This window comes from Triturus cristatus, chromosome 6 (genome assembly GCF_964204655.1).
Source record: "Triturus cristatus chromosome 6, aTriCri1.1, whole genome shotgun sequence".
Taxonomy (NCBI): domain Eukaryota; kingdom Metazoa; phylum Chordata; class Amphibia; order Caudata; family Salamandridae; genus Triturus; species Triturus cristatus.
Window position 1 is genome coordinate 382,351,731 of NC_140589.1, and position 288,358 is coordinate 382,640,088.

A 288,358-nucleotide genomic window follows, 5' to 3' on the forward strand; every position below is an offset into this window, starting at 1 on the left:
GTGATAGTGAGCGTACAGGCGTGTGTACGGCCCGTACCACTACGAGTACGCATACGCAAGAACACCCATAGTGGTACGGGCCGTACACACGCCTGTACGCTCACTATCACTATGGGTGTCCTCGCGTATGCGTACTCGTAGTGGTACGGGCCGTACACACGCCTGTACGCTCACTATCACTACATGTACGCATACGCGAGGACACCCATAGTGATAGTGAGCGTACAGGCGTGTGTACGGCCCATACCACTACGAGTACGCATACGCAAGAACACCCATAGTGATAGTGAACATAGGCACGCGTGTACGGGCCGTTGCTATGCATTTGGGGTGCCCTAGGGCCCCGGAACGCACCGTACCTATGTGTGAAGCTCCAAATTACATAGGGGACACATGAGGGACAAGTATTAAGGCCTACATGCATGCTGGTTGTCATGGGGACCAAGTTCACAATTTGATTTTGTTCAGGAAGGTGCACAGCAGAAGTCAGTTGGAATGAATCTACATTGTTGCAATGTGTTTGTGGGGCTGACATCATGCAGGATAAAAAAACTGATTGAGAACCCACAGACTGCTAGGTTTGAAGGGATTGGAGGAAACATAGGATGCAAATGTGAGTGACCAATCACTCTGTACTCCTGTGCATTAGATGGGCCAGCAAGGCAGATATAAGGCAGCCAGGTCCCATGAGGGAGCACTTGCCTGCACATCTCTGTATTCCATGACCCAGCTGCTGCTACTGATTCCCTGGAACCATGTCAAGGGCTGTGGAGAGGTCACAGCCATTCACCCTGGAGGAGAACATGGCTTTGGTGGATGTGATCCTCCCACGGTACCCCATGCTGTATGGGCGACCAGGTTATCAGGTGAGTTCAGTGTCCACTGGCACAGACTGTGTCCCTTTTTTGTGACTGTGACTTCTGCCATTGTGTCCAGGTGTGACACACATGCTATGTACTGTAGGGGGGGTCCCAGGGGGGGAATGCCTGATGTCTCCCAGCAGTGCCCTGAGACAGGAGGGGTGGGGGCCTATCACTCCCAGCAGTGCCCTGAGACAGGAGGGGTGTGTGCAGAGTCCTCCCAGCAGTGCCCTGAGACAGGAGGGGTGGGGGCCCAATCACTCCCAGCAGTGCCCTGAGACAGGAGGGGTGTGTGCAGAGTCCTCCCAGCAGTGCCCTGAGACAGGAGGGGTGTGTGCAGAGTCCTCCCAGCAGTGCCCTGAGACAGGAGGGGTGTGTGCAGAGTCCTCCCAGCAGTGCCCTGAGACAGGAGGGGTGGGGGCCTATCACTCCCTGCAGTGCCCTGAGACAGGAGGGGTGGGGGCCTATCACTCCCAGCAGTGCCCTGAGACAGGAGGGGTGTGTGCAGAGTCCTCCCAGCAGTGCCCTGAGATAGGAGGGGTGGGGGCCCATCACTCCCAGCAGTGCCCTGAGACAGGAGGGGTGTGTGCAGAGTCCTCCCAGCAGTGCCCTGAGACAGGAGGGGTGTGTGCAGAGTCCTCCCAGCAGTGCCCTGAGACAGGAGGGGTGTGTGCAGAGTCCTCCCAGCAGTGCCCTGAGACAGGAGGGGTGGGGGCCTATCACTCCCTGCAGTGCCCTGAGACAGGAGGGGTGGGGGCCTATCACTCCCAGCAGTGCCCTGAGACAGGAGGGGTGTGTGCAGAGTCCTCCCAGCAGTGCCCTGAGACAGGAGGGGTGGGGGCCCATCACTCCCAGCAGTGCCCTGAGACAGGAGGGGTGTGTGCAGAGTCCTCCCAGCAGTGCCCTGAGATAGGAGGGGTGTGTGCAGAGTCCTCCCAGCAGTGCCCTGAGACAGAAGGGGTGTGTGCAGAGTCCTCCCAGCAGTGCCCTGAGACAGGAGGGGTGTGTGCAGAGTCCTCCCAGCAGTGCCCTGATACAGGAGGGGTGGGGGCCTATCACTCCCAGCAGTGCCCTGAGACAGGAGGGGTGGGGGCCTATCACTCCCAGCAGTGCCCTGAGACAGGAGGGGTGTGTGCAGAGTCCTCCCAGCAGTGCCCTGAGACAGGAGGGGTGGGGGCCTATCACTCCCAGCAGTGCCCTGAGACAGGAGGGGTGTGTGCAGAGTCCTCCCAGCAGTGCCCTGAGACAGGAGGGGTGGGGGCCCATCACTCCCAGCAGTGCCCTGAGACAGGAGGGGTGTGTGCAGAGTCCTCCCAGCAGTGCCCTGAGACAGGAGGGGTGGGGGCCCATCACTCCCAGCAGTGCCCTGAGACAGGAGGGGTGGGGGCCTATCACTCCCAGCAGTGCCCAGAGACAGGAGGGGTGGGTGTGATGCACAGTGTGAGCCTGGAGCATTGCTTGTGTAGTTGCCCTCATTCCACCTGTGTCCTTTAAATAGCACGTACTGCTTTTGGCCTTCCCCCAGAGGATCATGTCCCTATGACAAAGGTGCAATGCGTTGGATGCATACTATGCCTTGTTGGAAACAGCAAATGTGTTATGATCTGTGTCCCTGTGACATGTGCCAGGTGTATTGAGGTAGTGTCACTTGTCCATCCTCACAGGTAGACGCCTCTGCCAAGGAGAAGATATGGCTGGACGCCGTCAGCGCCGTGAGGAGTGCGGATGGTCGGAAGCGGCGCCTGCCCCAGGTGAGGAAACGCTGGCAGGATATCCGGTGCTGGACGCGGAGGATCGCACGGGTCCTGCTGGGGGACTCACCTGAGAGCCATAAGAACCGCGGGCGCCGTCGTCTCTCCCACATCCAGAAACGTGTGCTGGCGGTGGTCTTTCCTGACTTGGACAGGCGCCTACAGGAGATGCAGCAGCCGGAAGGGGGTAGGTACATGTGTGTGTTTGTTGTGTTTCACCAGCATTTGTAAGTGCACTGTTCCATGGATACACTTCCAGGGTTTATGGTGCTGTGCAGATCCTGTTACCCACAGTGTTGCAGGCCTCTCCTGCCTCCCTTCCCCACCTTGCAATGTGTTCCCTGGTCTCTGTGTAGTCACTCCATCACAAAGTTATGTAGCCTGACACCTTCTCCAAGTGTACAATGCCTGCAGCATCCGGTGTGGGGGTGGTGTGTAACAGGTTTAGTGACCTTGCCTGTGCCCTGTCCAGTTCTGGACTTGTGGGTTCCATGTAAGTTGGCACTAATGCTGATTCCAGACATGGGAGTTAATCTCTTGAGTGCCAGGCCTTCCAGCAGGCATGTCCCATGTGGTGGCCTGTGACATGATGTGCATGAGTGTGCGTTACGCATAGTGCAGGGATGTTAGCGTGTGTTGCAGTCATTCCCATTCAGGAGCATGGAGTTGTGTGGCCACTACTGTCCCCAGGGGCATCTTTTCCTAGGTATCATGTGTGTAATCCGAGAATGTCGACAATCTCTGTGTCTACAGCATAGGTTGTGCTCTGTGCCATTGTCCCCTGGCACCATGTTTATTGACGTGAGATGTATTACAAGTGTCCACTGTCCAGCCTGACCTGATTTTCCAAGTACATACTCACGGTGGCCATTGCCTGTGTGTCTTGTAGCAATCATCTGATGATGCCCATTTGTACATGATTCTTTGGACAGGCGCACCTTGGGTATTTGGTGTGCAATCTTGAATGATTGCATCCCATGTGTATTTCACCCAGACTAAGAGATGTAAGTGCTTCCTGTGTCTCCACAGATTTGTCTCATGTAGGGGGTGGGTGGGGCGGCCATGTCCTACATGTCAAGACCTGTCATCTCCTTGCTCGGACTGGCCAGTGTGTGATGTTTGTCTGGACATACACTCAAGGTGCAGCGTGCCAGTCAGGGTGGGCATGTTCTCAGTATTACCTATGCTGCATGTGCCTCTAGTTCCTGGATTTGGTCCCTGCTCATCCCAATTTCCTGCCACGCTGTGTGGTGCAGATGCAGTGCTGGATTGTCCCCAGGGCCTTGCTCCTCAGTCAGAATACCATGTCATCTCATTTGATATTGTGTCATGCTCTCCATAGTTTTTCCATGGCATGGTGGTTCACACAACTGTGTCTTGCAGGGCCTACGTATGTACCTTGTTTTGTAGTTGTAACTCATCCTTTGTTTCAGGCTATGCACTGTAACCTACGTAGATTGTACTCATGTGACATATGTATACAGGTGTATGATTACTTTCTGTCTCTTCACCCTGCCCACAGCATCGTCGGGGGACACGGAGGGAGACATGGACACAGACGGCACGGAGGGACCGAGCACCAGTGCCAGCGGTGACATCGGGGCTGCCACTTCGAGTGGGACTGAGGCGGAGGAGAGTGAACCCGGGGACCTGTCGACTGGCACAACAGAGTATGAAGCTGACGGGTCCGAGGATGATCTCTCCGAGTGGGCGGTGGCTGCACCACCATCTGACAGCAGCCCTACATCTGGCACCGCCCCCTCCATTGGCATCAGCCGCCTCCCACATGCTCGTGTCCCTTCCCAACGTGCCCGGTCACCACATGTCTCCTTCCTGCCAGGCACCGCACCCCCTGCCCCTGTCTCCACTGCTGCCGCCAATGCTGAGTCTGTGGACATCCAGCGGCAGTTGCAGATTGGTCAGACTGCGATCCTTAATGTCCTCCATGCCCACAGCCAGGTCCTCAACAACATGGAGGCATACTTGGAGGGCATTCATTCATCGCAGGCTGACCAACGCAACTTGCTGAGGTCCATAGACTCCACACTGACTGCAGCAGTGGGTCTCCTGCAGAGCTACGTCCCACCCCTACCCCTGCTCCTTCCACAATTCCCACTCCCATGCCTGTCCCACATACACCCAGACGTAAGCATGCACCCACCACAACAGACACAGGCACCACACGAGCAGGGAAGGTCCGCCGCACACCTCCTGACACGCACACACAGGGTGCAGTAGGCACACCCACTGGGTCGGGGGGCAAACGTGTGACACGCAGCCAGAGTGGGAGTCCGCATTCCACCCAATCCACTCCCTCCAAATCCCCTCCCCTCAGCTCTCCTGGCCACATCTCCCCCAAAGACTCTTTCATGGCCGCTCTGTCCCTGAGCCCCACAGTGACACCACCCCGCAAGCGGTCAAGGAGGTCCCCGGTCAGGGTGCTTGAGTCCCCCCCCTGTCCACACCCTCCCCCAGTGGCGCTGCGACCCATCCCTCTGACCCCCCCTCCTTGGGGCCTGTGGTTCCTTCGGGTGCAGGGGAGTCCCTGGAGGACCTTGCTAAGGTGTGCAGCGAGATCCTGGCCTCCGCCTTTGGCCCTGCCCCACCCCCTGTGGTGGAGTCCTCCATCCCTGCACCCACAACGCCTACCCTTCACCCTCCTGTCCCTGCGGTGCCTGTTTCTTCCCCCCCACATGATGCCCTCACCCCTGTGGAAGACAACGGATTGTAACTGTGCAGACAAGCTAGGGGACACGCATCCCACTGTGTCCCCCATCCAGCTGGGACTCCTGGACTGCCCTATGGCCTTTGTTAATATTGGACTTACGTCATACTATTTTTTTGCTCATGCTGAATAAAGCTATTTATTTTTAGCCCTTGGAACACTCCTGCATTGCTGGCATTGCTGTTGGTGGGGCTGCTACATGGTTGTGGGTGTGGTCATGTGTTGGGTGTGTGGGAAATGTAGTAGTGTGCTGCTCATAGGGGGGACCCTGGGATCTGTGTGCCATCACACGGTGTTAGCTACCTTTCTCCATTCATGTAAGCAGTTGCTGCATGTTGAAATTGTCCAAAGGTGTATTCCTTCCTCTGTGTACCCTGACTTCTTCCCTGCAGGGTGTCCCCTGACTTTAGCACAGAGCTGTGTGTCCATTAGCTGGGTGTGTGATGTAGTCCTTCACCTTTGCACATGCATGCTGAGCGATGTCTCCACCTGCATCATTCGTGGCATCCTTGGTAGTCATTGTACTTGTGTATGTGGCCTATTGACATGACTTCATGTGTACATGTTTTCTTTTGTGCGCTATGCATGCGTATACTTCCAGCCTCGCACACATGTGGTACATGTACTGCAGGGTCTTTGTGCACCTGACTGACTTTTGTGGGCACGGTATCTGTGGCTACTCCACCCTTTGCGTTCCATGGGCACTGCTGGGAGGACTCTGCACCCACCCCTCCTGTCTCAGGGCACTGCTGGGAGTGATAGGCCCCCACCCCTCCTGTCTCAGGGCACTGCTGGGAGTGATAGGCCCCCACCCCTCCTGTCTCAGGGCACTGCTGGGAGGACTCTGCACACACCCCTCCTGTCTCAGGGCACTGCTGGGTGTGATAGGCCCCCACCCCTCCTGTCTCAGGGCACTGCTGGGAGGACTCTGCACCCACCCCTCCTGTCTCAGGGCACTGCTGGGAGGACTCTGCACACACCCCTCCTGTCTCTGGGCACTGCTGGGAGTGATAGGCCCCCACCCCTCCTGTCTCAGGGCACTGCTGGGAGGACTCTGCACACACCCCTCCTGTCTCAGGGCACTGCTGGGAGTGATAGGCCCCCACCCCTCCTGTCTCAGGGCACTGCTGGGAGGACTCTGCACACACCCCTCCTGTCTCAGGGCACTGCTGGGAGGACTCTTCACACACCCCTCCTGTCTCTGGGCACTGCTGGGAGTGATAGGCCCCCACCCCTCCTGTCTCAGGGCACTGCTGGGAGGACTCTGCACCCACCCCTCCTGTCTCAGGTCACTGCTGGGAGGACTCTGCACACACCCCTCCTGTCTCTGGGCACTGCTGGGAGTGATAGGCCCCCACCCCTCCTGTCTCAGGGCACTGCTGGGAGGACTCTGCACACACCCCTCCTGTCTCAGGGCACTGCTGGGAGTGATAGGCCCCCACCCCTCCTGTCTCAGGGCACTGCTGGGAGGACTCTGCACACACCCCTCCTGTCTCAGGGCACTGCTGGGAGGACTCTTCACACACCCCTCCTGTCTCTGGGCACTGCTGGGAGTGATAGGCCCCCACCCCTCCTGTCTCAGGGCACTGCTGGGAGGACTCTGCACCCACCCCTCCTGTCTCAGGGCACTGCTGGGAGGACTCTGCACACACCCCTCCTGTCTCTGGGCACTGCTGGGAGTGATAGGCACCCACCCCTCCTGTCTCAGGGCACTGCTGGGAGTGATAGGCCCCCACCCCTCCTGTCTCAGGGCACTGCTGGGAGGACTCTGCACACACCCCTCCTGTGTCTGGGCACTGCTGGGAGTGATAGGCCCCCACCCCTCCTGTCTCAGGGCACTGCTGGGAGTGATAGGCCCCCACCCCTCCTGTCTCAGGGCACTGCTGGGAGGACTCTGCACACACCCCTCCTGTCTATGGGCACTGCTGGGAGTGATAGGCCCCCACCCCTCCTGTCTCAGGGCACTGCTGGGAGGACTCTGCACACACCCCTCCTGTCTCAGGGCACTGCTGGGAGTGATAGGCCCCCACCCCTCCTGTCTCAGGGCACTGCTGGGAGGACTCTGCACACACCCCTCCTGTCTCTGGGCACTGCTGGGAGTGATAGGCCCCCACCCCTCCTGTCTCAGGGCACTGCTGGGAGGACTCTGCACACACCCCTCCTGTCTCAGGGCACTGCTGGGAGTGATAGGCCCCCACCCCTCCTGTCTCAGGGCACTGCTGGGAGGACTCTGCACACACCCCTCCTATTTCACAATATGTACGCTCATGGCATACACGGATGTGGGTACGCTCCATGCATTCGAGGTGGGGGTACGTGTCGTACTTACACTGTTGGGGTTGGGGGTACGCTCCATGAGTACGCGGGTGTGGGTACGGGTCGTACTTACACTGTTGGGGTTGGGGGTACGCTCCATATGTACGCGGGTGTGGGTATGGGTCGTACTTACACTGTTGGGGTTGGGGGTACGCTCCATACGTCCGCGGGTGTGGGTACGGGTCGTACTTACACTGTTGGGGTTGGGGGTACGCTCCATGAGTACGCGGGTGTGGGTATGGGTCGTACTTACACTGTTGGGGTTGGGGGTACGCTCCATATGTACGCGGGTGTGGGTATGGGTCGTACTTACACTGTTGGGGTTGGGGGTACGCTCCATACGTCCGCGGGTGTGGGTACGGGTCGTACTTACACTGTTGGGGTTGGGGGTACGCTCCATACATACGCGGGTGAGGGTACGGGTCATACTTACACTGTTGGGGTTGGGGGTACGCTCCATACGTCCGCGGGTGTGGGTACGGGTCGTACTTACACTGTTGGGGTTGGGGGTACGCTCCATACGTACGCGGGTGGGGGTACGGGTCGTACTTACACTGTTGGGGTGGGGGTACGCTCCATACATACGTGGGTGGGGGTACGGGTCGTACTTACACTGTTGGGGTGGGGGTAAGCTCCATACGTACGCGGGTGGGGGTACGTGTCGTACTTACACTGTTGGGGTGGGGGTACGCTCCATGCATTCGTGGTGGGGGTACGGGTCGTACTTACACTGGTGGGGTGGGGGTACGCTCCATACGTACGCGGGTGGGGGTACGGGTCGTACTTACACTGTTGGGGTGGGGGTACGCTCCATACGTACGCGGGTGGGGGGTACGTGTCGTACTTACACTGATGGGGTGGGGGTACGCTCCATGCATACGGGGTGGGGGTAGGGTCCGTACATATCCGTCCCCACGCTATGTGATGCTTTTGCGGCCCGTACCCAGGCCTTTGCCACGTGGGTACGAGCCGTCCCGCCATTGTTGGGGTGACGTGGGTGTGGGCGTGGTACGACTCGTACCCACGCTGTTCAGGCGTGGGTACGGGACGTACCTGTCTGGTTGTGTTGCTTGTTCGCGTCGTGACGGACTTCCGTTGTGGCGGTCGCTGGCTTAGCTGGACACGCCCCCACTCCCTCGTAGTGACCAGGGCATGGGAGTCAGGTATGTCCAGGGCATGTGTGCTGTGTGACTTTGGTGGGGGGTTTGTGGCCTGCCCTGGTCCTGCCACCCCCACCCCATCCCACTTTCCCCCCTCCCTTAGTTGTTCTGACCTTCTGCGGCGTCTGCGTCCGAACCTGTAGAGGAGGTCGACTGCTATGAGGGCCGGGATGACACGTAGGTTCGGGTCCATGTCTGTCCGTCGCGTACGGGTCCTCCTTGTTCGCGTCGTCCTGTCTGTCCGTCGCGTACTGGTCCTCCTTGGTCGCGTCGTCCTGTCTGTCCGTCGCGTACTGGTACTCCTTGTTCGCGTCGTCCTGTCTGTCCGTTGTGTACTGGTCCTCCTTGTTCGCGTCGTCCTGTCTGTCCGTCGCGTACTGGTACTCCTTGTTCGCATCGTCCTGATTTCCCGGCAGTTTTTGGCAGCCGGAAAATATTCACCGTGCGGGATGACGTCGGTGCGAATCGTGATTCCTGGTTCGTGAATGGCAGGCTGCGAGCGTCCCGACGTCAGGTCGGCGCTTTCCCGGATCGAATTTGTAGGTTTATTTTGTTCGGTCGGGGTTTTTTATGATTCGTACGGAAATGGTGTTCCCGTGCGAATCGTAATTCCATGTTTGTATATTTTGACGACCGGGTACGCGTCGGACGGAGAATATGCTCCGTCCGACGGTTCGTACCCGGTTTTTACAGGATCGTGATCGGCGCCTATGTCTTTTGATATACTATACCTCGATAGTTTACTATACATAACAATATCGACATTTTTTACATCGATATAAAAAACAGAGATATTTTATTCCATCGATATTTTTACTTCGATATTTCTGTATATCGATATTACATTTCCGATATTTTGGCTACTCACCGTCTGATGCACGTCAATGGAGGGAGTTCTGTGAAAAACAAGCAACAGGTAATATCGGACATTGTCCATTTTGGGATCAAGACACCATTCCACTGTTGGGACCTAGAGTTGGTTGCACCTGGTCGGAGGAACTACCTTCATCTCCACTCTCACATACAGTTCTAACATTGTCCATTGTGGGATCAAGACCCCGTTTCACTGTTCGGACCTGCTGTACCGCGGTGTACTCCACCCACTGCAGTCAGCCAACCCCAATAATGATGTGCAGCACTTAGCTACGGAAGCACAGAGTCTGATGCACCTCAAGGGAGGGAGTTCGTTGAAAACCAAGCAGCAGGTAATATCGGACATTGTCCATTTTGGGATTAAGACACCGTTCCACTGTTGGGACCTAGAGTTGGTTGCACCTGGTCGAAGGGACTATCTTCATCTCCACTCTCACATAAAGTTCTAACATCGTCCATTGTGGGATCAAGACTCTGTTTCACTGTTTGGAAGTGCTGTACCGTGGTGTACTCTACCGACTGCAGTCATCCAACCCCAATAATCATGTGCAGCACATAGCTACGGAAGCACAGAGTCTGATGCACCTCAACGGAGGGAGTTCTGTGAAAACCAAGCAGCATGTAATATCGTACATCGTCCATTTTGGGATCAAGACACCGTTCTTCTGTTGGGAAGTAGAGTTGGTTGCACCTGTTCGAAGGGAGTACCTTCATCTCCACTCTCAGATGCAGTTCTAACATCGTACATTGTGGGATCAAGACCCCGTTTCACTGTTCGGACCTGCTGTACCACGGTGTACTCCAGCGACTGCAGTCGGTCAAGCCCAATGATCATGTGCAGCAATTAGCTACGGAACCACAGAGTCTGTTGCACGTCAACGGAGGGACTTCTGTGAAAACACGCAAGCAGCAGGTAATATCGGACATCGTCCATTCTCTGATCAAGACACCATTCCACTGTTGGGACCTAGAGTTGGTTACACCTGGTCGAAGGGAGTACCTTCATCTGCACTCTCAGATGCAGTTCTAACATCGTCCATTCTGGGATCAAGACTCCGTTCCACTGTTGGTACCTGTTTGACTACTGTGTTAATAGTATACAGAGCACTCCACGGTGCTGGGCCTCAGGCAGGGCGCTGTCTGCCTGCGTCGCGGTAGCCAGCGTTGATCTCAGGAGCCTTCCCAGATCGCAGACCTCGGCCAAAAAGCTTCCGTCGGCACATGGTGGGCCCTCTTTCACATACAGCGGTGTCAGAAGGTGAACTGTGGGGCATATGTGCGTTGCAGTGGCCATGACGGTTTCTGGGTACCAGCAGGCTGAGAGCATTATTCCCGCAGCCACCATCACTCACGGCGTCAGCCTCGTGGCGGTGTAAGCTGCGCAGACCTGAGAGACATATTCGCCATTCCGGAAGAGAACCACACCCAGAGAAACGTGCCTTTTATTCATACTCTTACGCTAGCCTTGCGTATGCCGAGCCAGCCCACTACACTAAAGATTTGGGGGGGGACGGGGCACGTACGCGCTATGTTTTCGTAATCTTCCCTACTGACTGTACTCTCATGGTTGTGTTCACTGTCTACTTCACTCAATAGACCATCAGTTTATGTTGACATGTACATGTCTGTGCTCTGCATACTCAAGTCTGTCCAGCACATCCCCTCAACATTTTGCATTGTATACTTTTATAATCGAGAATCACTTGCCACCGTCGCACATACTTTGCTCCCATCTCTCCCCGCATTCTGCATTGTGTGGCAGAGGTGCTATGTTTGGTTTGTGTACAAGGCTAGCCACGGTTCCCACAGTACATAGTGTCGGTGTGTATGCTAGGTGTACATGTTGTTTGTCATGTTGTTTGTGATTATATAAGGTAGCGCGTATATTTACGAGCAGTGGTTTCTCCCATTTACATATCGCTGTCTTAAAGAGGCTACTGAAGTTTTTCTCACAGGTGAAAAGTGGGACCACAATGGCAGTCATTCATTACTATGGAAGAATGTCCAACTGCACGACACTTCTAAGTTTACAACCCCCAATCTTGCGTGCTTTCTTAAAAGCATGCCAACTCCCACAATCAGACCAACATTCACACAGCTTTATAACGGCAGTTATCTGCATCTTAAAAACATGGACTGCTATGCAATGTGAGCTGGCATACCGTATGTCCTTACTGTTTCACACCGGATAACTTCCTCTGGCAATCTCTATTCCCACCCACACAAAGTAACTCCCAAAGTTCAACTTGGCCTTCAATACCTACGTTGAAAACGAATTTTATTAAAAGGAGGAAACTGAAAGCGCTTTTGTTTCAAACAGAAGTGTCCCTCACTTCTCCAAAAGTAATTTATCGACTGCAGATAGCACGAACTTCAAGTAAAATACACTCCCTTTTAAATATGAACCTCACATTACACTTTGTGAATTGTTACACAATTTTCAACACATCTGACATTTAAGGTCTGGCACACTTTTTTAACACTGTCTCCTCTGGCCTTCTCACAGGTTTTCAAACTGTTTATAGTCTAATACCAGACTTCATTCATTCGATCATCTCTGGAATAACAGCAACAGTGCCCATAATTCTCGCTCTGTTTGCTGCCATCCTACTACTATTTTAGCTTGTTAAAAATGGCTGCGCTCCCTGTGGTAACAAGTATGTCCGACCGAATACGCCTCTACGCGAAGCTACATCAATACCGTGAAAAAATGGAACAACTTTTCGGCTGCCTGCGGTTGGGGTTTGCCTCAGCTGGATGCCTTAGCTCTTGCACCAGTCGTTCCATTTATGGCACTTAAATAAAGACACTTTTTATATAACTAGCAGACTCCATTGCTTTATCACACACAGCCACTTTCTTAAACACACCTGATTTCCCCATTTGTCTTCTGTGGCATTGCAACATTCTGCATTATATTCGTCATGATTATTTCTTTATTCATGCTTGCTAAAACACACCATTCGAGTCTTCAGACTGGTAGGGGTGAGTAGTTTGCTTCCCACTCCTGCTATAGTCTAAACCCATACTAACACCACTTGCACAGCTATGCTACAGCGGCCAGTATGCTACAGCGCCCAGAGCACATCAGTTTACAGCAATCACCTCAAGGTTTTATCCCCGAGTGTACTGGCACCTCACCTCAGCACCATCTCACTCTGGGCAAAACAGCACTTTCACACCGCTAGGGGTGAATACTTCGCTTCACACTCCCTGTGTAGCACACCCTAACCACCCCAAAGACCTCACAGCGCTCCTGCCCTCCTCTTTCCTACTCTTTTAGCCCTTTTTTCCCTTTACTCACTTCAACAGTATCACAAAATGGCTGCCAACACTTCCTAGTTGCAACCGCTTGCACAGCTTGCAGCCAATAAGCAGCAAGCTCGTGCTCGTAACCCCTCAGCCAATCAGAAGGCAGAATTCCCAAATATCGATATCTGTAAATTTCAATATTTCTCCCAAACTACTGAACAGATTTACACCAAATAAACAAAAGCGTGCTTTCGTAGACCAAGACCCTTCTCCCTGCCAAATGTGGGATAATTCTGTTCACCTGTTCGACCTGTAGCCTTGTCTAAAGATTCCTATGGAAATTAACATGGAGAAAACATGTTTTGGGGCCCCCCTTTTTTCTCGGCCCCCCTTTGACAAATTACCCCCAAACTTTCAACATAGGAGCTGATATGAACAAAGAATTAGTTTGGAAAATGTCATGAAGATTCATCAAACGACGCCAAAGTTATAAGCAAAACAAAAAATGTTCCTCCTATGGAAACTTGGTCCTAACTATAACTACCTGGACCCCACTTCCACAATGGGACTATGCACAGAAGGAGACAGAGGCCCGGGGCAACCTAGAAGCTTGGTGTATAATCCGGAAGGACTTGCGGCGTTTGAGCCCCCTGAGCCAGTGAAGACCGTAAAGCCTGGATGTGCATGAGGAGAACTGAATCGGAGGATTCGGGCGGCCTAGCAACAATCCAGGTAGGTGCAATCTGGCATTGCGGGGTGGAAGGGAGTGTGTATTTGGAGAAACACGATTCACGTAGACAGCTCCCAAACAATCACATTTCACTAAATTTTGAGTGCAATGTCGGCGGACACAGTACGCGATCGGGAGGCGGCGGCACTGGAGCTGTTCAGTGACTGCCTCACAACAAAACCAAGTGCCCAAAGCAGTAATAGTGTAACAAACATCGCTAAAGACACGGTTAAGAAAAAATTTAAAAAACTGGAGAAAAAAAATGAGAAACGAACAAAGTAAGTGGTGGAAGTCGCGCTCATTGCAGCACTACATTGATGTGGGAAGGATACAGTGAGGCCTACAGATTCTCATTGCCCAAAGCTATGAGAATCCAAACCCTCTGATGCTGAGAGAGTGGGCCGAATGAAATTTAGAGTCCTCCAAGTGACTGGTCAAGATTCTAATTAAATATGCGGATTTAGACAGAGCCAAACTATTGGAAGAAATAGACAAAATCAATGAGGAATTGGACAATATGGGTGAGGCAGATGAGAAAACTAAACTGCACAATAAAATGGCATTACATTTGAAAAAGAGGAAGACAAAATAAAAGTAAGGAAAGCATTCAAGTTTCAATGAGACAAAACCGATTATGATTTGGGTCAAATTTTTACTTTTGCTAGGAAATATGAAGCGATGAGATCTACCAAAGGCGCCAACCCAAAAGAACCCAAGTCTGGCTGGTCAAGACAGGGAGAATCAATGTCTAGCACATCCCAATCGGATTTGAGCTCCGCTGTTGACAGTGAGTGAGACCGGGAAACAAGTGGCATCAACAGAAACCAAGCAGCACAGAAATCGTCTTTTGACGAAGAACTCAGTTTTTTATGCCATGAAAGGAGACAAACTCTCCGACCAAGATCCCAAAGAACCAACTATGTACAATCAGGAACTACAGGAGGAAACAAAGGCGAAAAGCCTGCAGGAAACGCGTCCAATCAGAAAAAGCCAAACATGGGCTGGAGATCAAGAAAATAACAAATACCAATAAAAATTAAACTATCATTAACCTGGCAAATATAAATTTAACTGAGGATGACAAAGAAATGGTTAATCTGGGTGTGTCCTTTTGTCCAGTGAGAAATTTTAATTATTTAAAAACGAGACTGGATATATAAAAAAGCATCAGGAAATTGAAACTAAGAAAATTCCACATGTTGAACAAAAAAGATGCAATCTCACTGAAGAAAACTTTTAACGTATCAAGAACTACCAACCTCACCCAATTTAGCTCTCATCAATGAGATCCAGGATTTATGGAATGCCAGCTCTAGCAATGACAACACTGCTAATGAAGAGATAGGTGATAGAGATGAAACATCAGCTAGGAATACCACAGATACAAGAGACAAATTCATGACAATTGAACCGACTCCATTTAAAAAGAAATGTACTTTTAACCCTATCTCAATTAGGGATTCAATTGACATTTATCATGAACACGTGGGAGATCAGATCAAACAGCTACATCAGAAGACACAAAGCACCAAGTTCAAATATAACTGGCAAGATAACAAATACCAAGAACTCATGAAAAAATTTAAGAACAACAAGGACATTGTGATCCGCAATTCCAATAAATGCGGAAATATTGGGATTATGGCCAAAAAAGAATACCTGAAAGAAGCCTATTCCCAACGATAGATCTTAATATTTGAGAAGCAGTGTATCCAATATTAAGACAATGTACACAACATACTACAGCAAGTTATCAATATGGAAGTTGAAGGGATTAATCATGGCTCAGGAACACAGCTTTTTAAAGAATGAAACCCCGGTAATACCAACTATATATTTTATCCCTAAGGTGCACACAGATGCTCAAAAACTACCAGGTAGACAGATCATCTCCGCCAGGAACAGTCTGTTAGAACTTTCTTCAAAGTATGCTGATTATTTTTTACAAGAACATGTCAAAACTTTAACATCTTACATTCGAGACACAAGTGACTTTCTTAACAAATTGATGACTTTTATATGGAAAAATGATTATTTATTGATAACACTAGATGTCAGTTCGCTATATACAAGTATAAGACATTTAGACGGCTTACGCGCGATGAAACATTATCTGAACAAGAGACTAGGAAATGTATCAGATCACAATGAAATGTTGATTGATATGGTGACATTTTGTTAAACAATATTTTCATGTTCAATAACATACTGTATCAACAGACTCGAGGGGTGGCGATGGGGGCCAGCTTCTCCCCCAGCTATGAGTGTCTCCACATGGGCTGGTGGAAGGAGCTGGTCCTAGGTAAAGAACATGTGCAATATACTTTCAATCATATCAGATTATGGTTACATTATATAGACAACCTATTTTTGGTGTGGAAAGGAACAGAGGAGAAAGCAAATGAATTTGTCAATACTATCAACACTAATTAACTGAATTTGCACTTCACAGCCACAATTAGTAACACACAGGTCAGATTCTTAGACACTTTAGTGTATATCAGCAATGACAGAATGGAGACCAAACTGTTTAGGAAAGTGACGGCAGAAAACTCCACCCTGCATGGAAACAGCTCTCATCCTAAACACCTAATCAATAGCATTCCCTACGGGGAAATGCTACGATTACGCCGTATACACAGAAACCACACTGATTTGATGATTGCTCAAATAAGAAAGTAAGGAAAGGTTCTTAGAGCGGGGTTATCCCTACAAAATCATTAACAGTGCTATCTTAAAATCTATGCAACACGAGAGACATGCATTATTAGGAACTACGCTGGTCAACTCCGCAACAAACACAAAACAGATCAGGGATAAAAATTCAAATCCAACAAACAATTTTAGAATTATTCTGGAGTATAGCAAACAGCAGAATCAAATTGAGTCAATTATTAGTCATAATTGGCCATTGATTTTAAATGATTCCACCGTTGGGCCAACATTAGCTCAGAGACTATCAGTCACATACATTAGAGGACCATTCATGAGGGATGGCCTGGTAAAGACTAGTCCCGAGGTATTGGAAGCTTCAAGTTGGCTACAAACCCATAAAGGCTTTTTAAAGTGTAAAACTGACAAAGCCTGTCGGCAGGGTATCAATACAACTACATATGCAACACCTTTTAGTTCTAAACTTTTTAAGATTTCCAAACTGTTGACCTGCAAAACCGAATATGCAGTATATGTGTTGTCATGTCCTTGCAACCTGCAACATGTTGGGAGCACCAAATTACAGGTACATAAGCGGGTGCTCCAACATATGAGGGTTATTAACAACCAAGTTAACAGGTACCCAGTAGCATGACATTTTAAAGAGAAGCACAATTGCAATAGTCTACACCTCTGATATTTTGTATTTGAATCAGTACCTCCAAGCAGGAGAGGAGGAGATAGGGAGTCCAAATTAAGACAATTGGAAACCAGATACATAATTGAACTGGATTCCAAATACCCTGGAGGACTCAACATATCGGAGGACTTTTACACTTGTCTGTGATTAGGGAAATTTTAATGTTCATAGATCATCAACTTTTTGGATATTTAGGATTAACTTTTTATATTCAATATTTTTATATCATCATTTTACATATTTATATTCACATATTTATATATTTTATATGTATTTATGTACATATTGATATATTTATATCTATGTGGTTTGTGACATTTATTTATTGGATACACAGCATCAAATTTTGCAAATTTTTTACAATTTGAACCTCAATTTGTAAAAATGAATGGTCCACAACGACAGGGAATAAGCAACATACCAATTCAGGATGGAATAGAAAAGAATAAATAATAATAAAAACAAATAAAATTTCCAGCAAATAAAACCAGATTAAACAATTAAGTAACAAAACATATACCAGGTTTTCTTTTGGCTAACAAATTGCCACAGGTTAGGGGCTCCTAACTTTGAGAATCAACATTAGAATTACTAGGTAATGTTTGATGTTTTAGGAAACTACACTACAATATATAAGACTGTACAAAAGGCACTCAACATTTTTATTTAAATCTTATATCACAAAACACATATTATTTATTTTGCACTATAGCACTTTACTACTTGACAATATGGATATCGGGATACTTAGCATTAGTAAATGTTATCTGGAGAAAAGGGATTTAACCCAATATTTCACAAATGATAACAAAATGCATCTGACCATTAGGTGGCAATGTACGGCAACACAATAAGCAGATACAGCAAATGCAACAATGCAGCATTTAAGCATTTATTATGTACTGCTTTACAAGTCTGAAAAAAGATATATCAAATGATATATGCATGCCAACCTTCTAGATTGAATTCAAATCATTCCATAAGTTACTATTGCCAAAAGTGACTGTGTTCCCATTACATTGTCCGTATTGATAGCTTTTTCTATATGCCTATGACTAAATATGTCCATGTGATATACACTAATAAGCACCTATCACTTTAAAAATACCGAAACAATGTGAATCTGTGTCATGTGATCAAGGCTTCGAGCAGGCTGAAACGCCTAATGGCGACTTTGCACTAATAAATTGTTTTCGCACAAAAAAGAAAACAAAAATGGCACGCTGCACAAATAAATTTATTTGCACATACTGTGGTCGGTATCCGTTCCTTTGAACGAGTGGTGAGACGGGGCCCAGTGGATATATATATATAAATAGATAGATAGATAGATAGATAGATAGATAGATAGATAGATAGATAGATAGATAGATAGATAGATAGATAGATAGATAGATAGATAGATAGATAGATAGATAGATAGATAGATAGATAGATAGATAGATAGATAGATAGATAGATAGATAGATAGATAGATAGATAGATAGATAGATAGATAGATAAATAGATAGATAGATATTCACTGAAAAAACCACAGGTTTCAGGGACGTTACAGTTAGTTGGACATTTCACTTGTACAAAACCAGAGAAATTCGGCCGTTATAGTTAGTTGTGTTAACTATAACTCGCGCCCCCGCAATGCACTGCTGATGACATCACATATTACATCACTCATGACATGGTCAGTGACATCACTGATGACATCTCAAATGATATCACTGATGATATCACTGATGATATCGTCTAGTGGCTGTGTGTTTCTGTTAAGTGTAAATATGTTTTTATGTATGTATATATATATATATTTTATATATATATATATATATATATATATACAACAAGGTGTATTGAAGACTGTATAAGTGAGTAATTAAACGTGTTTTACTGAATGCATGGGTTAGTGACTAAACTGTGTGAACGTCTGTATCAGTCTGTCAGTTGGTGCGTAAGTGGTTGCATGGGTTGGTGAGTAGCTACATGAGTATCTATATGGGTTATTGATTGGTTGTCTGAGTATCTGTATGGGTGCTTGAGTATCTGTGTAGGTGGGTGGGGGTTGTGTGACTCTGTGCATAAATGTGTGAGTGGGTGATTCACTGGGTGTATGGCTTTAAGAGTGCATCTGTGAAGGGCTGTATGGGTGGGTGAGTGTATGGGTGTGTTGGTGAGTGAATGGATATCTCAGTGGTACATGTGTGAGTAACTACATATGTGAAAGGCAGTATATGTGAGTGCTGGACTATATAAATGACTATATGTGAGAGTGAGTGATTGTGAGAGTGGCTGTATGGATGAGTGTGTGCTTGGGTCAGTGATTGTATAAGAGAGTAAGTATGTGTTAGTATCTGTATGAATAAGTGAGGTGGTGTGTGTATAACTGAATAGGTAAGTAAATGGGAGTGTGATTGGTTTTTTGCAAGACTGATTAGATGTGCGAGTAACTATGGGTGAGTGACGGTGTGTGAGTATCTGTACAGGTATATGAGTGCATATTTCAGTGGCTATATTGATGAGTGACTGTGTGTATGAGTGACTGTATGGGTGAGTGGATATGTGTGTAGACCTATGAATCACTGAGTGGCTATGTACTAACTGGTATTGGTGTGCCTATGGTTTCGAGAATAGTAGTTTGTATTTTAGAGGGGGTGTATCAAAGGTTATATTAGCATGTGAGGAGGTGCATCAGATGATCATGTGGATGATGTCACCAGTGATATCATTTGAGATGTCATCAGTGATGTCACTGACCATGTCATGAGTGATGTAAAATGTGACGTCATCAGCAGTGCATTGCAGGGGCACGAGTTATAGTTAGCACAACTAACTATAACAGCCGAATTTCTCTGGTTTTCTACGAGTGAAATGTCCAACTAACTATAACGTTCCTGAAACCTGTGGCTTTTTCATTGAATTTCTGAGGTTTTTTAAATGCTAATTTCTAACTATAATGTCCCTGAAACCTCTGTTTTTTTCAGTGAATTTCAAAGGTTTTTTAAATGATAATTCCTAACTATAACGCCCCTGAAACCTATGGTGTTAATATACACACACTATCCCTAAATAAAGTTCTAGTGATTATAGTTCCATTCCTTTCACAGCTCATTCGAGATGTCATGAGTGATGTCATGAGTGATGTAACTTACCATGTCATGAATGATGTAATGTCTGAGGTCATTAGCAGTACATTGCGGGGACGTAAGTTACAGTTAGCTCAGGTTACTATAACTGCTGAAGTTCACTGGTTGTGTATGAGTGAAATCTGCGTCTAAATATAACGTCCCTGTAATCTTTGTTTTTTTCAGCAAATTTCTAGTTTATTTAATGTTAAGTAAGATGCATATCACAATGGATGGTGGGGGATTGGACGCAGGGCCTGGCCTGGCATTGTGCTGACCCCACCCAAGCTTGCTGCTCCTACCTCCCCTCCTAGCCATCCATTGTCTAAGTCCATGTCCCTGCTCCCTTATTACAGCCTTGTGTGGCCGTTTTTCTGCCACTGGCCTTCCTGCCTTCTCTGAACAGTTAGCTTGCTGCCCCATCCACCTCCTCCCTATCCTCTGTTGTCTGAATCCATGCACTAGCCTCCTCCCTCCGGCCATGCATGGTCTAATGTGCTGCCACTGCCCTCCATTTAGCATGATGTCCCAGTCCACTTCTCCTACCCTCCATTGCCCAATGCTATGCCCCGTCATTGACCTCCTGCTTAGCCTCTGTGCTTAGCTTGCTGCCCCTACTCTCCTTCCCCCTGCCCTCCAATGCCTGTGTGCATGCCCCTGCTCCATCCTTTTTGCCCACCATGTTCCATGGACCTGTCCCTGTTATCTACTCTGAGTGTTCTGTTGAGCTGCCACTCCCCCCCACCTGCCTAGCATTGTCAGATGACTGTAATCTGTCCCTACCACCTCAACCCTGCCTGTCAAGGTTCCATGCCCCTATCCTCCTTCCTCCTATCCTACATACATGGTCCATTTTACTGCCATACCCTTCTGCCCTCCCTGGTCTGTTGTGCTGCAACTGCTCTTCCTGCCTGCCCCGCATGTTCTGTTGTGAGGCCCCTTCCCCTGAACTCTCTTGTCTGTGCCCAGCTCCTACCCCTCCCTTCAACGGCCCCTCGCGGCGGGATGCCTGACTTTCACCTTGTGGATACCCTGCTATCTCACAGGGGAATACCAGGACGGGTTCCCTAAGCAAGCGCCGGGAAACCCACAGCGGGTAGCTGTGCGCTATATAAGCTCAACAACATTTACATTTACATATCCTCCATGGTCCTTTGTGCAAGCCGCTGCCCCCTCCTTCTTGCCCATCATGGCCATTGTACTGCCACTAACCCTCCTGCTTGCCATGCATGGTCTTCTGTGCTGCCACGGCCCCTCCCACCTTCCCTGTGTGGTCAGCTAGCTGCCCCTGACCCCCTCCCACCTTCACTCCATGATCTGTGTGTATGCCATTTTAGTCTCACTGTTGCTCTCCATGGTGTTTCTTACTTCTAGTGCCCATCTGAAGTACTGGGTTTTTAAAGCCCAGCGGTGCAGGGGAACACACCCTAAGACTTCGGGTTCTTCCTGTTTCAGACCTACAGAAACACAGAGTCTTCTGGGTGAAGTCAAAGATCGATTTATTGGCTGCAGACCAATTACAGGTATCCGAGAAGTACAACACAATGTATGTTCTCAGGAGACTGCTTAAACTTACAGAAACGGCCTTCTCCTTATATACAAAATATCATGCTTCAGGCACACATTCCTTGTTTTACGATATGGTCATTCACATGTATTCATTACAAACGAAAAGGCAGAGTCATGATGACCATCCCACATTCCAGTTAAGCCAGCCCACAATTATTTACCCAGCGAGGCTCAGATCCCACATCAGATATCAACAGACCCCAATAAACACGGGCATCTCCTGTTGGTAAAACAAGCCATAAAGCAGGAAGAGTCAGGTGTGAAAGAGATTAGCCGGAGGCTTGTGTGGGATGAAAAGGCTTTATGGTATGTCAAACCCTGATGGTAATCACAGGTGGCCGTAGGACGGGGAGCTCGTGGGACCGGACTGACCTGTGGCAGCGGAGCCAAGCTGCACAGGTCACAGAGAAGTCAAATAGAAAGCACACATAATCTGAAGGCCTGTGCTTGTTTGTAATGTGTAGCCTATGTGAGGGCAACCATAAGATGGCCACCGCTCCAAGATGGAATCCACGAAGTCAATGTGTAATATCATATACACAGTGCATTTATCGATGAAATGTTATGCAAAGCACTTGTACATACTGCATTGGCCATTCGCGGTTCGCTAATACCGGAATAGGCAGGGTAGGGCCCTGCCTCCCACGCAGTCCCAACTTCTAAAGTACCACAGACCCTCCTTTTGCCCTTACATAGGCAATAACTATACTCATTTTTAGTCCAAGTCCAGGTCTATATTCATAAAGTCATGGAGATGTTGCTGTAGCATCATCCTATTACTTAGCTCGTCCCTCGATACAGGTTTCCTTACACATAATGTAGCACAGAGGCCACATATCGCAGGAGCACACTGTATACACAGACAGAACAGGAAAAGAATGGCTAAAATCATTCCAATGACCATCAGAATCTTCCAACCCCAGGCAGATATCAGTTCCCAGAACCACCCCACCAGTGACCAATCTCCTTTATCCACGTGAATAGATTCAGATATTTTATGTAGTTTGGAGATGGCTTGATAAACTGTTGGAGCGTTATCTGGTATGAAAATGCAACAGCTAGATTGGATGACCTTACATACCCCACCGCGGTCTGCAAGTATGACGTCTAGAACCATACGGTTCTGCAAAGTCATGAGGCGATCCGCTTGGAGCTCGGCTGTCAAATTACCAAGGGCACCAGCCGTAACATTAACAGTGGATTCAACCACACGAGTCAGTTGCCTCAGGTTCCTACTATTGACCATCGGTCCCCAAAACGGCAGGAAACCCAAAAAGAAGACTCCTGCTTCCTGATCGGCAGTATCCTCCTTACTAATCACGCCTCTTACAACTCTGGTCTTGTGATAATCAGAGGCAGCAGTAAATGTCGGCGGTAGCAAGTTTGCAATATAACATGTGCCCGAGAAATCAGGGGGCAACCATGTATATGCTCGGTCATTGCACACAAAATATGTCCCCTTGGCAGCCAAAAACGCAGGGGAAAACTGTGATGGAAAAGTGTACGTTTCAGTACAGTCACTTTTCCCCAGTTGAGCTCTCGGATTCGGACCATTACCTTGTAAACAGAACCGACCAATGTGGGGTACGACCCAAATTGGGGATGAGATTTTTCGCTGCCTTTCACCCAGACTAATGCTATACCCCGTCGCGTTCCAACCTACATACACCCGCAATTCATCTTTGGGAATAGATGAGTATGCGTCGATATCTCTGCTCATATCAGCAACTCCTCTCATTAAGGCTTTATTGTTTGTGCTAGGTCTGATGGAACGCGGTTGTCGCGGGGAGTAGGCATCTAATGCAAAAAGAAACATGGTCTGGAATGCCCATGACGATCCATTGTAGCTAAACGGCAGCACTAGATACGGAATACCCTTGTTAATGGTATGTGGCATTAAACCACACACCCAGCAATTGGTTGTATTCATGACTAGTTGGTGCTGGTGCAGGAGTTGAATGAATGAATTGTTTACAAACTCGGAACGTCTAGCTTGTTCGTGTTCAGGCAGAGGGTGGAAAGAGTGTAAGGAGACAGTAGGAGGAGGTATAGGCTGTTCAGTGGGTGCAAAAGGCACTTGAGAGGAGAAGAATACATAACCTACAGTAAACACCATCATACTACATAGTATAAACAAACATAATAATACAAAACGTTTGCTCTTCATTATTTTACATATTTTCGCCTTAAAGTTCATTTCCTCAGCGAGTCTCTCCATCTTGAAAAACTCCATCCTCTAATCGTGCCGCTCGCGGCGGGTGAGTATCTTCTGCTAAGGAGTACGCCTGTCAGTCCAGGGAACGCCCTAGACCAACCAGAACCGTTGACCTAACGTCTTCGGCCTGTACCCCAAAGTCTTGGCACCGCGACCCTGCGGCTGAACCCGGATGGTGGTTCGAAAAATAAAAATCAAAAAGTTCTTCAGATGGGAGAGCTATAATATCAAAAAATAGTAAGGGAAGGGAATTTTTATTTGTCCATAGGCCTTGGTCTCGGCCTCAAATTATAGCGGTGTCTGCCAGGTACTGTCTGGTCTTGAAACAAGAGTTCAGGCTCTGTGGTGTCCAATCGAATTGACGGTGGCACAGCTTCTTGCAAAATATCGTCACTTCCTTGTTCTGAAGTTGTGCCTCTTACGCGTGCATCACTAAATGGTACAAAACGAGGTACAGTGTCTGTTTCAGAATCAGCGATACCCTCCTGGACCCACCGGTCATATGGTAGGGGCAAAGGGATCAGTTTGCAGTGGGCGCCGTGAATCCAATTCTTTTTCCCTTTCACTCGAACCGCTGATCTTGGCGACAGAAGTACGAGGTGAGGGCCGATCCAACGGGGCTCATCGTTGCTCTTTTGCTGGAAGTTCTTCACGAGAACCCACGTGCCAGGGTCGATAGGGTGTCCGGGAGCTTCAGAGGCCTGGGGAAGAGTATCGTGCACCTGTTGGTGTAAAACACGCAATTTAGCCGTCAATTCATACAGATAGTCAAGCAGTACTGGATGTTCGATTTCGCTGAATTTTGTCGGTCTTGGCGCATCCCATACATTGGCCGGGCGGCCAAAAACCACCTCATATGGATTAAGTCCCACTTGTGAATGCACAGTCATTCTTGTGGATAGGAGTGCTAAAGGCAGAGCGTCAGGCCATTTAAGACCGGAGCTCGCCTGGATTTTGGCCAGCTTTAGCTTCAGAGTGCCATTGTAGCACTCTACTAATCCAGCTGATTGGGAGTGATTTGCAGTGTGGAATTTTTGCTTTATCCCTAACCCCTCACACACGTTCTTCATCACTCGACCCACAAATTCACTCCCATTATCACTCCACACCATTCTTGGCATTCCAAACCTAGGGAAAAATTCTTTCACAAGGGCTTTGGCTGTGGATAAAGCAGTGTTGTCCTTTAGGGGATATGCTTCTATCCATTTTGAAAAAGCGCAAACAACAACCAGTACATATTTCAAGTTGTTGCACCTTTCCATGTGGATAAAATCTAGCTGCAAAACCTCAAATGGATATGATGGAGGCGCAAAATGACCAGCTGGAGTTGGGGTTCCCCTACCAGGGTTGTATTTCAAACATACCATACAATTCTTGACCACATTCTCTGCACACTTGGGAATTCCAGCATTCTGCCATACTGGAGCCAACAACTTACAGATTCCTTTCATACTGATATGTGCCATTCCATGTGCCATAGTAACCACTGGAAGCACATATGCACCAGGTAGCAACCATCGCCGATGTTCTGACAAATCAACCCAACAACCATTCGCATCCGATTTACCCGTACTTTCTCTCCACTTGCTCAACTCTTTCTCTGTGGCTTCAGCTTGAAGGGACTTCACACTCTCTATCGTGTCTTCACACATTCCAACATCACCAACCCATCGTGCAGGGCCTGCAACATACATTCGAGTCTTCACATCTTTTGCTGTTTCTTTCGCGATTTCGTCAGCAAACGCATTACCACGACCAACATCATCAGTGACTTTCTTGTGCGCACTGCATTTCATAATCGCAACTTGTAACGGTAGGGTCAGTGACTCAAGGAGGTCATTCACTAACTTGCCATTCTGAATTTTAGCTCCATGCGAAGTCAGGAACCCACGTTCTTTCCACAATCGCCCAAAACTATGGGCCACACCAAAGGCGTACTGGCTGTCAGTATATATGTTCACTTCCATTCCTTCAGACAACACGCATGCTCTTGTAAGGGCAATTAATTCTGCTGCTTGAGCCGAATTATGTGGCACACGTGCAGTTTCAACAATCGTACGCAAAGTCGTGATAGCATATGCAGCAGTCGTATCACCATTCGGAAGCTTAAAGCACGAACCATCCACCCATAAGGTACCATCACACTCAGTCACGGGAGTATCTTTAAGATCTATTCTCCCTTTCGTCGCTTCTTCTGTTCTGAACAGACAATCATGCTGTTCAATCTCATCTATGTCTGCTGGAATCGGCAATAATGTAGCTGGATTCAACGTGTTGCATCTCTTTATGTGTATATGGTTTGCTAACAGTGTCAATTCATATCCTGGCAATCGAGCACTAATTAAGTGCTGTGTCTTGGTCCTGTTTAACAATGTGTCCACAGCATGTGGAACCATAACAATCAATGTGTTATCCATTACCAATCCAGCAGACTGTCGAATAGACATAGCTGCTGCGGCTGTAGCTCTCAAACAACTTGGCAATGCCCTCGCTACCGGGTCCAAGGTTGACGAAAAATATGCGCATGGACGCGGTCTGTCTCCAAAAGGCTGTGTTAACACTGATAATGCGCAACCGTACTTTTCATGAACATACAATGTAAAAGGCTTACTGTAGTCAGGGGTACCCAACACAGGAGCTGAACATAATGCATCACGTAATTCCCAAAAACTTTTCTGACACTCTTCAGACCATGGGACAGGATTCGGTGTATTTTTACATGTTAATGCTAACAAAGGTTTTGCCAGCAGAGAAAAATTTGGTATCCAGTGCCTACAGTATGAAGTAATGCCCAAGAAAGCACGCACTTCTCTCTGTGTTCTTGGCACGCTCAATTGTGTGATGGCTTGAATTCTTTCTGGGGTCAGTTTCCTTCCCTCCTTCGACAAGAGATGACCTAAGTAGGTCACTTCTTTTCGACAATATTGCAGTTTTGAGAGAGACACTTTATGATGAAAGGCAGACAAATGACTTAACAATGACAATGTAGCTTCTTTACAAATCTTTTCAGTATCCGCGGCGATTAGTAAATCATCAACGTACTGAATAAGGATAGCGCCACTAGGTAAAACAAGTGCATCAAGCTGCGCCTTTAAAGCTTGACTGTATATTGATGGACTTTCACAGTAGCCCTGTGGAGCACGTTTAAAGCGGAAGCTTCGACCTCCTAAACTGAAGCCAAAAATGTCCCTGCTCTCTTCTGTAATTGGGATGCTAAAGAAAGCATTCTTTAAATCGATTACTGAGAACCATGCAGCGGAGGCTGGAATCCTAGTTAACAAGGCAGTTATATCAGGGACAACTGGAAACTGTGGCACAACAATCTTATTTACCTCTCTAAGATCAATTAAAAATCTGTAAACAGGTGGCTGTGAAGGGTCCGTACGTTTTAAAACAGGTAAAACAGGACTATTGCAAACGTTGCCTCTTGTTTCTTCAATTACACCCTTTTTAATCAAATCACTGACAATTGCTAACAATTGGAGATTTTGTACTGGGGAATGCGTGGCAATCTGACATTGGTTTTTAAAGTGACCACATATGGCGGTATTTCCAAGAGACCCACATCATTGGGACCAGTAGCCCAAAGGACATCCGGAAGGGATGACAATTCAGGTGGCATTGTATTCTTTGTCAAGTACATCGGGGAAATCACTTCCTTACCCAATGTAAGTTGTACTCCTGAGGGAGAACAATATAGTGTTGCATGCAATCTTTTTAACAAATCCAACCCTAACAGATTTTCACCACAACCTGTCGTTAGGATGAGGGGTGCTTTTAGCTCACAAGGTCCAACAGAAAGTGTCATAGGACTAGAAATCGGGTTCCTAACTGGGGCGCCAGAAAAACCTACTGAAACATTCATTTCGCCAGACAAAGGCGCGCCAGGGAGTTTTGAATGCATAATTGAACTCTTTGCAGCACCAGTGTCCAGCAGAAAGGGCTCTGTTACACCCGCTGTAGTCACCTTAACATACGGTCCACTCTGATCCACTGGTACTGAAACAACTCCCTCTCTCTGTCTATGGCTGTCCTAGTAATCATTACCTTCCACATTGTCGTCTTCTGCATAATAATCATTATTATAGTACTGAGCTGTATTACCATTTGCATTGGCTTGCTGATCAAAGCTATTTATCGTATTTTGAGGCGGAAGAGGACGCGCGTTCTGGGGAACATTTCCACGCCCTCTACCTCTAGGAGCTTGCTGACCACCTCTACCTCTTGCGCCATACGCATTATTAGTACGCTGCATTAATTTAGGACAACTATACTTGAAATGACCTTCCTCTCTGCAATATGAACATTGATTGGGACCTATAGGGATACGTGGTTGATAATACCCATTCATTTGCTGGTTATTCTGAAACTGTTGGGGTTGCTGATAGATACCTTGGGTTTGCCTATAATTATTCTGACCTCCACGTGGCGGATAAGCCTGCTGTAAAAGGACCTTCGTTTTCAATTCTTTCGTTTTGTTGTCTGTTCTATCCTTCTCGTCTTTATCTCTATTTTCGTAATACTGTGCAGTAGCCAGTATTTGCGCTGAAGAGGAAACAGCCCAAGAACTCTCTGAATCTTTTAATTTCTTACACAACTCGGGAAGTAGATTCTGCACAAATTTATCAACAAATAACCGTTGGCCACCTTCAGTACTCATGTCTTGACCACTGTGGTTGATAAACGTTTCTTCAAACCTTGTAAAGAAATCGGACACTGTCTCATCTTTCTTCTGCTTGCATACGGATAGTTTATCCCAATTCATGCGCATCGCGGGCATTAAAGTTTTAATGTATGTAATGATTCTACCAGGGAGGTCTGCTACGAGGGGCTCAGGTTTTGCACCACCAACTTGTCTAGTGTCTGCAGAAATGATATTAGCCCATGTGCCCCCTAGTTCTGCAGCATGATCCGTATTACGAATGGATCCCCATAAAGGCTGTGGAACCACATTCCCAAACAACATATCTATGTCAGCCAGATTCATGACACACGAGTCTGCAGTTTGTGATAACTCCTTATAATACCCTGCAGGGTTTTTACGGGGGTCAGGCAATGTCTGTTTAAGCGCTAACACCTCAGAACGCTTCCATGGGACATGTACCCAAACACGCTGAAAATGTGCTGGAGCAGCAGCAATACCTTGAGCGGCATTAGCCGCAATGGCTTCTTTCCACACCGGAGGGACTTCTCTCATAGGGTATTGTCGCGCTTTTCCCTTCTTCCCCACAGGGAATTCCTGTTCGAACAATGATTGTTGACAATCACCATTCCTAAAGGACAGTAAAGTCGCAACTGCTTTATTTACATCGGGGCCCACAATTGTACCTGTTCCAAAATCAAATCGCACTCAACACAAATCCTGCGGGATTGTGTTTGAACCATGATCTTCCAATTCCTCACAGAGGAATTCACACATTTTGTCAAACACATACCTCTGATTTGGGGCATCCCATTGGTGAAAAACGTTAACAACTGATTCCACATCATAGAGTGAAGGGAAAACAATCCACCTACGGGCCATATGATCTAGTACCTCTTTCTCTTCAGGATTAGGCAGCTGACTGCGCAATTGCTTACGTTGTAAACCAGGGGTCATACTAGATGACCCAAAGAGAGGCGACAGTAAACTAGTAACTACATTAGCTAGTCGTTGTCGTGCTGAAGGAGAAGTTGAGGCGAAAACGGGGGGATAGACAGAGGGAAGAAAAGCGGATGCAGATACAGGTGCCTGGGTAGTGTAAGAAAAAGCGCCAGGGGAGGCAGCTGATGTACTAGGCAAAGTCGCAGGAAGCGCAGGGGCAACAGGTAACAAAACTGGCGGCCCTTGAGAGGGCTGCACTGCAGGGATAGGAGCCAGCTGAGGAGGAGCTGGCGGCTGTGGGAAGGCTTGCGGCACATTAACTAGAGGCTGCACATTTACGAGCTGTGGAGGCGCTGTGGCATTTTGCGCATACGGGGGTGGCGAACTTAGCAAATGGGACATTAGGGAATCTTTCTCTTTCTCTTTTGTCTCATCTTGTACAAGGGGTGACAAAACTGGGTAACATTTATCTATCCCTAGTTTGCGCTGTCTATGTAGCTGTTCATTCATTTGTTCCTCCTCATTATCTTTAAATTGCACAGCTGCTTGCATCATCGACATACCTTTTTCTCTCTTATTCCTTTTCGCTAGCTTACTTTCCTTCTGTTTGGCTTCCTTTCGCCATAGGCGGAAAGAATCAAACATCGCCGGCCGGGCTTTCTTTTTAAACAATTTAACTTCCAAATTATCTAGGATATCTGTATCGAAACTACCATTTTGGGGCCATTTTAAAACACCGTCCTTTCTGGTGTATCGGATCCATACTTCATTATATGCAATGGGGCCCACGCCATGTTTTACATAAAGCTCATAAGTTGGAGTTCCAATTGGAGGAACCGGACATGAATCCTCTAATTGGGAATCCCTTCTACAACCCAAACAAAACAATCTTCCAAATACACTAGAACCAGGCATCTTCGCTCACTAGTCTAGTTTCAAAGGATTATCGAATACGATAGTCTCGTGAATACACGAGTCCTCTGGCTTTGGCACTTGCAAGTTCCAAATCAAAGCGATCCCGAAGGAAACCAAATTCCCGAAGGATACCAAACAAACTGGGAGACGCTCCACTTATACTTAACTGAATATCGATGATCGATGGCATCACCAGAAGACTCTCTCGATTGTTTCGCTCTACCAAATCGTCAAGGGTCCAAAACAGGGCGATTAATCAGGGCAGCAGTCCTTCGTAGCCGTCGGGACGCGGAGAACCTCGCAGAAAAGACTTTCGGACCACGTCGACATGCAGGAGTCGATGAAGTGGCGGCCTTCCTCCGGAATTTCCACACGAAGCTCCTCACGAACCTCTGGCTTGGACTGGTACCGCTGAAATCGAGCCCTACATTGGGCGCCAACTGAAGTACTGGGTTTTTAAAGCCCAGCGGTGCAGGGGAACACACCCTAGGACTTCGGGTTCTTCCTGTTTCAGACCTACAGAAACACAGAGTCTTCTGGGTGAAGTCAAAGATCGATTTATTGGCTGCAGACCAATTACAGGTATCCGAGAAGTACAACACAATGTATGTTGTCAGGAGACTGCTTAAACTTACAGAAACGGCCTTCTCCTTATATACAAAATATCATGCTTCAGGCACACATTCCTTGTTTTACGATATGGTCATTCACATGTATTCATTACAAACGAAAAGGCAGAGTCATGATGACCATCCCACATTCCAGTTAAGCCAGCCCACAATTATTTACCCAGCGAGGCTCAGATCCCACATCAGATATCAACAGACCCCAATAAACACGGGCATCTCCTGTTGGTAAAACAAGCCATAAAGCAGGAAGAGTCAGGTGTGAAAGAGATTAGCCGGAGGCTTGTGTGGGATGAAAAGGCTTTATGGTGTGTCAAACCCTGATGCTAATCACAGGTGGCCGTAGGACGGGGAGCTCGTGGGACCAGACTGACCTGGGGCAGCGGAGCCAAGCTGCACAGGTCACAGAGAAGTCAAATAGAAAGCACACATAATCTGAAGGCCTGTGCTTGTTCGTAATGTGTAGCCTATGTGAGGGCAACCATAAGATGGCCACCGCTCCAAGATGGAACCCACGAAGTCAATGTGTAATATCGTATACACAGTGCATTTATCGATGACATGTTATGCAAAGCACTTGTACATACTGCATTGGCCATTCGCGGTTCGCTAATACCGGAATAGGCAGGGTAGGGCCCTGCCTCCCACGCGGTCCCAAATTCTAAAGTACCACACATCCTGCCTGACATCCATGGTCAGCTTGCTGCTCCTGCCCTGCCCCCTTGCCCCCTGCACTCTGTTTTCCATGTGCAGACCCCATTCCCTCCCTCCTGGCTTGTCTGTTAAATTGTAATGCCCCTGATCCCTCCCTCCTGCCCTTTATGGTCCATTATGCTGCAGCTTTTTCTCCTGTCTGTCCATTATGGTCAGCTAGCTGCCATTGCCTCATTCCCCTCAGATCTCTGTTGTCCATGCGCATGGTCCTGTCCCCTCCCTATTGCTTTCGATGGATTGTTGTGCTGCACTCCCGTCCCGCATGCCCTGTGTGATGTATTGTGCTGCTGCAAACCCTGATGCCTGCCCTGTATGGTCAGGTTGGTGCACCTCTCCATGTCCCTCCTGTTCTCTGTTATCCGAGTCCATGTTCCTACCCCAATTTGTCCTGCCTTCCATGATCTAATGTACTATACTTGCTAACATTTTGAACTTGGTAAGAGGGAGGTTTTGAAAAAAATCTGGGGTATTGATTTTCCCTTTTGACTTACATTGAAAAGGAGGAGATTGTTGACAGGAAACAGATCAAATAAAGCCCATTTGGGCTTAAAAACAATGGGAGTTTCCTGGCTGAATCAGGTCTGTTGGCATGTATGGTTGTAGTACCACTGCCTCTTCCTTCTGCCCACCATGGTCTATTATATTGCCACAGCCTCTCTTGCCTGCACTGTATTGTTGGTTTGTTGACCCTGCCCCCTTTTCCACTGCCCTCCATCGTCTGTTGTGCTGTCACTGCCCTTCCTGCGCGATGTGGTCAAATTGTTGCCTCTGCACCCTCAATCAATCAATCAATCAAGGCATTTATATAGCGCACTAGTCACCCAGAGGGTCTCAAGGCGCTAGGGGAGGGGGGTCTGCTACTGCTCGAACAGCCAGGTCTTGAGTTGGTTCCTGAAGGCGAGGTGGTCCTGGGTCAGGCGGAGGTGGGTCGGGAGGGAGTTCCATGTCTTGGCGGCGAGGTAGGAGAAGGACCGTCCCCCTGTGGTGGCTCTTCGGATGCGGGGGACGGTGGCGAGGGCGTGGCCGGTCGATCGAAGCTGGCGTTTGGGAGCGTAGAAGTTGAGGCAGCTGTTGAGGTATCCTGGGCCTTGGTTGTGTAGGGCTTTGTGTGCGTGGGTGAGGAGACGGAAGGTGATTCTCTTGTTGACCGGAAGCCAGTGCAGGTCTCTCAGGGGTCCGGAGATGTGGCTGTGACGGGGGATGTCCAGGATGAGTCATGCTGAGGCGTTCTGGATCCGCTGGAGTCTCTTCTGGAGTTTGGCGGTGGTTCCGGCGTAAAGGGAGTTGCCGTAGTCCAGACGGCTGGTGACGAGGGCCTGGGTGACCGTCTTCCTGGTCTCGGTGGGGATCCACCGGAAGATCTTACGTAGCATGCGCAGGATGTTGAAGCACGACGAGGAGACAGCGTTGACTTGTCTGGTCATGGAGAGGGAGGAGTCCAGGATGAAGCCCAGGTTGCGTGCGTGGTCTGTTGGTTGGGGTGCGCTGCCTAGGGCGGGGGCCACCAGGAGTCATCCCAGGTGGAGGGTGAGGATCCCAGGATGAGGACTTCCGTCTTGTCCGAGTTCAGTTTCAGGCGACTATTCTTCATCAATTCGGCTACCTCTTTCATCCCTTCGTGAAGGTTGGCTCTGGCGGTGGCGGGGTCGTTGGTGAGGGAGAGGATCAGCTGGGTATCGTCGGCGTAGGAGATGATGTTGAGGTTGTGCTGGCATGCGATGTCTGCGAGGGGGCTCATGTAGACGTTGAAGAGGGTTGGACTGAGCGAGGACCCTTGAGGAACGCCGCAGATGACTTCGGTGGCTTCAGATCTGAACGGGGGGAGGCGGACTCTCTGTGTCCTTCCGGCGAGGAAGGAGATGATCCATTCCAGTGCCTTCTCCTGGATTCCGACGTTGCTGAGTCGCTGCACTAGTGTACGGTGGCAGACAGTGTCGAAGGCCGCGGAGAGGTCTAGGAGGATGAGGGCCGCTGTTTCTCCGTTGTCAAGCAGTGCACGGATGTCATCGGTGGCTGCGATCAGGGCGGTCTCGGTGCTGTGGTTGGCTCGGAAGCCAGACTGCGAGAGGTCCAGGGATCCGTTTGTCTTGAGGAAGGCGTCCAGCTGCTTGTTGACGGTCTTCTCGATGACTTTTGCAGGGAACGGGAGCAGCGAGATGGGGCGGTAGTTCTTGAGGTCGGTGGGGTCGGCTGATGGCTTCTTTAGTAGAGCGCTGAGTTCGGCGTGCTTCCAGCTCTCCGGGAAGGTCGCGGTGTCGAAGGAGGTGTTGATGATGTCCCGCAGGTGGGGTGCGATGACAGCGTCGGCCTTGTTGAAGACGTGGTGAGGGCAGGGGTCGGTCGGGGATCCGGAGTGGATGGAGTTCATCATGCAGACGGTATCTTCGGCGTTGATCGGGGTCCAGGCGCGGAGGGTGGTGGTGGGGGGCGGTGGTTCGGTCGTGGCGTGCGTCGGTTGAGTGCTGAAGCTGTTGTGTATGTCCGCGATCTTGTTGTGGAAGTAGGAGGCGAGGGAGTTGCAGAGGTCTTGCGAAGGGGTGATGTTGTTGTTTCCGGCGTTGGGGTTGGAGAGCTCTTTGACAATGTTGAAGAGTTCCTTGCTGTTGTGTGCGTTTTTGTCCAGTCGTTCCTTGAATGCAGTTTTCTTGGTTGCGTGGATGAGTTGGTGTTGTTTTCGGGTGGCGAGCTTGAGGGCAGTCATGTTGTCCGGTGTTGGGTCTCTGCGCCAGGTTCTCTTGAGGGCTCGGCAGTCCTTCTTGGAGCTCTTGAGTTCGTCGGTGAACCATTGGGCTTTCTTGCTGCCGGGTCTGCTAGGCGGGGTCCTCAGGGGGGCGAGGTCGTCTGCGCAGTCGCTGATCCATTTTGTGAGGTTGGTGGCCGCTTGGCTGGGGTTCGTTGCGCTGGTGGGTGGGTTCTTGCTCAGGGAAGTCGCGAGCTGGTCGGCTGTGATCTTGTTCCAGCTTCTGCGTGCAACCTGTTGCTGTTGGTAGTGGATCGTGGTCCTTTTGAAGCTGAAGTGGACGCAGCTGTGGTCCGTCCAGTGGAGTCCGGTGGCGTGGCTGAAGGCGATGTTCTTGCTGGATGAGAAGATTGGGTCGAGTGTGTGTCCGGCGTAGTGGGTGGGGGTGGTCACCAGCTGCTTGAGTCCGAGGTTTGCGAGGTTGTCCAGCAGGGTGGTGGTGTTGCGGTCGTTGTTGTTCTCCAGGTGGAAGTTGAGGTCCCCGAGGAGGATATAGTCAGCGGAGGGGAGGGCGTGCGGGCTGATGAAGTCGGCGATGTCTTCGCTGAATTGTGTGCGTGGTCCCGGGGGTCTGTAGATGAGGGTGCCTCTGAGGGTGGTCTTGGGGTTGATGTGGACCTGGAAGTGCAGGTGCTCGGCGGGTGCGAGGGTGTCATTGGCGTTGGTCGTGATGCGGATGGTGTTCCTGTGGATGATGGCGATGCCTCCTCCGGTCTGGTTGATGCGGTCCCTTCGGATGATCTTATAGCCGTCTGGGATGGCGATGGCGATGTCGGGCGCTGAAGAGGCGTTCATCCAGGTTTCCGTGAGGAAGGCGACGTCTGGTGAAGTAGTGTCGAGCAGGTTGCAGAGCTCGATGGCGTGTCTGTGGACGGAGCGGGTGTTGAGTAGGATGCACTTTAGGTGGCTGCTGCTGTTGCTCGTCTTGGTCTTGGTCGGTGCAGGAGTAGTGCAGGTCCGGATGCAGGTGAACTTGCAGGAGTGGCAGCAGAAGGGTCCGTGGGTGCATCTCGGGGTGGCTCGGTAGCAACCCGGGGTTCGGCCGGCGTTGAGTGCATAGAGTTCGGTGGCGTTGTAGGTCCGGCGGGAGGGCTGGAGTCTGTGGGGGCCAGGGGTCCTGGCACTGGGCACGGTCCAGGCACGGACCGGTGCAGACGGGCTTACCTTTGGCGCACCTTCAGCGCTCAGTCGGTGTTCCCGCTGCGCGCGTCCGCTGCGCGGTCGCTGAGGGGGCGTCATAAGAAGGGAGCCGGGAGGGCGGGTCAGCTGGGAGGTGGGATCGTGGTAGCCAATCGTCTGGCGTGGGGGCGGGGCCGCAGGCAGGCAGCGGCGGGAAAAAACGGGTGCAGGCTAAGCGGGCAGCCCAGCGGCGGCTGGGGAGTTGCAATCGGTGTCGACTCGCAGCGGCGATGTGCTCAGGCAGCAGGAGGCTCAGGAGCAGGAGAGGTGAGGACCATGGGGGTGACCAGGCGAAGCACCCTCCTACCTGCCTTCAATTTTCTGAGTTCGTGCCCCTGGCCTCTGCCTCTCTACAGTATCCTAATGAACAACCAGATTGCTAGCATTCTATATTTATTACAAATGTGACGCACGCCTGATGTCATCTTGATGTAATCAAAACTGTAATACCTAGAGCATTTCCTTTAGAAATGACATAGATGAGAGGGTCTTATTTGCATCAAAATTATAGTTAGTGCTCTAATAATCTAAAATGAGGACATATTTCCGAGTTTTCAAATAGCGACGAAATAGTTTTAAATTATTTGCTATCTTTATGTTTTTGTATCCAGTTGACCACTTGATTAAATGCTGCACTTAGGGTAGAGGATGTGGTGTCAATTCCAGAGCTGCAGACTTTGCAACTGGGGAACCAGTGGAGTTTCTGCTTCAGCTCGACATTCTGTGATTCTGGTCAAATCACTTAATCTCTCCATGTCTACAACCAAAATGAATTTGTCCCTGTGTGATGTAACCAATGCTCATGTAAAGAACTCCAATACCTGACCAATCTGCACTATATAAAACTGCAAAAACACAAAAAATAAAAAGTGTTTTGCACACTTCTGTCATTGAGCTACACGTGGGCTACATCTGGGTGATATTTGTGCTACATTTGGGCTTTTTTGTCTCTGGTGGCCATCTTGGGAGATTTATTTGTTATGAAGTTTCCTAATTTCCTCATTTACTGCAATCTCCTCAGTAGGAAATGCTTTCAGTTTTTTACTTTGATTCCATCAAGAAGGCATTCAGATTGTCACACATTTGCCATAAATTCTGAATGTTAGCACTCTAGTTGCTGATTCTATCACTGCAGTAAAGCTCACCAGGAAGTCTGCTGCTGGTATTGAAAGTGCATGTTTCAGTCTGTATGTCAGAATTCTTTAATGAAATAGAAGAGGATTTGAGAAGTCAAAATGTGCCCTAATTTTTCTTTCGGCAGCACTAATCATACTTTCTATGGCCAAATGAACCCCCTCATGTTGTTCCTTTGGAAATTAAATGTTTTAAGTGCTACCACTTTATTCCAATCAAGATGGCTTCAGGTGTGCCATACTTTTGTCATTAGTAAGATTGTTAGTGCTCTAGTCGTTCTTTGGAACACTCTGGGACATTCTGTCATTAGGCTACACGTGGGTTACATCTGGGTGATATTTGTGCTACCTTTGGGCTCTTTTGTCTCTGGTGGCCATCTTGGGAGACTTATTTGTTCCTAATTTCCTCATTTACTACAGTCTCCTCAGTGGGGAATACTTTCAGGTTTTTGCTTTGATTCCATCATGAAGTCATTCAGATGTCTCACAAATTTGCCATACATTCAGAATGTTAGCACTCTAGTTGCTCATTAGATCACTGTAGTAAAGCTACTGCTCACCAGGGAAGTCTGCTGCTGGTATTGAAAGTGCATGTTTTAGTCTGCATGTCAGAATTTTTTAATTAAATGGCAGAGGATTTAAGAAGTCACTCAAAATGTGCCCTCATTTTTCTTTCTGCAGCACTAATCATATTTCTATGGCATAATGAACCCCCTCATTTTGTTCCCTTTTAAATTAATTGTTTTAAGAGTTATCACTTTATTTCAATCAAGATAGCTTCAGTTGTGCAATACTTTTGTCCTAAGTAAACTGTTAGCGCTCTAGTTGTTCTTTAGAACACTCTGGGAAGCTGCAGTAGAACACAAAGGAATCAACTAATAGTCTCTGCCCTTGTTGGATTTACATGTTTTACTGAGAATGTCAGACTTCATTCTCACATGACTGAGAAAGATAATGTAAATTTACAGAAAATAGACTCTCATTGTAGCTTCTAGATCACCTTCCAAACCTCTGTGGGAAAAGTATGAGAAAATAGTTTTCTCTCAAACATGATTCCTGATATCCCAGCAGAAGGCTTTTTCACAGGGTAAAATCACCTTAGAACATACCACAATTCCTAAAATGAATATGGTACAATCAACAAATGATTTATAATGTAACTAAAGTCTTATCACCCTTTACACGTTCTCCTTTTGGTGACCCTCAAAACCTTCCATTCACTGCAATGCTTTTTAATAGAATTGCGATCATGTATATTGATCCTAAGATGGCTGCCAACACTTCTTGGATGAAGTGCTGACAGCCAATCAGATCTCACGATGAGATGTGTGGTTAGGCTCCTCCCAGATATGTAAAGTTATTTTTCCTTTAATATTTAAAAAACTACTGAACGGATTTACACAATTTAACAAAAAGGTCACTTTCTGAATCAAGAGCTGCCTTTCTGCCAAATGTGGTGTAATTCTGTTCACTAGTTCGGGCTGTAGATTTGTCTAAAGTTTCCAATGGAAATTGACATGGGAAAAATGCGTTTTGGGACTGCCCTTTTTTCTCGGCCCCCGCTTGACAAAACACCCCAAAACTTTCAAGACAGGAGCTGACCGGAGCACCCCACTAGTTTCTATAATTTTGCAAAGATTCATGAAATAACACTAAAGTTATTGGGAAAACAAAAAACGCTTTTCCTATGGAAACTAGGTTCTAACTATAACTACTACTGGCGACCGCCAGTAGGTAATATATATATATATATATATATATATATATATATATATATATATATATATATATATATATATATATATATATATATATATTTATTCCTCTTCGATGTCCCTTCTCCACAGGCCGCAAATGAGGCGCACACTTGGGGATTATATTCTTATCAATTTATTTCAGCAACAAACAAAAAACACCCAACAGACGCGCTTTGGCTACACGCCTTTGTCATATATATATATGCATTTTAAAAAAACGTAGAAATTCACTGAAAAAAACAGAGGTTTCAGGGATGTTGTAGTTAGTTGGACATTTCACTCGTACAAAACCAGAGAAATTCGGCTGATATAGTTAGTTGAGCTAACTATAACTCGCGACCCCGCAATGCCCTGCTGATGATGTCACATATTACATCATTCATGACATGCTCAGTGACATCACTGATGACATCTCAAATGACATTACTGATGACATCTACTGATTTTACCCCCCTCCTTTTTCAGTGCCCTGCTGGGTCCTATGTGAGTATTAACTCCTTTTTCAACTGTCTGGTGTGCACATCACCGACCCTGCCAAATTGTTTTTAAGTTTTCATTAGTTCATTAGGTATGCTTCAAACTCTTCCCCATCTGGTCATTTTATAGCTATTTTATCTACCCCTTCATTGAGTGAGCTCTCCATTATTTTTTTCAGGTGTCTCTCATATCTATGGTACTGATGTAACACTGCATTGTCCAAGGGTCGAAACACCGTCAACTTAAATTCATAACAAACAATTTTTTAGCCTACCTGATTGATAGGAGGCATTTGAACATTATCATGTAATAATATATGGTCTTTGGTATGTTTAAATAGACTTCAATTTTGAAAAAATACCTTTTTGTTCACTTGTTTTGTTGGTTCTTTCTTCAATGGGAACACTAAGCACATTTTACATGAAATATAATACAGTCATTATTTTTGCTGCATAATAAGTTTTTAGTTGTGTTTTTTAATTGTCTGCATTAAGGTTATCTCTTGGCATTCTACGTCAGTGTTGATTTTTGCCATTGTGCCAACAAATATATTCTTTATTATTGTATTGCCCATAAACCATTGTTTTTCTATTATATGCCTTGTTTACATGTAAGTAGGGTTGCCCTTGTTTTTTTAGACATTGTCCATCTCCTGGTCACTTTTCATTTGGATTTCGAAGTGAAATTATCACTCTCTTTAACTGCAATTCCTGCTGCATAATCCATTGAAATTTTAGAGCTTTGTGTTTGTGGCATTAAAATCAAGTGCATTATTAAGGGTGTTGTTGTCGACAGAGGGCAGGCACCAGTATATAATTGTACCTTTTTCATTTTTTATTTTTGGAGTTGCAGTAGGGGCCTATGTTTTTTCCTTCATTTTTGTAGCTTACATAAGGGAAAATGGTTGCACTATTTAGTTCTTTTTCTCTATGTTTGTGAAATGTGCGCTATTCATTCATCTTACCATGTGGCCTAGTCTCCCCATGGGCTATCCAGGCAGTACTAGGCATTGGGTATATGAAACAACTGTTTCTGTGGTATATATTTGTTTAAAAATACAGCTATAAGTTAGGAATGGCCTTGAATTAAATGCAAAATGTGTTTTCTTTTTAAGTTCACTTTTTTCCAGAATTATGTTAAAGTGTATTTTGTTGGGGTGATGCTTTGGGAGGATGTGTGTTGCTTTTATTATTGCTGACTTAATTTTTGTTAATGGCATGGTCTATCAATGGTAGTGCTTTTTCTTGTTTACCATGCCTCCTTTGTTTGCTAGCCAAGTAGACATTTTTTTGTCTAGTGTGTGTTTGTATGTGTGTGTGTGTTTTTGGCATAGGCCACCATTTTGTCTTTGTTCTCCTTGCAAAGCTAATGGCAGTCATTTTGTGTAGTCAGTGTCCATAGGCCTGCATGTATTCTTTGTTGTCTATGCCTCCTTGCTTATTGTTGTGGAACGTATGGCCGGTGGCCATTTTATTTAGTAGTCAATATGCTTTTGCTATAGGCATGCATGTGTTCTTTGTTATCACTGGATTCTTGCTTGTTGTTGTTTGAACATGTGGCCGTCAGCCATTTTGTGTAGAAGAAAATGTGCTTTTGCTATAGGCTTGCCTGTGTTCTTTGTTTTCCATGCCTTCTTGCTTGCTGTTTGAACATGAGGCCAGTGGCCATTTTGTGTAACCAATCAGTGTGATTTTGCCATAGGCCTGCATGTGTTTTTTGTTGTCCATGCCTTCTTGCTTGTTATTGTTTGAAAATGTGGCCGGCGGCCATTTTGTGTAGTCAGCCAATGCGCTTTTGCCAAAGGCCTGCACGTGTTCTCTGTTATCCATGCGTTTCTGCTTGTTGTTGTTTAAACATGTGGCCATTTTGTATAGCTAGGCAGTGTGTTAAATCCTTTCTTTCCAGTTTTCAATTCAAAGGGGCATTGATAGAAGATGGCTATGCCTTGTTGTTTGTTGTCACTATTTCTTTCCCTGATATCAGTTTAATGTGCTCACAAAGGAATTCTCACAGCCCCTAGTGAGACACCAGCAATTAATTATTAGATTTTTTCCTGCACCCCCTGCCTGACATAGGGCTCATAAGCCATAGACACACACCAGCATTAATTTGTGATGGATTATTCCATTTTCCCCTGCACCCTATGCCTGCTATAATTGCACACAAGCTTTACTTTTTTTAAGGATTACTCCATTGTCCCCTGCACCCCCTGCCTGTCACAGGTGTCTCAAAGGCCTTAAAGGCACATAAAGTATACTTTTAAATCTGTTGTTGTTATTGAAATATTATGTTATAGATTGGATTAGAATGGATTCATTGGGCCCGATTCACAATGGTAAAGGGAGACAAAAGTCTAACTTTACGACTTTCGGTATTCACAAAGGGCATTTATTATTTGTAAATGCCCTATGTGAATACGGAAAGTCTAACTTTACGACTTTCAGTATTCACAAAGGGCATTTATGAGTAGTTTGTTTGCTTTTAGATGTTAAAGAGACATCACCCACAGTGCTTCCAGACAGAAGTCTGGGCTCTAGGTGAAACCACCTGAGGCCTCTTCTGCTTCCGGTGGTGCAGCTAAGTGCCAACTGCCAAAGCTAAGAACCTAAAGATGGACGTAAAAAATGGTGTTCCTGCTAAGAAAGTGGCTAGTGAGGAAGAGAAGAAGGAGATTGCCACCACTGGTGTGCTGCCCTCTTTTTCAGAAACCATGGTGTGCATGCTGCACCCTCCTCCGGGCAGTAAAAACCGGGAAGCAGCAAACTCGCATCAAATGCACCACCGCAACCTAAGCCCAAGTCATATCTCTGCAGTCATGGTGATGAGCAGTGAGTCTGAATTGGATTTGTCTCAGCTGCAAAGTACCCAGTCATCACAGGAAACTGAGCAAAGTGGACAACAGGAGACGCAGCCAGCTAAAGTGTTTCCTGAAGTAGGAACAGAAAAGGAGGTTGAGCTCCTTGTTGAGCAAGATGTAGCTCTTGAACCATTGATTTCATGATTTGTGGCAAGAAAAAGAAAGGTTAATCAACCTTCTTCTGCACACCGCCCTTCTGATGATCTGGACATGGATTGGACCCCAGTCGAGACCAAGACCCACCACGAGAGACAAGGAAAAAGAAAAGCTCCTAAATGCCTTAGAATTATGGATAAGCCTGGGCAAAGCACTACGCTACGCTCGCGTAGTTTGCGAATTTCGCGCTACTTCGCGAATTGCACGTAGCACAGTGCGAACACGCGTAGCGTAGTGTTGCGTAGTGCTGCAGTCATTTTTTGCTTGCTCGCGGTCCTCAACGTCAAGTTGGCGACCGCGAGCAAGCAAAATGACATCCCGGCGAGACTTTTTCCTTGTTCGCGATGAGCAACATCAAGTTGGCGACCGCGAGCATGGAAAATAAACCTCCCAGCGAGATTCCCAACGCGAGGAGGTCAGGTTTCTCATTGCGAGTGGTCGCGTATGCTCGTGACCGCTCGCGATGAGAAACTACCAGTTCGCGTTGAGAAAGCTGCCGCTCGAGTAAAAATCTACTCGAGCAGCAGAAAACTACAGCTCGCACTGTGCAAGATGCTATTTTCAATGATTGCACAGTGCCGGTTGCTTGTCCGCACTGTGCAATCATTGAAAACGACATCTGGCACAGTGCGAACAAGGTACTATGCAGTTCATGAAGTGCTACGCGTAGCTCGCGTAGTGCGAAGTGCACTTTGCGTAGCTTCGCGAAGTGCTACTTCGCGAACTACGCCCAGGGTTAATTATGGAGAGTGACAGCGATTAGGATGAGCCAGTGATTATCAGTATAGAGAGTGACTCAGAGGACACCAAGATGACCTCTCTTAGTCAACCTGCTCTGAGGGATGTGGCACTGGTTCTACTACAACTGCCTGCTTCTATCTTTGTAAGACCCCGTCTGAGACTTGCATCCATCACTACCTCAGTTGAAGCATGCACAGCAGAGAGGCAAATGACACACTACCTAACTCCAGTTCTTCAGGCATTGGCAGTGGCACACTAAAACATTTTTCCTTCCCTGTTTGGGGCGTCTTTACTATTAGCAAGCAGGAGGATAACATTGAAATATGCTCCATTTGCCATGTGAGAATTCATCAAGGTAAGCCAGGTTCACACTATGGTACTGGAGGCCAAATATCCCATATGAAGAAGCATCACACACTCCGGTAAGAGGAGCATTTAAAAAGGTAGCTGTGGTGGTAATGAGAGAAGGCAAGCAGCTCCAATTGCAGTGATGAAAGGAGGTATTGAGGAAGAAGATTATGACAGCTTTTCACAAAGCAGCCCTGTCCACCACAGTGTGCCAGCATCATCAGCATCAGCAACTTCCAAAAGCACAAGACTCAGATGCAGACACCTCCATACCTTGATTCCGCAAAAACGCACGTTGAGTTTACCATCTCCTTAGTCTCTCTTGATGTCACCTGTGTCAGTGGCACCACAAAAGAAAAAATCCAAACTACTGTTACTGTTATATGTAGATACGAGTGGCCCTGCAAACGCAACCATCAAAATGCACGTTCGTACAACAGGTAGCTGGCTAAAATGTTAGCACTGCACTTCCTCCCTTTTTCTTTTGTGGAAGGAGTCGGATTTTTAGAATTTGTGGTGGACATCTGCCCGAAATGGAAGGATCCCAGCTGGTCCTATTTTGCCCAAGTTGCTGTTCCAGCACCCAATCATGATGTGCTGCAATTAGCTGGCCAAACACTGCAACAGAGTGCTGTTCAGACCATCCACCTGACAACAAACATGTGGACCAGTTGTCATGCAACTGATTACATGTCTATCACTGCACACTGGGCCACTTTTGTGGGGATTAAGCAACAGCTATCTGAAGAAAATTTTAAAGGCGTTCAGTGGCATGCAACAGTTAAGAAATCCCATAGAGCTGCAAACATCTTGGAAGACTTTAAAAGCAAGGTGTTTGAATGGGATTTGTTGCCACAGACAATGGCAGGAATTTAATCAAGGCCATGACAGATTGTGGATATTTCAGGGTTCTGTGTTTGGTGCATTGCCTCAACCTGATTGTGCAAGACTTTCTCAAAAAAGAAAACATCATCAGCAACAATCTGACCGCTTGCAGATTAATCTGCACTCATTTCAGTCATTCGTTTAAAGCCCAAAAGAAGTTGAGGATCATTGAGCATGCCAGTAGAATACTGGTTAAAGCCCTCATACAGGAGGTGTCATCATGTTGGAACTCGACCTACTACATGTTGCAATGTCTGTTTCAGCAGAGGAGGGGATGCCACTAGGAAAAGCATGGCCATGGAGATGGACTAATGGGGCTAGTCAAATGCCTGACACAAATGCTACTTCCTTTTGAGGATTTCATATGGGAAGTCAGCAAGGAGGACTGTACGATGAGCCAAGCAAACCCATTGTTGCAACTGCAACAGGACCAGTTAAAAAAGATGTTGCAAAGGTTTGCTGGTGTCAATGGAGAAGCATGTGAGTTGGTTCTGAGTTTAATCCTTCACTTGGCTGGTAATACAATGCTGAAAAGAGAGACTGTCTCCTCCAAAGAGTACATTTGTGCCACTATACTTGATCTATGGTACAAAAACAAACCAGGCCCTGCACATTCGTTTTTCAGAAGAATATGTTTCATGATACAAGACTTGGATTGTTGACCAAGCGTGAGACCTGAAAGAAGAATGGCTGGAAGTTAGAGGCCCAAGAAATGGTTTTGGCATGCAGTCTTCAACCCAAGAGAGGGCAGTGCTTTTGTCTCACAGCAGCCAACACCAGCAACATCAGCAACAATATCAGCAACAACATCAGCAACAGAACAATCAGACCCAATCCCTGCAATGGCTTGGTGTTAGGTGGCAGGGCTTACGTTAAGTGCAGAGGCAAAAGCAACAGAGGTTGAGCAAGTGACAGCACCAATGACTAGTCAGCAGATGATCCAAGACTGTCTGGATGACCCAAAGGGTACTACCTGGTTTGAAACCCATTAGTCTATTGGTATAGGACTGGCAATAAAGTATCTTGCTTGTACGGCAGCCAGGGTGTTTTTGAGCATGTGTTTAGTGTACCTGGCACAGATGTCACAGTCTTACGCCTCAAAACATTGAGAGATTGTCCATCATCGAAATGAACCAACACTTCATACCAAAATATTAGACTGTTCCTGAAACAGCACAGTGGGAGGATGTGGGTGATTGATCCGACTCAACTGCATTAGCTGACCAACTTCTGGGTGAAACCCCTGAGTTTTAGGATGAACTCTACTTCCCTGACTGAGTAGGCCACAATAGAACTTTCATATTGTCATCAAACTGCTTTCCAAAAAATAAGAACTGAATCTAGAAGGCTATTTATATATTTGGTGCCTGACATATGCAGCCTGGCTATTTATTTACATCTATTTATTCACATGTATGGACTGGATTGGAGTTGGACCAGTGTGCACAGGGAAGCTTCCCCTTTCTCTTAAAAGACAAGAAGACATTTGCTTCTATCCCTTTCCTTCTTTTTGTCATCTTCTAGCTGCCATACCCAAGTGACAATTATTAATTAACAAGACTGACATTGTTTGTTGCTTCCAGGGGAAAAGAGGAGATACAATAGAGAAATGTGTACCACCACGCTTAGAACAGGTAACTAGCTATTGCACCAATGAGTGTTATATTGAGTGAGTTATCATGATTAGTGTGATGACAGTGAGGGTTTTGTTCAACTAATTTGTGAACTTGATTTCAATTTGAAATGTTTGGTGACCGATGGGTGAATCTGCCTGAATGATTGCCCCTTTTCACACTTTGCTAGAATTTTATTTTTGGGTGGGTGGGTTCCGAGACCGGACTTGTCAGTTTAGTTAACAAAACTACACAAAATGCTCAAATTCCTTTGCTGTATTTGTCCATCAAAAGCACTACAGGTCCATCTCTTTCAATCTCATTAGGGTCGGGACTCAGTCAGGACTCAGGATGAAACAACCTCAACAGCCAGAAGAAGGAAGATATGAATAATGCTTACCAAGGAAAATGATCATGATTGACAGAGGCCTACTCAGCCCTGTAGACTGGAGAGAGGTGCATTGATTTGTGAAATGGAGAGTAATGTGCTGGCTCAAAGGTCAAATTCCTCCATTTAAGTGGTTGTGTTCGGGGCTGTAACTGGAGACATGTCACATGATGAATGTACACAGCAAATGTTATTACAATTGATAGTTGAGAGATTGTGATCAGTCAGGCACATGCAGCTACTTGTCTAGAACTGGTTGTAAAATTGTTCTGACTTCTCAGTTAATCGCATGTGACTGCACCAGTCTCTGCTCTTGCTCTGCCGTCTTGGTCCTCATCCACCATGAAGCTTACCTTCTCCTTGATTTGACAACATCAATATTTACTGTATTGAAATCCACGGGCTTTCTCTTCTTCTGCATGGTTCAGCCATGCACACAAGACTGACATTCCAAAAAGAAGAATGCAGGTGCACCGCACATTTTGGCATTTATATACAATATTATTATTTTTCGGTTTTAACTGAGTTGGTCCTCCCTAATTTGTACTTTTCAAATAAAGGCAACAGGATAATTAGATAACTTGGGACTCTGGGTTTGAAGGAATGTTTGCAATACTTTCATTAACTGAACTGCATCATTCATTAATTTCCTCCCACAGCAAATTTGATGACGATGTGCAGCTCGTTGACATGATGAATGTTCTGTTTATGTTTGTCACACCTCTCCTCAACTATCCATTCCCATCCATTCATCAAACCTCTAACTGACTTCCCCAGGTTGTGTGATCGATTGAGTTGTAGCTGACGAATTTACAACATAATGGATAACACACTTGGAAGGGCTGATGTAGTGAAAGTGACACCTGCTCAGTGTGGGATCTTCTTATATGCACAATAGCTCACACCAGCCCCACCTACCCACCCCTTATTTGAACAATGTACTATGTGGCCTGATTCACAAAGTTAAAGTTACACTTTTGGTATGATTTCACACTTGCAATTTAATTGAACCGCCAGCAACTTCACGAGTAGTAACAATGCATGTAGTAATTAACTAGTAGTAATAGTATCTCCTATTAAAGTGAAATGGATTACTTACTACTCACAAAGTTACTACTTGTAAAGTTACTGATGCAAAAGTTACTAATCTAACACTTACGCTGCAGGAGTAAACTCACACCAAAAGAGTAATTTTAACTTTCTGAATTAGGCCTTGTGTAGCTTAAAATGCTTAACCTTCTCTTGAGTTCTGACTCCTGACTCAAGGATTTCATACATTTTGTTTTAATTGCTTTAATAAATCAAATACTAGCCCCTGGGATTGCTTAGAAGTTACTAAAGCTAGTTTTTGCAATATGAATTTTTTGCCATTGTGGTTGTCTGGTTTCAGTCTTTTATAACCCACTCACTCTATATTTTCTTTCAGTCTATAGCTGGAGTTCACCTCATTCGAAATAGGTGTGAGTGGGACCTAGCTTTGTGATGGCTTCACTGTTATCATTAGCCCATTTCTACCACCACCATTAAGAAGGCCCTTTGGGAAACCCTGAAATACGTTTTTGAAGATTGAGAGAGGTAGCATCCATTGCTTCATCTGTTCAGTTAAGAAGTAAGAAGTGAACTAGCTAGGAACGTATTGCAGAAGTCGTTTTGAGCAAGAAGCGACTAATAATTAATATTAATATTTTTATAAATGTTGTACTCATATCTCCCTAGTGGTCAATAGTTACAGAGAATAGTAGGTAAAGGGAATTAACTAACTTGATGGCACTTTGATAAGTGGGTGCTGCAAAAGTGGCAAACCTCATCAAGCATTAGGTCAAACAGGTCTAGTCTGTTCACACTCTGGTAGCTGGGTATACTGGACAGCAGGAAGAGTTAAGCCAAGTAACCTACTGAAGAAATACATGACATGGGTCTTCAGGTAGGGAAAGACTAAGGGTAAAAGCTGATGAACAGTATGCGACTATTTCAGAGGACAGTTTTTTGTAAATAAAAAACCCAATATGCTATGCTAAAAAGCAGTACAAAGACAAAAGACAGACAGCGAATGATGTGCATTGAAATGAAGAAACCCATGAAAATTTTTTTACAAAGGAGACCCACTTTTCTTTACCACGATAGGCCCGCTCCTGTCTCCAAGCAAATAATACCAAATGTCCTGTGCCTGACGCTTTCCCCAGCCTCCCTTCCCAATTCCCACCCTCTCCATCCACAACGACAGTTCCTCCCACCAAAAAAGTCAATTTAAAAACAGGCTAAGAGGGCTTCCACATGGGTGCATTCATAGGCCACTTTCTGGGCCAGGTTCTACTGGCCATACAGAAGCATCAGCAGCTCATGTACAGTGCGGCACAAGAGTGGTCTGTTGACGATTTATGATGAGGAGGGAGGGTGGTGTTTTGCGAGGCAGCAGTGGACCCTGGCTGAAGGTTGCACTGGCGGTGGTATAGCCGGGATGAAGGTGGGTCAGGCTGGTCAAAGAACTGGAGACATGTGTATCCTTCTCCAAGGTCACCAGCGATGATATTCAGCCACAATGGCCTCCAACCTCTGACCCCGCAGCCGGGTGGCTACCTCCTACTGGGATGGGGACCTCAAGCAACAGGAGTAGCTGTATCAAGGGAGAAAAAAATGAAAAAAACAAACTGTAATGCTCCTTGCAAACACTTGTTTGTACTATAGTGGCACAGCAGCAGAACATTGCTGGTCCCCTAAGGCCATTGGAATTTTTATGTGATTATTGCGCACAGGGCCTAGATTTATCTACACACACATCACATAAAAATGCAATAGCACCTCCTGCTATAAATTAAGCCAGGATACTACCATAATCAAAAAGTGATTTTCTTTTAAATGATTTCATAATAAAACTACTAGACATTTTCTGTGTTATGAATTACCTCTCCTTAATGAGTAATGTGTATGTGCTGCACAGTACAACATTAATGAAGGCATGCTCGTGGGTGTGCTACTCTGCAGCATGTTTTGGCCAGCTGAAATAGATATTTTATTAACTTATAAAAATGAATTCCAATAGTCCTGCTCTTTTCTAGCTGCATCTTCAATTCTATCCTGGTTCCAAACTTAAAGGCAGATTGAACATTTCCTCACACACATGACATATAACAGATATCCCATTTGCCATAAGTAGACTGTGCACAAATTATGTACACTATGCACTGCAGTACAGGTAACAGCATATATATTATTAGGCAATTTGGGGCAGATTAGGATGGCGGGTACACTGTCACTGACAGACTGTCGGTGGCGGTCTCGCCACCATCCTAAGCAACTTTTCCCCCACCAGATTTTGGTGGCAGGCAGTGTGCAGGCGGGCGGAAAGTCCGACCACCTGGCATCCAAGGGGCTCCTTGAGCCCACTGGTGCTGCGGAGGGTCTCCCAATCATTACAATGGTGGCAGTGCCTAACAGGCACTGCCATAGGGATTAGGATTGTCCTTCCCTGCCAGCCTTTCCATAGTGGTTCACCGGCCATGGAAAGGCTGGCAGGGATGGATATTGGGGGTCCATAGTGGGCCCCCCTTTACCCTGGGCCCTTTTCTTTGGGTGTTGGGGGTTATGTTAAGGTGTTAGAATGTGCATAAGATTGTCAGGTTCCACCTTCCAGAATCCTCAGATTCGTTTAACAGTTGATACAGAGAGGTGAAAACACTACTATGTATAGCTGGTGAATCTATAATAACTCACTACCTGTAAAGGAAGAGAAAGAGGGAGCTCTACCAGAAGAGAGAAGAGGGTGGTTGCAGGCTTCCAGCACAAAACTAGTAAGAGGAGAAAACAACCCATAAGATTCGTCTACACACAACAAGAATCCTAGTCACAGGGGTAACAGAGTATGAAACCATACATCAGCTACCCAGGTTATGTGTGGAATAGCCCCAAATGCAAGACAGGATCTTCCTGATGCCCTTTAATCTCTCTCCTAGGAAAATGGTAAATAAAGAACAGACCATGTATAAAATACAAGGATATAGTGCACTTGATGACTGCACTATAACAAAAGGAACCGGCTTTGGAATGTTCAACCTTAACAATACCAAAGTACGTTGTGCATTCTAATACATGCATGAGAAATATGCCCGGTCCAGAAATCCCCAGATATAGACCAGCCACTTGCCTGGTCTCTCCTGAATCTGAGGTGACTAAAATCATCAAAAGAAAAAGAATCACTCCCTGCATGAGACCCCAGCCGGTCACCGGTGTTGCCAACAGGGAATAATACTGGAGGTGCTCTATTGATACACAAAAGCTCCTCTGCAAGAAACCGCCGACTTTGCAGTTCTGCCAACAGAGGAACAAGTGGCTTGCCAAATGGTCAAGCTGTATCAAATAGTATTAAAGTCACCAGTGGCCCTTCGCGCTCCTCTACAAGAAACAGCAGTTAAACGCTGTCTCGCCAACAGAGGAACCTGGGCACGAACACCGAATAAGGCAGTTCAGAAAAAGCAACTTGAATGCCCAAAAGGTACAATTCAGAGGTGCGAGGAGCACCCTTACCACCTCTGAAGAAATGGAACAAGACGCTGCATCCATGGGAGAATTCCTTGAATAATCTGCAGCATTCGGATCCTCTGGCTTCCCTATCCGGTTCCTGCTCAGCGTCCGAGTCACGTAGAGCTGCTCCCGCTATGGACACTTGGAAATTTAGTTTTATGCGGGTTCTTCCTGGTTTTCTCGTCTTTTTACGGTCAGTCAGTGTTTTACCGGCTGCTGGATCCTGACACAGATATTAAGTGGATGATGTCATCAGTGATATCACTGACCATGTCATGATTGATGTAATATGTGACGTCATCAGCAGTGCATTGAGGGGGCATGAGTTATAGTCAGATAACCATAACGGCCGAATTTCTCTGTTGAAATGTCAGCTCAACTATAACGTTCCTGAAACCTGTGGTTTTTTCAGTGAATTTCCAAGGTTTTTTAAAAGTTAATTCTTAACTATAATGTCCCTGAAACCTCTGTCTTTTTTCAGTGAATGTCTGTTTTTTTAAATTCTAATCCTAACTATAACAGCCCTGAAGCCTCTGGTTTTTTTAGGGAATTTCTAAGGTTTTTTAAATGCTAATTTCTAACTATGCCTACATAGGTAGGACATGTGCAGAAAGAGAAAGAAAGGCGCAGAAAGAAGCAAGAGAAGTGCAGAAAGAGGCAACAAAAGTCCAGAAAGAGGAAGAAAGGTGCAGAAAGACGCAAGAGATGTGCAAAAAGAACCAACAGAGGTGAAGAAAGAAGCTTACTTCGACTGTACCCTGCAACTGACTCATACAAAGTAGCCTAATCACTAATCCTTCTCCCAAGATGTCTTAAACCTCACTTTTCGCTTGAATGTTCACTATTAATTGACTGCTCAGAATGTTAGGCCTACCAAATGTAAAACAGCAATCCTAAGTATATCACTGTTGTAAGTCTAACCACATTTGAGAAGGTATGCATGTGTGTCTTTGCTTTTACCTAGTGACATGCTAAACATAAATAAAAATACAAATACTTGTCTGCCAATGCAACCGAATGACAGAGCAGAACTAAGAAGATTTGACCACCTATAGGAGAAGCTACCCACTTTTTAAGATACCACCTTCAGATGCATAACACATGTGCGAATACATGTGTAAGTAGACACATACCTTAGTGATAACGAGAGCACGCAGGCAAGAGAGGTGCAGAAATTTGCAAGAGAGGTACAGAAAGAAGCAAGAGAGGTGCAGAAAGAAGCAAGAGAGTTGTCGAAACAGGCAAAAGAGGTGCCGAAAGAGGGAGCAGGGGTGCAGAAAGAAGCAAGAGAAGTGCAGAAAAAGGAAGAAAGGTGCACAAAGAAGCAAGAGAGATGCAGAAAGAGGCAAGAGAGGCACAGAAAGAAGCAAGAATGGTTTGCGCACCATTAGTACTAATTTAACACCCACATTTAGCAATAAGTAACAGGTTGCCATTCCAGGTTTGCAAAGGGCCTTCCACCACGCTGTAACACTTGTCGCTGCATTTTTGGTAAAGTTTGAGCTAGAAACAAGTTTGTTTTTGTACAAATCTGTAGATTATGCAGCAGATGATGGATTATGTGGCAAATGCGGAAAATGTCTAATTATGCGAAAATCGGTACAGCCGAATAGTCGCATATTTCCACTGGCCCTGCTCATACCTTCGATCAGGTCCAGAAGTGCTCCTCAGTGGTTCCTTCTTTTTTTGTCTCATTTTATAGTTTAGCTTCTATGGAAATGAGGAAGACTAAACCTGAGGTTACCACTCCACAACACAGACTACCATACCTCATAATTACTCTCCATAATACATAATCCCACTTTACATAATTCCTATACACTAAATACATACTTTCTATCCACATCATTTAACTGCACAACATACCACATAATTTCCCTATGCACAATGTACATCCACTCTGTTCCCAAAAACATTAGTAAAAAACTTTTACATTTACTCCGCCAATAGCCCTACCTTTCGCCAATGTGAGACCTATTACATTGCAAATGCTTCTTTAACTAGTAGTCGCATTTATAGACTGGTGCAGAAAGGGGGATGGGCCTCTGACCAGCGCTCAGGAATTTAGCTGCATTCGACTTACAGAAGGTACCAAGAGGGCTTCTTGGCCCCCAAAGTCCGTTAGCAGTGAAGTGGACTTCATCCTCCAACCAGAAATATGCCAGGAGGCACAGTAGTGGTGAAAGTGGGGCATGGCCTCTGAAGACATCTTAGCATCCTTGGGGGCCAACTACCTCTCCTATTACCTCCGGTAAGTCCCACACAGCAGGATTGCTAAGTTCTCATAGGAGGCCACGCCCCATTTGCCCACCACTCTGAAAACGCACTCCCTGGCGTGATCTTGGATGGGGTTTGAAGTCCCCTTCACTACTTGTGGGGCCATCTATCTTACCTATTACCTCCAGTAAGCCCCATACAGTGGGATTGCTGAGAGGTAGACACAGGCCACACCTCCTTTCTGCACCACTCTGAAAATGCACCTCCTGGCATGCTCTTGGTTGGGGGATGAAGTCCCCTTGCCTCCTGAGGGTCCCTTGGGCTCAACCAGCCCTCCTGTTATCTCGAGTAAGCCCTACACAGCTGAATTGGTGAGAGTGGTCAAAGGCCACGCCCCTTTTTAAACCACTCTGCAAACGCGCCTCCTGGGGCACCGCTGCTTGGGGGATGAAGTCCACTTTAGCCCTGAGGTCCTCAGGAAACAAGGAGACCACAATGCCCCACTACCAGTGCACCAAGAGGTGCGTTTGCAGAATGGTGTAAAAAGGGTTGTGGCCTCCTCACACCTCTCAGCAAACCAGCTGTTTAGGGCTTATTGGAGGTATTTGGTGGGCTAGTTGGCCCCTAAGGACCTTCAGTAGTGACAGGGACTTCGTCCCGAACCAAGAGCGTGCCAGGAGGCGCGTTTGCAGAGTCATGCAGGGAGGGGGCAGGCCTCCGGGAAGTTGTGGGTTTCTTTTAAAAATAAGAAAATTGAGGAAGGGGGCTATGTGGCCCTCCTTTCCTTGAATCTTTTGGGCCCTGGGAACCCCATTCCCCAGGGCCTGAACCCTTTTAAAAAATATATTTATGTATTGTAAAAGGGGGGGGCATGCGGCCCTCCTTCCGAGGCTGATTTTGGCCCCGGGGCCCAATACCCCGTGGACCGGCAAAATAATTTTTTATGGAAGGGGAAGCGTGGCCCCCCTTCCTTGGCCCACTTTTGCCCCCAGGGACCCTCTCCCCTGTGGCCTGCCCTGCCTTTATTTTTATTATTAATTTTGGCCCGATCCCCCATCCCCAGGGCCCCAGCTTTTTTTTGTTTTAAAAAAAAAATCAAAATGGGAGGGGAGCCGAGTTGCTCCCACCCTGCCATAGCAAACTGCAATGTCCCATGGGTGGGCCCCCTGGGACACTGCTGGAGCAGGCCCTGGGTGTTGGCAGTCTCCAGGGCCAAGGAGGGCTCCTGGAGAATCTGGTTTAAAGCCCCAGGAAGGTGGTGGTCCCCGGGGCCGGGGAACCTTAGCAGACCCCCGTCCTTAATTTAATTTTGCCCCAAGGAGGTGGTGGTCCCTGGGGCAAGTGTGGCGAGGGGCAGGAGCCTCCACCACACTTCTTTATCTTAATTTAAGCACCAGGGAGGCAGCGGTCCCCGGGGGATGGAGGGGCCCGTGCGGCCCCCCAAACATAATATAGAAATGCCCCAAGAGGTGGTGGTTCCTGGAGCAGCATGGAGGGCAGAACCCCCCCACATGTTTTTTTAAATGAGCCCCAGAGAGGTGGCGGCCTCCAGGGCTGCGGGGGAGCCATGTGCCCCCACACATTATTAATAAAGCCCAGAGGAGGTGGCAGTCCTAAGGGCTGCAGGGCCCCCCGCAGTCCCACGGCATAATACTTAAATATTGCCCCAGGTGCCTGGCGTACCATGCGCAAATCCTGTTGATTTTTTCATATAAAAAACTTTTTTGGCCCCTTGGGGCCCTGGGACCCCCTGAGTAGGCCTACGGGGTCAGGGTGCTTCTACCCTGCCCCCTTTTTTTGTTTTCTTATATGTTTTTTTACCTTTTATCTTGTGACTCAGTTCAAGGGACTCACAAGATGGCTGCCTACACTTCCTCGTTTTAAGTGTTGGCAGCCAATCAGAGTCAGGCTTGTGCTTGGGAGGGTTTGTGGATCCACCGGGGTCACCAGATACTAATATTTTTTTTATGTATGTATTTCTCAGAAACTACTGAACTGATTTACAACAATTAAAAAAAAATGTTTTCTTTCTGAACCAAGAGCTACCTTTTGTCTAATTTGGTGTAATTGCGTTCAGCATTTCGGGCTACAGCTTCATCAGAATTTTCCTATGGAAATTAACATGGAGAAATTGCGTTTCGGGACCCCCCCTTTTTCTCGGCCACCACTTGACATATCACCCGAAACTTTCAAGAAAGGAGCTGACCTGAGCTGGGGCATTAGTTTTGAAAATTTCTGGAAGATTCGTCAAACGGCGCCAAAGATATTGGTAAACCAAAAATCGCTTTTCCTATGGAAACTTGGTCCTAACTATAACTACCTAGTGGCGACCACCAGTAGGTTTTATTTATATATATATAAAACACCCAACGTTGTAAGGAAAATGCCCTGTAACAATAATATCAGTGACATTGAGTTGTTAGACCAAATGAATGAGTTAGAGAGTGACCCAGGATTCATTAATGACCCTTTTAATAATTTGATTAATAATGACAACAGATTAGACCTTGACTGTGACAGTGGCTTTAGACCAAAATCTATCTTTTTGCCACAAATAAGTAATGATGCCATTGATGTCTTTGAAAGAGGTATTATACATGAATTTGTAAATTTGTCCAAGAACTCTTTTTTAATGAGAAGTAACATTACCAAAATGCAGGCAGATGCCATTGAAATGTTGAAAATGATGAATAATTTGTAGTAAAAAAATCAGATAAAGGAGGTAATGTTGTTGTAATGTCAAGGGAAATGTACCTCAACGAGGGTGACAGACAACTTAGTGATACATCTAGATATGAAATGAGCACAAAAGTCAAATATGAGGCATCTAACAAGACATATCAGATACAATTAGGAGAATGGAGGGAAAGAGGCCTCCTTGAAAAGGAAGAACATGATTATCTATTGTGTACGGTCCCCAAATTACCTGCCTTATACTTACTTCCTAAGATTCATAAGGACATTTTGAGCCCCCCGGGGAGACCGGTTGTCTCCTCAAGGGGAAGTTGCATGGTAAACACGTCCAGGTACATTGACTTTTTCTTGCAGCCTCTGGTACAGAGTCTCCCATCGTATGTAAAAGATACGGGGGACTTTCTAAGAAAAATACAGGATTTAGTATGTGCCTAGACATAAACAGTCTTTATACGTGTATTCCGCATGAGCAAGGACTGAGGGCATGTCGTCATTTTTTAGGTAATAGATCTCTTTCCTATTTATTCCATACCAAGATGATCTTAGACATGATGAGCACATGTCTTACGCAAAACTACTTTACATTCGATAGTAAGATCTATAGGCAGATACTGCACACTGCAATTTGGACCTGCTTCACCCCCAGCTTTGCAGGTCTTTACCTCGGCTGGTGGGAGGAGCAGGTGGTGAGCAACCTAGATCGATTCAACAAACAGGTTGTAATGTGGGTGCGATACATTGGTGACATTTTCTGTATCTGGAGAGGTGATAAAACTAAAGCCATTGAATTTGTAAGGGTTTTAAATGACAACACACTTAATTTGAAATTCACTAGCCAAATCAACAGTAAAGAAATAGAATTCCTGGACCTCCAACTAAAAGTCAATGGGGAATGATTGGATAGTCTCCTATATCGAAAGGAGACAGCTAGCAACAGCCTACTTCATGCCCGCTGTTGCCATCCCGAAAATCTTACATGCAGGATACCACTGGGAGAATTACTTCGGGCTGAGCGCAACTGCAGCTCAGAAGAGAGTTATAAAGTTGAAGAGATGGTCATGACAGAACGTTTTTTAAAGAGAGGGTATATAAGATCCATAATCAGAAAGGAAAGTTTAGAGGTCATTAATAGGACTAGATCTGAACTGTTGACACCCAATAATGTTGTGCCAAATGAATCAGAACAGAAGATAAGATTCATTACTAACTTTCATGGTCAATCTAAATTAGTGAGAAAGGGTCTCAACAAATTTTGCCACATACTCAAAACCAACAAAGACTTGGCTAACTACACTGAGGAATATCCGCAACTGACTTTTAGAAAAGCAAGGTCATTGAAAGATACCATTTGCAGATCCCTTACTACGCGAGAACCCCAGAAGACAGGGATTCAGGGCTTCTATGTCTGCAGATGTTGTAAGGCGTATAAATACAGCAGCAATTGTAAAGAAGTTGAATAGTTACCCCAGTGCAAACCATTCAAGATTACCAAACATGTGTCATGCACCACAGACTATGTGGTATATGCTTTGAAATGTCCATGCAAAAAAAACTACATTGGTAGCACAATTCACAAAGCAGAAAAACGAATTTTAGAGCATCTTTGCGCTATCAAAAAAATGAGAAGCAATATCCGATTGCTAGCCATTTCAAAACACATCACAATCAGAACAGCAATTATCTTTCGTTCTGTGTACTTGATACTGTTCGAATTCATGAACCAGGAGGTGACCGGGCCCGAGAATTGAGATGCCTAGAATCCAAATTAATTAAACAATATCATACGATGGTGCCCACTGGCCACAATGGGGTTGAAGAACTATAGGTCCATTTAGGATAATATAGTTGCTTAATAAATGTTACAATAACATAAGAACATCCAAGAATCTATTTAAAAATCTGCTCAATAACATACTTTTAATGTTTTTACATTATATGACTGTAGTAGAAGTTTTTATCCTCACTGTAATTAATTTGGGTTTATTCACTTGAGTTGTAGTTTAGAGAATCTTGTAGTCTGACTGTTAATCGGATTGTTTGTGTTTTGCAGATCTTCAAAATATGACGGCAAGTGGAAGGCAAAAGAGCTAAACTTATCTGTTGATATGAATGATGCAACATGAACTGTATCATCAGTTTTGGACAAGATCCTAAAAATCATAAATAATAATGGTTGAACAGCAGAATTTAAGGGTAAGCCGACCGGGGCTGTATTGTAAATAGGTCACAAACTATTAGATTTACTATATGTCAAGATCATGCCAATAATTATATAGATTTTTTGCCCACTAGGGCAAGATTGGGTGGTAAGGTGATGCCGGCTATGACTCAAGCATTTGCCCACTAGGGCAAAACAGGGTAACCTTAAAATGAGAGCACAACACTTATAATGTCGGTACATTGGCGTTCTGAACCACGTCAGGAATAAACGACAAGAGGGCGGCAGCAATCACCTATCTGGGCACCAAACGTTTTTATGAAGTGAAATTCCCATGGTAACAAATAGAGGCTTTGAAACATCTTAGTACATACAATGACTATTTATGTCCGTGACCATCTGCGCAATGTCTGTTTTCCATTTTTGGACGCTAATCAAGTTGATAAAGTTGTTCCAAAACTCTATTGAGATCAGAGCAGACTTGAAAGTTTGCATCATGTGGTGAATATTGATCGTTTAAAAAAAACACTTGCTTTTAGTTGTTGAGAAAACTTGTAAATATATTCAACCGATATTATGAATTTATTACATGAAGATTAATATAATTGAGTGATGAAAGGCAAACTCAATGTAACACAAGAGTCTGTTTACAGTGTTTATGAAATACGATGTCACATGGTTTATTTAAGTTATGTCGAACTACAACAATGGTTACTCGTGAACAAAGAGCGTTGGCTCCGAAACGTGAAGAGTTGTTGTGCCACCATTGGATAAATATATTTTGCAAATAAGCTGAGTCTGCAGCATGCTGTTTAACGACATTCTCAACAGCCTGTGAGAGGATCTGTTGGGACCTACCATCCCGCCGCGTGAACGCCGTCGTAAGAGGCTAGGGTAAGAGCGAACTTTGTTGCTGGTATATATATATATATATTCACTGAAAAAAAATAGGTTTCAGGCACTTTATAGTTAGAAATTAGCATTTAAAAACATTAGAAATTCACTGAAAAACCATAGGTTTTCAGGGACGTTATAGTCACTTTGACATTGGGCACATAAAACCATAGAAGTTCGACCGGTATAGTTAGTTGAGCTAACTATAACTCGCGTGCCCGCAATGCACTGGTGACGACGTCACATATTACATCACTCATGACATGGTCAGTGACATCACTCATGACATCACTGATGACATCTCAAATGACATCACTGATGTCATCACTGATGACATCATCCAGTGAATGTGTGTTTCTGTAAAGTTTAAATATTTTTCATATATATCTATGCCAAGGTCTATTGAAGAATGAGTGGATGTAGAAGTGCCTGAATGGATTATTTAGTAGATGCATGACTGACTGTATAAGTCACTGATTGAATGTATGTTACTGAATGCATGGGTTAGTGACTAAACAATGTGAATGTCTATATTAGTCTCTCAGTTGGTGTGTAAGCAGGTGCATGGGTTGGTGAGTAGCTACATCAGTGTCTATATGGGTTATTGATTGATTGTATGAGTATCCATATGGGTGTCTGAGTGTCTATGTGGGTGGGGGGTATCTGACTCTATGCATACATGTCTGAATGGCTGATTCACTGGTTGTATAGATTTAAAAGTGCATCTCGGAAGGGCTGTATGGGTAGCTGACTGTGTGTACAGGTGTGTTGATTAGTGAATTGATGTCTCAGTTGTATATACGTGAGTAACTATCTATGTTTTTAGACAGTACATGAGTGTTGGGGTGTATAAATGAATATATGTTAGAGAGAGTGATTGCAAGAGTGTCTACATACATGAAAGTGTACTTTTATTAGTGATTGTATAAGAGAGTAAGTATGTGTTAGCATCTATATAAATAAAGGAGGTGGTGTGTGTATAAATACGTCAGGTGGTGTGTATATATCTGCATAAGTGAGTACATGGGTGTGTGATTGATTTTTGGCATCACTGAGTAGATGTGTGAGTAACATTATGGATCAGTAGCACTGTGTGAATGTATGTATAGGTGTATGAGTGGATATTATACTGATGTAATGATGAGTGACAGCATGTATGAGTGACTGTATGAGTGTATGTCTAGCTTACAATATATAGATAGGAATCAGTGGATGGGTATCTAGTATCTGCTATTGGTGTGTCTTTGGTTTCGAAAATGGTAGTCTGTATTTTAGAGTATGTGCTTTAAAGGTTATATTAGAGTGTGAGGAGGTGTGTCAGACTATCACGTGGATGATGTCATCAGTGATGTTATTTGAGATGTCATCAGTGATTTCATGAGTGATGTCACTGACCATGTCATGAGTGATGTAATATGTGACATCATCACTAGTGTATTGCAGGCACTCGAATTATAGTTAGCTCAACTAACTATAACAGACAAATTTGTATTGTTTTATATCGTCCAATGTCCAAGTAACTAGAACGTCCCTGAAACCTATGGTTTTTTCAGTGAATTTCTAAGGTTTTTTAAATGCTAATTTCTAACTATAAGGTGCCTGAAACCTATGGTTTTTCCAGTGAATATATATATATATATATATTATTGTTTGATACATTAAATCATTACAATCCACATGTAGAAAATCAAAACAATATTATACTTTATTGTTACATTTAATAAGTGATAATTTTGATTGACAGCAGATAGAGATATGTGATTTAAACTCAAATGAATTGTAGTTTAAAATTATCTTTGATGGAAAAGATGGATTTAAGTCACAATTCTGGAAATTCCACTTTTACATAGTTGGCATTTGCCTGTCCTAACAATTCTTGCCTTCTGCCAGTATTCTGGGTCACATGACTGTCAATGGCTCTGCTGTTGGAGTTTGTGTATTCCAGTCACACAGTGAGACAAAGGGGAGTGGGTTTGGGCATGATGGCTTGGGCAGAGCTGTACCGAGCCCCTCTTACATTTCATAGGGCTTTGCCTCCATCATATACAAAGGAACCTAACATTAGCTTTTGTCACCCCAGACTTATTGGTTCCTTGACAGGGGACTGGAACATTTTTTAAGAACCACATGTGGGGGTAGTACAGGGAATTCCCTCACAGCCTGGAACCTGGTATAAGTATTTGACTTCCTGTACCTAGTATCTGCTATTGGTGTGTCTATGGTTTCGAAAATGGCAGTCTGTATTTTAGAGTACGTGTTTTAAAGGTTATATTGGAGTGTGAGGAGGTGTGTCAGACTATCACATGGATGATGTCATCAGTGATGTCATTTGAGATGTCATGAGTGATGTCACTGACCATGTCATGAGTGATGTAATATGTGACATCATCACCAGTGCATTGCGGGCACGCGAGTTATAGTTAGCTTAACTAACTATAACGGGCGAATTTCTATGGTTTTATATGAGTCCAATGTCCAAGTAACTATAACGTTCCTGAAACCTATGGTTTTTTCAGTGAATTTCTAAGGTTTTTTTAAATGCTAATTTCTAACTATAACGTGCCTGAAACCTATGGTTTTTTCAGTGAATTTCAAAGGTTTTTTAAATGCTAATTTCTAATTATAACGTGCCTGAAACCTATGTTTTTTTCAGTGAATGTCAAAGGTTTTTTAAATGCTAATTACTAATTATAATGTTCATAAAACCTATGTTTTTCTCAGTAATTTTGGGAAAAAATTATATTTTGTAACTTTAATATCCTAAAATAATTATTATTTAATGTCTTCATGTTTTTTAAATATTAAACAACTACATACAGTATGAAAGGGAGCCCACCCCAGAGCCACATCTGAAGACCAACACATGTCATAGACCTACTGATGAAGCAGCTCCAACACCCAAGAATGCCACAACACCCACCACCACCCCCAGGTCCCCCCCTCTACCACCGAGGCAGCACAGAACAAGACAGCGAACTTTCCGAAAACGGCATGGCCCCTCAGCCACACAATAGCTGAATATTGGGACAGGTGTGAACAAACTATATGTTAAGGAAGCAATTCACCCATGAATAACAATGCACACAATGCAAAGTGTAGCGGTGATGTGCTGGAAAAATCTCAGTATGCAGAACACACACCTCTCCATGTGCACAAATACTACTGGTGTTTGTAGTGTTGTGGAAAGTGAACCCAACCATGTTACGTCAAACACTAGGGACGATCTCATGCATGTAGTTGTATCGTCCCCCCCTGTAAGCATAAGAGTAACCGGAGTAGGCTGGTCCAACGTACGTCACTTCAGCGTAGGAGTGTGAATAAATAGGCCGAGGCTCTGGGCGTGGTTCACTTGTGAACTGTGAAGACCAACGACTGTGCCAGAGCAGCAGGCCTCACCCTGCCACGAGGTTGCCGCCATGACCGTGGCTCTCCTCGACACAGGCCCCCTGCGAACCCAGCGGCACAGCACCGCAGACTTATGTCTGAACAGACTACTGTCTTCGATCTACACTGCGGACAGTAGGCCTCACAATTCAGATGGAGTAGCAATTGCAGATGACACAGTGCAGTACGCAAGATACATTGCTCCCAGTGTGGCCCTCTCGGACCCCGCATCATCGTTGGGTGCACGCACGCTGAGTACTTCAGATGCCACTAACTCAGTGCACCACTAGTCATCGCCATGTGGCCTTACTGGGGCAGAATTCAATAGACAAAAGACATTGGTACGAGTGCGGCCCCCCTGGACAACGCATCATCGCAGGGTACGTACACGCTGAGCGCCAAACGTAATACTAACTCAGTGCACCACAAGACATCGACACGTCGCCTTACTGAGGCAGAATTCAATAGACAAAAGACATTGCTCCGAATGCGGCCCTCCCGGACAATGCATCATCGCAGGGTTTGTACACGCTGAGCACCAAAGATACTACTAACTCAGTGCACCAAAAGACATCGACACGTCGCCTTACTGAGGCAGAATTCAATAGACAAAAGACATTGCTCCGAATGCGGCCCTCCCGGACAACGCATCATCGCAGGGTACGTACACGTTGAGCACCAAAGGTACTACTAACTCAAGTCATCGCAAGTGGACAGTTTTATGTCAGTAGTTAGACATACTATCACTCGAAAATCACCCAAAAATACTTATAATATAAAAAGAACAGAAGAATCAAAGTACAATAATGATTACAATCTAGTAATTTTGAAGATGTGGAATGCAAATATGGACATGCAATATGTTGCAGATAACTCAATTCCTGTTCTTCCCATACTATCCAAATAAAAGTACATACCGGGAAAACATATGTCCATATGAAATACTGCAACATTATAATTTTAGAAAAAATGTTACAGAGAAATTAAATAAAGTGAAATATGCTGTAATTGGATCTGATGGATGTTTCTTAAAGAATGCCACAGGAAATTTGATTAATCATAGGAAATTAAGTTGTGATGCTCCATAAAAGAGAGAGTTTTTCTATTTAGCTCTTCTCCAACTCTTCAAACCTTGGAGGACTGAAATGGAATTACATGGAGATTTTGACTGCTATGAAGATTCTTTCAAAGCATGTAAAGACATTACTACCAGTGAGGCCCGCCCCGACCACGCATCATCGCAGGGTGTGCACACGATGAGTGCTTCATGTACCACTAACTCACTGTACTACAAGTCATCACCACGTGGACTTATTCAGGCAGAATTCAATGCAAGCCACAACACATGGTGCCACTAACCCTGTTCACCACAAGCTGGCGACACGTGGTGCCACTAACCCTGTTCAACACAAGCTGAATGATCCCACATGTGTAACTGTGTCCTGAGTCCTGAATGGCAGTGACACCAAGTCCATGGCAGCGACCACAGCACCAGACTCCCTCCGACTAGTTAGGCATAATTCCATATGCAAGGCCGGCGACACGTGGTGCCACTAACCCTGTACAACACAAGGCGTGACATGTGGTGCCACTAACCCTGCTCAACACAAGCCGATCCCACATGTGTAACTGTGTCCTGAGTCCTGAATCGCAGTGACCACAAGTACATGGCAGCGACCACAGCAGCATACTCCCTTTGATCAGTTTTGCATATTTCCATATGCAAGGCCTGCGACACGTGGTGCCACTAACCCTGTTCAACACAAGCCGATCCCACATGTGTAACTGTGTCCTCAGTCCTGAATGGCAGTGACCCCAAATCCGTGGCAGCGACCACAGCAGCATACTCCTTTTGATCAGTTAGGCATATTTCCATATGCAAGGCCGGCGACACGTGGTGCCACTAACCCTGTTCAACACAAGCTGATACCACATGTGTAACTGTGTCCTGAGTCCTGAATGGCAGTGACCCCAAGTCCGTGGCAGCGACCACAGCAGCATACTCCCTTTTCTCACTTAGGCATATTTCCATATGCAAGGCCGGCGACACGTGGTGCCACTAACCCTGTTCAACACAAGCCGATTCCGCATTTGTAACTGTGTGCTGAGTCCTGAATGGCAGTGACGCCAAGTCCGTGGCAGCGACCACAGCAGCATACTCCCTTTGATCAGTTGCACATATTTCCATATGCAAGGCCGGCAACACATGGTGCCACTAACCCTGTTCAACACAAGCCGATCCCACATGTGGAACTGTGTCCCGAATCCTGAATGGCAGTGAGTGACCCCAAGTCCGTGGCAGCGACCACCAATGTATGCATGTGGCTGTGGGCCCTTGCTCACCGCTACCTCTGGCCTACACTGCGGTCAGCAGGACTTACAATTCAGATACAGTCACGATTGCAGATGACGCAGTAGGCAAGAGACATAGCTCCCACTGCGGTCATCCGCACCAAGCAGCATCACAGGCTCATACACTTCGACAGTGCATTCTATACATATTTCATCTTTTCATGATACGCCTACACTGCGGTTAGTATGGCTGACAATTAAAAATAAATCTTGATTCATTAATTACAGAGTCCACTAGGCAAGTAACTATCACAGGCCTAAAACCTACATGATATCCTTTTAGTATCCTTGCTTCAAGAACTTTTTTTATATCACTTATACCTTTAGTACAATCAACAAATTAATCTTCAAGTGCAAACAAACACACAACAACAGTCTACACTGCAGGCAACAGAGCTCGCCAGGTGACACTATCCCTGTTCAACACAAGCCGCGGCACGTGGTGCCACTAACCCTGTTCAACACAAGCCGATTCCACATGTGCAACTGTGTCCTGAGTCCTGATTGGCAGTGACCCCAAGTCCGTGGCAGCGACCACAGCACCAGACTCCCTTCGATCTGTTTGGCATATTTCCATATGCAAGTCCTGCGACACGAGGTGCCACTAACCCTGTTCAACACAAGCCGGTCTCACATGTGGAACTGTGTCCTGAGTCCTGAATGGCAGTGACCCCAACTTTGTGTCAGCGACCACAGCACCAGACTCCCTTCAGTTTTATTTGTTGTTGTTTTCTTTAAATAAAATGTTTCATATGTAAACCTATACAAGACTAAGATTCTTATTTGTCCAACCGCACAGGGGCACTTCCACGCCCAAGAAGGTTGTTGGGAGTATGTTGGTAATGTGGGAAGAGGGTGCGTTACCTGCTGATGTGGGGCGAGGCTGCATGAAAGGGGCATCTCTCACAGAAAGAACTCCGATATGTTTTCAGAAATGCCTCGGACAGATGCCAGCTGACGGACTGAATCACAAAATGGCTTTTCATTGCATATGTAGTGTGACTTATGAACAGTTCGCACCCAGACTCGCAGAGGGACAACTGCAGCCCATCCGCTCGACTTACAGATGCAGTACTACGAGCCGTCCGCTCCCAAAGGAACAGCAGCATAGTAGCTCGCAGAGGTACAGGCACAGTAGCGTACTAGCTGGCAAAGGTAGAGAGCTACGAGCCGACCGACTGGCTTCTAATGGCATAGCTGCAAAGTGGTGATGTTGGGCAGAGGCAGTGTGTAAGAGTTATCTTGCAGAAACAGAGCTCCGGTATATTAAATTGCCCCTGAGACCTTTCTTTTATATTTTCACTCGATGCGAGAAAGCCCGCTTTCTGGACCAAGACCTTGCTCCCTGCCAAATTTGGTGTAATTCCGTTCATCAGTTTGACCTGCAGCCTTATCCAAAGTTTCCTATGGAAAATCCATTGAGAAAACACGTTTTCACACTCCCCACTTAGCTACCTGACGCAGGCGTACTCGCTGTTGGTGTGCAGGTCAGTGGTCTAGTTGTCAACATGTCACAGCCACTCCCTGAGGGCAGGTTTGCACACACACCACACCCATCCAGCACATGCGTCACAGGCCATGTGACCACGCAAATATAATGCATCAACAACGTCACATCCTTTATTGCCGGTGGTGACTGGATGGCGGATGCTCCATGGGTCCAAGAAGAGTTGTGCAGAGGGTTAGTCGCACCCTGAGCTGCATAGCCGTCAGGGGCCTACTACCACATGGCGCGAACTTGAATTGCACAGGGTTAGTGCCACCCGAAGCTGATGTGGCCTTCAGGGGCCTACCACAATGTGGTGCCAACTTGAGTTGCACAGGGTTAGTCGCACCCCAAGTTGTATGGTCGTCAGCGGCCTACCACCACGTGGCGCTGACTTGCGTTGCACAGGGTTAGCGGCCCCAAAAACTGATGTGGTCTCCGCCACTGATGCCGCAGGAATCAAAGACATATATGAGATCTGCCAGGCCGCGGAGAAGCTGATGTGGTCTCCGCCATTCATGACTCAAGACTCAGCGACATCTGTGAGATCTGCTGGGCCGCGGAGCTTTGACGGGCACGTGGAGTGCCCACTGGTAGACACTCCGTGGCAGCAGGTAATTATTTGGTCATGGCTGCGCAGGGGTGGCAGAGTCTCTCTCTCTCTCTCCCTTCTCCCTTTCTCATTCCCTTTCTTTCCTTCCCTCTCTTCTTCTCTCTGGCTTTTTTTTCCTTCTCTCTTTCACTGTGTCTCACTCATCTGATATGCGCATTACACATGTCCTTATTTTGTGCTTTATTTTCCGGGCTGTGTCATCGACATTGATGGACCCGTCAGGAGTCTTCCGCCTTGTTTTTTTGGTGTCGATTTTTTTAAATTTCAATAAAGTTTTTGTTTGTTACTTAAGTGCTGTGTCACTCTTTCTCATTCTTATTGCTGTTATTTAGTGGTGTCCACCATGGTGTTAACTTTTGGGGCAGTTTTCGTGGGAATACTGGTGATGTCTGCAATTTGCACCAGCTTCTGAATAGTGTCTTAGATTTATCTCAACTTCAGTTGCCTTAAAGTGCAGATAATGAGATGCAGAGTAGGCGTTCCTATGCAAAAACACACGAGGTGCACCTTTGCGATCTATTCTAATGTCTAAAATCCTGTATTGAATTCTACTGTGGTAGTGGGTGCATTTACAGTGTACACACAAAATCAATAAAGAAATCTCATTGTATTTATATTGATTGGGAATAGTGGGTCAGGTGCTAGATCTTGATGGGATACACTGCCCAGTTCATTTATTTTTCTGTACACGAAAAAACCACATCACAACTTTCACAACAATAGCCAAAAAGTACGAAGCGAAACAAATTCCGGTGATAAGCCGCGTTAGCACCAGAGATTTTACACCTGCTTTCTGTTGGTGTAAAGCAGGACGACTACCTGCTGCATGAAAAGGAACACAGCCAAGAGCCACACCTGAACACCCACAGGTGCCATAGAGTCAATGAGCATGATACACGGATACCCATGAGGGCCATAACACTCCTCGCAACAACCCCAGGATCGCCAACGCCCCCCGAACTCACATCTGAGCAAGTATGTCCGTGTGGTCATTGAGTTAGCATGATAGGCACCGGCCCTGCAACATCACAGTGTGCTGTCTTCTGCGGACGTTACCATGTCACCTCAGCGTTGGCAGTGATCCTGGAGATATAGCTATGCACGCATCCTCCTGCATGCACAAGCCGCAAAGGGTACGGGGTGTCTCACACATGTCCGTGTGCAAGAAGTGCGGTAAGTGTGTCTCTGTATTCTGCTGTTGCCGCCACAAGGGCCGCAGCAGTCGATGTTATAAAATGGCATGCACCACCTCCAAACGGCAGTGTCACGGTGTGATTGGAATGCTGCAGGACATACGCCAATAGGCATTACACAGGTGTGCTGTAGGACTGCACAGGATCCAACAGTGCAGCGCACAAAAGTGTGGGGGCTCATTGGAGGGAGGAGCAACTGTTTGGCAATGTAACACACAGTGAACCCGCCCATGTGCCACATGCTGGGCATCTCATCCATGATGACCAGGGTCGCAGACATCCCACAACACCCACGACCGGTCTTTGTACACATCCTGTATGAATGCACCTGGAGAAGGTACTGTAAGAATGAAAGGTTCTTTGTCTGAGCTATCTTGCGCTAACACACCTGCTGCTCTGAGAAGGAACTTGCAAGTTGCCAGCCACCCCTGACAGATACGATAATATTTGCATCCATCTCCCACACTACCTACTGCCCGATTTGAGAACAATGAGTGGACATCCCACACTCAAAATTCCTTTGTCGTAGTTAGCGTGCGTGAAATGGCCTTCACACGTACTCCCACCACAACCCTGCCCTGCACCCATTGCACACAGACCTGGCTCATTGCACCAAGCTGTGCCATTTCATCCACAAGACTGGCACAAGGCAAGCCAGTGCAGCTACAAGCAGAGCCACTGACGCATAGCAGGGCATCCCGAACACATGGACGACTCCATTCACGTCCACCTATACCTTGCACGTCTGCTGCATGTCCTGGGTGCACTGCCTTTGCAAGTGCTGCGGATCACTTACCAGCACCATATACAAGTTACCATGTTCCAAACAAAACGTCCTCCTACTACGTATAAAATATTGCTGACACTATTTGGACAGGTGTGGCACAGCGCCCAGAGCACATGACTTGACAACATAGGACACACAGTTTGGGCTCACAATTTCATCCCGAGTCCAGCAGCAGCTCAATTTAGCAGCATAACACTCTAGGCAATACCTCACTTAATTTCCGTACCCCGCACTTTCAGACCGGTAGGTGTCAGTAGTTAAGCGCCTTTATCCCTGAGTCCGGCAGCAGCTCAGCTTACTCCCCCAGCGCCATCAGACCCGTATGAGTGAGTAGTTTGCACTTTCCAAATACAGAATTGATTTGATGCACGCACATTACCTTCACACTCACTGTATAACACCCCCTAAACACCATTCACAACTTACAATATTAAAAAAAAAAGTTCCTCCGAGTAGGTATAACTACATGCTGACACTACTTGCACAGATGTGGCACAGTGGCCAGAGCACACAACTTCACAGCATATGACACACAGTTTGGACTCACGCTTTCATCCCCGAGTCCAGCAGCAGTTCTGCTTAGCAGCATGAGACTCTAGACAATACCTCACATATTTTCCGTACCCCAGCACTTTCAGACCAGTAGGGGTCAGTAGTTCATCCTAGTAGGTATAAACACATGCTGACACTACTTCCACGGTGTGGTGCAACGGTGAGGGCACCTGACTTCACAACATAAAACACACAGTTTGGGCTCACGCTTTAATCCCCGACTCCCGCAGCAGCTCACCTTAGCAGTATCAGACTCTAGGCAATACCTCACTTAATTTCCGTTGCCCAGCTCTTTCAGCCTGGTAGGGATGAGTAGTTCGCTTCACACCCCTGTTTAGCACACCCTAAACACCCGAATATCGATATCTGTAAATTTCGATATTTCTCCAAAACTACTGAACGGATTTACACCAAATAAACAAAAGCGTGCTTTCTAGACCAAGACCCTTCTCCCTGCCAAATGTGGGGTAATTCAGTTCACCCGTTCGACCTGTAGCATTGTCTAAAGTTTCCTATGGAAATTGCATGGAGAAAACACGTTTTGGGACCCCCTTTTTTCTCGGCCCCCCCCCTTGACGAATCATCCCCAAACTTTCAACATAGGAGCTGATATGAACAAAGAATTAGTTTGGAAAATTTCAAGAAGATTCATCACACGACGCCAAAGTTATAAGCAAAACAAAACATTTTCTTCCTATGGAAATTTGGTCCTAACTATAACTACCGACTGGCGACCGCCAGTAGGTAATATACATATATATATATATATATATATAAATATATTATCTACTGGCGGTCGCCAGTTGATAGTTATAGTTAGGACCGTGTTTCCATAGGAAATCCGCAACATTCTATTTGGAATAACTTTGGCGTCGGTTGACGAATCCTCGCGAATTTTTCAAAACTAATGGGGCGCTACCCTCCACTCCTACCCTGAAAGTTTCGGGGTGATTCGTCAAGCGTGGGCTGAGAAAAAAGGGGGGTCCCAAAACGCGTTTTCCACATGCATTTTTCCATAGGACCTTTAGACACAGCTACAGCTCGAACGGCTGAACAGAATTATGTGAAATTTGGCAGAGAGGTAGCCCTCAGGTCAGGGATGTGCCTTTTGCAGGTCTCGTGTAAATCTGTTCAGTATTTCCTGAGAAAATAGCATTTAAATCAATATATATATCTGTGGGCGCGCTCCGTGCGCTTACCGTAAGCTTACCGTACGTGCACGGTGCCGTGCGCGAGCGCGATTCTGATTGGTTGTTAGATCTTAGTAAACATTCGAATCGGTCGAAATCAGGAAGTGTCGGCCGCCATTTTGTCTCTCGCAGTCTGAGGGGGTGTAAAACAAAGGTGGATAACGTGAAAAGGGGGCAGGCTGGACAGTTCCTGACCCCCTAGCCTTTGTCAGGGGGTCTTAGAAGGACCCCCAAGGGCAAAAAATGAATTTTAATTTTTTTTTAAAAAATCGCCGAATGCGCGCAGCGTACGCGCATGGCGTAAACGGAGAAATTCTGCGAAATTCGCGTAATTACGCGTACCGTGCGCGCACGGTAAAAAAAAAAATTCAAAAAGGAAAGCTTAAAAAAAAAAAAAATGTGAGGTAAGGTTGGCTCTTAAAAGAGCCGTTGGGTTCCTAGAGGGATGGAGGAAAGAAAGAATGGGAATATTATGAGCGTCTACAAACGTGCTGGTCTATCTTATTGTTAATAAGGGGAACACTGGTCTCCCCAAAAACAATAAGACCACAACACGTTATACACCTCATTACAACCCTCCCAAATCGAGGGTTAACGTCCAGAGGAGCAGAAGAAGGTGATGCTCCCACCTCAGAGGAAGGGCTCAGCTGAGCTGCCGATGATGTACTCGGCTGAGCTTCTGAGGCTGGGCTCTGGTGACTTACTGAAGAGTTTTCTCCAGTATGTCGAGCAAAGGTCCTGGGATGTTTATCCCTAAGGTGTCTCATCATAGAGTGATTTCCAAAGGAATACTTTTTCCTAGGATTTCCTCTTGATAAAACACGGTCACAAAGTGTGCAAGTGACCAGTGGAGCATTGACCTTTTTCTCCCCCTCTGGAAAAGTAAAATACTCCCATACAAAAGAATTCTTCTGTTTCCTCCTTCTCTGGATGATGGTGGTGCTGCTAGCCTCACTCTCAGAAGAGGTCTGCTGTTCTGCCATTGTATCCCAAAGACAATTCAGCTCCTGCTCCTAGAGAATCACAAGCAGTAATGAGGGGAATGGGTGTGGTGTGGGAAGTTTCTGGAACTGAAAGTAGTTTCAACCAATGAAAAGTGTTCTTTCAAGCAGTAATGAGGGGAATGGGTGTGGTGTGGGAAGTTTCTGGAACTGAAAGTAATTTCAACCAATGAAAAGTGTTCTTTGTGGATCACATGACCTACCGTGCGCGCTCCGTAAGCTTACGGTACGCGCTCGTAAACAAGTACGCATGCGCAAACGTGATGCTTACGGAGCGCTTACGGAGCGCATACGTAAGATGCACTCGTGCATGCGCATTACATGCCCCTGCGTAACTGCGACATTGCTTCCGCGTGTACGCGTACGTCACGCACGTATCACGTAAGCGCGCTGTACTTATGACGTGCGGAGCGCGTAGCGTCAGCTTACCGTACGCGTATCCTATTACGTACGCGCACCGTACTTATGATGTACGGAGCGCGTACCTTCAGCTTACCGTACGCGCACGGAAAAAAATGCATAAAAAAAACAAAAAAACTTTCCATAATGCAGGATATAGTACATATATTATTTTATACATAGGTTTACAAAAAATCTCAAAAAAAAATGTGCATTTAAAAAACCGTACAAATTCACTGAAAAAACCATGGGTTTCACACACGTTATAGTTAGGAATTAGCATTTAAAAAACCTTGCAAATTCACTGAAAAAACCATAGGTTTCACACATGTTATAGTTAGCTGTACATTTCACTCGTAAAAAACCAATGAAATTCCCCCGTTATAGTTAGTGCAGGCAACTATAACTCACGCGACCGCAATCCTCTGTTGATGCTAATACTGTATCTTTAGCTATACATATATTACAAATATTTTTTTTTTATAAACACACATATGTCATCAGTGATGTAATATCTGACATCATCAGCAGAGGATTGCGGTCGCGTGAGTTATAGTTGCCTGCACTAACTATAACGGGGGAATTTCATTGTTTTTTTTACGAGTGAAATGTACAGCTAACTATAACATGTGTGAAACCTATGGTTTTTTCAGTGAATATATATATATACGTATAGATAGATAGATAGATAGATAGATAGATAGATAGATAGATAGATAGATAGATAGATAGATAGATAGATAGATAGATAGATAGATAGATAGATAGATAGATAGATAGATAGATAGATAGATAGATAGATAGATAGATAGATAGATAGATAGATAGATAGATAGTCAATCATCTTGTAAACTTAACACACCTGTGAGTGTGAGCATGCATTTGATAAAAAATATTAGAATTTTTAGAAAAAAAAAATTACTCAATGGGCCCTTTCAACCTTGACACCTAGAAGGTCAAGCAGGTCCTGCTCCAGGTCCAGAATGTCAGTCCAGTGGAACACAGTGGAACACAGACTGCTGCGCTCTCCCATAGAACAGCAGACGCTACCACAGGGCGTAACCCTTGCCCATCCTGCCATATGCTACAAACATGAGAGGAAGGTGGTGGTGCATCCAAAACCTCAGCCTTCCTAAAAATGGTTCAGAGCGGCACCCCTTCATGCCTGTGTTTCCCATAGGGGGTTCAGGTAGCACTGGCACTGTTGCTGCCTTCTTCTGCCATAGCTGAGGGAGTCAGAGTGGGATGGGCAAAAATAAAAAGGAACAGGAGGAGGAGAAAAGGTCAGTAAATGAAAACAAAAACTAAGTATAAAAAGTCATGAAAAATACAGACAGAAACCTAAATACACACACAGAAAGACAGACATTAATAAAGCTAAGTATATAACAGGAGGGATTGAGATTGGGGTGATCAGATGGCAAAGGATTAATTAGGATTAGAAACGTATGAGCAGGCCAGGGGAAGAAGCAGAAACAGGTCAAAACAAAATGGCCTTGCCCTTGCGCACTGCGGGTGCCATTCGTGCAGATTTTCAGTGCGGAATGCGCTATCAGATTGAAAAAAAACAGTGCAAATTGCCGGAGAAGCATTTTCTGCCCATTGGTGGGATTATGCAGAACCTCACTGAATTTTTTGGTAACTTCTTGGAATTACATGTAGCGAAATTCTGCGAGTTCTGTCCAGCCCTATTCCAGAGTCTCTTAAAAAAATAAAATAATCTCAAAACATGAGATAAATTCCAGCCATAATTTATCAGAAATCTTATTTTTCATGCCAGAAATATTCCAACTCAAGATATGAAGTCTCCTTTTATGCCGAGGCCCATTCTCAAGATTATTAAAGGCTTTTGAGCCAATTCAGAGCACCACGTCCTGTGGAGTAATCAGTCAGTCATTTCACGCGCAAATGCCAAGTATATCCAATCTGTTATATGTTGAAGTATTAAAGGCCATGATCAGGGTTCTGATGCAGGTTAGCTACTGTAAAAGAGGGCGCAGGGGTTACAAAAATAAGCTTGTGAAAGAAACTAAAAAGTAAAACTTGAATATCAGGAAAGGAAACTTTTGCCTTTGATAATTCCCATTATCAATCATCCTGCCACTCCTACTCCACTAAAATTGTTAATAGCACAATTCCCTTGAAAACTCTTCTGGCTCATTCCAATCCAACTTCCTAGCCTGGCCATAATGACACAATTTGTCACTTGACACTCTTTCCCTAGACGTCTATTCATCCAATGCAGTACTTTTTTTGAGATGATAATAGTTCTATTTTGCTCCCTTCTTCAAAGATCGTACATTCCCCATCATCACTACAAATGGGGTTGCCTAAGGTCAGAGACTAAGCCCAGGCCGAGGCAAGGCCTAAGAGAGATAAGGCCTTGTTATGAGTTTGGCGGTCCTCTTGAAGCTCCACCACTGCTGCGCTTGCAGGAGGACCACAAAGCCCATGGTGCGCCCTCCCTTCAGATTGTGAGTTAAATCCAGGCAGGCAGCCGGTACTGCAGCAGTCTCATGGCAGCAGATGTGTTAGGCTCATAGGAGAGCCTTAACAGCAGCCCATCACCATGACAGAGCCTGCAGCACATTCCTGCATGGTATGAAATGCACCATGTTGTGCATGCCACCCCATGCAGGAACTGGAGTGCAATTCCAGAAGGGGAAAACATGTGCTCCTGTGGTAAATATTTCATTACCGGTACTATTTTTTATGCGGTAAAGTCTAGTAAGAATAACTCAGTAAAAATAAGAGGCAGAATCCGTGGTATTAGAGGTTCTGAAAGGCTTTATTCCTCTACAAAGGAATTATGGTTCGAACCATAGGCTTCAAATTCCATCACCACGAGGGTTCAGGAAGGGAAGGCAATACATTATTGACAAGTAAAGATATTTATATGAAAAGCATTACATTAAGACAGATGCAGGAGGCGTAACAGCTGATAGTACAGATAATAATACACATACGTAATGAAAAAAAGGCGTACATATAGGCGTAACTAGAAACGTCATTAAACATGATGTCACAAGTGGGTGGATCCATAAGAGAATCCTGCAATGTCAGCAGAAATATTTGGCAGAGATGCGCGCGCAGCCGCATGACGTGTGATTGACGTGCAACTAGAGGGTGAAGGGGACTTGACATTTAGTTCTGCATGTGGAGACAGAAGTCTGGGGGGTCATGTCAACCTAATCCCAAATCATATCTAATATCTTATGTTTTAAGAACTGTATTATCCAAAAGGAAAGGTCTCTAGGACGGAATCTATTCTATACTGACTGTTAGTGCGTGTACAAGCGTCTAAGTGTCTACATGAGATGCGAGGGGGCAGGAATCCTCCATAGTAACAGGGGCTATGAATTACTTGCATGAGGACAGCGAGGCCTGGCCCTTTGCTCGGTAGCTGGAAGAATGTTTACCTAAACTACTAGACAGGAATGCATCGGATGAGGAGCGGAGCAGATAATCTTGAAGGTGAAATACAGTTTTTGGCAGGCAACGGCCGGATCAGGCACCGTTAGCCGCGCAGGGAGTAGGACAAAGTTCATGGATACAGATGCGGGCTCGGACTGGAGCTTTCAGAGGCAGAAGGCAGAAAAAGGCTTGATGACAGAATTCAGGGCCTACTCGCCTGAATCTGTAAAATGTGGAAAGTGAACCACATAAAGTCGGTGGCCTTTCATACTTAGGAATGGAATATCTGACTCATTCATGGCGGATCTGAAAGAGGACATGTTGACGGTGGACGCACATGTATTTGCGTCTTCATAACTGGAACTGGAGGGAACATACATGTACTTGTAGCATGCACATGGAGCCGTTGGGGTCTACGATAGGGGACATAACTGATCATAAAATTCATATTTCCTCATTCCCTCCTTGTCCCCTACGGACCCTCAGAAGATATCGATCTTCATCAATCCATCAATCTGTTCATATAGCATCATTTGTTCTTCTTTCTTCTTCCGGGATCTTGAACGAAAACTTGGATGCGGGATACACGATGTGGCACACAGACCACAAATCGCTGGCCCACATTGTAGACATAAGCAGCAACTGAATAGTATGAGAAAGCCAATACCTAGGAAGGATAGGATCCTCCATCCCCAGGCTGACAACACGCTCCAGAACCAACCGGACCAAGTCCAGGTGCCTGGACTCTGGTGTATCTGGCTTATAATCTTATGAAGGCGAGTTATGGCTTTATATACTGACGGCGAGTTTTTTGGTATGAAAACACAGCAACTTGATCCGATGACCCTACAAGCTCCGCCCCTATCGGCCAGGATGACGTCAAGGACAAGACGATTTTGAAGCACAACAATCCGCATCGCAGACTGCTCCTCTGTTAAGTTGCCTAGGGCGGAAGTAGTCTCATTCACTACTGCTTCAAGGGTTCTAGTTAATCTACGTATCAGCTTACTATTAGTGACTGTACCTATATAGGGAAAGAAACCTTTATTGAAATCTGTGTATTGCTCCCATGCCGTTTCAGTATAATCGACAATCGGGAGATCTCTCTGCTGTCTATTGTGTACTAAATGGGTATTTCTGTGATAGTCAGGAGGGGCTAGGAAAACAGGTGGCAGAAGGAATGCTATGTAACAGGTACCATCCCAATCTAGAGGTAAACGTATATATGCAGTCTGGCCACATATGAAGTAGGAATGACGAGAGGCTCTAAATGTAGACTTGCCTTGATCACTGAATTTTATTACAGTGGTGCATTTACTATGGCCCATGTGTATGGAACCATTCTTTCTTACACATAATTCTCCTTTAACTGGAAATACTGACATAGCGGGCAAAATTGGTGTAGCTTCGGATTCAACATTCAGAATCATGAGGTTAAGTGTAAAATTACCTAATCCATATACTTCATTTTCTAGATCAGTTCCTGTTCTTTTGGGAAGTCCCTCCTTGTTAGGGTAGCAGACTTTAAGCAAAACTAGGTTCAGGTTTCCCCATACCCAGTTGTCTTGATAAACTGCGGAATTTGAATCTAGGGAATTAATTAAACTAAACCATGCTCCACAGGAGCCATTGTGTGTGAACGGATACGGAAAGAGGGGCAAAACTCCCTTATAGTTCTGATAGGGAGGGAGTCGGCCACAGATCCAACAATTGGTAGCATTGCTGGTCTGATGGGAATGATGTAACATACTAATAAAAGTGTTGTTGCGCAGCGCAAATCTATAAGACAACTCATGCGGAGGTAATTCGCTAAAAGAATGTTCAGCAGTAACATTGTAAGCACGCTTAGAAATAGGGTAATACATATGTAGTAATACACTAGAAATGATGATCAGAAGACTTAGAAAAAACAAAATTAATAATGTCACTGTGCAGTGACTACGAAGCGATTTACAGTACGCATGTTTTTTAAGCTGTATCTGTCTATTTCTCTCTCTATTTCGGTCTAGAGGATACATGTCAGAGACAAATTCAACCGATTCACCTTGGAGAGGACTTAAACAATCAAATTGTCTGACTTGCTAGACCTTAGTTTCAGTTTATAGAGTTCGTTCTTTGTCTGTTCAACCAAGGGGAGCTTTGAGTCTGTCTGTGAGGGAATGCAGGGCTGAGTGTTCACATCGGACGGTAGTCCATAAAATTTCTTGATATGACTCGAGTGCAACCACCCTTTACGTCCCTCAACCTTCACGGCTGTCCTTGTTGTCAGCAAGACGAGTTTGGGCGACTTCCACCTGGGCTCCAACTGGGTCTTCCGGTCGAAATTCCTTACAAGAACCAGGTCACCTGGAACCACGTCATGGGGCTTCACCTCAGTGTTATCGGGAAAAGCTGCAGCTACCTGTGAACGACAAGATTGTAGTGCAGACATCAAGGAAGCCAGGTAATCTGTCAGCATATTACAGTCAACATCAGTGATTTTACGAGGTATAGGCGTCCCCCACATATTTGGTGGTCTACCGAAGATCACCTCATACGGGGATAGCCCTGTTCGAGAATGTGCTACCATTCTCATGTAAAAGAGCGCAACTGGTAAGGCTACTATCCAATCGACACCTTTTTCTCTACATATTTTGGACAATCTAATTTTCAGAGTTTGATTATGACGTTCCACGAGACCTGCTGCCTCGGGATGTCGGACACAGTGGAATTTCCATTGGTAACCTAACAGAAGTGAAACGTGTTTCATTAGTTCGGATGAGAATGGCTGGCCGTTATCTGAGTATACAACACGTGGTAAACCGTACCGTGGGAAGAATTCTCGAACTAGCTGTTTGGCAGTAGTCGGGGCAGTGTAATCTGAAACCGGGTAGGCTTCTGTCCAACGGGAAAGAGCACAGACAACTACGAGAACATATTTGAATCCTCGACATCGTTCCATCTGGATATAATCCATCTGGAGGACTTCAAAAGGGTGATCGGGAGGTTGAAATCCACCCTGCTCTACGGGAATGCTTTTACCTGGATTAAACTGACAACATATCATACAGGTACGTACTTTCTGTTTGGCTGCTGCTCGCAAGTGTTTGTTGAACCAAATGTGTTGAATGCTGTCTAGCATAGCTTTTTCTCCTAGGTGCGCTGGACTATGTATTGTGTTAATGATGACTTGAACCATGGAGTCGGGAAGAAACCATATAGATTTTCCCTTCGTCATCCATCCTTGATCCGTTTGGATCCCTCCTAATTCAGTCCATTTCTTTATTTCTTCTGGTGTAGCATGTGTCTGTATGTCAATTACATCAAGGGCGGGATCCTTAACTGTCATGCAATGTGTTGGTGTCGGGACTATTGTCTTTGTCGTGTCAGTTGTATGAGTCTGATTCTGAGCAGTCTGTTTAGCTGTTCTGTCAGCTAGGTCGTTACCCTGAGAAATGATGTCGGTAACTTTTGTATGGGCTTTGCATTTCATAATCGATATTGCAGTAGGTAGATGAATCGCGTCTAATAGGGCTTGAATGAGGGGTCCGTGTTGGATGTGGGCACCGTGAGAAGTTAAATAACCTCTCTCTCGCCACAGTACGCCGAAGTCATGGACGACTCCGAATGCATAACGTGAATCTGTGTATATGTTGACTTTCTTATTTTTGGCTTGAATACAGGCTTGTGTCAGGGCGATGAGCTCTGCTGCTTGAGCTGACAAAGTGTTAATACAATTTGTTTCAACGACTTCAGTGTCTGTTGTGACTGCGTAAGCGGCCACTAACTCTCCGGTACTTGTTCTCATACATGAACCATCTACATACAATGTCAGGTCCGGATCTGATAAAGGGATATCTGTCAAGTCTTGTCTGGGTTTCGTCGTGATAGTAATGACTTCAAAACAATCATGTGCTAATGGATCTGTTCCATTTACTGGCAAAAGTGTGGCAGGATTTAATGTATTACAACGTCTGATTTCTATGTGTGGCTGAAACAATGTTAATTCATAACCGGTGAGTCTTGCTATAGTCAAGTGTTGTGTTTGTGTGCGGTTCAAGAGAACCTCTACTGCGTGTGGTACTTGTACTGTCAATTGATGTCCTAACACTATGGCATCGCTTTGTCTGATTGCTAAAGCTGTTGCTGCCACTGATTTCAGGCACGCAGGAAGAGCCTGAGCTACGGGATCTAATGTACTGGAAAAATAAGCACATGGTTTGTGTGATCCTGCTTGTTCCTGAGTGAGTACTGACAAGGCAGTACCTTCGCGTTCTGTAACAAAGAGTGTAAAAGGCTTACTGTAACATGGTGTTGCTAAAACAGGTGCTTGGCATAAAGCTTTCTTTAAGCTTTCAAAGGCATGTGTATGTTCTTGAGTCCAAGGGAGGACAGTCGATGTGGCTGCCTCCTGTGTTGTCAACTGAATGAGTGGTTTTGCTAGAAATGCATATTGAGGGATCCACTGCCTACAGTATGAAGTGAGACCTATAAAAGCCCGCACCTCCTTTTGTGTCTTGGGTGGTGGCATGTTAGCAATTAACTGGATGCGGTCGGGTGTAAGCTGTCTTCCCTCCTTGGACAGCAAGTGCCCAAGGTAAACAACTTGCTGGACACAGAATTGCAGCTTAGAAGGGGACACCTTGTGCCCCTTGTCGGCCAAAAATTGTAAAACCGTCAGTGACGCCTTTTCACATTCAGGTTCGCTTCGGGCGGTGATCAGCAGATCATCGACATATTGAAGCAGGGCAGTGTTAACTGGCATATGGATACTGTCAAGTTCTCGTTTCAGTGCTTGGCTATAGATGCTGGGGCTTTCTGTGAATCCTTGAGGAGCGCGTGTGAATTTAAAACTTCGTCCGTTTAAACTGAATCCGAACAAATATTGACTTTCCGGATCTATTGGGACGCTAAAGAAGGCATTCTTGAGATCAATTACAGTGAAGAACGTTGCTCCAGAATCAATAGCTGTTAACAATGAAGAGATATCTGGGACCACAGGGTATTGTGGTACAATACATTTATTTAATTCCCGCAGATCAATAACTAATCGATATACTGGTGGTGCTTTTGGATCCGTTCTTTTAACCCCTTCGGTGCTCATGACGGAATGGTTCCGTCATGACCCACGGTTGAGCTGTGCTCATGACGGAACCATTCCGTCATGACCACACCCGCGCAAGATTCCGTCAGCACAGCGGCGGAATCTGCGCAGCATCGAAGGGGTTAAGAATCGGAATTATCGGTGAATTACATACATTGGAGTCGGTTTCCACAACCACTCCTTGTGCAATGAGCTCGTCAATGATTTGCAGTAAAGCCACAACAGCATCTGGTGGTAACTTGTATTGTCGCATTCGTGGTAATACCACTCCTGTTTTTAGTGTGACTCGATATGGTGTAATGTTCATGCAACCAACATCAGTAGGGCCTTGTGCCCATAAATGTGTAGGTAAATTCTGCAGCCGGTGATCCATGTCTCTGGACACATAGTGACCTTTGAAGTCACGTAAAAATAATTGTACTCCTTCCGGAGAACAACATATTATAGCTCCTAGAGCTTTCAATGTTTTTTTACCTAACAAGTTTTCTGGACATGATTTAGTAAGCAATAAATCTGTAGTTCGTGTCAATGGACCAACCGTAAGTGGTAGGGGTTGCGATACTTCATTAATGATAGGCTTTCCTGAGAATCCAAGGGAAATATTCTGTGAGCCTGAGAGGGGTGCCCCTGGAACTTCACTGCGTCGTATAGTTGTTCTGCTTGCCCCTGTATCAAGTAAAAACTTTCTGTCTTCCCCTAATAGTTCACTATGTACATAAGGTCCCTCTTGATCTACAGGAACCTCGATAAGGAGTAAGCCCACTTCCCTCTCTAGGCTATTTCATGTGTATCGCTGATAATCGGGATAGTCATTTTGTGCATACTGGTACATCTGTTGTGTCGTTGCTTGTGTTGCAGCAATAGGCTGCGCTTGTGGTGTTGCTACGGTCTGTTGTGGAGCTGCCTGTTGCGGAGCTGGCCTAGATTGTGCATGCTGAGGGATTTGTTGTTGGTTCTGATCCTGTCTAGGTGGACGTGGTCTTTCCTGGGTTTTACCCGTGGCGATATTATGTTTCAGAACTGCACAATCGTGTATATAATGACCTTGTTGTTTACAATAGTTGCACGTCCCTTTCGTCGGACCTGCGGAATCACCCTTTTTATGACCATCAGCTGGAACTGACTGAGCCACAAGCATTTTCATTTTCGTGTCTTTCATACGTCTTTGTTCATGTTCTTGTTCTTCTCTAATTCTATTGTGGTGATATTGTAACATCTGTAACATCTGTGACGGGGTGTTACCTTGCCAGGTACTCTCGAATTTCAATACTCTATTTTTAACTTGCGGTAGTGAATTTTCAACTAATTTTGTCACAAACAGATGTGGATATGACTCGCTACTTGCTTTTATGCCACTATTTATACCAAAACATTTTTCAAATCGGGAATAGAAATCACTAGTGTCTTCATCTTGCTTTTGTTTACAGGCTGAGATTGCACCCCAGTCCTCCTTTTTCGTAGTTAATAAATGTGGCAGTACCTGCACTAGTAGTCCTGGTAGTGCTGTAGTCTTTTCCCCAAGCCCTGATCCTGCAGCTCGGGCCTTTTCTTCGTTTTCTAATGCTGTCCAATCTATCTTTTGGTCTCCCACCTCCCATTCCTTTTCTTTGAGTTTCTCGTAAATACCGGCAGGCATTAATACTTTTAATATTTTCATAATGTCGGGGTAGGTATACTCTCCCATGAGTAACATGTCTTTTATCTCACGGTGGAAACCTGCTGGATCCTTGTCATGGCTGGGTACTACTTTCTTCATTTCTAATAATTCAATTTTAGTTATAGGCGTGTACACAAACACGCGTTTAAAGGTATTATCTTCACCTCTGATTGGGTGTACTTCGCGTAACGGATTCTGTCTATCTATGTGATACATCTTTCTTCCCATAGTGGGAACTGGAACATGTTCTGGGCATACGAAAACTATATACTTGTTTCGAAATTCTAGAATTTCTTTAATTAAATCAGTACCTGACCCTCTCCATTTATTCGTGAGTAATTCTGTCAATATGTCAGGTAGGGGTCCAGGATCGGAGTGTTGGCTTTTATATAATATAAGGAGGTGTTGAATCATGTATATACCAGCTAAACGCTGTTCGTCTGGGGCAAGGTTCAGAAACGTGTGTGCTAGTGCATCATCACTGTATTTACTGGGACTGTCAGCCCATTGTACTGCTGACCTGGCTAATTCTTGTTCGTCCATGGAATCGAGCATATGGTACCCCCTTCGGTCTCGGAGTAATTTATCAGCAGTTTGGAATAGGTGTTCAGGAGACCTTGCATTTAACATAGGGGCTTGAAAATGTCTATTACATTCTGGACGTATCGGACGTATCGGATCATTAAAGCATCTGGTATTATTAAAAGATCTTCCTTTACCTACATAAGCCATCGTTTCTAAGTGTCCTGTAGGCATTTCGTCCTCCTCTCCCTCTGATTCATGTTGATCTGACTCTAATCTTTCTGTATGTATTCGTTCTACTTCTTTGCGAATCTTACGGCACATAACTACTATACATGTCTGTTTATCATGTTTCCCTTCTGATATATTCTGGCCCCATCTGGTAAGTACTTGCATTTCCTCCTGATCTACCCCAGGCCTATCTCTATTTCTGATCACACAGTTTATGAAGAAGCGTAACAGTTGTCTCTGTACATCCACTTTCTGGTATTCCATGGCTTCGTCAATACTTTCAGGGCCTCGCCCTGATTGGACAAAGTGATATATATTGTCTAAATGTGCCACCATTCCTGGTAGCGTCGCTAAATACCTTGAAGCTCGTCGTATACGTAGTGAGGACAGCAGCATACCGTCCCGTCTACCGGGCACAGGATCATATCTACAATCCACTAGATGCTCTTTAAACATGTCGGAAGTTGCTAGTTGGGGTGTACGTTCGTATGCTAAATCTCTAAGGGATAATTTATTTCCTCGGGGTGGCGTGGCAAAAATTTCTGTAGTACCTCCTGTCGCACCGTCTGAGGTGCTAGGCACGAAAGGATTTGTTGGATGTAAGATAGGAACTGTAGAGGTAGGAAAAGCGGTAGAAACAGATGGACCTGTGGGAATGTGCGTAGGAGTTCGTTGTTGCGGGGATACAGACGGATGATCTTGGCGTTGAGCACCATCGGTGGGCGGTGTGTGTGGCGGAGCATTAGCATATTCAGGAGCTACATCATCTAAATAGGAAGAAAGGAAAATATCTTTTGCTGTTTTGGGATGTGCTTTTATCGGGAGTAATGGAGGTGTCAAGTTTTTCGGTATTTCCGGGGTGGCCTGAGGTAACCCTTCGGCCAGAAGAGGATACATACCATTCATAAGAGTGTTTCGTTGTCTGTCTACTTGTTCTGCTTTTACTCGGGTACCTTCCTCAATTAATATATTTTCTCGGGTTTTATTCGAATTCTCCCTACCTTTCTCTTCCTGTCTGAGCGCTTTTTCTGTATGTCTATATGATTCTTTACGCCATAATTCAATGGCATCTTTCTGTGACTGTCTGGCTTTCTTTTTCCATAATTCTTCTTCTACTCTCATGATGCAATCTGCATCCCAGGTCCCAGCTGCGGGCCATCTCTGACTTTCTGGTAAATCTTTGGTGTAGTCCACCCATAAATCAAGAAATAATACGGCATCTAGGCCATGCTTATGATACATAAAGTACCCTGGAGTGTCCCTAGGTGGAATGGGAACAGCTTCTTCGAGTACCCCTTTTCTGGTTTTGATCTGTCTTAATTTTGAAAAGAGCGGCATTTTTAGACCTTATTACTTGAACACACTTTATACAATAAACACAATAATGAACAATCATTCACACCACAATATGTAGAACGTATTAAAACATTTAACATTTAACAGTTTAACGAACGATGATAACTAATAGGAAACTAGTTACTGACATAATACTAACACTAGATAATACTGAATTATATGCAAGACATACTAGATATACTGCTAAACAATACAGATACACTGCTGAAACAGTGCAGACCGGATTTGTGTACCCAAACCCGTCTTGACCGGCACAACCTATGTGCACGTCTAAATGCCTCCCCGGCAACGGTACTCACCGGGTAGCACAGAACGGAAGGCCTCGGAACTGAACTGGACTGGACCGGACTGGACTCGACTCGACTGGACTCGGAACTTCGGAACCTGGTGGGCCTCTGTATACCTCGGATCTTGCTCTCTCAGCTAGGCTCTGGTCGGGATACTTCGCACTTCTCACCGCCTCGTCTGGGTGTTGATCGCAGCCTCAGTCGCCCCCGCTTGGCCGGAGGAAGATACAGGAAATCCTGCAGGTACGCGTTTTTGTCCGTTCAGCTGTGGCAGGAGACCGGGCCTGCAACGCACCTCCGGCGCGTGAGATGAGAAAGTGTCCCTGTTCGGGCGCCAATTTATGTGGTAAATATTTCATTACCGGTACTATTTTTTATGCGGTAAAGTCTAGTAAGAATAACTCAGTAAAAATAAGAGGCAGAATCCGTGGTATTAGAGGTTCTGAAAGGCTTTATTCCTCTACAAAGGAATTATGGTTCGAACCATAGGCTTCAAATTCCATCACCACGAGGGTTCAGGAAGGGAAGGCAATACATTATTGACAAGTAAAGATATTTATATGAAAAGCATTACATTAAGACAGATGCAGGAGGCGTAACAGCTGATAGTACAGATAATAATACACATACGTAATGAAAAAAAGGCGTACATATAGGCGTAACTAGAAACGTCATTAAACATGATGTCACAAGTGGGTGGATCCATAAGAGAATCCTGCAATGTCAGCAGAAATATTTGGCAGAGATGCGCGCGCAGCCGCATGACGTGTGATTGACGTGCAACTAGAGGGTGAAGGGGACTTCACATTTAGTTCTGCATGTGGAGACAGAAGTCTGGGGGGTCATGTCAACCTAATCCCAAATCATATCTAATATCTTATGTTTTAAGAACTGTATTATCCAAAAGGAAAGGTCTCTAGGACGGAATCTATTCTATACTGACTGTTAGTGCGTGTACAAGCGTCTAAGTGTCTACATGAGATGCGAGGGGGCAGGAATCCTCCATAGTAACAGGGGCTATGAATTACTTGCATGAGGACAGCGAGGCCTGGCCCTTTGCTCGGTAGCTGGAAGAATGTTTACCTAAACTACTAGACAGGAATGCATCGGATGAGGAGCGGAGCAGATAATCTTGAAGGTGAAATACAGTTTTTGGCAGGCAACGGCCGGATCAGGCACCGTTAGCCGCGCAGGGAGTAGGACAAAGTTCATGGATACAGATGCGGGCTCGGACTGGAGCTTTCAGAGGCAGAAGGCAGAAAAAGGCTTGATGACAGAATTCAGGGCCTACTCGCCTGAATCTGTAAAATGTGGAAAGTGAACCACATAAAGTCGGTGGCCTTTCATACTTAGGAATGGAATATCTGACTCATTCATGGCGGATCTGAAAGAGGACATGTTGACGGTGGACGCACATGTATTTGCGTCTTCATAACTGGAACTGGAGGGAACATACATGTACTTGTAGCATGCACATGGAGCCGTTGGGGTCTACGATAGGGGACATAACTGATCATAAAATTCATATTTCCTCACTCCCCCCACATGCACCCCCAGGTTTAGAAGCGGCAGTGGACCCTGTTCAGGCCCCCTTAGTTGCATCTCCTTGACCCAATCGAGCGGTGGAAATGCAACTTCAAACATGCTCGGCAGTGCCACAGCGGCTCTTTCAGCATATTCTTGCCCCTTTCTGCTGCCCCATTGCCATGGGATCCTGGATCCCAGTGGATGCAGCTATCCTATGGCAGTCCAACCGCCACACTCAAAATACGGTGGGCAGAACCGACGTGGTGGCGGTGGTCAGACTGCCATCACAAGTACAGCAGTCCTGGGACCACCGTACTTATTATGAGGCCAATTATATCTACAGTCTGGCCAACTTGAATAGATGGTAACAAGTCTGATAGGAGTATGTGAACTATCTTCAAGAGTGGTGACCCTCACATCCCAAGAAACATAAATACTAAGAGTCGGCATGGCCATGGCAGACCGTCCATCTTGGGGAAGAATTGGAGTACCCACATTGGGAACCCCTACTGGGACACAACCAGAGTGAGCCCCATCTATTACTCTGGGGGCAACAGCTACCTCTGCGGGACTGGCTAAACCCTCCCTCCTTCCTGTTTCTGATACAGATTATGTCCCTGGAACAGATCTACAAGCTACTGATGCAACTAGAGCCAATGACACATATAGGGCAAACCTAGTTTCTAATGAGTTCCCTTCAGTGAGCTTTGTGTTGATATAGGTAATATTCCTCCGGAAGGTCGTAAAACTAATAGATACATCCCTCATTGGCTCATCTATTTTCTGTTAATGGATTAAAAAGTCAGCAAGGATGTCTTTTAACAGGAGCTTTAATTTGCTATACAACATGTCAATAATGGAATTAAACACATCTGAGGTACAGCCGTGCAAGGATACTAGAGGCAACCCTTGTTAACTAGGCCAATGTCAGGAAAGTCTTTCCCTGTGGATAATCCTCTTTTTTCCTTTTTCTTGTTGAAGGGTGTGCAGCAGACATAGGACAGAATTTTGGGAATGTGGAGAATCACAAGGATGGATATCTGCAACAATTTCTGTCAGACTTTTAGCATGCCCTGGGTTTTTCATAGTAACCAAAGAGACCTGATACTTCAAAATAATTGTAGTACCACTCAAAGCTTCTGAATTGGGGACCGAAGCACAGAGCCCCAATGCCTCCTTTACTCCATAGCCGAGGAAAAAATTACATAATAGAGGACTTCTGGTTTACCTTTGGCTGTGGCTTAGACAAGGTGGAAGCTGTGAGTTTGCACTTACCCTGCCTTACCTTTGGTGTGTTGAAGCAGGGATGAAAGAGGGGTGGTTTGGTCCGGTCTAAAGCGGCCATGGATGGGCACAGACGAGACCACTCTTGGCTCAGTCATTGTCCAGGCAAGCGCCTGGGCACTTCCAGTGTGCGTCCGCACCATGGGAAATCCAAAGTGCTTATGAAGCACAGTGCACTGTGAACCCTCTCCCTCTCCACCTGCCCACAGCTCTAGTGGCTGGTGAATTGTGGGTCAGAGAATCAGATCCTAAAGCAGGCTTCGCACCACTTCAAAAATCCAAAGTGCCTATGAAGCACAGTGAGTGGTGGCGTCCCTCTTCCTCCTCCTACTCTGAGCTCTAGTGGCAGGTGGCTTGAGGGCAAGAGGATCCCACCCTGAAGCAGGTGTTCTGTGCTGTGGGAAATCCAAAGAGCTTATGTAGTGCAGTGTGCACTGAAGCCCCCCCCCCTGCCCGGGTCTTTAGTGGCTGGTGGCTTTTGAACAAGAGAGACCCACACTGAAACAGGCATAACGATCAGTTAATTAAGCAGCAAGTCATTTCAAATCACCTGTTTCCATTCAAGTGGTCTGTCTTTATTTTCCATAGTACTTACATAAGCAGGAATCCCAATCTCCAAAGACATTTCAGTATGGGAATTCAAAGAGGTGCCAGCTGTGGCATCCAGAGATGGGCAGTGGTTGTCCTTGTTGATAAATATAAAGGTCCTCATTAAAAGGTTGTTGGAATAGGATGAGGTATTTACCAAATGTGTTGAATAACATTATCCCAGGGTGAGGCATTTACTGTATCTGGCAAAAATCAACTATTCCATGTTTTCAACAGGAAAATGTGGCACAGCATGCAAGATTGGTTTTTAACACAACATATTCCCCTTTTTTTGCCCTTTCCCCCCAAATACATTACAGCAGGTTTGACCATCCGGAATTTATCTGAGGAAGATTACAAGTATGTGAACATGTTTGCAGATGGAGAATTTAGCCCTTATCTCATAATAAGGACCAAAGTATAGCAGTGTGAATTACAAAGGCCATCATTTATGACAAAATTCAGAGGTTTATCTAAATATTAAATTAATTGAGTGTATGCGCTTTTGTCTCAGGTAATGCCTATGGATGAATAAGGACTGAGGAACAGATTTATCAAACCTTCACACAGCACAATGCAGCAAGCCACTTTGCTGCACTGTGCTGCACTGCATGAAAGAGGGAGGGCAGGAATGTGTCATATATCAAGATGTGGTGCATTCCAGTCCTCTCCTGGGCTGGTGCACAATTAGCAGCCTTGTGCCAACGCAGGCACCCTAGCTCCATGGAGCAAGGCTGTCTGCGTTACAGGCAGGATTGCTTTGGTGCGGGAAGTGAAACCTTTCTGCCCCAAAACAATCCTTAGAGGCATATTCTTCCTAATACGTGTGTTGCAGAATTACGTGTGTTGCAGTAATAGGAAACAACATGGAAAAATAAAAATATTTCTCCTCATTGCACCTCTGGTGGGAAGGCATACAATTGTGACACATTCCCAGGTCTACCAGTGTTGGTAAATCTGAGAATGCCTCAGAGGACATGGGTGGGTGTTTAGGAACACCAACGCTCCACCCATGTAGCACTCCTGCCACGTAAGGTACCATACGGAAGTGACAGGCACTGCCTTGCGTTACTCCAGATTTGCCAAGCTACGCAGGGCCAGGCACGGTGGCCTTCCGTGTCTTAGTAAATCTCATCTAGGTTTTGCACTGTTCTTGTGTTACCTTGCATGGTGCAAGGGCAACACAAAACCTTGATTAATCTGTCCCTGAGTTCTTATTCATCCATATTCATTAACACTAAGAACACCAGTCCATATTAGGAGAAGGAGAAAATGTTAGTATATCATCACAAGGTGGTAGTTTGAGTAGTTATATTGTCGTGTGGAATTTGGATGCTTTTATGTGTTTGTGTATTCTTTATAATTGTTTACAGTGGTCTTTGCAGTAATAAAACCTAGGGCATTATTTTGAGTTTGGTGCTGTGGGACCCTCACCATAAATCAGCATAGCTCCAACCCCATCAAACACAAACCTCCCCTTGCCTCAAATAAAGTCAAGGGAACCACAGGAATTATTATGGCAGTCTCAGTTTGTTCTATGCTTAAAACTCCTTGACCTGATAATCCATTCACCAGGGTCATAGTGGGCATTGCCTTGCCATAAATGGGCAAGGCAACTACTTGTCCTGCCTAGACTACAATGTAAGGCAAATTGGCCCTGGGCAGAAAAGAATTACCATAAATCAGGGCCTTTATTATTTTGCTCCTTGGAAAAAAATACCCACGTTGGGAAAAATGGCTGGCGTTGCACAGCATTTTGCTCTGCTTTCCAGTCATCCAATATTTCAGCAGCTGCACTAAAGTCATTGAGATGCCAAACAGAAAGGGGGACCCCTAGATACGGCTAGGGCCGCCACAAGACATTAAATGGTAGGTCTAGACCATTTCTTTTTCAATGTAGGCTACAACTGCAGGGTGGTAAAGAAGTCCGAAAATGATCCTCATCTTACAATGTCGCTTATGGTCGCGTCTCATAAAGTGTAGGAATGAAATTCTTATTTGTTGAAATTATGGTCATTGTTTGAAAAATTTAAGGAGGCATATAAGCCTTTCTGACTTTTCCATCATCCAGCCCAGCAGACCTAGGTGCAGGGTTAAACAATGATGTTCACTTTGCCTGAACAATGATGAAACACATGACATATTGCACAGCATGGTGGCCTTTTTGAAAGCATAGGATATATCGCTGGCCACTTCTTGGCAGGCAAATATTATATTTTTCTTCAGTTGAGACTAATCCCAGAGTCAGCAAATGCTTTAAGAAGGTGTGATTGAGACCCGTCTTCAATGGTTGCAGGCAATAAGAAATAAAAAGGCACATTGTCAGACACGGCCATTGTGGTGTTATGATACATGGCATAACACATTACAAGCAGTTAGAATAGCAGAGTAGCCAACACTTAATAAATTGTTGATATTTTAGATATATTATACTTGTATTATAAAACATATCATTACTGATAATATTGCGCACTTTCTAAGAGTACCATACATTATCTCTGGGTTCTCTTATCCATAGTCTGTCGTGGTTCATATTTTATGATACAGATCATTGCAGAGGTTGATAGATACCCACACACATATTCAGGTCTATTGTCAAACTTTTCTCCAACATCTCAAGCTTTTGTGAGACTGAGGAATACAATATGAGCAGTCTCTGGCAAACATGAATGACAGCAAAACACTTCCCACATAGGCTATCGATCATATTTTACCCTTGCACTTTCTCTCCATTCATACACTAAGCTCTGACACTTAAGCATCCTATTTATTATCACCCCTTTTTATATTTACTACATGCTACAGAGGAGTGATAAAAAGAAGACAAGAGCACAACTCTGGTCCTCGTGCATGACTTGAACACTACTTATATAGAATTATTTTGGTGTCATTTATGTTTGGCAGAGGCCAAATTAAACACATTGACTTTATTAAGACTAGTAAGTACTCCAGGGATCGTGGATATGTTTTGAAAAAGCTTTCCTTTGCCTATGGAATTAAAGGCCTGTTCTCTGTAACAGTTTGGGACTGAGTGGAGTTTTAAATAGTTAGATCAATGATCACCGTAGACCATGGTTATCACCTGAAGCCAGTGGTTGAAGTGGGGGAATAAAAGTAGGGGAACTGTGGGCGGAGAATCAGAGGGCGGGAATTACCTGTGGATTGGGTCAGTGGGTGAAGTCAGAGGTGTGGCAGAAAGAGCAAAATATCTCAATTTTTAGTATTTGTTTCCCATTTCACTAACCAGTTACAGCTTATTACGTTATTTAATTTAACCAATGGATACACATGTTTATTTAAGGTTTAATATGAGTTATTTACATTAAAATACATTCACAAAGTGGGATACGTTTCCAATCACAGAATGTCCCAAATATCCTTAAAAGTGGAATCGCAAGCTATTTATCTCCCAGCCATGGAGTTTCTGTCATTAGCACTTCTCCTCCCTTTTCCACAAGAGCAGTTCAAACATGAACGGCAAAATATCCTAGTTTGCAAATGTTTTCCACATAATTATGGCTCTGCCATATTTGCCACATAATACATCATCTACTGCATTATCTGATGATTTTAACTAGTAAATTGTTTATAGCTCAAATTGATCAAAAGTTCCTAAAAAATGTTACTTGTGCTGCTGTAAAGTGGAGGGCCCTTTGCAAAGGTTGACTGGTCACCTTTCTCACTGCTACAGTTGTATGTTTCACTGGTACTAATAATGAAAAATCTTTGCAGAGACTGTTAGCATGTGTAAAAATGTCAAAATAATAAAGTATCAGAAAATTTACAGCAGCACTAATACCAGTGTAGGGTATCAATCATACGTGTAAATCAGGGTATAGGAAATGTTACATAGACAAAGGACTACAAGGTGTAGGGGTCACATGACAACCATACTAGTAGTCATCATAGTTTAATAGTGAATAGTCTGGAGAAACACAAACTCAGAATTTATAACGTAATACCATGGTTGGTGGTTCTCTTTAATAATCAGAATTGATTTCTACCCAAATTAACCCTTTTTCTGCACCCTTAGGATAATCAAAGACTGGTGAAAAACCATAACGCTCTAATTTATACCTTGCATTTTGTATGCAGCTCTCACAGGACAGTTAAGCTCACTGTTTTATGTTAGGATTTTAACTTAATAACTACAAGTAACAATAGGGTCTCTCTGGCAAAAGAGTAACCCACTCACCTATTTACATAATGTGCACTTTGTGATCTGCATGGTACATGTTCTTAGCAGCAGGCACATTAACCCTCTGTGCTTCCTTTCCATGAGTCAAAACACCCACTAGACAAAACACCATCTCTCTCCACTGAGAAAATTAATCACTGGAGCTATTATGACATTTTTATTGTTGCAGAATTTTTTTTTGAGGCAACAAGTGCTTTTAAAACCATATTATACTTGCAAACACGACGACCCCTCCTGAAGTCAGCGCCAGCCGCTGTCCATGCTGGTAACAGCGGTGGGGCCGGGTAAGGGGGATTTCGAGGGACGATGCAGAGGGAAACATAATTATTTATTTAATTTTCCCTCTGCATCCTCCCTCGAAAATCCCCTTACCAGGCCCCTCTGCCCCATCGCTGTTAGCAGCATGGACCGTGGCTGGTCAGCACCTGGTGCGGTCGCACTGCCCTAGAGCCACCCTGCTCAAGGGTCCTGTGACCTCAGTGACAGAGGCACTGTCACTCTATGGTGTGCTGCTTCATAGGCCTGCCTGCAAGACTGGAGGTGAATTTCAGAATAAATTCGGGGCGGACATGCCTTCAAGGTTAACCCACACTTGCCACTGCCAGGGTCCACCTGCTGGTGCTAAGACACCAGGGCTTTTAAGATCTTGCGGGGCCTTCTAAGGTCTAGCATGGGAATGTGCCCCTCAGGGGGAGTGGTCTGGTGGACTGGTCATGAAGGCTGAACCTGGATGCCCAGTTTCAAATTCAGCAGCTCTGACCATAGTACCACATCCTCTCCCCCACTGACCACCATACTGCCCCACTGAGAGAAACTTGCACTGCACTGACCCGCTATAAACACCTGGATGTGACTTAATTCAAATGACGCACGAGACAAGAGCAATATGCTGACAAAAAAAAATTTAACAGCATCCTATAAAAAGCAAACACTCATAGGGAATGCAAGATTAAGAAAAGCATGTTAAATGTAAGCAGTAACAACATAGTTACCTTTTTCTTTTTACATTCATTATTCAGAAATTAGTGAGTGCTTTTGCCTGAAAAGTCAAGGCCATGACTACAGGGCCCAGAAGGGACCCCCTTCAATGCCCATTGCTTATATCCTTACAAAACGTAAGCAGTATGGTTTAAAAAGACCACATTTGTGAATACAGAGCCACGGTATGCATTTTGTTTTCCAATTCACCTATCAAGCAGGTCTTTCAGTACCTCCAGGAATAGTACACTTTCCCACCCAGGGAAAATAATGTTGTTCAAGGAGCGACGAGAAAACAAAAGTAGCGCTTCGCTGGCAAACACTGCAAAGTGGCACTAATGTGTTTAGATGTGAATAAATTGACCTGGCCACCTTGCAACCACTCTGTCTTGCTTTAGTTAGTTAGTTATTTTTCATATTTTGAATATTTTATTTCTCTCCACCCCAAGGCTGCACTTAGAAATTGAAAAATGGCAGAAAAAGTCGACGTTTCCAGCCAAAGTGTTTTTCTTTTTTGGATCCATTTTACAGGAGTGCAAATAAACGAAAGGAGGAAAGAGAAGGGAATACCTGTTTCTTGAAGTCTCGGTATTCACTAAATGAGGAGGAGCGAGACAGAAAGAGAGGGAAGAGGGGGGACAAAGGGGGGGGGCAGGAGATCTGGACACTGTCCTTGTCTTCTCTGGGCACGAATGAAAAGACAGAGTCCTTTTCCTTCTCTGTCCGTTCCGCCTGTACCCAAAAGCTGAGCCTTAACAATTGGCCTTGGCGATTTCTGCCGTGGGCGACGCATGTTTAAAATAAGAAAGTAGGGGTAGGGACTCCATGAAATTAAAGAAGTAGGGGCATGCCGTGCCCTGCCGATCCCGCACACTTCGACCACTGCTTGAAGCAGAGGGTGCTTTTGCCTGCAACACGGCAGGACAAAACAGTCACAACAGAATGCAATACAGCAACCACAGTAGACCATAAAAGAAGTACAATGCATTACTACATCCCAAACCAATAGCATCATTGCAAACAGCATAAATCACCACCACAATACAAGCAACACAATGAACATGCACAAACATTCTTGTCACGTGTCACCTTAACAAATCTGCTTTCATCATATCGCGGCAAAAGTTGTTTGCACCAAGCACTACTTTACTTACCACCAAGAACATATTAAACCACCAGTCAAAAATGATGTTATCGACAATTACATGTGACTTTAGGGACAAATGCTAAATCCCAAACTAAATGCTGCTGGTAGATGAGGTATTACGTGGTTTTCCACAACCTATTAAAGGAGAGCATGGGTGGTGATGAGAGTATAATCCACGTGAAATAGATGAAAATGAACACCCTAGACCCCAAGTTACATGAGTGTAATGTTGAGTCTGCTAACAACACAGAGGCCACCAGACTCCAAGGGTTGTCACCAGCTTATATTCACTTCAGTAGACCTTCATCATGAGTTCAGATAAGGACTGAACTCCCAGGTCTCCTAATATAGCTGATCTTGAAGGTTCCTAACAATTCTCAAGAGAATACACTGACATAAGTAGGTTGTATACAGTCCACTTAAAGCCTAATTTTGATCTTGGTGGATTACCCACCATCAACAGGGCAAGGAGTAAATTACTCTCCAGCCCTGATGGAGGTACTGCCAACCAAATGTTGAAATGGCCATCAGACCAGCAAACATTCCAAGCATTGACCAAAACAACCATCAAGGCAATTTCTGCCAAGGCATTGTAACTTTGCTGGATTGCTCCATCAAGCATGACAGAGCAACACAGCAAAGTTACCATTTTTTAAAAAAAAAATCAAAAAGAAAACCCCAAAGATTTTTTTTAAATAAAAAAACAATGGCCCCTCACCATGTGAGCTTCCTCTATGGTGAGGTGGGGTATTGAGCACTTTTCAGTGCCCCTAACCACCAGGTTTTTCCGGGTGGTGATTGGATTGCAAAACAGGTGGGTAGACATAGAGCCAAATCTGTTGGGCCGTAAGAGAAGTTTCGACCAAATAGGAGACAGAGTAGTCTCTGACATTGTCAAACTCTGGTACGTCCGAACCAAAATCGTCCAGGCCATAATGCTGGTGGGGAGGGAACTCCAGCAGCACTGCGACAGAGTTCCCTCTCCACCAACATTTAAATTGGACCCTTAGTTCCAATATACCAATCCCGCCAAACAAAATCCAAGCAAAGCCATGGCATAGCACAGAGCAATGCAACATCATAAAAACTAAGGAGCGCAATAGAAAAAGGCAAGGGAAGGAAAATTAACATAAATATAGAATTGTGCACCTGCACATGAGTAAAATATGCTAATGTGATGAATAGAACTATAAGTGCATGAATTAGAATAGCTAGATAGCAAAGCTGAAATTTGAGCTTCATTAAACGTTCATACATTACCACAATGACAAAAAGGAGGTAGAGTCTTTCATTTACATACAAAATCAATCATCCACCTTGGACTTTTCCTTACTCTTATATGCTGAGTATGACAAAGATCAATCAAAATTCCTTGGCCAGCAGGAATATGTCCAATCCACAAGTCATCAGACGTTTCATCATGCAAGGTTCTCATTAGATATGACATGCTCCAAACATTGTCAGTATCTAGAACCACCACATTCATTTTTCCCTCCTTTTCTTATGTTATTCTAGGTATCCATGCCAATTTTTGCACCAGCATGCCCTTCCACATTCATCTCTTCACCTTGTAAGAATGATCATATCAATTCTTGTATCTCTCTTGATGATCCAGCACTGTCACATTACTCTTAACAACTACAAAACACTTATTTTTTCTTCCTGAAGTCAGCCATCTCAGAACCGGTTTGAACAATGCCTTCCTCTCTGTCAAACCTGCAAAGAGCAACCCCCCGCCTTACTGTATGATGTAGTCCTATGAGCCCACAATGTCTCCTTCAGAAGCTCCATCAAGGGCATCGACCTGTATACGATGTTTTAACACCCTCCCAGTAAAATGTGGCTTTCAGCAATTCAGCCACAGCATGGATTATTAGAACTCACACATTTAGTTGAGACCCACTTGGTGTTATAATCAACTGAAACCATAACAAATTTCTAGACATAATAATCTTAGACGGCTGCAAGAGATTGAATAGACCAACGATATCCATCCTTGGTTTCGGGCACAGGTTATAAGGGTATTTAACGGCCTTATTGTTGTCACCATGAGCATACATCATGCACTCTTTTACCAAATGTTCCACCATCCTGTCCATGCTAGTCTGCCAGTATTGTTCTCTCAACCTTGCTTTCCACAAACTTCTCCCAAGATGGCTACGTTTACAAAAGTTTTCCTCCCACTTTCAGACGAAAGTCTCCTCTCACCTTAGCACAACTTATCTTCTACCTCTAGCAACTCCTATCTAACAGAATGAACTTCCTTGCAGCAAAACCAATTCCCTTTCATGGTACCCAGCCCTCAACACATACTCCTTAATCTTCACACATAGTGAGTCACTTGTTTTGCCTTCATTCCACTCCACTTCCTTTACAGCATCCCCCCAATACTAGCAAGTCTTGCTCTTCTACCATATCACAAGACACTAGTAGTCTGTAGAGACTGTTAGCATCACCCTTCTTGGGACCTGCTAAGTACTTCCCTTCAAAAAAGAATTCCCTGACTCATTAGACCCAACTGCTTATTATAGGCGCAGCTTGTTTGCTCCCCTTATGATAAAACATATCCAGTAATGGATTCTAACGATAAAGAGCAACCACCATGGATAGAGGTTAAAATGCTGTATAGTCCAATATGCATGCTAGGGGTTCACGCTGTCTCACTAAGTAACATGTCTCTGCCCCTTTTAAGACATGTAAAGCGAAAGCACCTGCCAATCACATTGATTACGTCATCCCAGACGGTTTTCTCCTCTTTTTCCTATGTAGACTTTACCTATTGTCTCCTTACCTTTAAATGTTTCCTCATGAGTACATAACCTATCAAACCCTCTGACTTCTCCATAGCCTACAGGATTTGTTTCAGCCTCTTTCAAATTTACAACATCACTGCCTTTTGCAAAGTCATCCTGTGCCGTGGGCACCCCCCAGGTTGTTGCTGAATTGTGCTGGTGCTAACTGACTCTGACTGACCCTGGGCTCTGCCTAGCCAGGCCCAGGGCCAGTGCAATGCTGAAAGACACACATTTAGAATACAGTGAAAACATCTACATACACTAGGGTACAATATGGTATGTGGTACCCCTGTGATTGGCATGACCTACCCCCTAGGGCCCTAGTGCATATTAGGGCAGGGGGATTGAAACTACCTATCCGCTCCTAGTATAAATAGGACATGGCAGTTTAGAGGCCAGCAGCTCTTTTGCACTTGCATGTGTGCACTGCTGAAGCCTGAGGTCGGCAGTAAAAGTGGCCCTGGGTGGCAGGACTGCTTTTAAAACGTAAATTGTGCTCAAACTCGACTTTGGGGTTGGGGGCACTTACAAATGGATAACCTACAATGTATTGGCATATTAGGAACCCCCAGTGTCTCCCCTAGGTGTCCCACGGGTGGGGTGTCAGGTAGTTATAAGGTAGACCCTTATAAAATGAGTTTCTAGATGCCCTGGGTTAAGTGACATTTCACATTTCACTCCCCACATTGTAATAAAGTGCTGCTCAAATTCGATGCTAGGAGCCCTATGGAGGGAGGATCTGCAATATTTCTAAAGATTCAGAACCCCTAAAGTCTCCCCTAGTTGTCCCATGGGGTGGGGGTCATGTAGATTTAAGACAAGTACTTATAAAATAAGTTTGTGTAAGCCCTGGTGCTGGAAAAATGGCCCAAGTCATTTTTCCCATTGCAAATCCCCTGCTACATAGGTTAACATGGTAGGAAGTTATTGATTATTAACTCTTGATAGGAGAGGGCTAGAAGTCCCATTCAAAGACTTCCCAGAAAGGTATTAGTAAACTCAAGAATATGGTATTGTTGAATTTCTCCTAAAGTGTACATCCAAGAAGTTATAAGACTTTCTTGTTTGTAAGTCCAGATTCAGCCTTCCAGTGGTCTGTCCTGATTGGTCAGAGTTAAGTGGATTATCCAGGCTGCCTTGAAGAGGTGATAAAGAGCCCCTTGGGTTAACCAGCTCTGCTGGAAGGGCAGTGTACTGCTACACAGGAATGCCAGAGCGGGGGAGGAGTCGTGAACCATGGTCTTCAAAGGGAAGAGGAGGTCTTAATGTCAGCTAGAGCCAAGCTTATGGAAATAATGTACAGATGTAAGGGGGAGTGTTTATGGAAGTAAGCCATCCTAGGGGTGTGTTTAGCCAGCTCTTACCTCCCTGCTGGACAATCAGCCATTATGAATTTGGAGGATTTGGTGCACTCTGGGACAAAATAATGCCACACTCTACAGGATGTGGTCATATTTTTGGGGAGTTGGCCTGCTCCAATTGGTCAGCAGTGACCTCCTGCTTGACCCAGAGAACTGGGAATAAGTATCTGAGAGGGCCAGAGCCTCTCAGATCTGCTTCTTGAAACCTGAGGAAGCAAGACGTTGCCATTCTGAGAAGTTGGGGGTGCAAATTTCTAAGGCTTGTCCTCTGAATACTGTACCAGCTGAAACTACAGCCCTGTGGATTACCTTGCTGCAAAAGAACTAGGAGTGGACTCCAGGTTAACTGAGCTCACCTGGACCATTGCCACCAAGGATCCTCAACCTGGAGAACACCAGTGGATTTGTAAGGGTTTTGTCCAAGTGGATTGTGGGAACTTAAGTCCTCAACTTTCCAGGACCATCTTGGAGCTTCCAGGCCCTTGGAGTGAGTTTGAGACAATTTGGGACCCCTTTAGGAAATTCAGGAAGAAGTTCAAGAAGTTTGGAGAGCTTTGGAAAAAAGTTCCCTAGAGGGACTAACTTAACCTTGCAAGGCAAGCCTCCTGCCTTCAACCGCGAGCCGGCCCAGCCATCCAGGTTCGTCCCGCTAAAATCTCCTCAGGTCCAACTTCCAGAGTTTGACCCGAAATAGAAGAAATCCAAGGCCGGAAAACCCTCACCGAATCCGGCCTGGTGAATAGCATTAAGAGACCGCAAGAGAAAAAGCTCCGTAAAAGTCCAAACGAAGAAAAGGTGACCAGGAGCTACTGCGAATGCCAAGCCGCCTGCCTTCAACCGCGTGTCGGCCTGGATCCTGGGTTTCCCCCGCTGAAACTCTCCGGATGTTGAACTTCCATAAGTTTGACCGGGAGCTCATCGCAAGGCTATCCAGCAAACCCTCACCTAATCTGGACTGGCTGAGAGCTTCGAGGGACACCGGGAAGAAAAGCTCCATTAAAGTTTCTAAGTCCAATGGTAAAAACTGGGACCTACCGTTAATGGTAGCCGCTCAGGGATGCATCGCGGTCGGCCTGAAACTTTGACTTTGAGCCGGTCTATCACGACCAGATATCCCAATAAGGCGCTGTATGTTTCTAAGTGCTTTTCAATGCTAAATATTTGAAAATTCATATCTACAGTTCCCTACATTGAATGTTTGTCATTTTGGTGTCATTTTAAAGATAAAAAACATTTCCTATTTTTGTAAATTGGTTTTGGATTTTTATTATGTGTTGTGTCTTAATTAATTACTGAATTGGTGTTTTAAATGCTTTACATACCTGTCTTTGAAGGTAAGCATGCCCGCTTGCAGCCAAATTACCAGGGGTTGAGCATAGAAATAATTTTCTAAGACCTTTGCTGAGTCCTATCTTGTGTTAGTGGCCTTATTGCCAGTTGCAGACCTACATTTGCCCCTACCAATAATCCACTTTCCAACACTGCCCAAAACCAATGCCCAATTCTGATCACCAGTTAGAGTATACGGAGGTCCAGAGTCTGCCTAAACATCAACTTCCTAGTCACCAACCATTAATTTAATACACACAGACATTCTGAGCACTCGTGTATCACACTCATTATTTCCAACTTTCACCCCTGTGACTTGCACAAGTTGGTTCCTTATTAGTGGTGCAGTTATTTTTCAAAATTTCACATATTCTTGTAAGAATTGTTATACAATTTCCATGCCTCTCAGACTTTCCTGGCTGTCGGGAAAAAATGCAAGTCTTTCTAAATCTGCATTAGTATGTGTGCTAAACTGTAGATATCCTTACGAACATTTCATAAATGTCTCTTGGCTCTCCTTCTCTAATACGCACAAGAATGTCATCAAAACCTTCATAGATGTTTCTGCCTTAAACTCCAAAGTTATAAAGTAAAACACTTTGTTTTCTTGCTGCTATAAGTGTATCCCCCCCAATAGCAACCAAATACAAAGCTAAGGTTTTTTTCCATCTTTTCCAAGGCAAAAGTGTCGCTCAGCTGTCGTACAAGATGAAGTGGATTGCAAATTACTGGCTGCCGCCACTGCAGGAGCAGAAAGTATGTGATATTGAATACAGCAAGTGAATACCCAAATAACAAATTAAGACAATCTAAAGTGATAGGATAAAATAAACAATATCAACAAGATAACATAGTCAATTAAGATAAGAACAACGCTGTTGTGTCTTTGATATTATGGGTGCTAGGACCCTCACAGTTTTAGGTTGAATCTAAACAGGAGTTAATATTCTGCTAGGAGATGTTAAGGTGTGGTTATGAAAGTTATGATGCATTACCTGCAGGTGTGATTGTATGTGAAAAAATTAAGACATCTGTTACTGAGCTCCGTGTGTGGTGTATTCATTGTCATGCTCCCTGTAGATAGATGTACTGGTGAGTAAGATTTTGTTAGAAATGGGGGACTCCAGTTGACAATGGTTTGCACCGTTGTCCAAATAGGGACCCTGCTGCCTAGTCAGGGTGAGGGGGATACACGTCTAAAATAATCCCTGCTCACCCCCTTGGTAGCTTGGCATGAGCAGACAGGCATATCGCAGAGGCAGTGTGCAAAGCATTTGTGAATACCTACAGTGATACTCTTGGAAACACTACAAATGGACACCATACCAGTTTAGAAAAATAAATAATCTTTATCTAAATCAAAACAAGATCAAACAACAAAAATCCTCAATACAGTATTAAAAATATGATTCTTAAAAAGTAGAAGCAGTTCTGTTCCAAGAAAATGTTGGATGCATCACTTTCACACAAGTACCTTGGATGCGTCGAAAAATGCAACAGACTTGGCGCTTCGATTCGATGTGTGACAATCCAGTACGATGCGATGCGTGAAGACCTGGAATGCACTGCAATGATTTCAGTTGCGTTCCCTCGATGCGTCGGTTCTTCTACAGCAGGGTCTGCGTCAAAATCGGTGCGGTGATTTTGGACGTCAGAGATCGGCGCACAGGATTCTTCACACAGCAGACACTTCACCCGCGAGCAGCACACTGCGTCAATTCTTTGGAGGTGGCGATGCATCGAAACATTTTTTTTGCACCGCTGCGATGCGTCGGAAACAGGCGATGCATCTTTCACAGTTCTTGCAGTTTCTAGTCCCAAAACAACCCCCAGAAGCCCAGAAGCCCAGATCACTGGCAGGCACCTCTCAGCAGGGCAGAAATCCCAGCAAAGAAATTCAGGGGGTACTGGGGGTGAAGTCTTTGTGTCCCTGAGACTTCAGAACAGGAGGCAAGCTCTACTCAAGCCCTTGGAGATCTTCCTCAAGCAGGGGACACAGTACACAGGAAAGTCCTTCTACTTTCCTTGGTAGAAACAGCCACTGCAGGCCAAACCCAGACAGCACACAGCAAAGGAGCAGTACTTCTCCTCAGTTTCTCCAGTTCTTCTCCTTGGCAAAGGCTCCTCTTGATTCTCAGAATGATCTAATAGTCTGGGATCTGCGCACCTCTTCTTATAATACAAAATCCTTTGTTCTCTGTGCCAGAGAAGCTCTTAGCTCAGCCAAAACCAATTCTGTCCTCTCTGGTGCAACTTCCTGGCAGGAGGTGGAGACAGCATTGTCTAAGGCAGACTAAGCCCATTCAGGTGTGAAAGAAATCTCCTACCCCTACTCTGAATGCAACCCAGGCCCAACCCCCTCCCCCCACCCAAGTGGCTGTCAGAACAGACAGCACATCCCCAGCTCCAGTCACTCTAAAGCCAGACAGTCAATGCACAATCTAGCAGAGGCATAGAGGATGGCCAGGCTAGAAAATATCTACTTCTTTCTAAAAGTGGTATTTTTAAACCCAGAATGTAAAAATCATCCTCACTAACAGATGTCTCTTAACATTCTGATTTCAGGCATATCAAACTGTATATTCCTGTCTTGTTCCCATGGGCAGTAATGCTCATAAGATGTTATGGGCAAACTCCCCATTCTATCCCATGGGACAGATAGCCTTACAATTGTGAAAAACGAAATTGGCAAAATTTCACTATCAGGACATCCCACACACACAGAGCATGTCCTACCTTTCACATACACTGCACCCTGCCTACAGGGGTACCTTGGACCTACCTTAGGGGTGACTGACATGTAAGAAAAGGGAAGGTTAGGCCCTGGCAAGTGGGTGCACTTGCCAGGTTGACATGGCAGTACTAGACTGCACACAGGCACCACTATGGCAGGCCTGAGACCTTGTTGCAAAGCTACTTGTGTAGGTGGCACCATCAGTGCTGCAAACCTACTAGCAGCATTTGGTTTACAGGCCCTGGGCACACACAGTACACTGTACTAGGGACTTAACAGTAAACCAAATAGACCAATCATGGAAACACCAATCCATTACAACAATTTACAAAAGGAGCAGTTGTACTTTTGCACTGAACAGCCGTGGCAAAGTGCCCAACACATCTAGACCAGCAAAACAAAGTCCAACACAGAGCAAAAACACAGAAGGTTAACGCAATAATTCAGGGGAATCCTACGCCAATTATGCCAGGTCTAAAAGGTTTGATAAACCAATGTGTCACAAAAGTGCAGCACACGTCTGTGGCACTCTCACCTTATGTCACCAAAATACCATGTTTGTGGCCTTTGCTGCACGCTTCAATATATCCTTTGGAATGTGCTAGAAAGCATAGATTCTTCTTCTAGAGAAAGTAACCATTAAATTCACAGCTTTTCCGGGAATTTTTCTTGTACAGGGTTCCTGTTAGCAGTTGCAAGTAAATATAGGTGGCTTTTTTTCTTACATGACATTGCACAGAGAGCATATGCAGGTCACGTAACATTGTTGCTACATCACTGAGACCTGGTGGCTGCCGGAGATTGACTTCTGTGGAGGAGACAGATTTTCTCTCACGTACTGAGTCTTCTGCACATGGTGAAGAGACAGTATAGAGCACTTGGGTTCAGATTCCTAGATAACTTAAAAATTGTGATCTGCAATGGTAATCCATTGCATGCTCATAAAATATAAAGTTAATCCAGAGCTGAGCAGACTAACGGTCCCATAATTGTAATAAAGTTGTTTCTGGATGGACAGTACTTCAATTTCACAACTTTCACAGCTCTTCCACAAAGGTGCTAAATGGTACAAGTCCCCAGGGGGTGGTTGTAAGGAAAAACCTGCACCTTGAGCAGGTTGCTCATCACCACATGTGGAATCCATGAGCACACCAAAGGGATCACCAGATGCCAAGGGTTGTCACCAGTTTATTCAGTGAAGCAGAAATTCAACATCAGCTAAAGAAAGGCCTGCACTCCTAGGTCTCCTAATCCAACTGACCTATATTCACAACAATCCAAAAGAGAATACAAAGCTTTGAGGTCCCCATAAAGTCTTAGAGGTATATTTATCAAATAATCCCACAGCCTGGCACCTTGCTGTGCTGCACTGTGTGATAGAGAAAGGGCAGAACTGTGTTGTATTTTACATTATACAGCACATTCCTGTCTTTTTCCTGTACTGGTACACAATGTGCTGCCTAGTGCCAATGCAGGCACCCATGGTGACAGGTTCCAGTGTGGTTAGCAGGATTGTTTTTGCGCAGGATGGGGCACCAATCCTCTGAGGCATTTGCAGAATGCAGCACACATAGAAATAGGAAGTAACAAGGAGAAATAAAGATTTTTTTCCTCAGTACACCTCACCTCCTGGTGAGGCATAGCATTTTGCCACATTCCCAGGTGTACCAGTAATGGTAAATCAGGGAATGAGCCCAAAGCAATGGGTGGATGCATGGGAAAACCCCATAAAATGTGAGACCCTGGATTCTGAGTGCTGAATAGTAGTAAAGCTTGAGATCCTAGCATCCTAACTTCATCTTTTAACAAATATATTAGCACAAAGGGGTGCTTTGCATACAGGTACATGGCCAGTTGGTGCAGAATGTCTTGGTACTGGATGTGAGGTGAATTTTGAGGTTGAGATTGGGGTTGAGGTTGAGGATGGTATCAACATGGAAGCACAGTGAAATGGAGAGCCCCACAAGTCAGGGTGAGTGAATTAATTCAGCTTCATGTCATGTAGCCAACCCTGGAACTGCTGCTGCTTGTTTGCATTAGTGATCTGGACAAACTATTTTTGCTGGGTTCACTGGGCTCAGCTTAACATAGCACTTGTTCATCTGAGCTTAGATAGTGGTGCGGCAGGAAGTCAAGCGAAGCTACACCTGTAAGTGACTATTAGGTAGAGCTAGGATCATCTGCATACTTAGTTAGCAGGGGCCAAGAGATGGTGGACGACATATAGATTAGTGAAAACATTTTATATTATGACAGGAGTGGTGTTAGGTAACTTTCAAATAGATGATAGTGAAATACCTATATACATTAAGTGGCGGGGTGTGAATATGTGAGAGAGTAGTGCTCATGAGTGGTGTGTGACATGTCCGAATTTTGTAGTGGGGATTGGTTTTCACATCCATAAGTGGTTGTCGATGTCCCTGGCTACAAAGTACAGGTCACATGTTTGAATTAGGTCTCTTACTGGGAGGAGGGGTATGTGAGTTAGGGGGCCCTGTTGTACCTGTTGTCCAAAAGATGTACCAGGAGCATGCCTCCAAATGTGAACTGTGGACAATCATGCATGCCCCTGAATGGGGTGCAGGTCCTGATTATACCACCTAGTATTCTCCTTTCTCATCATTTGGAAATGTGGCCGGTGTAAATGCAATGGGTACTGCAAGATCTGGTTCTGGTGCTTCATCAAGCAGTTGTCTGGCACATTGGATTTCAGAGTACTCAGGTAGGTGATCATGAAGCTTGAGGATGCCTTCATGCTATCGGTATCAGAGTGCATGGAGTGCAGGTGAGCAAAGAAGTCCTCCTCTCAGTGAGCAACACTTGCCTCTAGTCAACCCACCAGCCAGCAGGTTGGATAGTAAATGTAGAGCAGACTTCACAGGGTTAGGGGGCGACATGGTGAATATTGGATGGTTAAAGTCCATTACTTACCTGGGGAATCCTGTACGTGCAAAGACATAATGTACACTGGAAGCACATCTTCCTCAGGACTTATCTGGGGTATCTGCTGGGGGGTTGATATGATAGGTTAGTCCTGTTTAGCTAATGAAAGCATCCATGGCCTTAATCTTGTACCTGAGGACTTGCAGTAGGGAACATCCTTTATCCCGCAGGCAGAACCACTACCTGCCTTTACTTCGAAGTCACTACCCTGACTGTGATGCTACCACACGTTCCTTTACCATGCAAGTTGTTACAAGGACTTGCTTTAGGGGGCGTGTTGTTAGACTGTTGTTGGATTTTAAGTCCAACACCTTTTCTACTGATACGCTGACTGGAGTTTGAATAGCAATTTATACTATTCCAAATTTCAGCGCCCTCCTAAGGCAAGTCGATGCAACGACTTGTGTTGGTAACATCGGGGATGTGACTGTGGAGTAAAGGCATGCATGGGAAATACATGCAGGGTTCCGTCCTACATTCCTTGCAATCCAGGAGAGAGCCTGATAATGCAGTGACCAGCCTTGATATGGTTACGTTGATCAGCCTACTTTAGGCCAACAATCTTCCCTTCCTCTTTGGTGTTATATGCCAACATTATGGCGCACTGCAGAAGGAGGGAGTTCCATCATGCAATTTCATGCCATTCTCTGCTTGTAGATGGAAAGAAAGAATAAGGCTTTCCATCCTCAAGTGCTAAAAACAAGAGAGAAAGAAAAGTGATGACGGGTTTGGGGTTGCTCTGCACTCATTCATCCACGAGCAGGTGTCCATAATTGTTTAGATATTCATAGCTTGCCCAGTTGACATGCAGCAAATATCACTTTTGAGACTGAGCCTTACATAAATACTGTGCTGGTTTAGCCAATATTTTTCCAAGGGCAAATCATAAAGCAAACCATTTGTGAATTATATAGTTAGAGCTCCTTCCAGAAGTAGTTACATACAACTGTAGACTATGTTTGTATTTTTTCTCCTTACCCACTGTCAATGTGTTACACCTGTATATCTTACACCTAGAATGAGAGGACAATGAATTATACTCTTAGAGCCATATACCGTACCTTTTCTTGTAGAATCTATTGGATGTTAATAATTTAGTTTTGAGCATTAGGAACGTGAGGTATTTCCCCGAGTCTCCTTTTCATAACTTGTACATCTTGCCTATTTATGAGTCTAAGCTACTTCGTTTGCACATTCGAAAAACAAGTCACACGCCAGCTGCTCACTTTATAACTACTTGAGTGTGAAGGCATCTGCGGAAAAATAAATGGCTTCTCAGTCAAGTTTAACAGGAGGGGGTCGAGCTGCTTCCTCGTCACTTCTGTGTCTTTGCAATCAATTGGAATTTGTTACCCCCCTGATAATGAAGAGTTTTTCTTCAAAGGAAGCATAATGCACCCATCCATATCAAAGTGAGAGAAAATGCATGTTTTCCAGGTCAGTTAAGCACAGTGGGCCAGTATAGGCTTCATTCCATTAGAATACAAAGCAGCCCTTCTCGGTATATTTTACAGTACCGGAAGAAGCCTGCTGTTGGATAATGAACTGCTATGGTTTAATGCAGTTTACAGAACAGATTGTCATCAAGGGATACTTAGATTACAGTGAAATGCTGTACAAGTCAACATAAAACGGCATTTTCGATTTGCTAAAGGTGAGAAGGCGCTTTTCTTCTAAATGGAACGTTATTTAAAATATTTTCTATTTATATGCATATAAAAAAGATCTCTATAATTTGTTTTCAGACATTTGTTTTAGAAGAAGTTTGATCAAATGTCACATTTTCATCAAATACCTAAATGTAATCGATAAATATTGAATAAGGCTAAAAATAAATATTGGAAGCATATTCTGTGTAAACAGAGCGTGGGAATGGGAGGTAAAAGTGCATCTAACATACTATGTCATGGTCTGTAAAGGCTTGAGAATGCCTCCTTATTACCCTGCTGAAGGCACTATGGGGCAGATTTAAAATAACTGGCGCACACCTGCATATCAGCAGGGATGCGCCAGTTATTGTGCGTCATGGCTCCGCCACCATGAATGCGCCGCATTTACAATGCGGCGCACCATCGGGCAAAAACGGACAGATGCGTGACGCATCTGTGCCGTAAAGGCGGCGCATTGCTGGAGTTGCGTCGCAAGCGCACCGCAGCTCCAGCAAGGCTCTGGGGTGCCCTATCGTTACAATGCTGCATCAATCCTTGCGCCTGCTTTAAGCAGGCGCAGGGTTTAGATGCAGCATGGGCTCAAAAGTGATTGAGTGAAATCTTGTAGATTTCACTCAGCCACTTTTAGGAGGCGTTCCTGCGAAGGAAGGGCCCCCCCCTGCACAGGAACGCCTACTTCTGGCGCAGGGCTTTACATCTCCCAGATGCATCACGTTGTAAATACCCCGCAGCATGGTGCTGGTTTTGCGCCGCCGCTGCGTCACAAAAGTGACACAACGGCGGCGTAAAAGAGGCGCAAGGGGCTTGTAAATCTGCCCCTATATTGGTTGCTTTGCTTCTGCTGGCTGGGATGGTGTTAACATAACAGACGGACAGGTCGAGAGGTACATTTGCCCTGTTAACAAATGTTAATTGCTTGTTACCCAGATCATTTTATTGTTCTTAGGAAGATGGATGGATGAGTGGTGCTGGAAGAAGTATTCAATCCTGAGACTAGTAGGCCAAACACAGATTTTAACAGGGGGCGCATCAGTAAAGCGAACTGCCCGATTCCATTACAGTGTGGGGACCTTCCAAATATGTGTGGATCTGTTGTACTTGAATGTGCACATTCCCTCGACTTGAAATAGTGTTTTAAGCATGATTACGGACCTGCTTGTGTACAGAATTTCAGTGCTGACAGGGTTGAAGTGATCCTGTCCAAATCCAATCGTATAGCCTAGGCTTGAGAATCATGAAGATTTTTAGTAGTTATTGCATTTTACATTTGCTCTTTCAAGTTCAAACCTGGGCTTCACTATTTTTAGTCGAACTTCCAGATCTCATTCAAGTTGAGTTTGTAGTTATGGGATTTTCTGTTCTTTAATGTGTTCAAAGCTGACCACTTGGGTTCATCCAAAAACTATCTCAAGATGGTGAATTGGTATGTATCAAAGGTAATTCTCACTTTCCAAGACAGCTTTTTTAAGTCTTCACTTGTCTGCACTGCTTAGTCGCCTATATCTTTATCTGTATTACTAATACAAGGACACCTCAAAGGAGCGCTATGGTCATGAGGGGTGTAAGGGGCACCAAGAAGCAAACCCTGCCATCGATGGCTGGAACCACTGGCACAGTCTCATCGCACCAGCAGACACTGACAATGGCATTAATGGTAAAAGGGACACAGGAGGAGGTGGCAATAAATCTGCACAGCAGGGGTCTGGTAGGGTCGTACACAAAGAAGGGGGAGATTCTCTACCCTCTATTGTGAACTTGTTTCCCCCCTCTTGTTCCATTAGTTCTAAGGGGAGGAAAACGGATGACTTTGGCATTGCTGGGGCAGCCACTGACCTAATCCTTGAGCCTCTGGATTTAGAGCAGCAACCCAAGACCGACTTGCCCCCCCACACCCTAACTTTGTTATTGGCCAGGAACTGCTGCTGTGCCTTGAGGTAGACAGCCAGGTGGCCCGGCTCGACGTAGCTGTAGTCCCCCAGATACTGGGGGTCCTTAAAGAAAAAAATAGTGAGATGTTGCCAGACATGGGTGAGACCATGGACTTATTGGATCTAGATGGGGGTCCCCAGGTGGAAGTGGGACAAGAAGAGGATACCCCTACTACTCTAGCCATGGAAAATGGAATTGCAGCCAGGGGGTAGCACCTACGAGTGGACTCTTCCCCTGAGTTAGCGGGGGAGCACTTATTTTCAGTCACTTATGGAACTGATTCCTCAGCAGGGGGAATTGTTGCTGCACCACAACCGAGGTAAGCACCTCACAGCGCAAGAAGACTTCATTAAACAACCAAAAGGGGAAGCTGCATGAAAGCCACCTAAAATGGGACTATTCCGGTACGCAGCTTACCTTCCCAATGGAGATGAGCCACTTAGAGAACCCGGGTCAGACAGAATCAAGACAAGAATGGAAATAGAAGAACCCTCTCTGTCTTCTATTCTGCACTCAATCAAGCATTTCCAAGAAGAGGTGCGGAATGACAATAGCCAAGCAAAGGGTGTGGCCCAGAAACTACAGGCTGGGCTTAGGAAGCTGAACAAGACGTGCTTAGATATTGCTGAACACGTCACGATGATAAAAATCCCACCAAGAGCCTGGAAGTAGAAGTTAGCTCCTTAACAACGCAAAGTGTCTCCCAAGGCGCTTGCATGACCAACGTCATGTGGAAGCTGGAGGACCAAGAGAACAGACAGCACCAGAACTGCCTTCGACTCCTGGGGATCCCTGAAGGGATTGAAGTAGATGACCTTGGGCAGTTTACTGTGAAGCTCTTGAAAGGAGCATTCACTAACCATCCAAATTGGAACTGGGATAAAGAGATACAACGGGCCCACTGATTTCCTTTCATGATCAAGAAACAGCATTCTAATGAAGGAGAAGAACCCAGAGTCATCTTGGTCTATTTTCACAACTTTTTGCTAAGACAGCTGGTATATGAACATGCTCATCCGAACTAAAAAAAAATGTTTGAAGGGGTGTCTTTTTTTACTAAATCAGACTTCAGTCATGCTACAGTCGAACGCAGATGATGTATTTGCCAGCTGTTCGTCCCTTTTCAACAGACGGGAGCCCAAGTTTATTTAATGAATCCGGCTAAGCTCAAACCTAACTTATTTAGTGACTCTGATTATTCTTATTGTGGACAAGTACGAGAGAGCGAAAGATTGTCTTTTTCCAGCGACTCTGAGGTGAGTTGGGAGTGCCGGTGTTCTGGGTTGTCTAAACATTCGTAGCTTCTTGATATTTGTAGGAGACCGAATGAGACACTATGCTAGTCGGTAGGGATTATGGGTACTAAGGTGTTAGGAGGTACACCCCTATTTACTGAGGTCCTGTTTTCATGTGCATAGTTTTGTGTTTGAGCAGAATCCCTGCAGCATGGCACCCCCAACGTTTGGTCTGGTTCTTATCTGAGAGATGCTTGAGTTGTGCTCGTGCTGGTTCACAATCCCCTCACTTCTGTTTCCGGAGACAGCTGTGACGGAGTAACCTCCTATATTGACGTTTTTATAGGTTTATTCAGGGGAGTTATGTAGGGGCAAAAGGGGCACCTTAACTTGAGGTGGGGTGCCTGGGAGCGCTCGCACTAAAAATGAAGGAAACAGATATGTGAGTCATGGAAACTAAGCCAAAAGGTTTAACAGTTTTATTTAGAAGGTGCAACTTCAAGAAACTTCAAGAAAAAGGCATAAAAATACAAAATACAAATATAGTGACTTCGCATTCACATGAATCAGAAGGCATTTCTACATGGAAGCATTGAACTCGTTTGGAGAGAGACACTTCAGAAAACCTCAAAGGCACATTTATAAATGCATTCTGAAAATCATAAGTTAAATCAAGGAAAATGTTCTCAGAATGCAAAACACACTTGATCTAAAATACTGAGAATACTCTTGTACCTACCTAAAACCTAAAAGAAAGCAGCTTTGCAACTGAAATATAAGCTTTAAATTGTCAATAGGAAAACACCAATTTAGAGACAAAATAGCATAGAAAAATAGCATACATAGCATATACAACAAATATATTGTCAACACAAAAAAAGAGGGTAGAGGCTATAGGAATCCGCACCCAACAGATGACAAGTGTCTTTAAGTCCACACGATAGCGCAAGGAACCAAGGAGTACTCCCCTCTATACTCCTTATTTAGGAACAAGTCCTATTTTATACACAAAATACACAAAGGGTTCAGCGCTATATAAAGTACATTTGTTAATCAAAGTTCAGGATTCACACCAAAGAATAAATGATTCCAAAGTCTTCATTTCTTGATAAAATATGTTTCTTCTTTATTTCTCTTTAAAATGTTTTCTTTATTTTCAAGAAGTCAAAGATCATAGCCAACGCGTTTCGTCTCACATCGAGACTTCTTCAGGGCTATTCAAATTAAAATACAAAAAATATACATTACAAAACCACATTTTGACATCTCTCACATACAAAGACAAATGCAACACATTTAGGATCACAAATAATACATGTTTCTAGTACGAGGGTCATGATTTAGTAATTACACCTTAACTCATAAGTTATCTTAGACATCATTTAATAAATTACCAAAGACAAAGACAGAAAAAAATAAAAACAACAAATATATTGGCAAGTTAAATTGTATCTTTAAAACAAAAAACAAGAGCTCTTGGGGAGCACCCACACCCGCCTGCCATCTACTAACAGACGGGTGGGGTAGTCCGCCGAGAACTGTGTGGGCTTCCCTTTTATACTCTTTAAGGCTATGAGAAGCGCCTACAGTAACGTCATCTCACGCCACTTCTACCTACGTCACCTATGCCATGGTTCGCACATTTACCAGACATGTCGTGTCTATCCTACTAAATGCGGAACGTAGACTAGGTGAAAGGTTATATTCTCAGGCCAAGCGTTCGTCGTAAATTGCTTAGGGCAAGCAGAAAATATGTAATGCAAAGGAATAAAATATATATATATATCTAGATATATGTGTCTGGGTTGCTACATTCATCATGCGGCTGCGGTGGGAACTTCTCTATTCTCATGTGCAGACCCAGGATGCGATGTGCTATGTCGACAGCATAAAGAGACAGTGAACTCTGTGCCAGTGAACTTCACACATGGGTAGGATGGGGGCTCTATAGTTTGGAGCAGGAGGCTGGCTGTGATTTTTGATCAGACAAGCCTAGAGCCTGTTGTTCAGTAAAGATGGGTGCAGAACGTTGGTCAACTTAACAAAAGGACTACAGATCAGGCTGGCAGGGCCTACGTAGGGGTTCATACTGGCTGAGTGACAAGGATGGCCCAGGGCATTTTTTATATAGTAAAACGGGACCCTCTGGTCAATTTAACACGGCCCACAAATTAAGCTGGCTGGGCAGGGACAAGCGGTCCCATATCTCAGGTGTGGACAGAACGGGCTTGGGGTACCCTATGATAAAAAATAGACCCTCTCTCATTCCCTCCTCTTGTTCATTCTTGAACAAAATCCTTACAGCGTACCTTTCAGGTCTTCCAGGTATTTGGTAATGGTAGCAGGCTGCATTTAGTGTAGTCCTATTGTTGTTACTGCTACAACTTCTATAAGTGCTAAGTTATTCATATTCCCTATTCTATCCTTGCTCTCCCTTTGCAAATTATGTTTTGCTCAGGAGGTGCAACTGCTACGGACTTGGTGTGCTGACTGAAGAGCATATTGTACATTAGGACACAGCCCACTTATTTAGAGACAGGTATGAAATTGTAACACATGCTGCTTTCTGTGTGGGAGGCCGGTGGGTGCAAACATAACATCCTGCCCTGTCACATGTCCCCCTGTCCTGTCTTTATCAATGGCTTATTTATTCAATGTTGTACAATAGTCATCATAATAGCAGCAATGGGGGTCAATGCTGCTAGTAGCAGCCATGATCATTTTCTCTAATTGTTCTGAAAGTCTTGAGCAAGTCTGGAGGCATTGTTCCAACCGTTGGTATGTGTGGCTAGTGTGACTAGTTGGAAGAATGTCTTATCTTCTGCTGTACATGTACTCTTTTCAAAAAAGTAATAATGTAGAGCCTCAGAGATGATACCTGTAAACAGAAAAAGTAACCTTGGTGCCTGTCTTCAAGTAATTTGAGAGGTTTGCAAGCACTTCTATTACTTAGGCACATTTAATATGAAGAAAACAAAGTGATGAAAAGGTAAAGATGTCTTGTTGTCACAACTTGTAGACTGAGGGATTGGGGCATTGATATTTCCAGACGTTCTGATGTTTTCTTGAGGCCCGCTTACACACTTTTCCTTTCTCTGCTGTGTAGCACGTGCAACCTTTCAGGATGAGCTTGGGATACCATTCCCACTTGGTAGTTTCCGTGGAACACATGTAATTTCTGTGTGGCTCCTTGCCCCTTGCACAACCCCTCAATCACATGTGAGATGAACTCCGGTCCATTGTCAGAACCCAAAAGCATAGGTACTCAAAAGTGCGGTATGAACTCTTTCAGGAGGCATTTGGCAACAGTTCGTACATTTGCTTTTCTTGTATTGGTATGCCTCAGTCCATGTGCTGATCATGCACACAATAACCAACACGTACTTGTAGTTTTAGTAGGGGGGTATGTTGATGAAGTCCCTTTCATGTGGGGAAATGAAGTGGCCTGGGGCAGTGGAAATACAGCATTAGGAAAACAGTCTGATCTTCCCATCACGTCCTACAAGTGATGTACCATGAAAAAGAAGGGCCATGGGAGCAAGCATTATTGTTGGTAAACATATCTTTCCATTTGGGCCTATTCATCTCCCTTTTCTTTTTACATACATCCTCCCCTTCCCTTCTTCCTTTTCTTCCACCCCTTTCAATAATATATATCAAGTGGAGTAGAAGCAATTTGAACCATTGTGTACTCACAATCAGTTAATGCTATTCCTTTTTGTACATGTGCATCAATACATTTTTACCAAGTGACACATAGTCCTTGGGGGAGCACATTCTACAATTGAAACTTTGGAAGCAACAGGTCTTGCAATAGTTGAGCTATGAATGGTGCATGTTGCTTTTGTTGGCTAGCTGAGGTAAGGAGGGAACTCCAAACGAAGGAAAGAACCTAAAAATTATATTGTCATCCCTGTACAAAAAATTCATTATCTCCAAAAGCAAAAGAAGAATTAAAACATTGTACTATATCTTGACCCAACAGCAAACACCGATGAAAATCTCTGTCACAGTAGCACCTTTAGTAGTCAAAAACACTCATAGTTGTCAAACTATGCCCAGGGATGTGGAATTCCTATAGCCCCACGCCCAGGACATACTTTTTGAGGTCAAGGGCAACAAGTTTTCATGCATATTTCGTCCTTGGGACAAGTAGGCCCAACCCCTACAGCACAAATCCTTTGGCTGTCATTTTACAGTACTACATTATGGATCAGGGAAATAATAATAATAATACTGATATTTGTAAAGCGCGAACAGCTACCTCACTAGGAGGTGTCCCGGCACTATAGACCGCTGGGGAACCCGTCCTGGCTATTCCTGTGAGATGGTCCCTTTCTGGGTATCTCCAAGGTGAAACCAGGCATCCCCAGCGTCTGTGGGGGGCCGTTGTAGAGATGAGGAAAGCTTAATGCCCAGAGTTGCCGAGTGTGTTCCTGGTTAGAGTAGGTACCGAGGCGAGAATTATCGAGTCCGTTTTGACCCTGGTCCACAACCCTGCCGCGTCGGGAATTGAACCCTGGTCCCTGGCCAATTCTCTGCTTACGGGTCTGCCGCCTCTAACCAGTGAGCCACACCTCTCTACTAAAGGCATAGGGCACGATTCACAGAACTAACTTAAGACAAAATCCTAAACTTACTACCATTTTGGTATTCACAGAAGGCACTTACTCATTGTGGTATTCACAGAAGGCACTTACTCATTTCGGTATTCACAGAAGTTAGGAGTCCTAACTTTAGGACTCCTAAATGCCTTCTGTGAATACCGAAAGTCTTAAAGTTAGGATTTTTCTCAGTTTAGGAGTAGTAATGTAAGGAGTCCTAACTTTAGGACCCCTAAATGCCTTCTGTGAATACCGAAAGTCTTAAAGTTAGGATTCTTTTCAATTTAGGAGTAGTAAAGTTAGGACTTTAGGACTCCTTTAAGTTTTAAAGGAAAGTTTATTGAAATTCAATTACAACAAAATAACAATAGAACATAATATCTAAACACGTCTAAAGTGCAAAAAGAAATGGCATAAATAAGAGGGAGAAATAAAGAGATAAGGGAAGAGATAGAAGAGAAAAGAAAAGAAAATATAATTTAATAAAGCAAAACATATGCATTAAGAATGTAATCATTGGTATACAAAATAATACAAAAAGTATAAATAGATATACAAACTGTTCAGAAATTCCTCTAATAATGATGCATAAAGATAACCATAAGACAATCCATAAAATAATCTACATGAAACCATCAGGAATATTTTCATGGGGGTTTGGAAACCTCCTCCGTACGAGGATTATGTAAAGGTAGGGATCGAGCAGATATATTTAAGAAATTCGTGATGGGTAGCCATAGTAAGTCGCGCTTAATAGCAAGTGTAATAGGATAAACATAGGCTCTATCTAATCTGTGATGATAACAAACTCCATACCACCAAACTTGAAAAGAAACATTTGAGGTATCTTTCCAAGATTTAGTGATTTGTTGAAACGCTACGGCTATAAGTAAATCAATAATGGATGTGTTAGTAGTGGAAGAGGACCATATGTCGGAGAGACTGCCTAAGAAAATATGTGAAAAAGTAAGAGGGAAATGGGTGGAAAAAATCTTATTAATCTGACTCCACACATCAGTCCAAAATTTATAAATCACCGGGCAAGTAAATAACATATGTTTAAGGTCCGCCAGTAAAGCTGAGCAAGACCAGCAAGAGGAGGGGATGGATGGGTCAATTATATGCAGTTTGGCAGGAGTGATCAAAAGTCTATTATATATAAAAAATAATGTTTGAGTTGTATTTGCTGCCCTAGAGGATTTCCTTATCTTGGCCCAGACTTTATGCCACATTGAGACAGACAATGCTTCCTCTAAATCTGACTCCCAATCTTTTTCTATTTTAGATTTATCTCGACTACTAGAAGTATCCCTTAATTTTTTATAGATTTGGGAAGCGGAGGAAGAAGCAAGTAAGTAAGGGAGAGAAAGAGGAGAAGAGTTGGTGTGAATGATGGAATCAGAAAGGGCATCATAACTGTTTTGCACAACCGTGCGCAATAGATTGTATTTGGATTCAAATGATATTGGCAAAGAAAAGTGGGATTGAAGAATAGAAAAGGGAATACAAGTACCTTCATCAAACAGTTGGTGAGTCCAATTAATACCGAGATCTTTCCAGTCCTTCCAAAAAAGCGTCTTGTTTCTGATTTTAATAAGAGGGTTATACCACAAAGGGGATTGCAAAAAACGTGAGCGGTCATCTAAACCCTCCAGGAAAAGAGGGGAAAATACTTTTCGAGAGTTTTTAAGAATAGGGAGAGAATTTCTTGGGAATATGGGACAGTGACACAAATTCTTCAAAAGTGAAAGGGTGAAAGAAGGAAGATTCAATGTCTACCCACAAAGGCTGTGAAGGGACATCAGACACTTGTTCAGATAGTAAGGAAACCGAATGCTTAAGGATAAATGAAATATGGTAAGAGGCAAAATCTGGAAAATTAACTCCCCCCAACTGTTTAGGACATTTGAGTTTTGCAAAAGACATCCTAGCTTTCTTATGTTGCCATAGGAATTTCGATAGAGTAGAATATATATGTTTATAACAAGACTTAGGGATATTAACTGGAAGGTTAGAAAGATAAAACAAAATGATTGGAACTAACATCATTTTAATAGAATCCAGTCTACCCCACCATGATAAAAACAAGGGATGCCAACGAGTTGTAGAATCCGTTAGCGTTGTTTGTAGATTTTTAGTATTTAGTGTTACAGTGTCCTTAATAGAGGACTTAAACCACAAGCCTAAGTATTTAATCTTAATCGGACTCCAATGAAAAGAAGAGGCCAAAAAGTCTGCATGAAAACAAAATTTATTCAAAGGAAGAATTTCACATTTATCAACGTTAAGTTTATAACCTGATACCTTCGCAAAATCAGAGACTTCCGATAAAAAGGATGGAATAGAGGATTGTGGGTTAGAAATAAATAAAAGAATATCGTCCGCATATGCAGAAAGTTTCAAATACTTATCCCCATAAGGGAAACCGGTAATATCCTTATTGAGTCGAATTTTTGTCAAGAAAGGTTCTAATGCCAAAATAAAAAGAAGAGGAGAAAGAGGACATCCTTGTCGGACACCTCTGAAGAGAGGAAACGAGGAAGAAACAAGGCCATTAGCTAAAATAAAAGATCTAGGAAAAGAATACAGTAAAGAACTATAAGCAAGAAATTTCTGGCCAAAACCAAACCAAACAAGAACTGCGAACATAGATTGCCAATTAACCCTATCAAATGCCTTTTCGGCATCTAACGCAACAGCAGCTAAAGAATGCTGGAAGGAATGGGACTTACTAAGTACATTGAAAAAGAGACGAGTGTTATCAGAAAGTTGACGACCCTTAATGAAACCGCATTGTTCTTTACCAATTATTTTAGGTAAAATTTTTTCGAGACGAAGCGCAAGAATTTTTGCAAATATCTTATAGTCTAGGTTGATTAAAGAAATAGGTCTATAATTTTTACATAAAGTATGGTCCTTATTCTCTTTAGGGAGGAGGCAGATTAAGGCTTCTTGAAAAGAACCTTCAGATTTTTTGGACGATGTAAAAAATGAAAATAGCTGGTGAAGTTTGGGAACAAGCAACTTAGAAAAATGTAAATAGAATTCTATCGTGAAGCCATCTGGTCCAGGGGCCTTGCCTTTTTTAAGCACCTGAATGGAGTCCAAAATATCTTTAGGGCCTATATCAGCTTCTAATGGTGCAAAATCAATTTCTGGAAAAGAAGGAGAGGGGATAGAGGATAAATAATGATCAATATCCGTTAACAGAGGAGGAGACTCCGGAGTATAAAGATTTTGATAAAAATTAGTGAATTCCGTCAGAATATCTTCATCCTTATAAAGAGTGATATTAGATGAGGAGACAATAGACTCGATTTTTGTGCGTTCTCTCTTAACTTTAAGATACTTGGCAAGAAGGTTACCTGCCTTATTTTGCGCGCTATAATATTTGGCACTGGATTTTAGTAAGATTAAATTTGCAGACTCCGTGGAGAGTTTCTTAAAAGAGAATTTGGCCTTAAGAATTTTATCTAAGTCAGATTGAGATTTAGTTAAATAATAAGAATGTTCCAATTGTTTGATTTGTGTGTTGATTGACTGTAAGGAATGGGATGCAACACGCCTTTTATGAGAAATAAACGAAATAATGAAATCTCTAGAAGCAGCCTTAAAAGTGTCCCATAACACCTGAGGAGATATCAGAGGAGACTCATTTTCTGTAAAAAATAGGGATGAAAACTCAAGGAAGGCTGGGGTAAATTTAGGATCCAATAGGAGAGAATTATTAAACCTCCATCTTCTAGTACCTTTTATGGGGGGGAGTAAATCTAGGCACAAGGAGACTGGAGCATGGTCAGAAATTAAAATAGAGCCTATTTCAGAATGGGTAATGTGTTGGGTCAGGGCTTTAGAAATAAAAATATAGTCAATCCGGGACTGGGAAGAATGAGCCGTTGAGTAATATGTGTATTCCCGAAGTGTGGGATGGCAGAGTCTCCAGGAATCAACAAGAGAACGTTGGGATATAGTGGATGTGAATTGAGTGTGCATGTGAGAGGGCGATAAACGGGAATGGGACCTTCGATCTAAAATAGGGTCCATAACTATATTGCAATCACCCCCTAGAATGAGATATTCATCAGAGGAGTGCATCAACAAAACTAGTATCTGGGGCCAAAATAATTTATCTTGTATAGAGGGGGCATACAGATTAAAAATAGTTAAAGGGATTTTATCAATCAATAAAGATACAGTAACCCACCTACCATCAGAGTCATTGGCTTGATTTATAACTTTGATATTTAACCGCTTATGACAAAGAATAGCAACACCATTACGTTTCCCTGAACCAGGAGACGCAAAAACATGACCTACCCAATTACGACGTAATTTGGTAACTTCAACCTCTTTTATATGAATTTCTTGTAATAACACAATATCCCCTTTTAAGTTTGCTAAGTGAGATAAAACTCGTTGCCGCTTAATGGGAGAACCCAAACCTTTAACATTCCAGGTAAATATATTCAACGACATCTAAATATATAACTCATATCAAAAACATTGTGTGAGAGACAGTTAAATACATGGATAATCAAAAATAAAAACATCATATAGAAGTTTGAAAAATTTGACAATGTCATTAGAGGAGTAGTAATAGTGTACAGTAAGGAAGTATGAAATAAGAAAGATTTTTGAAAAAGAGAGATTGTAAGCAGAAAGATACGAAGTGAAAAAAAATGAGAATTGGAAATAAGTAAGGAAAGAAACACCAAAGACAAACCAGAAATTGGGAAATGAAGAAAATTAGCAAAGCAGGAGGAGACATACCACAGATAAACATTGAGGATGGGGGGGGTGAAGCCACATAGGAAAAGGCAGCATACCAAGACGGACAACTCCAGAACTGACGAGGGCACGAGGAACAACGACCTCCAGGGATAACGAAGGAATAAGAATGAAGGGATTACATAATGCGTCTACAAAAGAAACAGAAAAGAAAACATGTTAACCAACAAAGTCATATACTGAACAAGAGAAAAAATGCAAAAATCGAACCTGAAACAGAGAATCACAACAAATGCCAACACAAGTAAAGAAATTACGATCGAGACATGTCCATGGGTTCATCCCTACAAGTGTTCAAAAAATGCTGGAGAAGTGCAGGATCTTCATAGTTAGTTGTTCTGTTTTGATATGTCACTTTGAACAAACACGGAGGAAATAAACCATAGCGAGCATTCAAATTACGGAGTGCAGGCCTCATATCCAAGAATTTCTTCCAGCGATCCGCCGTGGCTTTAGAATAGTCTTGGGCAAAGAACAGATTAGAGCCATTCCAGAGAATCTTTCCTTTTTGTTTGGCAGCCTGAAGGACTTTGAGCAAATCGGTGTACTCCAAGAAATATAGAATAACACCTCTAGGCTTCACAGGAGAGGATGCAGCAGAAGAACCCGGGCCATGACCTAAGCGGTGAGCTCGCTGGATGTTGAGAGGAGGTGATTCAGGAAAACCGAGAAGTTTTGGTAGGAAGGAGCGAAAGAACGACAAGGGGTCAGGACCTTCAAGGCCTTCCAAAAGGCCATAAATGCGTAGGTTATTACGCCTATTTCGGTTTTCCAAATTCTCCACCTGCTGCGCCAGATGCAAGATCTCCCTTTGCATATCAGGAACGTGATCTGTGATAGCTTGAATAGATTCGACATGAATCTCAAGAGCATCCACCCTCTTCTCCGTGTTTGACCAGTTATCTTCAAGTTGCTGGAGGCGAAAATTAGTCTCTGTCATATATGGCTTGAGAGAACTTATTTCTTCCAACAAAAGCTCCATTGAAATTGTAGGCGAAGTAGTTGGAGGAGAAGGAGGGTTAACCTTTGTTCTCTTACCAGAAGATGAAGGAGAGGCAGAGGGAATTTTAGAGACTGACTTAGCGCTGGAGCATGAAGTAACAGAAGACAAAAGTTTAGAGCTGACAGAGTCAGAGCTGGGTTCCTCCATAGAATCCTGTAGCACACTGAAAGGGTTAGAATCCTCCATTGATGTATTTTTGGCCTGCTGGGCGTTACCACAGCTAGTGCGAGGCTTTGCCATTCAACCCAAGAAATGCAGAAAAACCACAAAGAAAATGAGATTAAAATGAACTGAGAATAAGAAGTAATCCGATGGGGCTGAAGCGTTGAACCATGGGTGAGAATATCTCAAAACAGAATTCTAACTGAAATGCCACACAACGGCGTCAGGAGGAAACAAAAGTCAAGACTCTGTGATTACTGAGGCCATAAATGCTCACCGTTGGTCACATAAGTATCCGGTTGTGAGGAGAAGCTTCAGCGACGAGACGCGGGAAATCGGAGCATTCAAAATGGCGGCCACGGCTTTCATGAAGCCGCGAGAGGAAACAAGACGCAAAAACCAGCCGACTCCGACATCACCAGACGCCGTCGATATCCCAGGCGATGCAGGCGAGTGTCCTGAACATGCTCCCACCGCCGAGAGACCCCAAGGTGAGGGAGGGATGCCCTGGGGGAAGCCCAACACGCTACTCCGTCACGGAGCTCCGACGAGCAGCGGCCATTTTCCTCGGCGTTCAAGCCACGCCTCCCTAACTTTAGGACTCCTAAACTGAGAAAAATACTAACTTTAAGACTTTCGGTATTCACAGAAGGCATTTAGGAGTCCTAAAGTTAGGACTCCTAACTTCTGTGAATACCGAAATGAGTAAGTGCCTTCTGTGAATACCGAAATGAGTAAGTGCCTTCTGTGAATACCACAATGGTAGTAAGTTTAAGATTTTGTCTTAAGTTAGTTCTGTTAATCGGGCCCATAGTCTACAATAAAGGTAACATTTGTGTCCATGTGTTAATGCTGTTCAAACTTGTATTTATTGTTCATTAATGCAAAGGCTTTATTATTAGGGTGAGCGCTCTAAGTAAATGTTGTAAACTCAAACTGCACTACTGGCAGTGGTTAGAGTATAAAAATGGGTACACACGTTTTCAATATTTAGCAATGTGAGGCTACGTATACCGCTCTCAGAATGCTCTTCAATTAGATGCAAATATTTGCAGAAGCTTGAAAGCAAGACTGATAATTCTTTGCTTTCAAAATAAAATGTTCACACACAAAATGCAAAAACATTTAGCTAAACTACTGGAATAAGGTAGGTACCATTTCTTTGCAACATAAAAATAAACAAGCATTGGTAAAGCCAATGAAATTGTTGGTCAGCCATTTGGCTTTGTCAATGCACACCTTGTTTTGACAATATTTTTGTGAAACCTCATTGGTGTGGGGGCTGCTGGGCCCTAACCATTATAACAAACATTGGCAAAAGCAGAAATTGTTGTGGTCTCAAAAATCACACATTCCACAGTAGTTCCTGGCACTGGATGAAACAACTGTGTGTCGATATGCTCCTTGTGAAAGAACAGAATGAAGTCACTCACAGTGAAGCTAGCCAAGAGAGAGAGGGAGAGAGGGAATGAGAGAGACAACATTTTACTAAACATAAAAGGTCATTGTTAACGCCAGACCCAATTAGGGGCCTAATTATTAAATAAAGTGAACCCATGTCCTTGGACTATGTGCAGATGTACAACTTTTGTGAATTCACAAGACTATCGAAGTAGGCAAAGAAATAGTACTCCTAGAAAATATTTATGAACTTCATTTAAGCATAAGCAAATATGCAAGTGTAGATTTGTTCAAGCGAAAATCTGAGCCATTGCAAGTTCACTTTTCCTCCAGCCACTTTTTTTGTGAGCCAAAACTGTTGCTTACCATTACCTTCAGCCCCAGTATGTAGATTTGTGGAAATATGGCAACATAAGGGAATTGTTAGTATTCAAAGCCTACTATGAAAGGAGCCCTAACATAATCAGAGAGGCTATTTCAGAGCTCTTATATAATGACATTGCTGCCATAATTTGTCACTTCATTACATGGCACGAAAGGGCCAAGTGTATTGTGTTATAGGATAAGTATATTTAAGAAGCAACCTGCCCCATGAACAAGTAGGTATTTCATTAAATTCCACACCCCTTTGTGCCACTCTCATATACCTTCTTTATTTGCAATGTCATTTGTATCTTGTGCTTTTATGGATTTTTATAATCCGAATAAAGTCTTTTTGAACTTGAACCTTGAAACCTGTTTTCAAACACCCTGAAAGATTGCACCTATATATTAAAAGACATATTAAATCTGTACACATTGTATCCTTGAAACATTATAATACGAAGACCTGTTGTTCAATGCACGCTATCCTTCTGTATTGGCATATACTCATTACTAATGATCAATACCTAAACATAATATAAACACAACATTACTACTTTTCTTTAGTCCTATCCTTTGTAGTCCCTGGCGAATGCACTGTATTAGAATGCCTTTTAGCACATTCCACCTTACAATGTAATTTGTTACAACAATATTTTCTCCAATTCAGAACAACCTAGGAATTAAAAACATTAATATACATACACATTATTGCTTTTAGATACACGTATAGTAACAACACTTCTCCTTGTGCCATTCAAATAGTCCCCTTCAAGAACGCAATATACCTAGTGCTATTATATGTATATATACATCGGCTTGTGAAGATGGTGGTGTTCCTGTTGCGGCTGATCACCTGTCCTCTTCCTCTTTGGACTCAGGAATGATGGGGCCCTCCTCCTTCTGCCTGAACACCTGAGTAGAAAGAAACTTCATAGCGCATGTTAACTTATACAAATATATGTCTAAATTCATAATTTCAATGTCACTGTTAGGTCGAGTTGATGTGACTTATTGTTCAGTGAGAAGTATATGGGGCGTTAGGTGGTTGTCAGAACATTGTAATATTTGTGAGTGAAAAGAGAGTGATCCATGGGCAATAAACTATTTTTGCTGTCTCACAATTTATTCATTTATTTATTTCCCTCAATTGTGGCTCTTATTTTGCCTGTTTTATCTTTAAGCAGCCCATTCAGGCATTGCTGAAAGTTGTTGCTGCTTTTACATCATAATGGACACATGGTCTAGCTGTCATCCAACCGTGTGGGAAAATGTAGTAGGCCTGAGCCTGTGTCATGACAAATCTTTTCTGTGCAGTCTGCTTATTCTAAAAATGTTGCAAAAACCTCGAAACATCACTTAACTTCGAAAGCCGAAAGTGAACGAAGAACCAAAACATTGTACTCTAATAGTTCCCAGGAGATAGGAGACAAGATGAAACTCGTAGTGGTCGAACTGCAAAATATATGCAACCACCTCTGCAGTCTGCAACTCTACTTTTAAAAGGCCTCTTTAAATCCACACCTATTATTCTGACAACACTGCGATACTGAGCATTGCTTACTCCATGCAGACCGTCCTTTAACATTGAGATCTACTTTATATCGGCACGTATTATTTATTCTTTTGTATTTTCCTAGCACTTTGGCATGTGTGAAGGAAGTTGTTGTGGTGGCTACCTGTGGTAATCTATTCCTACGAATCTCTCGTTGTCTCATATTTTGAAGGCTGCACACAGCTGTGCATATCCGAAAAATTATGCCTTGCCTCCTCTCACCCATCTGCACATAAACACATACAAATTCCTTCACTAAACTGCACAATGTGAAACCTGAAACACTGCATTCAATCTCAGCTTCCCCCGTTACCAAATTGTGTGATTCTAGGCAACTTCTTTCTCTCTTTTTTTTTAAACTTCCACGGCCCAACATATAATATATTTCTACAGATACATATTTTTCCTCTCAATCTCATGTTCGTTGCCAACCCCAGGAAGTCTCTTTCTTGTCTGGCTCAAGGCCGAGAATCTGTGGTCGGCCAGGAATGCTATTTTTGAAGGCAGTCCAAGAAAAAAAAAATCTATTAACCCTTCAACACCATGTAATATTCAGACACATGTGTTGTCTTTAATTGTACGTAAAATATAGCTTATTTGAAAATAATATGGCGTTTTTGTAAAGCGCAGAATGGTATTGTGGCGCAAAATAGCAAATCTTTATTGTTCCCCTAACTCAATGTTACTCATTTTATCCAACTTGGAAAGATGAAAGGCTGAGTAGACCTAGCAGCATTTGACGTGTGACCATGAAGTCACCCATGGGTGTAGCTAGCATGCATTCCACTCCATCATTTTATCTCCCATCTTCTGTGCACTTCCGTGCACAAGAAATTGGAAGGGAACAGTCTTAACTTGCTGATTCCAATCTTCTGTGTAATGTTCACCATCTCCTCCGACATTTACGTTGCTCTAAGTCTAGTGTCACTAACTTTCTTGGCCACGAGACACACTTTCAAAATTTTCCCTATTAACTAACCCCAACAGTGTGCTCTTTGTGGAAGCAGTTCCTGGATCCGGCCTATCATTCGGGCTACTGCTTGTGCCTGCCTCGGCTGCTGCTGAATTTGGACGCAGGTAGGAGTAAATTATTCTGTACTTGGTAGCTCAGTACTGCAATACTTGGTGTAATCTTCAGTGTGAATTATAATTGGTCATCAAAATAGAGAGATATTCATATGCATTTGAAACTGAAAGTATCTTCTTTTCTGCCAGGAAACTATATCACTTATATTGATGTCATTTTTAGTCTTTCAACATTGTGGGCCACAGAACATTGTATGTACTATGTTAAGCCTATGATCCAAAAATATCAAAGGGAATAGCTCCATTTTACCTGGTATCACATCTTCTACCATTGGGATCTGGGCGGTAGGGGACGGCAGTCCTTGACCTCACCTTATTATGTCACTTTTTCTTTTGTGTGTCTGGTCTATCATTTGACGCTGGGCCAAGTCTAGGGCGTAACAGCAACCAGAAAACGTAAAAAGGTTGCTGTGTGTTGTGGCGAGAAATGCATGCGAAAGCCTTCCTCCCCATCTTTCTACCGCTTGACTGAATATTCAAGTTGGAATATTCACTACTAATAGTCCAAGTATGCCAGAAAGGAGAGGTGAGAAGTGTGAGGTGTGACGGTCAAGTACCTGAATGTACTTCATTCAGGGTATAATGAGTTAAAATAGGTGAGCCTATTTAAAACTGTGCTCAAAAAGACGTAATTAAGAGTCGTGAAGGCAGCTACTTGGAAGACAGACACAGTATTCACTGGATGCACCACGCACCAGTTGCGTGGTCTCTAATTGAACCTGTCTCAGTTAAAGTGGGTGTGCTTGGCACGTACCCAGATGTTCCTGCTGATCACTTCTCACTGCAGTGCACAAGAGAAGTGCACCTATATATAACATCTCCTGTGGTAGAAAGAGATGAGAAAGGCCCATAAGCCAGATAAGAGAGGGATAGACGCAAAATGCAGACCAAGAGAAGGAAATAGGGTATAGCTATTAGAGTACACGGCATATAACTAAAGAAGGCAGAGAACAAAGGACACTTTTTACAATGAAGAGAAAGAGGTTGAAAGGCGTTGGCAGAATTAAATGTTCAAACCATAAAAAGTACACCAAATAGGTCATCAAAATTCAAAACAAATGTGAGCTGCCAGACGCACTCCCATAAATATGTATTTGTGGCACAAAGTGAGAGACGCCAGACGCAACCTCCTGTCGCCAAGTACATACTTCAAAAATATAAATGTGAGGAACTATTTCAACAATTCGGTGTATGTTGCTGTGCATTACGTGGTCAGTTGTCTGTAAGTGACTTGTGCTAATTAAATGTGGTGCTGCGCCACATGGGTCAAACAGGGGCTGGGGGGGCAAGGGGTAACTGTATAATACTATTGATTCACAAAAAAAGCAACAGCTTTAATATATATATATAAAAAGTTACAATCCTAGTTATTATTTGTCTCACTAAATACATGAAAGGTCGGTGCGCCAGGTAAAGATGCTTAAAAAGACAACCACAATGCATGCTAAAAAGGCCACAATAAAAAGATATTTGACCATAAAATATTCGCACTTCATTTATACAAAATGTGAAGCATATTATGTACACGTCTATCTATAGATATATATAAACCCACAGAACTATTTGCACATTCTCCTCTGCTGGCCTAAATGTGTACAGAAGGATGTCTTAAAATAACATAGCAAAAAAAAATAATCGTCTTTACATTTCATTTTTACACAGGAAGAGAACAGAAAACAACATTGGAAAGCCCTTTGTTCACAAACCATAATCACACAATACTCATGTTGACTGTCTTTGGAAATAAAAATATATACTGATAGTCCCTCGCAAAAGCCGAGGAAGCCTGATAACTGTTTATCATAAATCCTTATGTGCCAGTCACAAGACGTAGAGTGGCACATCTTATCCGGGACTCGGAACTGCTCCTGAGCTCGCAAATAGCTGAGATTTGCCTCATGCAAACTCCTTGCCTTCCTGCACAGGCGTAAACTCTATTGCCATTGCACAAAATATATTTATATAATAATTTTAAAAAAGCATAATGTAAGCTCTAAAAAAAACAATGCTTAAAATATAATATCTAATACATCCCGGGGAAAATCACTTTCTTCTCTTCTTATACAAAAGGGAACCGTAACTCAAGCGACAACCGTAACTTGTTGGCCATGCAAGCCCCCATTTCATCTTCTTTTTCAGGACTATTGACTGAAAGAAATCTCCTCTTCCCTGTCGATCCTTACAACTGGACAGAGGTATACCTTATCTCTATCTATAACAAAAAACCCACAATTGAACACTGAAAGATGCCAGACGCAATCTTCCCTTCCCTGTCAGTCCTTGTGACTAGGCAGAGGCCCCTCCCTGCTTTCAGAGAGGCACTTTACCAACGTATGTCTATTTATAAAAAGAAAAACACATAATTCAAACAGCTTCCTAACGTCACCCTTCTGGCTCAGTCCACTACACCACACACGTTTCCTCAGCTTGGGAATGGTCTCATAAGCAAGACTAGTGAGACAGGGAAACTGGAACAACAAACACAGATGTCCCCCGGCCGCTCCTCTAAGACTGTTCCCAAGAGGCACAGCACATCAGGCAGCAATGACTTACCCGAGCGCTGTTCTCTGTGGTCCAGTCAGAGGCGGGGTGCCTGGAAACACTTGCACTAAAAATGAAGGAAACAGATATGTGAGTCATGGAAACTAAGCCAAATGGTTTAACAGATTTATTTAGAAAGTGCAACGTCAAGAAAAAGACATAAAAATACAAAATACAAATATAGTGACTTCACATTCACATGAATCAGAAGGCATTTCTACATGGAAGCATTGAACTCGTTTGGAGAGAGACACTTCAGAAAACCTCAAAGGCACATTTATAAATGCATTCTGAAAAACATAAGTTAAATCAAGGAAAATGTTCTCAGAATGCAAAACACACTTGATCTAAAATACTGAGAATACTCACGTACCTACCTAAAACCTAAAAGAAAGCAGCTTTGCAAGTGTAATATAAGCTTTAAATTGTCAATAAGAAAACACCAATTTAGAGACAAAATAGCATAGAAAAATAGCATACATAGCATATACAGCAAATATATTGGCAAGTTAAATTGCATATTAAAAACAAAAAAACAAGAGCTCTTGGGGAGCACCCACACCACCTGCCATCTACTAACAGACAGGTGGGGTAGTCCGCCGAGAACTGTGTGGGCTTCTCTTTTATACTCTTTAAGACTATGAGGAACGCCTACAGTAACGTCATCTAACGCCACTTCTACCTACGTCACCTATGCCATGGTTCGCACATTTATCAGACATGTCGTGTCTATACTACTAAATGCGGAACATAGACTAGGTGAAAAGTTATATTCTCAGGCCAAGCGCTCGTCGTAAATTGCATAGGGCAAGCAGAAAATATGTAATGCAAAGGAATAAAAAAAATATATATATATATATAGATGTATGTGTCTGGGTTGCCACATTCATCACGTGGCTAGGAACTTCTCTATTCTCATGTACAGACCCAGGATGTGATGTGCTATGTCGACAGAATAGAGAGACAGTGAACTCTGCGCCAGTGAACTTCACACACGGGTAGGGTGGGGGCTCTATAGTTTGGAACAGGAGGCCTCGCAGAGAGAGGCTGGCTGTGATTTTTGATCAGACAAGCCTAGAGCCTGCTGTTTAGTAAAGATGGGTGCAGAACTTTGGTCAACTTAACAAAAGGACTACAGATCAGGCTGGCAGGGCCTACGTAGGGGTTCATACTGGCTGAGTGACAAGGATGGCCCAGGGCATTTTTTATGTAGTAAAACAGGACCCTCTGGTCAATTTAACACGGCCTACAAATTAGGCTGGCAGGGCAAGGACAAGGGTTCTCATACCTCAGGTGTGGACAGAACGGGCCTGGGGTACCCTATGATAAAAAATAGACCCTCTCTCAGGTTTATTCAAGCTTGAAGTTTTAAAAGGTATTTCTTTTCTCATAACCCGATTTACTCTTTAAGTTGTTCTACTGTCTTCTCTATAATGGCTGTGGTTGATATTCTGGCTCATAGCAGAGCCGCGCTGAGGGCACATTTGACTCGCTACGTAGTCCCTGATACTGGGGCCGCGCTTATTTTCATGGTGGAAGCCGATCCGGCTCACCAGTTTGAAGTTTTTTATTCTTGGGTCACCTTTCCGGCGGTCGATGGCACTGATGATATCTTTCACACATATACTCCCACTGCCGTTCCTCAGCAATATCAGCCTTATAGAGCTCTTGAGATTCCACATACATCTTGGCAGCACCATATTTAGTTTAATGGCACCCTTCCTCACCCATTAACGGCAGTCCATTTAGGCACTTTATCTATAGATGGGGCCACATGGCCCGTTTTGGCTGGGTTTACCCCACACCCATGTGCTTTTACATCTGCAACTCTGGCAGAGCTCCATGTATTCCATACTCTGTTGATACGCATATATAGAGCGGTTAATAATTACGTAACCCGCACCGTCCAGGTGGGACCACCTAGCGCTGCTGTACAACCTGCAGGTCCTGGTGGCATGACCATCAGTCCCATTGTGGCTAATTCTGTCATGGGCAAGCACCCACAGAATAAGGATGAATTTCCTTATTGGCTTGCCGAGAAATTGGGACAGATAGAAGCTGTCTTTCCTAATACCACTCCTGTGGAGAAACACAGGATCTTAACTATTAGTTTACCTAAAGACTTAATTCCCGCATTGGCTGATTGTAACACCTGGGCCAGGGTGTTTGCAGCGGTATATTCTATGTGTTTCGGCACTCCCTCCATGACTGTACTCCCCTCTGTGCTTTAGCGCGTTCAAGATGAACACGGAGCCGAAGCGGCTGTCGAGCTGGGGATGAGACTGTTGGGGTTGTTCGAAGTGGTTGCTGATATGATCCTTGCAAATGTCAAGGGCAATGCTGTTAGCTTCCAAGTTGCAAACGCCTTAGAAGCGGTTGCAGAGGCTGACAAACCATGAGAATTACCTAAGATTATTGCGAAGGCTTATAAAACCATAGGCCACAATAGTCTGGGAAATAAGCCTACAACTCAAACATAAACGCAGTCTCTCAATCAACAGAAGGCCCAGCCTGATAAGGATGGGCACCCTTTCTTTCCTAAAAAGAATTGGCAGAGAAATAAGAAACAGAGTTCGCAATAGCAGAAGCAGGGTTCGCGTGCAAGCTCACCGACCCCTGATGCTTCTGAACACACTTATGACTTGCGCGACCACACTAAAATTAAGTCTCATGATAGATTTCAGGTTCCTGATCAACGTTCTCCTCGGTTTTTACAGGAAACATCCGGCTCACCAGTCAGTGGAGGTGATCGCCAGGATTGTGGTAGAGGTCAACCTGCGTCACAACTTTGTGAACAGCCTTGACAGTTTGAAGTCAAGGACAAGCAGGGTGATTTCCCTCATACCCGACCTCCTTTTTAAAAGAAAAAGGTTGCCGCTTTAACAGCGAGATATGCCACGGACAGTGAGAACGCGACTTCTGGATTGGACATGGTCAGTGACTCTGCTCGACAGTGCGGCATAAATTACCATAGTCAGGGAGGCTCTGCGTCCCCATCTGGATGCGACAGCAACTGACACATTAGTTACCATTGAGACTGCAGATACCCAGGTTGCCCCCCCAGATAGACTCTACAAAGTCATTTTCCAAATTGAAGGTGATATACAGCGTCCCATTAAGGTGGTTTTCTGGGAGAATCTGACCGCTACATATGAAATTTTTTTTTATTAGCGGAGAAGGATTGGCCTCCACCCTTTGTGTTAGCCTCTTCTCGAGGGGAAGATGTCATACTTCCGAGTTTTTCAGCGGTGTATCACAATCAGGTGGGTTGGGATGTTGATTCACTGACTCATGAAATACCGTTGCGCTCTATGCCACAACCTCAACCTCAATATCCCATCACACGTAAAGCAAAAGCTTCAGCTTGTGACATTCTAAGACAGTTGGAGTATCAGGGGGAAATTGAGTCATGTACATCACCTATGAATAATCCTCTCTTTACTGTCCCTAAACCTGATGGTTCATTTCGGATTGTATTGGATTATAGAAATTTGAACAGCCATTGCCACACCTTTGTGGTGCAGAACACACACAGCTCGGCACTGGTGAATAATATTGTTCGTAAAATATACAAAACGACACTTGACATTTCCTATGGTTTCTACAGTCACAATCTCGACCGTGGGACTGGTGACTTGACAGCATTCAGTGCCGTCGGAAATCAGAAAAAATGTACACGATTGCCTATGGGGTATAAGAATAGCCCTGGGGCCTTTGCGGCACGCATTGTGTCTTTGTTGCATGACATTGACCCTGAGGCCTTGTCGTACGTTGATGACATCTATTTGACTGAAGCCGACCTCGCGCCGCATCTTGACCGAGTCAACCACATAATATTGTCTTTTACCAACTACGGTTATGAATTAAATACATTGCCCATTTGGCAGTGCTCTTTTTGGGCTATGATCTCAATAACGAGGGAAAGGGCTTAGCACCTCACTTTCTAGAGAAATGTGCACATTTGCAACCTCCTTCTCCTTTGAAAGAGTTACATTCCCTGCTGGGTTTTTTTAATTTCGTGAGGACATACATTCCCGATTATGCCCAGCATATCAAACCGCTTTATGTGTTGATACAACCTAAGTTTTCATCTGCCAGCTGGCTTCCGGAACATCCTTCCGTTCTGCAGTCTTTGCAGGCAGATTTGCTTGCGACTAACTTCTTAATGACTCGTGATAACACCACCAACCTGGTAATACGTACCATTTTAGGAGCAGTGGGTTTCACGTACTTAACATTCAATGAAGAAGACACAATATCTATTGCATATAAATCACACTTATACACTGCGGGTGAAATGCGTTTTCCCTCTGTTGAAAAAATCTTGACGGCAGTGCAGATGGCGATTCTGAAGGAACGCTCACTGGCGCAGGCCAAACGCATTCTTATGTTCACCCCCTTCCCTGCTTTGGAGGTGGTGACTAAAGCAAGCGTACCTAATTCAAAGGCACAACACCCACATTGGATTCAGTGGGCTACTTCCTTGACATCTTCGGATGTCACGTTTGTCTTTGATCCATCACTTCAGACTCAGAAGTTTTTACAGTACGAATTTGTTCATCCTCCACCTTTGTCGCTTCTTCCTCTGCATGAATACAAATGCATCATTTATACCGATGGCTCAGCGCAACAGGCCACGGTTTCCAAACATGCTTATTCGGCAGCTTGCACTATTGTGGCTGGCTCCATTGTAGATGGAGAGTTTCAGTCTTCCATCGTGCACACTCGGGCACTAGGTGACTGTACGGCGCAATTAGCGGAGCTGCGTGCTCTTGTTCTAGCTCTAGAGCTTGCTGATCCTCTTGTGAATACTCTTATTATGTGCGATTCTTACTATTGTGTCTAGTTGTTCAATGACAACTTACTCTTTTGGTCTCAAAATGATTACCGCGATTCTAAAGGCAGTGCAATTAAGCATAAAACGCTTTGGGTTCGAGAGGCAGATCTTAAACAACGTCTACCTCTCACACATCTTATTCACACTCTTGGCCACCAGCGTGTTGGAACGCACGCTCTTGGGAATTGATAAAGCAGCCAAATCTGCAGTAGCCACGTGTTCCGTAGCAGCAGTTACAAGATATATGACTAAAATAGATAATGAGATTCTGGGAGGGGTTGCTGCAAAAAGGGAGGGGGTAATTATCCTTCTGGTTTCCCTTCTAAGTACTCTTATCATGTAACTCCCGAACAGGTTTCTTATGCTACCATTCCTTCGGTTGGGGATCGGCTGATTCCCAACTCAGACCGCAGACAAGCTTTGATCAAGGCCGCACAAGAAGGCATTGCTTTGGCCTATGCTGGTGTGTCGGCAACAGTCTGTATTCTTCAGCAACATTACTGGTGGCATGGTTTATATAAACAGACTCGTAACTATGTACTTTGCTGTGATGTTTGTCAACAAATAAAGCCTTCTACGGTCCTACGTCCGCCATAAACACAGCTATGTATTTCTAGTAGACCTTTTGGCTGTGTCTATCTTGATCAATGCGGTCCTCTTTCTTCTGATACTGCATACAAGTATATCATGGCTGCGGTTGATTTGTGCACTAGATTCCTGTGGGTCTGGCTACAATGTAGTGCTGACGCTTGAAATGTCATCAGGGATTTGCGTGTCTTTGTCGGGATGTTTCCCTGTGGTACCTTCCATTCTGACCAAGGTCCAGCATTTGCCTCTAAGGCTTACAAAGATGTGATGAAGTTGTTGGGGGTACAGGTGCAGTTTTATGTCTCCATACAGGTCCGAGGACAATTCAGCTGTGGCGCGAATGAACCGTGACTTAAAGCAATTCTTGACAGCTGCAGTCTTCGGTACTGGCAGGGACTGGCTGTCCCACTTGTATAGGGTCCAACGTGCACTAAATAATTTCCCTAGAAGATCTCTGGGTGGGCGGACCCCTTACGAAATGCTCTTGGCGTTTGCATGTTTGTTCCTGACCTTGATGGTCTGGACTCTGGACATTGTGGTGGCTGCCTCTAAGTTTTATGTAGATAATCATTCTGCTATGTTATAGGATCTACAATGACAGGTGATACTCTGGCAACTGAGCATTTACCTTCTTCCACTGCTGATGCACTACTGATTCCTGTTACCGGTTGTCTTCCTAAAATTGGGAATCTGGTGCCAGAGAAGTTTGAAAACAAAAAAGAATTTGGTCCTCTTACCGTGCTCCTGTTTCAGTACTTGGACTGAAGAGTACTCGTACAGTTATGCTACCACCGTTGCCAGGTCGCAAAGACAACAGGTACATTTCAGTAGACAATGTCAAGTTACACTGTGTTGTCGATTCTGAATAGTGTGACACCTGCAGTTTTGTGCAACGCAATTTCCTTAGCACCATTGACTTTGTCATCATCTGCTGACACACGGATGTCTGCTCATTTGATGGACATTGTAATTGATCTTCAACCATTGCGACAAACCTCTTCTGCAATGGATATTGGATGTCCTTTTCCGGCTATGGATTCCGTGAGTATGATGCCATCTAGCCCACGAGTACGAATGGACGATTCAATGCTTTCACCTTTGCTTGCAAGCCCAGTGAGTGCCTGTGTTGGAGAACCAGCAAACCTTTCTTCTGGCTTCCTCCTCATCATCCAGTTTATCTGAAGCACCACCAATCTAAATTGCGTATTTCTACTCTCGTCCCATATCATGAAACGTGACCAGTCTCTTGTGAACATTTTGGCTTTCCTAGTTCCTGATGGCATCGTTTGGGACAAAGTAGCTTACGAAATTCATGGGCAGACTGAGGTTCTTCGAATTCCATATGTGTTTCGCGTCTCATTAGGAGATGTGGTGACACCGAACATACATTCAGATTATTGGGATGTGCAAGCAGTTCATGCATTGGTTTCAGACTTAAAATATTATGCTGCCTTTGATGCTAAAGATTTGTATTTAAATTCTGCCAATTATGGTGATCTCTTTTGCTATCAACAGTATGGGCATCATTTTTTACACAAAACCAACACGTTGAGACCTGTTTATAATTTTACCCAATGGGAACATTGTCCACCTCCCTTAGAGGGGAGTTCTAAAACTCTTAGAAATAAGTTCACCTATTTTTCAGATTTTGATTTGACTAATCCTGAATCCTATTTTTTAGGCTTCAAAAAACCCCTGAATCCAAATTCCTGTTATCGCACACTAAACTGATTTACGCCAACATATTTAGAACACAGTTGGCTACACACGGTAATGACCATTGGAAACGGACTATAGATTTGAAGTCAATCTGGGGCACAAAGCCATGGCAGGTTCGGGGCACAGAGGCATTACATCATGCCTGCCTGATCCCAACTCAAATGTTATTTTTAAATGATACCATTTACCATACATCCTGTTATGGCCTCGCTACTGTCAAAAACCTGAATACCCCCTCCATTCCTTCATTAGCTGAATATGACAATTGGCGGTTACATAATAACGACACTGTTTAGGCTTTGTAAATTCTGCTTCACAATTCCTCTTTTAATGTTTCTGAAATTGATTCATCAGGATGGTTGGTGTGGCAAACTAATACAAATGCATGCCAGTTGTGTTTCTATAATGTTACACCTGGTTTCATTCTGACTAAGCCTGACCCTCGTTATCCATCTCATCATTCTGTAACTACATACTTGGTGGGTAAATTATGCCAGCAGTGGTTGGAACATTGAAAAAGTCCTTGCTGTAGTGGACAACAGCATTAACACACTTTCTTCACGCATTTACACCTTAGGCAATATTGTTTATTCTGTAATAGATATTGTGCAAAGTGATGTTTCTGTGTTATATCATGGTCAGAATCAATTAAGGTCAGTCATGCAATTTGCTTGGACATTGCAGACACTGAAAACAGGTAAAGTGCCTTGGGATTATTTGAATGCCACTGCTTTATTTTTGCCCTTTAACCTGATTAATAAACAGAAGTTTATGTCCATGAAAGATGCTGTATACACACTGTTACATATTGAACAATTGGAGCCATTCCCATTCTCAGTGGCGGAAATGGACTCTGCTGTTTGGTTAATTCATGGGGTTATCACTTTGCCCTTTTCGCTTTTCCAATTTAAATCATGTATGCAACACTTTCCTGTTGACCACTTTGAACCGCTTGGTAGTGCTTTTCTGCATGAATTATGGGCCCTGCCCTTTGCTTATCGGTGTCTGAGGGAGGATAAAGATGTTTTCCTTATAGGGAAGGCGTGTGACTTGACAGTGGGTCACTTTCTTGTGTGCAAAAACGTTAAATCCGCACGGCGAGTGTAACGTGTCAGCGCCAAATCTAGATTGTTTTTTTGAAGGGGATCCCAGTACCATCCATCACGCCTGTCTTTACATTGCTTACTAACGGCAGCTATCTAATTTTAAACAATCAAGACTGCTGTGGATTGCGGGCTGGAGTCCCATACTTGGTAACAGTTTCCCAGCGCGTAACTTGCTGTAGCAATGTTCTTTTACGCCCCTGCAAGGGAGTTTAGATTCTTCACTTTGGCCTTCCATTCCGACTTTGAAAGCAGAGTTCAACATTTTGAGCAGGCTCAAAGCCGTTTTATTCCAACAGGAGGTGGCCCTCACTTCCGCCCGAGAAACATTCAGATTGCAGGTAGCTGGGACCTCTAGGGAGATACAGTCGCTTCTTAAGCCCAACCTCCCACTTCATTTTGGGGAACTAATTCACCAAATATTTAATGCATCTGAGACAACAGGCCTTGCACATTTTTTTAAATGTGTGGGATCTGGCATGGTCTCTTCCTTTCAGACTATATTTGGGGTAAAACCTGCTTTTATTCATTCTATATTTTCCAGCATTTTCAGAGGGTTCCCCTTAATATTGGTGCTAGCAGCTGGTGTCCTGCTTCTCCTCTTTGTGCTCCATAATGGCTGCTCACTTTGTGGCTCTGCACAGGCCAGCACAGCTGCAACTGTCCCGTAATCGCCTATATGAGTCTTTTGGATGATTGCCTTTAGCAACGCTTGGCGTAAGTTACGACTTGACCTTCCGCTTTGCCTATTATACTTGCGTGCAACCAGTGCTTCATTGCAAAATATGTAATTTCTTCTTGGTGATGGAGCTTTGCTTATCGAACACGTGGTGTCAAATCCCTGATTTTAGCCGGCTGATGGGTCCCTTAGAGGCGCATGACGAGGCTTATTCTGTGGATGGTCAAATGACGCTTGCAGCTTTACTTGGAATCTTGGCTCAATGGGATATCTGTGCGGCTGCGCAGACTTTCCTTCAACGTAGTTTCATTGAATATCCCGCAAGTTTCCCAATACTACTTTTGGATGCTCCTACTTATGAGGAACATCTTGGTCCTTCGGCTTACTTAATTGGATGTGATCGCTTTTTACTACCGACAACAAGGAACTATTGGAAGGAATTGCATTTCTTTGCACACATACCTTCATGGATTGACTGCTTCGGTTGTCACAACTCCACTGTCTGGATCTCAGACTGTTTTCCAGCTCAAAGTGCCTTTAGCTTTTTCTTCGAACTTTCCATTTTTCTCCGATTTTGTTTTTTAGAAAGTTCCTCACCAATATTTTGAACACTGCCTGACTTTTGAACTCTGTTTTTGTCCTTCTGTCTATGTCCTACTGACTTACCAGGGGGGAGGGTGTTATATGGGGTTATGTGGCCCTTAGATACATTATCTACATTGCTAAGTTAGCATGAGTTTTGCTTGCCCTATGCTGCTGCTTTTTGTGCATGCCTCTGCTAGAGTTTGTTTTTGCGATGCTTTGCCTCTGCCCTGTACATGATAGCAGATTGTTTTTCATGTTCTCAGCTTTCCCTTCAATTCTGTCTGAACATAATGTGCAAGGTCGATCAACAATGTCTCTTGTTATTCTGTTCTGGTCAGTCCCTATTACCTAGACAAAACATGTTACCAACAGCTGCAATATGGAAAAATCGTGCTTTGATATAGCGTTGTTGCATGTTTTTGAATCACGCTTGAAGAAAGCCGTTCCATGGAGCTGAGCTCTGCTGTTCCTATGATGTAAACCATTGTATTTAGGTTTTCAGGTAGGGGATCTGCAAACAACACCTAGAGATCTTCTGTTATATAAAATATGTTTTACTGCCAAGGGGAGGGTGATTAGGCCTAGTTATTTTGCCTTTTTCACAGTCTTTATAAAATGACGACTCCTTTTGTATTCTATGGTATTGTAACAATGCTAATGATGCTAGCTTTATGCATTCTGCTGCTGGTCGTGGGTCGCACACTGTTTTATGAATCACTATAGTCAAAATAAACATTTTGAACTTATTTAGTGACTGATTATTCTTATTGTGGACAAGTACGAGAGAGCGAAAGATTGTCATTTTCCCGCGCTTCTGAGGTGAGTCGGGAGTGTTTGTGTTCTGGGTTGTCTAAACATTTGTAGCTTCTTGACAGTTGTAGGAGACCGAATGAGACACTATTGCTAGACGGTTGGGATTTTGGGACTAAGGTGGTAGGAGGTACACCCCTATTTACTGAGTTCCTGTTTTCTTGTGCATAGTTCTGTGTATGAGCAGAATCCCCGCAACAGTGGTTCCAACTGCAGCACCCCAAAAACAGATGCCTCCAGCCAATGCAGACCCCCATTTAGTTCCAAAACAAATCTGCCCTCCAGTGTCAGGAGCCAGGTTTACCATGTGCTCAGGACAGTGAAGACCCAATGACCTCCACCGCACAAGATGAAACAGGTGGCAAATCACCGAACGGCACCAAGTCAATCAGGAGGAGAGATCCGCCCAAACAACCAACTGTCCCAGCTCATAACCTCCGGTTAGGCCAATTTCGACAAGTTCTGACCTCATGCTGGACTCTCATTTTAGCAATATTCTGTCTCCTCCTTTCCCTCAAAGTTTTTCAAGCATCCCAAAGCCTGCTCGTCGGGTCATATCCCTCCAAAACAACAAAAGTAGCATGCCACCGGTTAGATGTCCCTGGCCACAGCCAGGGACAGCAGACCCAAAGATTCTGGATAAAGATATAGTCAGAGGGAGAGGGACTACAGGGATAAAGATAGTCTGCAAAAGTCCATCACAGCTCTGTGTGAGATACACCGGAATATGCTCACTGACTTATCCGGGAGCTGCAGGTGAGCTCTCCAACCCCCTCCAGTACACGACAATAGAGACAGAAAATCACATGAAAACCTACGGAAACATCAAAAGACCAGTAAAAAGTACAAAGATAGCCCAAAAAGATCCCTCTAGAAAAAGTTTGATTGAACCACGTGTTCCTTTTTTGCCAAACGCTTCTTGTCTTTTCAAGGTAAATTTACATTTGAGTAACATTTTCCTTATTACCACTGCTATATATCCTATGGCACTTGTAATAAATTGGACAGGATTTCTGTCATGATTATGTGGGAGTAATCCATTCTTTAACTCTAATTCAGGACTTAAGTCTAGGCAAAATTGAGCAACATTTCTCTGCAGAAATTACTCAGCATGACTAAAAATTAAGCTATATCATGCGAAATGCCATTCCAGTACCTCACTTTTAAAATGGATGCATGTATGCATTTTCTGCTACAAAATAGTGTCAATCCCACGTGACATGAAGACGAACAGCCATTTTAAAGTTCATGATTCAAGTCGGCTCCTGCCTGCCTCTAATCAACCCACACTAGTTTTTTCCTTTTTATACTCATCTGCCCTATTTATCTACTTAATTTTCACTTTTTGTCTTGTCTCCCTGGCACATGGTTTGTTCTGCCGATAAGCTTTTGTTTGTTTTATTTCATCCCCCACCCTTCAGTCAGACAGAGGTAGGCAGCAGGTTCCTTTCACAACTGAATTGGGGGTGACTGCCAGCAAATTTTTTGATGACAAAGAGATGGCAGCACTCATATTTTATGAGCAGCACCACTCATGTTGGCAGCAGGTAGCTGACCCAGTAAGAGGGACAACCGGCTCAGCATACATTACTCTGTACACGAGGGTGGTGCAGTCCATTTTACCTAACCCAGGAACCATATTTGTTATAGTGATAATGAATTAGGATCAGAATGTGGTGTGGGCTGGGAGTCGGGTAGGAGAAGAGCATGGGCACTGGCATCATTATTATTACATGGTAATAGTAGTTCAAAAATCATATTGTTCGGTTAGCTCGATTAATTATGTTGCATGAAAAGTTCATAAGTTCAGCTTCCTGCATTAATGTGTCACATTTTTCGATGATGATATATTTTGGAGTCTAGCCTCTATTTTTCAACACACTTTAATGGTGTCTGGTAAAAGTGTCACCTCCCCATGAATTCAATTTTTTTAATCTTTTGTTTAACCAATTGAGTAAAAAGCCTTTTTAATTATGCACTAACAGGTGGTTGTCGATTAATTAATGGTTAGTTCCTGCAACTAGTACTTATCGGTAAAAAAAACTCTGGGAATGCAAGAATTACGTAATTCCAGTGCCCTTGGAGAACAGCTACTTTGTGTAACAGACTACATTAAGAAATGCTTGCAGTGGATACTTTTTCTTTTCTCTTTAGACCAACCCCTGCGTCCACCAGAAGGAGGACACCCTTCAGGGAAAGGTTGAAGATGAAATAGCTACTTAGCTGTGCCTGAAAGAAATTGAGGACATTTGAGTTGCGTTCCAAAGACCGGTGGCCAAAGAGATGATGTACAGTGCAGCCACAAGCAAAGTTTGTGAACTATGAGGAAATGAAAACATTTTTGCTTCATTATGAATGCCTCAAGGAAGCTTAAAGATTTGCCACAAATCCCTGTCCATAATTATTTTAAGACACAGAATTGAATCAAAATCCATGAGTGTTGCAAGGAAAATGTTTGCCCATGTACCAACTATGGAATGTCCTGTTGACGCACCATATTGTAAAGAAAAGCATAGGGCTACTTTGAGTTACTTTTGCCAGCTTTCGAATGTAAATCCTGATTTGCGTCGAAAAGTAAATATCACCACAATGCTTTTCACAGGGTTTACATTACAAAAGTAAGTCAAACCCAGCACAAAGTGTTAGTAAATTTGTGCAAAAGTTTCTTATTTTGTGTGGAGCATGTGAACCAATAAAAAGAATTCTGCAGCATGAAAGAAGAGAGACTCAATAGTAAAACCAAAATAGAGGCAAGCATAAATCATCCAGTTCAATAGAATCATTTTAATAAATCAAGGTTTTGTTTTATAGGCAAAGTATAGACTAACTTTTGTACACTTGCATACAGCCAGGAATCAGGAGTTATCTTCAGCAACAAGATTCTCTGTGGGTCATACATTATAAAATATGAACACTATATAGCCTTGTTCTACATTTTTTTATCAAATTCAGCACCAGGATGTCTTGTGTGCAAAGTAAGTTCATGGTGTGGGCGACTTTGCGATTTGTTTACCTCCTCCCGTAACAGTTTAGCTTTGCTCACAATACATTAGCCCCACCAAGTGTGAGATGTGCTGATTGTTAGACCTGGCATCCTTGGTGTGGTTTTCCATTACTTTTTGTTTTCAGACCTCCTGTTTCTGCTGGCTTTAGGACTCTGGGCACTTTATCACTGCAAACAGGTGCTACGCTGCTTAAAACATGGTCACATTGGCTTATCCACAATTGCCATGTTTAATTTACTCATAAGTCCCTAGTGATGTGCACTACATGTGACCAGGGCTTGTAAATTAAATGCTACAAGTGGGCCTGTAGCACTGATTGTGCCACCCACTTGAGTAGTCTCTTAAACATGTCTCAGGCCTGCCAATCCAGACCCTGTGTGTGCACTTTTAAACTGTCAAGTCGATTTGTCATGTTAACCTTCTTGCCAGGACCAAACGTTCCTTTTTAATACATATGTCACACCTAAGGTAGGAATTAATGACAAATGGAGGACACTGTTCCAAGGGCAGGGTCAAAAAATTACACCCATATGCCTTCTACTAAGAAGAAGCAAAAAGAAAAGGAGTCCTAGGTAGGGCGGGCCCATCAAACAGGGGAAAGAACATGTCTTGCTTCTTGTTGCCCTCACACACCCGAGGGTTTTCATGCTTCATCATCGGGCATTTGCTCCTCATTGGGCCGGTGCTGCAATTCCTAACGGGTCCCCCGAAGGGTCGCTTTATCAGAGGTCTTTTAAGGCATGCCGGATGGTGCATGAGGGTGTGTGGGGTGTAGGTCCTATCTGAGGGTAACAAAGTGCGTGCATAGTGAATTCTTACTAGAAGGCGTATGGGTGTAATTTTTTGACCCTGCCCTTGGAACAGTGTCCTCCATTTGTCATTAATGTCATTTTGGAGAGCATGGACACTGGACTATTAACTGGCTCCCTGGTCCCCCTTCTTCTTCTTTTTTTGATAGAGTAGTAGCACGGCGGCGCAGCCGAGGGACCTTTAGTCTTTTCTATCCCTGCTGTTTTCCTTTTCTTTTCAAACACAAGACTGGTAAACTTCTGGGATGGGTTACTGTAAGTAATACGCATTGGGGATATTCTCCCCTTTTTGTGTTTTAAGTGGTGGTGGCCCCCTTCTTCCTCCCCACTCAATAATAACACACCCTCTTTCCTTTTTTACCCACTTTTTTTTTGCGATAATAACAGAACACAGTAAACCAAGTTGGGTGGATGTGTATGTGAGATAGGCATAACACTGTGATTTTAAACTACCAGTTATACTGGACAGATTATCGTTCGACTTTACTAGTTGAGATGAGACTGCCATGAGAGGGGTCCCCCTGTTTAGGTTAGAGAGCCCCCAGAATAGAGTTCACCATCCCAACATTGATTGGGAGATGTTTTATGGGCAGTGACCTCATTCATTTTATTGAGTACCAGTATTACGAGCCCCTATAAGGAGCGCGCATGCGCTGAAGGTTAGTTGCCCATTTTTGGTGCATTCGCGATGCGGGCTGATTTGCACACATGGGTTTTAGTACTTGACCCTAGGGAACGCCCCGGAAGGATGACCGAGGCACCTACAAGCTTCTCTATTTTAAGCCCCCGTCCCGCTGCCTCTAGTGCCTATCCGGCTGGCGGTTGGACGCGTTAGGTGTAAGGGTGCAGGCACCTGTTACAGGAGTGAGTACTTAACTGAGTACGAGGTTTAGGTCACAGAGCCCTTTCTTTTGTATTTTGTGCTTGTAACTGATGTTTAATAATGCCTATGTTTCTTCTAGTAGCCTGACAAGGTGCGGGCGTCTTACGCTCACAGCCATTGGAGTGGCTCTTGTTTTTACTGGAGGTAAGGACACCATGAGGGATGGTTACTTGTAGGTTTGGAATGATGGGTGATGATGCTGTTAATCTGTAGTGAGTGAAGGGGTCACTCACACATGGCAGCGCAGCATTTTAGGAGTAGGGATGCATTACTTCCTTTCTGTAACATGGCTCCCTTGCTGTCTTGAACTGCCACAAGATATATATATATTTTATCTGGGCCTTCCCCCCACGCTCTGAGTTTAACGAGGGAGTTTGTTATCCTCATTGTGGCCTCGTGCTTTTTAGATTTTCCTTTGTGACATTGATATGTTGTGCACACGATTGTGGCACACTACGTTGCATTAAGCTAGTCTAATGCACATTATATATGTCTTCTCTCTTTTTTCTTTTCTTGTCCTAGGTTTTGGTCAGTAGCAGCACAATGGTCCGCCCTGCCAAGAATTTTGGGTATTCACTTTTTAATCATCTCGTGCACTTCACTATTCTTTTTATATCCTGGTCCTGAAGAAGCGCCAATGACCTTAGCGGCAACAGAGGCGCGAAACATGTTGACCGTTTTCATGATACCTAGGCAAAATGTGCCATTTGGGATTATACTCTAATTCAGAGGTTTTAGTCTGCCAAGAGGGTTACTACATCAAAATACCCGTTTATAGGTTACCCCTTGTCAGTTTCAATTCACTATGCACGCACTGTGTTACCCTCATATAAGACCCACACCCCACACACCCTCATGAACCATCCGGCATGCCTTAAAAGATCTCCGATAAAGCGACCCTGCGGGGACCCGTTGGGAATTGCAGTGCCGGCCCAACGAGGAGCAAATGCCCGATGATGAAGCATGACACCCCTCGGGGTGTGTGAGGGCAACAAGAGGCAAGACATGTTCTTTCCCCTGTTTGATGGGTCCGCCCTACCTAGGACTCCTTTTCTTTTTGCTTCTTCTTAGTAGAAGGCATATGGGTGTAATTTTTTTACCCTGCCCTTGGAACAGTGTCCTCCATTTGTCATTAATGTCATTTTGGGGAGCATGGACACTGGACCATTAACTGGCTCCCTGGTCCCCCCTCTTCTTCTTTTTTTGACAGAGTAGTAGTACGGCGGCGCAGTCGAGGGACCTTTAGTCTTTTCTATCACTGCTGTTTTCCTTTTCTTTTCACACACGAGACCGGTATACTTCTCGGATGGGTTGCTGTAAGTAATACACATTGGGGATATTCTCCCCTTTTTGTGTTTTAAGTGGTGGCGTCCCCCTTCTTCCTCCCCACTCAATAACAACACACCTTCTTTCCTTTTTTACCCACTTTTTTCTTGCGATAATAACAGAACACAGTAACCCAAGTTGGGTGGATGTGTATGTGGGATAGGCATAACACTGTGATTTTAAACTAGCAGTTATACTGGACAGATTATCGTTTGACTTTACTAGTTGAGATGAGACTGCCATGAGAGGGGTCTCCCTGTTTAGGTTAGAGAGCCCCCAGAATAGAGTATACCATCCCGACATTGATTGGGAGATGTTTTAAGGGCAGTGACCTCATTCATTTTACTGAGTACCAGTATTACGAGCCCCCATAAGGAGTGCGCATGCGCTGGAGATTAGTTGCCCATTTTTTGCACTCGCGCGATGCGGGCTGATTTGTACACATGCGTTTTAGTACTTGACCCTAGGGAACGCCCCGGAAGGTTGACCGAGGCACCTACAAGCATCTCTATTTTAAGCCCCTGTCCCGCTGCCTCTAGTGCTTATCCGGTTGGTGGTTGGACGCGTTAGGTGTAAGGGTGCAGGCACCGGTTACAGGAGTGAGTAGTTAACTGAGTACGAGGTTTAGGTCACGGAGCCCTTTCTTTTGTATTTTGTGCTTGTAACTGATGTTTAATAATGTCTATGTTTCTTCTAGTAGCCAGACAAGGTGCGGGTGTCACGCTCACAGCCATTGGAGTGGCTCTCGTTTTTACGGGAGGTAAGGACACCATGAGGGATGGTTACTTGTAGGTTTGGAATGATGGGTGATGATGCTGTTAATCTGTAGTGAGTGAAGGTTCACTCACACATGGCAGCGCAGCATTTTAGGAGTAGGGATGCATTACTTCCTTTCTGTAACATGGCTCCCCTGCTGTCTTGAACTGCCACAAGATATATATATATTTTGTCTGGGCCTTCCCCCCATGCTCTGAGTTTAACAAGGGAGTTTGTTATCCTCATTGTGGCCTCGTGCTTTTTTGATTTTCCTTTGTGACATTGATATGTTGTGCACATGATTGTGGCACACTACGTTGCATTAAGCTAGTCTAATGCACGTTATATATGTCTTCTCTCTTTTTTCTTTTCTTGTCCTAGGTTTTGGTCAGGAGAAGCACAATGGTCCGCCCTGCCAAGAACTTTGAGTATTCACTTTTTAATCATCATGTGCACTTCACTAATCTTTTTATATCCTGGTCCTGAAGAAGCGCCAATGACCTTAGCGGCAACAGAGGCGCGAAACATGTTGACCGTTTTCATGATACCTAGGCATAATGTGCCATTTGGGATTATACTCTAATTCAGAGTTTTTAGTCTGCTAAGAGGGTTACTACATCAAAATAACTGTTTATAGGTTACCCCTTGTCAGTTTCAATTCACTATGCACGCACTTTGTTACCCTCATATAAGACCCACAGCCCACACACCCTCATGCACCATCCGGCATGTCTTAAAAGATCTCCGACAAAGCGACCCTTCGGGGGACCCGTTGGGAATTGCAGTGCCAGCCCAACGAGGAGCAAATGCCCGATGATGAAGCATGACACCCCTCGGGGTGTGTGAGGGCAACAAGAGGCAAGACATGTTCTTTCCCCTGTTTGATGGGCCCGCCCTACCTAGGACTCCTTTTCTTTTTGCTTCTTCTTAGCAGAAGGCATATGGGTGTAATTTTTTTACCCTGCCCTTGGAACAGTCTCCTCCATGTGTCATTAATGTCATTTCGGGGAGTATGGGCACTGGAACAATAACTGGCTCCCTGGTCCCCCTTCTTCTTCTTTTTTTGATAGAGGACACCTAAGGTAGGCCCTGGACAGCCCTAGGGCAGGGTACAGTGTATTTAAAGAGTAGGTCATGTACTTTTGAGTTTTACATGCCCAATTAGTGAAAAACTCTTACATTTGTTTTTCATTACAGCAGGGCCTATCTCACCCATAGGCTATTATTGGAATTACCTTATTACATTTTATGAGTGTAATTTCTAATTGGGAAGAGATTTGACCCCCAACATGAGTGTCTAACAGTGAAGTCAGTTTTTAAATTGCAATACAGAAAAATTTAACTTTTAGGAAGTTGGCATTTTCCTACTTTAACCATTTGGTGTCTACTGCCTGTCTCTGTCTGCATATCTGGGTTGGGTGATAGCGAGTCTTTGTGTATTTCTCATAGACAGCCACACACAATTAGACCTTAGTTGTGACCTGATGGGCCATCCTGGCAGGATGGTAGTGTGGAGCTGGACCCACCTCGCTCACATCTTAATATACTGCGTCCTGACACCAAGGGCCACTATGCACAGGCAAGTGCCAATTCCCCGGCTCACTTCCTACCCCCTACATGCCAGCAATGTTCTACCACCCAACAGGGACTTGGTATGCCTCCCAAGGCCCAACCTTCTTGCAGCCCCAAAGTCCCATAAATAGGCTAGTGAGAAGTGCCTTATATCTAAGGGTGGGCGTAGTTCGCGAAGTAGCACTTCGCGAAGCTACGCAAAGTGAAGTTCGCACTACGCGAGCTACGCGTAGCACTTCGCGAACTGCGAAGTAACATGTTCGCACTGTGCAAGATGTTGTTTTCAATGATTGCACAGTGCGGACAAGCAACCGGCACTGTGCAATCATTGAAAATGGCATCTTGCACAGTGCGAGCTGTAGTTTTCTGCTGCTCGAGTAGATTTTTACTCGAGCTGCAGCTTTCTCAACGCGAACTGGTAGTTTCTCATCGCGAGCGGTCGCGAGCATACGCGACCCCTCGCAATGAGAAACCTGACCTTCTCGCGTTGGGAATCTCGCCGGGAGGTTTATTTTCCATGCTCGCGATCGCGAACAAGGAAAAAGTCTCGCCAGGATGTCTTTTTGCTTGCTCGCGGTCGCCAACTTGACGTTGAGGACCGCGAGCAAGCAAAAAATGACCGCAGCACTACGCAACACTACGCTACGCGTGTTCGCACTGTGCTACGTGCAGTTCGCGTAGCGTGAAGTAGCGCGAACTTCGCAAACTACGCGAGCGTAGCGTAGTGCTTCGCCCAGGCCTACTTATATCCCGTCACTACACAAAAACACATTGCACATTCAAGACATATTGGGGGAAGAACCTGGCAACATATTTATCCTGATTGAAACATGGATATCAGATAGTTCAGCACAAGACGGAGCTTTGGCCACCCCGGCTAGTTACTCCATGTGGCAGCTTAATAGAGGAGGGAAAAAAGGGGGGATTGCTATCATTTACAAACACACACTCAATTGTGCCACCTTTGATACTAGGGGCGGGATCTATGGGTTTCTGAATCACAATCTCTGCAAACAAGTTCTTTGCCGGTGTGCTGATCTATTGCCCTCCCAGACATGCAGGGGAATTTCTGTCTTCCCTATACTAGGTCCTTTCTAGGTACGTGTTAAAAAACTCCCTCTTTACGGTGTTAGGGGACTTCAACATACACGTGGACTCAGGTTCTGACCCACACGGTGAACTCATTTTAGAGAATATGTCATCATGGGACATGCAGCAGTTTGTGACCCAGCCCACTCACAGATTGGGTCACACCCTAGGCACCATCTTTTTCAATAGCCAGGTCTCAGTAACTAACATTAAATCCCTGATATGGTCTGACCCGGCTCTCATTTACTTCCACTTGTCACTGGACCACACACCCCATGAATGCAGACCGCGTTCCTCTCTTACTCACCAAAATCGGGCCACAGTCCCGTCCCCCCCTGGAATTCAGCCCCGCCTTGAGCGAGCATCCTCCTCTTATTGTTGGGGACATTGAGGTCGATGTTAGTTAGGTTTACACCTGGCTTATACAGGCGGCTGCCTGCATCGCACCCATTAAACCTGGAGGTGTCAATCCCTCTGGAAAACGACAGTCTGCCCCTTGGTTAAATGAGGAGCTGAAGGAGCTCTGAAAGGATTGTAAAAAACCGGAAAGAAGCTGGAGACGTCAATACCTTCCCAATAACAAATCTATATACTAGAAGGATTTAAATGCTTATCACCGAGCAATCAAGAAAGCACAATCTGACTTTTTCACAGCTCAGATAGACACATCGCATAACAAACCAGGTGAGGTATTCAAAATCATCAAAATCTTTGCTCCCCCAAATGTCCTGCATAAGTCTCTAATACCCTCTCTCAAACTTTGCACCCAACTTTCAAATTTCTTTGATTCCAAAACATTGTGGACACCCTACTCCCCACGAACGCCATACCCACGAGTATCAGTGGCCATACGGCTCGGCAGGAGGCAATTTTAATCCCCTGAGGCCCTCTGGTGCACGGATTGAACCATATCTTGTTGGAGGAGCCTCTTCTCACTCTGGGAGCTTGTAAATTTGGATCGGCGGATGACCCATGCCCCCCTCCTATTCTTGTCTCCTACTGGGCTGCTATTAACCCCCTTTTAAATCAGCTCTTAAATCTGTCTTTACGACTAGTACAGTGCCCAGTGGCTGGAAACAGGCCAAGTTGATTCCCCTCTTAAAGAAACCATCGGCAGACAAATCCAATCTCTCCAATTTTCAACTCATCTTTTTTTTGACAGCCTTCGCCAAGATACTAGAGAAGCTCATAAATAAACAGCTTTCTACCTTCTTAGAGAAGAATAAGTTACTCCACACCTCTCAGTCATGCATTCAGTCAGGCTACAGTACTGAGACTACACTGCTGGAGGTGGCAGACATGATCAGCCTTTTGACATTGTCTTGCAATCGACACTCCTGCAGTGCCTTGGTGACATAGGCATCTTTGGCTCAGCCTTGGTGTGGCTCCGTTCCTTTCTGGCAGACAGGTCCCAATCAGTCTGGATGGTCCTATGTGCCTCAATACCAAAACCCTTTAGTTCTGGGGTATGTCAGGGGTCTGCATAGAACTTCACCTTGTTCAAAGTGTATATGACCCATTTGGCAACCTTGATGGAATAATTTGGAGTACAAATAGTATTCTACCCTGATGATACATAACGGCTCATTACTCTAGACAGAAATGCTCCCGACGCACTGATGCTCTGAGCAACTTCAAGGCATTCTTTTTTTTTTATAAACTGTTTTATTGATGGAAACGCAACCAACAGTACAGCAATGCATCAAGGTCATGGTATGCATTAGGTATACAGACATTATGAGCTGGTCAACATTACATTAATAACGTTGCAATCATCATTTCGGGGATGACCCATCGGTAACAAATACATTATCAAGTCTCATTCTATCGCGCCACAGTTTAACTGTCGGAGACAAACATATATCCCCCCTATATTTGTTCCACATACCCCACTTACGGTCCCATTTGGTGGGCATCCCTGGTGCTTGAAGACATCTTTTTCGGCTATCATGGCTCTATCCATGTCAACTGCCCAATCTGGAATACTAGGCATCACTCCCATGGCCCATTTCTGTGCGATGTTGCGTTTTGCGATGGCCCATCCCAACGAGGCCCATGTCTGTGGAAGGTCAGTGGCATCCCACACATTCAAAAGGCAAAGTTTTGTGGAGGCCGTCAATGTTTTACCCCCAGCCCTCTCCATTTGTTTAGTGATAGCGTCCCAGTATGATCGGGCCATTGGGCAGTCCCAGATAATGTGAAAAAAGGACCCCTCCTGGCGACATCGTCTGAGACAAGAGCTATCTGCCCGTCTTCCCATTTTGACTAAAACTTCAAGGAATTCTAGACCGCTGTGTTTCTATGAATATGCAATAGTGGCCCTCAATGCAGCACCACAAGAGAGAAATTCTGCTCTTTGGGATTCTCCCACCCAGCCAGTACAATGGCTATTGGCCCAATTATGTCCCCCTGCCTCCTGCTGCTTCCTTTGCCCCCCCAGGTGGGGGGGTTAGTAGGTACCTAGTTTTGCCTTTTGAACATGTTTAAAAAGTTCCTTTACCTTCTCCCTTTTCCACAGCAAAAAAACAGTGATCCAAGCCCTGATAATTTGCTAGTTTGGACTATGCCAACTCACTATAATGGGGTCTACCTGCCTACCTACTGAAGAGATTACAACTGGTGCAGAAACGCCACTGCCAGACTGTTGTTGCGACTCCCCACGAGAGCTCATATCTAGCCTGTCTTAAAAGAACTGCACTAGCTGCCCATCAAAGAACACATGAGGATCCAAGGTATGGTTCTTACACAAAGAGCTTTCTACCACAAAGTCCCTCAATACCTGTCCAACAGATTCACCCCTTACCAGCCGGCCAGTTCACTCACGTCCTCCAGCTCAATGCTGGTGGTAATTCCTGGATTCATAAAGAAAAAGTGAGGAGGAAGCTTCTACTCCTATTTGGCTACTAGAGAGTGGAATACTCTTCCACAACAACTCCAGCCACAGCAGACATACAGATCTTTAAATTACTTCTTAAGACCTGGCTCTTCAGATCTGATTTCAAACACCCCTTGTTAGTTTGGGATCTACCTTTACTGATAAGCACCGGGACAGTCACTGAGTAGCTGTTGCACTATACAAATCCCAACAAATAATAAGAAGATAGTGCTATGTACCCCCCTGTAGTAAGTCCAGAGCCTGGGCAGGAAAGGCAAGACAACTGTGCACTTGAAAGGTATCTCTTTGAAGTCTCTCCCACTTTAAAGGCACCAATGGATATAAGAACTGGACCTCAGCCACCACACCTCAGTACACCTCTGGACCGGTGGATACTCTGTTGTGCTTCTGAAATGACTGCAACTCTGCTGGACTGCTACTCTGAAGGATCTTCTGCCTGCTGCCCTCTTCCCTGGGGAAGAAGGACTGGACCTGGAACCCATCTTGAATCCTGGACCCCAGAGTGACTCAAAGGGCTAGTTTGCATCGCTGCACATTTTCTTACATTTCCCTCCCTCTGCAAACGATATCTTTTGCACACATTCGCGTGCTCCACAATGTTGGATTTGTTTCTCTGTAACTGCTTTGCTTACACATTTAGCATCGCACTGCATTTTCATGATGCCTTGAACACCGAGTACAAGTTATTTGCACATGCTGTACAGTATTGTTCTAGCTTTATACACGGGGTGACAGAGCTATCTGCAAACCCATAACAATGCTCACCTGGAGAAACTTCAGCTGACATCGAAAGGTCCCTGCATGCTGCCTAACATCTCCATGAGCGGTATCCAGTTCATGACCAAGATGGGGTCCTACATTTTGTCCTGCCAGATATTGGGGTTGGATAATCCCGTGAGGGGATTCTTGGCTGCACACTCACACACAACCTGGATACACATAGGGTAGGTATTGCATTCTAAGAGTATGCCTGCATACTGCCTTGTTATGAAATGCTTGCATATGTACACTGTTTTAGCAGCATGGGGGAAGTATGTACTCTTTACAAGAATAACATTGGTTCATTAAATATATTGAAGAATGTCACATTATGTATTCTCTGTATACTACTCTGAGAACACGAGTGCATGAGTGACTCAGCAAAAGGGTTCTAGATCTGTTGCCATGAGGCCTGACGGCTCAGGGTTGTCATGTTCAGTGGTTGCCAGAAACCATTCACTCCCTGTTTGGGTTAGGGGGGCTTGTGGTGGCACTATAAGCTAGCTCGTTTCTAGGCCAACATATACTACGGGGGCACCTCACCCAAAGTTTATGTTGTCCACAAGCAATGACTTAGTCCTCCTGGAGGCTGGATCACACTAAAGTTGGTCTACAAAAAGCCCTTAACGCTCTGACAAAATACAATTTACAGAATGAGCTGGTCAAGGGAAGATGGTAAAGTATTCTCTCTGTAAGCTAAACACCATTTTCGGTATTATAACGATGTTGGCTATACGAAGTGTGAGAGGGACCAAACTGCTCCCTTCGGTCCACTATGCGAAGCAGGCATTCCCCAGGATGCTAGCAGCTGATTTGGAAAAATACAATGCTCAGCCTACAAGAAATTATTCCTCCTTCACTCCTCTGATCCGCCTAGAATTTGACCTCATGCATCAAAAATTGGAAGGGTTGACAGCCTTGGTAAAGTACTTCTTTCTGGCAATTGCTGCCCCTGATAACACCATGAAGGCTCCCATAAAAACTATTTTCATTTGAACTTAAGAACCCTTGGTCCACAAACCTCATGGCAGCATAGTCATGTTTGCAACTGCCATTGGAAATTGGGAACAATACATAATTGATCATAAATAATAATAATAATAAGAAGAAGAAGAAGAAGAAGAATAATAATAATAATACTGATGCTTGTAAAGCACGACAGCTACCTCAAGCAGAGGTGTCCCGGTGCTGTAGTGGCAGACATTACGCGCAGAAGGGCTAAAGCAATTAAAACCCAAGCCTGGTTAACCCTAAAGAGCCACGTCTTCAAGGGCTTTCTGAAGCAGGTCTCTGATTTGGCGTGGCGAAGGTTCCCAGGAAGGGCATTCAAATTATGGCCGTTCTAACTGCGAGTGCTCTGCCTCCCAGACGTGCTTTCTCAAAGCGGGGGCTGCAGAGCAGAATCTGAGAATTCAACCTCAAATATCGATTTTGTTTGTAACGGCAGAGTCTTTGTTTAAGATATCCGACACATTTATCATTTAAGGCCCGGTAGGCCAAAGTCATAGCCTTGAATTTAATTATTTTGGCAACTGGGAGCCAGTTGAGCACATGTAAATGTGGAGAGACATGGTGCCGAAACGGAATGCGTCTGACCAGTCTCGCAGCCGCATTCTGTATCATCTGCAAGCGGCAGATGGAATATTTGGGAAGGCCGAGGTATAGTCAATTTGTGTAGTCAAGCCTAGATGTCACTGTGCAATGGACCATGGCTTTGCGGCAATCTTCCGGTAGGAAATGTAGACATTTCCGGAGGTTTCTTAATTTGCTGAAGCAGGTAGCGGAGACCTGTTGAATTTGGGCCGAGAAAGCGAGATAAGCCTCCTATCACACTCCTAAATTTCTGATACTAGTGGCGGTAGAAGGCGGTGGCCCCATTTCTGATGGCCACCATAGATCTGAAGCTGGCACTGGACCCTTTCCGAAGAACAATAATTCTGTCTTTCCCGCATTGAGTTTTAGTTTGTTGGAATTCATCCAAAGTGCTATGTCTCTCAGACACCCTTTAAAGTTCTTAAAAGCATCTACCATTTGCTCCTGAAAGGGGAAAACCAACTGGGTATCGTCAACGTAGGAGATCGCTTTCACTCCCCAGTTGGCAATCAAAGAGAAGAGCGGAGCTAGGTAGAGATTAAAGAGTAAAGGGCTTAGTGCTGAACCTTGCGGAACACCACACCAGAGGTGTTTGGGTTTAGATTCAAAAGGTTGTAAGGCGACTCTCTGGGTGCGACCGCGCAAATATGATATCAGCCAGTCCAGCACCTCCTCCCCCAATCCCGTGTCCTGTAGTCTATCGACTAATATGGCATGATCGACAGTGTCAAATGCTGCAGACAGATCCAGGAGCACCAGCAGTGCTGAGGACCCTGAATCTAGCGTCCATCTCACTGACTCGGCCACTTCAAGGCGAGCAGTCTCCGTGCTGAAGCCCGCATCAAAACCACACAAAAAAAAAAACAACTATACCTCCGGACTCGTGAATTAGACATGTAAGCTCTCCAAGCAAAGGATCTGCATGAACCTGCGATCTTGCCTCAAACAACTCAAACAACAAAGCCTCTTCTTAATCAGGCTTTGGGGAAACAGGCTTTAAATCAAATGTTATCAGCAAGGCTGGCCCCTTTCCCCATAAGAGAACTGCATCCATCTTGGATCCATCACAGAGTGCAGATTGTGCAAACATAAAAGGGAATTGTTGGCCCATATACTCCTATGCTGTCTGGCAGTGCAACAGGCCCCTCAAACACTTTTCAGGTCAATTTTTCTCCACCAGGGCACCCGCACAGTCATTGAAGCCACTCACTTACTATAAACCTTGGACACAGATATAGCTAAATTTGGGAAATTTGTACAGCATACTTGCTCGCTCCTGAAGTAAAAAATGGTCGAAGTGGGGAGTGGCTAATCATCTGACGAGTCACATGCTTTACAAGGCCCCAATATCTGCACAATGTCCTAAAGCCAGATAATTTGCACCAATTAAAAAGGATGATCTTATCAGACACAACAAACTTGTATAGAATGTCGACAGGTCTAAACAATATACTCAACATAATTCTTTCTTGCAAATCAACAGATATGCTTTCCATTTTGTCTTGCCGAAGAGCAAACAAAAGAGCAACAAGAACCAAGCCTACCATGGGTGCTTGATTTCCTACAGTTTATGAGCGGCTACACACAGACACATTTAATAACTGACTATAGTTGGCTTCTATGTGGCACATGGGACTTTCATTAGCACTATAACTTTAAAGCAGACTTTTACTGATCATGAACAACTTTCTATAGTCGGCTTGTTTTAAGTTTAGTAAAAAGAAAAAAGGGACCTCACCCAACATTAAAGTGCTGCGCGTGGGAGCCTATGTACGCGTCGTACGGCCAGCTCCCATTGGCTTCTATGGGAGTACGACCAAACCGAGTCTGGCAGCATACGGCCGCATCGTACTCGGTCGGAAAGCACTCCGGATCCGGCTCAGTCGAAGTGTTTTCCTACCCGGATCGGAATCAGCACCTTAATGTGAGGGGCATAAGCTGGAGTGTCAGTAACTAGGGCTAATTTGGCATCAATCAAAGACAACTAGCTGCATGTACCGTAGATTAGTGACCACCTAAATATTAAAAAAGTTAAAATTAGCTAAGTTCATCAGATCCAAAACATTAATCACTTTGAATCCACCAATTAAACCAATAGTTAGACTATTCCAAATGAAGCACTTCTTCCCAGTCCACAGGAGCATGTCTTTTTGAGTGTCATGACACTGTTAAGAACCGTGTGGAATGAGGGTATTCTGAGGTTAGCCCACGACTCTCCACCAGTTAAGAACAGTAAGCGGAGGAATAGGAACCTCTAAATCAGTATTTAAAAGAGGAGTAAATGGGAACTGAGAACGAGAAAGAAATACAGGCTGGAGAGGATGTCATATATATTTCTCAATGAGCTGAAATTGCGATCTGGCCTGTTAAGAAATGTAAAAGGCCTTTGTACATCTGGCCCTAAATCACCATGCCAAAATGGCTGTAGTGTCTTGCACATTAGCCCACTGAAACTTATTTACATTTCGTGGTTGTGTCTTCTGAAGTCATTTATGGCGATTAAATGGTTTTTCATGTTGATCATCTGTCTCTCCACATTTATGGTTTAAATCTTTTATTGACATTTCAAAAACATACAAACAGGCTCCAACCTCGCTTGCGACTAACCCTGTGCTTAGTTTCTGAGTGGTGGATGGGCCCTACCCGTCTCTGCCGCAGTCGGGATCGAATGTGGGCTAGATTGGGGAATTCGACGTGATCCCTGTTAGCTATCGTGGAGAAAACTTTATGTTGAAGGTAAACCACCCCCCTCCCATACCCCAGCCCGCCCCGTTCCACGTCCATCTATCCCCCTGCCTCCCGCAGCTCAGTCACACTCCAGCCCTACCCATCTGTCTGGTCCTCAGGTAGCCGCAGCAGCCGCAGATAGCGAGGACAAGTAACCTCCCTGAACTCGGAGGACAACAATGCTAGAAAGGGCCTCCACAATTCCCCAAATTGGAACCCTCCCCGGCCAATGTCAAAGTGAGTTTCTCCATACCCAGGACATGCCACAATCGGTAGAGCCAGCCTGTAAACATTGGTATGATGGGAGTGCGCCAATGAGTAAGTATATTCTGCACCACTGACCCCAACGCTATTGCAATCTGTCGTCCCCTGCGTGATTTGAGCGGATATGTCAAAGGATTAGGGAGGCCTAACAGAGTGTACGCTGGGAAGCGCGGGATCACAGTGTCAAAATGTTTGTCCACCTCATCAAGCACCTGGGTCCAGTAAGCCGGAACTCTCTCACACTCCCATAGCAGATGAGTCAGGGTTCCTATCTGCCCACACCTCCTCCAGCAGTGTGCATCTCGCTGCCCATCTATCGCGTGTAAGCGCTCTGGAGTGTAGTACCAATAGGTCGTAATCTTCGTGAGGGTGTCTGTAAGGCCCATAGTGTCTGGAACGGGTGCACTCCCTCCGCATCATACATATGATAAAGGAAGCGGCAGCCAGCTGGTTTCCACCCGCTGAAGACCACCGAGTCCATTCCAGGAGTGAATTCCGGGTTGTCAAACAGGGGCGTAAGCGGGGAGGGAAAGGTAGTGAGTTCATGAGGAGCGTTAGTCCGGTCCCAGATTTCGAGGGGGACTCGAGTGATGTGCGAGGCATAAAGGTTGGGGGGCCTGTGTTGCTTACGCAAGAAGGGGATCTCTTGTAGGAGCCAGGCAGCCACCGCCTGATCCTGAAACAGCCAATGCTTCTCTGACTCCCAGCGGCTCCCCTCCACCAGGTAACGCAGCTGCGTGGCCCAGAAGTAGATCCGAAGATCAGGGATCCCCAGTCCCCCGGCTTCAGGTGCGAGAGTGGACAGTGACCCCTTCATGCGCGGTTTCCGGCCGTTCCAAATAAATCGGGCCAACTCTGCTTGAGTCTGTTGAAGCCACCCTGCTGGCGGATAGAGCGGAATGGTGCAGAAGAGATAGAGGATCTGGGGTAGTACAGTCATCTTGACCGCCGCGACCCTGCCTAGCCATGAGAGGGGGTAATACTTCCATTGCCCTAGCTCTCTGCGAATCTTCCGGTGCAAAGCAGCATAGTTAAGGGCCACCACTCGTGGGAGCGTAGGCGCCAACTGAATCCCCAGATATGGGACCGATTCCACCGCCCACTGAAACGGGAGGGATCTCTGCAAGTGCTCTCGAGTGGAAGGAGTCAGAGAGAGGCCCAGGGCTACTGACTTGTCCTCGTTCACTTTGAACCCCGCCACTCGCGTAAAGGCGTCCAATTCTGCTACGCACACTGGCAGCGCCTCCCGCGGGTTCGACAGAGACAGCAGCACGTCGTCCGCTTATAGGCTGATGGTATGGGTATACCCCCCGAACTTAATTCCGGAAATTCCAGGATTTTGTCTGATCCTCTGGGCGAGGGGTTCCATACACGCCGCAAAAAGCAACGGCGACAGCGGGCATCCCTGCCTCGTGCCCCTCGTTATGGCGAAGCTAGTGGACGTGTGACCGTTTACCCGGACCACCGCCGACCGGAATTTGTAGCAGTTAAAAATATGGGTGCAAAATTTCTCTCCCAGCCCCATCCGCTGCAATACCTGCTCCAGGTAGGGCCACTGAACACGGTCAAACGCCTTTTCACCGTCGACCGTGAGCAACATATATTCACCCGCTGTACGAGAGGCTTTCTCGACTAAATGCAGGACGCGTTTCGTGTTGTCAGGGGCCTGACGTTCTGGGATGAACCCCGCCTGATCCGGGTCAATGAGGCACGGCATATAAGATGCCAGCTGGCTGGCCAGGATGCCTGAGTAAAGCTTAAGATCGACATTCAGCAGCGAGATAGAGCAGTAGGCCCCGCAGCGTGTCCGGTCTTTCCCTGGTTTGGGGATGACTACAATGTGGGCCCCCAACAGGTCTGGAGGGATGGCTCCCGCGATCGAGAAGGAATTGAAGAGGCGGGTGAGGAGGGGCGCCAACTGGGCGCAGAACTTCTTATAAAAGATGGCGGTGAAGCCATCCGGCCCCGGAGCTTTCGCCAGTTTCAACCGAGAAATAGCCGCAATCACTTCTTCAGGGCGGATATCCCCATCGAGCCGATCGGCCTGGACCTGTGTCAGGGTTGAGAGCGTGACCGAATCCAGAAAGGCAGCCCCCTTGTCGACGGCTAGCCGAGAGTCAGAATACAGGTCAGCATAATATGCACGGAAGGCTTCAGCTATGTCCCTGTCGTCAGTAACTCTCCTTCCGTCCTCCCGGCAGATCTCTTGGACCCCTTGACATTTCCGGACCTCCCGAAGTTTATGCGCGAGAAGGCGCCCGCACCTATCCCCTCCCGCGTAATAGGCGTGCTTTAAACAAAGGGCCGCATATTCCGCTCTATCCTGGTCCAGAGCCGCTAGCTGCTGTTGTGTGGCCCTCAATTGCCGCCACACCCTTGGAGCCCCCGTCCTCTGGTGCATCTGCTCCAGCTCCCTGTTTTTTTGCGTTAGCTCCTCCCGCTTTCGCCGTCGCTCTAGGTTGTCGGCTGTTGAGATAGGAATGAACTCTCCCCTAAGGACTGCCTTCATCGCTGCCCACTGTGTCGCCAGGGTAGTGTCGGTATTGGCGTTATGCGCCAGAAAATCTGTGATCGATCCGCAAATCTGCCCCAGCACATCTTCCCGGTGTAGCAGGGTGTCTCTAAGGCGCCAAATCCTGTCCGGTCGCACCACCGGCGGCAAAGACAAACTCGCGAACACCGGGGCGTGATCTGAAAGCGAGGCTACCCCTATCTCAACTGCCGCTGTCATTGCTCTGACTGCCGACGAAACCAGAAGGTAGTCCAACCGCGCATATGTTTTGTGTGCATGAGAGTAATAAGAGAACTCCCGACCCTGTGGGTGGAACGTGCGCCACAAATCATCAAGCCCCAGGTCTCGAAGACGGGCAAAGCCCGCCGCTGAAAGTGCACCCATCTGATGCGTGCGTTGGCAAGATCTATCCTGTATGTTGTCAAAAACGAGATTCAGATCTCCCCCCAGGATGATATGGCGGTCACTCGTCGCCGTGACCTCCGTGAGGGCGGACTGCAAAAAGCGCTCCTGACCCTCATTGGGAGCGTAGAGCGAGCCAGTGGTGAAGGTTATGTCTCCCAGGGCGAACCTATAAATCAGCAGCCTCCCTCTAATTTCCGCCTCCTTCTGCAATACTTCCCCCTTAAACCGCTGAGCCACCAGGATCGCTACCCCCGCTGTCTTGGTGAGGCTAGAAGAAAAGAGTTGTACTGGGAACTTGCGGGATTTGAGCCGGTGACAGTCTTGCACTAGGAGATGGGTCTCCTGTAGGATGCAAATCTCTGCCTGGGAGTTCTCCAGGCAGGACAGCACGGCCCTGCGTTTTACTGGGTTGTTGAGACCCCTAACATTAAGGGTCAATATTGTAAGTGTGTGTGGCGCCATTCACCCCATCTGGTTCCCTTCATAACATGCAATGGGGACTGCGCAGGCTGCGTGGGAGCAGTACCCCATGGGTAAGCGGTGTGTGTGCCCTGTGTGTTTGCGACGGTCCTGACTCTTCCCCATGATGGACGTGGAACCCCCTTCCCCCCCGCCCCGCTCCCCCAAACACCAACCCAAACCTCCCAACCAACCCCCCCCTCACCAACACCCCCCAACATTGAACAACAAAAGTCCAGAACCATTGTCCTCCACTTTCCAGTGGATGGTGAAGTAGGGACGCAAGGTGCAACGACACAGTGAGAAGGCACCTCTCCCACAGGCGACTCGTTCAAAGAGCCAGTGGTACCGTCAGCCACAGCCATCACTCAGCTGCACCGGGCGAGGCACCCCGCAACCCCGCGGAGACCGATTCTAGTGCCGCCTGCTGCCCTCTAAGGATCTCCGCCGCCGGAGGTTTCTTAGCACGTCTACGGCGGCCCTGGCGGCGCCAGCCAGGTCCGGTCGTCGCTGTAGCCGCTGAGCCTTCCTCTGCCTCACTATCCTCCTGCGGTAGATCCACCCCCAACAGCTTAGCCACCTCCGACAGGGACCGCAGCTGATAGAGTGTGCTGTCAATGCGAAACACCAAGCGAAAAGGGTGGCCCCAACTATATTGGATGTTGCGTTGTCGGAGGTGCGTTGTGATCGGCTTAAAAAGTCTGCGTTTGTGAAGCGTGAGCGCCGAGAGATCCTGATACAGTACCGGCGCATGATCTCGAAATTTCACAGGGTGTTGCCGACGGGCTTTGAGTAATATCTCCTCTTTGGTGCGGTAGTCCTGTATGCATACTAGGATATCGGGCGGATTGGCTGCCGCGGGGCGCTCTGTCGATTCGCAACTCCGTGTCCAGCGGGCGCTCCAGAATATGATTGAAAAGTTCCCTCGTGAAAGCGAAAAGGTCCTTAGAATTGTCGGTATTCCGCACCCCTCGAATGCGTATGTTATGGTGCCGGGTCCGGTTTTCCAGGTCCTCTACATGCGACTGAAGATCCACCTGCTGGTCATGGAGGCAAAGGAGTTCCTGTTGCAGCGCCGCCAACTCCGTGTCTCGGCCATCCCCCTTATCCTCCAACGTGGCCACATGCTCCCCGATGCTGTCCACATCCCTACGCACCTCCTTGAGCTCCGCTGCGAATCCTTCTGCAGATTCTGGATGTCGGTTTGCAGACCTGTGAACATGGATTCTAAGAAGGACTTTGTGATCAGTTCAGAACCCTCCGGCTGCACAGGCGGAAGGCCCGACGCCCCTGTCGCCATACTACCGTCAGCAGGCCCCACCCGTGGTTTCGCGAACAGCTCCTTCAAGGTCTTGTCTCTGCGGCCTTTCGGGGGGACCATAATGTGCTATAGGCTCCGCCGCTATCGCACCCTTAAGGGGGCTCGGAGCCTCGTGACAATCATCTAATGCCGGCCCTTAGCCCACCTCCACCGACTCCGCCGCCTTTACTGCCAAGTCCAATCCGGGCAGCACCCCCCACTACCCCCTCGTGGTCACTCTGTAATGATCAGGCACCCACCGGGCTCCCAGTGCCACTCATCCGCCTCGCTTCTACGGTGTCTGCCAGAGTCCGACCACTGTCCGGTCGTAGGGGAAACGGGGGCCCAAATCTCGCCCCCTCACCGCGACCGCCTCCCTCAGGGGCCCTCACTAGGCAACCGCTTCACTGATCACCTCGCACCACAGATCCAGCGTGCCTCCTCTGTTGCTCCTCATACGCCAGTCACCCCTCTTCAGGCTCGCCTCCAGGCAATGGCCCCGGGCTCCTCCTGAGGCAGAGAGCCCCTAGCAAGAGGGCGACCCCTCCACAAGCACCGGCGTGCAAACTGCCGACTCTGGCCTATGCACAAGTCCCTTGTCTCCTCAGTCGGCACGTCGGGACGCCGCCCGCCGCTCCTCCGTGTGGCCTCCCCCACCTGAGTGGGCCTCCGGTCTCCACCACCAGTGTCCTTGCCCCACAGGCGCACCACCGAGCTCCGCGCCTCGATGATGGCGCCGACAGTCTCCCGCCAGGGACCCCCACTCGACTGCCCCAGGCCCCCGGCCACTGGTGCTAGCAGCGCGATCACCTGCCTGGGCGTCGCTGTGGTCTCGCCGGGTCCTCAAGGCTCCACTCCGGTCCACTGCTCGCAGCTCCTCCGGGCAGCCGGCCGCCGTCCCTCCGCTCCGGGACCGCTACACCCACTCCGCACTGGCCGGGGTCACCGCTCCGTGGCGCCTCACGCCGCTCTCAGGCCGATCCACCCCTCCGCTCTCCGAGGAAAGGGCACCAATCCGTCTCACGCCGGACCGGCCAGGATCCTCCACAAACGTGCTGGCATCCCCTAGTGCCACCCGGGCCCTCGCCTGACTGCCATCCAGCCCCGGGTGCCGCCGCTCGGCCTCTATCGCGTCCAGGCCGATCCTCCGCGCGCCAGGCCTCAATCACGCCAGGCCCCTCTCACACCCGATGTCGCGGGTCTCTGGGTTCGCACAGTCGGGCGGCAACCACTCTCCTGGCTCCGCCGCCGCGGCCGGCACCCCCTGGGCTGTTAACACCGATGTCGGCCAGCTGGAAACAGCCAAACACCGGGCTTTCCTTGGGTCACCCGCGGGAGAGGCGAAACTGTACGTCTGCCTAAGCCACCATCTTAACCACGCCCCCTCTCTCCACATTTAAAGGAGAGAACTTATCTTTCTGACTCTGATGACTGTCCCACCTGTACTGACTGTCAAAGGAAATGTTGGGCAAGTTTTTATTGTCAGCTGCTGAATTCTGGCCATTGTTAAGCAATGTAAAATTCTGTTTGGTCATCCAAGTAGTCTAATAACACCTTCTCTCTTATAGTTGTTAACATTTGTTGTTTCTTAGTTACCTGCAGATGTCTCCTTAATTTAAGTCCTGGAACTCGCAAAAATTAACTCATCGGTTGAAGTGATGCTGTTGATAGTGAAGTTTTTTTTAAATCTGTATTTATCCATTTTTCAATTAATAGCACAGACATGTACAGTATAGTGCATTGTATGTGCCAACACTGGGGTAAACCGTACACATGTGATGCAATGGGAGGGATACAGAGGCAAAGAAGACAGGAACAGATTGCAGTTTATTACAAGTGGGGATTATGTCTTAGTTCCTCTGTATACACCTCGTTAACAAATTCAATAAGCATTCACTGGGGGGCTCGGAAGCCCTCCATCTCTTAGTGATCAACCTTTTAGTGGCTGCTAGGTCTAGGTCGAGAAAATGGGATGTCACCTTATGCCTCTTATTTCTGCTATAATGGCATAAAATGTGGGTCTCCCATTTAAATGGGTGTCACACTCTGTGCACCAGGAGAGGGCTTCTGATATCGTGTTCCAGTATCCACTGAGGAAAGGGCATTTCCATTTCATGTGTAAAACATCTGCATCAACCAGTTGACAACGAGGGAAGGCCACATCAGTGCAGTGGAAGTATCTATTGATTTTAGCTATGATGCATTGATATAAATTATTAGCAATAGTAGCTATTATATCTTGGAATAGTAAATGTTTTACTGCTGACAGTGCTGCTTCTGACATGCTTCTAAACTTGGAGCCAACATTGCCTTCTCCAGATGTTAGTGAAGACTTCACTTGTTCCTTGCCCTGAGAGTTGCAATATTTAATCTTGCAATCTTTCATCTTCCAGTTCAATTGTTTTCTTGATCATCCAATTGAAATAACGGAGAGATATGTGCTGAATAAAGAATAAAAGTAGGTAGCCCATTTGGCCTAGATATACTCCTTGGAGGACACAGTCTCTTGTTACAGTCTGAAATTTGTATCCAGATGAAGGATTAAGCTGTTGACCAAACCAGCTTCTTTTTCATTGAAATTGATATATCAGGTTTCCATTATTCACAAAAAAGGTCTGCAATTGCAGAAATGAGATAGCTTAGCTCATGGTACAATCTTCCTTGCTGACTTCCTGTGTCAACGTTGCAAAATACACTAGCATTAGAACCAGGCACCCATTTGTCAAACTCTGTTGTCACGGCTTTGTCAGTTGCATCTCCTGTGCTTTGTAGCACATAATCATTTATAGACCTGTACTCCTCAAACAGGTGTTGCAGTTTGTAGAAGGTAGACTTTCAACAGATTGTATCAGGGATTATTCTGGGAATCTACTGCCCACTAAATGATCCTCAATGTCATTCTGGCTTTATGAAGGAATTAATGAAGCATGTACAAATCTTGCAACAGGTAACTAGTGTGTTGTGTGCTATTTATTCCTTTTTTGAGGAAGTCCTGCACACTTACGCTGATACTATGAGCGAAGGATAGCACTCTGGAGTATACTCCAAATTTGCTGATGCCTCTTTTTAAGCCATTTGTAGTCCTTGGTATTGCATTCTTCGAGGATGTTGGCAGTTGCATAGGCTTTCTGCATGGATAACATTGCATTAATTGCAAGCCAATGACTGCCTCGAAAAGCATAATAGCACTAGCGGCTAGCCTTTGCTTAACCCCCTTGAAAAAGGCCTAGTGTGCTGTGATGAAAGTGTAGATTGTAGTGAGATGGATGATCTGCACAGTGTTCTCCATCATCAAAGAATTCCAGCATTTGATGGTGTAACACAGCGACTGACAGTTGTAAAATAGGCCAGACTTGGAACTTTTGATTTTGAAGGCAAGACCTCCACAAATTCCCAAAACCCACTCTCCTTCCGGTGGTGTGCAGACAGAATATTGAGTTTAAAATATCGAGTAGCACAAATATCGAGTCAGAAATATCGTGGCTCAGAAATATCGACAGCAAGAATATAGTGGTCATGAATATCGACATAAGGTAAGTAATATCGATTTGAAAAATATTGAAGTGTTTAATATCGTTTGCAAAAATATAGTTGTTAAAAATATCGATTTTTTAATTAATGTTATGTAGTTTAGTATATATTTTAAATGTGTGTAATGTATGATTTTTTGTATAAGAATTGTTTGTATTTTTAATATATCTGTTACATTTTTAGTAGTTATTAGTTGTTTTTTTAATTTGAATTTTGTGTTTTTAGTTCCGTAACGGGTTGTGGGTTTATAGGGGAACAGGGTCAGAAGTAATTTAATTATATTAAATTATTTGATTATTTTTTATGTATTAATATTTGTTAAACTGAGGTGTTATAGTTTTAAATGTGCAAAGTAATTTATTATTAATTAATTAATAATTTGTTGTTAATTATAAATATTTTTTGTAGTTAATTAGGGTAATTGCACAATTAATTTTAAGTGTGTGTTTTGGTGTTTATAGGTGTAAAGGGTGGAAAGTAATTTATTTTTAATTGATGAATCAGTAATTGGTAGTTAATTAATTGTAAATAATTAATTGGTAATTAATTATGGTAATTGTGTAATTAATTTTAGGAGTGTGTTTTAGTTTTTAAAGGTGTAAAGGGTGGGAAGTAATTTATTTTTAATTGATCAATTAATAGTTGGTTGTTAATTAATTATGATTAATTAATTGGTAATTAATTATGGTAATTGTGTAATTAATTTTAGGTGTGTATGTTGAGGTTTATAGGGATAAAGGGTGTTAAGTAGTTTATTCATTTTTATTAATAATTATTTGTTAATTGATATTAATTAAATTAATTAAAACTGTATTATGGCAATTTTGTAATTCATTTTAGGTGCGTGTTGTAGTGTTTATAAGGGTAATGGATGGGAAGTAATTTGTGTTTAATTAATATATAGTTGTTAATGAATGTTAATTATTTGATATTTATTTTGGATAATTGTTTATTTTTTGTGTGTTGTTTTAACTTTTAAATGGGTAAAGGGTGGGTATTAAATACATTTCAATTACTATATAATCAGCTGTTAATAGTAATAGTTTTTAATATTATTTCAATATTTTATATTTGAATTTAGGTGTGTGTTGTGGACATTATAGTGTTAAAGTGTGTGTAGTTAATGTGTATTAGTTTTTTTAAAATAATTATATTATAATTACATTTAATTTAAAATGGTGAAGTGTGTTGTTCTTGGTGTGGTGTTACAGGGTAGGGTATAAAATAAATACATTTGTGTATAAATCAATGTTTTTCTTTGTAAATATTTTCTAGTTTAAAAGATTTTAAACTTTTTTATTTATTTTTAATTAATATGTGTAGGTATTAGTTATATGAAATTAATATTATAATATGTTTTCTTTTTTTATATTTAATATATTTGATTTTTAAGTTTTTTTAAATATTCTTTATTTACATTTATATAATATTACATTTTTTTATATTTGTCATTATTTTTTTAACTGTTGAAGTGTGAATAGTAATTTTTGCCACTCCCCTATCCAACACTTTCCCTACTGTTGCACTCACCGAAGTGGGAATAGTAATTATTACCCCTCCGCTATCCAAAACTTTCTCTACTGTTGCACTCTTTGGAGTGGGAATAGTAATTTTTGCCCCTCTGCTATCAAACACTTTCCCTACTGTTGCTCTCACTGGAGTGGTAATAGTAATTTTTACCTCTCCGCTATCCAACACTTTCCCTATTGTTGCACTCACTGGAGTTGGAATAGTGAATTTGATTACTCCGCTAGCCAACACTTTTCCTACTGTTGCATTGACTATATTGTGAAATTTAAGTTTAAATATTTTTTAATAGTTTAATGTTTTAATTTATTATAAATTTTAGTTTTTTTATATTTTGAAATCATTGAAATATATGTTTATTTTGTATATAATTTTAAACTTTTAACATAAATTAAAATTAAGCATTTATGACTTATTTTAAAGTAAATATATATGTATAAATAATTATGTTTGTGTGTTTATCTTTATTATTACGTTTATTTGTTATATTTTATTAAAATGTTCATTACATTTATTTTATTTTGTTACAATTACATTTAGGGGCCGATTCCGATCCGGGTCGGAAAGCTCTCCGACCGAGCCGGATCCGGAGTGTTTTCCGACCGAGCCAGAGTCCTGCAGTCCGACCGAGCGAGTACGATGCGGCCGTACGCTGCCGGACTGGGTTCGGTCGGGCTCCCATAGAAGTCAATAGGAGCCGGTCGTACGACGCGTACATGGGCTCCCATTGACTGAATGGGTACGTTTCGCACAAGGGCGCCCCCTCCAGTGGGTACGCGTCGGTGCCATCCGCACCGTACATGCCTGTGTTGGGGGGACCCTTGAGTCTCCCCCTGTGTCCGAGTCATAGGGCTGCGGGTGACAGGGGGTCCGATGCGGACCCTCAAAGGCAATTTCCCGGACGTTTTGAGAGCCGGACACTCCGGCTCGCACCGGCTGTCTGACGCATGCATCGTACTGGCTCGGTTGTAAATCGCATCCATTGCACACCACGGTTAACTTACGGCCGAGACGTTCGGAGCGGTTCGGACCCGGAAACAACTCGGTCGGTGAATTTCACGTAGCTCGCATCGTACATGCTCGCTCGTACAGTTCTACAAGTCAGGCGGAAAACACACATACGGCTTGTAGTTTTTCCAGCCGGATCATGTTCAGTGCCCTTCCGACCCGGATCGGAATCGGCCCCTATATATTTAATATATTAAATATATATATTTTTTATATTTATATAAAAGTCGATATTTTATACATCTATAATTTTTACATACAGTTTTTCTTTGTCTGAATTTTTGTACTTACCTGTTTAAGTATAGGAGTCGATATTTTTGTTGTCTATATTTTTTACTCAGTATTTTTTACATCGATATTTATTACATCAATGTTGTGTCAGTGAACCCCTTCCGGCAAAGAAAATAACAGTCAAGTGCTTACGTTTTGGCTTGCTCCTCATTCTGCAAATGCATCAGATTACGGTTTTGGTGTTGGAAGGACTTCTTGAGGAAAGCAGTCTTGACTTTGGGTTGTTGATTTGTTTTGTGACAATCCCACCTCAAGGGAACTCCATAGAGATGGGGTACTTGAACACTTTGTAGTGAATGTGGCATCACTCTTTTCCATGTGACAAGTTGAGGTTGATGCAGGTATGAGTAAAAACTAGAAGTGACATTGCTGCTTCTCTCCTTATCAGCAGTACCTCTTCCAGGTGTTCTGGTACATCTATCTGTGTAACAGATGTCATTTTTAGCCACTCTTCCCACAGAATTGGATATTGTTTGTCCATTTGAGTCGATAGGCCCTTTGGACCATATTACCTATGTGGTTTCCCATGAAGCACTGGTCTGCGGGAAACTGCAGTCTGCAATGTGGGACGTATATGGCCTATGTGTAAATAGGTTCCTAAGAGGGTTGAAGAGCCTTCTTGTAGCGCCAAACCCAAAGGTTGAGGTTGTGGTACAGCTAGGGAGTGTTTGCTTCTCCTTAAGGAGGGCTGCAATTGGGTAGTGGTTGTTCCTTCTATTTTTTGGGGTTTTGAGAAGAAGAAGCAGGTGATCCTGCAGCAGGTTGAATTGACGTGATCTACACTTTTTCAGGGTCACTCTCAACATGCACAATCACTGGTTCATCTTCCTAACTGCCAAATAGGCTTTCAGGAACCTTTCTTTTCTCTTGTCTCCCGCGGCAGGACTTGGTTGTCCACTCTATGTCACCTTCATCTGAAGGGGAGCTTGGGGAAGATGTGGTGGTGGTCTTTCATTTCCTCATATTAGATGGGAAGTTGATGTGTCCTATATAAGAGTGGTGACAACATAATGATGTGTAGCAAGCTCATCTTCTTACTCTACTTTTAACTTAGGAAGAATTGATTTGCTGTAACAATTCAATTTTTGACTCAATGGTCTCAACCATGACTGGGATCACTGCAGCACTGAGAGACATCTGCTTTGGCTTTGTTGGTGGTGGTATTCTTGTTGATCCAGGTGTGTGGCTCCTATCAACACCTTCCTGGCCAGAAGAGGGTGCACCAAGTGCACCGCATTACACACCTTGACTAATAAAGGATGGAGGATTGATACCAATGGTGGCAGAAGATTTATCTGCCTCATGTATTCCTTTCTTTTCAGTAGACTATTTTTTCAGGGACCATCTTTGTTACTTCTTATTAACTAGCAGCACAGATTATTACTTAGCATAGAGGTTGCTGGACTGTTGTGTCAGTTAATTCAATGTGTTACTTCTTCTTGGCTAGCAGCACAGACAATATTACTTAGCAAAGAGATTACTGGACTGTTGTGTCAGCTAATTCACTAACTTCTCTGTGTATCAGTTGCTTCCACCTGCAGGCCATGAAAAAAGGAGGAAACAGAAAGACTTGGCTATTCTAGTCAATATAATACAAGTCATCATCATAACAATAATAAACCAATGTGTAAACTATTTGTTTTGTTAACAGGACAATACTTAGAAAAAGTCAGTGATAAGCTAAAAATAAATACCTAGGGGCTCATGATGATGGCGGGCGGACATCAGTCGCCATCGTTAAGGTGCTGGGACCGCCCGCCAGACGTGCAGCGGTACCACCACTCATATTAGGATGCGCCCGCCATACTGACGGGCACATCCTGGGCTTGTAACATTGCAGACGGTGCTGCTGGCTGCAACACCGTATGCAATGTCAAAAGTGCTTGCACTTCATTTCCCTGCACCACACGGTGCCTGTCATTTGGTGCATGGAAATGCGGGGGGTACCCCCAGTGCCCCCACACACAGAGGGGGCCCGCAACGGGCACCCGAATCCAGCCTTCGCCTGCCTTTTTGCAGGGCAATGCTGCCCTGTGTCCTGGTTCCGCAAGGCGGGCGAAAAAGGACCGCCTTGCGGAACCATGGTGGACGGACTTTCCGTCCACCGTGGACACATTGGAATTCCCACTGCCATTTTGATTCGGCGGTGGGAATTTCCTGTGTGAGGGCGGAAGGACCGCCACGTCCTTCTGCCATCATAATGAGCCCCCTAGTGTCCCATCAGAGCCTGTGGGACCCCTATGGAATTGATGCATGGCCTGGCAAATATAGTTTAAAAATAATAATAATAATTAATTTTATAAAGCACACAGGTGTCAAAGAACAGGCACCTCAGTTCTAGAAGCAGACAGTACTGTAACCAGGGCTCAAACACTGAAAAGCCATTTCTTCATTTTCTTCCTGAACTACAGTTCCTCTGTGGTGCAAGGAAGCTCATTCCAGGCTTTAGATGCGACATAGGTGAAAAATCGACCAACCTTGGTTTGCCGCAGATCCCCAGCACCTTCAAGAGAGATAGCTCTCCTGATCTAAGAGGTGTAGAGTGATGGTAAGTGAAAAGCCTATGACACAGATATTTAGAAGCTATCCTATGGAATGCTCAAAATGCTAGAACTGAGGGGGTCATTATGATGGCAGTCATCCTGCCACCATAGCAGTGCTTGGGACCAGCAGCCTGCAACGCAGCGGTCCCGCAAATCAGATTACGATGCAACCACCACCGTGATGGTCGCATCATGCATGGTTAACATTGTGGTAGGTGCTGGCTGCAGCACCCGCCGCAATGCTAAACATGCAGGTCGGGCATTTCACTGCACTATGTGGCAGGCACCATGTGGTGCCTGCCACTTGGTGCAGTGAAATGTAGGGAGCTACCATGGGTACCCCCACAGTGCACCACCACCCACCCAACACAAAGGGGGGCCCACAACAGGCCCCCAAATGCATTCTCCCCCAGCGTTTCAATGGCAGTTTACCCGCCACGGAAAGGCTGACTGCGGCCAGCATCATAATATGGGGGACGGTGCCTGCTAGGCACCGCCACCATTTTACACATGCTGACTGCTCCACCGATCAATCGGAACGAATGCCTGTGGCAGAACGGTGGTGGGCGGTCTTTACGACTGCCACAGTACCGGAACGATTCCCCCCGCCATCGTAATATGGCGGGGAAAAAATTGCTGACTGATGGCAGAGGGCCCGCCACCACATGGCTGACGGTGGCAGGCCTTCCGCGATCTTAATCAGGCCCTAAGGCTTTAAAACAAATGTGCTTCATGATAGGGAGCTAGTGAAATTCTTTAGGATGAATCATCCCAGATTGGCCACTGATTGGCGCTTGGGAATCCATAAAATTAATCTAACTGCAGCGTTTTGGACAATTTGCAAATGTTCCACCTAATATATGGATACACCTAGCAATAATGCACTGGCATACTCAAATCTACATGTGATGCAGGCATGGACAAGAGTTTTACACGTATCAGAAAGAACAAACTCTAAAATTTTCTCAACAGCAAGAAGCATGTGCCAGCTACTGCTAATATATGTGGATGAAAGAGGAGGGTGTTTTCAAATGCAATCCCTAAATTTCTGACAGATGGCCAGGCGGTAGGTAGCAGGTCAAGTTTGCTTGGCCGTTACATCTCAGGATTAAGAGCCAACATCTGACCAAACAGGAGAATCTCTGTTTTAGATTAATTGCTCCTGAAAAATGTGTTGTTCATCCAGCCTACTATGTCTATTAGGCATTGTTTAAAACTGTCCACCTGAAAAAATGTCCCCGAAAGAAAAAATTAATTGGGTGTTGTCAGCAGAAGAAGTTACTAAGCCTGGGTAGGGAACTCCACTCAAGTTGGCGAGCTCTTGAGAGTAAAATCCACGTCCTGGTGAGAATTCTTAACGCGTGCAGGAGTATTTCTCAATGCAGGCAGTCACGGGTAGTCGCGACAGCTCGTGTTAAGAAACCTTCTTTCCTTGTTCAGAAAGTTGCAGAAACAAACGCTAGTTGCATTAAAAAAAAATGCTGTACCTTCTTGCGCTACTCATGGTGCCATTCGCATTGATTTTCAAGTGCAGGACAAACACCCGGCGCTGAAAATCAACGCGAAAGGCATGAACAGGCGCACTCTGCCGCTTGCGGAACTCGGTGTAGCGTGGCAGAGTTTTTTGGTCACTTCACGGAGTTCCGTATAGCGGAATCTGCGATTTGGCAGTCAATGGTAAAAGTGACATGCATAACTGAAGGGTATGCAGTTCCTAAGTGTACGTAAAAGTGTTCAGGTCTGTGCAAAAGTTACCTCACACACCCCAAAGGATGTCATGCTTCATCATATGGGCTTGCTCCTCATCGGGCCGGCGCTGCAATGCCCGACGGGCACCCGCAAAGGGGCTCTATAGCGGATCTCTTTTTATTGAAGCTGTTTGGTGCATGTGGGTATGTGGAATAAGTAGTGTAGTGAGTGCAATGTGATATGAAAATGGTTTAGGGAGACCCTATTCCCTAATTTGTATTCCTAGGGCTCACTAATCTCACTTAGCTGGGTACAATGATCCTTAAGGGCATTTGTGGTGTATAAGGTCGACATGTTTCTTGTCTAAGGTAACCCTTAATGGGTCTGATGGCAATTCATCAGGACCAGTGGTTAAAAAAAATGTATCATGATTCTGACACTACTGCAATGCTGGCGCTCAGAGTACAAGGAATTTAATAGTTACTAGCTTTGCGAGTGAATACCAGATCCGATTAACCTGCTATTGAAAGACCTTAAAGAGAAAAATGGTGATAAAAGCATTTTTTGTGTGCGGTGAGCGCGCAAAGCAGAATCACATGGAGAGTAGGGAGTCCCAAAGTGGACTACTAACCAACACTCACCCCATGTAATGTAGGTCAGTGCTGATGGTAGCGTTTAAGCAGAGCGAGTCATTACTCACGACCTAAAAGTGGACAATAATGGTGAAAGGGACAGGCATTCAAAAACCTGGTGTGCATCGTCTTACCGCATGTCTTACTACATGTATAGTTGTCTGTCCTCATACTCACACAAGGTGGTGTGGCAACTAGCCTTCTTCCTACCCCGGCTCTGCTTCCCCTAGTGGGACATTCCGGGGTGAGTCTTCAGTGCGTGAGCCATCCCTGCTGCTCTGTTAGGAGCTGGAGTGCTAACCTTTTTGACCATCTTGCTATGTGTCTCAAAGCGTGCTAGGGGCGGGTCTTTGATGCGTACGCCTTTCCGAATGTTCTGTTGGACGCTCGGATGTATGGTGGCCATATTGCTGTGTGTCTGAAAGTGTCAAAGAACCATGCATCCCATTTCATAAGGGTCCAAGGTCGCTCTGCAGAAAATAACCTTTGTGCCATACTTGCGATAGACTGGCAGGCTGTTGAAACACCAGGCCATTATACTTGTGCATGTGTTGATGTCTTGAAAAATATTGTGTTGTCTAACTGCAGGGTCGACTTGTGTAGTTTAGTGAGGACACCGTCTCAAGTAGTTGGAGAATGCAAGCCTCAATACAAAGGGGTCTAAGGTGATGCTGTCCTATTGACTTGTGAGGCCATTTAAATGTTGGTCGGTGTTGCAACAGGCCGTATAGACATATGGTGGGGTCAACAAAATGGAGTCAGCTAGTGTTATGCCACGCGTACACCAAAGCTCCCTGCTGGGGTAGCGTATCGTCCAGCAGAGGGCCCAAATTAATTGTGGATCTAGTAAGTACTCCTTGAGAGAAACTTAATCAAAGGTCAGCTATACTCCAGTGATGTTTGGACTCAGCCACATGCAAATCAGTCTTGACCCTGCTCCTCATAGAAACAGTACAGCCCGAAGTGCCAGGCCAGTTCCTCCCTGGACTGGAAACAAGCATCCTGGGACAGGTTTTGTGGTATCACCCCTCATCAACCATGCTAGATTAAATCCAGTGGCACAGCAAGCAAGGGACCCACGGCTGGGCATACCCTTGGCTACTTTTGTGAACGTAGCAGTCCAATGCTGGAAAATTACATCGTAAGGAAGGAGGAGACATGAAGAACAAAGAAAACATTGCAGCTTGTTCTGGAGAACCTTCCTCCCTCCTCCACCAATATAAACATGTAGAATTTCAATGAAAGGTTTGCACACTATGGGGCCGATTCCGATCCTGTATTTTTTTTTGCCGTACGACTCGTATCCGTATTTTTTTCTGTATGAATCGTACAAGTCACGTCCGACCCGTGAAGTACGATTCGTACGGGAAAAAGTACATACGGATCGGCCCAATCCGTACGAATCGTAGCGGGAAAAGTGTTACGAGACGGACCCGGACACTTTTCCGTATGAATCGTAAAAACAGAGTCCGAGCGTACAAGTATGATCCGGACCGGCTTACTGATTTATGATTCGTATGGAAAACGTCCGTCCCGTACACGGGGAATGACTTGTGTAAATGCAATGTCTGTGTAGGCACCGTACAGTAGCAATGTCGGTGTACGCACCGTACATAGCGATGGCGGTGTACGCACCGTACATAAGCGATGGCGGTGTACGCACTGTACATAGCGATGGCGGTGTACGCACTGTACATAGCGATGGCGGTGTACGCACCGTACATCAGCGATGGCGGTGTACACCCCGTACATACACAGCGCATGGGGCCGTGTGTCTGTACGACTCGTACCCCTGTACCGTACTGAACCACGGACACTGGAAAACAGTTCAAGGAGGGCCTTTTCGACTCGCACAACACCACAAAACATGTCTACACTGCACAAAAAATGGAAAGGACTCACCTGGACACAGGCAAACAGAGGGGCAAACTCACAACCACCTCTTATGACACACCCGCCAAAAATTCTAACTGAGCCACACCCACAAATGGACCAATAAAAAGGGCCCACACACACAAACCATGAGCCTTTGCAACAGACTCACTGCAGCTACAGAGCACACACAAACAAATGCACCCATCCACCTTACCATATACACCTTCACACAACCTCCTTCACACATACCCCCTCTACACATTCTCACCCACACCGTCACATTCCCACCCACACACCCACAACCATCCACACCCTCACCCCACACCATACCCACAGACAAGAATCCAAAATTTACAAGGGAGGAGCTGGAGATCCTTGTCAATGAAGTCATCAGAGTCGAGCCACAGCTGTTTGGAACATTGGTCAGACAGACCAGCATAGCTGAAAAATCACGCCTGTGGCAGAGGATCGTCGATAGGGTAAATGCTGTTGCACCCATCAGAAGGACCAAGAATGAATGCCAAGCCAGGTGGTACGATCTGCGGAGGGCGTTCAAGCGCAAAATGAATGAGGACTACGCCCAGAGCAACATCACTGGAGGTGGTGCGCCCCGCAGACAAGTACATTACCATCGCTGGGAGGAGAAGGTGATGGCCATGCTTCCGCCGTGGGAGTACATGGACTCCAAGGAGTTGCAGAGCCCGGTGAGTACACAAACAACTTACGTAACATGGGGGTAATGCCATCCACATCCCAACTACACCAAATGCACCGAACTACCCCCAAGCCATCACCGGCCAGAACCACATTCAAAAACTACACTAATGCCAATAACATGTGTATGCCCCATTGACAAAGCAAGGCCATGCTACGTCCCATGCTACATGAAGCACCAACCCAAGAATGGATGTTTGGTATGCTGGAAGGGTGGGTGGCACAAAACACATTGTTGAACTCCAAATCAGACACAATTGCCCTCATCCCATATGGCCCAGCTACATACCCATGCAATGCCCAGGGATTGGGAAAGTACTGACAAGATAGCTCACACTCGGCCTGGGTGTAGGCAGCACAAGGCCCTCCTGTGACCATTGCCAACACAAACAACAAGATAACAAGGTTAGATATCTAGGACAGGAACTAACACTCACTGTCATGGCAGCATGCTCCATGGGGAGACAGCACCATCACCTGGGAGCCTCACTGCCAAATCACACTACACCCACCAGCAGGCCCTGTCACACACACCCCTTACACAAGCAGACACCACCAGGACAGGCAATTAATTTACCCACTGTCACCATGGACATGCAACACAACAAGACCAATACATAGCCGAAGAAGCATCCAAGCCACAAATTGACATGTCAAAGACTCAGGAGAACATATCAATCTGTCCCCCGCAACATACCCATCCACAAGTGAACATTGAGGAGAATGCTAGGCACATACAACTACCTGGAGGAACAGTGCCAACTTGAATGTGTATGAAACATGCATGTTGCATGAAACAGCATTAACATTGTCTGTCTCTCACACAGGGCAATGTGATGAATATCCCCCCAACAATGGGGGGGAAGAGTCACAGTCACAGGCTCGGGAGGAACCTGATCCCACTGGCAGCGACCCCTCTCAACACTCCGCGGATGACCCCAACCGACCTGGACCCTCTGGTGTCCAAGCCCCTGCAGAACCTGGTTCAGGACCATCTGTGCCAACCACCACCCCCATTTCCTGCCACATCCCAGGAGACACCGAGGAGCCCTGCCCGCAGTGAACAACTGAGCCAGTCTGACCAGGAGGGACAAGGTGCGGCGGGCACCCAGGAGGAGGCAGACAACACCAACACTGCCATCCCTCAGGGGTTCCGTAGACCCGATGTGCCCATAACGGCAGGCCAGGCTCGTGTGGGCAGGGGTGGTGGGAGTGGAGGACGGCGGAGGCGAGAACCTGATCAGCCAGCTGAAGGGACCGGTATGTCACACATCCACAACATCATAGAGGCATACCGGCGTGACACCAGGGAGTTCAGCCAGGTAGTGGTGACCCTCACAGAGATCAAAAACCAGCAGGCCGAGCATCACGCCAGTCAACAAGAACACCAAGGACGGATGGAGGCAAGACTGGCTGAGCTCCTGGTGGTGCAAAGGGACATAGCCATTCACTCCGGCGGATCGCCGACAACATGGGCAACCCTCCCTGTGCCACCAGGCGAAGACCACCACCAGCCACAGGGAAGGAGGAGGAGGAGGATTCGTCCGATGGAGAGTCCCAAGCATCGTCAAGGCCTGGATCTGAGGGTCCCGCGAGGAAGGTGGGTCGTCCACGGAAAAGACCATGAGAGGCAGGGGCCCATCCACATCTCCCAGGTCACCTGGCCTGGCACCTGGCCTTCATGTGCAACAGCATCACCTCATTGACTGACATCATCTGCCACATGGACTTGCTGGTCACAGTCTGACCAATGATGCCAAACACTGTGGTCTGGACTCTGATGACTTCAAATGCCAAGGATCCCTGCTCCCCCTGTGAACTTTGGATTCTATGGTGTCTGCATAGCACCTTTTTCTGTGCACAAATCACGCCCCAGAGCTATAAATAAAAAATTAAGGCATGATATTTTATGTTACAGTCATTTAGCATGATTACACAACATACGTGTGGGGATATGTCGAAGTATGCCTGAGTGTGGAACAAACTCCAGCCATCCCCACACTTGGATCTGAGTCCGGTTGAGGACACACATGGGTCACAATGTATCACAAAATGCAGACATGGAGCCCAATACTCACACGTGATGGCCTCAAGATGCTGAGGGGGGGCTTGCAATACTGCTCAGACAGACCAATTTGGTAGAGTATCATGAAGGTGTAGAGGTCATGGGTCATGTTGATGTGCCCGGGGAGGGAGTCCTAGGTCTGTTTTGGGAGGTGGGAGAACTATCTCCTGCATGCAGTTTTTATGTGGATGTGATGAATGGTGGCCAGCGCAAGGTGGGCTTCATGGAGTTGGGCCAACGGGGTGTTGGATGACAGACATCCAAGGTCGGTGTTGGGTCTGGGGTTGTGGACTGCCTCCTGAGTGTGGTTGAGGAGTCTGAAGGTGATCCTGCAGCACACAGTGAGCCATTGTACCTATTTCAGGTGGACGGTGATGGGGCCGGGGTGGGGGATGTTGCAGATGAGGTGTGCGGATGCACCCAGAATGTGGACAACTTCTCCTGCAGTTTTGCTGTTGTTCTCCGTAGAGGCTGGTGCTGCAGTTGAGCCGGCTGGTGTCGTGGACCAGGGGGACGGTCTGTCTTGCCTTGGAGTGGATCCATCTCTGGGTCATTTGCAGCATGTGGGGGGTGTTGCAGCATGTGGTACAAATGGTGGTGAGTTGCATGGTAATTGTCAGCGATGGGTCCATGATGAACACCAGCTTGCGTGCGTGGCCACTGTGTGCTGGTGCGGTGCACTGACCAGTGGGACACAAGGAGTTGAGCCAGCTGTAAGGGGACAATCCTGAGATGATGACTACTGTCCTGTCCAAGTCCAGCCTCAGGTGGTTGATGTTCAGCCATTCCTCAACGGATCTCATGCCTTCTTGAAGTTTGGATCTGGCAATGGCTGGGTCTTTGGTGAGTTGGAGGAGCATCTGGTTGTCAATGGCATACGAGATGAGGATGAGGTCCTGTGCGCATGTGATGGTCGAGAGGGGGGTCATGGAGACATTGAAGATCGTCACGCTGAGAGAAGAGCCCTGGGGCATGGGCCAGATGACCCCAGTGTACTACATGTTGCAGGGTGGAGGCAGACTCCCTGGGCCTTGCTGGTGAGCGACTTTCTGATTCAACTCTGGGCCCTCCTCTGGATACCAGTGTTGAAGATGTGTGAGCTGACTGTGTGGTAGCACTTGGTGTAGAATGACATTGAAAGGTCAAGGGTGGTGGCCTCACCATTGTTGAGCATGGCAAAGTTGTCGTTGGAGGTGGCAATGCTGACGGTTGCAGTGGTGTTATTACTGTGGAAGATGGTCTGGTGCCGATTTCCTGGAGGGGGTTGCATGGAGGAAAATTGTCATTTGCTTGTTGAGTGTCTTCCTGATGACATTTCCTGGGTAGGGAAGCAGGGTGATGTACCAGGAGATCCTGCGGTACTGCCGTCCGTTGTCTAAGAAGGGCCAGGGTCTCTGCATGCCTCCTGCACCCATGGAATGTGGCAAACTCAAAGGAGACATTCAGGACGCGCTGGACGTGGGCTTCAAGGATGTGGAATGATGTGGTTTAGATGTTGTGTGGGAAGGGGCCTGATGGAGAGCCAGAGTGTATGTTGCAATGAGCCATGTTGTGTCATTGCTGCTGATGGGAGTCCATAACCTGATGGGGGTTTGTCCTGCGGATAATAGTGCTGTCTGCGTCTGTGTGCCAAGGCTGTTGTGTATGTCCGTGAGCTTGCAGTGGTACAAAGTTGCAAGGGATGTGATCTGCCTTGCAAGGCTGGGGTGTCTTGGATGGAGATCTGCTGTCATTTCACTCACAATGCTGATGAGCTCCTTGATGTCGTGTGTTGGGGTGTCTCGGTACTATCTGAAGGATCTCCACTTGTCCTTGCTGATGATATGGTGATGGCTGGGTGTGGTGTTTTCCAGGGCTGTAAGGCAAATGATGGCTCTTTGTGTTGCAAGGTTTGCTCAAGAGTCCGGCTAAGTCTGTAGGAGTCCTGTAGGTCTGCCTTGTCCCAGGTGCCTGAACTGTTGTTGTGCTTCACAGGAAAGTCCGTCAATGTGGCAAGATTGTTGGATCAGTTGCTGATCCAGTGCGTGAGGTCGCAGGGTGTGGCGGGGTGTTGTTTTGAGTGTCCCACACAGCTTGTCTGTGGTGACTTACATCAAGCCTCTTTGGGGGATCGGGAGCGGGGTGTGGGGCAGTGTGTTGCTTGTCGGAGACGTGGAGTCAAATGTTGATGGACCAATGATGGATGGTGGTGTTGTTCCCCTCCAGCAAGAAGTTACTGGCACACAGCCACATGTAGCCAGTGGAGGTTAGGGCGTGCATGCAGATGTACGTGTTGATGGCTTTGCGGAATAGTGGATGTAGTCCTGCAGATCTGTAGAGGAGTGTTACACTGAGGGATGCCATGGAGTTGCTGCAAACCCGGATTTGTGACTCTGAGGGTGTACTTGTGAATAATTAGCAATTCATCCTCCGGGACTGGTGTTGCTGTCCCTGCGGGTGGTCTTGTATCCGTATGAGATGGCAATGAAGACGTCATGTGCTGAGGATGCTTTTGTCAAGGTTACAGTCATGAAGGTGATGTGTGGGGCTGTCGTGTTGAGGAGGTAACAGAGTCCAATGGTGTGCTGTTGGACGGAGCGAGTGTGGAGAAGGAGGCACATTACCTGGTTGTTCTGACAGGGTCTTGTAGGCTGGGCAGTGCTGTGTAGGCAGTTGGAGTAGCACACTCAGCATGCGAAGGTGTTGTGTGTGTGCTTAGGGGTTGCCTGATAGCAGGAGGATGATTGTCACAATGACATTGCTTCGAGAGTGGCTGCAGCATTATTCTGTTGTGTGACGAGGGTCATGCAAAGACTAGAGGGTCGTGCACTGTGCATGTTGCAGGCGCATACGTACCTGCCTTTGGCACGGCGCTGGGGCTACAGTGGCACAGAAAAGCTGCTGCCTGCATTTCGAATGGGTGGAGGGGGAAGGGCAGAGCATTTCGGAGGCGTGGGGGTTGCAGAATCAGGGCACTCGGTGGGGCGGTGCCGCAGGTGAGGCAGCAGCAGGCGGAAGGGGTTTGTAATTAGGGAAAAAGTAGCACACACAGACAAGGTCTGAAAGGCACAGTGCAACAGGTGTATGTAAAGGAAGGAGTGTCAGGTCACTCATGGGTCACTACGAGAAAATGTATGAACAATCACCATAAATTACAGCCACTGGATCAGGCAACAAAATGCGGAGATGCGCAAAGGACACACACCATCAGCAGGCGTTCACGTCCCGTTGTGGGGAGCAAGCTGCACAAATACATACCCAATAAGGTACTTCATGCACAATAGAGATCATTAGCCATAAAGCACTGCATGCATGTTGTCAAATTACACATACACACTGATGCTCAATCTTCGACAATTATGCCATGCCATAGATGACGCATGCAAACTGTCAAGAGAGCTGCAGTGACAGAGATGAGGCACTTTGGATTGTGCTGAACACCTTTATTCCACATACACGCACAAAGGGATATGCATCCATATTAACAGACTCACAGGTCAGTTGACAGAACATGTGGGACATACGCTGGACACCCCCTTCACAACACGGATTATGTCAATCCCAATGAACTGGCACACAAGTTAAGGGGATGAGCCAAACACATCCTGCTGCACACAGAGAGGCTACAATTCCCCATGGAGCCTGTTGTTGTGATGTTCCTCACTATGTCCACCCGTAGCATCTGCAATGTTTCAGAGGCAAGGTTTACACACATTGATGCCTTCATCAGACGCCACACTCCACTACAGATGACAGTCAAGAAGGGTGACAATCATGTCATGGGAGTGATGCTACATGTTATATGCTCCATGGTGAGAAGACATGTATGCATGGTACCACAACATGCACAGAAGCAGTCCCCACACATTCCAAACCCGTACCACCACAAAAAGTCCTTGCTGCAAACCTTACCAAGATTGACCTTTCCACATGTCCGTGCATGGAACGCTGATTCAGCACCCGTTGCAATCCTCTTGAGGAATAGCAGGAGGACAACGATGACACGGGCAGACAACAGGCGCTAAATACCTGGGAATGACAGACACACAAAAAGTCACCTAGAACAATTCTCACCACACACATGGACATTTACCAAACATGAACGTTTGACACATGTAAATTTCAAAGAATGTCTCTCCGCAAAACTGTGTGGCATGACATCATCACTCTAGTGACACATCAGAACACACATCCAAGTCACTTTGCATTCAGTCAGCTGGACACACACATTGCAACACATGCCACTCAATGCTACAAGCTTGCACACTCATACCCAGTGACTCACCATTATGAGAAGAAATTGCGTATGAGCTGACTCCGAATATCCTCCTCCTCCTCCTCCTCCTCATCACTAGCCTCGTGAGCAAGCCCTTGATCCTCCACGGGTGGATGATCCTGCTCATCCGGATCCAGGACGAGTGGCACTGCCAGCTCAACTGCCATGTTGTGCAGCATGCAGCACACAAGGAAGATTCGGCAGACCTTCTCTGGGGCATAAGGGAGGGACCCGCCTGTCTTGCCCAGGCACCAGAATCGGCTCTTCAGAAGGCCAAACGTCCTCTCAATCACTCACCTGGTCTGCCCGTGTGCATCGTTGTACCTGTGATCTGCAGCTGTTCTTGGGTTGTGGAGAGGTGTCATTAGCCATGGCATGTTGGGATATCCAGAGTCCCCTACATGGAAACATCATGTAAAAAACAGGGTCAGGAGATGCCGTAAGAGCCAAAGATACCGCAACACACAGGACAAACAGAGTATACCCACCAACAAGACATGCTCATTCGTTGTGCAGCTGCAGCATCATTTGTGGCACCCTGCTACGCCTCATGATGTAGGCATCGTGTGCTGATCTTGGAAAACGTGCACAGACATGGGAAATCAGCATGTTAGCAGGACACACCACAAGGGCATTTATCGAGTGGTAATGTTTTCTATTGCAATAGGCTTGTTCCTGTGGTGGTACCAAAGCCACATGTGTCCCATCAATGGACCCAATGACATGGGGCATCCCTCCCAGGGCATAGAAATCACCCTTGACATCTGTCAACTCCTCAGGAGTAGGAAATGTGATGAATTCATCAAGGTGCTCCAACATGGCTGCTAAAACATCACGCAGGACATGGCTGAACATTGTCTGGGACATGCCACCAACATCAGCTATGGTGAATTGAAACGTACCTGTGGCAAAAAAATGTAGGGCTGCCATCACCTTCATCTTTGGGGTTAGTGCAGTAGGATACCTGTGTCGCGGTTGGAGGTGTGGTGCCAGCCTGTCGGTCAAGTCCTCAATCAACTGTTGAGTGAATCTGTACCGTCGGATGCAGGCACGTTCCCTCATGGCACCCAAGTCTGGCATTGGTCTTGGGACAGGTGGTGCCCTGCAAGACATTGTTTGGATGAATGAAGATTGAGAGTCGGCCAACATCAATGTCAATGAAAATAGCACATGCTACACTGCTAATACACATCAGGTAACTATGGAGTTGGGTGTGTGCAATACATCCAGGACACATATGCACGCTTTCTGGCACTCCTACAAAGAGCCAGATACACCTGTTGATTGTCAAGTCTACATGACATGCCCTGAAATGAGCTGGGGGCCAGTCTGAGTGAACAGCCAGAGATATCACCAGAGTAACACACATCCACATAGCTGCATTGGAAGGATGTCATCTCATCCAGACAGCTGACTGCAAGGCACACGCACAGGTCACATGGAATGTCAAATGTACATATCAAACACATTGCGATGAAGCAGTACACGTGAAAACTAAAAAACACTGCCATTGAGACAACGCACACATGTCTGACTGGGAAAATATGATGCACGATGCACACAGACCCTACAGCCGTGGGAATCCACATGTGGCATGGTGTGCGTAGACGTGTTCCATGCCCATCTCCACACAGACACCTGTTGGATGCACCAACAGCAGATGCAGTTGACGGGACACTGACATCAAGCTCATGGGAACACATGACACTCACCTGACATAGTCCCAAAGGGGCACGGTGATCGAGACCTGTCAGTTGAGTGAGTGTCCCTGTCCCTGGCATCAGGAGACAGGTGCGGGTGTTGATTACTGTGCCATCCCACTGCTGCTGTGCATCACACAGTTGGACTAAAAAACACACATGTGGCAAGTGGCAAGGTGATGTGTTCCACATAGTGCCCCATCACACATGACATGTGTCCACAGGTCATCACACATCAATTGTGCAACTAGATGAGATGACCTGTGCAATATCACTGGCTAACACACCTAGGGCCTGCACATGTACGTATGCAAAGACAAGTACTTGCTGGATATCCATGTGCGACTCGTAGCCCTCCATTCCTGTCATGTGTAAGCGTGTGAAATTAGTACACGTACGGGTACGCACTGTACTACTAGTGCATGCACCGTACGTGTACTACTAGTGTTTACCCCTATGTGTATGCACTAGTAGTACATGTATGGGTACGTGTACTACTAGTGCATACACGTACATGTACTACCTTAGTACACATACCCATACACACTAGTAGTACACGTACCCGTACGTGTACTACTAGTGCGTACACGTACGTGTACTAAGGTAGTACATGTACCCGTACGTGTACTACTAGTGCATACGGGTACATGTACTACTAGTGCGTATGGGTACGTGTACTACTAGTGCGTACGGGTATGTGTACTAAGGTAGTACAGATATGTGTACACACTAGTAGTACACGTACCCGTACGCACTAGTAGTACACATACGAGTACGTGTACTACTAGTGTGTACAGGTATGTGTACTACCTTAGTACACGTACCTGTACGCACTAGTAGTACACGTACGTGTACGCACTAGTAGTACACGTGCCTGTCAAACGCACTGTACAACTGGTGCCGTAGGGGTACGTGTGAAACGCACCGTACACCCGCTATCATCGCGTGTGTATGCTTCGTTTCACATTGTACTTGTGCCGTAGGGGTACATGTGAAACGCACTGTACACCCGCTATCATCGCATGTGTACGCTTCGTTTCACCATTGTACTTGTGCCGTATGGATACGTGTGAAATGCATCGTACACCCGCTATCATCGTGTGTGTACGTTTCGTTTCACCATTGTACTTGTGCCGTAGGGGTACGTGTGAAACACACCGTACACCCGCTATCATTGCGTGTGTACGCTTCGTTTCACCATTGTACTTGTGCCGTAGGGGTACGTGTGAAACGCACCGTACACCCGCTATGATTGCATGTGTACGCTTCGTTTCACCATTGTACTTGTGCCATTGGGGTACGTGTGAAACGCACTGTACACCCGCTATCATGGCGTGTGTACGCTTCGTTTCACCATTGTACTTGTGCCGTAGGGGTACGTGTGAAACGCACCGTACCTGTGTGTGGAATTCAAAATTACATAGGGGACACATAAGGGACAAGTATTAGGCCCTAAATGCATGCTGGTTGTCATGGAGACAGAGTTTTCAGTTGGAAAGTGTCGATCAGGTGTCCAGGAACAGTCAGTTGGCCACAAAATACAATGTTGCAAAGTGGTTGTTGACTTGGCATGATGCTCAAAATTTGAACGATGCGAAGGCTGTCATTGGTGTATGTTTAAAGGGATTGGAGTAAACGTAGGACGCTAATGAGTCTGACCAATCACTATGTACTCCTCTAAATGACTGCCCCTCAGCAAGACAGATATAAGGCAGCCAGAACCCATGAGAGGGCACTTGCCTGCACAACTTTCCAGTCGACAACATTGCTGCTGTCTCTGCTTCCTCTGGACCATGTCGCGTACTGTGGAGAGGGCCCAGCCATTCACCCAGGAGGAGAATCAGGCCTTGCTGGACGTCCTCCTCCCACGGTACACCAAGCTGTATGGGAGACCAGGAGAGCAGGTGAGTGCTGAGTCCACTACCTTTGCCTAGGCACCTTTTGTGTGACAGTCAATATTGTGTCCAGGTGGGACATACATGCTATGTTGTTTAGAGTGGGTCCCAGGGTGGGGGACATGCTGATGTCTCTCATGCAGAGCCTGATGTAGTTCCTGTGTGCACTCCTCACTTGCATTGTGCTTACTGTGACTTTCACTGCATAGTGCATGACACATTCAGCCAGATAAATTCTTGGTGTTTTTTTTTCCTATTGTCCTGAGGTGATTCAGTGCTCCCCCCGGTGTGACAGGTGACTGTACCCACAGATGTGTATGAGTTGAGTGGACCTGTGGTGAGAGTGTTCAAATGATGTGTACGACCTCATGGACATTGATGTGTGTGAATCTTCCTTTACATGTGGGTGAGTGTCTATGTGAAGTGTTGCGCCACACCTGCATGGAGGTGGCAACATATCTACCCATCTGATGTGACAAGTAGGCCGTGCTGTGTGTCTGACTTGCATAGCTAGCATGACACCTGTTACACCCCACTGGCAAGTGGCACATGTGCAGAGTGAGGGTTGTATCTGCTGTTGTCAATGACAGGCGAGTGATCTGTGCTTGGGTGTGTCTGTCTAGTATGCTGAGGGTGCGTCAGTGGAGTGGGACATGTGACTGCTTGCACGTGCGGGCCATCAGCCTGCTGTTGCATGTGCTGCACAGTGTGGGGCATGATCAGTGAGTGTGTCGCAACCCTCATGCCAACCGGTTGACTTTCAATGCCATGTAGTGCATTTGGGCTTGCACTCAGGCCAATTTCTTATTGTGTATGATGTAATTCCTGTCTGCATCCTATGCCCTGTTCAACATTTATAAGAGGTTCAAATGTGTGTCTCAGGGACATGGAGCAGGTATATTGATGGTGTGTCACTTTGTCATCCTGACAGGTAACTGCCTACGAGAAGGGGGTGATTTAGAACCACATGGTCAGGGCCGTGAGATCTGAGGGGGAGCGTAGTCGCCGGCTGCCACAGGTCCGCAAGAGGTGGCAGGACATCCGGTGCTAGACCCGGCGGATCGCCCGGGTCCAGCTGGGGCTGGACCCTCCTCGCCCACACGGCAGACGCCGATGGCTGACCCCCCAAATGAGACGTGTCCTGGCGGTGGTCTTCCCAGACCTCGATAGGCAGTTACAGGAGAGACTGCAACAAGGAGGGGGTAGGTACATGGCTGTTTGTTGTGTTATGTGTCGCAAGCTTTTGTAAGCGCTCTGTAGCCTGGATACACTCCTAGAGTTGATGTGTTCAGGGCATTTTCTGTTCCCCAATGTCACCTGTTGCTCTTTTTCATCTCTTCCCCTTCTTGACATGTGTCCCCTGGTCTGTGTGTAATCACATTTGCACATGGTCATCTAGGGTGCCAGTAAATCTAAGTGAACATTGCTTTCTGCATCATGTGGGAGGGTGGTCTGTGACTTGTTTTGGTACCTTGCCTGTGCCATGACCTGTTCACTATGTTGGGGGTCCATAGCTGTTGTCACTGATGCTGACTCTCCACATAGGAGTGTGAGCTTTCAACGGGACACCCTTGCAGCATGCATGACCAATGTTGTGACCTCAGACATGATGTGCATGAGTGTGAGATATGCATAGTGCCCTGACGGTTGAAGATGGTACAGTCAGCTCATTCCAGGACCAATGAGCAGTGTGCCCACTACAGTCCCCTGAGACACCCTGGCCTCCTAATCATGTGTGTCATCCAACACTGTGCAATTTCTCTGTGTGTTCTGCATAGGTCTGCCTCTGTGGCGTTGTTCCCTGGCCTAGTTTGTATTTTGCTAATGTGTGCTACCTGTGTCCACTGGACAGGGATACACCATTTTGCTTGTGCATACTCACACTGGGCAGTGCCTGTGTGGCTATTCACAACAATCTGTTGATGGTTATTTGTCACAAATATGTGTTTCCAGCCCCACGAGGTGATGTTGTGTAAATGAAGCTATTTTTCAAGCACAGTTGTTGTAACCCAGAATAAGAGGTGTCAGTTCTTGATATGTATCAATCACATTGACTCAGGTATTGGGGGGGGGGGGGTTGCGGGAGAGGCATACATGTGCAACCCTGATTTTTCATTGCCAGGTCTGACTTGTGTGTGAGAATTGCCTGTACAAAAATACACTGTGATGGTGGCCAGTGCTCAATTTTCGTGCTTTGCAGCCTGTGTCATTTTTTTACCAACATGAATCCTGATCATACATTTTTTGCACCTGTGTGTGGTTCAGATGCAACGCATTTTGGACTTTGTGTGCTGACATCTGTGTGTCCATTCTGGCTTGCCATGAGGGTGTCCCCACAGTACAGCTGGGCTTTTTTACCAGACAATTGCAGGCCCATTAGCTAATGCATTGTCCTGGGTGTGGACATGTGTGCCACTCCAGATGACAGGCAGTAGGTCATATGTGTAGCCAACTGTGTAATCAGGTGACGGATGGCCTGGTGACAACTGACATAATTAAAGTTGTTACTCTTACAAAATTGTGCCTTGGCACTCACAGCACTTGTCAACAGTTGTTCATGTTTTAAATGTGGAAATTGGATGATTTGTGTTAAGTACACTGATGTGCCTGCATGAAAAAATCTAACAAGGAAGCGCACACCAAACGACATTTCAACTTTCATGGGACACACTGGCACCTATTCAAAGAAGCCACTGTTCAAATTAAATGGTGTTGCAGATTCTCCATATACATGTTCCCACAGTGGTCTTGATTTTGTGAGACTCCTTTGTTGTTGGTGATACACACTAACGAGTCTCAAGACATCAGGACCTCCGTGGGCACATGTATATCTACTTTCTGCAACACCATTTATTTCTAACAGTGGCTTCTCTGAAAAGGTGCCAGCTTCTTCAATGACAGTGTACATGTACTTTTGTGTGCACTGCCTTGTGCGACATATTGCATGCAGCCACATGAGTGTTCTTTTCACAAAAATGGCCAATTGGCACATTCAAAACATGTAGATTGTGTAAAGTATTGTGAGTCTCAAGGTAGCAACATTTGTTCGTTTTGTGTTCCAAAGGACTTACAGGTCTCTGAGTGTGGTGACACCTTGAGTATTGAGGTGTGTTAGTTTACCTTGAGTGCATCACTACTGTTTCTTTCAGGCTAAACAAGAGGTGTCATGACTTCATTGTATTGCTGTGCTCACCGGTTCACAGACACTAGCTTCTCAGTGTATTTCTCATTCAAGTTGTGACCTTTTGTGTATGTATTTCCTGGTGTCAAAGTGGCATGGTGGGTCTAACAACTGGGCAGTACAGGGCTTACATATGTGTGGAGTAAGCTAGCTGTTACTCATGATGCATTGCCTGATATGCACTGTGACCAATTGTTCTTGTGCTCATGTGTCAGATGTATACAGGTGACTGATGCATTTTGGCTTCTTCTCCTTGCCCACAGCATCATCATCCGCAAGCGAGGGAGACACCTGCATGGACCTTGAGGAGGGAACCAGCAACAGTGACGCCAGTGCTGTGGAGTCAGCAGGAGCCAGTGACATGGAGGGCGAGGGAAGTCAGTCGGAGGACCTGTCTGGAGGCGAGAGCATCTACGATGCTGACGGGTCCGAGGCTGAACTCCCTGAGGAAGCGGAGGATGCCCCAACAACTGGCAGCATCCCTCCTCCATTGACATTTCTGCCCTCCCAGTTGCTCCCATCCCTTCTGCCCATGCAGGGTCCCACCGGGTCTCCTTCGGACCAGGCACCACACCCCCTGCCCCTGTCACCCCTGCTGCCCTCAGTGAAGAGTCTCTGGACATACTGCGCCAGTTGCAGGTTGGTCAGGCATCAGTGCTGCATGTCCTCCATGGACACACTCAACTGCTCACACAGTTGGTGTCGTTCGTGGAGGGCATGTCATCACTGATATCTGAGCAATGCAGGATTCTGAGGTCCATGGACTCTTCACTGACGGAAGCAGTTTCTCTCCTGTGGCGCTCCGTCCCCCCCCTACCCCGGACCCATCCACACTGCCCTCTCCCATGCCTGCCCAACGCACACACAGACAGTCACGGGCACGCACCCCAACAGACACATCCAGCACACCCCCAAGTAAGGCACTGCGCACACCTCCTGGCACGCACACTCAGGGGGATGTAGGCACACCCACAGGGTCTGGGGGCAAACAACAGACATGCAGCCACAGTCAGAGTCCACAGTCCTCACAACCCATTCCCTCCAAAACCACTCCCCTTAGCTCCCCTGCCAAACTGTCACCCAAGGAGCTCTACATGGTTGGGCTGGCCCTCACCCCCACTGTGACACCACCCCGCAAGCGGGCGAGGAAGTCACCGGGCAGGGGAGTTGAGTCCCCTCATGTCCACCCCCTCCCCCATGAGTGCTGCACCCCATCCCTCGGCCACCCCCCTCCTCCGTTGGCCCTGGGGTCTCTTAAGGTGCAGGGATTACTCTGGACGTCCTGGCAGCAGTGTGCAGCACCGAGCTCACCTCCACCTTTGGCGCTGCCCCACCCCCTGTGGTGGAGACGTCCAGCCCTGCACCCACCACATCTACCCAACCCCCTCCTGTTCCTGCGGTGCCTGGTCCTGCCACTGATGATGCCCCACCCCGGTCGACAAACCTTACGGTTACTTTGTGCAGGCAAGGTAGGGGTGGACACAGTCCCCTACGTCCACCCTTGGACTATACCAAAGGACTGGCCATTGGCCGTTGTAGATAGTGTCTTCTTAATTTAATATTTTTGTGTGCTGAATAAAGCCTTTTCTTTTACTTTCAACACTATTGCATTTCAGGTACTTGATGTTGGTGATGGGGCTCCTGGAGTTGTTGTTCTGGTAATGTGTTAGGGTTCTGAGAAATGTTTTTGTATGATGGTCTTGAGGTGGACCATGGTATCTGTGTGCCATCACAATGTCTCTGCAAAGAATCATTGGTAGTGTGTGTTCCTTTTCTTTGGATACATTGTCCCAAGGAGTGTTCCTTCCACTGTGGCACATGACATCTTCCCTGCAAACAGTTGCACAATTGTTGTGCTGACCTGTGTCGACATTTCCTTTGTTGGTGACGGATCCCTTCAACAATGGCCATGCCTGCTCACCTATGTCTCCTGCTGAATCGTCTGTGCCATCCTTGCTAGTCACTGTACTTGTGTTTTGGGTATGTAGGAGTGCCTTCAGGGACAAATTGTCCCTTTTCAGCACTATGCATGTGTGTAATCACGGCCTACCACACAAATGGTACTTGTTATGCAGGGTATTTGGGCACCTGACTCACAATTGTGGGCATTGTATCTGGTGGAATTGAACCCTATTCCTTCCACGAGAGACAACATATTGGTGGCTGGACCAGCACCTGAACATTCCTATCAGTCCTGGGATGTGTGTGACAGTGTGTGTTCCCTTTGGCTATCTTAGTTTTGTATGCAGTTACATGACTATACAGTCTGTTGGCATAAAATATGGGTGTGTATTGTGCTGCATCCGCCATGGGTGGGTATGCATGTGTTATATGTCCCCACACCCACATGTGGTGTGTCATGCAGTGTGTGTAAGACATCCATCCTCCCGGGAGTGGGACACTGCTGGAAGTCCTCTGCACACACCCGCATATGTCTGGACTCTGCTGGTAGTGATATGCACCCACCCCTCATATGTCTGTCCACTGCTGGGAGTCCTCTGCACCCACCCCTCATATGTCTGGACACTGCTGGTAGTGATATGCACCCACCCCTCATATGTCTGTCCACTGTTGGTAGTGATATGCACCCACCCTTCATATGTCTGTCCACTGCTGGTAGTGATATGCACCCACCCCGCATATGTCTGTCCACTGCTGGTAGTCCTCTGCACCCACCCCTAATATGTCTGGACACTGCTGGGAGTCCTCTGCACCCACCCCTCATATGTCTGGACACTGCTGGTAGTGATATGCACCCACCCCTCATATGTCTGGACGCTGCTGGGAGTCCTCTGCACCCACCCCTCATATGTCTGGACACTGCTGGTAGTGATATGCACCCACCCCTCATATGTCTGGACGCTGCTGGTAGTGATATGCACCCACCCCTCATATGTCTGGACGCTGCTGGTTGTGACATGCACCCACCCCTCATATGTCTGTCCACTGCTGGTAGTGATATGCACCCACCCCGCATATGTCTGTCCACTGCTGGGAGTCCTCTGCACCCACCCCTCATATGTCTGGACACTGCTGGTAGTGATATGCACCCACCCCTCATATGTCTGAAAACTGCTGGTCGTGATATGCACCCACCCCTCATATGTCTGTACGCTGCTGGGAGTCATATGCACCCACCCACGCACCCCCTTGGGGCTGTACATTGCTGGCCTGGACCTACACACACACCAATATGAAGGTAACATGCAGGGCCAGTCCTCTAGGCCCACATTCCTGGTGTGTGTACGCATCCTATCCCAAATTTACTGCTGCCGTAACGGGGTACGTGTGGTACGCACCGTACCCACGCATGAATGCGTGGGTACGGTCCGTACCTGAGTTGTCATGGTGCCGTAGGGGTACGTGTGGTATGCACCGTACCCACGCATTCATGCGTGGGCACAGTCCGTACCTGAGTTGTCATGGTGCCGTAGGGGTACGTGTGGTACGCACCGTACCCACGCATTCATGCGTGGGTATGGCCCGTGCCACTGTTGTAATGGTGCCGTAGGGGTACGTGTGGTATGCACCGTACACGTCCACTTCCGTTGTTGCGGTACACAGGGGTTGCTGGACACGACCCCCAAAGTGACCAGACCCTGGTGGTAATGTATGGCCTCCATATTATAGGTTTGGGTTTGGTTATGGGGTATGTTTTGTGCCCCTCACCCCCCCCCTGGCCCCTGCGTGTTGTTCTCACCTTCTGCGGCGTGTGCGTCGGGTGCGGTGCACCAGGTCATAGGCCAAGAGGGCCGGGATGACACGTACGATAGGGTTCATGGCGTGTACGTCGTGTACCGGGGCTCCGTTGCGTAGCGGTTCGCGTCAGACTCTGCTTTTCCGGCTGTGTTTGACTCCCGTAGAAAAATAGCCGTACAGAGTGACGTAGGGACGAATAGTACTTGCTGGGCTGGAAACCGCTGCCTGAATATGTCCGGACGCCGCGTACAAGCTGTTCCGGATCAGAATCGTAGGTATTTTTTCCACGTACGGTGTTTTGTACGATTCGTACGGAAATAGGCTTTCTGTACAAATCGTACTTCCTAGATTGTAGGGACAGTTTACCGGGTGCGAGTCGTATGGAGAAAACGCTCCATACGACGATTCGTAGGGCCTTTTTACAGGATCGGAATCGGCCCCCATGTATCCAAAATGTGCTTGGGCCTGTCCATGGGCCTATACACCACCAGTAAAGCAGCAATGGGATTAAAAAACAATTCCAGCACACCAACATGGAAAACTGACAAAAAAATTAAAAATTACCCAAATTCAAACAGCTCTAGGCAACAATGACCCCAGCAAAGACTTAAAAGTTTCAGAAATTATCATAATTAACCATCACACAAACAAACATATGCGGACACACACACAAACACACACAAGCACACACACACACACACAATGATGGGCAAGCACATGGGAAAGGAAGTAGATGAGAACAAATGAAAAGGTTTATCTACATGGGTATGGAATAAAAGACACACACAAAAAAGGAAGAGGAGGAAAAGAAAATATCTGGACAGAGTGTCACTCAGGAAAAACACAAGATTTGTAAAAATCGCCCTCACCCACTAATAGTGGTATGCTTCATCATAGGCCTTGCTATCAAAATCCCTTTGCAGAGCAAAGTCTGCGATGGAGCAAAGGGATATAGGGAAGACAATACATATATGTTAAGGGTTCTCTTGTGCAGAACTACATCAAAGATCGTGATTAAAACTAGCTCAGATAAGTCCACAAATACCATTAATCAGAGGGGTATTATTGCCCCTTTATCCCTCCTTTCTACAGGTCGTCGACATGCTTCGACCACCTCAAATCGCCCACACAGGTCGTTCGGCCTGTGTCAGGACTACAGATCCCAAAATAACAGTATTGCCATACCTGGAACTTCTGGTTAGGGAGATATAACCAATTCTGTAACTCCACTAAGGATGCTCTTGAAATTGCACACTACACAAAAATGTATCTGAATGAATGTCACAGTCCCAACATAGGTTCTGTTTCTATGTGTAAAAAGGTTTTTTAGTACATCGCTGGATCTGTTTGTGATTGTATGGCTCTGTAATTGTATATGTAAGGGGTGGCATGGGTTGCCTCATTGGTGTGTTAGTTACTATTGGGTTATTTAGTATGTCTCTGCCTCCATTAATTCTAGACACATACTAGTTGCCTCTGTGCATGTGAGTGTCATTTTAGATGCTCCTGACACTGTCTGAGGGGGTTTATTAATGGTTCTCCACTTTTGTATGTGCTTACATGAGATTCTAATCAGGGTGAAATACTGAATGTATGACAGAGCCTGTAAGTTTGCATGCAGCTCACTCAAACTTCTAACTACGTGTGTTAGCTTTTATGCACATAGGAGCATATCCAATGGCATAGCTATGGGCTACCTTAGGCATGACTTATATGCAACACTACACACTTGGTCTAAAGTAGCAGACCTGAGACATGATGAAATGTGAGCTGGTCTGCATTGGTGGCTTCTCAGTGTCATTTCCTCAGTACCTATTCGAATAATGGTGTCAGCGATTACTCTGGTCAGTCTTTTCAAATTAAAGGAAGTATGTTATTATATGACTGCCTCTCTGCTTGCATGCATTCCTGGAAATTTGCTGCAGTCCCAGACTCATCTGAATCAAATGAAATGACAACAAGAGTGTCATCAGCATAGGAGGTCAAGGCAAAGTCAAAATATCTCACTAGCTTTGCAATGGGAGTTTGGTGACTTAGTGGGTCTGTGAATGGCTCTATGGGTGGGTGTGGGTGTGTTAGTGCCTGTATGGGTACGTCAGTGGCTGTTTGAATGTATGGGTAAGTGAGTGTGTGTGTGTAGATGTTTTGTACAGTAAGTGTCTGTGTGATGACTATAGCTAAGAGAGTCAGCGTGTGACTGCTTGCATAGATGTGTAAGTAGGTATGAAAGGGGCTAACTGGATTAGTGAGTTGTGTGGGTGTATGAATGGAGAAAAGAAGATGTATGAGGGTGTGAGTGGGTTTGTGAGTGTTTCTGTGATTAATATAACCAGTGATGTCATTTGAGTGTTATCAGTAAAGTCACTGACCATGTCATGAGTGATGTAATATGTGATATCATAAGTAGTGTATTGCGGGGCGCAAGTTATAGTTAGGTCAGGTAATTATAACTGCTGAATTTCAAGGGTTTTGTATTAGGAAAATCTTAGCCTAAATATAACGTCCCTGTAACCTCTGTTTTTTTCAGTGAATTATTAAGTTTTTAAAAAATTCTATTTTCTAACCTGGAAGAGCCCTGTAACCTTTAGTTTTTTCAGTAAATTTCTACTTTTAAACTTTTTAATCCTAACTGTAACCTGTCACCTTTGAGAGTGGCTGTGTGAGTTGTTGTCAGGGTCTGTGTGTTGGGTGTGTGTGTGCCTGTGTGCGTGGGTGTGTGAATGTCTATGTGGGGCTGTGAGTGGGTGTCTGAGTACCTGTGTGAGTATGTGTGTGAGTGCCTGTTTGTGTCAGTAAGTAGATTTGTGAGTGCCTGTGAGGGTCTGTGAGCATGTCGGTGATTGCCTGTGTGACTGTCTGAGTGGGTGTGTGAGTGCCTGTTTAGGTCTTTGAGTTGGTGTGTGTGCTGCTCTGTATGTCTGTGAAGGGGTGAATAAGCGGTGCTATAGATTTTGGGCATTTGCATACTTAGGGTATGTAAAAGTGAGAACCATGCACTCTGCTCTCACTAGGAGATGACAAGAAAGAAACCACTCATCACAGTCACTGCACATCAGATCGTTCTCCAATAGATTAACTATGATTTCACCTCCATTCAGGATTTCATAACATTTTTCAATGTGGAATACGAGATGAAACACACTTGCTTTGCCTGTGCCAAGCCATGAAGTTAGGATTGTTTGTGCTTTACTGAAGTGGAGCTTCAACTGGGATACCTGCTATGTTTATATTTGTGTTTCTCGTTGAGGGTTAATTTCTGTGAAATCAGCACCAGGGCCAGAATCGAACCTCATTTTTTCCAAGAAGAGTCCCCAGTTTTACCAAAAACATCTACCCAACTGCAGTACTTTCTTTTGGTTAATTAGTAAGTGCTACCTCATTGAGTAATAAAGGAGTATGAGGTGTGCATCTAATTTTGGCAATGTGGTTGTTCCTCGACTGTCTTCATCCACAAATCTGTGATAAGGTGAATCCTGATCAAGAGAACACAACAAAACTACAAAGAGGCGAAATGTCCACCAAACAGGGATACTTCCCTTTAACTAAATGAAGTAAGTGCTCCTTTGTTTGGAGAAAATGTCCTCATATTCCTCTACATCAATAACTCATCACCAAAATTAGCTTGAAAGAGTTTCGAGGGCCTTTTGGTAAGCTGTACATGGGCCATGGCCAAACGGGCAGAGCTTGGAGATGATTTGGGGCATTTGCATACTCAGGGTGATTAAAAGGGAGAATCACAGATTTTGTTCTGACCAGGAGATGAAGAGAATGAAACACTTTAACACCAGATTTCAGATTGTTATTCAATGTGGAATATGAGAGGAAATACATTTGCTTTCCTTTCAACAAGCCCAAGAAGTTAGGAATCTGTGTTTTACACAAAGGGAGGGGGCCACAGTGACCCCATGCCCCAGAGCACAGCTGAAGTTCAATGGGGAGGGAGGCCATGCGGCATCCCTCCCAGGAACCTTTTTCGACCCCAGGGACCACATCACCCAAGGCCCAGCAGAAATTCCCGGAGGCGGGGCTTCCAGGCCAGAGGCGGAGCTTCTGGCCCAGAGGTGGAGATTTTGGCCATGGCTAAATCTCTGCCACTGGCCGGAATCCCCACCTTTGGGCCGGAAACTCCGCCTCCGGGCCGGAAGCTCCGCCTCCGGGCCGGAATTTCCGGCCCGAGTGCAGACGTAAAGTTAGTAGTCGTAAATCCATTCTGTGAATACCAAAAGTAGTAAGTGCATTCTGTGAATACCAAAAGTAGTAAGTACATTCTGTGAATACCAAAAGTAGTAAGTTTAGGATTTTGTCTTACGTTAATTCTGTGAATTGGGCCCTCAATCTATATATCTAAATCTATAATTACAAATAAATATATTGAAAAAAACAAAGGTCAAAGTACCTGTGTAGTTAGGTTAATCTGTCAGTGACAAATTTTAATGTTTTGAACTAAAAAATACACAGAAATTCCCATTATAGTTAGCAGAGCAGGTTTTATACAGGTAATAGTTTTGTAACAGGGCTTCAGTATCTGTAGATTTATGGTTTTCCCTGAACAGTTGTAAACAGATTGAACAGCGTGTGCAGGATAGGTTACCCTTTCATCTGTGGTTCATAGTCAATGTGAACTTGTCTACCCATGAAGTGTATGGTATAGAACAATATTGCACATAACACAAGCTTTGCTTTACCTATGGAGGTTGTATGTATGAGATCAGTAATGACACTTCATATTATTCTGAGCAATGTTGCACTTACTTTCATAGCTCTAATGGTATACACGTTTATAAAGTAATGTCTACAAAAGAGGCTTGGATGATGTCATCAATGAAGACATTTAAGATGCCACCAGTGATGCCACAAATTATGTCATAGAGCATGTCATGAGTGATGTCATATGTGCGGTCATTAGCAGTGTTTAGCTAGTGAATGTCAGTGGGGTTTTTTGGTTGAAAATGTTAACATTGTCATTGACAAATTCAACTAACTATAACATAACTTTAGCCTTTGTTTTTTTCAGTGAATTTCAAAAGATTTTTAGAAACATATACAGTTTTTTTCGCACCTAACTATGACTTTTCTTTAACCTTTGGGTTTTTTCAGAAAATGTCTAGTTTTTTTTAAATGTGATGTAACATTCAATAACCAAACGTGAAGCTAACCCCCTTCTTCCGTGTGCAGCAGGGGGTTCTCTGGCTCTGCAGCTAAATCTTCCACCGGTAGCCTTTGGCCATGCACAGTAGGGAGTTGGCAACAGGGCCTGGATTGCAGCCAGCTCAGTGGCCAACCCACATGGAGCCAGCACTGTTGCACACTACTATCGTGGAAGGGGAGAGGCCAAACGAGCAAAGCTTGTAGGTGATTTTGCGCCTTTGCATACTCAACAGCAATTAAAAGCGACTACTGAATTATCAGCAATTATGGCATTTCAGATGTGATTAGGAATGTTATAAATGTAGTCAATAAATATGTCATGAGTGATTTAATATGTAAGGACAGAAGCGGTGCATTGCGAGTACGTAAGTTATAGTTACTGTAGTGTACGAGGTAATGTTACTTGAGATAACTATAACTGATGAATTTCAGTGGTTTTGTAAGTTTTAAATGGTGTGCTTGACGTAACATTTTAACGAAATTGTAACACCCCTTTAACATTTGCTTTCTTCAGTGAATTTCTAAGGTTTTTTAATATAAAGTTAGATATTCTGACAATTCCTACCTATAATGTCACTTTAACCTTTGTTATTTGCAGTGAATTTCTAGGGTTTCTTAAATGCAAAGTAAGATGTCCATCGTAATGCACAGCGGGGAGGCTGGACACAGGATCTAGCCTGGCATTGTCATTGTTCTGCCGATGTCCAAGCTTGCTGCCCCTGCCCCCCTTCTCCTTGCCCTCCATTGTCTAAGTCTATACACCTGCCCCCTCATGCAGCCCTGTGTGGCTACTGTTCTGCCACTGCCCTTTCCACCTTCACTTCCCACTTACCTTGCTGGAGCCTACCCTCCTCCTCATTGCCATCTGTAATCAAAGTCCATGCAACTGTCCCCTCCCTCCTACCCTGCATGGTCCTCTGTGCTTCCACCGCTCCCCAGTTAGCTTGATATCCCTGCCCACTCCTCCTTTTCTCCATTATCAGAGCCTATGCCCCTATCATTGCCCTCCTGCTTAGCATCCATGCTTAGCTTGATGCCCCTATCCTTCTTTACCCTGCAATTCTGATGTGAATGCCCCTGCTCCCTCACTTTTTCCCACCATGTCATATGAACCTGTGGCTGCCTACTCTAAGTGTTCTGTTGAGCTGCCACCTGGTCAGATGTCTGCCACCTGTACCTTCCCCGCCACCCTGCCTTCCCTTGTCCAGGTGCCATGCCCCATCGCCTCCCTCCTGTCCTCCATCATCCATTTTGCTGCCACTCCATTCTGCCCTCCTTCCTCTGTTGTGCTGCAAATGTTCCTCCAAACCACCCTTTGTGGTCTGTTGCGAAGCCCCTGCCTCATTCACCTTCCCTCTCGTCTGTGTGCAGCTCTTAACCCCTTCTGCCCTCCAAAGGTCCTTTGCTCATGCCGTTGCCCCCTTCCCGTTGCCCACCATGGCCATTGTGTGGCCACTTACCCTTCCGCTTGCCATGCATGGTCTTTTGAGCACCCACTGCCCTTTCCACCTAACAAGTGTGGTCAGCTTGCTGTCCTGAATCCCACCCAATTTCCTTCCAATGTTTGTGTGTATGTCATTATTGTCTCCCTGTTCTCCTCTCTGGTGTGTTGTGCTTCCAGTGATGGATGGCATGCTTGAATTATTCTCAGCCACTGTCTATCACTCAGAGCTGCATCCTAATCCACCTCAGTTTGGACCGAGGACCTCCCTCAATAGGAACACAAGCAACCCAGGACTGGTTACACCCTAGTTATGGGCACAGCACCCACAGCAGGGCATGCCCATCCCACTTCGGGTGACATAGTAAGTATACAAAACAGTGATGGATGGTATATTTGAATTAATCTCAGTCACTGACAATCACTCGAGCCACATCTCAATTCATAATTATTTTGCACACAATGCCACCTCAGTTTGGACTCAGTTATATGCAAATCAGTATTGACCCTTCTCCAATAGGAACAGTCCAGCCCAAACTGCCAAGCCAGGTCCTCCATTACCTGGAACAAAGGCCACCCAAAACAGGTTTCACCCATCAGCCGGGTACATCTTAGTTCTAGTGACACAGTGTGCACAGGACCCATGCCCTGCATAGTCAGCTTGCTGCTCCTGCCCTCCCTCCATTTTCCATGTGCGGGCCCATATTCCCTCCCTCCTGCCTTCCATGGTGCATTGGCAAGCCCCTGCACCCTCCCTCCTTCCCTTCATGGTCTTTAGTGATGCAACTGCCCCACCTGCCTGCCTGTTATGGTCAGCTTGCTGCCATAAACTCTTTGCCCTCTGCCCTCTGTTGTCCATGTTCATGGCCCTGTCCCCTCCCTATTGCTTTCCATGGTCCGTGTGTGGTATTTTGTGCTGCTGCAACCACTAGCACATGCTGTGTAAGGTCCATTTGGTGCCCCTGCCTGTCTCCCTCCTGTCCTCTATTGTCCGAATCCAGTACCTACCCTATTCCTCCTGTCCTTTGTAGTCCAATGTACCATACATTTCAACATTTTAAACTTGGTAAGTGGGGGATAAAAAAAACTATATTCTGAGGAACTGAATATTCCAATTGACTTACATTGAAAAAGAGGAGGTTTTAGGCAGGAGACTGCTAAAATAAAGCTCTTTTGGGCTTAAAAACATTGGGGCTCCCCTGCTTGAAACAGGTCTGTTGGCATGTATGGTTGTACTGCCACTGCTTCTCCCTTTATTGCCACAGCCTCTCATGCCTGTCCTGTATGGTTGGTTTGTTGCCCTCGCCCTTCGTGGTCCATTTTGCTGCCGCTATCCCTCTTGCCTGCCCAGCGTAGTCAACTTGCTGCCTCTTCCCCCTTCTCATTGCCCTCAACTGTCTGAGTCCATGTCCCTGACCTCTGCATCCCAACAGTGTTCTAACGAACAACAAGAACACTAACATTCTATATTTATTACAAAAATGTCGCACTCTTGAAGTCATCTTGATATAATAAAAAATGTAATACCTAAAGCATTCCCTTTTGAAATTATACAAATTATGGGGGTCTTTTTCCCATAGATATTATGGTTAGTGCTCTAAAAACTAAAATTTAGACACATTTTTTGAGTTCTCGAATAGAGACAAAGCTCTTTTAAATTATTTGCTATCTTTGTGTTTTTTCTAGCTTATCTCCTGATTATTTGTTGCACTTAGGGTAGAGGATGTGGCACTACTGCCAGAGCTGCTGACTTTACAACTTTGGAAACAGGCTTGAGTTTTGGCGCTGGCTCAACTTCCTGTGATTTTGGGTAAATCACTTAATCTCCCCATGTCTAAAGCCAAAATGAATGTGCCTTTGTATAATGTAACTGATGATCATGTAATGCACTCCAATACCTTTGGATCAAGTCAGCGCTATATAAAACTGCAAAACAAAATAAAGAAAATCGAAATGAAGCCTTTTACACGATTCTGTCCTTGAGCTTTACTTGGGCTACATTTGGGTGATATTTGTGCTACATATGGGCTCCTTTTTTATCTGATAGCCATCTTGGGAGACATCTTTCTTATTTAGCTTCCTAATTTACTGCAGTATCCTCAGTAGAAAATCCTTTCAGCTTTCCATTTGATTCCCTCTAGATGGCCTTCAGAAGTGCCACACTTTTGGCATAAATTCTAAATTTTACCACTCTAGTTGTTCATTAGAACACTGTGGTAAAGCTGCTGATCACCAGGGAGTTAACTGGCAGTCCGCTGCTAGTGTTAAAAGTGTATGCTTCAGTTTGCATGTCAGAATATTTTAATGAAATAAAACAGGAAGATATTTGATAGCTCATTTAAAATGTGTCCTAATTTTGCTCTCTAGAGCACTAGCCATAATTTATATGCCAAACGAACCCTGTCATTTTGTTCCCTTCTAAATGAAATGTCTTAAGTTTTACCAGTTTGATTAAATCGAGATGGCTTCAAGTGTGCCACACCTTTGTCATAAATGAGACTGTAACTGCTGTAGTTGTTCTTTAGAACACTCGGGGAAGCAGCAGTAGAACACGGGAATTAAATGACAGACTGCTCCTGATAGAAATACATGTTTTAGTGTGAATGTCAGGCTTCATTCTCACATGGCTGAGAAAGATAGTGTGAATTTACGGAAAATATGCTCTCGTTTTAGCTTCTGGAGCACCTTTCATTACCTCTATGAGGAAATCATGAGAAAACAGTTTCCTCTCAAACATGATTAATGAAATCCCAGCAGAAGGTCAGCAAATTTCACAGGGTACAATTTCCTTCGAACACACCCCAATTCCTAAAATTAGTACAGTACCAAGAACAAATGATTTATATTGCAACTAAATTCTGTTATCACCATTTATACCAGCTCCTTTTTGTGACTCTCAAAACCTGGCATTCACTACAATAAATTTCAATGGGGTACATTTCCAAGAGTCCTGCAAGGCTGCCACAGCATGTTGTCCATGTTTGTGGCCAGACAATAAAGAGGGATCCCATTGGAACCTCCCCACATACCATTTGGGGTTTCGGTGTGCTCAGTCTGTCGCCTTACACATTTTTTAAATTCATTTACAGGACACAGGGACCAAGTCCCTGAGTCTTGAAATGGTTGCCAACACACATTGTCGAAATTGAAATCAAACAATCAAGGTTGACTAGTTCCCTTTGAATTGGCCAATCATAACATATGTAACAGCAACTGTACAGATCTACAATTATTGTTTAACCTTAATTTCTCAAAAAATACCAAACAGATGTGCACCAAATAACAAAAAACACAATCTGCGGACTAAGATCTGTCTTCCTGACAAATTTGGTGTAATTATGTTTCAGCAGTTTTTGCTGTAGCCTTTTCTAAAGAAGTCTATGGAAAATGCATGGGGATTTTACATTTTGGGATCCTCTTTTTTCTCAGCTCCCACTTGATGAATCACCTTGAAACTTTCCAGGAAAGAGCTGAGGTGGATGAACATTTTTGGGGGTATGTTTTGTGAAGATTTGTCAATCAGGGCCAAATTTATTATCAAGCCAAAAAACGTTCTTTCTATGGAAAAGCAGCCTAACTATAGCTATCTAGCGGTGACCGCCACTAGGTGATATATATATATAGAGAGAAATATAGATATATATCTAGCACACTATATCCTATAACATATTAACATAAGGCTGTGGGCATTTTACTAGCTCACAAGTGTAGTGCCATTCAAAAGGCACATTGCTAAAAATACGGCTGACTGCATGTATGCAGTTCATTTTTATGTTGACTTCACGCGACCCACCCCCCAACTTTGTGAAGTAGAGTTGAAGCAGTTGCATCTAACTGGAGAGGGATATTAAGTAACAACTGCAGTTTTGTGATAGGCTTCTTAACTAGGTGCTTCTGATTGAAAGGGACAACTAGCAAAGTTGTAAGGGCTGCAGCCTTGTTAAAGACTTTAAGCTGCTACTTCTGACTCCAGAAGGACATCTAGTAGTAATTACTTGAGGTCCTGTAGCTATGTGAAAGTCCAGAAATAGTGGATTTTCCAGTGCTTGTTTAGTCGTGCCAGAACGTCAAGCACGTCAGTTATTCAATTACCAACATTTTGTTTAAATATCCACATCTGACCAATGAAAGTCAAAGTCGGATCCTACGGATTCTGAGGCTGCTGAAAGTGACCCCTGTGTGATCTTTTGCCAGGCATTTTGTTTCAATATTATGTTAGTTCAGAAGCTTTTTATTGCATGCCAGGATTCCAAGTAAATAAAATTAGGTAATGGTCTGCCCAAGACATTGGCAAACAATGAGTAAGTTCAATAATATCTCCAGTGAAAAATAAAAGGTGAGGATATGACCTTTCGTATGTGTGGGTTCATTAACAAATTCCTTAGGACCAAATGATTTATGTTTCCAAAATACTCATCACAACCATAATGTGCTGGGCAATAGTCCTACATGTTAATTTTGCCCAACAGTAGCCAAGTTAGAGGCTGAGAGGACAAGGGTGACAATATCTTGAAAAAAGTGTTAACATTAAAGTCAACACACGGTGGTCAGTATATTGTAATGTAAACCAAGGAGGATAAATTCCTCCAAAGGCAGTGGGTTTATTATAAATGAATCCTTAAACATCCACCAATCCCTCACTCACCCACCATTGACGCTATCTGATCTAATGATTTTAAAACCTGGGGGAATGACCAACTATAAATAGGATGAGATGCATCTTGTAACCATGTTTCTATTAAAAAAAATATTAAAAAACCAATCAAAATTGAGCATGAGATCACTCCTCCTTATAATGTCTGAGACGTGAGCGAACACTTAGTAATGCACAGCAAAACAGGCAACAGATTTGTTTTACTGTAGATTTAACCAACATTGGTTATGGGGTAGTGCCAGCCGCTGAAACATATTGTCATTAACAAGGTCTAAAAGTGCATAAGGATTGAGTGATTTAAAATCAGCACGAAAGTATATTAATACATGCCAGGTCTGGGGGAAATTGGGCAACATGGCTGTCACTGGTCCCTGAGCGAGCACTGACAGGCACAGACAGGCTTGCCTTTGGCACACCAGCAGTGCTCCTGCTGCATGGACACACTCTCTTCCAAATAAAAAAAGGACAAATGGTACCCTTGGACATGCTCAGTAGTCTCCCCAAAAAAGACTATCGCGCTAACTTTGAATCACTACTTTAAGAGCACCAAGCATGTAAAAATAAAACCAGGATAAAATACCGAAATTCAACAGATCCTCATGCACATATAAACCATTGCCTCACAATCAATAAAGTGCAAGTACATATATACAAAGGCTGAAAATAGCAATATCAGGTGGTGAGTATCCATCTTAAGTCTGTGCGCCTTATTTATGAGGAATTGACGTAGGGCAGCGCTGCACGTCTTCTTGCTGCGCTGCCCTACGCTTTTAGTGAAAGCAAAGAACAATGGTTCTGTCAGGAAGTAAGCAAACTTGCTTGGACATATACTGAATACACTTGAGAGCTGTACGGGACACACACAGACCCAAAGAAACAGAAATGAATTCGTGTTGCTGGATGGAATAGTATTAATTATTGTATGGAAAACACCGAAGTGTTTACAGGGTGACCCAACCAGAATACACATACAAAATGAAACAATTGGTGAAACAGTGGTTACTTGAACAAAAAAAATCACATATAACAGGTATATACAATAGACAATACATAGAAATAATAAACAATCAGATCCAACTTGAAGTACATAAGCCACCATAGGCTGTAATTTCCTTGTTCTATATGTGGATTTGCACGGAAGCATAGGACAGGTAACGTCGACGTTTCGACCCAATATGGTTGTGCCAATTAGTATGCATCAAAGGGGGTCTTCATCAGGACAAGGAATAGGTTGGGGACCTGGGAAAACGATTTAATTAATTGGAAATGAATTCCTCGTCTCTCTTATGCAGGAGGCCTACATCAACTTTGGTAGTGAATTCTGCACAAATTCTGAAGGACGGTAATTTCGATTTCTGGGTTGCCCCATTATCTTTAATGGCCCTACGCTTTTAAGCGCAGGAATCCACCGTATTTATGAAATACAGCACATTCCTTTCCTTTCCTTTCCCCATGCGCTGGAGCACAGTTCGCTGCCTAGCGCCAACATAGACACCCTTGCACCTGTCTCCATTGCAGGCAGGATTGTTTTTGTGCAGTTAGGGACACCTTTCTGCACAAAGAACAATCCCTAGAGGCGTTTTCGTCTTTCTATCTGTGCTGCAGAATGCATCACACATGGAAAGAGGAAAAAATAAGGAGAAATAATATTTTTCCTCATTATGCCTGCTTTGGGGAGGCATAGTGTTTTGGGGCTGCCCAAGGTTGATGTGATTAAGTAAGTCTGGAGCAGCGTCAAAATCCATGGGTGTTGCATGGGAATACCCACTGCAACACTCGGGTAATGCCTCCTTGACACAGAGTTAGGCAAGGCAGTGACTTGTGCTACTTTGTCCTACTCCATATCTGTTGGAGTTGTCCAGTTTTGTAGGGTCACCCCTAAACTTTTTTTCTGTCTCCTAGCCTTTTCCCTGTGTAGTGTTGGTGGTTTTAGGCCTCCAGGCACTTTAGCACTGCTGTCCAGTGTAAAGTGCGTGCGCTCTGTGTTACATTTAATGAGATTGGCCTGCCCTCCCATAGGAATGCATGGGGGATTCCAGGTTGAATGTGTGTCAGTGGTAATTTCTGTTATGAGAGGAGCAGTGTGGTCAAGTCTGTTATGTATGAAATTATGAGAATAAATGCTGCGCAATGGTCTGCGCGGATTTATTATGGGTATTTTAGAAATACCACTTTTAGAAGTTGGAATTTCTGTGTGCTATGTGTCTGCCTGCCTGATGTGAATTGCATGTCTGGCTTGTAAGTGACAAGAGCTGGAGGTGTGTGTGGCTCCAGGAGGGTCAGGGTGAGTCAGCGCTAGGCTGAATAGGGACATCTGCATTCTGAGTAGTGGGAGGGAAAGTCCCTGGTCCCTAAATAGGATTGTGCCAGTCCTAGTGAATGCTGGCTCCGCACCCCTGAAGAGGAGCCTGGAAAACAGAGTGCTCCAGGACCAGTTGGGACTGGTTTCCCCAAGCCCTGTGCTTACAGACAAAGGAAAATGTCCTATAAATGAAGAGGCTGTGACCCCATGATGTCGGTTGTGTTTGTGCATACATGGGCTGGGGGAGACACTCTGCCAGGAGGAACCGCCGTGGGACCCAGCTGCAGCTTCTTGGGGGTCCCTGCGTGTTGGCCTGCCTGGCTGTACTCTGCTGTGGTCTCCCCAGCCTCCCAAGGAATTTTTCCTGCCTGCTGCAGCCTTAGAGCTCGAGAACGCTATATTCTAGTATTCTAGTTTCCCCAAAAGAAGAAGAGTGGTGTGCTCATTTGGAGAAGCGGGTGCCCACCCTGCGTATTGGCACCAATTTTCTTTATTATTAGGAAGCGGGTGCCCACGCCGCGTATTGATGCCGATTTTCCTTATTATTAGGAAGCGGGTGCCCGCCCCGCATGTTGGCGCTGATTTTCCTTATTTTTAGGAAGCGGGTGCCCACCCCACGCATTTGTGTTGATTTTTATTCTTATTAGGAAGCGGGTGCCCACCCCGCATGTGGTGCTAACTGGCGGGTGCCCACCCCGCATTGCCGCTGCACTTTGAACTTTGCCAAAGGATCACCGCCGCCGAGCCCGGCGAAAGCAGAAAGCAAGGCAGGCTGCCTGACAGAGGGCGGGGCCGCAAGACAGAAGCCTAGGCCGGCCGGAGTCAGGAAGTGCGGGCGGAAAGGAGGACGGGAGCCTACCCCACCTCCACAAGCTGAGAAACAAAGTCCCGGGTCCCAGGAGGGGGCCCGGGTGAAGTGAGGCAAAGAGAGCCTTGCCTGCAGTCGTGGAGAGGAAGCCAGGAGTACGGAAGGAGGGCAGGAGCCTACCCCACTACTGTCCCTGGTAAAGTTAGCCACATCCTCACGTCTCATCCACACTTCTTTCTTTCTATCTTTCTTTCTCCTTTCCTCGCCCCAGACTGTAAGAATTCTCTCCACATCTGCCCATATGCTCTCCTCGTGGATTGAGCCATGGAGCCTACTAACAACTACAGCACCCACGTTCTTTTAATTACTACAGTTCCATTGGCATCTGCATTCTGTCCTCACCTGCTCCTGAAGCAAGACCATGGAACATCTGCCACTGAAAATGAGACAAAGTATCTTCAATGCTAATATCAATACCTTGAACAAATGTAGCCCTGAAGAATATGTTTCTGTTCAAGCAATGCAGCACAAAGACACTCACCAGCTTTAACATATGTGTGTCACTAGCTGACTGTCTGTTAGATTAGTGTACCACTGCCATACTGACCACATTAAATAGTACCTTCTTGCTGGAAAAGCCATTCCCCACAGAACCAACACCACAAGCATGGGGAAAACATTCCAAAAAGTCTATGCTCCTTACTCCATTCCTCCACTCCTCTGGCCATTGATCCGCACACTAGTTTCCCTGCTAGTAAAGGCCAAAACGAAGGCCTCCCACAGCATCATAAAATACCAGAATCTTCCACTCATTCTCTTCTCCCAACACTACTAAGGAAATTCCATAAATATGTCCCAAGAAGGAGCACCATATCTTCAAATCGTTCTTCACTCCTGCTTTCAATCTCAGTCCATGGTACAGCAACAACAAACCCAACAGTGCCAAGACCAATCTTCTACAAAATCTCCTACCTGCCCCCACCCCTCTGCATGCAAATTTTAAATGCCCCAACAGCACTTGCAACTCCTGCACTTGCAGTTTTTATTTAAGTGGCATCACATTAATGAGCAATATCATCGCCCTTTGCTTGTCTTCTGGCAACCTTGCCTCCATTCTCTCCATATCAATCTCAACTCCCACAAATGTCAATGAGGGACTAGTGTCATTCTGTCTGCAGAGGTACACTCTAAAAAAAGTAATCCAAATAGTGTGTCATCATTGTATATCCTGTTGCAACCACTGCAGAAATGAACTAAATGTCTCAAATAATGCATATGACATTGAGCAACTGATTGGCAATGCTTTATCCACAGACCATTGCCCTTCAAACTGAATACCAAATAGTTCTAAATCTTCCGGGCTTAATGGTAGCAGTCTGAATGCTGATTTTATGTTGCATTTTGCCATTAGTACTGCTACTCCCACTGTCTTCACCAAGTCAATGGCCACATCCACAGCTGAACATGATACCGAGGTCAACTCATCTGAAGTGTAGTTATTAGCTATTTCTGGAAAGGAGAAATGTTGTATTGTTAGGAACAGTCCTTTCTCCTTCTTGAAAACTACCCAATAGGTAATAGAATCAATCTTTCCAGTGTCTAGTCATCAAATGGGCTTGCCATCATGCCCTCCCTACTTCCTTCTTCGATTTTCCCTTCACCGCCCATATATGTTCCTTCTCTGATTTTACATTTTCTAAACAACACCTGCACCAAGGTCTGGTGTATACCAGCTCAAACCCATCTTGAACCCCCTCAAGAGTGGTATCTTCCTTTTTCTACTACCACTGTAGTCACACTGCCAGTCTGTGCACTTTAACTGGAGTAAGAGTGTTAAGCTTGGCATCTTTGGCGCATTTTCCCCTGACCTTTTGCCTCTACCTCATGTATTTTTGATGCTGTGCTGGATTTCGTTTTTGCTGGCTTAGGTGCTTTGGGCACTTTGCCACTGCTGATCAGCATCAAAGTGCAAGTGCTCCTTGTGTAAATTGCTGTTACAATTGGTTCTCCCTGATTGGCATATTTGATTTACTGATAAGGCCCAGCAAAGTGCACTGAAGTGTGCCAGGGCCTGTAAATCAAATGTAACTAGTGTGCCTGCAGCACTGATTGTGCCACCCACATGAGAAGCCCTGAAAAGGTAACTCAGACCTGCCACTGCAGTGTTAACTGCCATGTCGACTTGGCAGGTGCACCCACTTGTGAGGCCGTAATCGTCCCTTTTCTTACATGGAGGGCACCCCTATGGTAGGCCCAAGGTACCTCCCTGGGCAGAGTGCAGTGTATGTGAAAGGTACGACATGTACTGGTGTGTGGACATGTCCTGATAGTGAAATACTGCCAATTTCGTTTTTCAATATTGACAGGCTATCTTGCCCCATAGGATAGATTGGGAAATGCTTTGTAACATCCTACAAGTTTAACTTCCCATTGGGACAAGATAGAGAAATAAAATTTAGGCTCTCTGAACTCAGAATTGAATAACGCATTTTCTAGTTTAACCATTCTGTGTGCCTCTGCCTGTTTGTGTATTGACTGTCTGGTTTTGGAGTGACAGGGGCTTGGGATGTGCATTCACTGTAGACAGCCACTGGGGGTATGAGGTATGCCTGTCCCTTCCTGAATGACTCAAAGCTGAGCTGAATGGGGCTTGGCTGAATTTAGAGCAGTGGGAGGAGATTTCCTTGCACCTGAATAGGACCTGTGCTGTCTCCACCCCCTGTGGTAATACTGCACCAGTGAGGACAGAACTGGTTTGGACTGGGCTCAGAGACCTTTGCACAGAGACCAAAGACATTTTGTGGTATAAGTATTAGACCCAAAACCCCAGAGATTTAGACTACTTCTGGAATCAAGAGGAACCTTTTCCAAGGAGAAGAGCTGAAGAGGTGTGAGGAGGAGTATTGCCCCTTTGCTGTGTGTTGTGTGGGGTTAGTCTGCAGTTGCTGTTCCTGCCAAGGAAAGGACAAAGACTGGAACTTTGCTTTGAACCTGCTTGAAGAAGATCTCTAAGGGCTGTGTGCTGGCCTCCTGTTCTGAATTCTCAGGGGCACAAAGAGTTCACCCCCAGCTCCCCTAAACTCTGCTGCTGAGAGTTCTGATCTGCCAGGAGGAGCCTGTTCCAGTTCTTGGCCTCTGGAGGTTGTGATATCTGCTGGGAGCTGGAAGACACCTGAAGAACTAAGAAAATCGATGCATCGCTCTTCTTGTGGCTGTTTTTCTGACGCAGCACCGATGTGCGAGAGGAATCTCCATGCATCTGCACGCCATTGCCAAAACCGACGTAGTGCCTATCGCTGCTGCTAGAACTGATGCATCGAGGGATCACAGCTGTAGAAACCGATGCAGCTGCGCTTGATGCCACTGCATCGATCGCCTACACATCCCACATTTCCACGCATCGTACCTGTGCGGCACATTTTCCTGAGGCATCACCCGCGAGCCAGAACCGTCTCAGAATCGACGCATCACTTCCCCCTACAGACCGGATTCGAAGCATCACTTCTCCTGCGTGCAGCAGAACTGTTGCCTTGCCATCCCATGGTCTCAGGAACTGATGCATCTCTTTTTCGATGCTTCCCATCTCTGCGGCTGTTTGGCCTTGTGAATTTTGACACATCTTCAGGTACTTTGAGAGAAATCACACATCCATAGTTTTCTATGGACCCAATTGTTTGAAACCTTTGAAAAATCGTATTCTTATTACATGTATGGTGGATTTTTGTCGTTTTGGTCTTGTTGAGTTTAGATAAAGATAGTTTCTTTCTCTAATCTGGTGTGGTGTCCATTTGTGGTGTTACCACTGTATTACTGTGTGTTATGATTACAAATACTTTACACATTGCCTTTGGGATAAGTCTGTCTGCTTATGCCAAGTTACCCAGGGGGTGAGTAGTGGTTAACTAAAGTGTGTATCCTTACCCTGACTAGGAGCAAGGGTCCCTATTTGGACATAGGTACCTACCTCTGCCAATTAGAGACCCCCATTTCTAACAAAGTGCCTTCCTGCAGGTCTCTGTTGCTTCTCTGCCCACCTCAATGAGCCTGTGCAAACAGAGATAGTGTGCCCCAATTATAATACAGCTACAGGGACAATATTGCATACAGTCCCCCAGGAGCACAATGGGTGTATTTGCCCATTTTCTGCACTCCTGAGCACTGCTGTGTTACAGGAGTGGCCACTGACACTTGTGTACCACTTCTTTAGTACAGATAGCACCACCGTTTTGAATGTTTTTATAAAATACGCCTGTGAGGCCATATAGTGAATGCTATCTCAAGGGTGTGTTTCCTCTTTGGCATTGAGGCATGGCCCCATGGCAATGAGGGAAGCAGAGTGCCTTTGCACCCATTCTGTATTATGGATTTGGCCAAAAAGGCAATCAAGTGGCTCATTCACTGTGTGCCATTAAAAAGTGGTGCACAATGAGTGACTCCTGATGGTACCCCTCTGGGGGATGGTTAGGTGTGCTATGGCGCAAAGAGGGATAGTGCATCAGTCACATAGTATGGATCCAGAGGCCGCATTACAGAAAGTGACCTGGGGGCCCAACAGCTGTGTGTGGCCACTGATTGTGGCCCGGGGCACTTGGGTAGTAAAGACAGGGCTGCAGATGCTTGCCTGGCCCCTTCCATGATACAGGTAGCACTGGTGCACATATAGACCCACTGTTATCCTAAAGGGGTGCTCCCCCATTAGCTTGGGGACGTGGTCCCATGTATCTGTGAGAGACCTTTTCGGCCACTATGTTCACACCATATTATAGATGCAGGCACAGAGTCAAAGAGACCGTCAGGAGGTGCACTGATTGTGCACCACAAAAGGGAGGGAGGTTCACCGTCACTGCACCTCCTGAGGGCAGCCCCCTGGAGGGGACAAAGGGGATTCCATTGACCCTCCAAATACCCAAATGTAGTTCCATACAAATGAGGGAAACATTTTATAGGCTATTTATTAGAGCCTTGTGTCACTTTTGTAGCACGTAAAGTGGTACATGTGTGATGCAGTGCTCTGAATCAGATTTATGAAGCAATGCAAAGCCACCCTGTCTGGCTTTATGAATCTTGAGTAAGGAGACACAGCGCAAATCACTGCGTTGCATTACTCTGTGTTCTAGAGGCGTTCTATAGTCGTTGCAGTGGGTGTTTCAATGTAACACCTATGGATTACGATTCTGCCCCAGATTTACAAAATCATGTAAACCTGGGAAAGTGCCAAATCCTTACGCCTTCCGAGGTGAGGCGTAACGAGGAAAAATATCATTATTTCTCCTTATTTTTTCCTCTTTCTATGTGTGCTTTTGAGGAAAACGCCTCTTGGGATTGTTTCTGTGCAGGAAGGGGCACCTTCCTGCACAGAATCAATCCTAAGAGGCGTTTGCAAAGAAGGCACGCTTGAACCATGGTGCAAGAGTACCTATGTTTGCACCAGCACAAAAAGGTGACTTGCTGAGCTGCCCTATGCCAAAAACCCGTAAATAAGGGACTTTGTCTCTGTGCCTGCACCATATTGCAGATGCAGGTGCAGAGGCAAAGAGACCATCAGGAGGCATACTGACTGTGTATCACAAAAAGGTGCTGCTCTGTCAGTGCGCTCTGTAGAGGCAGCCCTCTGGAGAGAAGGGAGATTCCATGTACCCACTAGACATCCCTCTGTCACTCACTCACTGTCCCTCCATGCAGGGAATCTCAGTCCCCTTGAAAGTGCAGGTCAGTTGTGGTTTGCACAGTGAAAATAAGACCTGCTGTTTCTATCAGCCAGTCCTTCTTTGACTAATGTGCCGCCTTGGGGCAGCACCAGTTTGCGACTGCCCTGGGGGCAGCACATTCTCAGTAATATGGCACAATGTCCCTGTTTGTGTCTGATGCACCTACAGGCTCACAGGGATAGTACGCCCTAACCACAATACGGGCCCAAAATATTAAAATGTGGGGAGGGAGGAACGCAGGGCATACACACAGATGTACAGGAAGACATCAAAGAGTAAAATACGGGGAAGCCGACAGAACGGAAAAAAGTGGTACCGGTCTTGCTTACACCAATTAATTGAGCTCGTGAACAAGCCAGCCTCCTCGGTCTAAAACATATTAAGCAAGTTAAGGTTTGCAAATGTTAAAGGTAATTACACTTTAAAATACGTTAGTGACGGAAAAGTGCTCTAATGGCAAGGCCGTCTTTACAATGGCTTTAATGTCAATAAACTCACAGGAGCACCCCACTACTTTTGATTTGTTTGGTAGTATGAATAACAAAAAGAGATAAAGAATACGATTTCACAAAACTGCCAGCGATGTTCGAAAAAAATCTTTCCTGCGTTCCTATGGTAACTATACCACTAGCAGGAGATGTCATGGTTGTCATTCCATAAAATTGCATTTATTTTGTCTGGCCTTTCTATCCCATCATTCACAATTCCTGCAACCAGAAGGAAGTAATCTGCCCCTGGCACAATATTGATTTCTACCAGCAATGCGCATTAATCCGTCCAGGAAAACCACTGTATGACCTATTGGTTCGCTCTGGGGGAAAGATACAGCGGGTGACCAGGGGCAAAAACACCAGATGTCATCTTCATTTTCCTAGAATCGTTATTTTTTTTAGAAATCAGTTTGATCAGCTGAATTAATGATTGTTTACATCCTGGTCTAAAAATAGTATATGGCTATAAATCTGATTTTGTTTTCAGGTCCAGAAATAAGCCGGTGGTAGCAGCAGTCAATGAAATCCTGATAATAATTAAAAATATGTCCACCAATCCAGTTAGATCAATCAATAAAAAAGAATGGCGTGTATTATTAAATTGTCAGCATCTATTCGGCAGAAAATATGAATGGTTGTCAAGAACACCTTAAATATGAATGATGTGTGCACCTATGTATCTAAACTAGTGTATGAATGTCTTTGTAGGTATTACGTGTTTGTGTAAATAGTTTATATGCGGTTTTCTAATGTATGCTTGCAACTGGCATGATGATACACGAACTTCACAATGAAATAAAGTGCTACATGAAATCTCATTCTTTAAACGGTGTCTTTTACCAAATCTATACTATTTTACGATTACCTGTTTATATGACATGATACTCGTAATATGGGTTGTAGTTATTTTATTTTAAATGTTATTGTGATAGATTAACAATCACTGAAAATTGGGAAACTACAAACCATCTATTGATTAAAACATAGACTAGTGTTGTTTATTTACAAGTCCATCATTATGTTCATACTATTGGAGCCACTCGTTTCAATGACTGACAATAACCACAAAGAGGCAATAACACTCTCTGTTCAGCAAAATATAATTTGACTACTTTCAGTAGTAGTCATCATCAACTACTTTATTTCGATCTCTCCGATCATCAAAGCACAGAAGGTATAAAACATGATACAAAATACATAAAAACAGACCAGCTGTTACCATGAAGGAAATTACAAATATTAAAACAAACCGATAAAAGGTACATTTACAGGCTGCAAGCAGAGATCTACAAAATACTATCATACAAAGGCAGAATTCCCATAACGTATAAAAAAGCAGAAAATCCAATTTACGGTCAAATCTACAGATACGTATCCATTGCCCCCTACCGTAAATTCCATGCTAGGATGTGGGTCACATCGACCCCACGTCTACAACATTTTGGTGGCACTTAGTATGTCTTACTCAGAAAGCCATAAGAAATGTTGCTACCCCAAATAACATGAAGCCTATTTGTGCGTGTTCTCAAAATTCTAAAGGCAACCTGTTGACACCTGCTACCAAAATTCTTACAGAGAGGAACAATCCACTTAGCCTGGAGCCTACTATATTGACAGAAAAACAATATCTGTCCCAACGTGTCTTTCCCCCCTCCGCATGTTGGGCACTGATCGTCTTACCACCTCTCAATAAGCCATTTTGAAGTAAAAGTTTTAAGCAGGAGGATGCCATAGCTGGACTGCAGATAAAGTTTGCACACCAGAGAAGGTAAAATGTCATCAACAGTTGCCACATACCGCATGCAAGGTTTAAACTCAATAAAGGACATTGTGAGGCTACCTTTACTCTTGGTCGCTTTATCCACAGCTAAAGCGTACACAACAACTCAGGAGAGAACCAGTAGGTATCAAGGCTCGGCTTCTGCAAGAGAGATTTAATGATGCAAACCCAAGGAATCTTCACTATGCCCGGGTGAGACATCAGGTCTCGTGCACCTTCACGGTAAGATTCAAGTTCGGTAGAGGTCCACAAACTATACCAAAATGTTGGCAAACAACGTTCAGTTTTATAAGAAATCTTCCACTGAGCAAGGTCCGAATATAAGGGTTGTGCTTATTGGAATTGAGAGAAAGATCCTAAAGAGCTTATATTCCACCATAGCAAGACTATTTGGGTTAGAGGAGCCCCATACTTCGGCACAATACAAAGCAGACCCAATAACTTTGACCTTGTAAATCTCAAGGATTGGGGCAGCCCTCCTGGAGGAGGTCTTGTGATGAACCTTTACTAAATTTGAGGTCTGTTGTGTGACATCAAATTAGCCTTTTCAACCTGGGGGGCCCAACTCATATTGGGTGTCATACGGATACCTAAATAGTCAAAAGCAGACATCCGATTAATACATGTGTTGCCCACCAGTATCTGCCTGTTACAACAGAACACCCTGTTTATGGCCATTAGGCTCTAAAGACCCCACTCAGTGCAAAAAGAAGAAAAATGATCTAAGAATGATTGCAGCCCCTTAGATATCAATAGGGGTGTTGTCGGCAAAGAGGAGGGCCGGAACCCTCCTCTCCTAGGGTTTTGGTGCATCACACCCTTCTTTACAAAGATAATCAATCACGCCATCGATATACAAGAAGAACAGGATGGGGGCTAACACACAACCCTGTCTAACTCCTTTAACCCCCTAAAAGGTACTGGTAGCTGCCTAGCCACTCCGCATCTGACCTGTGCCTGGTTTCCCACATGGAGTCTCACCAAGATATTCAAAAGAGAAGGAGGGTGATACCCATTTTATCTAATACTTTCATCATTTTCTCTCGTGGGACAAGACAAAATGGTGTACACAAATCAACGAAAGCAACATACAGCTTCCCCCAATTGAATAACACCTCACACCAGTATATACAAGAAAACCGAAAGCCCTGATCTAATACACTGGCGTTTGTTCTAAAACCCCTCGATAGGTCGGCTAAGATACCCTCCTCTGTAATCTAATCCTGCTGTTGTGTCAGCACTTGTTTACAAAAACGTTTTTGTATAGAATCAATTAGACTAATGGGCCAACAGTTGATTTGCCCGGTCCCCCTTCTTGTATATTGACAGGATCCCCGCTAGCTTCCATAAGGATGGGATCTCAAGACCCACAAGATGGCATTAGATAAAATGTTTATGTATGGTCCCCACACCTCTGAGTTCACCTTATACAGATTGGTTGGGATCCTGTCTGGTCCCAGGCCGCAAGCTGGTAGACAGGAATTTATGACATTCTGGGTATCATTAAGGGTAGGGGCAAGAGTGCTGGCGTCCTCTTGGGTAGCAGCATGTTCAATCATTTTATCATCCTCCTGTATGGCACCTCCACTTACATACAACTTATTGAAGTGAATTACGTGTCATCTGGTTGTATGCAAAAATCCATCATTGTTTGGGGACAGTTTATACATGTTGATGCTGTACGCCGGGAAGTATGGTTATCTTTAGAGATCATGACTTCATGGAGGGTCAGCCAAAGTGTATCTTCCCACTCCTTCTTGACTTTGCTCATGCCTGCCTATACCTTGCCCTACAGTTAATAATATTGAGGCGGGTGTTGGATTTGACAGCCAATAGGAGCTCAATCATTGCTGACCTACAATTACTATTAAAGCAGGAATTTGTCTTGGGCCTCCTCAATCCCACTTTTTATGTTCTACCCAACAGATCCCTAAACTGTGCAAAAGTTCAGTGTGGCTCACCCACAACACCTCTCTCCATGAGTGCCTTGGAAGGGATGCTAAATGGTCTACTTCTTTTCCTACTCCAGTAACAACCGCCTCTAGGGCTAGGGTTTTTTTCCCACCCATTTCCATGCAATTTTTTCTGATTGTTAGATGTGGAGAGACCACCCAAATCCCGGGAGCCCCTCAAAAACGAGATTTAGCCTGGAGTTGTCAGCTAGGGTTCAGGTTAGTGCATGGTGGTCGCTGTCTAATCTATCCACCAATTCCATATCTTATACAGCTAGCCATAACTTCACATCTGCCAGAAAAGATTCAATCCTACTCTAGTGCCCAGGTCTATTATAAGTTATTTTGTGCCTGGCAAACTGATGCCATCTTACCATTTGCAGCTCTAACATCAAAATTGAGAGTTAGAGCCAAAACCTGACCTGCTATGGGGGGCCATCGTACACATGGCAAATCAAGCTGAGGAATACCCCACTGATTATAGTTATCAGTTTGGGGTTCAAGCATTGTATTAAAATCTCCTGTCACCAAAAGGTAGCCCTTCCCCATGTGTTCAGTATTCGCCGCCTTAAGGGTATTTAGAACCACTAACTCTGCATATCCGGTACCTACTCTATTGCAAACATTACAACATTTTACAACCATACCCAAGGGCAGTGCAAGCACAACTGCCACCACATCAGGCAAATCAATATGAATTTCCTTTATTGTACATAGTAGCGATTTTTTACCCAGATCCCCAGCCTACAAGAAGGTCTACCCCTTCCACTCTGGATTATATTTACATTAATAGAAGTAAACCCATAATGGTGGATTGAATACAAGAACCAGGTTTCTTAAAAGAGACAAACATCAGGGAAGACTATAAAGTTACCCCAATCCAATTCAGGGAGCAGTTTTGAGATCCCTGGTACATTCCATGACAGGGTTTTCAAGAATGGTTCATTGGGCTGGGTTTGTGGTGAAAAATCACCAACCACTGACTCCACTGCTGGGTATGGGGGATTAAATTGAACCTGTTCACGGAAAATAGGAAAACACTCACCAGACCTAGAACCAATTACAAGGGGACTAGCGGGTTTCCCCCTAGCTGTGCATGGCAGACTAGTTAATGAGTGGCAGTTGAAAGCTTGATTATAATAGAATGTAGCAACCGGGCTCACTATATCAGCATCGTCAATGGCAGCAGGCATTGTTAGTCAAGGATAAGACCCAGAAGGCCTAAGGCTAGCATTCCCCTAGCCTGGGCTGTTTCACCTGCAGCACTACTGGCACCCATTCCCTGAATCTAATACTTAATCACAATGCAGGTGTTGGCCTGGGAGATGGTTCTAGCATCCACTGCCATAAGGCCGTCAATTATATAACTGTGGGAAAAAGGAACCTTCACTACATCATGATCTTCCTCAGAAATGGGCAGTCTTTCGATGCCCACTATGTCACTTCTTATAATGGAATGGCAATGGCGAACCTCCAGAAACCAATATGTGACCTTATTAATAAATGAATCCTGATCTTCTACAGCACCCTTTTGGGAGTCCAGGGACTGATGTAAGCTACATTTTTGCCTGTATAATCCCCAGCAGACTTGGTATATAGCACCCATTTTCACTCCCTGCTGGAACAGGACATCTGGGGATAGCTGAGTGTGGGCGCCACAGCTTCAGGGCCCTTTGACTCCGCCAAGAGCCTGCTCCGAGCTCCCTCCTAGGGTGGTTCCAACTCGGTAATTCCTTGCTGAAAACCCCCCACAATGACGACTAGAACTTTGGGTGGGGTGTGGGGAAAGAACAATGTGGGGGAGTGAGGCAGGGATTTCCCAGGGCAATTGCTTGGGATACATCCTAAAGTGGGGATCCCTGCATCTATTGGTCCCATTTGTATCCATCCACTTGTTAGCCATCTCGCCAGTGGCATGGGGGCTAAACTTTCTCTTTTCCTTTAAAACTCCATACTATCTGGTCCCTTAACTCCCCTATGACTCCCATCAAACATCAAAGCATTAGGTAATATTCGTGGTTGAGGGCTCTGGGGACATCAGACAGGACCTTTTGTTTACATCAGCATCAGGGCAAAGAATCAAGAACCGATTCTGGCACACTATTTCAACTTCATTATCCACTGGCAGAGGGTTTTCAGGCTCACATACCACAGAGGATTCAGAATGGTTTTCCTCAGCCAGCAACTCCTTACCCCTCTTAACATTTTAGAACATTTGACGTATATGTTTGGTGGCCACAACCGGAGGGGATTCTGTGTCATTGCTACCTTGTGATAAGGAAGGTTATGCAATGGCCACACATTCAGAAATAAGATTGTCAATTCAGTCCAGTATACAGCTCCCATCGGCCGACTTTGAGGGCTTCTTTTTTGGTGTTGAAGACAAGGAGGATCCTTTACCCACTTTACTCTATCCCATTTTGGTATCACAATAGCAAGTTATCAAATGTTCCACGTTAGCACTTCAGTTGGGGCTCAAATTTCATACAATGTTGACCCCTTTTTTCCTTATACCAGGTGGCATGAGAGAGAAAACAGTAGTGCCTTAAATTGGGGCAAATCCAAACCCAGTCCAGTCCAGGCCAGCAGAAGGCATACTGTGCCCCCACCGTAGAATGGTGCCAAGCACTTTTTAGCTGTGGTGGAAAAGTGGGAAGTGGCAAACCTAGCCCCTCCTCCGAGCCATGGTGCAAGCTGGGAATCCAAGTCCCCCAGTCCAGACCAGCAGTGGTCCTTTGAGCGCATTGGTGCAAAAGACTCCCTTGCCCCCAACTCTGGCATCCAGATTTCAGTAGTAGTCAACCAGTGCAACCTTGTATTAAATTCATCCCTACACAATCTTTTACCACTGGTGTTTCTTGGGTGGGCAGATGAGGACCCTGCCACAGTTAAATTTTTTCTACCTCACCTCAAGCACCAGCACCACAGCGGTTAATGGCAGAGATGGGAAGCAATACAAAAAAAAACAGACACTACTACCAACCCCCACACATTAGTATCACCAAATAACTTTCAGTGAAAAGAGCTAACGATTGAGGCAGTAAATAAACCTATATGTGTTGTTAAAATACTTAAATATGCCTATCTATCTGTGTGTGTACATATATATATATATTCTTCTTTTTTTATTTTTTTATTTTTACTTGTTTTTATTGCATTTTTCCTAAAGAAAATAAATGTCACAACACGGACAGTGCAGAGCATGTTAACTGAATGTTGACATGCAAAATTACATGCTAAATGGCACTGGCTAATAAAACAACAATAACCAAATAACAGTGCAGGTACATACATTGATAGATATTGGTAGATCCATTTGTCATAACCAGCTAGCTGACATAGCATCTATTTTTGCAATGAAAGGCACTTCAGTCGGTAAGTTCAGAGTGGAGCAACAAGTAAGAGTGAAGCGGTTGCAAATGTACTTCGGCGAGAGATGCGTAGATATCGCTGGTGGTGTCACAATACATTAGGTCTTTTAGCCAGGCCTTCGCGGTTGGTGGCACGGATCCGCCCCAGTGTAGGGAAATCCGTCTCTTGGCAATCAATAGGGCAATTGCAGCAAAGCGTTGAATCCAAGCTCCCAGAGGCAAAAATACCCAAGCAGCGTAAGCAATGGGGAGGGAGTCAGTTCAGCCTCAACCATCAATGTCAGGTACCCAAACACATTCTCCCAGAATGCTAGGACAGGGGGGGCAATTTCACGCCAAGTAAATAAAATCAGCATGCGTCATTGCGCATCTCTGACATTTGTCTGGCTTAGTTCGATCCATTTTTGCAAGAAGCGTGGGGTGACATAGGCCCTATGTATGGATTTAAAGTGTAGGAGTTTGTTTTTGTAGTTGTTAGATACATAACAAGTCTGCTCTCAACAGTATACCCACATCTTGTCTGTCAAAGGGTGTCCTAAGTCCCCCTCCCAAACCGCCCGCACTCTCCCGCCCACCTCCGGACAGAGTGACTGTGCAAGGTGATACAATCTGGAGACTAGGTGTGTGCTGCCGAGTGACGTGATCATTGTAGAGAGGGGGGAAACCCTGGGGTTTCCACAGTCGAGGGACGTATTGCAGCAGCCAGTGAAGCCCGTGTCCTATGCACAAGAAATCAGTCTAGAGTGGATATGTCGTGGCCCTCTATCAAGTCTGTAACTGAGCACATCTGACCGCCTCGAAACACATCTCCAATGGTTTGAAGCCATCGGCGGGAAAGCTCGTGCTGTGTCAAGGTTTCAGGGGTCATGGACAGCCACGGGTTATCAAGAATTGGCAAATGTGGGCAGTACAGATAGTTGGCTTTCAGATATTTATGAAGTCTCTCCCAAGCCCAGCATGTGGTTTGTAATGTGTGAATCGCCGTTGGTGTTCTCGGGAGACCAAGCGGAAGAATAGTGGAGAAAGGATAAGGGCAGGCCTGAGAATATTCGGGCTTCAGGAATTGTATTTGCGCATCTGGGTGGTACCACAAATAAGCATAGTGTGTCTGTGCCACTAAACAGTATAGGTAAAAGTCAGTTACTCCAAAACCCCCCGTGCAAAGGACTGAGTGAGCGTCTGCCACCCCACCTGAGCCTGTTCCCCCAGCCCAAACCAACCATATCAGCATGCTTCAGGGGGTGTTAAAAGTGGCTGTGAGTGGGATGGAAATATTTAAAAACAGGTATAGAAACCAGGGCAGAACAACCATCTTAATGATCGCAATCCTGCCAGCAATTGACAGAGGGAGTGCTATTCAGCGATCTATCTGTACCCCGAGACGATCTATGGCTGGGCCATAGTTAAGGTGAATGACTTCTGATGCTGTGCGGTGTAAGAAAATGCAGAGATACCTGGAGGGGGTCATCGCACCAGCGCAGCGGTAAGTCCAGCGCGAATGGGAGGGTAGCATCCGTTAAGGGAAAGACAACAGATTTGATCCAGTTGATAACTAGACCAGAAAAAATGCCAAATTGCACCACTTTTGGAATGATCGGAGAGAGATTTGTAGCAGGCTCAAGGACAAATAAAAGAATATCATCCACGTATAAGAAAGCCAGGAGAGGGCCCCGATGGAATCCGAGCCCCTGCTGAAGGTGCCGCTCCTGAAGAGGTCTCACCAGCGTTTCCATCGCAATGATGAATAGTAGGGGTGAAAGCAGACATCCTAGCCTGGTGCCGCATGACGGGGAAATGGTTCGAAAGTTCCCCATTAACTCTGAGCTGAGAGACGGGGCTAGTATAAAGGAGGTGTAGATTGGCACAAATGTTATGTTGGAAGCCCAATTTGATAAGTGCTGCGTGGAGGAAAGGAAAGCTAAATCCAAGAGTCGAACGCCTTTTCAGCATCCAGCAATATCGCCGCAACAGGGAGAGGAGGGTCGACTTGCTTAATAACCGCAAATAACGTGCGCAGATTAACCAAGGTCGATCGGTTCAGGACAAAGCCCAACTGAAGGGGGAGATGATTTGAATGATTAAGAGTGATATGCGCGTCATGCCTATCTTAGCCAATATCTTGTAATCTTGGTTTAAGAGCGATAGAGGCCTGTAGGAAGAACACCTATCAGGTGGTTTACCCAGTTTGAGAAGCAAAGTTACAATAGCTTCTCCCATAGTAGGAGGTAGCTCACCTGAGTCTAGCGCCTCTTCGTAAACTTCCAGAAAATGCAGGACTAATAGGGTTTTGAATGTTTTATAAAATACGCCTTTGAGGCCATCCATGCCGGGGGCACAAGAGTCATCAAGGCTATCAATGGCATCGATCATCTCATCCGCGCCAGTAGGCGAAGCCCAAAATTGTTGCTACCCCTCCTCAATCCACACCATGGCTATCTCCTCTAAATATTGGGAGAGGGCTGTGCCAGTCGGTGTAGAGCACCGTGTTTAGACAAGTGTAATAGGACAAGAAGGTAGAAAGGATGTCAGTGCCCACAGGTGCCGTCCTCTGCTTGGAGCTGAGTGATGTACACCGTGTGTTGTTAAGGGGTGAACAGCCGGGCCAGGGTTTGTCCTGGTGTCTCTCCCTCCCCGTATACACAAGAATGTGCATATTTTCCCAAATAGGCGGTCTCTCGAGTGACGAGTTCCTGGAAGTCTCCCAAGAGTTTTGCACGTTGATGCAATGGGGGAGGAGCGGCGCCCGCCAGGGCATCCAAATCCTGCAGCGCCTGCTTAGTAGTGTCAAGGTCCTGGTGGATGGCGCGTAGGACCCCGGCTTGCTTAGCTATGCAAACGTCCCAAATGTATACTTTGAAGCCTTCCCATAAAGTGGTGTAGCAAGGCACAGAACCCTTGGTCTGAACATATTTGACGATAACATCCTGTACCTTACTCTTAAAGAACGTGTCCAGCAGAGCGTCAGCTGGAAAGCACCAAGATCTACAAGGGCACACAATGTTAGGTAAAGTCACCGATAATAGTACTGGTGAATGGTCTGACAGGGTACGGAGCAAATAGTCCGTCTCTTGCATTGTCATCAAGACATCTGGGATTATGTACCACCGGTCTATACGAGTCCATGTACCATGTGGCGTAGAGTAGAAAGAGAAAACCTTGTCAGTGGGATGCCAATGTCGTCAGGCATCGGCTATCAAGTGTGTGTGTGCAGTAAAGTCTCAAGTTCCTCTGTAGAACATGGTTATGTGACGTGGCCTGTGCCTGTTGTGTCAGAAGCAGGTTGCACCGTGAGGTTAAAGTCTTCCCCAAATATGATAGAGTTGATCGGTATGCCAGAAATATGTGTGGACATACTAGCAAAAAAGCCATGTGCATCCACGTTAGGGGCATAAACATTGATTAGGAGTATCTGCTTTGTGACCAAGCTCCCCGCTACAGCACGCATCTTCCCTCGGGATCCCCAATCACTCTCTGGGTCACAAAGGGTAACGCTTTGTGAATCAGGATGCAGACTCCCCGAGAATAGGTGCTGTAACTAGCGAAAAATCAATTGGTGCCCCTGGTAGCAGCAAATCTGTTGTCTGAGATCGGGCATCGTGGGTCTCCTGCAGTAGGGCTATGTGTAATTTGGGCATAGCCAAATAGGCCAAGACCTGCCTACCCTTACAGGGGTTTGACAGACCCCTCACGTTCCATGTCATATATCGTAGCTCCAAGTGCTCATGCATTTGAGGTTCAGCAGCCAGCCAGTGCATAGAAGTGTCCTGCAGAGTACAAACAAACTTCAAACCATTCAACATGAACTCCAAACCCACCACCCCCCCACCACATCGGATAACCACCCAATCTGTATCCGGTGAATCCCAGCGTAAGATAACTGAAAAAAAAAGAACAAAAAGGGTAGGAGATCATTTAGGGGGCAGCAAAACCCTGAGCGGGCCACTTAGATTATTAACAATAATACATAAATTACATGTAACTGCATTTTAAAAGGAGGAGGGCAGTAGTTGTGACATCAATAAAAACAATGTGTCCCATCAGCCTCTAAATGGCTATGAATGCGTGCCTCTTGGACCTGTCAAACATGTTGAAAGTTTGCCATTCTGGATTTTTTGCAACAGAAGGGAGTAGAGAGTTATTTTCCAGGGGAAGAGCTCCTGGTTGACTTGTGGCGTCTACAGAAGTCAGCAGTGTCCATGGGTGTTTCAAAGATGGAAGTTTTGCCATTATTCTGAATATGGAGGCACGCCGTGTATAGCATAGTATAACTAATATTTTCTCCTTTCAGAGTTCGCTTGATATCCTGAAATCTACAGCTAGCCTCCTGTATTACTGGTATAAAGTCCGGGTAAAGTGACATGCCCAGAAAATGTAGGTCTTTTACCTCTCTGGCATTGCGCAAGGAGATGTCCCGGTCGTGATAATTGAGTAATTACGCTATGACAAGTCGGGGATGGCACCAGGGGCCAATTTGGGGGCTAGCGTTCTGTGGGCTCGCTCCACTGCAAATGTGGTGGAAAAACTGTCTCTGCTAAATAATTGAACCAAAAGCCGCTCCACATATGTCTCCATGGGCCTGTGTTAGTAAACTCTGCCATTCCGGCTATCTGGAGATTGTTGCAGCGTGACCTTGCCCCCAAGTTCTCAGCCTTTGCCACCGTTGTTTTAAGGAGGGGCTCCTTGCGGTCAAGACATTTGGCAATGACCATTTGTGCATCCTCCACCTCCGAGATGCACTTCTCTGCTGTGTCAATGCGGACCTCGTGTTGTTCCAATCGGCCATGCATGATATTGAGACGAGCAACCAGGTTGTCGAATCACGCATCAATGGCTTTGAAGCCCATGTGCAGTTACGCCATTATGGCCGCTGTGCCCTCCAAGGAGGGTTAATCAGAACCTGGGGGGTCTGCCGGGTCAAGAGGGTCCCCACGCATGGCCTTATCGCCAAAATGACTTTGCTGTATCAATATGAGTAAAATAAAGTGGATCAAAATTCATGTGTTGTAAAACCTTAAACATAAAAGAGTTGTTCAATCTATCAAAGGTCTTTTATTGGGCTAAGTTGGGGAAACACAGAGATAAACCTCGGTTTTTCACATATGATGCATATCTCTAACTAAACTTAAATTGTCTGAAATTTTGCACCCTGGTATGTCACATTTGTTCAGATTCACTGAATGTGGAAATTACTAGCCTCAGTTGAAGGAGCAAAGGTTTAGACAAGATTTTAATGTCTACATTTACAAGATAATTGGACACCAGTTTTTAACATCATTTCTGTCACCTTTTTTTTCTAGGTAATTTTTATACATAAGCTTCTCAAGGAAGTTGGAAGCAGTCCATTCCCCATAGTATTTTCAAATACCTTGTAGGAGAGTAGGATCTGCTTCACATGGGTACCCCCACTTTTTGCTGGTGTTTCACTGTTTTTCGACCTACGTCTGGCTGTGGCCCTGCTAATCAGGACCCCAGCCTAGCTGCTTCCTCTCTAAAATGGTTTCCATGTACATTAGGTACATCTCTAATTGGATTCTGGAGTGCCTTTTAAGTCCCTAGTATATGGTATACTATGTACCCAAGGCATAGGTACCCCAGAGGCCTACCAGGGGCTGCAGCAAGTATTATGCCACCCCTGGGAAGCACTCCATAATGACACCACAGGTCTGCTACTGCAGCCTGGGTAAGGTGGTGCATGCACCCCTTACTGTGGTATGGGCTACCTATATCACTACCATTGCACACACATATAAACCCTATAAGTCACTCCTATGGTAGGCCATAGCAATCCTGAAGGCAGAGTGCTTGGTTTTCATGTGAGAGGGTGCCCCTGCATGAGCAGAGCCCCTCTGCAGCGTTTGGAGTACCTCCTCTGATGCTGTTTGTGGTGCAGCCTGACCATATACTCTTAAGTGCATTATAACTTCGCGGTAAATGCTAACTTTGGACTGGCTGCACGGAAACATGTTGTGTTTGGTGTCAAACACTTTGGAAAACTACCCCCTGCCAGTTCTGGCGGCGGGGGTAGCATTCCACCCTTCTAGTGGGAGAGACATGTTCACACTGGTCTACCCGGTAAAGACTTTCTAGAGCCCTGGCATCACAAAATGGATGCCACTGACACAGACATGGGTCTGGCCTCCTGCTGCTGACCGAAACTCCGACAGGGGAGGCCTGGACAATAGGTTTCCTGTCTCAGGGAGGTGTAACCACCTCCCCAGATAGGCAGATGTGTATTGTGGCTGGGCGGGAGCACTCTTTGGTGCTTTGAAGTCCTGGACTGGGGGCACCCTTGGTGTTCCTGTGCATAGTCCAGTTCACACCAGTTGCAGGGGCTACCTGCCCCTGCTCTGGTGCAAAATGGACAAAGGAAATGGGTGTAACCACCCCTATTTCCAAACCCTCCCATAGGTGGGTCCCCAGAGTATGTCCAACGCCATATCTTAGTATAAGTATAGGAACCCAGTCCTTGAGACTTTAGATTACTCTGGACAAAACTCTGCAACAGATATCCTGGACCTTCGACATTCTATTTCGACTAGAAGACTGAAGAAATCTCCCTTGGGGTCAAGGACACCAAAGAAGCAACTGTCCAGTCTGCAACTCTGAAGCTCTCACCGGACGCCGAAGTCTTTGCATCACCAGAGGTGGATTTCCAGACTTCCCCGAGGCTACCCTGAGTCCACAGCAAGGCTGAGGCCCGTGGCTATCGTGTGTGATGTGGAACCGTGACCCCTGGACACCATGCACTTTTGCCGGTACATCATATTTCTTGTCTTCCTTGAAGTTGTGCTTTGGACTCTGAGTAGTCCCAGCTTTGGGCACCTACAGCACTGAACATCTCTGGCCTCCCCTCCACGAGTGACACGTGGGCCAGTTTCCAGTGCGACTGCTCAAGGCTCCTTTGCGATTGCTAGCCCGTTGGCTAGTGGGTCCCCACGAAGGCAACTCCTTTTCTGCTTGGCCTTTCCTGGTTGCGCCAGACGTGCCCTGACTTACCCTTGCTGGGTGAGTCCCCCAGACCTTACTGATCTGAACCGACATCCTTTTTCTATTTCCACTTGACTTGCCGTTGCCAAGGCTTGTTGGGTCCATTCTGGTCGCCGACACCACAGCACTCGACAAACTTTGTGGGGCAGCTCGAATCCAGCTCCTGGTTGTCGTCGACACCTCCTGGAACTCGTGGCTGAAGAGTCAAGACACCCATCAACTCACCTGAAGCACCCAACATCTGTGGGCATTGGACTATCGTGCCCCTGGTCACTGGTAAGTGACCCAGACTCTGTCCCCTCTGCTTTCAGGTTCCTTCCATCCTCGATCCGGGCTTGGATCTCTTCGGACACTTCTCTTCACGGCAGCAGCACTTTTTTGCCAGCTTCCATTGAAAACGACGCCGCGACCCGACACCAAAAGACACCTATGCACCCGGCTTCCCTGGGTGAGGTAACACAAGTACTCCGGTGCTCCCGTGGGTGTTGGCCCTAGACACCTCTAAGTCCAAAAGGGTTTGCTTGTAGTCATCCTCTAAGTGTCCTTAACTTGTAATTTTCCAACCGCGACTTTCCCCATAGAAGTCAACGGCGTTTCGCGCCTGTGTTCTAACACTGCACGCGTCCCTTGTGGGTCCCCTATGTCACTATCTTGGATGGTTCCTTGGGGCCCAAACGCTTCTAAAGGCTCTAGGCCTTGTGTCTAGTTCAGTCGTGGTTCTTATAACACTTTATTCGTATATGGTTTGGTACGCCCCTAGGGCCCAAACTTGGATTTGTGCTTTTACTGTTGAATACTGACTAGTAACTTAAGTACTTCGAACTCTAGCCTCATAAAGAGACTAGAGGGGTGTGTTTTATCTAACCCTGGGCGTAGTGGGCGTAGTGGGGCTACGTGGAGCATCACGTAGTGTGGCCAAATCTACGCACACTTGCGTGCTCCGCGTAGCCCCACTACGTGACGCCCACCTCCCGCCCGCCCTCATTTTAAAATAAGTTAAAGTATTTTAAAAGTGAGAGAAAATGCCTTACCTGCGGTGCGGCATCCCGGGGCTCCCTCTTCCTGGTTGAAGGCAACTTCTTCTCACAAATGCGCATGCGCGGATGCCCGTGATAGCGCATTTCTCGCGAAAAATGCCCATGCGCGGTGTCCGCGAATGCACATTTGTGAGAAGAAGTTGCCGTCAACCAGGAAGAGGGACCCCCGGGACGCCGCACCGCAGGTAAGGCATTTACTTACTTTAAAATTCTTTAAATCATTTTAAAATGGGGGCGGGCTAGCGGCGGGTGGCGGGCACCTCTGCTTCGCCGTGGCGTGTGCGCAGCGTTGCCTGCTACGCCTACTTCGTAAACCGCGAAGCAGGCAGCGCTATGTACACTCCGTGGGCAGAGCGGAGCACTACGCCCGGGCTTAGTTTTATCTTAAATACATATAATTTGAATATATACCTGGTGTGGTTGTCCTTTCATTTGGTCATTCAAGAGATCATAGACTGGTAAAACAAGCTGCTTTACATTCCTTCAAGACTTAGCCTGAAGGCGGCTCTCCATAGCTACCACTAGGAGAGCTTTCAATAAAGGTTGTCTTGAACCTATCACCATAAGGGGTTGTTTGAACTGGTACAAGGTGCCCACTTTAATTAGTGGACAGCATATACCAGGCCAACTTCTCACATACCTCATATAAATTAGAAACTAGTGCATCCGAAAATGTAGCATAGAACTCTACAAGGAAATCATCTGAACCAGTGGCTCTACCATGGGAAGGCTTTGCATATCTCCATTAAAAATCCCTTTCTATATCTTCTCCATTTCTTCTTCCGACAAAAATAACTACAAGTCCTTTAAGATGATTGTCTAATTCTTTAGGACCATAATGTTCTTTATTAAACTTTGCACATATTCTTTGATTCCTTCAGATGTGGTATTCGTGCTACTGTGTGAGTCCAACATAGCATCTCTAATTCTACACCAGCTTTAGCTTCCCTAATGAAGAATCTACACAAGTCTCAGTTTACAACAATTGAGCTCTACTGTGGAGAATACAACCTTTAGTAAAATCAATATGCAATGAGGATGTTTTCTGCTTGCACAACATTATGTCAGCTTGTACACCAAACCTAGCCCTGTTTTATAGTGAAATAATATTTAATTTCCATAGTCTTTTCCTTCTTAGAGGTATCTCAGCTACGAATACCCCAAAAGTAATGAGGTTATGGTCTGAAAAGAAAATTGGAGTTGCCGAACTAATATTTTCAGATGGACTTGTATAAATAAAAACAATACTGGACTTTATGGAAGGATTCAAACTAATCCAGGTATATCCAGGGTCATTAGGGTATACAACGTTTCAGGATCCTGTAAATGAAATTCAGCCGTGATATTCAGTAATGATTTGAAGCTACTGTCAAGGTTCACAGAAGAACATGATGTTCAGGATTTAACATCCAGTAAACAGTTAAAATACCCTCTCAAAAAACACTTCTGTTGCATACAAGGAGCTATGGGGCTCATTAGGATGGCGGATGGACTCGAGTCCGTCTGCCATCCTGTTGTAAACCAGGACTGTCTGCCATGCCTGCGGCGGTCCCGCAACACAAATTAGGATGCAACTGCACCATGGTGGGCACATTCTTTATTTTAACAGTGCGGTGGGTGCTGCTCACAGCAGCACCTGCCGCGATGTTAAAATCGCATGGTGCCTGCCACTCAGTGCAGTGAAATGTAGGGGGTACCATAGGTACCCCTCAAGTGCACCCCACCTCCCCCGAAACAAGGGGGGCCCGCAACGTCCTCCGTAACCAATCCCCACATGCCTTTACATGGCTACATCGCCACCATGGAAAGGCCGTTTTTACCAACATCCTAATTTGGTGGACAGTTCCTGCTAGGCACCGCCACCATTTTAGGCACCCTGCACTGTCCGCCAGGCAATCGGAACGATTGCCTTTGCGGTAAAGTGGCGGATAGACTTTGCGTCCGCTGTGATACCCACAGCCATCCTAATTGGGCTGTGGTTAAATTGCTGTGTGATAGCGGAAGGACCGCCACCGCGGTGGTGGTCCTTCCGCCATCTTAATCGTCCCCTATGTTATTAAACTCAGAACATTAGCCCTAAATGATAATGAGGCAGGGCAATACACAATAATGAGGCAAATTTCATGTCCAACCCATAACCCATACAGGCATAGTAATTTGCCTTACACTACCTGTTGTACTTTTTTAATAGAAAAGTCTGAACTGCAAAATAAAATGTCCATTCCTGCATTTCAGTCAGAATTGCAGCCTGACCAAATTAAAGGTCAACATTTCTACATTTCCTTTAATTCTTTTGTCCTTAGAAAGTCCTGAAAGAGCAAATTCCTGTAAAAGTAGATAAGTCAAATGTTTGCTGGTTCAAAAATTCAGAAACTGATAAACATTTAACATCATTGCCTAAATATCCAACATTAATACTTCGGAAGAGAAGCATCAGAAAACATTCTAATATAATAGACATTGTCATATTTTACTTGAATTAATTTCTTTTCCTTTTTTCTTTGACTTTCTCTTTATCACAGGGGTAAAAGCATCTTCTGCTTTCCCCTCCTTAAGTTTGCCTCCTTCATCATGTGCATCCAAGTCTCTTGAGTCATTACTCTCAAAACCAGTCTTGCCAGTATCTTCACCCTCATTCTCCTTTCATTTTAATAAGATTGAAATGTCCATGGCTGTTTCAGCTTGCTCCACAGTGATATTGTCATCCTTACCCCAGTCAAAGGCCATGCCAGCAATTACAGAGCCAGAGAAAGATGACTGCTCCAGGACATAATAGGCATAGTCTATCTCAACACAAGAGTCCCAGACACTTTTTCCAGATTTTCAATGGTATTAACAGTATTAGATTATATTTTCTTACTGTTTGTTAGTTTAAAGTAGAAAATAGCTTTGGTGCAGCATACAAAGAGCCATAATAACGAGTGTCTTTTAGCTGCAGTTCATAATGTGGGTCAAGGTGCACCTTGAGTATCTCATTAGCTGCGCCTGTGCTGGAAACTAGGGAAGAGCTTCCAGCATCAGTTAGTATGCTCACTTCAGCTTGAGATAGCTGTTGCTTTCCAATACTCTATCTAGTGGCCTTGGAAAGTGTTTGCTATGATTGGACAAGCAAATCCATATCAGGTTCCCCGTTTGCATAATTTATGCAGCACTTAAAGCCGTAAGGGGTATTGTCTTGGTGTATAATGGGTGCTTCCTTGTGTTTATAAAAAGCTGTACCTCTCTGAAAAGCTTTAATAAGAGTGAAACACATGTGGGAGTAGGTTGCATTTATTAATTCTAGCTTTATTCGAAATGTATTTTACCAATCACAGCTTTAATATTGCGCCTGGAGGGGTCAATGTTTTTTGCCATTTTCAGCTCGGCGGGAATGACTCTAGCTAATCCTATGTTTAAAGACTTTGCAGTATAAATGGCACTAGCTTGGCATGGATGACTCTGTGCTAAGCCTATGTTAAAAACACTGCTAGAAAAACAGACATTTGAGGTGAGCAGATTCAGTGTTGGTTGTGTTGCCGGGTGCTGCAAGGAAAAGAGCTGCTCTCCACCTAAACCTGAGAACTAGCCCAGAGTTTACTGCTTCTATCTTTGCATAATTTACATGCCATTCTAAGCCATAAAACGTATTGTATTGACTTATACAGAGTGCTCCCTTGTGTCTGGACAAAGCTATACCTCTCAAAGAGCTCTAAAAAGAGTGGAACACATGTGTCAGTGGTTGATTTTACTCCGTTATGGTTGGCTTGTGAGTGGTGGGGAAACATTTAGATCAGTATAAGGTACATACGGCCTCCCTCCTCGAGCAACCATTCACCATTCACTGGGCTGATTTCTTTAAAAAAGGGAGGGGCCAGTCCCCCCTCTACCGAGCCACTTTTGAACCCCCAGGGATCCTATTCTCTGGGGCAAAATTTCTAAAAGACATGGAGGGGTCCCACGCACCCTTCCCTGCAGTGGTCTCAACTTCAGGACCCCATCCCCCGGGCTTGATACTTTACAGTGTCCCTGTGAGCCCACACTTGGGACACTGTCGTTCCCAGCCTGGGAGAGGGTGAGCATACCCTACCCACACTCTCCCCAGCAGGAAACTCATCTTTGCTCCTGTCTGGCAGGAGAAGTAAAACAGTGCTGCTCCCACCACAGCGGGAGCAAAGGAAAAGTGCTGGATTCCTCCAACACCCAGTATAGTGCTGACTATGGAACCAGCTTGGGCTGCCAGGACTTTAGGGCTCCCACTGCCACCTCAATGAACCCCCAACATTGTGGGTGGCCTAGGTGGGCACTAATTAACGCACTTATAAAGCAAAATGGTTGGCTGCCACAAGGGAACTCAGCTGGGGCTGCAGGGGCCTTGGAACTTCACCCCCAGCCCCTGAATGAAATAAACATTTGGGTGTCCCATGTGAGAACTGGTTCAGCTACAGAAAAAAGACAAAAAATGAATAATAAATTAGCTGCAGGAGCTGTTCATTTATTATCCACTGCTCGGTAAAGGAACACCCATTAAAACCCTGCGTGGGCAATTTACATTTTTGTTTTGCCTTGGTGGTGTACCTACAAGGGGAGGGTGCACCACCAAGCATTTATTTTTAATTTTGTGGGGAAATGAAAGAAGTGTACAAACCTCCAGCAACATTAAAAAAATCATGAAGTCTCCTTGTTCATAAATCCATGAACCGTGGGGAACTCACAATATTTAGGTCGAGCCGAGGCAGCGCACGTGCACTGTTTGCAAGACCTTAAGGGTGCACAGACAGAATATTGAGTTTTAAATGTCGAGATACATGAATATCGAGGTGGAAATATCATGATACAGAAATATTGACAGCAAGAATATAAAGGTCAAGCATATCGAATTTAAGGTAAGAAATATTGTTTTTGAAAATGTCATAGTCATTCATATCATTTGCAAAAATATAGGGGTCCATTAGGATGTTGGGCGGTGGCACCACTGCGGCGCTGGCGGTGAGGAAAAACGCCCTTTTTCCGCCCGCGAGCAGCGGTCCTCACGCCCGCCATATTAGTATGGGCAAACATAGGCCATTTCCCGACTGCCGCAGTGCTACGCGCACCACCATCAAAATCCGCCCGCCACCGCGGTGGTGGGAGCCAATGGAGACTCACCGCTGTGCGGAATGATGTCTGCCCCGCTCCACAAATTAGGATGACTGAAGCAAGCAGACGCACCGCAGCGGAGACACCGCCCAACCAGAGACGGCGGAAGCTCGACAGCGGAGCGTGAAACCAGAGTCCCGGTTACGACCGCCATGGACCCAGCTCTACATGTCTTTCCGGTGCTGTACCTGCTACATCACCAGGAACTCATGGACCGCCACAGACGACGACGCAGGTACGCAACAACACAACACACGGGCTGACACAGGGTCCCAATCCACATCAGACACCCTAGGGGGGACAGGGACACGTCCACAAGGGTACCCACACATCACCCACCTGCCACAAAGTCACCCCGCTGGATCCTGGACACACAGCAATGTCCCGGTCACGTCACCACAGCGGCGAACACAAGCAAATACATGCGCACAATGCAGAAGGAAGGGCCAGTGCCAGGCATGGGCAGGGCACAAAGACCACAGGGTCACACCCCCTCCCACCACACACTAGCACACCCCATGTAAGCACATGCCATGTGCCCCTTCTGTGCACCCCATGCATAACAACAAGCCAGGGCAATACACACCCTGCACCACACAACAAACAATCATGGAGACACACACTGCAGGAGTGGCTGCACAGGAACACACAACACACAGCACAGTAGCACAGGGCCAGGGAAACACACTCACCACCACACTCAGGGAAATATAAATGAGGACAAGCAACAAATGAACACATACAAGGAATTAACATCCAAATGGACACACAGCCTGCACAGTCACACATACATACCACAGACTGACACACAGACACATACATACCCCACATGCCAACAGCAATGGAGCACCACAAATATGGAAACCAAGGTGGGCTGCACACAAATGGAAGGTCATGAAGACACACAACAAGCATGTGTACATCATATGCAAGACAAGAAACAGAGCACAACACCCTCAGACCATCAAAGCACACATGGTTGGCACAGTCAGTGAACTCAAACCACAGACAGCTCAGTGCAACAACACAGGGAGACAGCAAGACAAACCACGTATAGGCACAAGGATGAAAGGAAGGCCGTGAAGTCAAACTGTGAACAGCCACACAACCATACAACTACTTCACAGGAGTACACCAGCAGCACTACACACAGGGCCCATCTACAAACCTCAGGACTGACAAACACCAGTAGGCATCTACACGCATACCCCCCTCACACCAGCAGCACACAACACCAGTGCCAAACACACTGAAGGCTGACAATACTTGACAGTCAATACACACACAACAACCACACACCCTGGGCTTAGCCACAAACATCACACACACACAGGGATGCCACCACAAATGTGGAAACAAATACAACAGACAAACACATAACCCAACAGAAACACACACAGAGCCACAACAACAACAACAGACATGCCCTGTGCAGCTAAACTGGGGAAAGGCAATGGGAGCACAGACACAACAGGAGTGCACAACCTCATCATTCAAGAACAATGCACAGCCAACATACAACACACACAAGAAGTGCACCATTACAGAACAACACAGCCACAGCAAACAAACAACAGATGCACAGGCAGAACAATCACATAGAAAACACATCAGGACATCAGGGGATGCACACCAGGCAATCACAAGGCAACATACACACACAGCACTGCATGTACAACAAGCAGTGTGTGCACACCAAGCATACCAGACACACACATACATCAGTGACAGAACAGCAACCCACACAACACCATACAGCACATCACAAAGACAACAGCACACCCAGGAAGTGAAGCAAAAACACAAACAACACACATACATCCAACACAACACCCAATAGATGCACAAAGGTGGAAACAACTTGACCACAGGACTGGACAGCACACACAGTTGAACTGCATAGGAGCAACCATGACTGACAAACAGCACCAGAACATCACACATGACCCATTGGGGAAATGCCCTGAGTGACATATTGACCCTGGCCAAAGAACTGCACCACAAAGCACAGTGTCACAAATGAAGTCATGGGGAGGCACACACACATACGAACCAAGGGGACAGCTCACACCAAAGTGAAGTGCACTGCATGTAAGTAGGGGACATGGCAGGAGTGTACCATACACAAAGAGAGGGAGTGCAGACCCACAATGGGTAGGCAGCTGAAGCACAGATAGGGGATGGCATGACAACACACACAACATGCTACACTGGAGGCAAGAAGGCACCATGTGACAGCAAGACATGAGAAAACACAACCACAATGGCAGTGTGGAGCAGCAGGCCTGCACAGTCCCCGCAAACAGCCACCAGACACATGGATGTGCAACAAAACACAACACTGACTTGCCAGTAACACTCTCCGCATACTCACAAGTGACAAAAACAAGTAGGAGTCAGACAGAACTGCAAGGACGCACCAACACACTGCACAGTGCACAACATACAACTCACACATGGGCATACAACCACATCCACAGGACTGAACAATTTAAACAACAGGCACACAACTCCTGGGTGACATGTGTGTAGTTGACATTGCAGAGGCATGTACACATCAACACTCCCCACAAGCTCACCCCCTTCACACTGAACACTACCTGGCCATCCAAGAGCACAAATGGAAAGTAAGCCATGGGACTAGGATGACTGGCCATCACAAGATGACCACACACATACACCACTGGGCAGACATATAGGAAGAACACACACATAATGACCCTGAACAGCCTGCCTGCAATACTGTGTGCAGAAACCCACTTTGTGCTGGCAGTGCCCCCCAACCTGACATGTGTACAATATACCCAACATGAACTAATCAAGTAAATGACTACTGCTAACCATTCAAAATTGACACCATTGCCACCACAAGTATCTGGGTCAAGAAGAACTGAAGACCCTGTCCCCCCTGAAAAAAAGAGAGTATGTGAGCCCAAACATTGACTATGTTGAAGTGCCACACAGACCATGTGGCACAGTAAACCATTTACACCCAGAAAAATAACTTTATTCAGTAAGGACACTGACAAAATAGACAACAGGAGCAAATGTCTTTATTCACATATTGTACAGATAAGTACCATGAGAAGAGAAGAGCAAGCACAAGATGCAGAGCATGTCCATGAGAAGCTGCACATGCAGGGGGCACACATCAGTGAACGACAAGGCCAGTGGGAAGGACAAAGTGCAGACTGAGTCCATGAGAAGCTACACGGGCAGGGGGCACACAGCAGTGAGCGACAAGGCCAGTGAGCAGGACAAAGTGCAGACTGAGTCCATGAGAAGCTGCACAGGCTGGGGGCAAAACACAAGGCCAGTGGCCAGTTCAGGGTGCAGAGTATGTCCATGAGAATCTGCACAGGGAAGAGTTCAACACAGCAAAGAGCAACAAAGCCAGTGGCCAGTTCAGGGTGCAGACTGAGCCCATGAGAAGCTGCACAGGCAGGGGACACACAGCAGTGAATGACAATGCCAGTGGGCAGGACTAAGTGCAGACTGAGTCCATGAGAAACTGCACATGCTGGGGGCAAAACACAAGGCCAGTGGCCAGTTCAGGGTGCAGAGTATGTCCATGAGAAGCTGCACAGGGAATGTGTGCGACTGTACCTTTCCATGGTCAGCAACACAATCAGGGGGCAACAATGTGCAGTACAGGCCCACCTGTGTGAGAGACAGGTGTGTGAGGATGACTACCACTCAGACTTGGCAGTCAGGCGGACTGGGAGCTGGCTGTGTCTCGGGGATTGTCAGGGCAGTTAACGGGGGAGAGAGCGGAACAGCTGAGGTAGAGCTATCAGTGGCTTGGCAAGCCGGAGGGCTGCTTGGACCAGGTGGTGTAGTGGCACGTGGAGGTGGAGTCATGCAGACAGGAGACACGGTGTGGCTGGGAGATTGTGGAGGGGTGCCCTTCCACTTCTTGGGGATCCTAAATGGCGTGCCTGACTTGGGATCAATGGGAAGTGGTGTGAGCAGAACAGGCACACTCACCACCACAGCTGAAGCAGGTGCAGGTGCTGGCAGCCCCTCTGGTGATGTGCTGGACCCAGCGGAACACTTTGCCTGGCTTCACCTCTGCCCCCCCCCCCCTTCCCCTGTTTACTAGGTGTTACCCCTACAGTGCCCTCTGGCCCCTACTTCACTGGGCTTGGAATGGGAGTCAAGGTGGTTGGTGATTCTGCCTTGGAGTCCTTCCTAGGTGTACCCTTGGCATGCACCACCTCCTTGGTGGGCACAGACACTGTACAATTATCTTTGCACGATGTTTTATGGGCAGGAGAAAGCGGTACAAAAGGGGGTGGTGATGGACGGAGCATCAGAACCAATCAAACACTCACACCCAGTCAACAGATCTGGGTTTGATCCATCACCGTTCTTTAGCCCACTCTGCCACACCAGTTCAGACATGGCCATATGCAAATCAGTCTGACCCTGTGCCTCATGGGAACAGTCCAGCCCGAACTACCAAGCCATGCCTTCCCTGGACCGGAAACAAGCTTCCTAGGACCGGTTTCTGGCATTTCAGCCGTCTTCAGCCAGGCTTGCTTGAATCCAGTGGCAAAGTGAGCAAGGGACTCACGTCTGAGCATACCCTGCCATCTTATGGCGAACAAAGCGGTACAAAAGGGGGTGGTGATGGACGGAGCATCAGAACTAATCAAACACTCACACCCAGTCAACAGATCTGGGTTTGATCCATCACCGTTCTTTAGCCCATTCTGCCACACCAGTTCAGACATGGCCATATGCAAATCAGTCTGACCCTGTGCCTCATGGGAACAGTCCAGCCCGAACTGCCAAGCAATGCCTTCCCTGGACCGGAAACAAGCTTCCTAGGACCGGTTTCTGGCATTTCAGCCGTCTTCTGCCAGGCTTGCTTGAATCCAGTGGCAAAGTGAGCAAGGGACTCACGTCTGAGTATACCCTGCCAACTTATGGCGAACAAAGCGGTACAAAAGGGGGTGGTGATGGACGGAGCATCAGAACCAATCAAACACTCACACCCAGTCAACAGATCTGGGTTTGATCCATCACCGTTCTTTAGCCCACTCTGCCACACCAGTTCAGATATGGCCATATGCAAATCAGTCTGACCCTGTGCCTCATGGGAACAGTCCAGCCCGAACTGCCAAGCCATGCCTTCCCTGGACCAGAAACAAGCTTCCTAGGACCGGCGTCTGGCATTTCAGCCGTCTTCAGCCAGGCTTGCTTGAATGCAGTGCCAAAGTGAGCAAGGGACTCACGTCTGAGCATACCCTGCCAACTTATGACGAACAAAGCGGTACAAAAGGGGGTGGTGATGGACGGAGCATCAGAATCAATCAAACACTCACACCCAGTCAACAGATCCGGGTTTGATCCATCACCGTTCTTTAGCCCACTCTGCCACACCAGTTCAGACATGGCCATATGCAAATCAGTCTGATCCTGTGCCTCATGGAAACAGTCCAGCCCGAACTGCCAAGCCATGCCTTCCCTGGACCGGACACAAGCTTCCTAGGACCGGTTTCTGGCATTTCAGCCGTCTTCAGCCAGGCTTGCTTGAATCCAGTGGCAAAGTGAGCAAGGGACTCACGTCTGAGCATACCCTGACAACTTATGGCGAACAAAGCGGTACAAAAGGGGGTGGTGATGGACAGAGCATCAGAACCAATCAAACACTCACACCCAGTCAACAGATCTGGGTTTGATCCATGACCGTTCTTTAGCCCACTCTGCCACACCAGTTCAGACATGGCCATATGCAAATCAGTCTGACCCTGTGCCTCATGGGAACAGTCCAGCCCGAACTGCCAAGTCATGCCTTCCCTGGACCGGAAACAAGCTTCCTAGGACCGGTTTCTGGCATTTCTGGCACCCTGGGCTTAGCCACAAACATCACACACACACAGGGATGCCACCACAAATGTGGAAACAAATACAACAGACAAACACATAACCCAACAGAAACACACACAGAGCCACAACAACAACAACAGACATGCCCTGTGCAGCTAAACTGGGGAAAGGCAATGGGAGCACAGACACAACAGGAGTGCACAACCTCATCATTCAAGAACAATGCACAGCCAACATACAACACACACAAGAAGTGCACCATTACAGAACAACACAGCCACAGCAAACAAACAACAGATGCACAGGCAGAACAATCACATAGAAAACACATCAGGACATCAGGGGATGCACACCAGGCAATCACAAGGCAACATACACACACAGCACTGCATGTACAACAAGCAGTGTGTGCACACCAAGCATACCAGACACACACATACATCAGTGACAGAACAGCAACCCACACAACACCATACAGCACATCACAAAGACAACAGCACACCCAGGAAGTGAAGCAAAAACACAAACAACACACATACATCCAACACAACACCCAATAGATGCACAAAGGTGGAAACAACTTGACCACAGGACTGGACAGCACACACAGTTGAACTGCATAGGAGCAACCATGACTGACAAACAGCACCAGAACATCACACATGACCCATTGGGGAAATGCCCTGAGTGACATATTGACCCTGGCCAAAGAACTGCACCACAAAGCACAGTGTCACAAATGAAGTCATGGGGAGGCACACACACATACGAACCAAGGGGACAGCTCACACCAAAGTGAAGTGCACTGCATGTAAGTAGGGGACATGGCAGGAGTGTACCATACACAAAGAGAGGGAGTGCAGACCCACAATGGGTAGGCAGCTGAAGCACAGATAGGGGATGGCATGACAACACACACAACATGCTACACTGGAGGCAAGAAGGCACCATGTGACAGCAAGACATGAGAAAACACAACCACAATGGCAGTGTGGAGCAGCAGGCCTGCACAGTCCCCGCAAACAGCCACCAGACACATGGATGTGCAACAAAACACAACACTGACTTGCCAGTAACACTCTCCGCATACTCACAAGTGACAAAAACAAGTAGGAGTCAGACAGAACTGCAAGGACGCACCAACACACTGCACAGTGCACAACATACAACTCACACATGGGCATACAACCACATCCACAGGACTGAACAATTTAAACAACAGGCACACAACTCCTGGGTGACATGTGTGTAGTTGACATTGCAGAGGCATGTACACATCAACACTCCCCACAAGCTCACCCCCTTCACACTGAACACTACCTGGCCATCCAAGAGCACAAATGGAAAGTAAGCCATGGGACTAGGATGACTGGCCATCACAAGATGACCACACACATACACCACTGGGCAGACATATAGGAAGAACACACACATAATGACCCTGAACAGCCTGCCTGCAATACTGTGTGCAGAAACCCACTTTGTGCTGGCAGTGCCCCCCAACCTGACATGTGTACAATATACCCAACATGAACTAATCAAGTAAATGACTACTGCTAACCATTCAAAATTGACACCATTGCCACCACAAGTATCTGGGTCAAGAAGAACTGAAGACCCTGTCCCCCCTGAAAAAAAGAGAGTACGTGAGCCCAAACATTGACTATGTTGAAGTGCCACACAGACCATGTGGCACAGTAAACCATTTACACCCAGCAAAATAACTTTATTCAGTAAGGACACTGACAAAATAGACAACAGGAGCAAATGTCTTTATTCACATATTGTACAGATAAGTACCATGAGAAGAGAAGAGCAAGGCACAAGATGCAGAGCATGTCCATGAGAAGCTGCACAGGCAGGGGGCACACATCAGTGAACGACAAGGCCAGTGGGAAGGACAAAGTGCAGACTGAGTCCATGAGAAGCTACACGGGCAGGGGGCACACAGCAGTGAGCGACAAGGCCAGTGAGCAGGACAAAGTGCAGACTGAGTCCATGAGAAGCTGCACAGGCTGGGGGCAAAACACAAGGCCAGTGGCCAGTTCAGGGTGCAGAGTATGTCCATGAGAATCTGCACAGGGAAGAGTTCAACACAGCAAAGAGCAACAAAGCCAGTGGCCAGTTCAGGGTGCAGACTGAGCCCATGAGAAGCTGCACAGGCAGGGGACACACAGCAGTGAATGACAATGCCAGTGGGCAGGACTAAGTGCAGACTGAGTCCATGGGAAACTGCACATGCTGGGGGCAAAACACAAGGCCAGTGGCCAGTTCAGGGTGCAGAGTATGTCCATGAGAAGCTGCACAGGGAATGTGTGCGACTGTACCTTTCCATGGTCAGCAACACAATCAGGGGGCAACAATGTGCAGTACAGGCCCACCTGTGTGAGAGACAGGTGTGTGAGGATGACTACCACTCAGACTTGGCAGTCAGGCGGACTGGGAGCTGGCTGTGTCTCGGGGATTGTCAGGGCAGTTAACGGGGGAGAGAGCGGAACAGCTGAGGTAGAGCTATCAGTGGCTTGGCAAGCCGGAGGGCTGCTTGGACCAGGTGGTGTAGTGGCACGTGGAGGTGGAGTCATGCAGACAGGAGACACGGTGTGGCTGGGAGATTGTGGAGGGGTGCCCTTCCACTTCTTGGGGATCCTAAATGGCGTGCCTGACTTGGGATCAATGGGAAGTGGTGTGAGCAGAACAGGCACACTCACCACCACAGCTGAAGCAGGTGCAGGTGCTGGCAGCCCCTCTGGTGATGTGCTGGACCCAGCGGAACACTTTGCCTGGCTTCACCTCTGCCCCCCCCTTCCCCTGTTTACTAGGTGTTACCCCTACAGTGCCCTCTGGCCCCTACTTCACTGGGCTTGGAATGGGAGTCAAGGTGGTTGGTGATTCTGCCTTGGAGTCCTTCCTAGGTGTACCCTTGGCATGCACCACCTCCTTGGTGGGCACAGACACTGTACAATTATCTTTGCACGATGTTTTATGGGCAGGAGAAAGCGGTACAAAAGGGGGTGGTGATGGACGGAGCATCAGAACCAATCAAACACTCACACCCAGTCAACAGATCTGGGTTTGATCCATCACCGTTCTTTAGCCCACTCTGCCACACCAGTTCAGACATGGCCATATGCAAATCAGTCTGACCCTGTGCCTCATGGGAACAGTCCAGCCCGAACTACCAAGCCATGCCTTCCCTGGACCGGAAACAAGCTTCCTAGGACCGGTTTCTGGCATTTCAGCCGTCTTCAGCCAGGCTTGCTTGAATCCAGTGGCAAAGTGAGCAAGGGACTCACGTCTGAGCATACCCTGCCATCTTATGGCGAACAAAGCGGTACAAAAGGGGGTGGTGATGGACGGAGCATCAGAACTAATCAAACACTCACACCCAGTCAACAGATCTGGGTTTGATCCATCACCGTTCTTTAGCCCATTCTGCCACACCAGTTCAGACATGGCCATATGCAAATCAGTCTGACCCTGTGCCTCATGGGAACAGTCCAGCCCGAACTGCCAAGCAATGCCTTCCCTGGACCGGAAACAAGCTTCCTAGGACCGGTTTCTGGCATTTCAGCCATCTTCTGCCAGGCTTGCTTGAATCCAGTGGCAAAGTGAGCAAGGGACTCACGTCTGAGTATACCCTGCCAACTTATGGCGAACAAAGCGGTACAAAAGGGGGTGGTGATGGACGGAGCATCAGAACCAATCAAACACTCACACCCAGTCAACAGATCTGGGTTTGATCCATCACCGTTCTTTAGCCCACTCTGCCACACCAGTTCAGACATGGCCATTTGCAAATCAGTCTGACCCTGTGCCTCATGGGAACAGTCCAGCCCGAACTGCCAAGCCATGCCTTCCCTGGACCAGAAACAAGCTTCCTAGGACCGGCGTCTGGCATTTCAGCCGTCTTCAGCCAGGCTTGCTTGAATGCAGTGGCAAAGTGAGCAAGGGACTCACGTCAGAGCATACCCTGCCAACTTATGACGAACAAAGCGGTACAAAAGGGGGTGGTGATGGACGGAGCATCAGAATCAATCAAACACTCACACCCAGTCAACAGATCCGGGTTTGATCCATCACCGTTCTTTAGCCCACTCTGCCACACCAGTTCAGACATGGCCATATGCAAATCAGTCTGATCCTGTGCCTCATGGGAACAGTCCAGCCCGAACTGCCAAGCTATGCCTTCCCTGGACCGGACACAAGCTTCCTAGGACCGGTTTCTGGCATTTCAGCCGTCTTCAGCCAGGCTTGCTTGAATCCAGTGGCAAAGTGAGCAAGGGACTCACGTCTGAGCATACCCTGCCAACTTATGGCGAACAAAGCGGTACAAAAGGGGGTGGTGATGGACAGAGCATCAGAACCAATCAAACACTCACACCCAGTCAACAGATCTGGGTTTGATCCATGACCGTTCTTTAGCCCACTCTGCCACACCAGTTCAGACATGGCCATATGCAAATCAGTCTGACCCTGTGCCTCATGGGAACAGTCCAGCCCGAACTGCCAAGTCATGCCTTCCCTGGACCGGAAACAAGCTTCCTAGGACCGGTTTCTGGCAATTCAGCCGTCTTCAGCCAGGCTTGCTTGAATTCAGTGGCAAAGTGAGCAAGGGACTCACGTCTGAGCATACCCTGCCAACCATTGGCGAACAAAGCGGTACAAAAGGGGGTGGTGATGGACGGAGCATCAGAACAAATCAAACACTCACACCCAGTCAACAGATCTGGGTTTGATCCATCACCGTTCTTTAGCCCACTCTGCCACACCAGTTCAGACATGGCCATATGCAAATCAGTCTGACCCTGTGCCTCATGGGAACAGTCCAGCCCGAACTGCCAAGCCATGCCTTCCCTGGACCAGAAACAAGCTTCCTAGTACCGGCGTCTGGCATTTCAGCCGTCTTCAGCCAGGCTTGCTTGAATGCAGTGGCAAAGTGAGCAAGGGACTCACGTCTGAGCATACCCTGCCAACTTATGACGAACAAAGCGGTACAAAAGGGGGTGGTGATGGACGGAGCATCAGAATCAATCAAACACTCACACCCAGTCAACAGATCCGGGTTTGATCCATCACCGTTCTTTAGCCCACTCTGCCACACCAGTTCAGACATGGCCATATGCAAATCAGTCTGATCCTGTGCCTCATGGGAACAGTCCAGCCCGAACTGCCAAGCCATGCCTTCCCTGGACCGGACACAAGCTTCCTAGGACCGGTTTCTGGCATTTCAGCCGTCTTCAGCCAGGCTTGCTTGAATCCAGTGGCAAAATGAGCAAGGGACTCACGTCTGAGCATACCCTGCCAACTTATGGCGAACAAAGCGGTACAAAAGGGGGTGGTGATGGACGGAGCATCAGAACCAATCAAACACTCACACCCAGTCAACAGATCTGGGTTTGATCCATCACCGTTCTTTAGCCCACTCTGCCACACCAGTTCAGACATGGCCATATGCAAATCAGTCTGACCCTGTGCCTCATGGGACCAGTCCAGCCCAAACTGCCAAGCCATGCCTTCCCTGCACTGGAAACAAGCTTCTTAGGACCGGTTTTTGGCATTTTAGCCGTCGTCAGCCAGGCTTGCTTGAATCCAGTGGGAAAGTGAGCAAGGGACTCACGTCTGAGCATACCCTGCCAACTCATGGCGAACAAAGCGGTACAAAAGGGGGTGGTGATGGACGGAGCATCAGAACCAATCAAACACTCACACCCAGTCAACAGATCTGGGTTTGATCCATCACCGTTCTTTAGCCCACTCTGCCACACCAGTTCAGACATGGCCATATGCAAATCAGTCTGACCCTGTGCCTCATGGGAACAGTCCAGTCCGAACTGCCAAGCCATGCCTTCCCTGGACTGGAAACAAGCTTCCTAGGACCGGTTTCTGGCATTTCAGCCGTCTTCAGCCAGGCTTGCTTGAATCCAGTGGCAAAGTGAGCAAGGGACTCACGTCTGAGTATACCCTGCCAACTTATGGCGAACAAAGCGGTACAAAAGGGGGTGGTGATGGACGGAGCATCAGAACCAATCAAACACTCACACCCAGTCAACAGATCTGGGTTTGATCCATCACCGTTCTTTAGCCCACTCTGCCACACCAGTTCAGACATGGCCATATGCAAATCAGTCTGACCCTGTGCCTCATGGGAACAGTCCAGCCCGAACTGCCAAGTCATGCCTTCCCTGGACCGGAAACAAGCTTCCTAGGACCGGTTTCTGGCAATTCAGCCGTCTTCAGCCAGGCTTGCTTGAATCCAGTGGCAAAGTGAGCAAGGGACTCACGTCTGAGCATACCCTGCCAACTTACGGGCAGGAGAGTCATTGGATGGGGATGCCACTGAGGCATGTGTGCCTGAGGTCTGCTGCTTTGCTTTTTGTCCACTGGTGTCGCCTGACGGGCTTTTCTCCCTGCACTCTGGGGTGGCTTTGGTCTTCTGTGGGGATGGTGTCTGCGCCCGGGACTGCTTGGGTTGCTGCTACTGTGTGCTTCGTGTGCTGTATCGTGACTTTGATGTATGTGGACCGTGGTCAGTATTGTCAGACGTGGCCACTGCCAGGGGGGTGGACAAAGAGACCGGAGCTGGACTGTGAGTATGTGCCTGTTGCAGGGCAGACGTCACTGTTGATGACAAAGCCTGGACTGTACGGTGCAGCCCACCCACGTCGGAATGTATGCCCTCCATGAAAGCAACCACCTGGGCCAAATTCTTGTCGTGGTCAATGAATGCATTGAGGAGAGCTGTCTGGCCTACACACAGCTGGAGCAAAAGGTCCACAGACTCAGCACCGATGGCAGCAGGGAGGACAAGGGCAACGGTGCCAGGGGTGAATGACACTCTTCCCCTCTTACTGAGGTGGACACGGGCAGCACCAGAGGAAGTGGCTAGGAGGGTGGGCAATGGCCGCTGTGCTGTGGAAGTCGATGTAGAGTCCCCGTTCCCTGTGCCCTCCAACATGGATGCATCTCCGCTGGCATCGGATGATGTGGAGCTTTGCGTCTCAGGCTGGGATTCCTCCAGCAGACTCCTGTCCCCCTCTGAGGCGCTGGTGACATCTGTGTCAGTGGGCTCCTGGGCAGCTGTTGTGCTAGTTTCACCCCCACTGGTGTGTGTCTCCTGTCCCTCTGTGACCACAGGTGATGCTGCATGAGAGAGAGATATGTAGGGTCAGGTCAGTGGCAGCTACAGAACAAACATATGCAAGCAATGCATGACAAAAGTTGACCAAATCTACATGTTGCACACCACCCTGTGCAATCACATCGTGCCAACTCACTATATAGACTCAAGCAGTGCATGGAAACTGGAAACCCAGGCATGAGTGAGCCATGTGATGACCATACAGCACAACACCCTGCTTGTGGCTCTGTTCAAACAGACACACAACTAGCTCTGAGCACACCTAGGGACATGATGGGGGCACACTACTTGTTGCCAATGACAGCACTGGATGGAACAGGAGGGGACAACACAGACCCAGACTACAACATGACTGTCCACAATGGACATTAGCCCATGCCACCCACCATGTCGTACCTTGGAGACAATATAATGCTGCACATTGCTGTAAGATGTGTAGGCCTCCCCAAAATGGGTTCATGCAATGGACACATTGATGTACACACAGTCAGATGGGGCACACTGTCGTTCCCTCCCATGGGATTCCCAACACTACCCAAATGCAGAAGAAACCTGAAGAGCACAACTCAGAATGTAATGTGAAGGCACAGCATCCAAATCACCTTTGTAAGTACAGGTAGGGCAAATGCATGCCACCGGCTCCCAGGCCGGCACCCACTTACATGCCACAGCATCACACTACCAACATCACATGGGCCAGCGTTGGCACAGGCTCTCTACACATGCAGCCACTCCCAGCCAAAGTCAGACTCCCCAAATGCTCACCACTGGCTTGCTGCTGATGCTCCTTCAAATGTGCATCCAGCTCAGGCTGTGTCACCGCCAAGATACGCCCCATTAGTGGTGTCATGCTGCACCGTGCCAGATGCCCAGTGCGAGGAAGCAACCCCAAGGTCATCTCCACCCCATTCTTTCCCAGCCGGCGGATGTCATCCCATCTCTTGTGACAGTGGGTGCGCCTTCGGTTTGAGACCCCCAGAGCTCGCACCTTTGCTGCAATGGCCCTCCACACGGCCTTACGCTGGTGTACCTTGAGCTGCAGGCATGGGAGACAAGAGGGGGAAATGATCAGTGACACAGTGTCATGTACCACTCCACTAGCATCCCCCACATGTATGGGGAATGTCCCCCGGGCACAGGATTAGTCCTCGTGAAAGGTTTCAACTGTTTGAATAACTAAGTTCCATTACATGAATCCTTTAGTTCAAGTAGTTTTTGATATTGTTGTTCTCATCACAGGCAATATTTTAAAAAAATACTTCAATTCCCAAAATGCATCATTCCTGGTGCTTGGTTTAACATTCTTTCAAGCTTTCACTCCCAATGCATTTCGGCCGATGGCCTTCATCAAGAGGATTGTCTGTAAATGGATAAATAACTCTTATGAATCTATGTTAAACAATTGGAGACCACATTGCCATTCGTGATCTTAAGTGAAAAAAATACGGTTAGTCATGCCGTGCTATCGTAATCAAAGAAGACGCGTAGTGAAAGCTATACAGTGTGATGTTATATGAGAAATGCTTGGGCGTCAACCGGTACATCCTATGTTGCGCTCGAAGCAGTAAGGGGTTCTCCTTTTCGTGTCTGTGTGAATTAAAGAGTGCTCAGTGATCGATTTAAAAAAACTCGTGATGCTATAAATGGGCTGAAACATCATACAAACTTCACTTAAGATCACGAATGGCAATGTGGTCTTCAATTGTTTAACATAGATTCATTAAAGTTATTTTATCCATTTACAGACAATCCCCTTGATGAAGGCCATCGGCCGAAATGCATTGGGAGTGAAAGTGGTACTGTGTGAGCACCTCGTCCACCAGGACCTCCAGCTACTCGCTTGTGAAGGGACTGGCACGGATCTTCTCTGTCCTTGCCATCACTGTGGACATGAGACAACAGCAGCGGATTTGGGTGGTGAGGGGTCTCAGGTAGCAGTCCCTGGAGGCAGCAGCAGGTGAGGGGTCTCAGGCAGCAGTCCCTGGAGGCAGCAGCAGGTGAGGGGTCTCAGGCAGCAGTCCCTGGAGGCAGCAGCAGGTGAGGGGTCTCAGGCAGCAGGCTCTGGGAGCAGTGGCAATATGAGGCTCACTCCCACACATATATAGCCCCCGGAGGTCACAAGCTGCAGCAATTGGTGGTCCAGGTCTGCCTCTTTCAAATGCATCCAATGACCGCCTCCGCAGTGGCGGAGCACACCTACCGCGATCTTCAAAATTGCATCATGTCACCACAATCATGGCTCCCATTGGCTGTAAGGCCATGCTCCATGGAGGTGATACAATGCTGGGGCTCGGGGTGCGCTACCACAATGGTGCATCTTTCAAATGCAGCCAATGTCCGCCTCCGCGGAGGCGGAGCACGCCTACCGCGATCTTCAAAATTGCATCATGCCACCGCTATCGAGCTTCTCATTGGCTCTAGGGAAAGCTCCATGGCGGTGACACACCGCAGGGGCCCGGTGTGCGCTACTGCGATTTTAGTGGCGCAGCATGCCAAACGCCATTTCCACATGTCTACATGCCAATGACTACCACACTTGTGTGAATGGGTGTGCTGGTGACACACCGCCGGGGCCAGAAGGTAGCTACAGCAATATGAGTACCATGCATTGACACGAGGCACCGCAATTTGGGTGGCGGAGCATGACCACCGCCATATGGGCCTGTCTCCATGTCTATCACTACCGCACTTGTGTGAATGGGGGTGCTTGTGACACACCGCCGGGCCCAGGCAGTAGCTACCGCAATATGGGTGCCATGCATTGACACGAGGCACCGTGATTTGGATGGTGGAGCATGCCCATCACCATATGGGCATCTCTCTATGCCTATCACTACAGCACTTGTTTGAATGGGGGTGCTGGTGACACACCACCGGGGCTAGGCGGTAGCCACCGTGATATGGGTGCCATACATTGACACGAGGCACAGCGATTTGGGTGGTGGAGCATGCCCACCACCATATGGGCATGTCTCCTTGCCTATCACTACCGCACTTTTGTGAATGGGGGTGCTGGTGACACACCGCCGGGGCCAGGCTGTAGCTACCGCGATATGGGTGCCATACAATCGCAATGGCCATCTGTCAAACATCAACAGGGCACAGTGCCAAGATGGTCAATGGAACATCACTGTGCACACGAGGCCAATCTCCCATTTACTCCACTGATGGCTACACATGCCATGTTTGTGTGTGTGTTTCGTAGATTGGCCTGTACCCACTCACATGTCACTTGTGGATGTGATGTTGGTGTAGGCTGGACAGTGCTATTCTGGACTCTACAATGTGTACACATGTCAATGTGTTGAGGTGCAGTGACAATCACAGCGATGCTTGTCCCAATGAATGATGAACTATGGTGCATTGCCTCTCATGTCTGCTCATGCACACATTCGTCATTCCTGCGTCGACTGTGGTCATTGTGTGGTGGATGTGTGCCAGGTTGTAATGACGCATTGAGGTGTGACAGGTACAGCAGCTAGGTATGAGACAGTGGGTTAGATTAGTTACACATTTGATGGATGCTATACTCCCAGGCGTGCCCATTTGAAATGTGGCCGTATCCCTATGTGCATTCACATTGGCCAAGGTGGTGTTTGAGGTACTTGTCTTGTGTAAGTTGACAGGTGTGGCCTTTGTGCACATGAAGGTGTCTCTACATGTGAGCTGGTCTGTTAGTCAAGGTTGATGTTAGTCATTGTTGTCGTTGTGTCATCCAGAACGTGATGTGCTGTGCACATCTCATGATGTATTGCATTGACACGTGTTCACTATCATCTCCACTGGGAGGTGGCCAAATTTGATTCGTCACTTGACCGTGCTGGAGGACATGGAGGATGTTGCGATCATACGGAAATGTCGCCTGAACAGAGCCACCCTGAAAACCCTTTGTGATCTGTTGGAGCCCCACCTGCAGCCGCGCAGGACATATCCAACAGCTTTCACCCCTACTTATAAGGTGATGGCAGCCCTGCATTTTTTTGCCACTGGATCATTCCAAGAGACAGTGTCCAGCGCTGTTGGGATGTCACAACCGATGTTCAGCATGGTGCTGCGTGATTTACTGTCCGACATGATGCTATACAGGACAGATACATCCATTTCCCCAGGGGTGCTGAATTGCCAGCTGTGAAGGGAGACTTCTATCCCCATGGACACATCCCCAATGTTGTTGGGGCCATTGATTGCACCCATGTCGGACTTGTGCCACCACAGGCAAGTGAGCACATTTACCGCAATCGCAAGCATTACCACTCCATCAATGTGCAGGTGGTGTGCCTGGCAGATATGACCATCTTGCACGTGTGTGCCAAAGTCCAAGGCTCGGCCCATGACTCCTACATCCTGCGGAACAGCATTGTGCCCCAGCTGATGGCTAATCTTCTTCCCGAGTGTGCATGGATTGTGGGTGAGTATGCCTTGTCGTGTGGCGTGCTGGGTGTGTGACCTGCTGCCCTCAGCCTCTGCGACATTGCAATGTCTATTTGTGTTCGTCATACCTAGGTGACTGCATATCCCAACCGTCCCTGGTTGCTGAGCCCACTGCGGAATCCCAGGTCCCCGGCTGAAGTGCGCTACAATGAGGCCCATGGGAGGACACGTCGTGTTGTGGAGCATACTTTTGGTCTGCTCAAGTCACGTTTCCGCTGCCTGGACAAGACCAGAGGTGCACTGGCATACTCACCCAGGAAGGTGTGTCAGATTGTTGTGGCATGCTGCATGCTCCACAACCTAGCCGTTCGCAAGGAGATTCCCCTGCTCCTGGATGCTGGTGAGGACCCAAGGCCCCAGCCTGCAAACCAAGCCGTGTCCAGTGATGAGGACAGTGGAGAGGAGGAAGGTGTTGACCTGTGTGAACAGCTCATCACCCCCTACTTCACTTGAAGGTGGGTGTCAATGTGCAACATACCCATTGTCTGCTGATATTGCTGTTGTCGTGAAGGGGCATGTGAGAATTGTAACAGCAGCCAGTTGTAGACTCAGTGGTGGTTGGAAATATTTCTGGGACATGTCATTTGAGAACATCAACAGGACGTGTATGTTGACACTTTTTGGCCATTGTGACATGTGCATGTTGGGTTATCCTGATGGTAGGGGTTGTGTGATGTCTGTGATGCCACATCCAGACCAGTGAAAGTAGTTCTGTTGTGTTTCCCTAGGTGCCTTCGACTTCTCCTTGTCTACATACAGCCCATGCTCCTGGTACATTGTGATCATGTTGAAGACTGTACATCCTGCAATAAAGACGGAGCAGACACGACAACATTTGTGTAAGGATATTTTATTTGCAATGGTGAGATGTGAGGGGGGTGTACATTTCCATTGGGGGGTGGGGTGGAGCATTGAGTTGACAGTTGTGGTAGATGAGATAATCGAGTAGTCATAGTCACCACATTGCTGTGGTGACCCAGTCCAACAGACATGCCATTCACAAGGCAGTGTGGGGAAGGACAGTCCAAAAAGTCAATGCAGTGGTGGAGAGGATTGCCATCATGGCTGGCTCAGTGACTGGCGTCTGGCAGGTGCTTGGCCTCCACATACTCCCAGGGTCTTCTTGGGATGGCCCCTTCGTCATTTGACAGCGGGGGGCCCTGCTGCAGGGCCAGTGGGGTCTGAGCACTCACCCCTCTCTGTGGGTGCAGGGAGGATGGTGAACTGTCATCGTGCGGCCCACCAGAGGGAGGTAGAGGTGTTGTCTGTGGTGCATGCCTGTCCCTCAGTACCGCCACTTGCTGGCCCAAGAGGTCTAAGATTTGTCCCATGCGGGTGTCGATGGACCTCAGCAGCAGGATGAGCTTGTGCAACAGTTCGCCCGACCTGCCTGTTCGTCCCTGGGCCTGTTCGCATGCGCCCAGGACTCTGGGGCTGTGTTCCAGGGTGTCGGTCCCAGCCTTCTGGTGTCCGTGGGTGACCCTGCCCCTCCCACCTGCTGCCACGGACCTGTTGACTCACCACTGTGGGCACCCGCATCCTCTCCCTGCTCTCCTCCGTCACTAGTGTGTGCTGGTCATCCTCTGGGACAGGGAGGGTGTTGCAGTCAGCACTGGTGGTGGTGGTGGTGGGGGCGGTGGCCGCACAGGCCGTGACAGCAGGGGTCTGCTGTGAAGTTGTTGTTGGCGCAGATGTGGTGGGGGGGACGATGGGGTCCTGGGACCTGTTGCTCCCTGGCACACCAGATGGGCCAGCCTCGAGCTCATCATCCATGGAATCCTGGGAGTCAACATTTTTGGGGTCGATATTCTATCAGTGAACCGACCTTAAATATGCACTAAAACAAAATTTTTCCCTCCTGCTGCTCATCATAGGGTAACTCCAGCGTCGCTCTTTATTGCTGCCTCCTAACTCGTTCGCTGCAGCCACTACCTCACTTCCGTTCAAGTCCGAGGAGCAGGGGACTGCTGAGGTGCATTGAAATGGCAGGGCCTCATCAGGGGCAGTAAGCGCTTATAAATACAATTGAGAGTTGTGGAAAATAGGAACAAATTTTTTTTTTTAAATGTGTCCACCACAGTGAAATTGTGATTTTCAAGAGAATCATACATTTTGTATCTTGAAAAAAGCAACCATTTTGTCAAAATAGCTTAAGTTTTCATTACATTTGGAAAAAAGGGATGCTGTTCAGTACTACAACTAAGGTGTAGGAGTAAATTTTTGTATATAGATCTGTGCACATAGATTTACCTTTGTGTATAGCTCACACAGGGCAATACACAAATGACTACAAAGAAAAAATTAGTTCTTATGCAGCAGCCTGAGATACACATATATTTAGCTGAAAACGTGCATTTTTATTTTGTTTATTGTCAGGAAATTCTCACTCCCACAGGATGGTGGTAGTTAATGCCAAGCAAAATACTCGTGGGGATTCAACATTTGGTTCATGAGGGATGCTTGTTGCGGGAATATATGAAATGAGACCAATAAATTCTCAGGAGAAACAAAAGTTTGATCAGTTGAAAAGTGGAATATTTATCTGTTCTCTGCACCCTGTAACCTCCGTTAGTGTTACAGTTAGACTAGCAGATAGTATCTAAAGTTAAAGAACGAACATAGATGCTAAACTTTAGTTTTGAGATTCATCGATACTAAAAATATTTAAAACGTGGATAATATGTTTTTTCAGCGTTTGGCAGTATATGTGGCATTAGTACTGCACGTTTTACTGTAGCTAACTGTACCTCAGACTTGTGATAATTTACTTTTGAGAATGTATATTCTATTACATAAACAATATTTTTAAAAGGCATACATGTTTAGAAAAAATCGTGGCTGCCATAAATATATGTTGTGGTTAAACTGTATTCTGTCGAATCTCCTGCTTCTATTTGTTATTCATAGCGGCTTCATAGCTCTTGCAGAAACATGGGGTGCTGGCTTGCAACCCCTCTGAGGCAGTATAGCTGCCAAGCTATCACATGGGCCAGCCTACCAAGGGGCTTATTTACAAGCACCTTGCGTCGCCAGTATGTCACTCTTTACCATATTAAAAGTGACGCAGCTGCAGCACAAGGGGCTTGTAAATAAGCCCCCAAGTACTTTTAGCTAACACGCAGCATGCTGTGATTTCGTGGGGGGGGGGACAGCAGACCTAGTTTTTAAAGTCTCTCGGCCCGATTCACAGAACTAACTTAAGACAAAATCCTAAACTTACTACCATTTTGGTATTCACAGAAGGCACTTACTCATTTTGGTATTCACAGAAGGCACTTACTCATTTCGGTATTCACAGAAGTTAGGGGTCCTAACTTTAGGACTCCTAAATGCCTTCTGTGAATACCGAAAGTCTTAAAATTAGGATTTTTCTCAGTTTAGTATAATAAAGTTAGGACTCCTAACTTTAGGACTCCTAAATGCCTTCTGTGAATACTGAAAGTCTTAAAATTAGAATTTTTCTCAATTTAGTAGTAGTAAAGTTACGAGTCACTTTACTACTACTAAACTGAGAATAATCCTAATTTTAAGACTTTCGGTATTCACAGAAGGCATTTAGGAGTCCTAAAGTTAGGAGTCCTAACTTTACTACCACTAAATTGAGAAAAATTCGAATTTTAAGACTTTCGGTATTCACAGAAGGCATTTAGGAGTCCTAAAGTTAGGAGTCCTAACTTTATTATTACTAAACTGAGAAAAATCCTAATTTTAGGACTTTCGGTATTCACAGAAGGCATTTGGGAGTCCTAAAGTTAGGACTTCTAACTTCTGTGAATACCAAAATGAGTAAGTGCCTTCTGTGAATAACAAAATGGTAGTAAGTTTAGGATTTTGTCTTAAGTTAGTTCTGTGAATCGGGCCCACAATTTGTTTGGGTTACTTTTGGCCATTCACTCTTCAGGAGGGCATTTGTGCTGTCCACTCCGGCTGCTCCCTTCCTCCTCCCTTGGTAGGTAAAGCACTATCTTTGAAAAATACGAGACCTATTGCATTTCCAATGCTTGTTTTTTCAAGCGCTCATAGCAGGAGCTCTGTGGTCTTCAGCTGTGGTGCCAGGCCCTCTTGTGGCTGCTTTTATGATTACAGTATGTGGGCTGGAAAAATGTTAAAAGAAGACTTTTCAGCCCATAGATTTCAAAAATAAAAACTATCCAAAAGAAGGACACAGACATGTTTTTTCTTAACACTTTATTAAACATTTTCATAATAATTAATATTATTAAATATTGCATTGTGTGAATTATTTAAATATACATTAGATTAAAAATATTGGTGATTTTTGGAGAAAGATGATAGATCTGTTTTATATATATATTGATATGCTTACAAATTGAGAAAGCCAATAGGCTAACTTTTTATATATTTCTGTTGTAACTCTTTGACAAAATCATTAAGTCTGCTTGTGTGTGTTTAGGACCTTCCAGATCTGCAAGACCTGCGGGACCAAACCCACACTGTGCATGCCAGAAAGCATTGGACTCAGGGCCTGCAAGGGTTTGGACGTAGGGCTTGCCCCACCCCATCCTGTGCAAGGCTGAAGGCTATGCAGTGCGGGGTTTGGCTTTACGTATGGTAATACGATGTTGCTTTATGCTAAAAACCTTAGAAGTTCACTGAAAACAACACAAGTTAAAGTAAAGTTATAGTGAGGGAAATTTCAGTGACAAAATAATGTTTTGAATGAAAAAAACGGAAATTCTCCAGTTATTGTTATCTTTATTAACTATAACCGTACCCAAGAGTAACTATAACTTGAGCCCTCGGTATTCACTGTTAAATACCCCACATATTATATCAGTCCTGACAGGATCTATGGCATCATTGATAATCTGACTGCAACACCTGAAATTACATAATTTATGAGCAGACTGTACATGGCTGGAATGCGAATTATAGTTACTTGGTGCAAGTTAAAGTTACTTCACCCAGCAATACCTTGGAGGTGAAGCTTGGATGTCAGCACCTCAGGAGTATTATTGTAATTACAACAAATTTGGGCTTGGCTGGCCACTAGGGCATTGGGTGTAGAGTTTGGACAGAGGCTAGGCCCTGTCGCTAAACTCCCGATGCCCATGGACAAAGGTTATGTTAAAGTCAAAGTGTCATAATAGTTAGGTATGGCTATATGATCTTAGTTTGCATTAAAAAAAACAAAAAATTCTCTTGAAAAAAAACCTGTTACTGTTAGGTGTTGGAGTGAGGTTTAATTAACATTTAAATATCCCAAAACAGTTTTTTTCACTGTAAGGCAAGATCATATTACCTTACCTAAGCATAATGTTTCTTCAACCTTCATTTTTTTTTTCAGTGAATTTCGGAGGTTTTTAAGTTATAGTGGCCAACATCCCCACAGCGCATGGCCTTTGGCCATGTGCAGCAGGGATTTGGCCCAGGCTCACCTTCTGTGGGTTCGCCAACCCACCGCAGCTTGCGCTCCGTGGTTAGTTTGCTGCTTCCGCACATATTCCACCTGCCCTCCACTGTCCATCTGCAGGTCCCTACCTCTTGCCTTGCATGGTGAGCTTACTGCCCCTGTGTGGTATAATCTGTTACAGTATGCATACTTCCCCTATCTTATTCTTCTAGGTCTCTTCCCCTACCTTTGTTTATATCTGTTCTAGAATGTTTTTGTATGAAAAAGGAGGCTCAAGTTATCAACCAGAAACATTTTCCCGGTATTCATGTTACTTTAGTAAATCTGTAAATACTCTTCTTTCCTAGTAGTATAATTTTAATCATACATGCAAGCACTTTTCATGAGTAAATCTATTAATGTGGTCTGTTACTCTATATCACATCCATGGCCCTTGGGAACTTCCGCAATTGATTAACTAAAGTTTTCTCACATTTATCCTATTGATCAAGGTGGTTATGGTCCATCTTGTGCTATTTCTATGTAAGTACTTAAATTGAACAGGTTTGTGGCAAGCATTACATAACAAGAACCTCCTTGAATTTCCATTCATTATAATATTGTTTATCAACTGCCAACATTAGGACTGACTACGATGCTGGTCGGACGTCTGTCCGACCACCATGGCCGCAGTACAATCTGACCACTGACGGTGTGAAATTATCCCCGCCGTATTACGATGCATGCATGCCCAATTACAGTCTGCGGCGGTTGGTGTGTTCTCTGTATGGACCCGGTGGTCGCAGTAGCCTTTTCATTTAGTCGGAAATGTTGCCAATAGGGACTCCAACCCTGTCATGGCTGTTCTACCACAACCAAGCAGAATGCAATAAAACCACTGTCCTGGCGGTCCCTTTTCAGCGGTTTAACAATGGCACTAGACTGCTGTTCTACTACAACGGCAAAGCATCATAACAGTGCACATTGGATGCAGTAAAAAACAACACAGCTGGTGGCTATTGCCAACTTGGACACACCTACAAAACACACTATAAAATATACCCCATCCCAGACCATGATGCTTTGCTTCTATACAGCAGCAGAGCAACTCAGAGCAGAATTAGCGGTCACATAAGTTAGAACTTTTTACACAATCCCATCACACACACTCCACACACTGTTCTTGTCACTTTTTTATACATATTTTCGTTGGTGTATAGGCATTTTTCATTTTCTTGTCACACACACTATATTTGATTCAAATCATCATCTAAGGATGAATTATATGTGCAAATGTCTAATAGTATGGGCTACCACAACTGCGAGTCGAAATTGAAAGGACTACAACTACCATGAGGCCCTGTTGCTTGAACACTTAACGGAGGGCAGAATGTTGTTTTTCCTTACTCACTTGTCAGCCATTTCACTACTAAGGTTCATCCCACAGGCAGTTAGCCATTGGCCAAATAGATTCAAATGACTACAACTACCATTGGGCTCTGTTGCTTGAACACTTCACAAGAGACACTAGTGCTGGTTGTCCTTACTCACTTGCCAGCCATGTCACTACTCAGGTTCACCTCACAGCCAGTTAGCCATTGATCGAGTGTTGGGTAGGAGAGATTTAAACGACTCCAACTACCATGAGGCCCACTACCTCTAACTCTGAGCAGGAGGCACCAGTATTGTTTGTCCTTACTCACTTGTCAGCCATGTCACCACTGATCCCCAGGTGAAATGTGACTGAGCACAATATGCACAATCTTCTGCTCAGCCGCATGTCTGCCCACTCAGCCTCAACTTTCCCTGGCCTCCATAAATGAAAAAAAAGATGAAATGAGTGACACCATATCAAGTGTTTAACTGAAATGTTCGTAGCGCGTGAAAGCAACCCAGCTGATATAAAATGGGTGTGGACCCATTGACACTGCACAACATACATGAATCCCATGCTAAATCTATTACCAAGTAGTGTGTATGCTTGCATTGTACATGTAATGGATGTTTCCCAAAGTCTTGCAAATGAGTCATACACACCGAGGATAGTACACTATGTGAACATCTAACTGTTATTTCCCTCTCAGGCCTGAGCTCACTATGTTCTAAAGGATGTGGATGTACTTACCACACTTACAACAATACCGTTTTACTCTATGTATGAACAGGTCGATCCGGCACTACATCTGGCCACACTCAGGGCACCTCTCAGACTCCACCTTCCCCCTGGATCAATCCTCCAGTGATGAAGAATCTCCGGTATGCATGGATGTGGAAGACCAACCTGGCCCATCTGGACAGCCTGGGCAGACAGAAACAGTGAGTCTCACTGTGCCCACATGCCTGCCTTCCACCCCAGCTTCAACATCTCAGCTGACCTCTGCCCCTACAACCGGTGGACCTTGCACTGGCAGCAACATCTCTTACACCCCAGTCCCTCTTCTGGAGGTGAGGATTGACAACACACACTGAGGATGGAGAAGCCAGTGGGAGGGCGCAGGCTGTCCCAAGGCCACAGGCACATGGGGCAGGGTTGGTGTGAGGGTAACTGTGGGCCTGCTAATTGAAGCCACTGGTGCCACTGACGCCCAGGTCAACATCGCCCAAGTCCTGGGAACATAAGTGGACTACCAAGGAGTGATAAGCCAGGTACTTGAGGTACTCCAGGAGATGAAGCAGCAGCAGAAGTCCTTAGCCCTGAGGTTGGACACCCACAACAACAACATGGGCCAGCTCATTGGGGTGCTGAGGGACATTAACACCACACTCTGCAGGGCTTTTCTTCCCACCACCTTTCCCTGCTTGTGGTCCAACTACACCCGGCCCGTCTACATCTGCTGCAGGCACAGGAAGGGAGGCCCTATCAGGGGAAGACTCCTCAGACACCCCTAAGCCTGCAGCAGTTCATCCCCCCCTTCGGGGTGGGGACTTCCAAGAAAAACAACAACAGATTAGGTTGGCAAAGCACCCACCACTGCCAATAAGAAACGTCACCCCTGGTATTCTCCTTTGTGTGCATCACGTTCACTTTGTTGACTATTCCTGTATACTTTTCCATTTCTGATGGGAGAAGTATATATTTGACTTTGGACTTCTGACAATGTGGCTCTACATCAATGGTTTCATCCATCAACATTGACAACTACAGTCCTGAGTTGTCACTATTTCACTGTATATTTAGTTTTAGATGTTTCTCATTGTGCACTGCAATAAATTCACTTGTCACAAAATCATTAGCTCAAGTAGTATCATTTACATCTAGGAAATAATGAAGTTATCCTCTTGTGTATTACCAAATATAAGAAGAAGCTACCTGTATAAACATGGTCATGTGGAATGTCAACAATGTGCAACTGAGTATAACAAACATGTAACCCCAAAACAGACATATAAGTGAAGAGTTTCATGACATCTTTATTTTTAGATCCAACCTTAGGCTGACACAATGTAAAAAACACTGTCAAATAATACATCACTGAAATGATCTGTGTCAGTGACCACAAATGTCATGTGCAGACCTCAACAACATGATCCGTGGGGATACATCTGACAATGCCAAATAGAGTGGCCAATTGAAAATTGATTCATGGATTCAGCTGGATCCATATTGACAACCTCACAAAAGGAATCCCACTTTATTGAAAACAAGGAACCAGAACATGGCAGTACAAACGTTTCTGAGCACAGGTTCATTCTATTCCAGTGTTACTACATCTAGTGGAATGTCACACACATTTATTAGTGGTGTGCCATAGCCTCTGTGGCACACAATGATGACATATGAAAATTAAAGTTGTGCTGTTCCTGAATGATCTAGAATTCAGCAATATACAAAGGACAGTAGGCTACGGAGTTAAAGAGATGGGAATCCATTTCTTTGGAATGTAATACCCTCACACACCCAATTGGGTGTCATGCTTCATCATCGGGCTGCTCCCCGTCTGGCCGGCGCTGCAATGCCTTACGGGCTCCCGATGAGGGGCACTTTGGCGGAGATCTTTTTCCAAATAGCCGTACTTATGGCATGGCATACAATGCACTCTAGATGCAGACACAGTGCACTACCTCACCTTGATAAGTATGGATTGTAAAGTGTCATGAGGTGGCTAATGTTTTCGGGGAAGGGTTTACAGAGTAGGTGTAACCACATATGGGGGGTGTAGAAATGGGTGGGTAAGTCACACATACCCAATGACATTGATGATGTTATTTGTTAGGTCAATCTTTTTGAGGAAAGACACACTTGGTTGGAGGCCTTCCAGTACTTACAGGAAATGTGAATTAGCATGCCACTGAGAAGGGTGTATTCAGTTAGGTGTGATTCACATGTGCATTTGTGGAAGGCAATTCGTTGGCTGGTGATATGCATCAGGGAGTGACACACTGACATGTTGGGGTCACATCCGTGTGACAGCAGTCAATACCACATTGGTACATGTGTTTGGGAGACAAGGAATTTACTGTGATTTCCCTTCCATTTTGGATGCAAGTAGGACCTCTTTATGGTTTGGAAATTTACTAAGCTTCATGCACTTTCAGTGTACTAATTGCGTTGATATTTGAAATGTGTAAAAGCTGTGCTCACGTGAACCAATCTTGACTGAGGTTGTTCCTAGGCAAATTAATGGACAATGGTTCTTGTGCTGCAATCTCACACCACTTGGAGCCAGATTGTCTCCATTCTACTCTTTTGTCACTACATATGACACCTAGCTAAGCTACTTATGTTCAGCTATCAACTACATCATCTGGCAGGGGACAGATGTGAAAGTGTCACTTGGCAAGTGTGAACAGTGCTGAATGGGCACTTCCATGTCACCTTATTATTGGCAGTCACATATTGCTGTTACTCATCTTTAGCAGGTGCCCAGCAGTTCTACATGTTGTGGGTTAGGTACACCTGACCATTTCTGATTGCAGGGCCTTGTGTGGATAAGTAGTTATGCATTCCATGTGGACATCCCATTTGAGGACATCGGATAACTATGGCATGCTACAAGTGCCTAGGTTGACAGGGTGTTTATATGTCCTGCTATACACATTAGGGGGCCGATTCCGATCCTGGAAAAATGCTGTACAAATCATGGTTTGGAGCGTTTTCCCCATACAACTCGTACTTGTAAGGATTCCCCAACAACCTAGGAAGTACGATCTGTACAAATAGACGCTCTCCATACAAATTGTAATACAACTCGTATATACAAGCGATTCCGATTCGGATTGCCCTGTAAGCAACGTTCACATGTATTCCCGGCAGCAGTTTACAACCCGTCAAGTACGATTCGTACAAATGGCACTCCGTACGGCTCTTTTTTTACAGGAGCCAAAAAGTGCCGGGAAAACATTGTACGCCCCGAAAACAGTACGAGACGGACCCCCCATGTACGCGTCGTACACCCCATGAATACAGGGGTACGGTGCGTATGTACGGTGCGTACCGATGACACGGAAAGTGGGGTACGGTGCGTATATGCGCACTGAAGGGGTACTAGTCGTGTACGCACCGTACAAGCACTGTACTCCAAAATCGCTTGTGTACGCACCATACCCCAAAAGTGCGTATGTACGGTGCGGACCCCAAAATCGCGTATGTACGATGCGGACCCCAAGATCGCGTATGTACGGTGCGTAGATGCGCGATGTTGGGGTACACTCCATACACACGCCTCGCATGTGGGGGACCCCTGTATGCCTCATACCCCTATACGACCCGTACCCCGGTACGAGTCGTACCCCCAGAACGAGTCATACCAGGGTACGAGGCGTATAGGGGTTCACTTCGTAGCCCAGTACGAGTCGTGCCTCGTATACAGGCCATTTTCCACACAAATCGCATGCTGACAACCCGGTACGAATCGTACTTGACGGGTTGTACAGCCTTTTTACAAATTGTATGGTCTTTTTTACAAGTCCGTGTCGTACAGCTTTTCCCGATACGATTTGTAAGGATCGGGCCGATCTGTATGTATTTTTCCTGTACGAATCGTACTACACGGGTTGGAAGGGACTTGTACGATTTGTATGGAAAAAAATACGGATCCGATTTGTATGTAAAATAAAAGTCCAGGATCAGAATCGGCCCCTAGGTTGGATTTGGGCCAAAGTCACACATGCAGTTGGAGCATACTGTGATCATGACACCATTATGTGTTACTGTGCACAGTTCATGTAGCATTTATGCATGTGCTCATGCTAATGTTGGAGTCAATGTAGTAATCCTTGTAAATGTTGTGATTTGTGCTATTGCATAATGTGTAGTGTTGTGATATGTCTGCCCAGTGTGTACATGCAGTTGCAATTAACCTATTACTACTCTTAATTCAGTATCAACCCAGGGCAGCGAAGGAGACAGGGCTGAGACCATTGGTGAAGCAACTAGTCTCAGTGGTTCCCATCACTGCAGTGACACAGGGGGAACCAGTGGCCCAGAGGGTGATGGAAATGCCGTGGAGCAGTAACATGATGACTCATGATCCTAGTCATCACTGTCGTGCTCCAGTGGCCACTACTCGGTGGTGGTGGTGGAATATCCTGGACCTGCGTCCACAACACCCATGTCCGCAACCTCCCATTCCATCACCACCCTCCCTGCCGCTCCCCAACCAGTATCTGGGCCCACTCCCCTAAGAATGTGAGAGTCTCCTTTTCACAAGGCACCCCAGCCCCTATCCCTGTCTCCCCTGCTGCCATGAGTGTGGAGGCTGTTGAACTCCTGAGACAGATCTCTGTGGGTCAGACAGCAGTACTGAATGCTATCCAGGTGCAAAGACCCCAGCTAACACAGATGGTGTCATACCTGGAAGGCATTCTCGCTGACCTTTCTGGCCTACAGAGATCTTTTCAGGCTCTAGCTCCACACTTATGGCAGCTTTCCACCAATTCCAGCTTTACACCCCACCCCCTGACTCTTTCACATCCACAATCCCTGTTCCCATACCTGTCCAAACCACACACACATATCAGCATGCATCCTTTTCAACATCCACACGCAGCACATGCAAAGAAAAACATAAGAATAAAAAAGACAGCCCAACCACTCACCAGGCACTCACCACCCTCACCACCACCAGATCCAGTGACAGCCAGACACCACACCACCAGATGCAGCCAGTACACACATACAGTCAGATACCACACCTCCAGACACAGCCACTACAGACATAGGAGCCAGACACCACACCAACAGCCACACCCTCTACTGACATCACATGCACAACACAGGAAGGCTTGATAAATATGAATGTCACATTCACTTACACAATGTCACATCCAGCAGTGATATTGGTTGCAAAGCCTTCAAGCAAATTAATCAATGTCACAAATCCGTTCAGTTAGCCTCACTTTTAGATTGTTTTGAAATAAACTAGCCAAGCATTTCCCCCAACAATTATCAAGTTAGTACTCAATCAGGAATGGTATGTTTAACTCTTGGTCTCATTTGGCTGTCCAAAGTTAGAGGAACAGTCTTGGAATTTAAATTACCTTTCACCAACAACAAAACTGATATGAGTAATTTAAACCAGTGTTTCACAATGAATGATTCTAACCTTATGATGTTATAGTGAGTCTCTGATTTATTTCCAGTTGGCAGGTATACAGTCAATATATTAAATAGTATCAAATGCAGGGTGTTTTAGAACATTTTCTACAGTCATAAAGAAACAATAAGAGTATAAACACTTTCAAACATGAAGACATTAGTTGAGCTATCAAGGTTTTCACTCAGGTCTTTGGTCTACCTTAACCATGTTTCCCTGTGCCTAAGGACAGAGAAGTGAACATAGTAAAAGTAGGGTTCCATCAGCCAGGAGTCCTTGAGTTGAAAGATCTCAAAAACTCCAGAAATCAAGGAAGGCCCTATTGTTAGCTAACCTCCAAAGCTGATGAATGTTTCACACTGTTAGAGCCATACATTTCTCATTAAAAGGCTGCAACCCTCTGAGCAATTGCTTATGCCTCTTCTCATCTACCTAAGTGGATAGGGCTTAGGGCCCATATTTATCACATTTTCATGCAGTGCAACACAGCAAGCGACCTTGCTGTGCAGTGCTGTGGGAAAGGAAGAGGGCTGGAATGTGCTGTATTCAACATTATATGGCTCATTCCTGCCTGGGCTGGTGCACATATTTCTGCTTAGCACCATCACAGGCACCGTCACACCATGGTGCAAGGGTGCCTGCATTATAGACAGGATTGTTTTGGTGCAAGATAGGACACCTTCCTGCAAAAAAACAATCTTCAGAGGCATTTTCCTCTTTCCAAATGTGCTGCAGAATCCAGCACACATAGAAATAGGAAAAAGCAAGCAGAAATAAATATATTTCCCTCCATTACGTCTCCCCTGGAGAGGTGTAGCATTTTGACACATTCCCAGGTCTACAATTTATGTTAAATCTGGGAATACACAAAATACATGGGTAGATGCATGAGAGCACCCACGCTCCACCCATGTAATGCCTCCCTGGATCAGTGTAATTGCCTTACTCCACCTTTACCAAGTAATGCAGGCCATGCACGGTGGTCTTGCGTGGCTTGGTAAATACCATTCAAGGTTTTGTGTTGGCTTTGTGTCCCCTTGCACAACAAATGGGTGCCGCAAATGCATGATAACTATTGGCCTAAGTATATTGCCGTTTCTTTATTCATATGATCCAAGAATTACTATACAGAGATTTACATCAGGAAGCCTTTGACTACAAATACTAGATTTAGCCTGTTCTTCAGTTTGATTGCATCATTCATTTATTATCTAAAGTGTCGGCTGAAGGGCCCAAGTCAAAACTTTGCTGACGAAAAGTCCTGGCAGGTTATCCAGAAAATTAGCTATTATTGGTTTTGAGTATAGACATCTAAAGTCTCCAGAATTTGAAATCTATTCTACTCTCTCCTTTAAATCTTCAAGAAGCTACTTATTGCTTTGCTGTTGAATTCCAAGTAAGAGGAGACCATAGCCTGTTTGTAGGAGAGTAGGATCTGCTTCACATGGGTACTCCAACTTTTTGCTGGTGTTTCACTGTTTTTCGACCTTAGTCTGGCTGTGGCCCTGCTAATCAGTACCCCAGCCTAGCTGCTTCCTCTCTAAAATGGATTCCATGTACATTAAGTACATCTCTAATTGGATTCTGGAGTGCCTTATAAGTCCCTAGTATATGGTATACTATGTACCCAGGGCATAGGTACCTCAGAGGCCTACCAGGGGCTGAAGCATATATTATGCCACCCCTGGGAAGCACTCCAAAATGACACCACAGGTCTGCTACTGCAGCCTGGGTAAGGTGGTGCATGCACCCCTTACTGTGGTATAGTCTACCTATATCACTACCATTGCACACACATATAAAACCTATAAGTCACTCCTATGGCAGGCCTTAACAATCCTGAAGGTAGAGTGCTTGGTTTTTATGTGAAAGGGTGACCCTGCATGAGCAGAGCCCCTCTGCAGCGTTCGGAGTACCTCCTCTGATGCTGTTTGTGGTGCAGCCTGACCATATACTCTTAAGTGCATTATAACCTCGCGGTAAATGCTAACTTTGGACTGGCTGCACGGAAACATGTCGTGTTTGGTGTCAAACACTTTGGAATACTAGAGGGAGAGACATGTCTCTCCTTTCTAGAGGGAGAGACATGCACCCACTGGTCTATCCGGTAAAGAATTTCTAGAGCCTTGGCATCACAAAATGGATGCCACTGCCACAGACATGGGTCTGGCCTCCTGCTGCTGACCGAAACTCAGGTAGGGGAGGCCTGGACAATAAGTTTCCTGTCACAGGGAGGTGTAACCACCTCCCCAGACAGGCAGATGTGTACTGGGGCTGGGCGGGAGCACTCTCTGGTGCTTTGAAGTCCTGCACTGGGGGCACACTTGATGTCCCTGTGCATTGTCCAGTTCAAACCATTTGCAGGGGCTACTTGCCCCTGCTCTGGCATGAAACTGGACAAAGGAAATGAGTGTAACCACCCCTCTTTCCAGAACCTCCCGTAGGTGGGTCCCCAGAGTATGTCCAACCCCCTATCTTAGTATAAGTATATGAACCCAGTCCTTGAGACTTTAGATTACCCTAGACGAAACTCTGCAGCATATATCCTGGACCTTCGACTTTCTATTTCAACTAGAAGACTGACGAAATCTCCCTTGGGGTCAAGGAGTGACTCCCCTGCTTGGCAGGCACCAAAGAAGCAACTGTCCAGTCTGCAACTCTGAAACTCCCGCCAAAGTCTTTGCATCACCAGAGGTGGACTTCCAAATTTCCCCGAGGCTACCCTGAGTCCACAGCAAAGCTGAGGCCCGTGGCTATCGTGGGTGATGTGGAACCATGACCCCTGGCCACTGTGAACTTTTGCTGGTACATCATCTACCTGGTCTTCATCGAAGTTGTGCTTTGGGCTCTGAGTAGCCCCAGCCTAGAGCACCAACTGCACCAAAGATCTCTGGCCTCCACTCCACGAGTGACCCGTTGGCCAGTTTCCAGCGCAATTGCTCGAGGCTCCTTTGCGAGCGCTAGCCCATTGGCTAGTGGGTCCCCATGAAGGCAACTCCTTTTCTGCTTGGACTTTCCTGGTTGCTCCAGACGTGCCCGGACTTACCCTCACTGGGTGAGTAACCCAGACCTTGCTGGTCTGCACCGACGTCAGTCTTCTATATCCACTTGACTTGCCGTTGCCAAGGCTTGTTGGGTTCATTCTGTTTGCCGATACCGCAGCACTCGACAGACTTTGTGGGACAGCTCGAATCCAGCTCCTGGTCATCGTCGACACCTCCTGGACCTCATGGGTGAAGAGTCAAGACACCCGTCAACTCACGTGAAGCACCCGACATCTGTGGGCATTGGACTATCGTGCCCCTGGTCACTGGTAAGTGACCCAGACTCTGTCCCCTCTGCTTTCAGGTTCCTTCCATCCTCGATACAGGCTTGGATCTCTTCGGAAACTTCTCTTCACGGCAGCAGCACTTCTTTGCCAGCTTCCATTGAAAACGACGCCGCGACCCGACACCAAAAGACACCTATGCACCCGGCTTCCCTGGGTGAGGTAACACAAGTACTCCAGGGCTCCCGTGGGTGTTGGCCCTAGACACCTCTAAGTCCAAAAGGGTTTGCTTGTAGTCGTCCTCTTAGTGTCCTTAACTTGTAATTTTCCAACTGCAACTTTCCCCATAGAAGTTAACGGCGATTCGCGCCTGTGTTCTAACACTGCACGTGTCCCCCGTGGGTCCCCCACGTCACTACCTTGGGTGGTTCCTTTGGGGCCCAAGCACTTCTAAAGGCTCTTGACCTTGTGTCTAGGTCAGTCGTGGTTCTTATACCACTTTATTGGTATATGGCTTGGTACGCCCCTAGGGCCCAAACGTGTATTTGTGCTTTTAATGTTGAATACTGACTTGTAACTTAAGTACTTCGAACTCCAGCCTCATAAAGAGACTAGAGGGGTATGTTTTATCTTAATACATATATTTTGAATATATACCTGGTGTGGTTGTCCTTTCATTTGGTCATTCAAGAGATTATAGACTAGTAAAACAAGCTGCTTTACATTCCTTCAAGACTTAGCCTGAAGGCTGCTCTCCATAGCTACCACTAGGATCGCTTTCAATAAAGGTTGTCTTTAACCTATCACCATAAGGGTCTTCTGTGATCTTTGCCGCTGCCGCTGTGCTAACTTCATTGCCCTCATACCTGCACTTAAAATTTTTATCAGAGGAACCTTGTTCCTTATTTAATTTAACTCGCCTAAGAAACGTGCCAATTGTGTGGGGCTGTGGGGACTTACGTGGAAACATTTGCTGTGTTGTACGGTGTAGCCGCCCACAATCACTCGCACCTAACTTGCGAAGGTGATTGGTGGGTCGCTTCCGTATTGGGCCACGCCCCCGCTACACCGGCTGTTATTTATTTCAGCTGATGCAAGCGCGCAGCGGTCTTCTGTGATCTTTGCCGCTGCTGCTGTGCTAACTTCATTGCCCTCATACCTGCACTTAAAATTTTTATCAGAGGAACCTTGTTCCTTATTTCATTTAACTCGCCTAAGAAACGTGCCAATTGTGTGGGGCTGTGGGGACTTACGTGGAAACATTTGCTGTGTTGTACGGTGTAGCCGCCCACAATCACTCGCTCCTAACTTGCGAAGGTGATTGGTGGGTCGCTTCCGTATTGGGCCACGCCCCCCGCTACACCGGCTGTTATTTATTTCAGCTGATGCAAGCGCGCAGCGGTCTTCTGTGATCTTTGCCGCTGCCGCTGTGCTAACTTCATTGCCCTCATACCTGCACTTAAAATTTTTATCAGAGGAACCTTGTTCATTATTTTATTTAACTCGCCTAACAAACGTGCCAATTGTGTGGGGCTGTGGGGACTTACGTGGAAACATTTGCTGTGTTGTACGGTGTAGCCGCCCACAATCACTCGCTCCTAACTTGCGAAGGTGATTGGTGGGTCGCTTCCGTATTGGGCCACGCCCCCCGCTACACCGGCTGTTATTTATTTCAGCTTATGCAAGCGCGCAGCGGTCTTCTGTGATCTTTGCCGCTGCTGCTGTGCTAACTTCCTTGCCCTCATACCTGCACTTAAAATTTTTATCAGATGAACCTTGTTCCTTATTTCATTTAACTCGCCTAAGAAACGTGCCAATTGTGTGGGGCTGTGGGGACTTACGTGGAAACATTTGCTGTGTTGTACGGTGTAGCCGCCCACAATCACTCGCTCCTAACTTGCAAAGGTGATTGGTGGGTCGCTTCCGTATTGGGCCACGCCCCTCGCTACACCGGCTGTTATTTATTTCAGCTGACGCAAGCGCGCAGCGCGCGCGCGCAGCGGGCGCGCCAGAGGCGCGCCAGAGGCAAGCCCGTCTGCGCCCGTCCGCGCCCTCGAGCGCCCAGCGGCTAGAGACTATGTCTCTGGTGAGGGGGATGGTAGTCTTCGCCACATTTACTCTGCTGGGGAGCTGTACTACTTACGGGGTAAGGAATGTGTTGGCAGGCCATTTGACTTGTCAGCCAGACCATTGACTAATTGCACAGGCTGTAACTTTACATTTAATCACAAAAGACATAAAATACAAGCTGTACCCTCCGTAGCAATAGCCCCACGGGGGACAGTAAATACCACTTTTAAATTCTGGAGCATTAATTGTAGGTCCCTCCCAAAACACAGGGAACATATATTCGACCTCCTAAGCACTGCTCTCCCGGACGCTCTATTTCTCACAGAAACTTGGCTTCATGCCAGTTCCTGTGCAAATGTGGCCAGTGCTCTTCCACCAGGCTATGCTATATTGAGAATAGACCGCAGTTCCGGGAGAGGTGGGGGGGTTGCAATTATATTTAAAGACACCTACACATGTCGGCTAGAATCCCTACCATTCCCAGACTGCGAAGCTGGGCTGTTTAAATTAGCACTGTCACCTCACATGACTATGTCAGGGATTCTCCTTTATCGTCCCCCAGATAAATCCACTCAGTGGCTTTTTTCTTTTTCAGAGATGATTGCTCCTTATGTGCTGAAGGCGGCAAACTTTGTTATTGTGGGTGATCTTAACCTTCATTTAGAAGACACCAATGATAAATTGTGCAAAGCGTTCCTTGTCGACTGTGAGGCAATTAATTTAGTGCTATGCAATCAGGGACCCACCCACCAGGCAGGGCATTTACTTGATCCAATTTTATCTAATATATCGCTGGATTGCAGTATTTCACCCCTCCCCCTTACTTGGTCCGACCATTTTGCTGTTCAGTTTAGTCTTATTTCAGTTAGCGGTGTTTCACCAGTTCCTCCTTCTAATGCCACCAAATTTAGAGTTTGGTCTAAACTGAACTTGGATAAGTTCAACGCCGAGCTGTCATCCACCTGTCCGGATACTTCTGGCCCTTTATCCTCTCTGAACCTGGAGGTGGCACAGTGGTTGTCATCTGCCATCGAGCATCATCTCCCTCTTCGCACTAAGCGTCCTCTTGTACACTTGCCTCCCGCGCCATAGTTTACGCAGGATCTTAAAATTATGAAGGCCAAGTGCAAACACCTGGAAAGGTGTTGGAGGAAAACTTATTCTGCAGAGAGTAAATTAACCTATAGGGCAGCTTTAAAACTATATCATCTCGCCTGCAGGAAGACAAAAGGGACTTTCGTCTCGGAATCCATTTCCAAGGCCACTAATCGTCCTAAGGCCCTTTTTTCTATGGTAAAAAAGTTGGCAGGGGCAGATACTTCTCCAGCCCCTCCAATACTTGATGAAGCCCAATGTAATGAGATCGCTGACTTCTTTGTTACTAAAGTTGAAACTATTCACAATTCCTTGGCAGTCAATACACCACTGCCTGGGAGCAGGTCTTCTCCCATTATGTACGATGAGAGCCCTCCTCCCAAGGAAGTGATCTCTGCATGGCCGCTACTGGACCAGGAGTCCCTACGCCTGTGCTTTTCGAAGGTGAAATCTGGCTCCCCTTTAGATCCCATGCCCCCTACTATTCTTGAACTACTCGCATCAGCTCCTCTTCTGGTGATTCAAGAATTGCTTAATGCTTCCCTTCGGGAGTCCACTGTCCCTGTTGACTGGAAGAGGGCGATGGTGATCCCCTTTTGAAAAGACCGGGGGCGCACCCCAAAATCTTTGCAAATTTGCGGCCCATATCCCTATTACCTATGTTTTCAAAAATTTTGGAGAAGCATGTTGATACTCATCTAACTGCACACATAGAGGCAACAGGTTATCTGCATTCCTCTCAGTCAGGCTTCCGTGCTAATTTTTCCACTGAAACCACTCTATTGGGGGTTACCGAGACTCTGCGTAGTCATCTGGATCAAGGTGAAACCATGGCACTGATACTTCTTGACTTGAGCGCCGCTTTTGATACGGTGTCCCATTCCATTCTTATCACCGCATTAAAAAAGGCGGGGGTGGTTGGGCCAGCTTTGGCTTGGCTAGCCTCGTTCTTGTGTCAGCGCTCATTTCGGGTCTATTCATCAAGCTGCTCCTCCTCCATTCGCTTATGGGGTTCCTCAGGGGTCCACACTAAGCCCTATGCTTTTTAACATCTATGTACGACCCCTGGCCTCAATAGTGGAGGAGGCTGGTTTATCCCTTTATTCTTATGCAGATGAGACGCAGATCATTTTCTCTCTCTCCTCTAATAAGGAATGCCCCTCTTCAACACTTCAGGAGGGACTTGGTCGTGTTGCGGAGTGGATGCAGGCTAACCTGTTAAAGCTTAATGGGGATAAAACCGAGTTAGTCATTCTGGGCAAGGATAAACATCTCTGGGGCCCTAATCACTGGCCCTTGGTAATGGGTCCGTTACCTCAACCAGCTACACATATACGCAACATGGGCTTCTTGCTGGACGACTCGTTATCTATGCGCCAACAAGTGGTCAGCATTTCAGCCACCTGTTTTACCATCTTAAGGTGGCTTCGTAAAATTCTTTGGCTTCTTCCTGTTCCAACAAGACGTACCGTGGTCCAAGCTCTGGTAACTTCTCGCCTTGATTACGGCAATGTACTCTACTTGGGGTGCACACAAGAGGTACGCAAGAAGCTTCAGTTGGTGCAGAACTCCGCAGCTCGGCTCTTATGTAAGGTCCCGAAGAGATCCTCTATCACCGCTGGATTGCGGGACTTACATTGGCTGCGCATAGAGAGCCGTATTAAATTTAAGGCTCTGTGCGTCATGTTTAAAATCAAACATGGTTCGGCACCTCAATACTTGTGTTCCAGGGTCCATCCCTATGTCCCTTCGCGTGCTCTTAGATCTGCCTCTCAGGGTAATTACGTGATCCCCAGATTCAAATTGGCAAGAATGGGGGGTTGCTCCTTTTCTTATCTGGCCCCTAAGCTTTGGAATTCCCTTCCTGTTTCCTTAAAATGTCAATCCATCTTTACACAGTTTCGCAGGGATCTGAAAACTTGGGTCTTTGCGCAGTAGACAATTATTCCAGTAAGCCTCCCTATTGTTGGCGCCGGGAGACCCCATGGTGGGTAGCTGTGCGCCTTATAAATTTACCTACAATACAATACAATACAATAAGTGGTTGTTTGGACTGGTACAGGGTGCCCACTTTAATTAGTGGACAGCATATACCAGGCCAGCTTCTCACACTGTTCTTCTCCACAGTGCTCTGCAAACATCTAATACTTTTTATGTCATTACTGGTAATATGTTTCAGCGGCATGACATGAAAATTAGAATGAAATGAACACCTGTTAAGATGTTTTTGCTTCCTTGATTATTGGCGACCACTATGGATTAGGAAGATGCTCATATTCCGGCTTTTTATGTATCAAATATTAAGGGGCCTATTATCATGGAAGGCGGATCGCCACCGCCTGACCGGCGGTGGCGATATGTCAGCCAAAACACCCCGCCGGACGGCCATTTACCCCCGCCACATTAGCATGGCGGGGGTACTGCGGCGGACGGAAAGACCGTCTGCCGCTTATCCTCTGGCAGGCAATCATCACGATTGCCTGCCGGGCGGAAAAGGACCATAATATGGTGGTGGTGCATCCATATTATGATGTGTGCAGTGGAATGCCATTCCATGGCGGAGACTCCGCCATGGAAAGGCATGCTGAGTTGACTTTTGGGATCCGTTGTGGGCCCCCAGGGGTGTGGGGGTGGGGAGCTGCACTTGGGTGGTACCCATGGTACCCCCTAAATTGGCATTCACAAGGTGGCAGGCACCGCGCGGTGCCTGCCACGTTGTGCATGCCAATGCACAACATGCATTTACAACATTTTGGCGGGTGCTGCTTACAGCACCACCCGCCACAATGTTGAATATACGGGATGCGACCGCCAGGATGGTGGTCGCATCCTAATGGGCACAGCGGGACCGCCGCACCTCTGGCAGTTGGTCCCGTTTACCGTTACGGTGGCAGGTGGCGGGTGGACACATCTTAATGGGCCCCTAAATGCAATTATATCTTAGTGCATGTAATTACTGAATGAATTTTTAATTATTGTTCCATTAGGGGTTGTGGGTTCTATTGGGGTAGAAGCTGGGTTGTGTTTAATTAAATAAGCAACAGTAAATAGCATACTTCTAAAGCTAGATGATAATATGGATTTTGTAGTAAATTAAAATGGTTCTTTTAACGTTTACATTTCAAGATTTATGAAATTAATAATCTGTTAAATCCTGCTATTTACATAATAATCTATTAAATCTATTGAACACCTGTTTGATATGTTTGATATTTAGTATTAATATTGATGTTATTTTTAATTATTTTCACGTTATTTAAAAAAAAAAATTTAAAATAATTTAAATTATATTTAAGCTATAATAAATATTTTATAATTACTGCTGAGCATATTTTAAATACATGGGTTATATATAAAAATTGCTAATTATCTGTGTGAACACGATTGGATTTTGAATTTAAAAAAAAGTTTTAAAACCAAGTTTCTAAATGTGTAGTGTTTTTGCCATTTAATTGCATTATTAATTATGACAACCATAAATATATGTACTCACCCCAATGTTTGTCACAGTTGTAACTGTGCCACGCAGAATTATGTAAACTTACATTAACAATTGTTGGATTGTTAGACAGGAGCTAGACCCAACCCAAATATATGAACTTACTCAATTTTGTGTTGGACTAGTCAATATGCCTCCTCTAAATTGCATACCTCCCCCACCCTTTCCCAAATAACATATGCTCTTTACCCAGTACTAGGTGGACTGGGGTTAGAATAATAAATCTGATCCTCAAATATATGCACTTTTCTGAATGTTATGTGGACAGGAATTAGACTAGTAACCACCCATACAAATGTATGCACTTTCTTTCCCCAATTTTAGTTGGGCTAGATTTGGAATAGTATATCAGTCCAACCCACCCGCCAATACATTTACTTCATCTTATTTTATTTTGGCTGGAGTTAGAAAAGTAAATCCACCCCAATATATCCACTTTCATCAGTTTGTTGGTGTTAGAATAGTACATGTAATTCCCACAACTAAAGTTTTGTTGGTTTATAATTTTAGTGAATAGTTTTGTATGTAATTAGAATTCTAAATGTCATTTGAGATGTCATCAGTGATGTCATGAGTGATGTCACTGACCATGTCATGAGTGATGTAATATGTGACGTCATCAGCAGTGCATTGCTGGCGCGCAAGTTATAGTTAGCTGAACTAACTATAACGGGGGAATTTCAATGGTTTTGTACGAGCGAAAAGTCCAGCTAACTATAACGCCCCTGAAACCTATGGTTTTTTCAGTGAATTTCTAAGGTTTTTTAAATGCTAATTCCTAACTACAACGTGCCTGAAACATATGGTTTTTTCAGTGACACACTTTATTGATGACTTCTTTGAATTGTACATAGAATAAATCTTTAAGCCTAGTCATTTTTAACTTTAAGCAACTAGACCGAAACAGCATACAGGTATTATGACGCTTACTTTCCTGGAACAGGCATAACCTATTTCTGCATATATCAGAAAACAAATATTACCTACGCAATTATTGTTACATTATCGGAATTGAGCATTTAGTACATTCATTTGTATGACAAAGAACATCAATATCGATCCACTCCCCAAACTATCCCCCCTCCCTAACCCTCCCATTCCCTCTCCTGGTCGTGTCTGTCCTTATAATGGGTAAATCAATTAGGTTACCATTAGTCGTATGGCCTCGGAAGATACACACTCTTGTTAAGTTGTTCTGAAAATACCTTCAGTGACGCATGTCAAAAAAAAAAAAAAGGGGGGGGGAGTCAGATAAGATCTGAGCCAACCCTGGTTTTCACTGGGTTTGGGTCTCCCGCGTTATCGTAAAAAGAGCAGAAAGATGTCTTGTTGCAAAATCATCCTGTACCCTCAACTTTTTCAGAAGGATACTGGTGAAAACTGAGTCTGACTAACCAGTCCTAGAGCCATTGCTATGTTAAAAGACAATGTTAACAAAGGAGGGACTGATGGGCTTTTATTTGAGAAGGTCCAGCATACGTGCCCAGTTAGTTATAATAAGAAGAGAGTATGCAGTTCCTCAGAGAGAAGGGGGGAGTGTAAGTGAAAAGAAGAGACCGTAAGAAAGAGGAATACCTCTATTCGGAACTAGGGTCCTCACACACCCAGCAAGCTAGGTGTCATGCTTCATCATATGGACCTGCTCCTCGTCGGGCCGGCGCTGCAATGCCCGACGGGCACCCTAAAAGGGGCTCTTTGGCGGAGATCTTTAGTTCCTGGCCGTATGATGCAGTGTGTGTGAGAGGAACCTAGTGGTGTAGATATGAGTGCAGGTATGTGGGTTAAAACAAGTTGGAGAGTCCAGAAATCGAGTTTTATTAAGGGTGGCTCTCCACCTGACTAAAAATGAAAACAGAGTGGCAGCTAGCTGATGTTATGATTCAGCTTGGCTAAGCTCCTCTGTGCTGGTCGACATGTTTCTTGCCTAGTGGTCCTATTGATCCGTGGCAATTCCTCAGGACCTATTTAGCTGTCTAAGATCTACACATTGTGGTAAGTACAGTTGTTACCTGCCACCTGTTATATGGAAAACGGTCTCGCCATATGCCTAGGGGAACCTAAAAAGAAAGAAAAGTTTTAAGAAAGGCATCCCAGGCAAAAGGCAGTTTAAAAAGGGAAGTACTGTACAGGTCGATCTCACATAATAGTGATACCCCCTCGATTAAGTGCCACAAGTTAACAGGCTTTGTCAGCAAGTGTCAACATACCCTATACAGTGAGTAGGAAATCTTCTACAGCAAGTGAAATTAAGATCAATTAAAAACAGAAGACTGGAAGTGTCGTGCTTCCTATACGGGAGTATGAAGTGACTAACAGTATCTTTAAAAAGTGGAGTAGTGGGACACTCACCTATTGTGGTGTAATACCCTGCTCCTATCCGTGGTCGTGGCGCCACCGGGACACCAAGACTCTGGTGTCCTAGTAAGAAACAAAAAAGTACATGATATGACAACAATGACTAGCCCGACAATTATCGTCAGCAAGTTCAAACTAAATCCCCCATGTGCGATCCCGTCACATGAGTTGTTGTGATGCGAATCTTAAACCAAAAGGGATAATCTGATGGTAGACTAGCCCCACGAAACAGACTGAAAAAGGAAGAAGAAGCCACAGAGGTCGTAAATGCCAATCAGTCCAAGGTATCGGCCAGTCAGGGATGCGTGATCACCAACCAAGGGTCCCACCTCAGAGTCGCTCGCTCCACGTATTGAGTCTAAGGCACGCATGGTTTGCCATAAAACGGTGATCGGTGGAAACCATGGGCAGCCATCAGCTCCCACCGAGTATCGAGCACAGTGCGCTAGCGGGCCGGTAGATGTGGATCTCTTAAGGCACACTGACAACTGTTGGTCCCATAACCTGTAAACAGGAAAGCACTGACAACACCGCGTCTAAATCACAATTTGCTAATTCAGCGGCGGGAATACGAACCATCATTCAGCCTCCCATCAGTTGCAGAAACACATACAAACCACTCACCAGACCCATCACTCGCTGCAGGGCGCGTAGTTGTAACACTGGTACACTTACTTGAAGGTTGTTGCCGGACTGGGCTATCAACCTACCCTCGCGCCACGCAACCCGGGAATACTAGTGTTCGGCATGGTGCCGTGTCAGATATACCTGTTGGATAATCCTGTAGGGGGGGCGGGTCGAATACCCGGAAGTATGTTCCGTGAGTGTGAGTAGTCAGAGCCGTGAGGCAGAGTGTCGAATGCAGCGGCCATCTTGGGACGTTGTCTATGCCTACTGGAGATATAGTATCCCTATAAACAGCGGTGTGGTAATGGTGTGGTAACAACTCGGAAAGAGTTAATATAGGGTGAGAAATGATGGTAAACCCTGGAGTGGGTGAACTAAACAGGGAAATATCTAATCAGTAGTTGATGTATGGTGCCGCATCTGGGGAGTAGTTGGAAGTAATGGCAGCCATCTTGGAGTAGGTGACCCTCAAAAGTAAATAACAATAAGGTTTGTAAATAACACCAGAGTCTGTATTATCTGTCCATGAGTGCTGCCCATGGAATCTGGTCATTAAGGCCTTCTAGGTCTGTCCTCAGGCGGTGCACCCACCGCTGTTCAATCTTAAAGAGGGCTCTTTGTGTGATCCTGGGGTGTGCTTCAAGGATTAACCATCTAAGGGAGTCAGGTGTGTGGTTGTTCTCCTTGCAGTGGGTGTAGAGTTTCGTGGTGATTCTCTGGCATCTCACATTACTTTTGTGCTCTGTTATGCGCGTCTTCGCTGATCGCATGGTCATGCCCACATACCTCTGTTCACATGGGCAGGTTATTAAGTAGATGCACTGTGTGGTGTTACAATTAGTGTGACGTTATAACCTCCAGGTAAAGGAGTCTGAAAGGACCACCTCTTTGATTACCACAGTTTGGTGGCACACAGCACAGGACCCACAAGGATAATGTCCTCTCACTGGGGGGAGACCCCAGAGGGTGCTTTGATCATGGTGGAAGGTTTGTCTAGGTCTCGTATTAATGAGGATATCCTTCAGATTTTGGGTGCGTTTGAAGGCAAAGCGGGGGGGCGGGATATTAAGGCCACCCGCAGTGAGGATGCCCCAGTGCTTCTTGATTATACCCTTAATGGCAGTGGAATTAGGGGTAAAGGATGTAACACAGGTCAAAGTCTCTAGCTTTTCCTTACTATTTGGTTGTAGTAGGATTTCTCTTGGATTATTACGGGCCCTCTTCATTGAGTTTTTTACCTGGCGCTCTGGGTAGCCTCTCTGTCTAAGGTTAGAGCTCAACTGGTCAGCTTCAGTTAGATAGTCATTGGTGGTAGTACAGTTCCTCCTGAGACGGAGGAATTGTCCAAAGGGTAAATTATCCTAAAGGGCCTTAGGATGATGGCTACTGTATAGGAGCAAACTATTCCTGTCAGTGGGCTTTTTGTAAAGCGTGGTGACCAGGCCTGTGCCCCCTAGTGTGACCATGAGGTCCAGGAAAGGTACATTGGAGTCAGAGATAGTGTGTGTGAATTTCAGGAATGGATTCTGGGCATTGATCCAGTCGCAGAATGATAGACATGTCTGTTGGTCCCCCTTCCAGAAGATTAAAATGTCATCGATGAAGCGCCTCCACAAGGTTAGATTATTGATGTAGGGATTATTGGGGTGCCTGATGACTTCCTCCTCAAAGGTGGCCATGTAAATACAGGCCACACTAGGGGCAAAGGTACTACCCATCGATGTGCCCTGTGATTGGTGGAACAACTGTTTATTATACTCAAAATAATTTTCAGTTAGGGCCAATGTGGCGCACTCCATCACAAAGGAGATGGGGGTAGGTGATGTCCATTCCTCTTTCATAAGGGCACTTTCGATTGCCACCAAGGTGGCGCGTTGGGGGATATTAGTGTATAATGCCTCCACGTCCAACGTAACCAGAAGGTCAATATTGCTTGTGTCGTGTGTCTCCTCTATAACTTGCAAGATATCCGTGGTATCGCGGATATAGGAGGGAGTTTTTTTAACCAAGGGTTGCAAGAAATGATCAACAAACCTCGAGAGAGGTTCCAAAAGTGAACCTATACCCGATACAATGGGGCGCCCTGGGATAGGTGTAGTGCCCTTATGTATCTTGGGCAGAGTGTAGAAATATGGGGTCTTAGGTTCCTTAGTATTGAGGAATTCAGCTTCCTTTCTGCTGATCCAGCCATTACTTTCAGCTTCGAAAGTGATGGTCGTGATCTTAGTGGTGAGTCTTGGTGTGGGGTCAACGGTGATGGGGGTGTAGTATTTAGTGTTGTCCAGTTGTCGTCTACACTCTCGGTCATAGTCAATGGTATTCTGTATCACCGTCGCCCCTCCCTTGTCAGCCTGTTTGATAGTAATGTTGTTATCACTGGCTAAAGCTTTCGCTGCAGATAACTCAGCATTAGACATGTTATGGAAAGACCCTCTGACGGGGATAGTACCCAAGTCACGAAGGACAGCTTTTTCAAATGTGAGTACTTCCGGGGGGACCATGTTGTTAGTAGGGGTGAACCTAGATGGATTGCGTAAACCCGTATCCGTAGACTCAATGGCTGGTTGGTCTTGGAAGAATGCCTTAAGACGTATCTTTCTAAGGAATTCATGGATCTCGCAGTTGTCTCTAAATTTGTCAGTTCTCGGTGTGGGGACATAGCCGAGTCGCTTCTCAAGGACCTCCTCTTCCAAGGGACTCAAGGGTCTGTCTGACAGATTAACAACTAATTCTTTTTTCCTCTGTTCCTGCCCCTGGGAGCTGACGGGAATTGTTCTTGATCCTGCCATTGAACTCCTTTGGGTGGCCCTCTTTTTCGCCCTCTTCCTCTGCCCCAACCTCTGTCTAAAAAAGGAGGGTTGCCTGGGGGATAGAACTGAGGCTGTCCATGCGGAAACATAGGGTACTGCCAGAAGGGGGGTTGTGGTGGGCCTGTATAGACCGGGGCGTTGTTATAAACAGGGTAAGGAGATTGGAAATTCCTTTTCTGTTGGTTGCCTCCCCAGCTATTAGAGCTCGAGTCACTACTCGTTGACCCCCTCCTTGAATTATCTGGACTTTCATCAGAAGAGTAACTATTCTTAGTTGCCTGGAAGTCTGCTCTCAGGTAGGGATAGATTTTCTCTTTATCAAACTTCTGAATATCCTTCTGAAGTTTGGTGATCTTAAGTTTGAGTAGATACTCTTTGTTTTCAGAGATCTCACTATTTATTTCCGCCAGTTTTGCTTTAAAAGCGGTATTCTGGGTTGTGGATTTGAGTGCACTCTCTGCTGCCTGAATTCTCGCTAATAGGGCGTCTGCTAGTCTTTGGGCCGTATTAATAATGAGAACCAAGAGATCTCTGGTACACTTCCACGAGACTAGGCTCCATTCTTTCTTGAAGGTCGGGTCTTCCAGGAAAAGTCTGGGAAAGATGTTAATGATGAGTCCACTGGGTGCTATATTGGCTCTTAGATATTCCGTCATTAAAGCACCATGCAGCGTGATCTTGACCCACTCCCTTTTTAATGCTGTAAGAGAGGTCCAGTCTTCTGATTGTGACCCTGAGGCCACAGAACCCCCAGCCCCAAGAAGGGAGGGAGTTTTCCTTAAAATATCCGCTACCGCTTCATCGTTGAAGCTAAGCCCTAGGTTGTCCTCCATGACAGGTAGGTCAACACAAAGCAACCGTTAGACTAGTGGTGCTTGAAGATAAGTATGGTCCACTCAGCGCAATTAGCACCGTGTGGTATCCTAAATAATGTCCCACGGGGGTAGCCCGTGCATTAGACTATGTTAACAAAGGAGGGACTGATGGGCTTTTATTTGAGAAGGTCCAGCATACGTGCCCAGTTAGTTATAATAAGAAGAGAGTATGCAGTTCCTCAGAGAGAAGGGGGGAGTGTAAGTGAAAAGAAGAGACTGTAAGAAAGAGGAATACCTCTATTCGGAACTAGGGTCCTCACACACCCAGCAAGCTAGGTGTCATGCTTCATCATATGGACCTGCTCCTCGTCGGGCCGGCGCTGCAATGCCCGACGGGCACCCTAAAAGGGGCTCTTTGGCGGAGATCTTTAGTTCCTGGCCGTATGATGCAGTGTGTGTGAGAGGAACCTAGTGGTGTAGATATGAGTGCAGGTATGTGGGTTAAAACAAGTTGGAGAGTCCAGAAATCGAGTTTTATTAAGGGTGGCTCTCCACCTGACTAAAAATGAAAACAGAGTGGCAGCTAGCTGATGTTATGATTCAGCTTGGCTAAGCTCCTCTGTGCTGGTCGACATGTTTCTTGCCTAGTGGTCCTATTGATCCGTGGCAATTCCTCAGGACCTATTTAGCTGTCTAAGATCTACACATTGTGGTAAGTACAGTTGTTACCTGCCACCTGTTATATGGAAAACGGTCTCGCCATATGCCTAGGGGAACCTAAAAAGAAAGAAAAGTTTTAAGAAAGGCATCCCAGGCAAAAGGCAGTTTAAAAAGGGAAGTACTGTACAGGTCGATCTCACATAATAGTGATACCCCCTCGATTAAGTGCCACAAGTTAACAGGCTTTGTCACCAAGTGTCAACATACCCTATACAGTGAGTAGGAAATCTCCTACAGCAAGTGAAATTAAGATCAATTAAAAACAGAAGACTGGAAGTGTCGTGCTTCCTATACGGGAGTATGAAGTGACTAACAGTATCTTTAAAAAGTGGAGTAGTGGGACACTCACCTATTGTGGTGTAATACCCTGCTCCTATCCGTGGTCGTGGCGACACCGGGACACCAAGACTCTGGTGTCCTAGTAAGAAACAAAAAAGTACATGATATGACAACAATGACTAGCCCGACAATTATCGTCAGCAAGTTCAAACTAAATCCCCCATGTGCGATCCCGTCACATGAGTTGTTGTGATGCGAATCTTAAACCAAAAGGGATAATCTGATGGTAGACTAGCCCCACGAAACAGACTGAAAAAGGAAGAAGAAGCCACAGAGGTCGTAAATGCCAATCAGTCCAAGGTATCGGCCAGTCAGAGATGCGTGATCACCAACCAAGGGTCCCACCTCAGAGTCGCTCGCTCCACGTATTGAGTCTAAGGCACGCATGGTTTGCCATAAAACGGTGATCGGTGGAAACCATGGGCAGCCATCAGCTCCCACCGAGTATCGAGCACAGTGCGCTAGCGGGCCGGTAGATGTGGATCTCTTAAGGCACACTGACAACTGTTGGTCCCATAACCTGTAAACAGGAAAGCACTGACAACACCGCGTCTAAATCACAATTTGCTAATTCAGCGGCGGGAATACGAACCATCATTCAGCCTCCCATCAGTTGCAGAAACACATACAAACCACTCACCTGACCCATCACTCGCTGCAGGGCGCGTAGTTGTAACACTGGTACACTTACTTGAAGGTTGTTGCCGGACTGGGCTATCAACCTACCCTCGCGCCACGCAACCCGGGAATACTAGTGTTCGGCATGGTGCCGTGTCAGATATACCTGTTGGATAATCCTGTAGGGGGGGCGGGTCGAATACCCGGAAGTATGTTCCGTGAGTGTGAGTAGTCAGAGCCGTGAGGCAGAGTGTCGAATGCAGCGGCCATCTTGGGACGTTGTCTATGCCTACTGGAGATATAGTATCCCTATAAACAGCGGTGTGGTAATGGTGTGGTAACAACTCGGAAAGAGTTAATATAGGGTGAGAAATGATGGTAAACCCTGGAGTGGGTGAACTAAACAGGGAAATATCTAATCAGTAGTTGATGTATGGTGCCGCATCTGGGGAGTAGTTGGAAGTAATGGCAGCCATCTTGGAGTAGGTGACCCTCAAAAGTAAATAACAATAAGGTTTGTAAATAACACCAGAGTCTGTATTATCTGTCCATGAGTGCTGCCCATGGAATCTGGTCATTAAGGCCTTCTAGGTCTGTCCTCAGGCGGTGCACCCACCGCTGTTCAATCTTAAAGAGGGCTCTTTGTGTGATCCTGGGGTGTGCCTCAAGGATTAACCATCTAAGGGAGTCAGGTGTGTGGTTGTTCTCCTTGCAGTGGGTGTAGAGTTTCGTGGTGATTCTCTGGCATCTCACATTACTTTTGTGCTCTGTTATGCGCGTCTTCGCTGATCGCATGGTCATGCCCACATACCTCTGTTCACATGGGCAGGTTATTAAGTAGATGCACTGTGTGGTGTTACAATTAGTGTGACGTTGTAACCTCCAGGTAAAGGAGTCTGAAAGGACCACCTCTTTGATTACCACAGTTTGGTGGCACACAGCACAGGACCCACAAGGATAATGTCCTCTCACTGGGGGGAGACCCCAGAGGGTGCTTTGATCATGGTGGAAGGTTTGTCTAGGTCTCGTATTAATGAGGATATCCTTCAGATTTTGGGTGCGTTTGAAGGCAAAGCGGGGGGGCGGGATATTAAGGTCACCCGCAGTGAGGATGCCCCAGTGCTTCTTGATTATACCCTTAATGGCAGTGGAATTAGGGGTAAAGGATGTAACACAGGTCAAAGTCTCTGGCTTTTCCTTACTATTTGGTTGTAGTAGGATTTCTCTTGGATTATTACGGGCCCTCTTCATTGAGTTTTTTACCTGGCGCTCTGGGTAGCCTCTCTGTCTAAGGTTAGAGCTCAACTGGTCAGCTTCAGTTAGATAGTCATTGGTGGTAGTACAGTTCCTCCTGAGACGGAGGAATTGTCCAAAGGGTAAATTATCCTTAAGGGCCTTAGGATGATGGCTACTGTATAGGAGCAAACTATTCCTGTCAGTGGGCTTTTTGTAAAGCGTGGTGACCAGGCCTGTGCCCCCTAGTGTGACCATGAGGTCCAGGAAAGGTACATTGGAGTCAGAGATAGTGTGTGTGAATTTCAGGAATGGATTCTGGGCATTGATCCAGTCGCAGAATGATAGACATGTCTGTTGGTCCCCCTTCCAGAAGATTAAAATGTCATCGATGAAGCGCCTCCACAAGGTTAGATTATTGATGTAGGGATTATTGGGGTGCCTGATGACTTCCTCCTCAAAGGTGGCCATGTAAATACAGGCCACACTAGGGGCAAAGGTACTACCCATCGATGTGCCCTGTGATTGGTGGAACAACTGTTTATTATACTCAAAATAATTTTCAGTTAGGGCCAATGTGGCGCACTCCATCACAAAGGAGATGGGGGTAGGTGATGTCCATTCCTCTTTCATAAGGGCACTTTCGATTGCCACCAAGGTGGCGCGTTGGACGCGGTGTTGTCAGTGCTTTCCTGTTTACAGGTTATGGGACCAACAGTTGTCAGTGTGCCTTAAGAGATCCACATCTACCGGCCCGCTAGCGCACTGTGCTCGATACTCGGTGGGAGCTGATGGCTGCCCATGGTTTCCACCGATCACCGTTTTATGGCAAACCATGCGTGCCTTAGACTCAATACGTGGAGCGAGCGACTCTGAGGTGGGACCCTTGGTTGGTGATCACGCATCCCTGACTGGCCGATACCTTGGACTGATTGGCATTTACGACCTCTGTGGCTTCTTCTTCCTTTTTCAGTCTGTTTCGTGGGGCTAGTCTACCATCAGATTATCCCTTTTGGTTTAAGATTCGCATCACAACAACTCATGTGACGGGATCGCACATGGGGGATTTAGTTTGAACTTGCTGACGATAATTGTCGGGCTAGTCATTGTTGTCATATCATGTACTTTTTTGTTTCTTACTAGGACACCAGAGTCTTGGTGTCCCGGTGGCGCCACGACCACGGATAGGAGCAGGGTATTACACCACAATAGGTGAGTGTCCCACTACTCCACTTTTTAAAGATACTGTTAGTCACTTCATACTCCCGTATAGGAAGCACGACACTTCCAGTCTTCTGTTTTTAATTGATCTTAATTTCACTTGCTGTAGGAGATTTCCTACTCACTGTATAGGGTATGTTGAGACTTGGTGACAAAGCCTGTTAACTTGTGGCACTTAATCGAGGGGGTATCACTATTATGTGAGATCGACCTGTACAGTACTTCCCTTTTTAAACTGCCTTTTGCCTGGGATGCCTTTCTTAAAACTTTTCTTTCTTTTTAGGTTCCCCTAGGCATATGGCGAGACCGTTTTCCATATAACAGGTGGCAGGTAACAACTGTACTTACCACAATGTGTAGATCTTAGACAGCTAAATAGGTCCTGAGGAATTGCCACGGATCAATAGGACCACTAGGCAAGAAACATGTCGACCAGCACAGAGGAGCTTAGCCAAGCTGAATCATAACATCAGCTAGCTGCCACTCTGTTTTCATTTTTAGTCAGGTGGAGAGCCACCCTTAATAAAACTCGATTTCTGGACTCTCCAACTTGTTTTAACCCACATACCTGCACTCATATCTACACCACTAGGTTCCTCTCACACACACTGCATCATACGGCCAGGAACTAAAGATCTCCGCCAAAGAGCCCCTTTTAGGGTGCCCGTTAGGCATTGCAGCGCCGGCCCAACGAGGAGCAGGTCCATATGATGAAGCATGACACCTAGCTTGCTGGGTGTGTGAGGACCCTAGTTCCGAATAGAGGTATTCCTCTTTCTTACGGTCTCTTCTTTTCACTTACACTCCCCCCTTCTCTCTGAGGAACTGCATACTCTCTTCTTATTATGTTAAAAGACAGTCAGAATACAGTGAAAACACCTACATACACTACGGAACACTATGCGTTTGGGTCCCCCTGTGATTAGCATGACCTCCTCTGTAAGCCCCTAGTATATAATAGGCATGGGATTAAAACTACCTCTTAAAACGCGCCACAGGGCGTGTTTGCACACGTCACCTCAGGCCCCGTCCCCTCCCTTTCCCACTGTGTAAACACGCCCTGTGGCCGTTTTAAGTTGGGAGATTAAGTCCCCTTGAATCCTGAGGGTCCCTAGGGTCCAACTAGACCACTAGGTACCTCCAGTAAGCGCCACAGAGCTGCGTTGCAGAGAGATGTAAAAAGGGGCACGGCCTAGACCACCTCTCTGCAACGCAGGGCAGTGGCGCTTACTGGAAGCACCTGGTGGGCTAGTTGGCCCCCAGGGTCCCTCAGGATTGAAGGGGAATTATTTCCCCAACTTAAAACACGCCACAGGGCGTGTTTGCACAAGTTGACTCAGGCCCCGTCCCCTCCCTTCACCACTGTGTAAACACGCCCTGTGGCCGTTTTTAGTTGGGAGATTAATTCATTTGAATCCTGAGGGTCCCTCGGGTCCAACTAGCCCACCAGGTACCTCCAGTAAGCGCCACAGAACTGCATTGCAGAGAGGTGTAAAAAGTGGCACGGCCTGGACCACCTCTCTGCAACGCAGCTCAGTGGCGCTTACTGGAAGCACCTGGTGGGCTAGTTAGCCCCCAGGGGCCCCTCAGGATTGAAGGGGAATTATTTCCCCAACTTAAAACGTGCCATAGGGCGTGTTTGCACACGTCACCTCAGGCCCCTTCCCCTCCCTTCCCCACTGTGCAAACACGCCCTGTGGCCGTTTTAAGTTGGGAGATTAAGTCCCCTTGAATCCTGAGGGTCCCTAGGGGCAAAATAGCCCACTAGGTACGTCCAGTAAGCGCCATTGCAGAGAGGTGTAAAAAGGGGCACGGCCTGCACCACCTCTCTGCAACGCAGAGCAGTAGCGCTTATTGGAAGCACCTGGTGGGCTAGTTAGCCCCCAGGGGCCCTCAAGATTGAATATTTCCCCAACTTAAAACGCGCCACAGGGCGTGTTTGCACATGTCACCTCAGGCCCCGTCCCCTCCGTTCACCACTGTGTAAACGCGCCCTGTGGCCGTTCTAAGTTGAGAGATTAAGTCCCCTTGAATCCTAAGGGTCCCTAGGGTCAAACTAGCCCACTAGGTACTTCCAGTAAGCGCCACAGAGCTGCGTTGCATAGAGGTGTAAAAAGGGGCATGGCCTCAGAACACCTGTCTGCAACGCAGCTCCCTGGCGCATACTGGAGATACCTGTTGGGCTAGTTGGCCCTCAGGGACCCTCAGTATTGAAGGGGAATTCATTCCCCAACTTACAACTGGCCAGGGGGCAAGTTTGCAGAGTGCTGCAAGGAGGGGGCGTGGCCTCCGGCGCGATGCCGGTCTTTTATTTATTTTCTTTTTTTAAGAAGGAGGGCTGTGGCCCCTCTTCTTTTTCTAATTTATTGGCCCTGGGGACCACATCCCCCAGGGCCTGCACCCTAATTTTTTTTGTTGAAATATTCATTAAAAGGCGACTATGCATACAATGAATCCACGTGGAATGTATTTACACCGCTAGTGAAGCTCTGACGTGTCTGACACCCTACCGTGCCTAATCCTGGCGCCCCCGCCGGTGGGTACTCTCCAAGTAGACACCCTTGTCGTTTATTCATACAAACATGGTAGCTATTGACGGGCACATTTAATACACACGCACACCAAGCCATTCAAAGGGGATTCGACAAAAATTCGACCAAACTATGCAAGAAACCCCCCTCACGGTTAATAAAACACACATCCACCGCCAGATGTGTAATACTTTTTATTTTACTCTCTGGAAAGGAGACAAACCTCAGTTGAGAGTCACAGCGTGCTCCTGGCTGAGCCCAATGCTGTGTTACACCCACCAGTGCCCGCCGAGTGCCACACAACAATGTGTTGTATTCCACCAGGTAGTGCGTATGCTATGACACTCTCTAGCCCATGTGCACTGTAACACCACCCCGTGAATATGTCATGCCACACTTGCCTTCGCACGGGTTATATTGCCCCATCTAACGTGCCTTCCTCGATGCCTATGTTATAACGCACAGCGCTATGCCATACCTATTACAATCTGGGATCCATATCTTTGTCACAGTGCATATGCAACGTTACACTTCCCAGCACATATTTTATATTACAACTTTAGAGACTAGTTAGGTTACACAACACTGCCCTGTGCATATTACACTCCAAGGCGCGTATCGCATAGCACGCGCTAGTGCCTGTGCTAGCTCGCGCTCTCCAATGAATCTGTCATTGCGCACAATGTATTGCATATTATATTTCACGCCCGGTTCATCTTATATCACACTTTTTGGTGCATAGTTTATACCATATACTATATCCAGTTTTCATTTTCAATCGTGCTTTCAGGACTATGTTCTATATAACTCTGCGTCCCCCTACCCTTTTCATGGGCATTACATTTTGCGATGGGGTGGAGGGTCGGGGGTGTTTCTGCCAAGTGAGCCTGGAGTCACAGTCACAAACGTCCTCTTCTTCCTGAATAAAAGTGAGATTATGCTGCATACTTGTTCATATTTTAAGTAGTTCGCACAGACACACATTTTAAAAACAATAACGTTCCTAATACCCACCTTCTCTGAACAGTTAGCTTGCTGCCCCATCCACCTCCTCCCTATCCTCTGTTGTCTGAATCCATGGACTAGCCTCCTCCCTCCTGCCATGCATGGTCTGATGTGCTACCACTGCCCTCCATTTAGCATGATGTACCAGTCCACTCCTCCTGCCCTCCATTGCCCAATCCAATGGCCCATCATTGACCTCCTGCTTAGCCTCTGTGCTTAGCTTGATGCCCCTATTCTCCTTCCCCCTGCCCTTCGATGTCTTTGTGCATGCCCCTGCACCCTCCTTCTTGCCCATCATAGCCATTGTGCTGCCACTAACCCTCCCGCTTGCCATGCATGGTCTTCTGTGCTGCCATGGCCCCTCCCACCTTCCCTGTGTGGTCAGCTAGCTGCCCCTGACCCCCTCCCACCTTCCCTCCATGGTCTGTGTGTATGCCATCATAGTCTCATTGTTGCTCTCCATGGTGTGTCTTGTTTCTAGTGCCCATCCTGTCTGACCTCCATGGTCATCTTGCTGCTCCTGCCCTGCCCCCTTACCCCCAGCCCTCTGTTTCCATGTGCAGACCCCTATTCCCTCCCTCCTGGCTTGTCTGTTCCATTGTAATGCCCCATATCCGTCCCTCCAGCCCTTTATGGTCTGTTATGCTGCAGCTTTATCTCCTGTCTGTCCATTATGGTCAGCTAGCTACCATTGCCTCTTTCCCCTCTGTTCTCTGTTGTCCATGTGCATGGGCCAGTCTCCTCCCTATTGCTTTCTATGGATTGTTGGGCTGCACTCCCATCCCGCATGCCCTGTGTGGTGTATTGTGCTGCTGCAAACCCTGATGCCTGCCCTGTAGGGTCAGTTTGGTGCATCTCTCCATGTCCCTCCTGTCCTCTGTTATCCAAGTCCATGTCCCTACCCCAATTCCTCCTGCCTACCATGATCTAATGTACCATACTTGCGAACATTTTGAACTTGGTAAGAGGGAGATTTTGAAAATAAAACTGGGGTATTGATTTTCCCCTTTGAGTTACATTAAAAAAGAGGAGATTGTAGACAGGAGACAGATCAAATAAAGCCCATTTGAGCTTAAAAACATTGGATGTTTCCTGGCTGAAACGGGTCTGTTGGCATGTATGGTTGGACTACCACTGCCTCTTCCTTCTGCCCACAATGGTCTATTATATTGCCACAGCCTCTCTTGCCAGTCCTGTATTGTTGGTTTGTTGCCCCTGCCCCCTTCCCACTGCCCTCCATAGTCTGTTGTGCTGCCACTGCCCTTCCTGCCTGCCCAGTGTGGTCAAATTGTTGGCTCTGCACTCTCCTACCTGCCTTCAATTTCCAGAGTCCGTGCCCCTGGCCTCTGCCTCTCAAAAGTATCCCAATGAACAACTAGATTGCTAACATTCTATAATTATTACAAAAGTGTGGAACGCCTGACGTCATCTTGATGTAATCAAAACTGTAATACCTAAAGCATTTCCTTTAGAAATTACATATATGAGAGGGTCTTATTTGCATCAAAATTATGGTTAGTGCTCTAAAAAACTAAAATAAGGCCATATTTTCTGAGTTTCCCAATAGCGACAAAGAACTTTTAAATTATTTGTAACCTTTATGTTTTTTTATCCAGTTGACCACTTGATTAAATGTTGCACTTAGGGGAGAGGATGTGGTGTTACTTCCAGAGCTGCAGACTTTGCAACTGGGGAACCAGGTTGGAGTTTCTGCTTCAGCTCAACATTCTGTGATTCTGGTCAAATCACTTAATCTCCCCATGTCTACAACCAAAATGAATTTGATCTTGTGTGATGTAACTAATGCTCATGTAAAGCACTCCAATACCTGACAAGTCTGCATTATTTAAAACTGCAAATACACAAAAATACGTGTTTTGCACACTTCTGTCATTGGGCTACATGTGGGCTACATCTGGGTGATATTTGTGCTGCATTTGGGCTCTTTTGTCTCTGTTGGCCATCTTGGGAGATTTATTTGTTATGAAGTTTCCTATTTTCCTCATTTACTGCAGTCTCCTCAGTAGGAAATGCTTTCAGTTTTTTACTTTGATTCCATGAAGAAGGTATTCAGATATGTCACACAATTGCCATAAATTCTGAATGTTAGCACTCTAGTTGCTCATTAGATCACTGTAGTATAGCTACTGCTCACCACGGAAGTCTGCTGCTGGTATTCAAAGTGAATGTTTCAGTCTGCATATCAGAATTTTTTAATGAAATAGAAGAGGATTTGAGAAGTCACTCAAAATGTGCCCTAATTGTTCTTTCTTCAGCACTAATCATAATTTCTGTGGCAAAATGAGCCCCCTCGTTGTGTTCCTTTTTTTAAAAAATTAAATGTTTTAAGTGTTACCAGTTTATTCCAATCAAGATGGCTTCAGGTGTGCCATACTTTTGTCATAAGTAAGACAGTAAGCGCTCTAGTTGTTCTTAAGAACACTCTGGGACATTCTGTCATTGGGCTATACTTGGGCTACATCTGGGTGATATTTGGGCTCCTTTGTATCTGGTGGCCATCTTGGGAGATTTATTTGTTATGAA